The 288,358-nt window shown below is 43.9% G+C and overlaps 3 protein-coding genes across 3 annotated transcripts; 2 read left to right on the top strand and 1 right to left on the bottom strand.

The window, feature by feature from the left end:
• Positions 1 to 66,887: 66,887 nt before the first annotated feature.
• On the top strand, positions 66,888 to 168,885 carry ltk (leukocyte receptor tyrosine kinase; the record flags this gene model as incomplete). Its single annotated transcript, XM_084309368.1, has 26 exons — positions 66,888 to 67,019; positions 71,738 to 71,877; positions 73,482 to 73,616; positions 83,585 to 83,734; positions 87,424 to 87,524; positions 89,845 to 90,005; positions 96,946 to 97,040; positions 100,081 to 100,182; positions 101,304 to 101,478; positions 104,232 to 104,382; positions 106,333 to 106,461; positions 107,716 to 107,872; positions 117,349 to 117,534; positions 121,299 to 121,397; positions 126,461 to 126,613; positions 126,878 to 126,988; positions 135,470 to 135,656; positions 137,272 to 137,362; positions 147,106 to 147,170; positions 155,779 to 155,908; positions 156,124 to 156,221; positions 156,793 to 156,885; positions 157,164 to 157,265; positions 166,541 to 166,675; positions 167,134 to 167,224; positions 167,758 to 168,885. The coding sequence occupies exons 1-26, from the start codon at positions 66,925 to 66,927 to the stop codon at positions 168,883 to 168,885; spliced, it is 4,260 nt and encodes a 1,419-aa protein (XP_084165494.1). The 5' UTR covers positions 66,888 to 66,924.
• A 3,768-nt stretch (positions 168,886 to 172,653) lies between these two features.
• Positions 172,654 to 217,912, bottom strand: itpka (inositol-trisphosphate 3-kinase A). The gene is made up of 7 exons (XM_084309375.1): positions 217,183 to 217,912; positions 193,179 to 193,275; positions 192,480 to 192,693; positions 188,184 to 188,388; positions 187,292 to 187,393; positions 182,785 to 182,856; positions 172,654 to 174,607 (listed from the first exon to the last, which is right to left on the bottom strand). The coding sequence occupies exons 1-7, from the start codon at positions 217,615 to 217,617 to the stop codon at positions 174,335 to 174,337; spliced, it is 1,398 nt and encodes a 465-aa protein (XP_084165501.1). The 5' UTR covers positions 217,618 to 217,912; the 3' UTR covers positions 172,654 to 174,334.
• A 1,752-nt stretch (positions 217,913 to 219,664) lies between these two features.
• ivd (isovaleryl-CoA dehydrogenase) lies at positions 219,665 to 252,106 on the top strand. Its single transcript, XM_084309376.1, has 12 exons — positions 219,665 to 219,897; positions 220,756 to 220,845; positions 221,905 to 221,956; positions 223,321 to 223,490; positions 224,261 to 224,354; positions 227,656 to 227,786; positions 228,159 to 228,255; positions 243,670 to 243,763; positions 244,962 to 245,043; positions 245,239 to 245,343; positions 245,732 to 245,804; positions 246,578 to 252,106. Exons 1-12 carry the CDS (start codon positions 219,778 to 219,780, stop codon positions 246,709 to 246,711), a joined length of 1,242 nt encoding a protein of 413 aa, XP_084165502.1. The 5' UTR covers positions 219,665 to 219,777; the 3' UTR covers positions 246,712 to 252,106.
• The last annotated feature ends 36,252 nt before the right edge of the window (positions 252,107 to 288,358 follow it).

Here is a 288,358-nt window from a genome sequence, read left to right as displayed (position 1 = left end):
GATACGCTCGGCAGAGAGGGTGATCGGCTGCTCCCTACCCTCCCTCGAGTCCCTACATTCCACCAGAGCCTTGAGGAGGGTGAGGAAGATCATGTCAGACCCCACCCACCCGGGTCACAACCTCTTCCCCCTGCTTCCCCACGGCAAGCGGCTACGGCTGCCCAAGACACTAAAAACCCGTCACAGACTCAGCTTCTTCCCCTCAGCAGCTCGCCTAGTAAATGAGTCAGGTGTCCCCCTGCTCCACCCCCCCTCTATGTCGAGCTGCTAGGGGCTGGAATTTTAAACTTTATTTTGCACTGACAACATGTCCTTAGCCATTGCACTTTATTGTCTTGTCGTTGTATCACTGTTTTGTCCTGTTTAGCCATAATCACGTTCCTATGTGTTTTGTAAACATAATGGCGATTAAAGTAATCTGAAATCTGATCTGATGACATCGCAAATGATACAGGTTGGAGTCTCACTTCTCTGGTTTCTGGCTTTGGGAGAGAGTAGCTCATGTTCATAAATATTGGTTGAACTTTCCTTGGCCATTATATAAACAAATTGGAATTATGTATTGGATTTGGGTGGCATTCCCCTTTAAAGGAGAAAACAAGGGTCAGCTCTTACCCTCCATGTGTGTTGTATATTGAATAACAATTTGTTTGCTATGGTTTTTCCCGCAAGAATTTTCAATACACTAGTGAAAATGTCTCAGCAGTCTCTTTTTCCACCTGAACGGTTTGCAAAAAAGAAAATGTTTTGTGCATAGATCACGTTTCATGTTAGCATTTAACATTAGCAGTTAGCATTTCCTGACAGTGTGGCCAGCTGGGCAGTAGCAACCATGATAGTGTAAACTACTAATGAGTCGATTGCAGTCAACCAGCACCTGCTAACGGGTCTGACCCTTTAGCTCAGCTGGTTAGTGCAGCCGCCTGTGGATCCTATGGTCCCAGGTTCAAATCCACTCCCAACGGCTAAGATTTTTAGGAAGTACTGTACAGAGAAGCCCCCCCCCCCCACCCCCCTCAGTGGAAATATGTGAAAAGGATGCTCTGGTCACAAGTTCTGCACAAATAACAATCTGTATTTAAAGTTTTGTCTCCAAGAGGAGTTAACTAAGAAAGCAATTTTTTTAGTGGGGGGGACCTTCAAATACACTCACAGATGGGCTGTGATTCTTATCTCAATGAGCGATTAATCCAAAGTGTTTGACTGACTAATGACTAATTATCCCAACGTTTACTGTTGAATATCTACAGGAGGGAAGCCTGGGAGAAAAGCAAGGTCATTTCAGCCCTATGAGAATATGATGCACTACAGATGTGTGCATCATCTCAATGCATCATAGCTTCACTAGTTGGAATGTAACTGTACACATGATGAGTGATGCTGCTTTCCAGAAAATCTCTTGAGTAAAATAATTCCAAAAGATATAGAAGGGAGCCAAGAGCACAATATATTTAGATCAGGGATGGATTACCGAACAGGCCAGGGGCCCAAGGGCTTAGAGGGCCCCTAAGACTGAATTGGCTATTATTAACTTTATATTTCTTGGCGCGAAGACGAAGGGCTTATCATTTATGTCAATAAGATACCTCCAAAAGTCTGAAGGAATAGCCTAAACATTCACCTAGAAGATGTCACAAGAAATAAGCCATCATGACCCCTTCAAATTGGGTTATTGGCTCTTGGCTCTGGTGTCTAAGCCCCTTTTTTAATATATATATATATATATTTTTTTTTGAGTTTGTGGGTTATTGGGAGGGACTCAAGGTCAACAGCCGCGGCATAGCAAGAAATTCTGGGCCCTGTGCACAAGTTGTCTCTGAGCCCCCCTCCCCTCCCCTGCTGTGATTCATATACACCTTTTAGTAAAAATCTCTAAAGGTATTTTAATCCAGACCCTCTGAGGGCCATTCCCCCAGCTGTGATTCATACACAGCTCTTAGTCAAAACTAGACGTCCCACGACTTCGCTGTACAGACGTCATGGTTCTGTACGCAGCCATACGACGGATACAGGGGGGACTGTGCATGGGACTTGCATAACTTGGGAATGACTGTACAGTACATTTACATTTACATTTAGTCATTTAGCTGACACTTTTATCCAAAGCGACTTACAAGTTTTGTACAACAAGACAGCAGGAAGGGTACAACTCTTATCAGCTGAGTAACAATGTTCATCAAAGTGTTGAGTGCTACAGTGTAGGTTAGTATATTAGGACAAGTGCATGACAGTAAGGTTAGTTAGGGTAGAGTTCTTTTTTTTTCATTTCAGATATGAATAAATTTATTCACACACACGATATATTACATATACATATCTTCATGTGAAAACATCATAGTCGAGATTGTGTGCGTGTGCCAGGTCTCCCAAGAAGCTATTTAAAACTTTTGGAGGGAGCCTGATCACAAATATAAACAAAATATAAACAAACAAAAACATACAACGTGGGTAGGCTTACACACCTACCTACTAACAAACATACAACATAGATACATAAATACAGACAATTAATATACCTAAGTATGGATTCTATTTAGAGATATGATTTAAGCAGTTCCTCTTTCAGTGATTTTTTGAAGGTTTTGATGGATTTTGACAGTTTCAGACTCTCGTCGAGCTCGTTCCAGATCTGCGGGCCCCTGCATGCTATGCTAAGGCTGGCACATTTGAGTTTTCTCCTCTTGCCAAAGATAAGATGCCTATTTCTTGTGTTGTGGATGTGCAGTGGATGGCAGACTGGGACAAGCTCAGACAGTCTGTGATTCATGTTGTTTACAACTTGATACTTAATTGATGCATTTTGGTGTACATTAAACTCAGCAAGCCTCAGGAGACCAAAGCGATGGAACAAAGGGCGTGAGGGCGTATTAAACCCGGACCATGACACTACTCGCAGTCTTTTTTTTGGGTAAACTTTCAAGTTTCTTGAGATGGCTGGGGTAAGTGTTGCACCATATGACATTACAATAATTAATGAGGGGTTCATACAAAGTTTTATATAGAGTGAAGGGAAGAAAATAACGTATTTGACAGAATAAACCAACATATTTGGACAGTTTTGTTAGTAGATATTTAATGTGGCATTTGAAATTTAGTGACTCATTGATGACGACCCCCAGCTCCTTTCCATAAATTGTAATGCACATATGATCAGTGCACATCTAATTTGAGTGAATAACAATAACGTTTGTTTAGCTGAGATTGAGTGATAATTTATTGCACTTAAACCAGGTATCCACTTTTTGTAATTCAGCGTTGAGTAAATCTTGTAGCTTGTGTGGATTTTTATGGGACAAAAACAAATTTGTGTCATCAGCAAATATTACTTTGTGCAGAATTTCAGAAGAGTTGACAAAATTATTATACAGGATGAATAGTAAAGGCCCTAGAATTGACCCCTGGGGGACCCCATTATTTGATGTCAATTTTTATTGATTTGTGATTGTTTATATTGACATACTACCATGTAAATAGCTACTGAACCAATTGAGAGCTAGACCCCTTATGCCATAATGGTGCAGTTTCCCGAGTAGAATATTGAAGTCTATGGTGTCAAAGGCCTTTGATAAGTCCAAGAAAACACCCACCCCACATTCACCCTGATCAATGGCAACATAAATCTTTTTAATGAGGTCTAATATTGCCATATATGTTGTTCTCTTTTTCCTGAAGCCGTATTGAGAACTGGTGAGTATATTGAGCTTGTTAGTGTATTCGCTTAATCTGGTACATACATAACTCTCTCATACACTTTGGATAGAGCCGGTAAAACGGATATTGGTCGGTAATTATTGATACTATTTTTGTCACCTGATTTATATGGGTATTATTCTCCCAATTTTGGTATATTGGCACCACACCATGAAGTAGGGACAAATTAATACAGTGAGCGAGTGGTCTGACTATAATATTAGCTATGGCTATTAGGATTTTGCTGCAGATTCATGTCAGCACAGAGCCAGCCACTCCCATTCCTGCGAGGGACGCGAGGAGAATCTGATGGTTGACTGTGTCGAAGGCTGCAGATAGGTCTGTAAAGGAGGAGACTGGAAAGGTGAGACTCATGTGGTTCTATTGAACCCATTCAGATATATTGAGGTGAGATGTGAAGAGAATTACCATGCCAATTTTCCCTGTAAAAATTTGCTTAATTTTGGAGCAACGTTAACCCCCTTCCCCAAAAGCTAGCATGACATGCCTGGTATGGTACCTACGAATTCCTCATGATGTGTAGTTTCACACTAGCTTAAATTATTCTGTTAGAGCCAGTTGAAGATGGCGATGTCAGGTGGTGGGCTCTGCTATTGCTGACCCCTGTATTCAACACGTAGCGTGGAAGCGATTTGTACTTACTTACTTACTTACTTAGGCCCATCACTCCCAATGGAGCATAGGCCATCTACGACTATTCTCCATCCAACACAGCTTTGGGCTGTCCTTTCTGCCTCCCCCAGCTGGTTCCTTGTCTCTTGAGCTCCGCCTCAGTGTCCCGCCTCCAGGTGTTTTTAGGCCGCCCTCTCTTCTGCTTCCCCTGGGGATTCCAAGTCAGGGCCTGGCGTGTAGTACTGGTTGCCCCCACTTTCGTCTCAGGATCTGCTTCTCTACTGGTTCCTGTCTTCCTCTCAGCCATAGTTCCTCATTCTTAAGTACAATACAACGAAAATAAGTTTGGCATCTAACCAGAGTACAAATGTAACAGTAAAGTGCAATAAATAGTAACATACACAGGTGATTAAACTGGGTATAAAATATATAAATACTACTGAGTAATTATGCATTTTATTTGGGCTAGGGTGGCCGCAAGCACGTCCATTACCATCGCAGTCCTCTCCTGGCTGTTACCGAACCTCTCCAGGCTGTTGGCGACCCTCTCCTGGCTGTCCAGCATTGAATGGGCCGCGTTGCCATGGGCACGCGTGACACCGCTGGTGGACGGGGGGCAGCGGTGTACTTTGCTGTATGGTGACAATACATTTGAATCTAATCTAATTTGCTGCTCCCCGTCCACCAGCACTGCCCACCGTCCACCAGGGGTGTCCGCGTGATGCTGGACAGCCTGGAGAGGGTTACCAACAGCCTGGAGAGGTTCGCTAACAGCCAGGAGAGGACCGTGGTGGTGAGAGAACAAAGACAGGTCCTGAGAGCGGCTGAGAGGAAGTATAGAAAGTCACGCCTCACTGCTGACATCGCCACATATCACAACCTCTTGTTAACATTCTCCAAACCATTACTAATGCCAAAGCTTCTTTCTTTCACCATAGGATCGAGGCCTCTGCCAAGAATCTTCGCAAACTGCATGCTACCATGTCCTCCCATCTCACTCCCCACCCACCCCCTCCTCCCTCATCTTTCTCTGCCGAAGACTTCACGATCTTCTTTGAGGAAAAAGTGGAGAACATCCGCAGCGCCTTCTCCCAACCCCCACCCATTCCAAATACTGAATCGAGAACCTCATCCTTCACTCTGTCATCTTTCTCTCCTATTACAGAAGCAGAGACCCTGACACTGGTAACGTTGAACCGTCCGACTACATGCCAGCTGGACCAGCTACCCTCCCCACTCCTCCAGACCATAGCACCGGATATCCTCCCATTCCTAACTGCAACCATCAACTCCTCACTCAACTCGGGGGTGGTCCCCACCTCCCTAAAACAAGCCAGAGTCACGCCCCTCATAAAAAAAACAACCCTGAACCCCACCGTCATAGGCAACTATCGTCCTGTCTCTCTTCTCTCCTTCCTTTCTAAAACACTTGAACGTGCTGTATCCAACCAACTTACTGCTTATCTCTTACAGAATGACCTCCTAGACCCCAATCAGTCTGGCTTCCGGACTGGCCACTCCACAGAAACGGCCCTCATTGCGGTTACAGAGGCACTTCACTTAGCAAAAGCGAAATGCCTCTCCTCTGTCCTGATTCTCCTAGATCTATCTGCAGTCTTCGACACAGTCAACCACCAGATCCTCCTCATGGCCCTCGCAGGAATGGGAGTGGCTGGCTCTGTGCTGACATGGCTGACATCATACCTCAATGACCGCTCCTACCAAGTGTCATGGAGAGGGACCCTGTCGGCCACCCGCCCCCTGCGGACGGGTGTCCCCCAGGGCTCGGTCCTAGGACCCCTTCTCTTCTCCCTCTACACTAAATCACTGGGTAACATTATCACGTCTCATAGCTTCTCGTATCATTGTTATGCCGATGATAAACTCTTCCTCTCCTTCCCTCCCTCGTCTCTGAGCGGATCTCTGCCTGTCTGTCCGACATCTCCGCCTGGATTACGACCAACCACCTCAAACTAAACCTAAGCAAAACAGAATTGCTCCACCTGCCGGCCAAATCCTCCCCACTGACCGACCTTTCCATCACAGTCGAGAATGCAGCTGTGACCACGTCCCCGACCGCCAAGAACCTTTGTGTTGTCCTCGACGACCAGTTGAACTTCTCTGCTCACATCGCAGCGACAACCAGAACCTGCAGATTCCTCCTGAGCAACGTCAGAAGGATCCGCCCCTTCCTGACAAAAGAAGCCACCCAACTCCTCGTCCAATCAACAGTCATCTCCGCCTCGACTACTGCAACGTAGGGGTGGACGGTATGGTCTAAAATTTATATCACGGTATAATTTGAAGCATAGACGGTAACGGTATATATCACGGTATCATCGTTTTTGATAAAAAAAAAATTTAATTTAATTTTATATAATGTTTTTATTTTTTTATAAAATATATATATTATATAATTAGACTTGTACTTGTATTATCTGCGAGACATCGCCACCACGCAACAAGCTCCACTGTCTGTGTGTACTCTAGTAGCCTCCAGCTACGGCCAGGATTCTCCGGAGCTGCACCTGGACCTATACTCGAGTAGCCTCGAGCAGAGCTACGGCCAGGATTCTCCGGCGCTGCACCTGGACCCTATTGGTATAACGTTACTTAACTGTGCTCAGCAAGCCCTCAGCTCGAATACGCATCGAATCAGTGTTATAAGACATTGATATCAGGAGCTATCTGTAGCTACTGCTAGCCGGATATATAACGTTAATACAACGCCTCAGTGAATTATTTAGTTCAATGGGACATTTCGTTTTGAACGGTGAACTAACTTGCGTTAACGTGAGCTAACAGCTAACAGGTAGCACACACGTCTCTACTAGACTTTGTGGAGCGTTTGTTAATGTCAGGAGCTATCGGTAGCTGGCTGACTAGATACCGTTCGGTTAGACAATGCCTCATCATGTATTAAACTAAAAGTGAATAGTTGACTGGGTCATTTTGTAACGGTAGCTAAGCTAACGTTAGCTCAGGGAGACGCCGCCGTCCTCCCGTGTCCCGTCCCACTAGACTACTAGACCCGTGTTTACATTGTTACTCAGCTGATAGAGTTGTACCCTTCCTGATGACTTGTCGTACAGAACTTGTAAGTCGCTTTGGATAAAAGCGTCAGCTAAATGACTAAATGTAAATGTTATGGAAGCGCTTGTTGCAATGTCAAAAAACCACAGAGAACATGGCAAATATAATAGCCTATGAAAGGAATGGGGTGTGTCCATTCTATTCCACGCACACCAGTCTGTCCGACTTAAGACTGCTCTTCCATGCTCGTAAATCCTGTTCTTAGCTATGAGCGAATCCCCGGGAAGGAACCATTCGTGAATGCCAAAAGTGGAGCTACGATGAAATTTGCTCTTAACTTTTATCTTAAGTCCGTTGGTGAATGAGACCCATTGTCATGATGACTGCTTCACATCTGTTTTTTGTGTGGGAATTTCAATCTGTTATTGAAATAATGTATGTACAGTATTATAACTTTTCATATTGTCCATATTCAAGTTGAATGTATAAAGAATGGCTACCCAGCAAACATTAGGAAGCCATGATGTCCAAATAACAGCTCAAAAAGTGTTTTACTCTTGTCTGTTAATGCTTTATGTCAGTTCACTCCCTTATGGTTAATGTTTCAGCTACAGTAAATTAGCTGGCAGGGAGAGTGACATTTTTGTGATCAACAATACATTAACACTTTGACTGCCACGCATATTGCTTATCCTTACCCTTCGAATGCCAGCCTTCTAGTCGTTTACGAAGCTGTGTATGTGTTCTGTATTATAGCTGTAGAGACACGGTGTGGCTCATTTTGACAAACATTACTTGTAGTCCAGCATGGGAATAATAGTTTGTTTCCACACACTGTAGTTTGTAGTTTATTACACACTAAACATTGCGCATTTCCAAGATAACAGTATTTTTTCATAGATCGCGAGATAAAATGCGTTAACTTATGTGCAATAAGCTCAAACCGTTCTGGCTGATCCCCTGAATACTCCCAAATCAAAGGTATATGATATGTATATATATACCATCACAAAACCATCAAGGGGGGGGGGGGGTCGTTTTAACTCAAAACTATGATCGCGTTTGCCGAGCATGTTTTTCGTCCGGTGAAACACAGAACTGTGATCGTTAGAAAAACACGTTTCAGATTCGGTAAAATAGACATAGAATGTAACTTACCTTAGCCAGAAAGTATTCCAAGAAGAAGAATTCCAAGTGATCGCATCGCCATCGCGATTACCAGTGTATTATGTCTATACACGTTTCGATGGTCAAATACGCTTATGCAACGGAATTTCGAGGCGAGCACTGTGAATTTCTGTCGCAGCAGAAGGAGTGGCTACTAACCGAGGAGAAACTGAAAGTGAAGCTGACAATCAGCCCCAAGCCATTGCAGTTCAGACACAGACGATACTGCCACCTGGTGATAGTCGATCAGAATGCAGTTCTAATGTGTGGGGATTGGTCGAAAATGATGCAGATCGCTCTGGGCAAGTCTGTAGAGCGGGGATCAAAGTAAAAAGATCAAACGATCCAAAAACGACTTTTTAAATTGTTGGCACTCAACCGTCGGTGCCCAATAACGACCTTTTACATTTTTGGCACAGGCTGTGTTAAGAACTTACCGTTGCTCCTATGCCAATGGCCAGCCACCGACATATATAGGTTTTGTTATATAAACACATTAGTGACCCTCTGTACTCCATAATAGTCTAGAGACAGAGAGGGGCCTGGGAGGAAGGTAAAGAGGAGAGAGAGAGAGTGTGTGTGTGTGTGTGTGGGGGGGGGGGAGCCTAACTTCCATCTGCTGATTATTAACATCTGTGTTGTGATTTTTCACAGAGGGATCCATTCGCTTGTTGATTGTAAACTGGCTGTCGTTATATATTTTTTTCTTTTTTTTATGACCTCCCCAGGCATACAAAACAGATTATCTGTTCAACTTTTCAATACTTTGTTTAAAGAGTAGGATTGACATATTTAATTCTCTATGTAATAGACTTTCTAAAGTTATGACTATTGAAATTACGTTAATAGATTTGCAGAAAAGCCCACACGGTTTACATTTAAATGCCATCCCATCACTTCATGACACTTTGTGTGTTTGTATGTGTGTGTGTTTGTACACATGTGTATGTGTGTGTTTGTATGTGTGCGTGCGTGTGTGTGTGTGTGTGTGTGTGTGTGTGTGTGTGTGTGTGTGTGTGTGTGTGTGTGTGTGTGTGTGTGTGTGTGTGTGTGTGTGTGTGTGTGTGTGTGCATGTGTGTGTTTGTATGTATGTATGTGTGTTTGTACGCATGTGTGTGTGTTTGTGTGTGTGTGTTTGTTTGTATGTATGTGTGTGTTTGTATGTGTGTGTGTGTGCGTGCGCGCATGGGCGTGTTTGTTTGTGTGTGTGTGTGTGTGTGTGTGTGTGTGTGTGTGTGTGTGTGTGTGTGTGTGTGTGTGTGTGTGTGTGTGTGTGTGTGTGTGTGTGTGTGTGTGTGTGTGTGTGTGTGTGTGTGTGTGTGTGTGTGTGTGTGTGTGTGTGTTTGTTTGTGTGTGCTGGGGGGGACTGGACAATGCCCTACTTACTAATCACCTTATGTGTCTAGACAGCTGCTAGCGTCCCGATTTTGTATCCTAAGGGATATATTAGCTTTCAAAGTCTGTACATTTTTAATGAAAAACGCCAAGTTTGCCCTTGTTCTCTATAGGCCTATTTATTTACAGATAATGACCTAGCTTTATGTGCTAGATGTATTATTTACTTGGGAATTTGGGAATATCCATACTGGCTGTCATCTTCAAGCTCAGCTACAGGAAATAAAGAGACAACGGCAAAGAGGAGCGGGGCATAATGGTGATTAGGGAGGTGTAGTCTGACGTCACTTTAGTTTCCCGCGCGTCCACCCGTATAGGGATTTGTCATTGGGAAAATGTATTATTGGCTATTGTGATAATTCTGCCTAGGGATGCCCCGATCGATCGGCCATAATCAGTATAAATATGCGATCGGGGAATTCCGATAATTAGTCATATTCGCCGATCGCGGAAACTGATCAAGTGGATATCTCACTCGCTTGTCTCAGACGCACAGGACCTGCAAACTGCTCCTCCTCCCTAGCCCCGCCCGTACCCGTGTAGAGTTTGTAAACACAGAGGAGGCGGACCTCCTCTGCTGAGTCTAGATAGTGCATTCGACCTGAGCTAACGTTAGCTACCTAGCTATCGTTACTGTTTAAACAAAATTACCCAGTCAACTATTCACTTTTAGTAGGCATTGTCTAACGGTATTTAGCCGGCTAGCTACTGATAGCTCCGGATATCAACAAATGCCCCAGGAAGTCCAGTAGCCCATGTTGATATCTCCGTTAGCTTGCGTTAGCTTGCGTTAGCTGACGTTAGTTCACGGTTCAAAACGAAATGTCCGATTGAACTAAATAGTTGTCTTAACGTCATCTAGCCGGCTAGCAGTAGCTACAGATAGCTCCTGATATCAATGTCTTATAATATTGATTGAATGCGTATTCGAGCTGAGGGCTTGCTGAATGTGAAATGACCAAAGCATAACGTTACCAATATAGGGTCCCGCTGCAGCGCCGGAGAATCCTTTTTGGAGCTAGGGCTACTAGAGTACACACAGACAGTGGAGCTGTTTGCAGATAGCGAGCATTTTGACTTGTTGCGTGGTGGCGATGTCTCGCAGATAATACAAGTACAAGTCTAATTATATAATATATATATTTTATTAAAAAAAAAAACGTTTTATATAAAATAATTTTTAATTTCTTTTTAATCAAAAACGATCGGTATCGGATCGGTATCGGCCGATATGGCTCACGACGATCGGTGATCGGTATCGGTGGCAAAAAACGTGATCGGGGCATCCCTAATTCTGCCTCATGAACATTCGGAAGCTTTCAATTTTTGCACAAAATGAGTTCCCTTCTATCACTAACATTATTTTAAGCATTTTTGGTATAATCAATAAAGTTATAAGGCTGTTTAATTTGTCGTTAAAAAAGAACTACACTTACCAGTAGAACATCTGTCGTTCCTCAGTGAACGAAAACATAAACGTTGTTATTTTTCTACCTTTACGATTAATTGCAAATCTTTTCATGTTGAGCTATAGATTGTGGATGAATACACACAGAAAGGTACACCATGCCAATGTTCATGCTTTATTTGTTTTAAACATTTACATTTTACATTTAGTCATTTAGCTGACGCTTTTATCCAAAGCGACTTACAAGTTCTGTACGAGACGTTTTAGAAATGGAAATACATTGCAATTTCAAGAGGGGTTCGACCGCGTGGGAAACAGCAATGACGTAACCACTACACCTCCCTATAGGAACTCCTAATCTGCAAGGATTTAAAGTACATTTAGAGTAAAGAAAAACAACTTTCTCCAGTAAAGGGGTGGTCTTGCATTGCCAGATTGCATTGTGCTTTAGTGCTGTGCCAGCATGCTTGACAATTAGCGAGAAAGGTTTCTTTGTAAAACGTTTCCATCATGAGAGTGTAGCCTGGTAGTACGAAGACTTGTTATTGATCCTAAAGATGGAGATTTTGATTTTTTTTTGGAAAAAACAAAAGGGGAGGAACATTTTAAAGTAAGCCCTAGCCCTATTTTCCGAAAATCCGCCTAAAAATACATACCTAATGTAGCAGGGTGGATTATCCCTGCTTTATGGGAGTGGTTGTACACGGCCACCTGGTAGCGGGACACAGCAGAGCTGAGTATAGCTGGATCCCCGACTGTAGGCCAGGAATGTCGAAGTGGAGGACGAGCAGCAGGAGCGGATGGGGCCTAGGATTCACTGACCTAGGGATGGTACTCTGGTCCTTCTTGCCCTCCAGGGCGATCAGCAGTAGCTCCCCACACACCCCCACTTCCCCCAATACTTCCTGAGCCCTCCCACACCTGATGGCAGTAAGACGGATGATGTATTCGCTCCCCAAATCAGTACCCTTCCTTAATGACCTGTAGAGACCTTTAACAATTAACTATAGGCAGGGGTGGGGAAAGGGTTAAATAATAATGAGCATTACCCGGAGAGAAAAGGGTTAGGCAAAGTGCACATTAAAGACTCACACACAGTGTTCCCATTTACGTCTCCTTTTATATAACCTGGTTCAATTTACATGGGTATTACTCAATTGGAAAAGCTATTTTCTCACTGGCACCTAGTGCTCTCGCTCTACAATACACATGGAGGAAAGTTATTCCCAAAATGAAAGCTATTCCCACAATGGAAGCTATTCCCACACTGGGCACCTTGTGCTCTCTCTATATTACAGACACAGAACCTCTTCCCCTTTAAGGATTATCTACTGCTCCGCTTCGCGGTAGGGGAGAACCAGGTAAGGCATAAAGGAGTTCAATGGGAATTTTATAAAGAACCACACATTATTATTACACTCAAAAGAAATTAACAGTGGGCCCACATTTAGCAAATAAAGTCCTATCTAAAGCCGGCTTGAAATGGTTGGGGCGTCCCTATACACTGCTCTCCAGCGTTCGTTCAAAGCACCGTTTATCTTCACTCTTACAGAGCCTGCGCCACACAGTGGACTGTCTACCAAACACGTTTCAACACTCAGAGAGCCGCTGGTACTTATCCAAGATAGCGGGCCCAACCTCAGCACCACTAGTCCGGGTGCTAAGATGGCCGTCAGAGATCCCGCGATAACAGCCAGCGGGGTGGAGTAGATGCTGGGGCAGGTGCTGCTGGGCAACGGCTTGGAGGGGCTGGAGAAGCGTGCCGTGTAGTGGCGTCCTCTGGGCTGAAGAGGTGGGCCGGCGCGCGTGCTAAACCGTGGTACTCGCCTAAACACAGCTAAACTGTGGGTCGTGTTGAACCCTCCTGCTATGACGCCTATACACAGCTAACGCAAGGTGGCCAATGTCTACCACCTGGTCTTCGGCGATGCTTGCCTGTTGATTCATTCACAGTGTCTCTGGCACATTAACCAAACGCTAAGCTATCGCAGATATTTCTAGGATAACCCGTTGTGTAACTGAGTTTATCTGGCGCATTAATCAAACGCTAAACTACCGCATATTCTTCTAGGATAACCCGTTTGGTAACTGAGTTGTTCCTCGCGTGCTGACTCGGTGGTGCTCCCGTTCCAGACGTCCTTCTTCCTCCGTGTAGAACGCCGAAGAGGAAGCCCCTCCCCGCTGTACCGTGCGATGAACCATTTCTTCTTCTCCTGATGTCCTCCCTGCCCAGTGTGACCACCAGCTCCCCCCGGCGGCACCCCAGTGCATGCTCCACTATTCGCTGTCCAGGTTTAGAATATGGAGGATCAGAGAACAGCAAGTTAATAGTCAGTGTCGGGGTAGGGATGATCAAAGAGAGCCGCACGTTAAGTGTCCACAGCGTCCTCGTGAACACAGGGAATGCAAAAGACCAGCGTCAGACATCCTGAATAATAGTCAGACATATTCAGGTGGCTACACTAAGTTAACTCAATGGACGCCAACCACGTTTATATACGTGTTTGGCGGAGCGGTTTTCCTTTTTTTTCTATTTTTGATATCCTATTCAATGTCAGGGACCCGTATGTTGCCGGTAGAAGGCATACTGCTTGATTGATTGATTGATTGAAAACTTTATTAACAGATTGCAGAATGGGTACAGTACAGTACAGCTCAATACATACAATTGTTAAGGGGATGCAGACCAGAGAAAGACTTTCGTCTTGTTTACATGAGGGTCCCCCATTTTCAATTCATCGTAACATATATGACATACAGATAGACAGTACTGCTACATCTATACATTTATGACATACCAGATTTGCAAATACAGTACTGTTTGTGATACGAAAAGAGTCCAGAAAAGAAGTATATACATTTGACGTAGAAACTGTACATTGGGGAGCTCCAGTAGCTCACCGCGTACCTCGAGCACTATTTCGGCGCCGGGGACAACCGTGCTCGTCACGGATCTGGGGTTTAGCGAGTTCGAATCCCGGACTGCAGCCGTGCCTTTCCCAGAGTGTCTTCCCCCCATCTGTACCCCATTCAGCCTGTTTCTGTCGGTCATTCTTGACCAGAGTAAATGCGATAAACGCAAAAAAGAGCCAGCGGAATGGCCAAAGTTTAAAAAAAAATAAACTGTACATTGGAGGAGGTTGGGTAGGTGGTGGGGGGGGGGGGGGGGTACTGTACATTGGAGGTGGTTGGGTGGGTGGGGGGAGGTTGGGTAGGAGTGGGGGGGGAGGTTGGGTAGGAGGGGTGGGTGGGGGACACTGTGCAACTGTACAAGCAACACTGTACATTGGAATATTGACAAGACCATACTTGGTCATTTTTACTGTACATTGGAGGGGGTTGTGTTAGGACATTTACATGGGCCAGTTTCGAATTGCAGTCTCCCGTAGGTGTTTTTTGAGAGTGTTTTTGAAAGTGGGTAGTGATTCACATTCCTTTACAGCTTTGGGTAGTGCGTTCCACATTGATGTGGCATAATTGCGAAACGTGTTTAGTCCCTTGTTTGAGCCGAATCTGGGTTTAACATGATTTGTGGAGCTCCCTCTGGTGTTGTGATCATGGTATTCACTGACCTTTGGGAAGTATTTTGACATGTACATGGGTACCTTGGTCGTGTAGTGTATCTTGTAGACCAGGCCCATTGCAAGTTGCTGTACTCTGTCGTCTACTCTAAGCCATCCTAGGTTTTCAAAGTGGGCAGGGGTGAGGTGGGTTCTAGGAGTAAGGTCAAGCAGTAGTCTGACCAGTTTGTTTTGAGATGTTTGTAATTTTGTTTTTAGCGCCTTTGAGGTGCTTTGGTACCATGAGGTGCAAGCATAGTCGTAGTACCCCTGAATGAGTGCTCCTGCCAGAGTCTTCAGGGTATTCTTGTTTACCAGTGAGGAGATCCGGTACAAGAATCGAGTTCGTTGGTTGACTTTTTTTATTACATTGGATGCCATTTTGTCACAGGAAAGATTTGCCTCTAGGATTGAACCCAGGTAGGTAATATCTTCTTTCCTTGTGACAATATTGTCACCCACTGTAACTGAGAAGCCGTTGGTCTTGCTGAGTTTGTTATTTGAACCGAAGAGAATGGACTCTGTTTTGCCCATGTGTAATGATAGTTTGTTATCAGCGAGCCATATGCAGATTTTGCCTAGTTCCGAGCTGAGGGTTTTTTCAACCTGTAACATGTTATTGTTCTTGTTCTCGGCGACGCCGAGGGTGCAGTACCGGCCAGATCCTCCCAGGCAGCGGTATCGAGCACCCTTTTAAACATTGTATCTTGGCCTGTGGGTCGATCTAATGGGTCTGGGTCATTTATTTTTTTTTGCTCAAGCTCAGCGTTTAGCATGTTCTTGGTATCTAGGGACATCTATGGATCTCAGGGAATGTCACAGTGTCGGAAATAGTGTGTTTGTTACTAGGCTTGAGTAAAATATGATGAAACAAAGGAGAATATAAATGATTTTTCTTTGTGTAGCAGGGTGGATTATCCCTGCTTTATGAGAGTAGATGTAAGCTGTCACCAGGTAGTGAGAACGCAGCAGATCTGAGTCCGGCTGAATCCCCGACTGTAGTGCAGGAGTATTAGAGTGGAGCTTTAGCAGAGGGAGTGGATGGGGCCTAGGATTTACTAACCTAGGGGTGGTGTGCTGGTCCATCTTGCCCTCCAGGGCGACTCGCAGCAATTCCCCACACACCCACCACTTCTCCTAATACTTCCCGCACCCTCCCACACCCGGTGGCAGTAGTGATAGATGATATACTTCCTCCCCAAAGCAGTACCTTTCCTTACTGATGAGCAGAGACCGGTCCCAATGATGCTTAGGCAAGGGGTGGGGAAAGGGTTAAACAATAAAATGCATTACCCGGGCAGAAAGGGGTTAATACAACAGACACAATAACAGACACCCACACAGTGCTCCCATTCATTGTTCTTTACTGAAGAAATTATATATGGTTCTTTACACAAGGCACAAGAACTAAAGCTCTTCCCGCTTACGCAACCCAATGAATACAGCTCTTCCCACACCGGTCAATACACAGTCATGGAACCTGTCCCTTTAAGGGTTGAAATGCTAGGCACCTAGTGCTCTCACTCTACGGTAGGGAACCAAAGCTCTTCTCACACTAGTCAAGATACAGTAATGACACCCGTCCCTTTAAGGGTTGAAATACCTGTTCTTTCACCCATAGGTGGGGAGAGAGGGGAGAAAGAGGGAGATGGGTATGGGGCTACTGAATGGGATTTTATAAAGGAACACACGTTATCACACCACACATTTAACCAAAAGACAGTGGGCCCACGTTGAAAACAAAAGTCCTATCTATAGCCGACTCCCCAAAATAATAAACGTCGGGCGCCCCTAAGCACTGCTACCAGTGTCAGTTCTAAGTACTGATTCTCTTCGCCCTTAAAGGGCCCACGCCGCACAAAGAGAATGTCTACCGATAAAGTTCCAGCACTCGGAGCGCTCACGTTAACTGGCTTGAGTGTACTTAACCAAGAGCGGGCCTGCTCCCACCACCGAACGTCCATGTGGTGAGATGGCTGTCGAGAGGTCCCGTGATAGCAGGCGGCGGGGCTGGGTAGACGTGGGGCAGGTGACTGCTGGAGGTGCGTGCCGTGCCACGACGTCCGTTGAGTAGTCCACTGCTCGGCTGGAGAGGTGAAGCGACACGCGGACTAAACTGTGCCCTAGGCCTAACTGAAGCTAAGCTGTGGGCTGCGGCGACCCCCTGTCATGACGCCTAGCTATACTTTAGCTAAAACGCAACGTGTGCAATATCTACCTCACTCTTCGGCAGTAGCTCGTCTGCTTCTTCGTTCACAAAGTCTCTTTATCATTAACTGAAAGCTAAGATATCGCGTATTCTATTCATAACCCACCTCGTAACTGGGTTTATATCCCGCGTGCTGGATGTCCGGAGCTCCTGCTCCGCGCGACTTCTTCCTTCTCTTGGAAACCGACGAAGAGGGTGCTCCGCTGTCTGAGCTCCGCCTTCAGCCCATCCTTCTTCACCTGATGTCTGTCCTGCCCCACGTCACACCAGCTCCCCCCGGCGGCACTCCAGTGCATGCTCCACTATTCACTGTCAATGTTAGAATATGGAGGATCAAGAGGGGTCAGTGGGCACAGTAGAGTAAAAGGAATTAGGTTAGACACATTGAATTATCGCTAGACATATTCAGGTGTCTACATTTGCATCTTTGACAGTGAATAGCACCATGCTAAAAATGACCAGACATGAAAAACTGCACCTTCTTGAGATCACGTGTACAAAAAAACAAATGCATAAAGGGAAGATGATTAAACAGAAGGTTTTGTAGATACAGTACTGAATTCTGCCATCCGGACACATGCAATTTGAAATATTATTATAGAATATATAATATCAGGCCTATAAATGACCTTATTTCAAGTCGCATCTATGGATCGGGCCTAATATTCTCTTTCCAAAGGCAGAGTTCAATTTGGATTTAGTTTCACCAGGCGTGCAGCAAGAACCGTGAATGAAATCTACTGTAAATACAGTTACTTTTTTATTATGGAAACTGGCCACCATTTTTAATCAGATTGCAATGCGAATTTTTGCTATACTTTCACAGAAAGGTAGATACAGTAAACTAACTGCATTCTAATTTATGCCAATAACGTTCAGTTTTGTGGTAGATAATCCAGAAAAATAAGATAAATAAAAAAGGTTCATCCACAAGTCATTTGATTGACAGGAGCTGGCGTGAGCTGGGTAGTGTAGTTTTTCGAAATTCCAACACTCATTGAAAGCCCTCTGTCCTTCGTCATAATGACTACAAACAAAATGGCGTCTCGCATTTATTTCCATCGATATTCGCTTGTTTATGAATGCATTTCCTAAACTGATATTTCACATCACTTAACGTATTGGTAAACAAACCTATTGTTGAAAATATACACTATGATAGACTGCTGTTTTGACGGATTAGGGTTTTACTCTTGGCTACATTTGGGAAAAAAACGCAACATTAATCCATAGAGTCTGGAGAGATGGATTTATGGCTTGGGTCCGGTACCGGACCCGTCGGGCTTAAGAGGTTAAATATTCAGCCAAAGGGAGGTCTATACATGTGTCATCAACATGCTGTGAGTCAGATTAGTAGTGAGGAAAAGCATTCTCTCAGCCTGACAGCCTCTCACACGCACGCACACACACACACACACGCACGCACGCACGCACGCACACACACACACCAGTGGCGAATCCTTATGGAAGCCAACGGAAGCCAGGCCTCCCTATTAAAATATGAATTAATATCAAATATGAAATATGAAAAAAAAATATATATATATATATATATATATATATATAATTCTTTTTTAATATAGTTTACATTCTTTTTCATCTGTGCATCTGTGTTATAATTTTTTTTTTTTAAATGTCTCCCTCTTCTCCTTCTCACTCCCTCTAACACACTGTCAGACTCACTGTGCTCACTGCAGCTATAGAGGAGAGGAGGCAGGGGGTAGGTCTCTTTCTCCAGCCTCAACCATGTGATTCATGTATCTAGAGTCCAAAACCGATCCTAGCCAATCAGATTCGAGCTGACTGCCACACCCTAAAAGTTTAAAACGGGGCTGTGAGAAGAATCATGAGTGTGGCCTCCCCTCTGCACACCTCCCCTCTGCACTCTGAACATTGTATTAACCCGTGACTGCTCCCACGGGCCGAATATTGCCCCGATCCTCGCGAGATTAAATCCACGGGTACCTCTCGGCGTGCCGAAGCTTTTCCTAAATCACTTCCATCATCGAAAACGAGGGGAAAAGGTCGGCTCGCGACCCTGAAAATGTCTTTAAAAACGCTGTATTAAGTGAGCCTATTATGGGATCCACGCGAGCTTTCTATCGTGGAAACATCTGGGCGTCCCGCAACTTTTACTCATTCACATGTAGCCCCGAAAATGCTTAGAAAAGGAAAGCCGCAAGCGTGGAATAAACTCGTCGAAACAGAAAAGTGTCCCACGGGCGCGCCGTGATTCCGATCCGCGTGAAAATATTCACGGCCATAGAGGAGACCGTGGGACACCTTTTTGCAACCGAATATGTGTCTCGAATTTGCTCCCACGCGACGCGCAAAATCGTGCAAGGAAAGATCGGACCAAAAATGAACCAATGCTCCAGCAGTATTAATGACCCTGATGTAAACAAGACAAACGTCTTTCTCTGGTCTGCATCCCCTTATACTATTGAGCCGTACTGTATTGTACCCATTCTGCAATCGGTTAAATAAATAAAAAGAAAATTTGACTGGCCGCCGAGCCATACTGTAGTGTACATGGTGACTGCTTGACTTAAATAAAAAAAAATATTAATACAAATATTTAATAATTATTTTTTTAATAATTTTTTTTGGCTTCCCCTGTTATTTTACCCACGCGACGCCACTGACACACACACATACACACACACATACACACACACACACACACACACACACACACACACACACACACACACACACACACACACACACACAATGTAAACAAGTGGATAGCCACCACCACCAGAAATAAGTAATAAATAAGAATGGAGTTATGTTTTAATTTTCTTGTTGATTGACTGGTCTCTTTACGACTAGACAACCGGTAGTTTTTAATTTAATTAATTAACAGTATTTTGTGACTGAAAAGGGTTTGTTCACTGTATGTTGGTAATGTTGGTAACAAATCCTATTAACTATTTATGATTTACAGCGGGTTAAAGAAAGTTCCAAATAGCTCATTTTTCATCTACAGATCAAACAGATGAAAAGTCACAGCGGCTACAGTTTCTGATCCGCAGTACGAACGTCTAAAGAGAACTGATGAACACACTGTAGTGTAGATTATGTGTAGTTGAAGACACCAGTTGTGTCTGGCTCTGCCCATCTGGGTGTCTGTCCCCTGTTGTTTGGAGCTAACAGGAGCTGACAGTTACATCCAATTATATGCATAACAATGTTTTTTGTTATTTAATTTTTTTTAACCCTCCTTCACATGTGGTTCAGGAAACAACAAGAACAAGGGACTAAACATGACACAGTCTTGAATGAAAACCAGGCCCTGTATCTCAAAAAGGACAAAAGCGTAAAAAATAATGGATCCAATTGGGAGGGTTGAACCGACACTCGCTCATTCATCAAGAAGCTATTGTTTGCGGACTCATTTGGAATGCCACGGTCATTGGTGCCGGTCATTTACGATATTAGAAAGCATATTGGATACAGATTCTAGAATGGATTTTGGATCCAAGAGAGGGGAAGAGGAGAGGATTAGAATGCATTAGAAAGAGAGAGAGGATAAGGGAAAGTCAATGCTGTATTTTTACCGTTTGCAGATCTCTTATGTTTCAAAGAGAGAGATCCAGCTGTCCCTTGTGTGTGTCTCAGGCAGCCTCCTCGCCCCTCCCCCCGTGTGTATTCATGTCCACAGTGAGGTAGAGCAGTGCTGTGTGTGAGTCACACAGGAACGGGCTTGACCACCATGTCCGGTTTAATAAAGGCACTGCGTCCATCCTTTGATCAACCATGAGCTCAGCCTGCACAGAACCCACCACAAATTGCAGCAGCGTAGCTGTGTGTGAAAGGCTTCATTTGACAAGGGCTGTCTCTTATTTCCTGAAATAGCTTCCAGATTGTGTAAAAATCAGGAGACAAAACATGTCATTTTGATGTTTTTTTTTTTTTTTTGCTTCAGGGTTTGAAAGACTACAATGGGTAAGCGGAGGGGGGGGGGGTACATCTTGTAAAACGGGTCATGACTGTGACTCGTGGTGGTGCTTCTCTGGCTCAAACCTTTTAGCCCAGCACTCATTCACTTCCCACACTGTAAAAAAGAAGACTGTAAAAAAAAAGGTAAATGTCTGGCAGCAACGGTTGCCAAATACTTACTGTCAAATTACAGTAAAATCAAATAAATTTACAGATTACAACCTTTATTTAATGGTTAATATTTTGATAAAAGGTAATTTACTGTATTTTTATGGCATTTACACTTAAAGTAGAAAAACAAAAGTAATCTGTAAAATAATACAGTGAATTTCCTGTGAAAAAACGTTTATTTTGTTTTTACAGTGCAACTACAGATGAAAACTCTGGCACCGTCCCTATCAAATAAACAAGTACTGTATATAGAAACTATGGTAATGGCCATTGCTGAAGGCCTGCAGCACAGGTCATTCTGAGTAGTGTAGTTTGGGATATTCAGCTCTAACCTGGAGAGTCAGAAAACATCTTACAGGCAGCCTAACTGTCGGCCCTTATGAAACAATCCTTATATGTCTGCCTCAGCAACCATTGGAAGGCCTAAACTAATGTATGTCCATGAATGTATGAGTTGGTTACTCTTCTTCTAAATGAGATATCTATATATGTATATTATGGCCTATATCAAGAAGGCCATAGTATACACACTTTTGATCATTCCATAATTATGTCCGTTGAATCATTTATACATGTTGAAGAGTTTCCACCCCATCCTAATTGAGTTTTGAAATGCAACCTACACAGTATAAATCAGAAGGGCTACCTTTGCTCCTGCCATTAGGAGAAAGTACTGAGCTGTGAGCTGTAGACTGTAAGGTAACTGGCATTACTATAGTATGACATCCAGTAGCAACTGACTGGTGTGCGTTATTTAGGCTACTGTATGCCTCAAACAGCTGAGCAAGACTATGAACCCCTAATTACACCACGTGCACTGTTCTGCAGCAGCTGCTGGTTTAGCCTCAACATGTTGGTTGATGTGTATTCAGGTACATTACACAGAAATAACACAAGTTACTGCAAATAATAACCTGAATAATAATGTTTTACTGGAGTATATTAGTGGCAGTAAGGGGCTTTGATTGTCCCTGAACTTGACATTTGGATATGTTGAGGTTCCACTGCAAGGACTGCACAAGGTTGAAATAAGACATTTCACCGACACAGTAGATCAATGTAATTATATCAACTGTTCATCTTCCCTCCAAGCTTGTAGTCAATATGAACCCCTCAGCGGAGTGTCTGACCACAAATATATGTATTTATGCAAATGTATGACTTGTACTGAGTCACCGTTGGTTAAACACTAATAAGCCTACAGTATACATGTAATTATGCCTTCTATTGTCAAATGGGTTGTCAGATAAACGGGATAGAACAGGATGTCAGAAAGTAAAGTCATGCTGTGGGTCTTTTTTATGGGGGGGGTGTTGAGGAGTGTCTGGTTATGTTATACCACCTAATTCAAGCCAAGCTGCAACCAATTAAATTATAAATTGAGTTATGAGGGGCTTAATTCTTTTGGAAATGCCAAAAGCCTGATTCATTGCATATGAATAGGTCTTCAGAAATGTGCCTCGAGGGAGGCAGACGTTTTATAGTCATGACGGTCGACATATTTCACTTTATAGTCTAGTTCTTGTTAGAAATGGAGCAGGCTTTGTGGTAGAACGGCCAAACCTCTTGCCCCGATCGCACTACCTGTACAGAAGCAAATTCTGGTAGAAAGCAAATTATGCATTTTCCATTCAGGCCATCAGGAGAGCACTTTGCCCACACTACTGGCAGAGTATATCTAGTACAGGAACAGTGTGAAAGTGTTATTTAGCAATTATAATATTAGAGCTACACACAACAATGCCTGTGGTTACTGGATCTGACCTTGTTTCAGCACAAGGCAAGCAAAGAGTTTACCATTATTTCCAATTGTACACACAGTGAAAACCAAGCAGGAAGTTATATATCAACTGAAGGACAGTGTTTTTCCTGTGTCTGATGCCTTTAGTCATTACAGGTGCACAGTCTCTGTCACGTTGATTAGACCCAGCAGGAAACAAGCTATCCCTCCCATAAGGTGATAACAAGTGTTTTTTTCTTTTGCTGGACAACAGGCTATACACCAACTGAAACTACCATAAAATTCATGTGGATCTTATAAGATCGGACACATTCAGAGAGGGCAGAGAAGAGGTACACTTGCTCTCATTACAGTTTTTGATAGAGCTCTATGTGACTTTCAATTTTTTTTGTCTTTCGTTTGATAACCTCCCCTTGATGTGTGGTTTGTACGCGTAGTAAGAAGAGGAGCACCAGAAGGAAAGGAAAAGAGTGGATTACTGGATCTGACCTTGTTTCAGCACAAGGCTGAGTGGAATACAAAAATAAAACCTGAAGCACAATTTCCTGCTGTGTGTGTGTATGTGTGTATGTGTGTGTGTGTGTGTGTGTGTGTGTGTGTGTGTGTGTGTGTGTGTGTGTGTGTGTGTGTGTGTGTGTGTGTGTGTGTGTGTGTGTGTGTGTGTGTGTGTGTGTGTGTGTGTGTGTGTGTGTGTGTGTGTGTGTGTGTGTGTGTGTGTGTGTGTGTGTGTGTGTGTGTGTGTGTGTGTGTGTGTGTGTGTGTGTGTGTGTGTGTGTGAGAGTCCACGCAATATATCACAAACTATAGGGGAGATTATCCTGTGCTTTGGCACAGAAAGTTACAGAAGCACAAGAATGAGTGTGTGAGAATATATTTATTTATTTACATACAGACAACGGGAAGTATTTTTGGGAATTAATTTCCACCGTTTTAATGCAAGAGGTCTGAGCAACTGAGCAGTAAACCGATTTCACCATTGAAATCATTGCTAATTGTACATCATAGCCAGCTAGTGTTGTCACTGAGAAATGATAACATGATTTGCACGTTTCTGGTTGGACAGTCAGAGTTTCGGTTTGGAATTGTGGACTATCTAATGTCACTTTTGTTTGGATGAATCAATCATGTGTTCTTGGCATACATTAAAATGTTCAAATTGTGCTTTCGTAGGGAAATCAATGAATATTAATCTGACAGATAGTTAAAATAGTTAGCTACCTAGTTAGCCACTTCATCATTGTCTCAACAATGTTCACCAGTACATACAGTAGGTGCCTAAGCAATCTCACATGCTGCTGACTTCTTCTGCCTACTTTACACTGCAAATTAGTAGCCTGTTTTGCTATCTGCCTCCATATCATTACGAGCAGGGAGTAAGGAGGATGCTATGACCACATTTACAAACTCTTATTTGAATGTATACTCTCTCATGTATTTCTACCAAAGACTAACCTACTCTGCAGAGAAAGCCAAACAGTGCATGTTGCTATATATATACAGTAGGCTACAGTTACTACGGTATATTAGACAGCATTTTAATTTAGTTAATTCATGTTATTGTCTTTATCTAGTTGTAATCGGGCTGTTGAGAAACATGGTATGTTTGCTCTGTGTGTGTCAGGCCATGCATAACCTAAACGATTGGATTAGTACTCAGTCGCCTGCATTACTTCCACATTTAATTCTAACAAATAGTTTGTATTACAACTAGGGATGTCCGATATTATCGGCCGACCGATATTATCGGCCGATATCGGCAGTAAAATGTGATATCGGAAAATATCGGTATCGGTTTAAAAAAAAAGAAAACAATAACAATATTTGTTATATATATATCCAGTGAAATTATTAGTTACCTGAAATTATTCAGTTTTTTGGGGGGGGAAACCCTGCATATATCGGTATCGGTTGATATCGGTTGATATCGGTATCGGAAATTAAGAGTTGGACAATATCGGAATATCGGTATCGGTAAAAAAAGCCAATATCGAGCATCCCTAATTACAACTAGGGATGCTCGATATTGGCTTTTTTACCGATACCGATATACCGATATTGTCCCGATACCGATATATGCAGGGTTCCCCCCCCCCCCAAAAAACTGAATAATTTCAGGTAATTAACATTACCTCTTGTTGTGGAATTAACACAACATTATGCATACTTTTGTCAATAAATAAAATCAGAATTTGTTCTTACTTGCTTGCCTGGGTAAATAAAGGTTATAGAAATGTTAAAAAAAGAAAAGAAAAAAAGATATATATATATATTTTTTTAAAACCGATACCGATATTTTCCGATATCACATTTTAATGCCAATATCGGCCGATAATATCGGTAGGCCGATAATATCGGACATCCCTAATTACAACAACTACTACTACTACTACTACTACTACTACTACTACTACTACTACTACTACTACTACTACTACTACTACTACTACTACTACTACTACTACTACTACTACTACTACACTATAGTTACTATTTCAAATACTACTATACTAAACCACTTGTACACCCTAAAAACAACAGCAGTTTTTGCTACTGTGCTGGTTGCTTCTTGCTGTTGTGATTGAGTTTCCATCGCCGCTTCTTCACCAGCTGTGTCCTCCACTAACACACCTAGTACTCTTCGGCCACCCCTGCCTCTGCATGATGTTGTGATGTTACTGTCTGTGCATGCATTGTTTTGGCCCCCCTGCATCTATCTGATTGATTGGAAACAACTTGTGTATAGTAAAGGCAATCTCAATGAAAACCACAAACTGCATGAAATCATTTGTGACTCACATATAGAAGAAACTTGTCGTTCAAAATGTATTTCAATAAAAAGAAAAGAAGATGAGATACCGATATGTTCTTGTTTGTGGCCCTTGTTCGGGGTTCTCTTTATTACTCATACAGAGTTCAAATCAGAATAATGTCCTTCTCTGCTGGCCTAAATACTATGTGATTGCGTCATTGCTTCTGACGTCTCATCCTCATGTGCTATTGTTACTCTTCCTGTCTTTAGCTTTCTCCGTAACCCCTCTTGGGTGTTAAAAACATGTTCATTCCAACTTTATTCCCGTGTGTGTGAACGGAGACCCTTGACTTGGTGTTTCCTGTCTTTCTTATTTCATATCTGTGACAATACATGTGCCTATATCTAGATTAAAGTATGTGTGCATGTGTGTGTGTGTATGTTTGTGTATGTTTGTGTATGTGTGTGTATGTGTGTGCATTGGACGGGTGATACAGGATCATTTCGCCACCACACACATCCTGAAGAGGCCACAGCAGACGACATAAAACATATGTACATGTCATACCTCTATTCATTGGGGGGAAATATGTATTACAGACAGACTATAGCACACTGCTATATATAGAGCACACATTCTAGTTATTAGTCTGAAATGCATTGCGTGCCATACAGCAATTGTCAACAACTACAATACCACCAACAACAACAACAACACAAACAACAGTAAAGAACAGAACACCTCAACATTATCACAGACCTATTGACAGAATTCACCAACGTGCTGTACATATTATAAGGTGCAGCATCCTCACACAGTTCAGTTGTGCAGGACTGTTTCACAGTTTGTTCAGCAGTGCAGTACCGATGATCTGAGGGCTGATGCGGAGGGATGGCATCCTACACCATCTGCCTGATGGTAATACAGTAGCTTGTATGCACTAAATAGGGGATGTGATACATCCCTAATAATTGCCTGTCCTTTCCTCACCCTTCGTGGACTCACTCGGGTCATCGTCATGCAATTTTGCTGTTGTCCAGCAATCTTACTGGACATATTGACTATCTTATGCAGTTCGTTTTTACCATTCACTGATAATGAAAGATACCAGGCGATATAACAAAGTTAAAATGCTCTCCACAAAAGAGCGATAGAAGAGGATCAGTATCTCTGCCCACTCTAAACTCTCGCTGTTTACTCAAGTGAGTCAGATGGTGCTGACCTTTCTTATAGATAACATCTGTGTTTGAATTCCTTGACAGTTTAGCATCTATTATTCCTAAATATCTAGTCATCTATCACTTCAATAACCTCCCCGTCGATAGTCATTTGTTGGTGGGTGTTGTTGTTACCACCAGTCCTAAAGTCCAGTTTCTTTGTTTTCTTGGTGTTCAAATGAGTAAAAGGGGACCTGCACCAACCAACAAACTGATCTACCCACACACACACACACATCAGCAAACTTAATAGTAACATGATCATCAGATGTGTTGCTTCTACAGTCATTTGCATATAGAGGGTAAATCAACCTGGGGAAATAGTGCTCCCTTGTGGAGCCCCAGTATTAGTAGTAATATGAGAAGACCCTCTGACAGGTCAGTCAGCTATGATGTCACTATTTACTCCGAACTGCAGTCATCACTCTTATGATACTATCATAATATTTAACCAGCATAACCACACTGGAGTAAAACAGATCTCAATTCTGATTTACAATAGGTTTAAGAAAAAAAGTTATCTGCGAGAATGTATATGAATACCCATATTTCTATGGTTAAAAATAAAAGCAGTGATTGGAGCTTTTAATCCCATCTCAACTGTCTCTCTTCTCCTGTCTACATAATATTCCTTTGGTCTCAGTAGGAAACTAGTGCGCAGAAACAAAGGGGTTCAGTGGAAACATCAGCTGGTGTCAGTCTTGCAGCAATGTCAGGCAATTGTGTATATTTGACCATTATAGTAAAACATTATCTAAACTCTAAATCAACTGGTGGACTTGTGTAATATTCCTAAGGACTCTTTCATCGGTTTTATGCACAGGTTTCCTGCTGACAATCATGTTTGACTGAATTATTGTAACCCAACCCAAACCAAAGGCCAGCGATTTGCTGGGATTAGGCTACCAGCAGTAGTTACGAAGTGTGTCAGCAGCCTCAGTGAATACACTAGTCATTCCCAATAATATGTTGACTATTTTTATTTCCCTGTGTAAAAACCGCAGCACTGTGAAAAATCTGTACTTTATAGGCAATTTTAAATCCCCCCGGAGGGTCTTTAGCCACATTGCGAGTCATGCAAGTGTGTGTGTGTGTGTGTGTGTGTGTGTGTGTGTGCGTGTGTGTGTGTGTGTGTGTGTGTGTGTGTGTGTGTGTGTGTGTGTGTGTGTGTGTGTGTGTGTGTGTGTGTGTGTGTGTGTGTGTGTGTGTGTGTGTGTGTGTGTGTGTGTGTGTGTGTGTGTGTGTATATGGGGGTGTGTGTGCACGCGCGTGCGTGCATGTGTGTGTGTGTGTGATCCTGACTTGATGATTTACTTTTTCTGTGATGATGAGAGTGCATACTGCTTTTGAAAGGACCTGACTCTAGCATGGGAGATGTATGCATAGATGTGTTGCAGTGTGTGCAACATGCCGTTGCTCCCTCCTCCCCCTCAGCACGAGCTGAAACTACTGTTTGGGCGGGGTGGAGCGCAACGCTGTGAAGAAAGGGTAAATGCGCTGCATTTACAACACAAGACAAAATGAGAGCACAACAAGCGGCACAATAATAGTTTTATCTTCATTATCTTGTTTTCATGATTGTGGGAAGACAAAATTGTAATTGAAATTGAAACTTGATAAATCACCCAGCCCTAACATGTACTGTACTATGTGAACGCATGCTCATGTTTTGTGTGTGTTGCACATGAATATGCATGCGTTGCAGTCCAGAAGCCTCTCTCCTCCAGAGCCCATTTTCTCCTCATCTCTCAGCCCGGCTCCCCTCTGTCTCCCCTCCCTAGCACAGCCCAGTGCAGCACTGACAGACCAGAGTTGGTTCGTATTCAAGGTTGAGTTGAATCACACTCAGTGTCAGTCCTCCAGTCAAATGTGATTTGCAGACATTCCATAGATATGGGAACGGGACACATAGCTTTTGCGTAGCTCCTGTCAAATTAAAGGGGCACTTCACCAAAAAACACAACACTGGTTTATTTTGCATCTCACTCACCCTCACGTCCAAAAACGTGCATACATGCTTTTAGTTTGACAGCTGATTGAGAGTAAATTTGTTTGAATATGGCCACCAGTGATGTCATGAGGGACGTTGAATCCTTGTGTTGTGTTAATTATAGCCCAATGAAAATATACGGTAGCAGTCCCTTTAAGAAAATGTATTGGTATTTTTTTCATCCACATCATTTCATGGTGCTGTAATTAATACATCTCCCCGATTACATCAGTGGTGGCCATATTCAAATTCATTCACTCTCACCAACTGTCAAACTAAATGAATGTGTGCATGGATGTGTATGTGATTATGTGCTAAATAAATCTGCATTGTTTTTTGGTGAAGTGCCCCTTTATCTAAACACATACAGATGTGTTAGCTTTAACACATTATTTCAACACATTATTTCCTGAGACTGTACCAGGGGGGATTAGCTGGCATTGTCATCCAGCAAAGCCGTGGATTCATGGCAACCTGACGGCAAAAGTAAAACGGTGTCTCCTGCTACAGTATGGAAATGATACGGCTTGTTGTGTAGAGAGAGACATGTCCCAGAGTGCCGTGCAAATAGAATGTCAACGCAGAAGAAGAGCAAGTAAACCATTTGGACCAGGGGTGGGCAATTATTTTTCCCAGAGGGCCAAATGAGCAACTGAAAATATTTTGGAGGGCCGGGCCAAAATTCCGAACTCAATTATGCATAATATACATTTTATTTCTATATAAAAAGCAGTAAATGGCATTGTTTTGACCGCTGGTATGAGAGAATAAGAGTGTATGTTATTATTTGGCAATTGAAAGGTGAGGTTAGCTTTCAAAAATATCATTTATTCAAATAGAATTTCCAAAATGATAAACAAAATGTGAAACATTTAACTCATTTTCAGTCACATTAATAACAAAGGGCATTTTGAGTTTCATATACTATTGAAACAAGGATTTTCTTAGCTTTCTAAATACATTACATCATCTTTGTAGCCAAAATAAACAAGACATGTGACTGAACTGTGTAAAGAAAAGTGTCCCAGTTTTGTAGCCTTTTTGACTTTACATGCCTATATTAAACATTTAATGTTTTCAGAACTGTGCAAAAAAAAAAATCATGTGTCCCATTTCACTTGTTATATTTCCACATTTTAGTGTTCTTCAGTTCTTTTTTTTTACTGTGCAGAAAAAAAAGAAACGGATCAAGTGTCCCATTTCACTTGTTATATTCCCACATTTTAGTGTTCTTCAGTTCTTTTTTGTTCATTCAGTGTGAGAAATCCAGTCAGGTTGAATGTCTGAGGTGGAGATGCGAAGCACAGCTGACAGATGTTCATCAGTGAGAGAGGATCTGTACTGTACCTGGATTTGGTAAACGTCATGACTGAGAATGTCTGTTCACATATGTAGGTGGATCCAAAGAGAACCAACATCTTCTGAGTATGTCTCCTCATGTTTGGAAAGTTCTCCTCCTTGAGAGCAGAGTAGAACTCTAGCAGTGATGCTGACTTAAAGTGCTCTTTCAGTAGTGAATCAGACTGCAGGTCAATGACTTCAAGCTGAACAACTATCAACACTGCAGGTAAAGGGAGAGGAAACCAGCTGCATTTCATCCTCAACCTTTTTGAAATCTTGAAAACGCCTTGAAAATTCATCATGCAGTGCTCCCAACATGGATGAGTACCTGTGCCGGTGATCAGCTGATGGTTTGACTTCTTTCAGGGTTTTCATGTGTTCGAGATTGTTGCTGCCTAGTTGCCTTGAAATGAATTGCAACTTTGTCATGAAGGCTTTCACATGGCTATGCATTTCATGAGCAAAAATGCCCTTGCCCTGCAGTTGTGTGTTCAGTAGGGATGGGTACCGTTCACATTTGAACCGATACGGTACCGGTACCTGTGAATCGATACCGGTACCCAACGGTACCTTTTTTCGGTACTTTAGTCTCTAAAAATGTAATCTACCTACCTCAGTTCTAAAAAAAAAATATCCAAACTTCAAATAACCACACTTTCGACCGTTTTCGGCTTGCCATTGCCCCGACTGCTTTGTTGTTGAATCAAGTCAAATCCTAGGTAAGCGTATATTGTGCGTGTGAACGTTGACATGAAAATAAAAAAGTAAACAAAAAAAATAAAAAATATAAAAAAAGAAATATTCAATTTTATTTTATTTGTAATATTTTTTTATTATCATGTAATCTTTTGCGGGCCGGTCAGAATCATCCCGCGGGCCGTATTTGGCCCGCAGGCCGTACAATGCCCAGGTCTGATTTGGACCATGTATCTGCAGCTGCCATTAATCCTCTATTAGTTATTTCCTTTTTCAAACACAGGGGACTCTTTTTTAATCTGGTAGTCTTCTTGGGTAACTGATAAAGAGTGTCTCTCAGCTGTTTTATGTCTCTGTGTAGTCATCTGGATCTCCACCAATCGCATGTGTCATGTTTAATAGTCCGAGCGACCATTATCCCTGTAAATACACAGGGATACATCTGGGCAAGTGTGAGAGACAGAGACCTTCATCGAAGTGTGTGTTGTTGGCCCCATCCCATTGGCTGAATCAAGTTCTCCACTTAGATCACTGCTACACTATATATAGTTAAAGGGAGTGAGGCTGTAAAAGTCACAAAGTACGTGGAGATTCTGTCATCTAGTTGTATTCTACTGAAACCTTTTTGGAAGCCTCTTTAATAGTTTATTTACTCAAGCATGACATGTTGAGTGTTGATCTTTATCTTTATGTTTTTAGGGTCCAAGCATCGAAGGAACCCTATTGTATTTGTAAGCATTGTTATTATTGTTTTTCTTTGCTAAAAGCATGTGCAGCGCTCATGAACCGTAAGTCCCAGAGCAAACACATTTGGCAGGTGGGTTCCTAATGGCCCCCCACTACTCAGGCAAGGCCATGCACCCTTGTTGGCCAGATGGTGGCGCTACTGCCACGTGTGTGTGTGTATGTGTGTGTGTGTGTGTGTGTGTGTGTGTGTGTGTGTGTGTGTGTGTGTGTGTGTGTGTGTGTGTGTGTGTGTGTGTGTGTGTGTGTGTGTGTGTGTGTGTGTGTGTGTGTGTGTGTGTGCTTATGTGTACTTGTGAGTAGAGAGTTCAGTGTTCAGTGTTCTGATGGCCTGGGGGAAGAAGCTGAGCTGGAGTCTCTCTGTTCTTGCAGCGTGTGACCGTAGGCGCTTGCCTGACCGCAGCAGCTTGAACAGGCTGTTGTTGGGGTGGTGGGGGTCTTTCATAATTCTGCAGGCTCTGGATTTGCACCTCCTGTTATATAAGTCCTGCAGGGGTGGTAGTGCAATACCCGTAGTACGCTCTGCTAAGCGTACCACTCTCTGGAGTGCCTTCCTGTCCTGTGCCATGCTGTTTCCAAACCAGGCAGTGATGTTTCCAGTCAGAATGCTCTCTACAGCCCCGGAGTAGAAGGAGTGGAGTATCTTCCCCGATACTCTGAACTTCCTTAGCTGTCTCAGGTGATAGAGGCGCTGTTTCGCATTTTTCACCACAGAATCTATGTGTGTAGACCATGTCAGGTCCTCTGTGATGTGGACTCCCAGGTACTTGAAACTGCTCACCCTGTCCACGATAGCCCCGTTTATCCACAGTGTCCCCTGCTGTATTCTCCTAAAATCCACGAGAAGGGGCCTACAGCGCTACCAGTGCTGAGCACCGCTCAGCTAGATGTAACTGATGGGCCAATCAGAGTAGCTAGACGTGACTGATGGGCCAATCAGAGTAACCCATGTGTATAATGTGATATTTCAGAGGAAGCAGATTGGATACCTGAAATGGTTTGATTTGGTTGATATCCAGGGGGATAGAGATCAAGTTTTCAAGTTTTCAAGTTTCTTTAATAGTTGTCATACAGAAGTACAGAATACTTTCATACAAAATGCTTCTTACTGTTACGCTCCAGAGACTGTGCTAGACAAGATAGTATCAAATAACATAGTATAGCATGTAATTTAGAAGTAGAAAATGAGGTCACAGTGTTCAGTATAGACATATGTACAATGTTCGATGCAGAATAGACGTAACTGAGTTACCATATAATATACAATACTATGCAGTGTACTAATGTACAGTACTATATAGTGCAAAGCAGAAATGGGATGAGGTACAATTTAGGTACAATTTACAGTAAGGTGTACGAGTTGTAGTGCAATCCTTCATCAATAAATATAAAGTGTGGGGAGTGGGTGCTACAGTGTGTTTGTTTAAAATGGGTGTGTGCTATAAAGTGTGTGGAGTGGGTGCTACAGTGTGTTTGTTTAAAGTGAGTGTGTGCGTGTGGATGTGTGTGCTATGTGCGTTTGATGGTTGTTGTTGTGTAGTGTTCATTGTTCGTTTAGCAGCCTGATGGCCTGGGGATAGAAGCTTCTTCTGAGTCTTTCTGTGCTCGCCTTCGCTTTAGTCATCAACAACAATTTTACATCAACATACCTTCTGTAAAGAAATGCTCTACAACAGCCTTGCCTCTGGGACCACCTATGTCAGCCTGTTTTATGCAAAAAAATACATTTCCCGTAATGCTTTTTTTCCAATTGTTGTCCTATCAAAAGCAAAGTTGGGCATAAGTGTAATAATAACTAACTAAACCAGAACACAGATGCAGACACAAACAGGCAGAGACGAATCAGAGAAAACCCAAATGATGGGTGTATTTAATTAGAAAAGAAGAATACGGAAACCAGGGCCCTCATTCATCAACGTGGACGTAGAATATGTTCTATTTACACACGTAAGCACAGAATGTAGAATCAGTGCACGCACAGAAAAATCGGGATTCATCAACCGTGCGTACACAGGTCCTATGCTCCTCCGTGTTGATGAATACCACTTTGTTCTACCGTCAATGCTCGTGCATGATTATCCATATATGGTCATGAAAGTGAGGAAACACCCCCCATGGGATGTGAAATAATGGACTGACCCGAGCGGAACTCTGAGAAACTTCACGGAGATTGTTCACTGCTGTCGAACCAAGAAGACACAACGCGTGTTATGGGATAAATAAAAGGCGGACTTGTAAACGGTGATGTCAGATATCAACGGCTCCCTAAGACCATTGCTGCAATTCTGCCTGGACAGCTCAAAATACTAATAAAGACCGTTCGTTGACCACTGTTTGGCGTTGGTTGTGTGTCATTATAACCGTGCTGTAATATGAATGCCTTTATTAGTTGTGTTCGATTGGCTATATGATTTTTAGAGGCATCTATTTTGTTGTCGGTATTACCGACAACAAAATAGATGCCTCTAAAAATCATATACTATTAGGTAGCCTATATGAATTACATATAATAGCAGCCATAGCCTACATTATGCAACAGTAACTTGCGCATACCAGTGTATGCGACGGACCAGTGTATACCTTATATCATATCATATTCATATAATAGTTTACTCTATCGGCATACCAGCATGTAATATGTTCTTTGTTAGAACTCAACTCGTTATTATTTTGCACATAGATTGCAGAAATACGGGAACGTTTTGATTTACATTAAAAGGCTTTGACATTGTAAAACTAAATACATGGAATTCTGTACGCATAATACAAGTCATATCACCCACACGATATGCTCTGTGTCCAGAGCATGTATGCTTTTCATTCATTTAAGACACATTATTGCAAGGGTTTTGTAATACACATACACCCTGGTGTCATTGCAATGCGTTTTTTATTCTTTCTTATACAGTAAAAAGGGGGAAGAACACTATATCGTGGGTGTTCATATGACTTGTATTCTGCTTACAGCTTCGGAATTCCACTTGTTTCGTTTAACGTAAAGCCTTTTAAATATAATCAAAACGTTCCCGTGTTTCTGCGGTCTGTGCGCAAAATAATAACGAGTTGAGCTACGCGGAGCTCAGTCAGTACACCCCGTATATTCCGATAACGCTATGTAAACCATGCTGCATTCATTCTGAGAGAAAGATCTATTATTCCAAATGCTATTTATAGGGTTTTGACCATAATTACACTACTGTTGCTATTTTACAATGAACTATAATGAATTACGGTTCATACAGAACATGCCAGTGTTGAAACTAATGCACAGAAGCTCATTTCCTTGTTGTAATAATATATTCTACCACTGGGCGTCAGCTAAGTGTGCTCCTGTGCGTAAATATAAGCACGGAGTCAAGTTCAAGTTGAAATTGATGAATCCCACTCTTTGCTTAGAAATGGTCGTATGCACAGGTTAAGCACAAATCTGTGCGTAAGACACGTTGATGAATGAGGGCCCAGGTCTCTAGGTAGTCCAGAGAGTGAACGAGTCTCAGGGTAGTCAGACAAGCGGAGGGTCGTACCCGGGAGCGGGTTCTCAAGACTGTCCAGGGAGTAGCGAGTTGTAGGGTTGTCAGACAAGCGGAGGGTCGTACCCGGGAGCGGGTTCTCAAGACTGTCCAGGGAGTAGCGAGTTGTAGGGTAGTCAGACGAGCGGGGGGGTCGTAGCCGGGAGCGGGTTCTCAGAGGGTCAAGGATACACACGGAGAGAGTGGTCAGGCAGGCGGAGGTCATACACAGGGATCCGAGAGGCGGGAACAGGGCCAGCTAACAAACTGCGAGCAAAGGAGGACAAGAAACTTTAGGTAAAGCAATAGAACACAGACTGACATGAGACAAGGCAAGAGAATACGGACTGACTGGTAATAAGGAAACTACGATCTGGCAGCCTTATGACATCTGAGCCAGGTCTAAATAGGAATGGTAATCAGCTGGTAGATGTCAATCAGCTGCTCCTCCGGTGTCACACACCTGCACCCCACCCCATTCTGTACTCAGAGAGAGGAAGAGAGGGAGAGTAGCTAGGCAGGGATAGAGTGGGATAAACTAGAATTAAGGTGGACGAGAACCCTGGAGGCCTGGAGGGGCATGCCAATAAAGAGCTTGAGATACACAAATGGTCTTCAAACTGGCCAGATTGGATAAACGGTATGTATAAACGGCTGTCCACCGACAAATGTCTCAAACGTTGAGCTATTTTGTATCAATATTTTATACAATATAAATCGTAAATGGCTGCATTTATATACCGCTTTTAACCAAAGCGATTTACAATTTGTCTGCACAGTGATTGATTGAATGAAAATGTTATTAACAGATTGCAGAATGGGTACAATACAGTACGGCTCAATACACACAATTGTTAAGGGGATGCAGACCAGAGAAAGCCTTTCGTCTTGTTTACATCAGGGTCCCCCATTTTCAATTTATAATGAATTGTAAGTAAGGGTGCAACTAGCACCGTGCAATCCATTCTTTGTGGATCTAGCCAAGTCTGTTAATTGCACAGACTTATTTTTGTTGTATTGTACTTGTGCTGTATGATTTTTTATCAGTCGCAAATCGCTTCCGCGCTACCGGTTGAATACGGGGGTCAGCACAGCACAGATGCAATGTTGAGCCTCTCGCTTCCGCTTTGCACACGGTCCTTCGCCTTATAAGGAGCTGCCAGGGCATGTCTGTATGCAAATTCAGGTGTACGAGAAGGCACTTCCAGTTTAAGAATGAGTGACGTACTTCATTCAAGGAGTTCTGTCTGTCAATATGTCTTTATACGACAGTGGCAACAGTAGTTCAGGAGATAGAATGGTCGTCTGGTATTCAGATGGTTCCCTTCCAGTTCATGGAATCTTGTATGGTTGACTCCGCCGTGAATATGTGAGTGAATGGGTGAATTTGAGGCACAAGAGAGAGATAAAAGCGCTACGTAATGCAGTCCATTTACCATTTATATGCTGCAGGATTTGCAGGTGGAGAGTTGCAGCAGGAGCTCTGATTGCTGAAGTAAATAATGCCTGTAGTCAATGAAGTCCATGAAGCCTCTGGGCTGCTCTCTCTCATTTCTCCTCTGGACACCAGACCCTATTTAGTTTGTCTGGGTTTTCTTCTTCTTTTGGTATCAAAACACTCTTAATACATATTTATATTTACTCATAGATATAAATACTCACACCAGTGGCGTCTGATGACTCAAAATAATTCCACTGCATCACACAGCTGCTGCTACTACTTCAGTTGCTTCAGACAACTGCTATATATTCATCATTTATACAGCTGCTAATGCTTCTGCTAATTCAATGTCTTAATGCTTTATATAGCTGCTACTGCTATTCAATGTTGCAAATGCAACGTGTCACCAGGGTTCCAGACTACAACAAAAATGTTTTGAGTGTGCAAATTAAAGTTTCATGTGGTCACATTCATGCGAGTGCATGTTCTTCGGTCGAGCACACAGAACTCATTTCGGTGCCTGCCGCACCTTGTACATAATGACCATCACTCGCCTCCTTTTTGTGATCGGGAAAGTTGCAGAACACAGTCTCACTCACGTGCACTTAATAATAATAATAATAATTAATTACATTTATATAGCGCTTTTCTAGACACTCAAAGCGCTCCACACAATGTAGGGTGGAAATTGCCTCCTTCACCACCACTGGCCCAATGGCTGCCATACACTGGCACTAGGCACATACACTGGCACCAGGCACATATCACACTATAATGGCTGAACGGCTCAGGAGACAGGGATTGATATCAGCCAATTAAGGGGAAGGGACATAATCCCTTTTATTATGTAATAAAACTGACATAATAAGCAGAACAGCATCAAGCAAAGCAAAACGATCTCAACTATGGCTTTACTTCACTGAAACACTTCACTGAAACAGAATGACAGCAGAAGGTGATTGGTCACATTTTGCACCTGTTTACTTAGACACAAATTTCCTTTAGGTCGCACTGGTGTGGTTTTCAAATTGAAAAACCACTTCCAATATTTGTTCAAAAGGTATACAACCATCCCAGTATCAAAGGTCCCTCATTGAATCTGTTGCGCAAGCTAAATGGCCAGTGTTCGGTTCAAGTGTCTCTCTCTCCACCTCTGTCTCTCTCCACCTCTGTCTCACAGCGTGCAGTATAGGCTACAGTAGATCAAATGTTTTTGAAACAAATCGCCCCTAGTCGTTCGTAGGCCTATTTCAAGAAAAATATGCCTCTACCACAAGCAGATGAAACAGAAAGACAGAATCAACCAGTACCACAAGCAGATGAAACAGAAAGACAGAACAGGTGAGTAAAGATACAGGGACAGTCAGTGAAACGAAAGCAACAATCTTCTTCTTCTTTTTTTTTCTTCAAAAAGTGAGTTGGCTAAAGTACAACAACTAGACAATGAAATACACTGTACATACTGTAAGATGTTTGGTGCAGCTGTCCCCCTGGTTGCGGTCTCTCAGAGACAGGACAGAAGGAACAGAGCGAGCGACTGAGGGTTACGCATGTAGCTAAGATAAGATAAGATGTTCCTTTATTAATCCCATTGGGGAAATTCAGGGGTCATAGCTCATGGCTACTGGCACAAAGGACTGACCAATTTGTGGTGTGTCATAATTTTTTTTACATAAAGTTATTTTATGTCGACATTGTTAAATAAGAAGACCTATTATGTCAAGTCACTGCTCATGGCAAAGAAATGTAATATTCAGATTAGAATATTTAGCAAATATCAAGTCTCGAATCACTGTCAATCATCAATGTAAAACTAGTGTATACAAATTAAGACAAATTAAGACAATGTGTCAATGCTTTATACAGCTGCTGCTTCTGTTGCTATTTCAGTGTTTCATTGTTTTATTCAGCTGCTGCTGCTACTTCGATGCTTCTGCTTCACTGGGGTAGCTTGGACCCCTGCAATGGCCGTGTGCGTCTATATTTCAATGTTATTTCTTTCATTGCTCAAGACCCATTTATCTTGACAGTTCCCACAGTTCCTAGTTTGAACCAGTTTACAGTAAGCTATTTTGAGTCTGTTCAAACCACTTGATGCTTTTCTATAGAATGTTATAGCCTTTCCATGTATTTTCTTTGTTGAGTGATAGTGATGAATGAGATACAGTAGGCCTAGGCTATACGGAGCTGTGGGCCAAGCCAAGCGCTCAGCAGCCAAATAGAAGAGCGCCATGTCTAATGTTAAACTCAATATATAAATAATTGTTCATGCATAATCAATGTTACTGTATCCCAGGCTGGTTATGTTTTCTCAAGTAGGAAGAAAGCAGGTACATTTTTCCTTTCATGTGTGGTGTATTCTTATATAAACCAAAAGGCCTATGTTTCAAGGCTCATGCTGGCTAACTTAGTTGGATGACTGCAGGGGAAGTGATGACCTTAGATAAACTTGTGTTCACCTTCTCAACCTGTAGGTTCAATTTAAGTCTAAGTATGTTAAAGTAACACATTTGTATGCATCATAAACCAGGAAGTTCTCTAAGAAAAAGACGGAATAGCAATTAACTTTATGGCAGCTGGGGGTCGGATTGTTACAAGGTTTGTTATTAAGTAACGCGGCCTCACAAGTATAAGGGGAATGGTCAAAGTGTTACAGTTAGACAAAACCCCATTGAGAAGTTCCATGTTTGGCTTGAGTCTTGTCCTGGTGTTATATTTAAAAAAAAAATTGAAACGCACCAACGGAGTCCGACAGTTTTTCGCTCTCATATTAATGTTCAAAAATGTTCTACACATGTCCTTGAAGTCAGTCGCTTTCAGTGTATGGTGCTGCATTTTGCTTTAGTATTATATGTTTTCATGTTTTGTTTGTGCTTGCTATTGTAGAAGAACACATTGTCATAATGGCTATATCACGTCCTTTCCTACAAAGCTGATCATGGTCACTGAACCTCTCTTTCAGTCTGGCTCTTTGTCCGTCTGCTCCCCCATCTCTCTCTCTCCATCTCTCCATCTCTCCACCTCTCTCTCTCTCTCTCTCTCTCTCTCTCTCTCTCTCTCTCTCTCTCTCTCTCTCTCTCTCCATCTCTCCATCTCTCCATCTCTCTCTCTCTCTCTCTATCTCTCTCTCTCTCTCTCCCTCCCTCTCTCTCTCTCTCTCTCTCTCTGTCTTCAGCTGCCTCCTCTGAAACCTATCTGTAAATGATTCACTGTGTATTAGAGTGCACCATCCATCCAACCACGCTATGGCTCCCCTTCCCCAACAGTATTGGTAAATGGCAAAGGTGGAAGAGAGCTCTGATTAATGTTGTGATGTAACATTTAGCTTGACCTCTCCGCTGTTATCACAACCATCTCTGCCAGATAAATACTAAAATGCTACCCTCGTCCTTTGTCTGAATAACAAAGATGGCTCAGATAGTAGTATCCTCCAAAGGCTACCTTTGGACGTTTTGTGTAGTTGGTTTGATTATAGTCTGTCTCTGAGGGCTTTTACTGGCAGGCACAACATTGTATTTCAGATGTGCATATGCGTGTGTGTGCCCATGTGCGTGTGGTTTGCTCTGTTTCTCTGCCCCCCCCCCCAGAGGTGGAAATTGAACATATGCGAGCAATTAGAAAGGCTCAAAAACACCCATCAACAAGGATAAACAATTCACACTTTAACTCAGCAAGGCATTTTATTGTGAGTACTGGAGGCGAGCCCTTTGAAGTTTACCTCAATGTGGAGGAAGTTATTTGGTTATTTGTGCCCTTGTGTGTGTGTGTGTGTGTGTGTGTGTGTGTGTGTGTGTGTGTGTGTGTGTGTGTGTGTGTGTGTGTGTGTGTGTGTGTGTGTGTGTGTGTGTGTGTGTGTGTGTGTGTGTGTGTGTGTGTGTGTGTGTGTGTGTGTGTGTGTGTGTGTGTGTGTGTGTGTGTGTGTGTGTGTGTGTGTGTGTGTGTGTGTGTGTGTGTGTGTGTGTGTGTGTGTGTGTGTGTGTGTGTGTGTGTGTGTGTGTGTGTGTGTGTGTGTGTGTGTGTGTGTGTGTGTGTGTGTGTGTGTGTGTGTGTGCGTGCGTGCGTGCGTGTGCACGTGTGTGCCTATGCGTGCGCATGTGTGTCTGTATCTGTCTGTCTATCTCTCTCTATCGTGCTTAGTGTGGTGGCGTGTGTATTTGTGATTTTACTTTGTTACAGTGTGTTTCTGTGTGATTGTATGCTCAGTGTGTTTCTGTGTGTGTGATTGTATGCTCAGTGTGTCTTTGTGTGTATTTGTGATTGTATGCAAGTGTCACTGACTCTCCCTATGTCCTCATCTGTCCTACATTTACATTTAGTAATTTAGCTGATGTTTTTATCAAAAGTGACTTACAAGTTCTGTATGACAAGTCAGCAGGAAGGGTACAATTCTTTCAGCCGAGTAACTGTTCATCAAAGTGTTGAAACTTGAGTGCTGCAGTGTTGAGTGCATAGTGGTAGAGACTACTTAATAGTGAGTCGTCACAAGATGTCTTCAGATCAGAGCCTCTCTGTAGTCTGGTCAGTTGTCATGGCTTGGATGCGGGATCAAGACTCTGTCAGACGGGCAGGATAGATGACGCCCTGTTCCCGGCGGTTGATGACTAGGAGAAGAATGAATGAACAGAGATGCCTTCTGGTCTCGTGTTCATGACTACGTTAGAATAACGTAGTTGATCTGAGACCCCATGTGCCTCTCTAGTGTTGTGTGTTTGTGTTTGTGTCACACAAACACACAACACTAGAGAGGCACATTACAAACAAGGTGGATAACCTTGGAGAATGGAGAAGGTTAACCCTTTCACTACCACACTGCAGACGGTGGATCATCTGTAGTGTAATAGTGAAAGGTTAAGCTTCTATAGTGTGGCAGTGAAAGGGTTAAGAGGAGAGGAGAGATGAGCAAGGAGTGAAGGAAGAAAGAAAGAGGAGGGAGGAGAAGAGAGGAACAGGAGAGGAGAAGATAAAGCCCCATCTTAAGTACTACAAGCATATTGACTTAAAAATCTTATTTTCAGAATACAAGTGAAGATTCTGCCAATGGAGTAAGATCATTTCACTTTTTCCTATCCATCTCAAGTCAGGTTTATTTATATACTGTAGCCCGGTATCATAATTAGTTATACATGGTCCAATGGACTTCACAGGACCACACCACAATGTGACAACACCCAGTTGGGCAACTGAACATGTTTAATATAATGAGATGTCTTGAAATGATTCCTTCTGTTTCAGGATAATTGTGCACGAGAAGATCCACCAAAACAAGCTAATTGTATTGGAACAAGTGAAACCACTGGCACATGTTTTGATTTGTCTTAAGAAAATAAGATCAAGCCTCAATACATGTTTCAGTTTCATGTTGAGGAGGAGACATTTTGCAGAGCGGAGAGGAGCCATGTTTATCATTATGTGGTTGAGTAGGCTCAGCCACCCTGCTGGCTCTCCCTCGTCAGACACACGTTAGCTGTGCACTGCTTTTCCTGATCTGTTCGGCATCTGGAACGGACCACGACTGAGCACCAACACCCGAGGCAGCACAGCATACAGCCAGTACCAGCCCTTCCTAGGATACAGTCCTGGTTCTACAGCCAGAACCAGCACTTCCTAGGATACAGTCCTGGTTCTACAGCCAGAACCAGCACTTCCTAGGATACAGTCCTGGTTCTACAGCCAGAACTAGCCCTTCCTAGGATACAGTCCTGGTCCTACAGCCAGGACCAGCCCTTCCTAGGATACAGTCCTGGTCCTACAGCCGGGACCAGCCCTTCCTAGGATACAGTCCTGGTCTTACAACAAGCATCACCTCATAGCATACAGTCCTGGTCCTACAGCCAGAACCATCCCATAGCATATGGTCCTGGTTCTACAGCCAGAGCCATCCCATAGCATACAGTCCTGGTCCTACAACAAGCACCACCTCTGCTCATATCATACAGTCCTGGTTCTGCAGCCAGAACCATCCCATACCATACAGTCCTGGTTCTGCAGCCAGAACCATCCCATACCATACCGTCCTGGTTCTACAGCGAGAACCAGCCCTTCCTAGGATACAGACCTGGTCTTACAGCCAGAACCAGCCCTTCCTATTATAAAGTCCTGGTCCTACAACCAGAACCATCCCATAGGCAGCATACAGTCCTGGTTCTACAGCCAGAACCAGCCCTTCCTAGGATACAGTCCTGGTTCTACAGCTTGCACCAGGCATCAGCCAAGAATAGAGAACATGTATTGTGTGGGGGACCAGGCAAAGCCTGCACAGGCGTCACCCACACTTTCACAGTCTAGTTATTATTATTACTGATTCAGTCTACACTCATTTTAGGTGATATTAGTTATCTCCATACAGTTCAGCTTTTTTCAAGAATTTCTTCTTTCTTGAGAAAAGTGTGGTGATGACATCTCATTTCAAAATAACCTACTTCAATTTGTCTTATAATAAGTGTCATTATCTCAATAAAATCTTCACTTGTTAAAATTGAATTAAGACCGTTACTTTATTTTTTACTTAGCTTCCGACATACAGTACATGCACATGGTACTCCAAGTCACACACTTGCCTTATTTACAACATGTAAAAAGCCCATTTTACTGGCAACCCAACCACCAATCTCGACCCTCATCTATTGTCTGTTTTTCATTAATCTTTTCTGAAATGCAACTTAAAATGGTCATAATACAGTAGGAGATAGCGTGCAACGCAACAGGAAGATTGTACATTTTGTGGGGTTTCCAAAGAAACTATTTTGGTGTCTTATACTAATAATAGTCTTTACATTTTTCTTTTTTTAACCATTACATTTATCCGGTTTCCTTATTGAGGCATTTATTCATAGCTGCTTTTGTACTATAAGTACCAATGACCAGCTGGGGCCTTGTTCTTCAACATACTGCAGCACCCCGTTTTTGTCACTGCCTGGCTTTTAATAAACCCTCAATAATCACCCTTTAATAATCGACCCTTCCCCGCAGGCGTCTTCCAACAGAGACGTCTTTGTCCAGAAGGCTTTTACAGGGGTCAACTTACGCTGACCCCATATTGTGAGCATACTGTAGTTTGTGTCATTAGGATCGTCTGGTGATCGTGTTAGTTGGTTTTAGTCACGTGTGGGGTCGTGTGTCACCCACCCTCGCGGTGTTGACTGCTGGACATGTGTTGTGTTCATCCATACACAGTTTTCCAAAACAGAGGAAAGTTCTGTTGTGTCAAGTATATTTTTGTTTTGTGTGACTGTGTGATCAACTTCGACAACATTGTATTCTAACCCTACTCTGCTTCTGTGGTTATTAGTCCATTTTCTGATTTAGTATATTATGATTATCTGATTGTCGTCAAGTGTCAAGAAAGACACTTCCCTTGTTCTGTAACATTGATTGTATACCATTGACTGAATGCCCGGTACAGTCACCTGTAATTTGCAGTAAGTGATCAAAGTGCCACAACCTGTCCCCTAAACAACATCTAACCATTATGTCTCTCTCTCTCTCTCTCTCTCTCTCTCTCTCTCTCTCTCTCTCTCTCTCTCTCTCTCTCTCTCTCTCTCTCTCTCTCTCTCTCTCTCTCTCTCTCTCTCTCTCTCTCTCTCTCTCAGTTAGCACCAGTAGCCATGCTCTTGTGGACAGATTTCTGGAGGAAAGCTTCACAGATCATTTATTTCCTCATCATTTGGACTCAGAGGATGACAGCCAAAGTAAGAATGACATGTATGCACACACACACACACACACACACACACACACACACACACACACACACACACACACACACACACACACACACACACGCGCGCACGCGCGCGCGCGCACACACACACACACACACACACACACACACACACACACACACACACACACACACACACACACACACACACACACACACACACACACACACACACACACACACACACACACACACACACACACACACACACACACACACACACACACACACACACACACACACACATTTTGATGACCTGATGAAAAATGGAATTATGAATAGTTAAGTCTCCCAAGTAAAACAGCGAGGCAGGGAACAAAAATAAATGCTCATTCCTTCAAAACAATTATTCCCATTTTATACCATGGATATTTGTGACCAAAATAATCTCACTGTGTAGTTTGGGGAGGACAATCTTAAAGGGGACATATTATAGAATCTTTGTATATGGATTTGACAGTCAATGTTATTTAGCTGCTGGGAAAATGACATCATGTACTCCTTGCCGTTTGGCCAGGGTTTGAAGTCTTCAGATTAACAAGCCCAAAGAAGCTATTCAGAATTATTGCCTTTGATTATGTCACACGGGGGACAAAAGCAATGCATTTTTAAATACATTTCAATCAATCAATGAGCCTTGATTAATCTGTGCCTGCTGCCCGGTTTGTAAAGGTCTTTTACTCTTGGGTAGGGAAGGAAATAATTAATAAATGAATGTGGTGTGTTGCTACAGCCACCAAAATTACTTGAATACAAGTTGTAACTGAGGGGTACAATTCCCTGACTGTATTGTTAGATATGATACTTACTACCACTACCTCTTGTACTTTAGACTCTGGCCACCCAGTACTAGGTATAAATAATTATGATAAACACTCCCACCTGATGAAACGGATCCAACACAAATGTACCAAGTCGAAAGTCTGCGTTTAATAATAATACATAGCAAAAGGTATGTACAACGATCACTTAATTACATTTATGATTTGAAATAGTATGCACTTTTATGGCAAATGAGTATTCGTAGGTAGATCAATATCGAATGTCCAATCTCTGATTGCGCAGGAAGCAAATATACAACCTGGAATATTTAGGGAACAATAGCAATGATACTTGAATGATTATATAGCTGGATACACTAGGGGAAGGTTCCGACTGCTTGTAGGACAGCTGGAGGGGGGGGGGGGTAGAGTCTGGCTGTATCCCGTCTGGCCGAGGGTATCCTGGGAGAGCCCACAGTCGTGCGACCCGGTGCCCAGCGATCCTCGATCCACAGATGAAAGCAGTTGGACTCTCTGTGGCCGGCGTCCTCCGGTCCACGATGGAGAGACGTGAGGCGACCTCGTCGTGTAGAGCGTCTTCTCACCTGTCGTCCTCTCCGGGGGGGGTATTTCCAACACACCGCAGTGTTGGCCTTTATCCATAGAATAATCAAAGTACTCAAAGCATAATCCAAGCCGGGGAAGGCTAGCCGTCGTCGGTAGAATAATCCAATATACAGGTCCACTCGCTCTTTGGCCTGGAGCTCCTCGGGTGCAGCTTCACGTGGGGTCAACCACCCTGGATAAGCGTCCAGCTGATGCCCGAAACGATGGGGGTGCTGATTACTATAGAACTCTTACCGCACGAGGCACTACATATGAATAGACTATTATTAGCTTAATAGAATACGTCCAACTCGACGATATAGTGCCAAATATGACTATTCAAATATTAATATACACGATGTCTCAATGCCGATACTGGGCCGAATTGGCCTTACTGCCCACACGTGGTTCGCGGGGAGGCTTTTGCGTCTGTCACTCTGTTGGAGGGTAAGGAACTGGACTAAAAGAAAGCTCTACTTTAATAGCGCAGTATATATACGCACTATGAACAAATAGTACCATTAGTGGTGCGGTAGACATATTCCTACGCGGAACTAGGACTTGTCCATACATGTTGAGCGGTACGATTGAACCTGGTCTGAGGGGTATGGCGACCTGGCACCAAGGTCTCGTCCAATGGTAGAATGGAGACTATTATGGGATGTTCAGTAGACTAGAAGGGATATTCAATGCATATTGTACAAGGAATATACAAGGGATATCAGGGGATATACAAATACAATTAAATATATATAAATAAATATATATATTCGGTTTAATCTGATCCTTCAGAACAGCCGCCCCCTAATTGGTCCCAACCCAATTAGTTAAGCAGAGACAGATTAACCGCACTGTCTACCACTCAAGGGTTCGCTGTAAGGGTCAGTCAACTCACAAAGTCATAGGGTCATGGTCATCATCGATTGTGTCTGGGAGTCGGGGCAGTTCTATGAGCCTCGCCACAGGACGGGTGTAAATGCGCCCCTGGACGAGTACTTCAGCTGCTCGGACCTTGCCATCGGCACCGGTGATCACCTTGTTTACGCGGCCAGCCGGCCACATAGCTCTGGGTAGTGACTGGTCAATAATCATGACGACTGTTCCTTCCGTCAAATTGTCTCTCTCTTTTACCCACTTCTGGCGGGTCTGTAGAGACGGTAGGTAGTGCAGTAGGAAACTGCTCCAAAACTTGTCGGCTAATACTTGGCTGTACCTCCACATTCGTCGGCCGTTCGCTTCTTCAGGCCGGTACATTGTCTGGGGTAACGCGGGATCTAGCCGCCCCATCAGGAGGGTGTTGGGGGTGACTGGGTCGACATCTGCTACATCACTGGAGACGTAACCGAGGGGCTTTGAGTTCAATACTCCCTCAATCTCCGTGAGGACTGTCATTAGGACTTCTTCCGCCACAGTCTGGGCCACAAGTACTGCGTACAGGGCTGTCTTTATAGAACGTACTTCTCGTTCCCAAGTTCCACCGAAGTGGGGTGCGTTTGGGGGGTTGAATTGGAAGTCAATCTGGGCTGGAGCGAGGTGGGTCTTAAGTTCTGGGCCCATAGCTTGGAAGCTCTCCCTCAGCTCTCTTTCTCCGCCTTTGAAGTTTGTCCCGTGATCGGACAATAATGTAGACGGTTTTCCTTTCCGTGATGTGAATCTTCGGAAGGCCATAAGGAATGAGTCTGCGCTCATGGTCGGAAGGAGCTCGATATGTATCGCTCTGGTGGTCATGCATTTGAATACAATACCCCACCGCTTCTCGGTGCCTCTTCCTTTCTTTATGTGCAGCGGGCCAAAACAGTCCATGCCTGTTGAGTGGAATGGCTTGTCGCCGAGTCGGAGGCGACATGGAGGTAGGTCAGCCATCCGTGGTATGCTGGGCTGCGCGCGCCACTTTCGGCAGTCTAGACAGGTTCGCTGGAAGCGTCACACCGCCTCTCTTCCTTGAAGTATCCAGTAACAACGTCTGATTTCCGCGAAGACTCTCTCTGCTCCTGCGTGGTGTACATCCTCGTCGTATTTCTTTATAATCAGCTCTGTGACCTTGTGTCGGCTGTTCAATACGATCGGGTACTTAATGTCATCCGGTAAATTGGGGGCTCTCCGCAGGCGACCACCCACTCTGATGAGGGTATGTGTGTCACTCTCGGGGGCCAGATGAATCAATCTGCTGTCTGATGGGACGGGCTTTCCTCCCTGTAGACAGTCTAGTTCATCGGGGAACGAGTCTCTCTGGGCTCGTTGCAGTAGAAGCAGTTCTGCTTCCTCGTAGTCAGCTGCTGACATATCAGCGGGGGACTTAATCTCTGGGTGGTGCCGCAGGAATGTCCGTTGCTGCGCACTCTCTATGGTAATGCAATCGTCTATGTTGGGGTCTGCGGAGACAACAGTGCTCAATCCACAGAACATGGGTTTCTTATTCTCAGCCTCCTCGTCACTTGCTTCCCTCGGGGTGGGCGTGGGCCAATCTCCTTCCGGGAGCTTGAGGAATGCTGGTCCGTCACTGTAGATGTTATGACGGGTTAAGTCATCTAGGGACATTCCCCGGGTGATGACGTCAGCTGGGTTGTGTTTTGTATCAACATAGCGCCAGTTTGCTTCTCCGGTTAACTCTCCGGTTAACTCTTGAATCTCAGTGACTCTGACTCCCACGAAGACTTTGTATTTGCATGAATCCGATTTGATCCAGGCGAGTACTGTCGTGGAATCTGACCACAGGATTGTTCTATGCACCGGAATGGTGAGCTCACGTTGGATGAGCGTGGCTAGATGCGCTCCTGCGAGGGCTGCGCAGAGCTCTAGACGTGGGATAGACTGTTGCTTGCGTGGGGCTATTCTCGAGCGGGCGAGGATGAATGCTGTGTAGATCTCTCCCCCCTCTTCTTGGGCCCGCAAGTAGGCTACTGATCCGTAGGCGACCTCGGAGGCGTCACTGAAGACGTGTAGATCCATTTTACATGTCTCTGGCCTCACCGTGGGTGGGAAGTAGCTTCGGCGTATATTAACGCCTGGGAGTGAGTGGAGTTCCATCTCCCACTCTCTCCAGGTGGATGCAAGGTGTGCGGGAATGGGGTCGTCCCAGCCCTGGTCCTTGTCCCACAATGCTCGTACAATCATCTTTGCCCTGGTGGTGTACGGTAGTATACATCCTAACGGGTCATATTGTCGGGCGAGTGTTCTGTACACACTCCGTCTGGTGGTCGGTATTGCCGTCGACCTTCCCTGCTCCGTGGTCAGGGGTTTGTGTCTATAGTGGAGCGAATCTGTTTTGAAGCGCCACACTAGTCCTAGTGTCATCTCTTGGGCTTCTCCTGGGATTGTGGCCATCCAGGTCTCGCTGCTCGCTGCCTTGTCCTCGGAGGAGAGGCTGCGCAGTACGTGCGGATCGCTGCTGGCCCACTGCCTGAGATCAAAGCCGCCTTTGATCAGAGAGGCGCGGAGTTTATGTAGGAGAGCCTCGGCTTCTTCCTGGGTCGAAACGCTTTGTAGACAGTTATCTACGTAGAAGCTGTTCTTCACACTGTGTCGGACCTCTTCGTCCGCTGCTGGGTCCTCTGCGACATGTCTCTGTAGTGCAAATGTAGCACAGCATGGGCTGCATGTAGTTCCGAAAGGGAGGACTTCCCATTGGTAGATGGCTGGGTGCTCATCTCCTGGCCTCTCTCTCCATAGGAACCGCAACAGGGGCTTGTCCTCCTCTACTAATCTCACCTGCAGGAACATCCCTTTGATATCCCCGCTGATAGCCACCTTGTCCTGGCGGAAGCGGAGTAGTACGCCTAGTAGGGAGGGGCCGAGTGTAGGACCGGGCAATAGCTCTTTATTCAGATTTTGGGATCCGATCTGGTAGCTGCAGTTAAACACGATGCGGTCTTTGCCGTTGTGATGAACCTTGTGGTGGGGCACGTACCACGATTCAGTCGTCTGGTCGGCCTCTTTAATGTCAATCTTTGTGACGTGTCCCGCTGTGATGAGCTTCTCAATCTCAGCGCGGTATACACTTTCTTGGGCGGGGTCCTTGGCTAAGCGCCGCTCTGTGTTTAGTAGGTACTGCTCGGTGGCGTCTTTCTTTGCGTGAAAGGTAGGCATCCCTTTCCGCCGCAGGAGTGGCGTGGCGTATCTCAACATGCCGCTGACTGGGACTCTCTTTGTTCCCGTCTCGAGGAGGTTAATGGCGTAGATGTCGTCTTTAGAGCGAATGTCTTTCTTTTCGTTCTTAAAGGGCATTTGTTCTAAGGTCCATAGCCTCTCTACATGCTGCAGGAGTGCGGTGTCTCCCTCTGTGACTCGGGAGTGGAGACAGCTAGTGGCTGTGGTTCGGTTGAGAGATTTGGCGAGTGGGCCATGGAGAGTCCATCCTAGGCGGGTCTCGACTGCTGCAGGACAGCCTCTGGGTCCGGTATGAACCCGGTCTATCGGGACAATGAGGTCTGCATGGTCGGAGCCTATCAACAGTGTCGGGGTAGCACCGTCTATGAGTGGGATCGGTAGCTTGCGTAGATGTACATATTTCTCCATCAGCTTGGCTACGGGGTATGTGTACCGCGACAGTCCTATTTCTTGGCTGGTGAAAGCGTCTGTAATCCTGTACCGTCGCTCGGGCTGGCCGCTTGCTGCGATAGAGAATGAGACATTCTCGCCCTTTATCGTTTTCAAATCTCTTCTTATTGTCCGAATTGTCATTTGGTTTTCGCTCCCCCGCAGCCCTAGCTGGGCCGCAGCGGACGCGAGCAGAAGGGTCTTCTCTGACCCGTCATCAAGGACGGCGTAAGTGTCCATGACTTTATTCTGGTAGCTCAATGTCACACGGACTACCTTTAAGAGCACTCTGGCTCCGCTGCTGCTGGCGGGGTCGATGTACATGACGCTTGCTTTGCTGCTTGATGGTGCGGGTGGAGGCCGCCGTCTGTTACTGTCGTGGAGTATGTCCAGATGGGCTCCATCGCACCGACTGCACTTTTTCTTTAAGCGGCATTCGGCTGCCATGTGTGATCGCGCACAGCGAAAACAGCGTCTGTTGGACTTTATCCATTGACTCGCTTCCTCCGCATTCATCTTGGGGAATGAGTCACATTGTGACAGCCAGTGTTCTTTCTCACAGTAGGGGCACACTATCTTCCACTTCTCCTTTCTTGAGGGGGTACTGTGGCTCCTACTGCTTGGCACTGACTCCGATTGGTGCATGACAGTCACCGATCTTCTTCCATCATTTAGTCTCCTGGTTCCTTCTCTGGAGCCAGGGGTGCTCCGTCCGAATGTATCTAGCCGTAAGCTGCTGACTTCTCTCGCCAGGAAGTCGGCTAGATCGAGGAGGTTCGGTTCGGGGCCATTAGGGTCTCGGTGGTCTCTCTGCCGCCTAAAGCGCTCCTGTCGGGCGGGCGGTAGCTTCTCCAAGATCCTCTCTACATTTGAGTTGGCGTATAGTTCATGCCTACCCTTTTCCCTCTGCGCTCCCAGCATCCCTACCAGGGACTGCACTCTGATGGACAGGTCGTCCAGTGCTCGATTGTCTGTTGCTGGGGGTAGGCGGTCGATGTGCCTGATCTCCTAGATCACGTAATCCCATATACGTCCATATCTCTGGTCCAACGCTACCAGCGCTGCGGTGTATGGGGTCGTGGAAGTAGGGTTGGGCACCGAAAACCGGTTCTAATAGGAACCGGTTTGAATTTCGATTCTAAATTTCGATTTTTTTTTTTTTTTTTTTACTTTTTTTTTTTTACTTTTTTTTTTTTTTTTACTTTAATACCCTAGTTACAGTACAGCAACCAAATTAAACTGTATCAAGTCAACTGAAAATGTGAATAGTATGATTTTCTTTTTGAAATAAAAAAAAGATTAAAAATCTCCTTCGAAATAAGCTGTGACCTGTTTTGACCTGCACCTCAAAGAATCGGAATCGAGAATCGTTTAGAACAGGAATCGATATGGAGAATCGGAATCGGAACCGGAATCGTTCAAATCCAAACGATGCCCAACCCTACGTGGAAGTGGCGTAGGCGAGCGCTATGTTGTGCGCGCGGGGTACCTTTAAATGCTTCAGTAGTATCGCGTATTTATGGCGTTCATCAATGACATCCACCAACATTGTCTCCAGACACATGCGGAGCTCCGTATACTGGGCCCGGTTCTCCTGGGTGAAGTCTGGTACCATAGGTGTGCCAATGTATGACGCGGATTGTTGATACATCGGCGAGCGTTGGGGGAGAGGCCTCCTAGGCGAGTCTCCTCCTGCTCCTTGGCGTGGGCTGGTACCGGCTGTGTACCATGGCCCGCTGGTCCAGGTGCTGTTCCTCGGTGCGGGTCGTGCGTCGTGCTCACCCGTGAATAGCGTCGGGGGTCTGTAGCGCAGCTCCGCGGGGGTATAGCCTGGGCTGTACTGGACCTCCTGGTCCGGTAGAGTACTGTGCTGTCGTCGGGCGTGGTTCTCCTCCTCTTCCTCTTCGTCTTCCGTTAGGTCATCCAGGGCTTGTAGTCTCTGATTTAGCCTCTCCGCAGTGTATGCTGCTCCTTCCCGGTGGCTGGGTCTCGCTTGGACCGGTTGGGGAAGGGGGTCTGCGGGGGGTATAAACCTCGTCTGTTGGTCAAGTTCAGGGTCGCTTACTCGGCTAGGGGATGCCGCCCTGGAGTGATGTCTAGACGAGTTCCTGGAGCCTCTGGTGGAGGGAGGGGGTGTTGTCCTTCTGATCAGCTGTTCTATTAGTTGCGCTTGTGCTCTGTCGCGCTCGGCTTCGCGCTTGGTGAGATCCGATTCTCTCTGGGCACCGGTGGCGGCGCGCTGGGCGTCGGCCCGGTCTCTTGCCATATTCTCTTCCATCTGAATGCGTCTTATTTCCAGGCGTATGTGCTCTTCTTCGCTCCGTTGCTGTATCTGCAATCGATCGCGTTCACCCTGGAGTCTATCGCGTTCAGTAGAGGCTTTCAGGCTGACGAGGAATGCCTGCTGTAGTGTCCTCTCTGCCTCGCTGGGAGAAGACGGTTGTATAGGGGAGCCGTCCCTTGGGGTACTCCGTGCGGAGTCTTGGAGCTCCATCTCCACGGTGCTCTCCTCATCTTCTTCCGTGCCGAGTTCTCTCTCGGTAGTGTTGTCTTCCTCCCGGGACTCGTCGGGGACTACTTCTTCGGTATTGGCGGGGTGTAAAGTCATGTCTGGTTCCCCCTGGTCCCCACCGTGAGCTGGGTCAGTTACGTTAGAACCCATAGGGGCCTCTATGGTCGGGGTAGCCTGGTCGTTAGGGTTAGACATAATTTTACTTTCTAGTTTTACCGCGTTTACTGTTGGTAGAAGACTAGGTTGTTGACTGACAGCGTAAGCCTCTAGGTACTGAGGGAGCTGTCGTTTGCGCCGCGGGCGTTGTTGGTTAGGAGGATCGTTTCGTGGAGTGTTCATCATAGGCCATTTTAATATTAATAACACTATATTAATATTACACTGATTACCCTCCGGCTCGAAGGACCAATTGTAACTGAGGGGTACAATTCCCTGACTGTATTGTTAGATATGATACTTACTACCACTACCTCTTGTACTTTAGACTCTGGCCACCCAGTACTAGGTATAAATAATTATGATAAACACTCCCACCTGATGAAACGGATCCAACACAAATGTACCAAGTCGAAAGTCTGCGTTTAATAATAATACATAGCAAAAGGTATGTACAACGATCACTTAATTACATTTATGATTTGAAATAGTATGCACTTTTATGGCAAATGAGTATTCGTAGGTAGATCAATATCGAATGTCCAATCTCTGATTGCGCAGGAAGCAAATATACAACCTGGAATATTTAGGGAACAATAGCAATGATACTTGAATGATTATATAGCTGGATACACTAGGGGAAGGTTCCGACTGCTTGTAGGACAGCTGGAGGGGGGGGGGGTAGAGTCTGGCTGTATCCCGTCTGGCCGAGGGTATCCTGGGAGAGCCCACAGTCGTGCGACCCGGTGCCCAGCGATCCTCGATCCACAGATGAAAGCAGTTGGACTCTCTGTGGCCGGCGTCCTCCGGTCCACGATGGAGAGACGTGAGGCGACCTCGTCGTGTAGAGCGTCTTCTCACCTGTCGTCCTCTCCGGGGGGGGTATTTCCAACACACCGCAGTGTTGGCCTTTATCCATAGAATAATCAAAGTACTCAAAGCATAATCCAAGCCGGGGAAGGCTAGCCGTCGTCGGTAGAATAATCCAATATACAGGTCCACTCGCTCTTTGGCCTGGAGCTCCTCGGGTGCAGCTTCACGTGGGGTCAACCACCCTGGATAAGCGTCCAGCTGATGCCCGAAACGATGGGGGTGCTGATTACTATAGAACTCTTACCGCACGAGGCACTACATATGAATAGACTATTATTAGCTTAATAGAATACGTCCAACTCGACGATATAGTGCCAAATATGACTATTCAAATATTAATATACACGATGTCTCAATGCCGATACTGGGCCGAATTGGCCTTACTGCCCACACGTGGTTCGCGGGGAGGCTTTTGCGTCTGTCACTCTGTTGGAGGGTAAGGAACTGGACTAAAAGAAAGCTCTACTTTAATAGCGCAGTATATATACGCACTATGAACAAATAGTACCATTAGTGGTGCGGTAGACATATTCCTACGCGGAACTAGGACTTGTCCATACATGTTGAGCGGTACGATTGAACCTGGTCTGAGGGGTATGGCGACCTGGCACCAAGGTCTCGTCCAATGGTAGAATGGAGACTATTATGGGATGTTCAGTAGACTAGAAGGGATATTCAATGCATATTGTACAAGGAATATACAAGGGATATCAGGGGATATACAAATACAATTAAATATATATATATAAATAAATATATATATTCGGTTTAATCTGATCCTTCAGAACACAAGTGAAGAAACAGGTGCTGAAACTAGACTTGTTTCTTTAATAAATAATTAAAATTTCTTTAATATCATCATCATCATCCTCTTCGTTTTATATCCCTATTTTCCCACTACAGTGAGATTTAGACTAGTTTCTTTAATAAATAATAAATAATACAAAGTCAGGCAGACTCAGGAACAGTTATAGTAATCATAATAATCATAACTCCCTACCTCGTACTCTACCCATTTTTCTTTGTATTTCAAACCATTATTTCAACTCGTAAGACACTTATGTTACCCTCATTTACAGCCACGACAAGCTTACAAAACAAGTTTATCAGACATGTCATACATTTAGGCACAATAGATAAGAATAAACTATTAAAAACAAATCTGCTAGTGCTAAGACAGTTACACACAGTGGTTTTAAATGCAGAAAAAGAAGGAAAGACCTTCAGCTTCAGAGTCAGTTTGAGGACATTCCAGGTGTTGGAAGTATCTGTTGGATTTTGACCATAATCAGCCAATATCACCTCTTCATCTGTTGGCTGGTGTAGTTTCTGCGTTGTGTTTATCTCTTGATCTTCTCATACCGGCTGTACATCGTGGTCATTCCCCTTTAATGCAATCCGTAATCATAAGAATTCGACACTGGCACTGTGATACCTTTCTTGGAAAACGTTGTCTATTCCATAAACAAAACCTCGTAATCAGATGGAAACCAGTTCTGTAATTGTCCTTGAAAAGTCTTGGGAAGACCCGCTCGGTGGTCATTGCGGCCTGGCTGTTATCCCAAAAGCCTGTCGTCGTGGCACTCCAGTCCTCCCCTCCCCCCTCCCCGCGAGGGAAGGAGGGGGGGGGGAATCGGTTCAAAGTCTCTGATCAAGCTCTTCTCGTCTGTGTGTCGTAGCTAAATCTAACTTACACCCGGAAGAAACTCACTTTTCTATATTCTCGCCATAGCAACGACAGGCCCGCCCCCTCTTCTCGTCGCTATGTGACGCGCTGTCATGACAACTGCTATTCACCTTTAACACACATTAAACGTCCGTTCTATTGATGTCAACCTCTCTCTCTCTGACCATTCTGCCTGCTCTCAGTCCTTATCAGTGTTATGTGCTGAACGACCTCGGCATGCACACACCCTGCTTACTATCGTGGAGACCGACTGCTGCTAACACACTAACTCTCTCTGCTGTCTTTCTTCTCTGAGATGGCTATTAGCTGTCATCCACCAATATTTTACATTATATACACTTTGAAAAACCTATACATCCTTCATTGAAAAAGCAGTTTTTCCTACTGTAGTTCAGAGCAAACCCGAGGAACCCTAAGAACCAACCATTTGAACGTGTAGAGTGATGTAAGAGGGAAGTTTACCAATAAAGGGTTTTAAAAATACCAATGATAGTAATATAATAATAACTGGACTTTCAAGAAGTCTTTATTCGGCATGCAGTGACACACACATGCGATGGGCGGCACACACACAGGACCACACACACATGCAATTTTTGTTGGGTCGCCGATGCGATTGAGTCTCTGCACTTGATCCATCCCGTCGTCCTTCCCCCCAAGGGCAGCCGGAAGCAGATAGGGGCTGCGGTGTGGGGCTGCGCCCCGGGGACCAATCCAAGTGCTCCTGTCCGTCTTCGTCAGGGACGCAACAGCGTTAGCGATCTGTTGTGCATGTTTTTCAATTGGGTTTTATCTTATTGGTGGTGGAAAACCCTTGCGAGCACGGGGAGAACATGCAAACTCCACACAGAAAGGCCCGGGAGATACCCCACCTGGGTACCTGGCAACGCGGAAACCTGGTCCCGAAGCGGGATTCGAACCCTGGACCTTCTAGCTGTGAGGTGGCAGTGTTAACCACTACACCACCATGCCGTAGTTATGCCTTTCAACCAGAGAAGGCCATCCAACCTTTTCATAAAGGACACAGTGGTGGGTATCATATCTGTGACCAGTAATAAATCTGGGGGCAGAATGATGGACAGAGTTCAGCGGTTTAAGAGTTTAAGCCGCAGCATGCCTATAAATCACATCACCATAGTCCAACATTTATAAGAAAACAGCTTCAACAATCCTCTTTCTATAATCAAGGGAAAGCTGGATCTATTTTTGTACAGGAAGCCACGTTTCTGTTGCAGCTTGGAAGCAAGAATATCCACATGGAACTTAAATTTCTCATCAAGCCACAAGCCAAGATATTTATACTCAGTGACTCTCTCAGTATATGTATGTATAGCATGTAGGCTACAATAGTGCTGTATTATCTATTTATATTTGCCGGCCGCATATATATATATACACACATATCTGTCTGAATAAACCTGCATATAATCATTCTATACACCTACATATAACCCATAATTACACATACATACAACTTTGGAACTGAATGATAGCATTCATTCAATCATTCATTAATTCATTAATTCATTAATTCATTCATTCATCCATTCATTCATTCGTTCATTCATTCATTCATTCATTCATTCAAAGCAGCATGGGGGGATACAGGGGGGGGGGGATACATAGCGTCACAGTCCTATGCAGTCCAGTATCTAAATACACTATAGATATACAATATGAAATATAAATACAATATAAAAGTACAAAATACAAAAATACAAAAAAGTACAATGAGTGCACGTGGCTATGAGTTCTCACGTCTCGAGTTCCGACAGCGATAGTTCTGGTAGCAGGGCCGGTCGTCCGAGCCCTTGGTTGTAGATCCTGATGGCTGCCGGTATAAAGGACCGGCCCATGGGCGATTTGTGGTGTGTCGGGGGGATGAGTCTTTGGCTGAATGTGCTTTTCATTCTGGCTAAAACCGGACCGCAAATTACATCACGTTATAAATCAAGCTCTCCAGACTGTCTGACATAATTATTGTTTTTTCCCCCAAACGTATTCAAGAATAAACATCATAACCATGTCATAACAGCAGTTATAATGTATATGTTCATCAATACGTTTGTTTACCAATAGGTTAAAGTGTTATTAGTTATTATCGTTTAAAAAAATTTGTTGTTATCGCGGAAATCTGCCATTTTGAATTACCGTCCGTCGGTGAATGTAGTCATTTTGAGTCATTTTGAGAAGAGGACATCCAGAGCTTTCAATGAGCGTATTTAATAAATCTAAACTTCCCAAAGGCTTCTAGCTTTCTGCAAGCAAATGACTTCCTGATTATTATTTTTTATTTGTCTTATTACTCGGGATTATATACCACAAAACTGAACGTTATTGGCATATATTGGAGCGCAGTTAGTTTGTCTCCCCTATTTTGAGCATTTAGAAACCATCCGATTTGAAATCAGTTTCAAAATGGCGGAGCTCTTGCAAGAATAAAAAATCGATGTAGGCTTACTGTGAGGTTTCTGTCCTTGCTCACCTACTCGCTCTGTTCCTTTAAACCACCTCGTTCTGTTTTCCATTTGTTTCTGTTAATCATTTCATTCCCCCATTCACACGCTTCTTCCCAGAGACGTCGTTGATTGGTTCTCTCCCGTCCACACGCTTTTCAATCACATCCCCCAGCTGTCACTGCTTGTCAATCAATCAATCCCGTATTATTTATACCCCGTTTCCCCACTCAAGTTTTGTTGGATCGTTTTGATATTTTCTGTTTGCATTCGCCGTTCCTGCTGCTGCTGTTGTTCCCTGTGCTTTACCTCCAGGATATCCAAGAAGCCTTCCTCTTGGACACCTTTTTCCCGTGGCGACGCGCTCGCTCTGCTGCTGTTCCAGCGCTCTTTACGCACAACGCCTGGGTGAGTTTTTAATGACTGTCTTTGATCAAATTCCGTTTTCGTGTGTTTTTATAACACTGAAGATTACCACCTTTTTATCAGACAGTCACTCACCCAGCGGTTGCCTTTTTGATTGTTTCACTGGGATAATATTTTGACCTAACATCTCCCACTGTGTGTTTATCACACCGAAGATATTATCACATTGGATTGTATTTTGGACTTCGCTCTCAGTGTCTATTTTTGCACCGAAGATATTTTTCACTTGGGATTGTGTTTTGGAACATTGCTCACTGTGTGTGTTTACACGAAGATTAGTTCACTTGGATAACCTTTGTTTTTGGGTACAAGTCACCTCTCCTGTTCTCCTGCTCGTTCTACCTGCACCCTGTGTTGACTCGCTCCCTCTCTCTCTCTCTCGGTCCCGCATCACCTCGGAGATTCTGCCGAGAGAAGTCTGCAGAGCGGCTCTGACGTCAGCATCTGCTACCCCCTACTACCACCTCGGGAGAAGCTGCAGAGCAGCAGAACATTTTCATCCTTGCTTGAATTCCAGTCTTGTTTAGACTCTTCCTATTCTATGCTGTTTAACTAGTCTCAATAAACAAGCCCCTGTTTTTGGCAACTCTGAATCCTACTCTCTTGTGTCGTTGCGTTTGGGGTCGGTGTCAAACCATAACACTTACATACAGTAGATTTCATTATCTGTTCTTCATGCACGCCTGGTGATACTAAATCCAAATTGAACTTGGCTATTTGAAAGAGAATCCATAAATGTGCGAATTGGCTATAATAAAGTCATTTATAGGCCTGCTATTCTACTATATTCTATAATAATATTTCAAATTGCATTGGTCCGGATGGGAGAATGCAGTACTGTATCTACAAAACCTTCTGTTTAATCATCTTCCCTTTATTAATTTCCTTAGATTTTCTGTACACGTGATCTCAAGAAGGTACTGAACAAGTTTTTCATGTCTGGTCATTTTTAGCATGGTGTTATTCACTGTCAAAGATGCAAAGAAAAATCATAATTCATATTCTCCTTTGTTTCATCACAAGCAAGCCTAGTAATAGACACAATATTTCTGACACTGGGAATACATTCACTGAGGTCCATAGATAGATACCAAGAACATGCAAATGGACCTTGTAGAAGTGGAGCAATAAGAGGGCTTAAGAGGTTAAAAGGTGAAGAAACTAGATTCATTAATTATATCTCTCTCGGTTGTTGCGGCCTAGCTCACTAGCTGAATCCTGATCTTTTAGCCGGTAGCTATCTGCTCCACTAGCCGAAGCCAGCTCTGTCCTCGTGGTCGTGGCCCTCCCTTCCCCCTCCCAACCCTCGTCCGAGAGCCGGGAGCTGAGCTCCTGTCTCGCTGTCTCGCTTGCTATCCAACACACTTCAGTCTCTGTTACCGGAAGAATACCAAAATACCAGAATACCATAATGTCTATTTCCCTAGCAATGGCTGTTAGCCATAGCAACGCCGCCCTATCTCTCCTACTCTCGTCACTAAGCGACAGCAGCCGCTTGTCACCTCTGACCCAATCAGACACTGCTATGGCTTAAAATGAACACTCTCTCTGTCTCTGTGAGTGACCTTGGCACTCACTCTCGCACAAACCATGCTCCTATCAACCACTTTGGCTGTCTGTCTGTCTGACTCTTACAGCCTGAGTTCAACACACAATACATGTTAAAACTACATATCTCTATCGATATGCGCTTCACATTAGGGAGGTCCGATATTATCGGCCGATATTGGCATTAAAATGTAATATCGTAAATTATCGGTATCGTTAAAATAAAAATAAAAAATTACCTTTATTTACCCAGGCAAGCAAGTAAGAACAAATTCTTATTTTATTTATTGTCAAAAGTATGCATAATGGTGTGTTAATTACTGTTACATTTGCACTCTGGTTGGATGCCAAACCTCTTTTTGTTGTACTGTACTTGTGCGGTATAACAACAATACATTTTCTTTTTAATCCTCTTTTTCTCCGCCTGATTTTTCTATGCTTTTCTCCCCATCCCAATTTAGTCGTTATGCCAATTCCCCCCCTCCCCTACCTGGTTGTTGTGCGCATGTTCCCCCTACTGGTCGGTACAAGGGAACCCTGAAGTCTACCACATGCTTTCTCCGACACATGCGGAGACAGTCAGCGGCTCTCTTTTCACCTGGCAGCGAGGACTCTCATTGGTGAAGTGTAACGCGTGGGAGGTCACGCTGCCTTCACCACTTCCTGCCTTTTGCTGAGCAGGCGCCCAGACCTGACCTGTAGGCGTCGTTGTCCACAACGCCAGATTACCACCCACGACTTCCCTCACGCTAACTCAGCCAAGCGAGTTAGTATGACGATCGGCCCAAGCCGCAGGCAATGCTGACTCCGAAGTCGAGACCGCAGCCTCTTGCATTGGTGACGAGCGCAATCTCTGCTACGCCACCCGACCGCCCCCCACAACAATACATTTTAATCTAATCTAAAGTAGTTTTTTGGTTTACCTTCTCAAAAAGATTTAGTTTTGATTCATGTTCAAATTGGAATAATGTTAATGATCGTTTAATTCTTCCTCCCGAAATTACACAGTGTAGCTGCTAATTCATCACTGTGAAACATTAAAAGCCAAATTGAATGTCAAATGAAATAATGATTTCATAATTTTATTAAGAACAGCATGGCCTATGCTGAGACAGGCCTCTACCCTCTGGCAACGTCATCGATCAGTACGAAACAGGACTAGGGTTCCAACAATTCTGAACCCTTTATGGACCCTTGACCCTTTCTGTCTTATAGCCACATTCCAGCCTGCGGTGTTTCTGTCCTGTATGTCCCAGAGGACATCCTCTGGTATTCAGCCTCATTAGTGGGAGTTTCACCCTTGTTACATGATGTCTGACAAGCCTCATCCTTTTCTACTTCTTCCAATTTCGTCGTCGTCGCCGCCGTCTTCCTCCTCCTCCTCCTCCTCCTCCTCCTCCTCCTCCTCCTCCTCCTCCTCCTCCTCCATTGGGCCTCTTGATTTCCTCACCACTACGCTTTGTCTTCCTCACCACTAAACTATTACATCTGCTAGGAGTCTCGCTGGGATAATGATATATCCATTCGCCTGTTTGTCATTTAGGATTGGTGGCGATTTTATTGTAGCACTAAGTCCAAATCGGCTCGTCTTGTGGTGAGCTTTTGGGGCAACACTTTTATTTGACAATATTTCATACTTTGACTATTCTGGCTGAGAGAGTGTACATCACAAGAACATGCAAATGGTCCTTGTAGAAGTGGAGCAATCTGCTATTTACTTGGGTATGTACTTTTAGGCGATTCTTTTTTTTAATATGGCTAGGGCTTAAGAGGTTAAGAATTATTTATTATTTAAAAGTAGATACCAACTCAATTTGTTGACTATTTCTGGTAACTATTATATCAAATATGTTGTTATTGTTTTAGAATTAGTAAAAAACACAAGTACATGTTTTCCCTGCATTTAGAACAGGTTGCAGTTGACCGAGCTGCCATTTTATTCTATCAAGATACAAAAAGGTTTTTTAGCAGGAGTGGGTGCAAAGCAGTAGATGATCATCAGCATAGAAATAAAATGCCACGTTTGTAATAATTCTGTCCAACACAATTTATAGAGTAAATAATAATGTGCCCAGAACCGAACCTTGTGGGACCCACTTGTGAACTTGCAGTACTTCCGAGGTAGCACCCTCGTCTAACTGAACAGCCTTGGTTCTGTCTGTGAGATAGTTTGCAATCCACCCAACTGCATGTTCAGAAAAACCAATAGCTGTAAGCCATCCAATTAAAGTATCATGGTCAACGGTATCAAAGGCCTTAGAGAAGTCTATGAAAAGAGAAAAGACAGCACCGCTTGCTAAGGCTTCAGTTATATCATGTATCTTCGTAGCAGCAGTAATAGTTCTATGGTTTTTGCGAAACCCTGACTGAAATGTAGACAGAATATAATATTTGCTATTAGGTATTCTTTTACTTATTCACTGACTGGGAATTCAAGGACCTTAGCCAAAGCAGAGAGTCTGGAGATATGTCTATAATTATTTAAAGTAGTTGGGTCCTCTCCTTTCAAGAGGGGAATAATAAAGGCAGATGTACAGTATGCTTGTTGACATGGTAAGATAAAAGAAAATTGAAACCATGTATCAGCTATAAATTTAGATGCCAGTTTTAAAAAGACAGGCTCTTAAGTGATCTGGCCCAGGTGGTTTTCTAGGATTGAGATCTTTTAGAGCTTTAACAACCTCTGTTGTGGTAAAGGGAGTGAAGTTGAAGACCTGGACATTGTCAATAATTGGAGATACTCTAGAGACGAATGTTCAGAGTTGAACAAGAAACCAGGGAAAATAAAATTATTATTAAAATAACCTTAACAGTTTACATCCTTGTTGTACTGGATGGCACCTGCTATTAGTCTGCTGTTGCCCCCCTTTCTCATTGAACACCTCCTCCCTGTTCATGTATGTATTATGTACTACGGTCTGTGGGAGCTCCCCTGAAATTTCGTTGTATACTGTGCAATGACAATTAAAAGTCTATTCTATTCTATTCTATTCTATTCTATTCTTGCTGCACCTACACGTGGAGGACAGGTGCACTGTGGGTCTCTGGACAGTTCCCTGCTTGTTTATGTAGTAGTTGTTGCATTTTATCGTTGTTTTAATTTTGTCTGTGTGTCCGCCTGTGGTGGATTTGCTCAAAACAAACACTGAGCTGCATTCCAGAGTGCTGACAGGGAATGTTATGGCGATGGACGGTCCTGTTTCACTGGGTGGAAACTGTGCTGTTGCAATAGAACTACGTCCATAAATCAATCTACATGATGAAGGGGGTTCATGTTTTAGCTGTGAACCACGCCAGCACTGTGTCTTGTTGTTGTCCATCTGGGATAACAGATTATCCAGCTGCAAACTGATGAAAGCTGCAATTTTTTAGATGAATTGGTTAATTAAAAAGCCACTTTGCTATTTTGGACCTTAGACCCTATTCACGGTCTGTCTACTATGTAGCTGGCACATAGAGACCATCATCTCACTGATCAGTCCAGTATTGTGCTCGTTATCCGTTATGGATTGTGGATAGAAAAGCTTTTTAAAATGTTATCATCAAACTGACTCAAAACACAGAAATAGCTTTGAATTATAAAACACAATTGTAGAACATAAAAAACACACACAAGCTAAAAACAAATTAAAGATCAAATCTGTACCGCTAGGCAAAAGAGCCCTCTTGGTTTTCTGCTTTCTTTCATAGTTTTCTTTGGTTTATTATTGTAGAAGGGTGGATTATCCCTGCTTGTGGGAGTAGTAGTACACAGACACTGGGTAGTAGGATACTATAGTATTGGACCTATATGTACCCCCGTCTTTGGCCCAGAACGTCGTTCTGGAGGGCTTGCAGTTGGAGTGGATGGGGCCCAGGATTTACTAACCTGGGGATTGGTACTCTGGTCTCCCTCGCCTTCCAAGGCGGTCAGCAGTAGCTCCCCACACACCCTCACTCCCTCAGTACCTCCGACAGCCATCCCACACCCAGTGACTGTCAGTTCAATAGTATTATTGGGCTTCCCTTTAAGCAGTACCCTTCCTTGACCACCTGTATAGACCCTTCAAATGCTATTCTGTAAATGGGGTGTAAGGGTTAAATAATTATGCAGTCACAATATTTACCCAGAGGTTAGAATAGCAAATGGAACTCAAAGAAAGAGACACACACAATGATCCCAATTAGGTCTACTTTAGTGAAGCCTGGGCAGGTTATACATTACAACGTTAATTCTTAATATATGGCACCGGGTGCTCTTGTTATCAATGTAGGGGAAGCTCTTCCCACCATAGGCACCTAGTGCTCAATACATTAAAACACCCCGCTTGTACTGGGGGAACCCAGGCATAAAATGTAGACACATTGGGAATTCAAGAATCAAACAATCAAATAAACAAATAACCAAATAAACCAAGTAAATGTGGGCCCACGTTACCAAAGAAAACCTAACCTAAGCCGGCTTAAATTGTTCGGGGTACCCCTTAGACACTGGTTGTTAGCGTTCACTTTTGATACACGTGGTACTGTTAGTACTTAGCCAAGATGGCGGACCCACTCTTGTCACCGCTAGTCCGGATGACAAGATAGCGTCGGCGATCCGCGAGCACAGCCAGCAGGCTGGGCGAACAGCAGGCAGTGGTTAGCTGGCGGAGCTTGCTGTATGGCGTCCTCTGCTGGTGGGAAGAGGCGTCCTCTGTACCGTCTGGGAAATGTCCACCGCTGCTGTTGCTGGCTTGCTTCTGTCGCGCGAGCTAATACTTTGGCTACCCTAAACACAGCTAAGCTTTGGGTCTCGACGCACCCTCCTGCTATTCGTTACACTGCTAACACAACATGGCTGGCTATACCACCGGTCTCTTCAGCGCCTCGCGCCCGGTAGTCTACTCAAGTCAGACGGAGCCGTTAGCAGCATACTACTATACCGCACACAGTAACTACTATAACCCGATAACGTTAGACGTTAGTCTCGTTAGCTCTAGACATTAGTCCTTGGGTTCGGTTTCTCTTACTCACACACTATCGCGGATACTTCTAGGATAACCCGTCACAAGTATGTCTCATCACCCGCCGCTCGCTCCAACGGGGCTCTCCTTTGTTGACTTCTTCAACGGGGCTATTCCAAAGCACACGCCCGCTGTGGCTGTGACTGTTCACGGCCAAGTCCAACGCCGAAGAGAACTTCCTGTTCCCCTCGCCTCCAGGTAATTCCCTCTTCCTCGTTGCTTGCTTCTCTCCACTGCTCCACCTGCCACCACTGCCACTCCGCCCCCTGCTGGCAACCTCCACTGGTCCCACGCAAGGACCGCTCCAGAAAGGGAAAAAGGGCTCAATGTTATTGCTAGTAATCCATACTGCATCTGGAGAAGAGCAGCACCTCACCTCGTCGTTAGACTGGGCGAGCTATCCAAAGGAACACTGTTAGTCTATCCAAAGGAACACTGTTAATCACACGTTATACACACACAGGGAAAGTAACAGTTAGTTAGCACTACTGAATACTTTGTAGAATATTCAGGCTGCTACATTATGTCTGTGTTGGATTTGAGTTGGCATAGTGGAGGGTTTGCTATTACCTTTTGTCTCCCACCTTCAACCCCCCTCCAGCCCCCAAACCATGCCACCCCCCCCCCCCCCCCCCCCCCCATGTCTCTCCCCCCTCCCCCCTCCTCCTCCTCCCCCCAACTCACCCCCCTCTGGGCCATTTTCCCCAGAATCCCCCTCTCTCTCCCCTATAAAGAGCCACGTCTGAGTGGACTCTGGAGCTCACTCGGGGACACTGGGCCGGTGTCCCGGTTGGGTCATCCAGGCCATAACTCTAAATAAACCCGTGTTTATCAAGTCTATCTTTGACTATCTGACTCATTGATCAGGGTTCAATTCCCTCACACTGGCCACACCTCAGGCTCTATTTTAGCGCTATTTTAGCTCTTCTTTTTAGCTCTTTCTTAGCCCAATGTATTTTTCCATCTTTGTTTTTAACACATACTAAATAATTGTATGTTATGTAGTAACTGTTTTTAAATGACTGTTGATGCTGTGGTGGACATCTGAATCTCCCCTCTGGGATAAATAAAGGTTTTCAATCAATTCAATCAAACCTCAGGCTCTGCCAAGAGAGGTCTGGAAACATTCACATTACAGTTACTATACAGCTATAATATATATTTATAATATACAGTGTAATACATACAGATATATAGCAATAAATATAGTTATTATACTGTGAACATCTCCAGAGCTCTCTTGGCAGAGCCTGAGGTGTGGCCAGCATTAGCAACCCCTCCACTCAAAGCCAACCAAAACAAACATGTGTGTTGTCTAGAGGTCGCTGTGGTATTTCCTCGTCCCATATTTACCGTTCCTTGCATTTAAAGCTCTGTCAGTCACGTTGAGAATGAAACACTGTTTACATTTGTCCCCTTCCAGTTGCCCCCTGTGATTTTGAATCTGCGTGCCCCTGGACTCTGTCGAACCACAGTGGCCGGAGTGACTGGTGGGTCACGTCACCAGAGCAGCCCAGAGCGAGCGCACAGGCTGCCATGTCGATGCCTTTCAGCGACGATTCAGCGGGAAGCTCAGACGGTAAGAGGGGAGGGACACCCAGAGAACACTGTACATTACGACTGGAGAATACTTACGCTTTGTGTAGTAGTAATGATAATAATAACAATAATAATAATACATTTATTATAAATAATAAAAATAAATAATAAACTCCTTTACTAGAACTCAAAAGTTGCTTAGTAATGAAAGACATTCAGCGATGAAAAGACTTTAGAATGGACAGATTTTTACCATGCTTTACATTACATTAACATGATATTATTGTCAATGTCATGATTTATGATTCAGAATTAATTTCTACCCTCCTCTCTTATCATAGGTCACTTCCTGCTTCTGAAGCCCTCCCTCGCTGCAGAGGCCTCTGGGAGTTGTGAGTACCATCTGACCAGCCCGGTGTTGCCGGGCAGTGGTGAACTGTGCCACTTGCAGCTGGGTCTCTATGAGGCCGATCCAGTGATGGGGAACCTCACTCTCCTGGTCAAACCGGTTTTCTCTGGTTCAACCATCAGCACCACAGTTATCATCAACCACCGAAGACAAGATGGCAGAAGGTCAGCCGTTACACAAGCTTTTTTGTTTATTTTTCATTCTCACATACAGTAGTGTCCATACAACTCTACAATACAATACAATACAATACAATACAATACAATACAATACAATACAATACAATACAATACAATACAATACAATACAATACAATACAATACAATACAATACAATACAATACAATAAAATACAACAGTGGTTCCCAAAGTGGGTGCTGCGGTGCCCTAGTGTGCTATGATAAATGTGTGCCGGACACAATCTGCTAATTTTACATTCTAATTAAATATAATACAGTTTACCACGCAGCTTATAAAAAAATATTTAATTACATGTCAAAACGAGTTATAACGAGTTATGACATATCAAATTCTATACGCTATACTCGCTACTGAATGCGTGTCCTTTACATTGCAAATATGGTTTCTCAACATGTGTCAAGTGCTAATGGGCAATAGTGTTATTAACTTATTTGTTCTAAAATATTTCCCCAGAATTATTGTTTCACATTGCCAGACCTTTCTCCATGCTTAATGCTCCGGACAGTTGGAGACGAATATCCCTCTCTTGTGCAAATCTTGTTTCACAATCTCTCTCAATCATCTTTCTCTGGTCTCAGAAGTAGGTGCAAGGTTTTTTTTTTTTTTTTTTTTTTTTTTTTTTAATAGCCTATGTCTGTGTCTTTTTAACTCTGCTAAATGATCATTCACTAATATTTTTTTCTGGAAATAATTTTCATTGAAATTGTGTTTTTATGGGCTCATTCATCAGGATTGGAATTTGTATCTGAAAATAGTGTGACTCATACCGTAGCCATCCAGATTAAATATGCTACAAACAAAGTGATGGTGTTGTTAATAGCTTACGTTTTGACATGTTGCCAAAGCTTTTTATTTTCTTCCTTGAAGAGTTGTGGTGCCATGGGGGAAGAACATATCTTCAGGGTGAATTGGTCAAAAAACATTTGGGAACCACTGCAATACTCTTACTATGGTACAGAGTAGTTACCTGTATTCATTTGGGATTTATTTTGTATTCATGACAGACAGGTTGTCAATTTCACTGACACAATGTCAACAGATAACCTATGTCTCTTCTTTACAGATTGATTGAAGTGGATATCTGACTGATCTTTGCCATGCAGAGCCGTAGATCTGTGACTCTATGTTGTTGAGGATATGTCCTTTATATTGATCTGAAGCCAAGGCACAGTCCTCTCAAGACCAGCTAAAAGCATGCTTATATATCTGGATGCAGACCGGACAGAGGTGGATGGCCTGTATGTAATGAAGTTGTACATTTTGTTAGTGACTGTGCAGTAATGCACTGGCCAATCCCATTAAGGCAAGCTTCTGGTTCATTGGTCATATCCACCTGGAGATGTAACTGTAGCAGACAGTACTCTACTTTGAAAACGTGGTTCTTGCCAAGTCCATGAACATTATATGCGTGTGTGTGTGTGTGCGTGTGCACGTGCGTGTGCGTGTGTGTGTGTGTGTGTGTGTGTGTGTGTGTGTGTGTGTGTGTGTGTGTGTGTGTGTGTGTGTGTGTGTGGGTGTGTGTGTGGGTGTGGGTGTGTTAAGAGGACTATCCCACCGGACAGCACTCTGTCCTCTGGACTTGGCAGTAACAACAGCCACCGTTACGATGACAGAGGCACTGTACTGTTGTGAGTGCCGTCCTTGGGACGAGACATTAAACCGAGGTCCAGACTCACCGCGTTCATAAAGAGCAGGGGGGTTCCCCAACGTTCCCGGCCAAATGCCCAATCAGGTCTGACATCAAGGCCATCTAATTATCACTCTCCCTAATTGGCTGATATCATCCTTGTCTCCCAAGCCTTTCAGCACATTGTGTAAGTGTGCTAGTGCCGCTGTATGGCAGCCACTGGGCCCAGGTAGCCCAAGGTTGGGTGCTACACATTGAAAAGCAGTGTTAGTAAGAGGAGAACTGTATAAATGATGCAACAATTCATTCATTCAAATTGTTTGATGCTGTTGCTTAAATGGATGGATGAATGGCAGATGGATAGATAGATAGATAGATAGATAGATAGATAGATAGATAGATAGATAGATAGATAGATAGATAGATAGATAGATAGATAGATAGATAGATAGATAGATAGATAGATAGATAGATAGATAGATAGATAGATAGATAGATAGATAGATAGATAGATAGATAGATAGATAGATAGATAGATAGATAGATAGATAGATAGATAGATAGATAGATAGATAGATAGATAGATAGATAGATAGATAGATAGATAGATAGATAGATAGATAGATAGATAGATAGATAGATAGATAGATAGATAGATAGATAGATAGATAGATAGATAGATAGATAGACAGACAGACAGACAGACAGACAGACAGACAGACAGACAGACAGACAGACAGACAGACAGACAGACAGACAGACAGACAGACAGACAGACAGACAGACAGACAGACAGACAGACAGACAGACAGACAGACAGACAGACAGACAGACAGACAGACAGACAGACAGACAGACAGACAGACAGACAGACAGACAGACAGACAGACAGACAGACAGACAGACAGACAGACAGACAGACAGACAGACAGACAGACAGACAGACAGACAGACAGACAGACAGACAGACAGATAGATAGTTAGTTAGTTAGTTAGTTAGTTAGTTAGTTAGTTAGTTAGTTAGTTAGTTAGTTAGTTAGTTAGTTAGTTAGTTAGTTAGTTAGTTAGTTAGTTAGTTAGTTAGTTAGTTAGTTAGTTAGTATGGGAGCCGGAACTAATCACAGAAATATTGGTAATCATATTTGGAATATTGTGCATCAAAAGGGAAAAGGCTGTATTTTTCTCGAGTTTTCTCTGATATGCTGAGTTTTCTCAGCTGCAAGATCTTCCCTACATTTTCAAAAGCCTAGAGAAAACTTGTCTTAAGCTTGTCTTATATCATATGCATGTCAAATTCATTATTGATTATTATGACTGCGTGCCTTTGGAGACCTATTTCAGAACCTGAAATACTGCGCTAAGAGCAGCCTTCACTGACACCAATTCCAGGAATATGATTTATAGATATACATTTGTCTGTTCATGAGTTGGCATGGGTTGTCAAATACAAATGCAGTTACTAGTAACAGAGATACTGAATAAAATAACGTGCATTGCGATGCTTTTGTTCTCGGCACACACCGTTGCAAATATTATTGTACATTTCCACTACTCCAAATCAAGAAAAATACAAATGACTATAAAATTACTTTTGGCGGTGGACATGATGGTCATGTCAGACACGGAAAACTATGTTATTAGAACCGGCTCCTCATTCCTCCTTATGTAAAACAGCCCATGAATTTTATATTTAGGCTATTTATCATTCTTATGTATGAATAATTCATTAGATGATAGACTTTAGAAACTAAATCTTGAACATGGGTCAATTTGAATTTGAAGGATAGACGTGAGCATTTAAAAAAATATATTTATTTTCCGACGCTCATAATAAGTATCATGTGTAAACCTTTTCTGCTCTATAAAGCTAATTTTGTTTTCAGAACAAATATTCGATTCGATTAGATTAGATTAGATCAGATTCGATCAGATTAGATTAGATTCAACTTTATTTAGTCTACAGGTTGTGTAAAAAATCCACACCTGATTTAGCAGGAGAGGGAAGTTGGGGTGTGCTTGCAAGGACTGCTGTTCTACACTCTTAACAAAAAGGGTGCTAAATAGCACTAAAAGTGGTGTTATGTGTTACTGTTAAAGTTTCTGATTGTTCAAAGTTAAAGGGGGGAGGCATTCAACTTCAACACGCTAATGAAGCCAGAGCAACGTCAGCATTTGTTATGGGGGGTGTTTCTATAACCCAAGAGCAGAACACAGGCACAGGAGAATGGAGCGGTTTACAATGTTTAATGTATTAATGTAAGCAGGAGGGGGTGAAGGGTCCAAGGGTAGGGAGAGGGGCTGGAGACGGGGAACAGGGAGTGGAGGTGAGACAGGCCGATGGCGTGGGTACAGTAGGTGAAATCCAGGGGTATTCAGGCTGGTGGAATCCGTGGTCGTGGTGTAGACCGGAAAGAGTCTTCATTCTGACTATTATTCCACCATATCCAGTGTTTTGTTTGTTTGTCTCCCTGACAGACTTCGATAAAGGGATTGGGGGAAAGGTTAGTAGAGGACTCCCAGGTGGGTTTGAAAGTGAAAGTGTCTTGATACTATTGTACACTAGGGGTAGTCACTATCACTGGGCTTATAGGAGAAGTGCAGCAGGTAATTGGTTGTGTGTGTGTGTGTGTGTGTGTGTGTGTGTGTGTGTGTGTGTGTGTGTGTGTGTGTGTGTGTGTGTGTGTGTGTGTGTGTGTGTGTGTGTGTGTGTGTGTGTGTGTGTGTGTGTGTGTGTGTGTGTGTGTGTGTGTGTGTGTGTGTGTGTGAGTGTAAGTGTGTGTGTTTGTGTGTGTGAGTGAGTGTAAGTGTGTGTGTGTGCACGTATAAACGTGTCTGTGTGTGTGTATTAGTGCCTACAGTACACGTCTGTGCCTTTTCATTTGAGCAGATGCTGAATTTTTCCCTGTTCAGCTTCAACCTCAGCTACAGCCTCACATAAACAACAAAGATGTTAAAGCTGCTCACACAATCACACAAAAGGAGCAACTAATAAACAGAAATGTTAGTTGCATAAGGCACATGTCTCAAATGATGTATCTGTAATTGTTTGGTGCAGGGCTGAGTGGGAGGTTGTGGAGGCTCATATCGGCCAGGTGGACCAGCCATTCCAGGTGACCCTGCTCTACACTTCCTGTCTGGGGAAGGAAGGAGCCACCTTGGCCCTGGACTCTCTGGAGCTTAGAGACTGTGACCTGGGTGAGTTGGGAGATATAGTACCACAGGGCATCCAAAAGTATTTCTGTCCGAGGACAGCATTTCAAGATGTCAGTGTGTACATTGAAGTAGAGTCTGCAAACTGTGCTGCTCCCATCATGTATCCTGTCTCAACACAAAATGTGATGTTTTGAGCTACATGCCCTTCATCATAACTTTTTAACATAACTTTAATTAATTAAAGATAAAGATTCAAATGTAAAGCTGTCTGCTATCTGAATCCCAGATGGCCCATTCATATTAAATACAATCAAAATGTTGTCAATAAATGCAATGTGTAAAAGCCTGAAACAACACGTGTGTTGAGTGTGTAAAACCGCCTTAAAAGTGAAACTAGGCAGGTGGCTTATCCTACTTTTTTAAAGGTTGGTTTAGTAGTGGTGCAGACATAGTAGTAATACAGCACGTTACTCAATGTACAACTGTAAAATCTGGTGTAGAGGTAAAAGCACTCAGCTGCAGCTACCACCACAGAGACCCGGGTTCAATTCTTGGAAGCGGTACTTCCGGCTTGGTCAGACATTCCAACGAACACAATTAGCAGTGTTCACAGGTGGGAAGCCGGAAAGGATGTTGTTCCTGGTCGCGTGAATATTTTCCCTAACGGGGTTGCACTTCCGCATTCGGTTTGCACAATCTGATTGGCCACTGACGTTTCTGGTCATGTGACATGTGCGCCAATCGTGTGACGCCTGTTTCTATCACCGGTTAAGCTTAGGCACTCTTTCGAAGTTGGTTAAGGTTAGAGTTTGTCTTAGAGCATGGCGATAGAACACCAGCCCTGATTCCAAACTCTAACCTTAACCAACTTCGAAAGAGTCGCCTAAGCTTAACCAGTGATAAACTAGGCGTTAGGTAGTTTGCAGGCTGTTCGAGGCGGAAATAGTGATAGAAACAGGTGTCACGCGATTGGCGCACATGTCACATGACCAGAAACGTCAGTGGCCAATCAGATTGCGCAAACCGAACGCGGAAGTGCAACCCCGTTAGGGAAAATATTCACGCTTCCTGGTCATTGCATTAGCGAGTCCTACTGGTCTGTTACGCTCTCCCAGTGAAACTCCTTGCTGTTTAGTTTTAGCTTAGTTTATTTTGTTTATGAAACACTTTATGTACATTAATCATTTGTAACGAACAACAATATGGGTGCACCAGATTTTGCTAGAAGAAGCAAATTTCCATCGACGAATAATGTACAATACAGACATACAGTCATATACAGTAAAAGTACAAAAAAATACAAGAATACAGTCATAAAAAGCCAGCCCTCCCTCCATCCCTCCACCTTATATGTATATGAAATGAATGTATATATATGAAACATTTAATTCTTTCTTTCTTTCTTTCTTTCTTTCTTTCTTTCTTTCTTTCTTTCTTTCTTTCTTTCTTTCTTTCTTTCTTTCTTTCTTTCTTTCTTTCTTTCTTTCTTTCTTTCTTTCTTTCTTTCTTTCTTAAATACCAAAGGACCACAATGGAAATAAACCTCTGGCTCACTTGTGTCTAAATAAATAAATTCAATAGTTATGTTATTACCTGTGTGTTATTATGTATTTTATAAAAATGTATGTCTGTTTTGTGGGATGCAGGTCATCATGGCCTAGAGCTGGACACGGACTGTGAGGACTCTTTCCAGTGTGATGCTGGTGGCTGCATTGACCAGAGCCGCGTGTGTGACTTCCACAGCGACTGCCCTCTCGGAGAAGACGAGGGCTTCATCTGTGGTATGTTACGAACCAGAGCCATCTAGGTCGTCTTCAGTTTGGCAATCCAAGCTCTAGCCCTAACATGAAGTGTAGTATTGAGGAAAAGACAGAAGGAAACAGAATCAATGGTCTGGTTTTCAAAGAAGACGGGGAAAAGCAGTAGGGGTTAGCTTCCCAAATCTGTCACTTGATCAGTCAATCAAGATCACAGGCCTGCTCTCTGTTGGCAGTCGATTCGATAGTTGATTCAAGTTTTTTTTTATTGGTTGGTCCGGCAACAAAACAAATACTGGTTTTCTAAACAAACTAATTCCATGGGTTGCGTTACAACCAGCTGAACTTTATTGTTGATTAGTTCCGGCTCCCAGAGTATGCATGCGCACTCATTCCCATATATTTATCAGCTTAACCCATAATACTTCTCTATGAACTCATTGAAAGCCAGCCCATACAAAATGTGAATCAAAGGAAGGAAAAACGAGAAAAGTGTTCTATTCCTCTCATTCCTAACAAGTATGGCATGCCCGATTGTCTCTTTTGTGTTTTGACTCACACACAGTTTGAAGGGAATCATGTGCAGTCATAACAATCGGATCACTTCACTCTGCGACTCATAAAGGCTAATCAGTCAAATTGTTGACGGCCGACAGTGAGGGTGCAATTTGACGTAATGGTACTGGTATGTTGATTTCCATTTTGAACAGACAGAGACAGTGAATGAATTTGACATAAACTATCAAACTTAATGACCGCCCTCCTTTGTCCACCAGCCTCATACGCCATCTTGAAGTATCACCTAAAGGTTTGTGAATTTGTGAAATCGTCCACATGAGCCAGGAGAAGACTCCAATAAGCTACACCCCCTATAATGTTCTCAACGTGTGTCATTTGTGGCAGAAAATACTTGAAAACCCTACGTAACGTCATGCTGTGCAACAAAAGATCTTCGGAATTGCAGTAACATTGAATGATGAAGTGTGTGTGTGTGTGTGTGTGTGTGTGTGTGTGTGTGTGTGTGTGTGTGTGTGTGTGTGTGTGTGTGTGTGTGTGTGTGTGTGTGTGTGTGTGTGTGTGTGTGTGTGTGTGTGTGTGTGTGTGTGTGTGTGTGTGTGTGTGTGTGTGTGTCGGGGTTCTTTCTAGACTCCTCAAAAAACTCCCACAAACAATGGCGTAGTCGGAAAAATGGTCTTGGTGTTGTTTTATTTCCCAGCCTCCAAGGTGCAGAGGTGACATTTCATAACAAGTGACATAAACAAAATAAATAACTAAACTATACTACCTCTGCAGTCTATCTTTATCTTTATCTTTATCTTTATCAGATGCGTTCCACAATAACGGCATCTGATAGACAAAACACTTACTGGGTGGCGCTTCCCTAGTTACCCATTTTGCAACCGTTATCTGGTGAAGCACCACCACAGAGACAAACAGACTAACAATACACATACGGCACTTCCCTCAGTCACCTACAGTGTAACTGGTGCAGGGCAAGAACCCAGAACCTTGGGCACGCAGCCCTCATGACACCTGCACTCCTCCCCCTCCACAGGTGCCACACATAATTAATTAACAAGACTAAACAGGTGCTACACATCAATTGAATTACCGTTTCCTATACACACATTATCTAAAAACAACCTCCAACACCAAATACCCTCACAACCCAATAAATAAATACATATACACAACACAATAAATAAATATATGTATGAATGGATATATGAATGTATGTATAAATGCATGTATGCTTAGATTAATGGATATGTATGCATGTTTGATTATGTATGAATGTATATGATGAGTGAAATGTTGTGTGTATGTGTGCGTGCGTGCTGCCCCGGCATCAGTGACAGACCCACTCTGTCACAGTGTGTGTGTGTGTGCGTGTGCGTGTGTGTATGTGTATGTGTATGTGTGTGTGTGTGTGTGTGTGTGTGTGTGTGTGTGTGTGTGTGTGTGTGTGTGTGTGTGTGTGTGTGTGCACATGTTTCTGATAGATAGTTCCAGTTCAGTACTATTTCAGTACAGCTTGTTGTGAACCCAGAATCCACAGCACAGCAAATAACTAAAGCACTTACAGTATAGATGTATGGGCACGTATATAACATACTCCTGCAGCATAAGGATCCTATTAGAAGAATGCTACCTCCATTGTGAGCCCCTCCTTTCCCCAAGGTCCTCTCCATTCTGGACCTCTCAGCCATTTGATTGTTTTATTGTATGGACCGAAGCAGGGCCATTTGCTTCAGTCAGAGAGAGTGTTTTTCTTTGCATGGAATGATGGTTGTTTTGATTGAGTGCTGAGAAGGAGCGAGGGAGGGCGGGAGGGAGGGGGGGAAGGAGAGAGAGAGAGGGAGAGAGAGAGAGGGAGGGAAGAATGTGCTTGTGTGCGGGTGGTCAGAATTGCAATTTTTTTTTTTTTTTTTTTTTTTCTCCATTTTCCTCCGATTTTCTCCCATCCCAATGTTAGTCGTATGCCAATTCCCAGTCCCTTCCTGGTCGCTGCGCACTTACCCCCCACAGTCAGATCATCTGGGAGAGTGGAGGCTACCACGTGCTTCCTCCGACACACGTCCAGCTAATCACCGCTTTTTTTCACCTGGCAGCGCGGATTCTCATCGAGAGGGCGTAGCGTGTGGGAGGATCACACTATCCCCCTCAAGTCCTATCCGCGCTTAGCAGGCGCCCCGACCGAACTGTAGGAGTCGCTGTTTACAACGACCCGGACCCACCCCGCCAGCTTCTCCCACCCTCTAATACAGCCAATTGTATTAGTGCAGACGGCCAGCCAAGCTGGTGACAACCCCGGAGCTGTGAGCTGGATTCGAACAGGTGAATCCAGCTCACAGCTCCGGGGTTGGTGACGAACGCAATCTCCGCTCGGTCACCTAACCGCCTCAGAATTGCAAATTGTAATGTGGCGAATAGGAAAAACTGGAAGGTATCAACTGATTATCTGAAAACTATTTTTCATAGCCTGCATCAATAACACCATGATGAATGCATTATGCCATGGCTTAACCCTTTCACTACCACACTATAGAAGGTTAACCTGGTAGTGAAAGGGTTAACCTTCTGTAGTGTGGTAGTGAAAGGTTAACCTTCTGTAGTGTGGTAGTGAAAGGTTAACCATCTGTAGTGTGGTAGTGAAAGGTTAACCATCTGTAGTGTGGTATTGAAAACGTTAACCCTTTGTAGTGTGGTAGTGAAAGGGTTAACCTTCTGTAGTGTGGTAGTGAAAGGTTAACAATAGGTTATGACTATAACCATGTTCTGTTAATAGTGGTGACGCTCGGCGTCACTCATGCACTATCCTCGCATATGTGCATGCGCACTGAATAAAATTCCACAATGTACCTTTATCCCAGTATTCGTCTGACCACACCCCTCGTTAGCTTACCTTCATAAGCAGGTGTGTGGTCACCTGCTCTCCTCCTTCCCAAGCTTTCACCACAAGGTGAGATCAAGGGCTGCCGCGGCGTCGGACGCCAAGCGTCACCACTATTAACAGAACATGGTTATAGTCATAACCTATTGTTCTGTATACATAGTGGCTCCGCTCGGCGTCACTCATGCACAAGGGAGGCCGAGCGGGAGCCACCGGCCGACAAATACACCCCGCTGAAGGCCCCCCACAACCATCAGAACAGGGAGGGCCGAGCCCCCCCGACCCCCCCTAATGGAGGGCACCCCCCCTATTGGAGGTATCCCGGGAGGGCGACGGACCCGACCGTGCGAAGAGGCACTCAAGCAACTCAACGCACAGGGTGAGCAGACCGTGGCCTGACCCCACGACTACACACACGCACAACCCGCATGCCACCCGGGAACGAACGGAGGGAACAACCTCGTTACTGCCCCCAGAATCACGGGGTCAAGGGCAAACCCAACCCCGTGGCAAGGCCGTAGCAGCGGAGCGCGAAAGGAAGGCCCAGACCCACCAAAGGGACTGGACCCCCTGGAACGGGGGCCCGGAGAGGTCCATGATGCCAGCATCAAGACCCCACCAGGAGGGCACTCAGTGACCCCGCCCCCCACATCGCCAGCGTATTCGGACAAAGGCCCCTCAGCCGAGCGGGCCCTGTCCCCCCAATAGTACACTGCCTGGCACACTGACCCTGCAGTACAGACAGTCAGCACGGCCGCAATAACAAGACTTACCACGGAAGCAGGCAGCGCACCGGGGAAAAAACCAGGCAACAGGCTGTTAACCCGAGCCTGGAGACTGCGGACGAGACAGGCGCCAGAGGGGACAGCTGAACACAGCCGCCCCGGCGGAAGGGGCGTATGCTGGCGTTGTCGTCACCATGACAACCCTCCCTCAAAGCGAAAGCTGACACAATTGGCAGACGTCACGAACGTGCAGGGGCACACTCAACCGGGCAACCCGGGAGTTGACACCGCAACGACACACCAGAGAACCAACCACCCAGGCATTACCCTATGCGGTGGTCGGTCCCATAACCCCTCAGGAAAAAAACTCCAAAACGCACCTGCGGCACCACCGCAGTACCCACGTTTCAGTTTCCAACAGGGTTATCCCGGGCCTACGGGTCAACGAAAACATTACTTCGGACCGGGCCCGGCGATACGGGGAGCACAGGGTCCCCCGAGGAGGTCAAAGACCACCCCAACAGGCCCCTCTTCGCCACGCATAAGAGAAGAGCAAAAGAAATGGAGAACCAGCCCCAAACACCCCGTACTTGGTATTCCCAGGAGGTCACCCAACCAAGTACTAACCAAGACCAACCTGCGTGGCGGCCGAGATCTGACGAGATCGGGCGTGTACAGGTTGGCACGGCCGTAAGCCATTACGACAGTGTAGAATACAATGTACCCAACAAGGGCTCCATAGCGCTTAACCCTGTGACACCCGGACCGACCTGGCATTTTTCCCCCTGAAAAAAACCCAAGTCCCTCAGGGTACCAGAACAGCAGATCTGCATCCCCGGCGGACAACGGGTGCAACTGATCCGGACCAGCGTGTCCAGAACCAGTCCCGTGCCCTAACCACGCCGATCTGCCAACTCCAGGAGAAGGGGCAGACATGCGTGTTGATCTTAGACATGAAAAGAAGGCGCCACCCAGACGTTCGGTGCGAACCGCGCCCGGCGGCCCACCCCCAGGGCGTGAAACCCTTCTACGTATGTTCAGATCCATTCTGTCATCATCCCCCGATATGAACGAGAATCCGTCGACAACCACACAGGTCGTCGGAAGAGGAAAAACCCCCATCCCAGTTGCTTTATAAAAACGCTGTTTTAACCCCAAGCAACCAAGGCGCACCAGTCAGTTACTTAATGTCCAACAGAACATCCCGAACTACCACTATGTGTGCGTCGGGTATATCCACATCAATAAATAGGCTATTTAGACCATTCATTGAATCCCCAAGGCGCCCAGGGGAACGACAATAGGGGTGAGATGCAACCAACTCCAACTCTTTATAATAATAAAGAAGAAGCATCAGCAGTATAAACCCAACTGCACAGCTGGGAGTAAAAACTGTTTACATTTTTACATCCAGTCACTCCTTTTGTCAAAGAGTATAGACCGAACTTCCCCAGAAGCCTTCCCACACGAGTCGCAGTTATGAAAAAGACATGTCAACTGTGAGTCACGTGACCAACTGACTCAAGTTTACACATAAAATCGAGCGTAGCAGACCCGTAAGCCCTACGCTCTAACCCGACACTTTAACACCACAAACCTTACGTAAAGATCTTAACTCATGGAAGCCGTCGCCATAGCAACGTATATGCTATGACGGGGGGAAACCCTGTACACGACTCCTGTTTTGTAATAGGAGTCGTGTCAAGATAACCCCCCCCCCCCCCTGCCAAGACGTTGAACGGCTCGGCCCCGACTGGCTCAGCAGAAATGAGAAAAAATCCCCTAAACCAATCAAGTGGGAATGAGGGGTTTATTCGGCACCCCCTCACACAACCCCTTCTTCCCTACACACCAAAAACAACTGTAGCATTTTGAGACCTTCGGTAGAATGCCAAAGTATAGCATAAGCTAATACAATGCCCGCTACCCACAGAATGTGAACAGGATTTATAACAAAACAAGTCGTGTGTGTGTGAATCCTACACCCGCTTTCTATGTTGTACATAGCAAAACACTGACAGAGAGTAACGGCCAAGCCGTGGAACGTGTGTGCACGAGTATTACTGCAACTAACACAACAGTGTTGTGGCTCAACATTACTTTGCTTAAGCAACAGAACATACCACCAGCTTCTACCTGCATGTGGAGCGTCAGGCTAATAGAACCTTTCTATGACTGAGTGTATGCTTGCAGACCTTGCTTAATATCGTAACACAACACGACTCATCTCTCAATGTAATAATGCAGATTCACATTTCGCAACCCCATCATATGTATTAGTGAAGAAACACACAGTTTGTTTGGCCAATAATATAGTCCCCTTTTTTAGGGAACTATCTATTTATTTTTTACGGCACAAAATCATGAGGGGGCCGGGGAGGGTGTAGAGGGGACCACAGGGGGAAAAGTCACTTTAGCGGCGTCTGCCGCCTCGAGCCGCTCGGGTTTTGCCACCCCGAGAAGCCCCGGAGGGACGGTAGTGGATCGGCTGCTGGTCACGCCGTTCCCTACCGTCTCCTCCGGTCGTGGATGGGCCGGTGGCAGCAGAATCGCTGTCTCTCCTCCTGGCCTTCTTGGAGGGGCCAGCAGTGGCGGCGGAGGCAGTGGTAGGCACGGCGGAGGGAGCTCGACGTCGTGGAAGCCTTCTGACTCCACCGGCAAGGACGGGAGGCGGAAAATGGGGCTGGAGCACGGACCGCTCCTCTGCCATCTCTCTGCACGTTGAGGTCATCAGCTGCAGGGCCTTCCCGAATAATCCAGCATCGGAGAGGTCGGCCGTCAGAAGAGGGGCTCTCTTCTTCTCCGGCACTCGAGCCTGCTCCAGCCAAAGGTGGCGCTGGGTCAGGGTGGCCAGGGCGCACATCTTCCCCGAGGCTATAGCCTGCACCTGGGTAAGATGCAGGACAGCTCCTGCCGCCTGGGTGATCTGATCGCATTTTACCTCGGTCAGACCCGTGCCGCCTGTCATTATCCCCGATACAAATCTAGCCAGGTGCGTGATGTTAGAAGCCGCAGCCAGCGATTGTGTACCAGCGATAAATGACTGGTCACCCCAATATGCCAATCGCCTAGCCGATCTTCCATGGAGAACCGGCTTGCATAATGGTTCCCACACCACATCCGGACAGAGGAGAGCGGCCATCGGCCTATCAAGCCGTGGCACGCCCTCTCTCATACCTTTGACCAACCCCAACACCCGCGTAACTGGTGCGTAGGCGGGGGTAAGTCCCATGATGTGAGACACCACCTGGCCCTGACGAACATAGGCCCCCATTGATGGGAAAAATGGGTAGACAACGTCCACCCCTCTCACCGGGTGACACTGCCAGAGATGACCTATGAGATCATCGGGGGCAGGAGCAGGCAATGGCTGCGGCAGCGGCACGCCGTTTGCAGCGGCAGCTACCGCCATGAGCTCGGGAAACAAAGCCTGCAGTTCCCCCTGCTGACTTTCCTCCACCGAACCCGCATCCCTCACATCCCTCACTTCGACCAATTGAGGAGCCACAGTCTGATGTGGCTGATAGAAGGGCATCCTGCCGAAGAGGCCGAGGTGGTTCCCCGACATCCTCGAACAAGGCGCCCCAAGGAGACATTTCTCCCCCCTCCGGTGTTTCCTGGACGGGAGGGATACTCGCCTCCACAGGGCCTTCAAACAAGAATCCGTCCGACTCTTCCATGAAATCCTCAGTTTCCATCGGACATGCAGAGACTGACGCATCCTCGCTGGCCTCCAGCAATTCCCCAAACCCAGGCCGTTCACGTCTGCAGGCCACCATCTTGCGACGTGAACGGGCAGACGCGAAAAGCTTGCGTCGCAAATCCTCCGGAACCAAGAGAACCGTCCGCTCAACAACGGACGATTCCCTGGAACCAGAGTCGAGATCATGCCACCGCCGGGGCGACGGCACCGATGCATCGGCTCCTATCCAAACTATCCATCGGCTGTCTCCTGGGCTGGGTCGGCAACCACGAAAGTGGCAGCAGCCCCGCACCAGTACGCACGACAGAGGCGGGAATGGAGAACCGCTGGTGAAGAGTGGGTCTACTCTCCGAAGTAGACATTATGACTTAGCTTTTTCCTTTTGAATAGGTATGAGAGAAGAAAAAACTAAGCACAATGTAAACACGTCTCAACTCTTTTCAACTAACAACACGTCAAGTGGGGATCTACCGAGGCACTTCCTTGTGGTGAAAGCGAGAAGGAGGAGAGCAGGTGACCACACACCTGCTTATGAAGGTAAGCTAACGAGGGGTGTGGTCAGACGAATACTGGGATAAAGGTACATTGTGGAATTTTATTCAGTGCGCGTGCACATATGCGAGGATAGTGCATGAGTGACGCCGAGCGGAGCCACTATGTATACAGAACCTTCTGTAGTGTGGTAGTGAAAGGGTTAACATCATGTTTTTGATCAATTTCAAGGAATGATTTCAAAGGGCGAGCTGTAAGGACAAAAACTAAACATTTCTAAAAGTATGATCTGACCCTCATTGGGGGAACATCTCAGGTGCATTTGCCTCCAGCCCCGTAACGTAAATGTTCCTCCCAAAGCTCGTAGCTTCTCTGAATGGAAAGTCGGGATGCACTTGGCTGGTAACTGGCTGTTGGCTAATCTAGACCCTCCAGTCAAAGGATTAACAATTCATCATGACCTGAAACTGTAATACTGCTAATGCAAGCAGCATGTTGCCTGCCAGCACACAGCACTCTGTCCTGTTGGCCTGCTACTGTACGTTCCCTCCTCCGACACCTACACACACACACACACACACACACACACACACACACACACACACACACACACACACACACACACACACACACACACACACACACACACACACACACACACACACACACACACACACACACACACACACACACACACACACACACACACACTTCTAATTGCTTTTCATCGTACTCTCTCACACTCTCAGAAGCTGGCTGAGTCTGATAAACCAATCCTGTTTAAGTGAATTTATATTGTTCCAGAATATTTTAGCTCATAGTGTTTGAATGGTTCATCTAACCAAGGAAACTATAAAAGAAGGATAACAATGCAACAAATTAATTTTGTGATTCTGACATCCGAGGTAATAATCTGTTTAAATGACAAGGAGACGGCTGATCCCCTTCAACTCATTGTCGGCCAAACTAAAAGTTCCCACACCAATGTGCGTTCACACGCTACACAGTGGCGTGATGACCCTTCCTTCTTTTATAGTTTCCTTCCATATAACGAAGGAAAACCCTTTGCCTGTGTCTAGCCTGCGTTATCTTTTAGAAATGCCTGTTTCTGTACAGGGCTCTTCAGTAAATCCATGGCTTTTTTTTACGTGATAAACCATAGAATTATATTGAAGAAACCTACACAAAATTTAAGAATGGTCGTGCTAACAAATTGTTAGCTCCTTAGAATATACGTTCCTCTACTTCTTTATTTCTCTCTCTCTCTCTCTCTCTCTCTCTCTCTCTATCTCTCTCTCTCTCTCTCTCTCTCTCTCTCTCTCTCTGTCCATCCAATCCAATGCCTGCATCGATTTCTTGGACAAGAGGCGACACATTTGTAACCTAAGTTTATCATCATACCAGTATCATTTATACCAGTACCTTTACTGACCATGTGTAAACCTTCAGCTGAAGGAGAACAAGAAGCTGATAGTCCTGTGTTCTCATGCAGCACTTGAATAACGAATGTGTTCATTTGTTGCATCGTCTCCGGATTAGAGGGTGAAAGTCGGGGGAACTGAGACATTATCTGTGTGTATTCTAGAAGCAGGCAAAGGAATATGGGCAACCAAGGACTTGTGGGCATTTCAGCTGACTGTCAAGGTACAGATATGATACAGGTCTGCCTCCTCCACAGACGCTCTGCCGCCTGGCGCTCACTGTTCGTTTGAGGGGGACGCGTGTGGTTGGTCTGTGTCCAATCAGCATTCGGCATGGAGGAGGGTAGCGGGCGACGAGCTGATGGAGCGAGACGACACGCAGGGGGACGCTCTGCAGAGTACACCAGGTATACTGTGTGTGTGTGCGTGTGTGTGCGTGTGTGCGTGTGTGCGCGTGTGTGTGTGTGTGTGTGTGGTCATTCTTCTCAAAGATATATTATACTAAATACTGTTTTGAGAGGAAATGTTATTCACAGAAGATGACCCCCACTTGATTCTTTCCACATTTCTCATGTTATTCAGAATGGCAGGGGCCATTATTTTCTTTTATAACTCACAGAGATTTTTCATTAACCCTAGAGACCCACCATAGACCCTGGGAACCTGACGATTAATTTGAGATGCAGCTCAGCGCTGTGTGTCACATTTTTCTCTAATAATGTCAGTAATGTAATTAACATTGCGTTTTGGTTAGGCACCTATCCAAATGTTGAATGTTTAGAATGTATAAGGGCTTAGAACATTATGATGGAAGTGTATGATGGCCATTCCCATTCACAATTATGTATCTTTAATTGTTGCAGAAATGTTTGGGTTGATACCATTTGTAGTCTTTAAATATGATTTTTAAGAAACATGCTTCTTGCCCAATTGACTTCCACTAGCATTACTAACAAATGCTAATGATTTCTGCTGTTGGTATATAAGATTTTGGTCAACATGGTAAAAAATCCACATTAACTCATTCTCTGCCACGCTGTTTCCGGGATATGGCTATGCGCTGCCACGCATGAATGAATGAATGAAAACTTTATTTAACAGATTGCAGAATGGGTACAATACAGTACGGCTCAATACATACAATTGTTAAGGGGATGCAGACCTGAGAAAGACGTTTGTCTTGTTTCCATCAGGGTCCCCCATTTTCAATTCATATAGACATATATGACATACATGACATACAGATAGTCAGTACTGCTACATCTATACATTTATGACATACCAGATTTGCAAATACAGTACTGTTTGTGATACAGAAGGAGTCAAGAAAAGGGAGTATATACATTTGACGTAGAAACTGTACATTGGAGGTTGGGTGGGGGGGGTTGGGTACATTGGGATATTGACAACCATACTGGGTAATTTACATTGGAGGTGGTTGGGGGGGGGGGGGGGGCGGGGGGCATACTGTATAAACAAGTAACACTGTACATTGAGGGGGGGGGGGAGGAGACACTGTACAAACAAACACAATTGTACATTGAACTATTGACAAAACCATACTAGGTAAATGACTGTACATTGGAGGGGGTTGGAATGATTGGGTTAGGATATTTACAGGGGCCAGTGTTGAATTGCAGTCTCCCGTAGGTGTCCCTTGAGAGAGGTTTTGAAAGTGGGTAGTGATCCACATTCCTTTACAGCTTTGGGTAGGGCGTTCCACATTGATGTGGCATAATTGCGAAACGTGTTTAGTCCCTTATTTGAGCCGAATCTGGGTTTGACATGATTTGTGGAGCTCCCTCTGGTGTTGTGATCGTGGTATTCACTGACCTTTGGGAAGTATTTTGACATGTACATGGGTACCTTGGTCGTGTAGTGTATCTTGTAGACCAGGCCCATTGCAAGTTGTTGTACTCTGTCGTCTACTCTAAGCCATCCTAGGTTGTCGAAGTGGGCAGGGGTGAGGTGGGTTCTAGGAGTAAGGTCAAGCAGTAGTCATTAAACCAATGGAGTCAGTCACCTTGTTTGCAGGGCTATAACTATATTCTATATTATAGCTATGGATGCAATACTATGGCCCATTTGACATCGAGAATCTATCATTCAAGATGTGAAAAAGAAATAATTTTTCCATCCATACATTCCCGTTTTATACCGTGGTGAATATAAGTATGGTTTTAGAGCGGTTTAGGGTAATTCCTGGGAGGCTAGTAATAGCCTGCGACGTGTATTATATTAAATCCATTGGCATTTCGTCCCTATACACGCTACAATAAAAAATGTAAATGCATATGGTCGCTATTATGTTCCATCATGAATGCATGAAAGGGGGGGGTCGTTTCTTATTAATTCATTGTCAATAGCGGCATTCGTTAGTACAACAACATACGCTGATGGCTATGAAAACAAGGCACAATCAAGCTGAAATTGACGTTAAATTGCTCTTACCTGTGGCCAAAAAGAATATTCCAATTATTTGATTGCCATCTGGTAGATCGTATGTCCATTTGGCCCACGACATAACCCACCACAGCATAATGAATCGGGGGTCCCGAAAACGATTCAATGCGATCGGGTGAAGCCCTAGCTTCAGGTTATTAGAAAAGTCCGCCCGGACCAATATAATCGACGCACAGCTCGTTACAATAGAGTTTCAAAGGAAGTGCAATACCGGCCGCATCCTACCAGGCGGCGGTATTGGACTTTTGCAATCTCAGACTCATTCCCTATGATAACACCAGGCTCCCTGGATGGATAATGAATGGAAATAGCGAATAAAAGAAATAACAATCAAATAACGAGTATACTTGTTGTTGGCGTTCAACGATTGGCGGCCAATAATGAGTTTAATCGTTGTTGGCAGAGAAAGAGTTAAGACAACAAGACATTGAGGAACAACATAGAAAAATTTCATTCTGTGATTTGGTATGAAAAACTTTTGACATTTGCAGATTTCCGTTAGAATTGAATTTTTTCGCCAATTAGATGGTGAGAACTTCTGTTCTGGAAATTGCCCAGAATTATTGTGAATATGCCTAGGAAAGCCATACATCCCTTGAACGTGCTAGTTTTTGTTTGTAAAGTTTCATGATGCTGTGATTATCCTAGAGGTCACAATAGGTAATTTTATAAAGTAAAGTTTCAAGAAATTGTAAGAATTTAAATTGTACAATGAAATGGCTACTATGGGGACTACCATCGCCACACATGAATGCAACTGGGCTCATTGCATCCACAAAAGTCATTTTCCAGTCATACCCAATGCATGCAAGACTGTTCCATGACCCCAGTATGCAAAATTCATCAAATACACACTTTTTTTAATAGGAGAAAATAACATTTACACTGCATGCAGGAAAACGGCATGGTTCTTGCCCAAAACTCTGTGGGTTTCAAAAATTACCATGCCAGTTTTTCACTCACCAAATGCCTAACTTTGGAGCATTATTTAACCCCCTCCCTGACAAGCTGGCATGGTACCAAATGGATTCCCATTTAGTTTCATATGATACCAGTATCTTCACTCTAGCTTTAAAACTGAGCCCACGACACCCCGCCCCCCACCAGCCCAGAGGCAAGGAAGCCCCTGCGGGACTCTTGAGGATTAATATTTCCCTTTTCTAAACAGCAATTGCCTAAAGGCTTAGTGCAATAATATCATGTGAGATTACTACTGTATAGAAATACATTAGAGATTGTGTCTGGTCACAGAATGTGTCAGAGTGCTATAGACCTTTTCAAACTTGACAACATAACCAGGGCCATGGGCATTTCCCGTTGTGGTGTTTGCTAATATAATAGCTGACAGGAAATACACTTGTGGAGCAGTGAACATTATTGCCCCAGCCCTAGTGGCTTCATGTTAAACCCATGGAAAGTGATTTCCATACAGTACAGCCGGTTCAGGGTTCGCCTGCTGGTTGTGCTCCAGCTTGGCTCTGGCGCTGAGTCAAGGCAGCCCAGTGTTATTTATTGTTTCTGTGACGGGGACTGAAAGGCTGTAACTTCCCCCCCTGATCTCCATGGTTTTGTTGACAGCAGCTGTGTGTCTCTGTCGGCTTTCACGTGTCTCACTCATTGCGCTCCCCTGCAGGGCACTTCCTGTTTCTACGGGTAAGAGAGAGTGGTTCCAATCAGGAGGCGTCGGTCCAGAGCTCACCCTTCCCCTCTCCAATCTCAACCAGTGCCTGCCAGGTCAGTGGATTTAATACAGAATTAAACAGTATAACATCTATTGGGTTGCGTTGCTGTGCAAACGTGATTATCAGTCAATCAATCAACCAACCAACCAATCAATCAATCAATCAATCAATCAATCCATCAACCAACCAAGCAATCAATCAATCAACCAAGCAATCAAACCACCAATCAATCAATCAATCAATCAACCAATCAACTAATCAATCAATCAATCAAGCAATCAGTCAGTCAGTCAGTCAGTCAGTCAGTCAGTCAGTCAGTCAGTCAGTCAGTCAGTCAGTCAGTCAGTCAGTCACACCATTGTATCACCAAACCTTTGTTCAATGAGTAACTAAACCCATGGTAATTTTGCTGCCCTAGTCTAGTGGTTGATATTATCTCCCAAAATCTGTGAGGTCAGAGTAGGCCTACCTCAGAGTACAGATGGGTCTCATTCCGGAAAAATTTTCAAAGAGTTATTCTGGAAGACTTATCTTGGAACCACTGAGACAGAATCAATGACAAGTTCACTCTGAGTCCCCAACGTGCTGGTAATATGTCTTAAGTGGCTGAAACGGTCGCACAAATGATATGATCTGATATCTGCTTGGAGAATGGCATTCTGTCTTAAACTCGAAACGCGCATTCCCGTTCAGGTCATTTGCATACAAAACAACGCCTCCAGAGCTCCTTATAAGGCAACTAGTGACGCAGCTGTGTGAAAATGGAATGGCGGAAGTGCTTTGCGAGTCTTGCGAGCCATCAAAACTAGATTAGATTAATGTATTGGGATCATATACAGCTCGTGGTACACCTGCCGCAGCGCGCGCACACACACACACACGCGCGTGCAGTACTGTATATGAATGAATGAATGAATGAAATATAATATATATAGCCTACGGCGGGCGTAATGAATGAACGCAGTATGGCTTATTATTCCATAATTAAGCCTATACTGTTCATTCGTAGGCGCACACAAGACTTGTTATGGAATATTAATGCAGTCTATTTCCACCGATTAGTTCTTATTAGTTCTTAGTTCTTATTTATTTATCTTTCAGTTATTTCAGTGTTGGTGTATAGGCTATATAGTGTATTTCAATATAAGTTCAAGTGATTAATGATATATTCGAAGGAATGCAGGTTTATAGCTATATCAACCCCCTCCAATGTACAGTAAATTACCAAGTATGGTTTTGTCAATATTCCAATGTACAGTTTTGCTTGTACAGTGTAAGTCTATCCCACCCACCCCTCCTACCCAACCTCCTCCAACAGTTTCTACGTCAAATGTACTCTCTTTTCTGGACTCTTTTTGTATCACAAACAGTACTGTATTTGCAAATCTGGTATGTCATAAATGTATAGATGTAGCAGTACTGTCTATCTGTGTCGTGTGTGTCATATATGTTATGATTAGTTGAAAATGGGGGACCCTGATGTAAACAAGACGAAAGTCTTTCTCTGGTCTGCATCCCCTTATGTAATTGAGCTGTACTGTACTGTACCCATTCTGAAATATGTTAATAAAGTTTTCAATCAATCAATCAATCAAACAAAGGTCTGTCCCATTGTATACCAATCAATGGGATACATTGCATGTTGACCTGCATTCTTTCAAATGTATATAATTAATCATTAAAACAGATAATAAACAAATAAGAAATACAAATTCCACAGAAGGCATTAAATAATTATTATTTTCAATCATTTCACAATAATTGCATAATTGTGTTTGAATATCTGAGTAATTAAAGTAATTATACATTTGTCCAACATAGCTGGTTCAGATATGGTTAAGCAGCTGCCCTGTGATCAGATGAATCCATATTATTTATTTTTTCCGACATCAAATGCGTAATTTCTTATCGTACAAATATTGTCATATTTATTTTAATTATGATTAAGTAATTAATTCCAAGGAGGCCTGTAGCGTTGACATGAAGGAATCACTATCAGAACACAGTCTGTCAAGTTAATAAAATGTTCAATTACTCAATCAATCATAAGACTGCTCCTCAGCACTCTTAAATCTGCTCTCAGCCACGATCAAATCTGATCTCAGGAAAATTTGGGGACTCGCGCTCCCAGCCCTAATATGTCTTAAATGGGCCGAAATCTGGCTAAGGCGACATTTTTGGTCGTAAATTCGTTCGGGAATGAGACCCATTGATAATACCTCTATATGAGCTACTCTCATATCACCAATGGGTGGGGCAGAGTGTGCAGCATGGTGAAAATATCAACCACTAAGGCAGCAAAATTACCACGTGTTTAGTTACTCTTTAAAATTGAACTTGATTGTATCCCGGTACTGTGTCTGTTTGTGCAGCTGCGCTTTTCCCTGTACCTGTTTGGAGAGTATAACGGCACGGTGCTCGTTGCTGTGGAAGAGTACGAGACGGACGCCTCCCCTGTGGTCTGGGAGAGAAACGGCCAGTGGACAGACGACTGGCAGGACGTCACACTGCAGCTGACTGGCCTCCATCATGGGTATGTGGTGGTGGAGGTGATGATGACGATGGTGATGATGAGAAGGAAGAATGATGATGATGATGATGATGATGATGATGAGGAGGAGGATGATGATGATGATAATGATGATGATGATGATGATGATGATGATGATAATGATGATGATCATGAGGAGGACGATGATGATGATGATGATGATGATGAGGAGGAGGAGGAGGAGGATGATGATGATGATGATGATGATGATGATGATCATGAGGAGGACGATGATGATGATGATGATGATGAGGAGGAGTGAATGAATGAATTAATGAATGAATGAATGAATGACCTTTATTTATAGAGCACCCTTCACAGCACGAATGCACAGGGTGCTTTACACTACAGCTTAATATAAAAACACAATAAAAACAAAATCAGAAATAAATGACAACAGACAAACAGCAGTTAAAAACAGTGAAACCAGATAGAAAAAGTAGAATAAAAGAATTTGGATAAAATCATGAGTCACTAATTAAAACAACACTATAGAACAGTAAAAGGCGCCTATGTGTGATTAAAAGCCTGCCTGAACAAATGTGTTTTTAGTTGTTTTTTAAAAGAGTTCTCAGAGGGGGCAGTTCGCAGGTCCAGGGGGAGAGCGTTCCAGAGCCTTGGTGCTGTCACCTCGAAGGCTCGATCACCCCTTGTTTTTAGCCTGGTCCTGGGGATCACTAGGAGGTGCTGATCGGCAGATCTGAGTGAGCGGGTGTTTGTGTAGGGATGGATGAGTTCCGTGATGTAGATAGGGGCCTGACCGTGAAGTGCTCTGAAAGTGAAAGTGAGGACTTTGAAGTGAATTCTATAGTGTACCGGGAGCCAGTGCAGGGATACCAAAATGGGAGTGATGTGACATGATTTTTTTGACCTTGTGAGTAGCCTGGCTGCAGCATTTTGGACCATTTGTAATTTATCTGTGGATGATTTGGTGAGACAGGTGAAAAGTGAGTTGCAGTAGTCAAGCCTAGAGGAAATAAAAGCATGCACGGATAGTTCTAGTTCAGAGTGAGATATGATGGTGCGCAGTTTTGCAATGTTTCTGAGGTGAAAGAAGCAGGTGCGTGTGAGTGTTTTGACACGTTTGTCTAGGTTCATGGCCTGGTGAAAGACAACACCCAGGTTTCTCAGGTGGGGACGTATGTTGTCTTTAAGGGACCCCAAGTGAGTGGCCACTCTAGCTGCAGTCTTTTCAGCTGCTACGATCAGCACCTCCGTTTTATTTGCATTTAACTGGAGGAAGTTACTCCCCATCCAGCTCTCAATGCCGAGCAGGCACTCCTGGAGAAGGCTGAGTTTCTCCAAGTTGTCGGGTTTAAAAGAGCAGAGTAGTTGTATGTCGTCTGCGTAGCAGTGATATTTAATGCCGGTGAATTTGTTGATGAGGAGGCCTAGGGGAAGCATATAAATGGCAAAGAGGAGTGGTCCTAGCACCGATCCCTGTGGTACCCCACATGAGAGGAGGAGGAGGAGGAGGAGGAGGAGGAGGAGGAGGAGGAGGAGGAGGAGGAGGAGGAGGATGATGATGATGATGATGAGGAGGAGGAGGAGGAGGAGGAGGAGGAGGAGGAGGAGGAGGAGGAGGAGGAGGAGATAGAAGGGCAGGAGGAGTGTCGGTGTGGAGAATAAGAGGGTTGATGAGGAGGATGAGGTGAAGAGAGGATGATGATGACATTAGGGGAGAAGGGAGGAGGCTGGGGGACACACAGGAAATGTTATGGATTCAACGTCAGGAGAGCAGTAATAGAGGCAAAACGGCGTTACAGGGATAAAGTTGAACTTCAGCTTGAACAGGCTGACTCTAGAGGCATGTGGCAGGGCCTCAGAACAATGACAGACTACAAAGGAACCCCCCTCAAACTGAACAGTGACATCTCCTTTGCAAATGATCTCAATTCCTTCTATGCGAGGTTTGAGGCTGTGAATAACAACACCAGCCTACAAACCACGGCAATGGGGGGGGGGGGTCTGCTGATGGAGACTCAGTGTTCAGGGTAACAGAGCATGAGGTGAGACGGATCTTTAAAAAAGTGAATATCAGGAAGGCAGCAGGACCGGACGGCATCCCCGGCCGCGTCCTAAAAGTCTGTGCCGACCAACTGGCCCCGGTATTCACTGACATCTTCAACCTGTCCTTGGAACAGGCTGTCATCCCCACCTGTCTGAAGAAGTCCACCATCATCCCTGTACCCAAAAAATCTACGCCCGCTTGCCTCAACGACTACCACCCTGTAGCCCTCACCTCCATAGCCATGAAGTGCTTTGAGAAGCTAGTGAAGGGCTACATCTGTTCCTCCCTCCCCATCAACCTGGACCCTCTGCAATTTGCATATCGCCCCAACAGGTCCACGGAGGACGCCATAGCCCATGTGCTGCACACAGCAGCATCACATCTGGACAAGAGGCAGGGGAACTATGTGAGAATGCTGTTCATCGACTACAGCTCAGCATTCAATACCATAGTCCCCTCCAAACTCATAGCCAAGCTCAGGGACCTGGGCTTGAACTATGACCTGTGCCAGTGGGTCTTGGACTTCCTGACGGGCAGACCCCAGGTGGTAAGAGCCGGCAACTGCACCTCCTCATCCATCACGCTCAACATAGGGGCCCCCCAGGGCTGTGTTCTGAGCCCCCTCCTCTACTCCCTGTACACACATGACTGCGTAGCACAGCGGAACAACAACACCATCATCAAATTTGCTGATGACACAGTAGTGGTGGGCCTGATCTCTGCCAACGACGAAAGGGCCTACCTGGAAGAGGTAGAGAACCTGTCACAGTGGTGTCAGGAGAACTGCCTCTCCCTGAACGTCAGCAAAACAAAAGAGATGATTGTGGACTTCAGGAGGTCGGGGGTCAAGGACTACAGCCCCCTCAGCATTGACGGGGCACCGGTTGAGAGAGTGAACAGTTTCAAGTACCTCGGAGCCCACATATCCAAGGACTTGACATGGACCACACACATTGACAGTGTTGTGAAGAAGGCACGACAACGCCTCTACTTCCTCAGGCGCCTAAGGAAGTTCCAAGTCAGTCAGAAGATCCTTACGAACTTCTACTCATGTACAATAGAGAGCATCCTGACCGGCAACATCACCTCCTGGTTTGGGAATAGCACTGCACAAGACCGTAGCAGACTACAAAGAGTGACACGTTCAGCCGAACGCACAATTGGAGGGGGGCTTCCCACCCTCCAGAACATTTACAACAAGCGGTGCAAGGGGAAGGCTAAGAGAATTATTAAGGACTCGAGCCACCCGAACAACTGCCTCTTTGAACTGCTGCGGTCAGGCAAGCGATACCGGAGTCTTAAGGCGAGCACAGAAAGACTCAGAAGAAGCTTCTATCCCCAGGCCATCAGGCTGCTAAACGAACAATAATCGCTAAACGAACAATAATCACTATGCAACAACCATCAAATGCACACAGCACACACACCCACACGCACACACTCACTCAAACAAACAACACACTGCAGCACCCACTCTCCACACTTTAGATCACACAAACACACTTACACTTTATATTTATTGATAAAGGATTTGCACTACAACTCGTACACCTACTGTGAATTGTACCTAAATTGCACCTCGTCCCATTTCTCCATTTCTGCCTTGCACTATATAGTATTGTATATTAGTACACTGCACAGTATTGTATATTGTATGGTAACTACGTCTATTCTGCATCGAACATTGTACATATGTCTAAACTGAACACTGTGACCTCTTTTTTTTACTTCTAATTTTACTATGTTTTTATTTCATACTTATCTTGTCTTGCACAGTCTCTGGAGCGCAACAGTAAGAAGCATTTTGTACAAAAGTATTCTGTACTTCTGTATGACAACTATTAAAGAAACTTGAAACTTGAAACTTGGATTCAACCCGACCGCCGCCCCCGCCGTTGCCGCATGCGCCGCAGCAGATCCCACGTGTGAAACACGATAACTCTTTTGTTTTAATCTTTTTTTTTTGTGGTGCACATTCCTGACGCCTAGAGGGAGAACTCAGTTGATTTTGGTGACCCCATGATCTTTTCTCTAGCGATCTAAAATGTCACATTAATGTGTTACAAATAGCTTTTATTCAAATATTTAGAATTGTGCGGTGCACATTCATGGCCGTAGAGGAAGAAGCAAATAGATTTTTGTGACCCTATGTCCTTGCCTCTAGTGCCACCGTCAGGCCAAAATACTTTCACATTTGAGTGAGTGAGTGAGTGAGTGAGTGAGTGAGTGAGTGAGTGAGTATCCGTTAGTCATACAGTCATGCAACTGATATCCATAGATGAGTCTACTCAAAAACAAATTTGCCATAATTTCCACCAATAAAAGAAAAAAAACATTTCCCTACTCCCCCTATCCTGTTCACGCACCAAACGTGACAAATGTGTTTGTAATATAGCCTTACAATAGCAAGGAGGGGTGTGAAGTGCAGAGTCTCACTCTGGTGTCATAGTGGTGCTGTTCCCATGGAACTAAAAACATGAACTACTCCTCAGTAAATAATAGCGCTGCCCGAGGCTGGGCATGATACAGTCAACATATAGCAAGAGAGAGAGCGAGAGAGAGCTCCCGTTCTACAGTCAATATACAATGTACAGAGAGAGAGAGAGAGAGAGAGAGAGAGAGAGAGAGAGAGAGAGAGAGAGAGAGAGAGAGAGAGAGAGAGAGAGAGAGAGAGACACATTGGAAAGAAATTGAAATGCTATTTGGCCCTAAACAGAGAGTACACAGTGGCAGAATACCTGAGCACTGTGACTGAAGATCCTTGACTAGGTACAGACTCAGCGAGCACAGCCTAGCCATCGAGAAAGGCCGCCATAGGCAGACTGTGTGTGTTAGAAAGAGAGAGAGAGAGAGAGAGAGAGAGAGAGAGAGAGAGAGAGAGAGAGCATGTGTGTTTGTGTGTTAGAGAGAGAGAGCATGTCTGTGTGTCGTGTGTGTGTGTGTTAGAGAGAGAGCATGTATGAGAGAGATAAGCAAAGATGAGCCCCTAAAGGATATTCAACTTTTAATGGAAGAACAAAACAGAAGGAAAAGATAACTTCACAAAGGCAACATGAATATACATAGATCCAAAAGGACAAAGATCAACACTTAAATCCAAAGAGAAGAGGGTCTATACCAGAGAAAACAAAGTAGCAAGGAGCCAATGGCCGACATCAGCTAATATAGGCTAACTGCAAATAGAGTAGCCAGGTACTGACACCAGGCCACACACAGCTTTGGCCAACGCTACCCAAGCTACACAAACGACCAAGACAATTCACACACAGCACATGTCGTATCTCCAAATGTTGTGAAGTAACATATGTTTTGCCTGGAAAAAAACATCGTTATTAACAAAACATTCGGGAGGGGAAGGAAGGAAGAGTGGGGCACCAAGGAACGCAGGGCGAAAGGCCGCAACACAGGTCTCCACGTTGACGAAAGGCCTCTCGCTGGCGGGACAAAAAGAAGCTATGGCCGGAGCCTTGTCATGGTGCAGGCCCGACTACATCTTCTGTCAAAGATGATGTCGTAGTCAGAGTGCCAGGGCCTGCTATTCTCACGGCTAATGTCAATGGTCGTAGCACAAGCTAACAGCTAACTCTAGGCTAACTGATAGCATCAAGCTAACGTTCCCAGCCGAGCGAAAACGAGCAGCTAACGTCGTAGCTAAACAGCTAACTGGCTAACAGTTAGCTCAACCCGGCTATCGCTAACCATTAGCTAACGCAGAAGCAAGCTATGCGGCTACCACTGAAAAACTGTACAACGTGAGAAAAGCAATACAGGCCAACACTTCAGACAGCCGCTGTGTTTTCCTCTTCTCATACGAAGAGAGAAGGGAAAAAGAAGGCAATACACGTCCCACTACAGAGTGGTGTTTACCATAGCGGTGCCGGCAACAAGTCCCTCGCGGACTATAGCCGACTTGAGCATGGAGATATTCTCATAATGAAACACCAAGCTCACCTCCCTCGCACCAGGTGCTGACACCAGGCCACACACCATTAGCTACTAGTACTACAACAGCTAGTCGGCCCGTTTGGCTCCCGAGAGAGAGAGAGAGAGAGAGAGAGAGAGAGAGAGAGAGAGAGAGAGAGAGAGAGAGAGAGAGAGAGAGAGAGAGAGAGAGAGATCCACGGCGGGAATAGAATAGAGTGCATTAAAAACTCACCAAACGTCCAAGAGGATGGAGACAACCGCGTGGAGTTGACGAAGTTCATCTGCCGAACGACCGTCCTCTTCATCTTGGCATAACAATGCTGCACGTGCTGTCTCTAGGTTAGCTAACGCTAGTTAGCCTTTAGCTAAGCTAGCTACTAGCCGACATCATCATGGCTATATCCCGACTGAACCACACGTTAGCACTCAATATTATAACGTAGCTAAAGCTAACTAGCTGTCCCTGTCTTTAGCCGGGATGGCTAGCCTGACTGAACTGTCTAACATGCAACAACTTTCATTTTCAGTCCATCTGCCGAACGATGTCCTCTTCATCTTGGCTGGCATAACCTCCAATGCTGCACGCGCGAAATAGTCAGACGCTAGTGATGGGTCGGTCATGAGCGACTCGTTCATAAGAGCCGATTCATTGCCGTGAGCGTGAGTCGAATCACTCACGTCTGGCAATGAGTCGGTTCACTGTGATGAAAAAGGGCCTCGCGGGAAGGGGGGCCTCGCAAAAAAAATAAAAAATTGTGCGAGGCCCCCCTTCCCGCGAGGCCCTGTGCGACCGCACTGCTCGCACACCCCCTGAGGCGGCCCTGCCTCAGCGGCTCCGATTAGGCGCATTGGTCAAAAGGTGGATTGAGAATTTGAATTGTTCGGGGATATGCCTGCTGTCGGACCCTGGCAGCCAATGTTAATTATTTTACTATACTTTGTACATTGTTTGCTCATCTAAAATGACAATTATGTGTTTTGTTCCAGGTTCCATGTAAAGGTGACCGCTCTTTGGGAACATGGCTCCAATGCTGACATTGCTCTGGATGACATCGCTGTTGGGGCGGCCTGCTTCGATACAGGTCAGGCCACCATAGGAGTAATAATAATAATAATAATAATAATAATAATAATAATAATAATAATAATAATAATAATAATAATAATAATAATAATAATAATAATAATAATAATAATAATAATAATAATAATAATAATAATAATAATAATAATAATAATAATAATAATAATAATAATAATAATAATAATAATAATAATAATAATAATAATAATAATAATAATAATAATAATAATAATAATAATAATAATAATAATAATAATAATAATAATAATAATAATAATAATAATAATAATAATAATAATAATAATAATAATAATAATAATAATAATAATAATAATAATAATAATAATAATAATAATAATAATAATAATAATAATAATAATAATAATAATAATAATAATAATAATAGCTTGAAACCCAAGGATGCTTTACAAAGCAACAAAAACACAAATAAAAAGAAACAGCCGGGAGAGACTTCCAGAGGGTGGGAGACGCCCCGCTAAAAGCTCTGTCCCCAAAAGTTCGTAGAGGAGTGTGGGGGATGGAGAGCAGGGGGGGGGTGTAGGGGTGGAGGACGATGAGGACGTAAGGACGTAATGACGAGGATCTTGTATAAGATAAGGGACTTGACTGGGAGCCAGTGGAGGTGGCTGAGGGTTGGGGTGATGTGCTGCCAGTACCCGGATAAATTACCTGCATGTCTGATTTGAAGAGTTCAACCTGCAGTACATTTCATGTGGAAGAACAAAGAATGATCCAGATCAAAGAACTCAATCATACATATCCTTTGTTCCCCCACGAAGAGTGAGTAGAGGACAACACTGTCATTCAGAATTGGAGATATTATACACACCGACAACCTGCATTGCACGTGTCATACCCAGCATTCTGCTGTGATGGTAGCCTCGTGTATCCCTCAACCTTGTGTTGGAATTATCAAAGAGATTGGAGTTCTTTGAAGAGTCCCAAATGGATGGTGTGTAATTACATTGTTTCCATTGTGTCCCGTCACAAAATGCACATGTGTTGCAGGCTGGTGGTGTTCAGGATGTCAAAAAGCCACTGCTCTACTTAGATCTCTCTAGAATGGCGAGCTAACAACATATTTAGATCATTGACGTCTGTAATATGAATTATAGATATGATGTACAGAGAGATATAGATAAATAAGATTGGGAATGATGTAGAGAGAGCTGGTACATTTCCCCATCACTATCTCTGGGGATTACTACATGATGACAGGAGATACGTTGAGGTTCACGATGGAGAGATGTTTTGATGGGTTAAATCCCCCCGGGAACCCATGTGTACTAGGGCTATGTAATGGTTTCACTAAGCCAGAACACAGGTGCAGACACAAACAAGCAGAGACGATGTGGATCAGAGTATAACCCAAATGTCGGGTGTATTTAATGAGAAAAGAAGAGTAACAGGATCCAGTCGCTAGACAGTCCAGGGAGTGAGCGAGACCTTTACTGGATCCATCCTCAACTGTCCCTGGGCGATGATGAATCCAAGGAAGGACACGGATGGGACGTGGAACTCGCACTTCTCCCCCTTCATGAAGAGACGGTTCAACAAGCCTGTTGTTTCAACAAATGCATTGCAGATAAAGTTCATCCTTATCGGGCGGCTACGTGGCGCAGTGGGCAAGGCACTCGCAACGAATGCTGGAGACTAAACTCGAACAGGATGCCTCCTGTTCGAGCCCCGCTCTCCACATTGCTTTCAGTTTAGCTGGTCGTCCACAGTAATACACATTGGCCGTATTACGGGGAGGGAAACTGAAGGGTGGGGATCGGGCGTTGTGGACAGCGACTCCTACAGGTCGGTTGGTGCGCCTGCGCAGTAGAATCAAGAAGCGACGGGGGCGGGGCCCCTCCAAAAGCCCAGACCCCCGACGCTGGAAGATCGAGCCGCGCAGGTGAAAAGATGCGACGGCTGTTACCTTGAGTATCGGAGGGGACTCGTGCTATGTATGACTTAGTCCACATTGCAGCCGGCTTGTGGGAGGCAAGAAACAACGTTCGAAGACAGGGGAGGGTTGAATTGGACAATATGAAAAATTGGGATGGGAGAAAAATAGAAAATGGGAGAAAAAGTGGATACAAAAAAAAAAGTTCATCCTTATCCATTCACAGAATGGATTGCCATCCAAATGTTATTGAAGACTCCAGTCACCAGTAAATAGGCTTGTTTGAGATGAGCTAGGCCTGCAGAGTTTTGACCACCGCCTTGCCAAGCACGTTGCATGACGGTTAGAATGTTGTAGAACATTTCTTTATATGTTTTATACGTATAAACATGATATTATTTTAGATGGTGCACAGATGCTTTGGGTGGGTGGTCCACCCTGTCTTTTAAGGGGAGGAAAAGCACTGCAAGAGGGAATAGTACTAGATATAGAAATCCTATAATATATGACCCTGGTTTGCAGGTTGGAGGGGATTACGATCACTCCTGTGGTGAGAAGTGCAGATGGCCAGCTCTGGGGCGGCAGTTGGAGAGTGATTAAAACATGAATTTCTAGCATTCCAGAGCTGGTTTCATATTTGATTTGGAATAAGCCACAACCTAGCTTAAGCTGAGCTCCCACGTTAACCCATGATGTCCTCCATTATCACACATCAGTCTCTCTAAATACTTAAATGTAATCTAGAATGAATAAATTAGAATGGTCTTCATCGGGTTTCTTAATCCCAAGAAGCCCTTGGAGGAAACTAGAAATGGAGACGTCAAATCAAAAGAAGAGAATCTTTCATTTGATGGTCTGTATGTGACCAAAGGATATAATTACAACTGACTGTTTACTCTCGCTTCTCTTTGTCTCTATCTCGTACTCTTTCTCTCTCTCTCTCTCGTACTCTCTCTCTCTCTCTCGTACTCTCTCTCATACTCTCTCTCTCTCTCTCTCATACTCTCTCTCTCGTACTCTCTCTCTCATATTCTCTCTCTCTCTCGTACTCTCTCTCTCCATCTGTCGTTCTCTCTCTCCCTCTATTGCTCTCCCCCTAACACGGCTCTCTTCCTCTCTTCCTCAGATCTCAATTCCCTGCTGCTGAGCCACAGATTCTTCCATGACATGGACTCCATGGGTGACTTTGAGGATTTCTTCAGCCCTCTCCCAGAACCCTCTGCCTCAGGTGGCCTGCATCTCCAGACCCCCCCCCCCCCACACACACACACACACACACACACATAGTGATTCACAAATCTGCTTTTCACTGCATCGCTTTAAAAGCCCAGTGCAAACAAAGAGCTCTTAGACTTGATTGCAGAGCTTTAGTAGAATAAATGGGAACTTGTAGTATATGCTGAAACACATGTGAAGTAGCAGGGGAAAGAAATCCCAAATCTTCAAATCAGCATTTAAACAACACAATGACAGTTGCAAACTTGGAATGCAATATTTGCTTGTATTTATTTTTGCAGCAAAACATCATATTTTAGTATTTCTTTATGCACTTTATAGAATGGTTACATGTGAACTAGAGTAAAAACAGAACTATATCTCGAGTTACTTAGATGGGTTAAGAAAATGAAGATCATGCAAAGCATAATGTGCATCTTCTTCAAATGTTGATAAAAAAAAAAGAAGATCAAAAGGTATTAAAAAAAATTATAGGTTCTGGAATTAATATTTTACAGGGGATTTGTATCTGTTCTCCAGCCAGCATTCAGAACCAGGTGGTGAATCATGCATTAATGTAATTTCCTTTGATTGGCACAGCAGATGTCCTGCCATATGTCTGCTATGACTTGCTAATGTGTAACGTTGGATGTTAGCTGGTTGATGTGTGATTTTCGTGCTCTTCGTGAAAGAACCAGACTTTTTTATCTTTTTATCATTCTCCTTCCTGACATGTGTAATTTTGCCTTCCTTCCTTCCTTCCTTCCTTCCTTCCTTCCTTCCTTCCTTCCTTCCTTCCTTCCTTCCTTCCTTCCTTCCTTCCTTCCTTCCTTCCTTCCTTCCTTCCTTCCTTCCTTCCTTCCTTCCTTCCTTCCTTGCGTCTGTCTGTCTGTCTGTCTGTCTGTCTGTCTGTCTGTCTGTCTGTCTGTCTGTCTGTCTGTCTGTCTGTCTGTCTGTCTGTCTGTCTGTCTGTCCTTCCTTCCTTCCTTCCTTCCTTCCTTCCTTCCTTCCTTCCTTCCTTCCTTCCTTCCTTCCTTCCTTCCTTCCTTCCTTCCTTCCTTCCTTCCTAACTTCCTTCCTTCCGAACGTCCCCTCGTCCCTCCACATCTTTCCTCCTCCCTTTCTTCTCTCCAGAGGTGTCTCTCATGACATGGTGGTTCACGTCGTGCGGCGCCAGCGGCCCGCGGGGCCCGACCCAGGCCCAGTGCGACAGCGCTTACCGGAACACCAACGTCAGCGTCACCGTGGGGAAGGACGGCCCCTTTAAAGGAGTCCAGATATGGAGGGTGCCTGCTACCAACAGATACATGTAGGTGACAGAGTGGGATGTCACGCTCCGCTTTGGCTGTCGTACTCATCTCAACCCGAGTGCTGAAAGTTGTAGCAATTTTTCCAAAAGGTTTTTGTAAGATTGCAGACATACCTCAGAAGGGCAATTGTTTTGGAGGTAAATTAATATAACACATAGCATAAGAAATTCCAGGACAAACTCCACAGCTGAGAGAGAAATGTGTAGGGGAGTTGGCTGCCTTGAATTATTTATTGATCAATGTTATACATAGTCCATAAATAGTAGCCACTCAGTAACTACAGAGAGTGTACTCATCCATACAGTAAGTGTGCTTGAGTGAATCAAAGACCGTGGCAGGGTAATAATTCTGTACTGGTTGTTGCTACCACATCAACCCTTTGAACTATTTCATTGTACTTGTGGACCCGTCGTAAAAGCTCATTATAAAGCTCATTATAAAGCAGACCCATGTAGGGCTGCACAATTTGGTGAAAGAGTGTGATTGTGATTATTGTGGACAATATTGCATTTGTGATTAGAATTGCGATATAATGGGGCGGCTAGGTGGTGTAGTGGGCAAGGCGCTCGCCATCAACGCTGGAGACGCTGGGTTCGAATCCAGCTCTCGGCGTTGCTATCAGCTTGGCTGGTCGTTCATACTAACACAATTGGCAGTGTTAGGGGTGGGAAAGCTGATGGGTGGGTCCTGGGCGTTGTGGACAGCGACCCCTACAGTTCGGTCGGGGCGCCTGCACAGCGAGGGTAGGATCTGGAGGGAGGTAGTGTGACCTTCCACACGTTACACTCTCCCGGTGAGAATCTGCGCTGCCAGGCTGGCTGCCGGCTGGCTGCACATGCGTCGGAGGATAGCATGTGACAGTCTCCGGCCTCCCGGACCAACAGTAGGGGGGAGTGCGCAACAACCAGGAAGGGGGTTGGGAATTGGCATAACGACTAAACAGTGGGATGGGAGAAAAATCGGAAAAAGGAGGGGGGGGAAAAGATAATAATAAAAAAATAAATAAAAAAAATTGCGATATAATAAATAAATAGTTAAAAATAGAGATTTTTAAATGTTTATTTCTCAACATACAAACTTAACTACATGCGATTTCTAGATAAAAAAAAATAGGGCAGTCAATATTAACACGTATTATCACAACAATTAATCACAAACCCATAGTTACTTTGACTATACCGGTTGCTCCCGGGTGGCTGGTGATGCGCCACAGGGACAATAGTACCGTGATCAGACCAAACTAAGTTTCCGAATGGACTTTTGAATGAAACCAAGTTGTATGCAGTGATGGTCTTTCCCAGCGGAACACAAGTTACAGTACCTTACGTTACTGTACACAGGTCACGCTACGCATGATTTACTTGCTCACGTTAGATAGCAGTGTTGATAAGAAGGAGGAGATGTTGTTTGAACAAATGCATTCACAGAATGGATTACCATCCAAATGTTATTGAAGATAACCCACTGAGTCACCAGGCTGGACGAGCCTCAGTCCGACTCAAGACTGTCGCCTGTGTTGTTGAGGAGAGACCCTGCAAAGACCCTCCCAGTCTTTGTTTTGTAAATTATTTTAAGAAAGAGAGAGAAAATTATACTTTTCAGTTGCCTCTCCACTGAGCCTTGTTGCAAGAGGTGTTTTGCTTAATCAAATAAATATATCTAAAAACTAGATATTTGCTTGCCACAAAACAATTCTGTGAACTGACAAGGAATGAAATTAATAAGCTATGTTAGTGAAATAAGTGAAAACGAATGGCTTTCTATTAGGATTTTTCCTGGGCACCTCCAGCAGCAGTTGGTCAGCAAACCCTAGGGCTCTGGATGGGGTTTGCTCTATTTAGAGCTTTAAAAACAGTCAGCAGTAATTACAGGATGTATGCATTGGAGAGAATAGATTTTAGATCTTATATAGCCTACTGTCTGTATGTGTATGGTATGGAATTGCTTATGATTCATTCACATAAACCAGTTCACCCCACTGTCATTAACATATTAGGTTTTTTTTCTGTACAAGCAAATGTAAAGCAACAGAAATACAATAAGGGTACATTGTGACAGTCAGTAACCTTGAGTGGAACTGTTTGATCAATCACACTGTGGTCTAACCCAGCGGTTCTCAAAGTGAGGTCCAGGGAGTCTTTGAGGGGATTCTAGGGGGTCCTCAGCAAAGTGGGAAGTTTGATTTCACTGATATTTTATGTACTACAAGTTATCACAACGATATAATTTACCATGAGAATGACCATTCAGATCATACAGTAGTCTCCAGTTCCTAACGCACTTTTTTAATTGCAAATGCTAGACAGAACTCCAGTCCTTAACCAGCTATACGTACTGTATGCCAATTAGGACAGGACGGCTGTTTCAATTGCAAATCACTGGTGCCATCTTTCATGTTTCTACACTAAAAGATGCGTTAGGAACTGGAGACTATTGTACATTTGACATGACATTCTCCGCTGTTATCTCCCCACCTACAGTAGACTATAGACAGTTATGGAAGTCTTTACTAAATCATATCAACAACTATGTTCTCAGATAGGAGTTCCTGAGACTAAATCTCATCAAATGGGGGTCCGTGGCCTATTATGTATCAATTTGAGGGTCATTGACATGAAAAGGTTTGAGAACCACTGGTCTAACCAGTATAGTGCTTATGTGCTAAGCCAGAAATCCACTTCTGTCAAGTTACAAGTTCAATTTCGAGTTTTGTTTTGCCCGGCAGAACCACTGACCTGTAGATTTCCCTCAGGATCTCTGCCTACGGCGCAGCAGGAGGGAAAGGTGCTAAGAACCACAACAAGCGCTCACACGGCGTCTTCATATCCGCCATCTTCCCTCTGGAGAAAGGAGACATCCTTTACATCCTCGTTGGCCACCAGGGAGAGGACGCGTGCCCGGGGGTGAGTAGGCCCAGCTGTGGGAGAGAGGGAGGGAGAGATGGCAGCAGATGAGAGAGGAGGTTTGAGGTGGGAGGAAAGGTGGCAAAAAATCCAAGGCACACAATTACTACATTTCTTGCCTACTGTCAAGTCACATACAGTATGACTGTATAAGTTGAGGTAAAATAGGAGTGCTGGCCCAAGGCCCAAAAAACACTAAACACAATAAAAATGTGGAATCCTAAGCCAATATGGTTAATTATAATGAAGTTAGCTAATGGTTCGATTTTCAATGTCTTTACATGGTAAAGGTAGGAAACTGACCCCCCCCCCCCCCTCCCACTGCTCTCAGGCTGGCAGGTTCATAAATTCACAACAGTTGTGATTGGAGGGTAACTTGATAAACTCAGGGCAGACATGAGGTCACACAGTGTGCAGACATGAGGTCACACAGTGTGCCATGGTGTACGTGTTGTGAACCTTGTGTGTATGCCTTGTATGCCGTGACAAATAAAACTCTTGACTTGACTTGACTTGACTGTCCTATTGTAACATCAGGATGTCTAGCCAGCAGGACAAAGGGAAGCAAGTGAGCTGTGGTGTTCCACAAGGAAGCATACTAGGACCGCTACTGTTCCTAATTTATGCAAATGACATGTCATCAGCTTGTGACTGCAACTTGCTCTTGTTCGCGGACGACTCAGCCCTGCTGGTCTCTGACAAGAACAAGTTACAGGTTGAAAAAACCCTCAGCTCAGAACTCGACAGAATCTGCACCTGGCTCGCTGATAACAAACTATCATTACACCTTGGTAAAACAGAGTCCATTCTCTTCGGATCAAATAACAAACTCCGACGGCTTCTCAGTTACAGTGGGTGACAATATTGTCACAAGGAAAAATGAAATTACATACCTAGGTTCCATCCTAGAGGCAAATCTTTCCTGTGACAAAATGGCATCCAATGTAATCAAAAAAGTCAACCAACGAACTAGATTCTTGTACCGGATCTCCTCTCTGGTAAACAAGAATACCCTGAAGACTCTGGCAGGAGCACTCATTCAAGGGTACTACGACTATGCTTGCACCTCATGGTACCAAAGTACCTCAAAGGCGCTAAAAACAAGACTACAAACATCACAAAACAAACTGGTCAGACTACTGCTTGACCTTACTCCTAGAACCCACCTCACCCCTGCCCACTTTGACTACCTAGGATGGCTTAGAGTAGAAGACAGAGTACAGCAACTTGCAATGGGCCTGGTCTACAAGATACACTACACGACTAAGATACCCATGTACATGTCAGAATACTTCCCAAAGGTCAGTGAATACCACGACCACAACACCAGAGGGAGCTCCACAAATCATGTTAAACCCAGATTCGGCTCAAACAAGGGACTAAACACGTTTCACAATTATGCCACATCAATGTGGAACGCCCTACCCAAAGCTGTAAAGGAATGTGAATCACTACCCACTTTCAAAACCACTCTCAAAGAACACCTACGGGAGACTGCAATTCGAAACTGGCCCCTGTAAATGTCCAAACCCAACCCCCTCCAATGTACAGTAAATTACCTAACCCAAGACACGAGACCCTCTTCTTAGAACCAAGTATGGTTTTGTCGATATTCCAATGTACAGTTTTGCTTGTACAGTTGTACAGTTTCCCCCACCCCTTCTGTCTGTCTGAATGTCTGTTTCTGTCTGTCTAAATGTGTTTCTCTGTCTGAATGTCTGTTTCTGTGTCTGAATGTCTGTTTCTGTCTGAATATCTGTTTCTGGATGTCTGTCCATCCATCCATCCATCCATCCATCCATCCTCTCTCTCTCTCTCTCTCTCTCTCTCTCTCTCTCTCTCTCTCTCTCTCTCTCTCTCTCTCTCTCTCTCTCTCTCTCTCTCTCTCTCTCTCTCTCTCTCTCTCTCTCTCTCTCTCTCCTCCTTCTACTTGAATCCCTCTTCCCACAGAGGAACCCTCTCACGCAGAAGATCTGCCTCGGGGAGTCGTCTGTGATTGAAGACGGCGTCAGAGGGGAAGGCTCTGCGGAGTGGGCCGGGGGAGGAGGCGGAGGGGGTGGAGCCACCTACATCTACAAGGTGACTGTTAAGATACACCGTGTTGATGTACGTACGGTACTATATACCTCCGGGGATCCACATAGGCCTATTTCAGAGAAAACATACTGTGCATACTGAGCATCTCTGCGCTACAGTCATGACAGCAGATATAGCTACGCCCCGAATGGATTAGGTGTAGATCCCGATAAGCACCAAAGAATGTCCACAGGCATTGTGGAACAATTCCCTACAGTCTGATAAATCTAATCTAATCCACAGGTAAATAGAGATAGAATACACATGAGAGGTCAGGAGGCAATGGAAACACTCGTATCACGTAATTGGCATGAACATAATGTTAACTTGCAGCTAGAGTTGAATTGTGTTTTATGATCATTCTCTCTTTCTACTATTGCCCTGCCCATACCTGTACCTCCCCTCCCCCCTCCACCATGCTGCTATAATGCCCGAATTTCCCCTAGGGGATCAATAAAGGAATATCTTATCTTGCTGTATATGTTGGGATTTATTGGCAGAGTTGTATTATATTTACAACTAAATGTATCTCTGCTACTAGAGAACACTGACAACATCTAATTATTTTCTGATTAGGTTCTAATATGCATGCCCTATTTTGAACCCTTTCAGCTGCACAGCCTCTCTGAGATATCTGGGAATTTGAGAACTGATTGTTCTACCGAATATTATGGAGCTCTAGATAGGGTCGACAGTGGCTCAGGAGGTAGAGCGATCGTCTGGTAATCGGAAGGTTCCCGGTTCAATTCACGCTCCTCCCCGGCAGCGTGTCAAAGTGTCCTTGAGCAAGACACTTAACCCCTTATTGCTCCCGATGAGCAGCTTGGCCCCTTGCATGGTTGCCTCTGCTGTCGGTGTGTGAATGTGTGAGTGAATGTAAGGAACAGAAAATTGTAAAGCGCTTTATAAATGCACCATTTACCATATAGATAGATCTCAAGTCTAAGATAGAATTGGAAGAGAACAAAAAAAAAGCTGAGCATGTTGGTTGGATATGCTGAGCGGTGTGATGTCTGCTTCCCTTGGTATGTTTAAACGTATGATTTCAGACCATTGTGTGACTACCTGTAACTGTTTTAGCTGATCTTTTAAAATAATTTTTAAAGTTTTTACTCTGTGTATTTATTTTCTGTGAATATTGTTTGTATTATGTACTGTTTACATTTTGTACAATCGTCGTTTCTGTAAATGAGGGAAACCTCAAAAGCTTACGATTTTAAATAAAGGTTTAAATTTAATTAAATGTTGTGCGTGCAGGCGGAGGGGAGTGAGCTGGTTCCTCTGCTGATCGCGGCCGGAGGAGGAGGGAAGGCCTACCTGGAGGACCCGGAGTCCAGCCTGGACCAGATCCCACTGGAGCAGTACGAGAACGACACTGTAGCCCTCAGTACCAGAGGACGGACCGGGGCCGCAGGTACGATTTAACACTGTGTTCAGATAAGATACAATAAGATACGTTTAATGATGTGCTATAGAATAAAATGGAATAGTATACTGAAAATACTGAGGTGAAGGTGAATTGAAGTGTTTAGGATATCCTTATTTCCCCTATATATATATTAGGGCTGTCAGTTTATCGCGTTAATTAGATTAATTAATTACACAGCAAATTATCGCATTATGAAAATTAACTCAAAATTAATTACAATTTTTTTTTTTTTTTTTTATATAATATTTTTTTTGTATCTCATTCATTCCATACGAATGTAGAATACACATTTACAGAAGTTTTTTTTTTTTTTTAATATGGTCCATTTGCATGTTCTTGGTATCTGATTCTAGGGACATCTATGAATCTCAGGGAATGTATTCCCAGTGTCAGAAATACTGTGGGCTAGATCCACAAAGAATGGATTGCACGGTGCAAGTTGCACCCTTACTTACAATTCATTATGAATAAAAAATGGGGGACCCTGATGTAAACAAGACGAAAGTCTTTCTCTGGTCTGCATTCCCTTAACAATTGTGTGCCGTACTGTATTGTACCCATTCTGCAATCTGTTAATAACATTTTCATTCAATCAATCAATCTGCGCGGTGATTGATCGAATGAAAATTTTATTTTGAGTAAATTGTAATGAACCAAATGAGAATATTAATATATATTTTTTTATCTTTGACTGTGAATAACACCATGTTCAAATTGACCAGACCTGAAAAATCTAAGCAAATTAATAGATGGAAGATGATTAAACAGAAGGTTTTGTAGATACAGTACTGAATTCTGCCATCCGGACAGATGCAATTTGAAATATGATTATAGAATATAGAATATCAGGCATAAAATGGTTATGCGATTAAAATGCGATTAATTAAATTAATTAATTAAAAATCCTGTAATTAATTAGATTAATTTTTTTAATCGCCTGACAGCACTAATATATATATATATATTAGTGCTGTCAATCGATTAAAATATTTAATCTGATTAATCGCATGATTGTCCATAGTTAACTCGCGATTAATCGCAAATTAATCGCATTTTTCATATTTTTTGTATCTACCTTAAACGGATATTTTTCAAGTTCCACGTTTTAACATGAGAGTCAACAAATGCGTGCTTTATGCAGCCATTTAACACAAAAGGATGACCCTCATGCATTACAAATTTGCATCAAATTCCAAACAGAGTGATGCACAAAATAACTTATTAATAATTATAAAGAAAATAATAATTTAAAACAACGAATAAAGTGTGCATGAAATAATAGGGGAAAGAAAACGTTAGGAACTTGTTACATTCAACCACACAAGGGCTGAGTATACTCACACCCCCCTCTCTCTCTCTCACACACACACACACACACACACACACACACACACACACACACACACACACACACACACACACACACACACACTTTGAGTCAGAAACAAACATAGTATCAATGAGGCCATGAGGGTATCAATAATACACCTGAGTGAAGTCTAGTAAAAAAAATTATAATAAAGTAAAAAAAATTATAATAATAATAAAAATCAAAAAAGTTAATTGTGAGTTAAAAAAAATAGTGGCGTTAATAGAATCGTGCATTAACGCGTTAATATCGCGCTAACTTTGACAGCCTTATACGATTTCATAGTCAACTTCAGAAGCTTAGGCTGTAAGCCACTGTTGACAGATCGTGTGCTGAGTGTTAAGCCCTTGACAGATAATTATGGGCTGCTACCCACCCCACCCCCCCACCCCCTACCAGCTGATGGTGCACTTGAATTTCACTGGAGACCTCTCAGAGGAGAGTGTTAGGAAGAACAGGAGAGTGTTAGTTTGTACTGAGGACATGTCCTGTGTACACATCGTGCACACACACACGCGCACGCACGCACACACACACAATGTGTATGGTCTGTGAATAGCAGGGATCTGTCTGGAATGTAGTTTGAGCTTCTTTGCGATGAAGGCATATGTGGCAGCAATGTCTGTCTCTGCCCCTGGAAATGGCTTCTGGAACATTCTCAGTAAATCCTCCTTGACCAACAAAGGCTCAACATAGGCCATGGATCTACTTATCTATCCGAAACCATCGCAGAAATGTTTAGATAAAGATCACCATGAGCCTGGGAATATGTGCCTTTTAGTAGAACACGTATGTGTGTGTGTGTGTGTGTGTGTGTGTGTGTGTGTGTGTGTGTGTGTGTGTGTGTGTGTGTGTGTGTGTGTGTGTGTGTGTGTGTGTGTGTGTGTGTGTGTGTGTGTGTGTGTGTGTGTGTGTGTGTGTGTGTGTGTGTGTGCGTGTGTGTGTGTGTGTACGTGTGTACGTGTGTATCTACGTACGTACTTACGTGTATGCATGTGTGCATTTTACATGTTTGTGTGCACATTAACCCTTTCACTGCCACACTACAGAAGGTTAACCCTTTACTATCACACTACCGACGGTTACCGTCGGTAGTGTGATAGTAAAGGGTTCTATTTCATTATGGCTTTCGCTCAGCATCAGTTGCATAATATCTCGCTTCAGTGGATATGCACTGAATAAATTTCAAAATGTACCTTTACATACCAACATCCGTCTGATCACACCCCCTTCTGCTGCCTACATAAGCAGGGGTGGGGCCACACACTCATCTCCTTCTCAAATTTCATCCACAAGGAAGTGCCTGTTATATACCCACTTGACGTGGAGAAAAGATTTATTCTGAGGAAAGGAAAACAGAAGAACAAGGAGATACGTTGACATTATTTCTTTATTTTCTCTCTCACTATTTTCGAGAAAATACGGCGATATTGTCTTCGTCACTGGAGTGTCTGGAAGATGATGATCATTCTAAACCTCCACCGGTTTTTTCGTATTAGGGGCTCGCGTCGCTGATATACTCCCCAAACTGCAGTCCTCCTTTGCTGCGGCTGGATGGGTTTGGCCCTCCGGCCATGCAGCTGGACTGTGGAAGTCTGTTGTGAGGGACTGGTTGGTTTTCGAGCCTGGGTGAGTAATGTTTTGCTTGCGAGCGCCAGTTGTCAGTTAGTGCTATGGGGGCTAGCTGACAATTTTTACGGAAGCCGGCCCCAGATTAGGGTCCTCTGTTCGGCCTCTTAGGCGACGGCGGAGGATCTTGGTCTGAAGCCCATGATGGTCAACTAGTGGGCCGCATCCAGGACCTGGTGAACCCAGGATTCTCTGGACAAGCGGATGCTTCTCTGTCCCGTGCAGGCCCCATCTTTCACATAAAAGTGAAAGTACACCCTAACGAGGAAATGTGGGCATGGATGTTCGTTATCGGAAGATCCATGTTCAAGTCGGCTGCAGCCCAGATGGGACTTGTGCCGGCTCCGCCGTATGTCTGGTAAAATCACTGTTGTAAACTGTATTGACATTTCTTTTTCTCTTCTCTCTTAAAGGATGAGGAGGGTTTCAGACGGCGGCCTGTCTGAAGTGTGGCTTGTTATGTCGTTGTGTACAGTTCAGGTGATAGCTGCTTAGCTTGCGTGCTAGTTGTGGCCTACCTGTTAGCCAGTCAGCTGTTAGCTGCGGCGCTAGCCCGTTGTGTCACTAGGCTAGGAAACGTTAGCTTGTTGCTATCAGTCGAGAGCGGCTGTTAGCTTGATGCTACACTGTTGAACGTTGCTATGACTATAACATGCCTTAAACACTCTGACTATACGACGTCATCTTTGACAGAGGATGTTAGTCGAACCTACACCGGGAGCCCTGCCAGCAAGGACTGCGTCAACATGGAGAAACGTAGCGGCTGGGTGGCGCAGCAATGTTACCCTCGTCGCCAACACAGGAGATGCTGTGTTCAACTTCGGTGTCCCGTTAACCAGATTGCAGTTCTCTTGGCCTGCGCTCAGGGTAGGAGTCCCGACCGGACTTTAAACACTTCTTCTTTCCTTCCCTTCTAAATGTTTTGTAATAACGATGTTTTCCAAAACGTGTGTTGCTGCAATACATTGAGGATACGACGCGTGTTGTGTGTGAATTGTCTTGTCACTGGTATAGCTTCTCTCTCCATAGAAATCGGGTTGTTGTTTACATGTGTAAAAATGATCTGGTTAGTTGTGATGAGAACATGTGTGTTCATGTAACGTGAACTCACAACTAAGGGGGTTAATTAACCTATGAAGCTATGCTTAGTGACATGTGATTGAGGAATGAATTCTTTTCTCAGCCTGTAATGACAATGAACAGTGTGTTCACATATTAACAGGGTTACCTGTTCAACTTGGTCGTATCAAGGGTAAGGAAGGAGGGGTGATCCCCCCGGTTTCCCTGGGGCTTCCCCCCCTCCTCTCAGACATGTTGTTTACAATATATTGTGTCACTGTGTTTGTGGAGATACGATGTAACCCTCAGCTTAATTGCTGGGGTTGTGCTTTCCGCTTGAGAAACAATTTTTTCCTAAAGAAAAGATTGTTTGGTCACTTATCATGTGTGCTTAGCAAGGCCTGTGGCCAATACGTAATCGAGGATTCTGTATTCTCTCGTTATGAAAAACGGCGTTCCTCTGTAGCAAGAGTGTACTTTGCCATTTTTTGTTGTGATGAAGGGTTGTGTGTGTCTTGTGATCTACAACTGGGTTAGGTTTGGCCCACAGAAGCACATATGTAAGTCTGGTACCGGGGCTCTTAAAGGGGGCCCTCTCTGTTCTGTGTTTTTTCCTTAGTAAAAATCAGATAGCAGGTTAGCACATGAGCTATGTGAGGCTGTTCGATGCTTCATGTAGCAGGCTATGACTGTGTCATGCTCTACTTGTCATTACATCGTAACATGGGTGTGGGGTCGTAAAGGAGTGAACTGGTAATCCTTTCCTCCCCTTTTCTGATTGGTCAGGGGTTAAAACCTCCTGTCCTTCAAGGTTCCTGTCACGTTGCTGTTCGGCACGTTACAGGGTAAGAGGGGGGGGGGGGGAGTTTCCTGGTCCCACGCCCTGGAAGATTGGGCGTGTGCACCGCGGAAATTCCCCCGCCATAGAGTACGTCACTGAGCGCGTCTCTGTTGGTAAGACTTCCGTGGGTTGTTCAGGTCCATGTTTCTGGGAGTTGTCAGAGCTCCTCCTCACGAAGCTCCTCCTCTGGGAGAAGTGCTTTCTGTGAGTTCGGACTCTCCTTCCCTGTGAGGGAGCCTCCTCAGAGTTTCAGAGCCTCCTCCTCAGATTGTCAAGGTGAGTAGAACTTCAAAAAGGAGTTCTGCTCTATTGTGTGTGTATTCGATTCAATTCGATTGTTGAGTGTGTATTGGTTCAGTGCCTCCTCCTCGGAGAGCCCTAAACCAAGTGTTACATAGCTCAATGTTGCAATATATTCTTTTCAATCTATACAGCTCGCGTGGGAAGTCTCTCTGGGGATTTCCGTCTCCTCCCTGTGGCGAGGGTGGTGGGATGTAAAAATGTTAAAAAAATTACCCTCAGCTGCGTCACGTGGGATTCATGTCAGTCTGTGTTTCTTTCTTTTTTGAATAAAAAGAGGAAGGACATGAAGCACGACGGCTCCTTGTCGTTCTCCCAGGCGACTTGGAGGAACAATGTTTGGTGTCTTGCTAGACTATCCATTGATGTGTTTGGGTCTCGACGCGTATGTAAGTGCTGGCTCTGGGTGTTTCTGATGGGAATCACGCATGAGGCTGGTGCGCCTTGGTTGCTTGTTATTAAAACAGCGTTTTTATAGGGCAACTGGGATGGAGTTTTGTCTCTTCCGAGCGCCAGTTTACTAGGTTGTCTCGATGAATTCTCGTTCATATCTGGGGGATGTTAACGGAATAGATCAGAACATAGGTAGAGGGGTCTCACGCCCTTGGGGTGGGCCACTGAGCGCGGTCCAAATGGGACCGTCTGGGTGGCGCCCTCTTTTCATGTTTTAGATCGACACGCATACCTACCCCCTCTTCTGGAGTGGGCATGTCGGCGTGGTTAGGGCACGGGACTGGTCTGGTCGCGCTGGTCCAGGTCAGTTAACCCGTTGTCCGCCGGGGATGCAGATCTGCTGTTCTGGTACCCTGAGGGACTTGTGCTTTTTTCGGGGGGGAAAATGCCGGGTCGGCCCGGGTGTCACAGGGTTAGGCGTTATGGAGACCCTTTGTTGGGTACATGTTGTACTCTGCACTATCGTAATGGCTTACGGCCATACCAACCTGTACACGCCCGATCTCGTCCGATCTCGGAAGCTAAGCAGGTTCGGTCCTGGTTAGTACTTGGTTGGGAGACCGCCTGGGAATACCAAGTGCGGTGAGCTTAGGGCTGGTTCTCCATTCTTTTCGCTCCTCTCTCATGCGTGGCGAAGAGGGGGCTGTTGGGGTGGTCTTTTGGACCTCCTCTGGTAACCCTGTGTGCTTCCCGAGCCGCCGGGCCCGGTCCGAAGTAATGTTTCGTCGACCCGTAGGCCTGGAATAACCCTTTTTTGAAAACTGAAACACTTGTACTGCGGTATAGCCAGTGTATACCTGCAGGTGTGTTTTGGAGTTTTTTCTTGAGAGGTTATAGGAACAACCACCGCATGTGGTACCAAGAGGGTGGTTGATTCCCTGGTGTGTTGGAGCAGAGTCAACTCCCGGGTTACCCGGTTGAGTGTGCCCCTGCACGTTCATGACGTCTGCCAATCATGTCAGCCTTCTCTGCCTCGACCCCTCTGGGTGTTTTTTTTTTAATGGAGGCTTTGTCATGGTGATCAACAACGCCAGCATACGCCCCTTCCGCCGGGGGGGCTGTTTTCAGCTGACTCATTTGGCACCTGTCTCGTCCGCAGTGCTCCAGGCTCAGGTTACAGCCTGCTGCCTGGTTTCCCCGGTGCGCTGCCTGCTTCCGTTGGTTTTTTTAGTGCTTACGGCCATGCTGACTGCCTGTTCTGCAGGGTCAGTGTGCCAGGCGGTGTGCTATTGGGGGGAAAGGGCCCGCTCTTGGAGGGGCCTTATCCGAATACGCTGGCGATGTGGGGGGCGGTGTCACTAAGTGACCACCTGGTGGGGTCTTGATGCCTGGCGTCATTGACCTCTCCGGGCCCCCTTTTTCCAGGGGATCCAGTCCCTTCAGTGGGTCTGGGTCTTCCTTCGCGCTCCGCTGCTACAGCCTTGCCACGGGGTTGGGTTTGCTCTTGACCCCGTGATTTTGGGGGCAGTAACGAGGTTTGTTCCTTCCGTTCGTTCCCTGGTGGCATGCGGGTTGTGCGTGTGTGTAGTCGTGGGGTCTGCTCACCCTGTGCGTTGAGTTGCTTGAGTTCCTCTTCGCACGGTCGGATCCGTCTCCCTCCCGTAAGCCTCCAATAGGGGGGGTATCCTCCATTAGGGAGGGTCGGGGGGCTCGGTCCTCCCCGGTCTGATGGTTGTGGGGGGCCTCAGCGGGGTACATTTGTCGAGCTATGGCTCCCGCTCAGCTCCTGTTATGCAACTGTTGCTGAGCGAAAGCCATAATGAAATAGAACGTAAGGTTATGTATATAACCAAGTTCTATGAATTATTGCGACGCTCAGCATCAGGACGCCGCTGCGGCCCTTGATCTTTCATTGTGGTGAAATTTGTTGGGAAGGAGATGAGTGAGTGGCCCCAGCCCTGCTTATGTAGTCAGCAGATGGGGGTGTGGTCAGACGGATGTTGGTATGTAAAGGTACATTTTCCACTGAAGCGAGATATTATGCAACTGATGCTGAGCGTCGCCATAATTCATAGAACTTGGTTATATACATAACCTTACGTTTTCTGTAGTTTGGCAGTGAAAGGGTTAACCTTAACCTGCTGTTGTGTGGCAGTGAAAGGGTTAACCGTATGTGTATTGACGCAGTGAAAGGGTTAACCGTTTGGTAGTGCGGCAGTGAAATGGTTAATGCATGTGTTTGTGTCTTGTTATGTGTATTGTGTGCAAGTGTGTGCATGCATGTATCTGTTTCTATATAGCAGTGTTTAAAGGGACAGTTCACCCAAACTCGTGAACTACTACTGTTAATTTTTTATTAAACGGCACCATGACAATTGTATTACAAGATAAAGAGATAAAAGGATGTTATATCACATTGGAAATACTGGAACACTAAATACCATCAAATACCAACAGCAACACTGTATTCTCTATCGCCCAGCCTTAGCCTCAACTAACGCACCTCAGCGCCATTAGGTGAGCCAGAATAATGTCTGTCCAAATTTCAAAACAATATCTCCATGGCCAATTTTTGGGGCTAATCCATTCCATCCATCTATTCCTCAATGTTGACATTTGCATGAAGTGCATCCAGCGGCAGTCGCTGTTCCCTGGCTCAACAAAAGTCCTGTGCGGCTATAAACTACCGTGTCAGGCGCATGGCAAGGATTGCAAACAAGCTGTTTTTTTTTTTTCTTCTTCTGCTTTTACGGCAGTTGGCAAACAGTTTATTTTTGTGCATTACCACTGGATTTGTGCCAATTGCTGGGTTTTTGATTATTCAGTGAAGTAAAGTGACTGACCAAATGAAAACCCTACAGAATCTACACAGTATTACATTCAAAATGTTAAAATGACCTTCCCTATTCCTCATATACTCACATATTTCCTTCCTCCCCAGACCCCTGCGCCTGAGACCCCCTGAATCTGAGTTGAAGAAAATCCCTTAGTCGTAATCATGTCCTCTCTCAGTCCAGTAGATGGAGGGCCTAAACATAAACACAACTATTTAATTTAAAGGTCATTAGAAAAATATAATAATAATAAATAGAGAGAGAGAGGGACCGCGGGGCAGGATTGTGTGTAAATGTGTGTGCGCAGGGATGGGTCTTCTCCCCGCAGTCGGGAGCACTCCATATCACTGTCAAAATATCTTTGCGCACGCTCCCACGCGCACGCCCGTATTCCGATCCGTGCAATAATATTCACAGAGGTATATATTGTCATTTGAAACAAGTTACCAATGCATTGTCCCGTGGTTATATGCCCCCCGCAGCTAAATTAATTAGTATACCCATCAATCTCTCTATCTCTCTCTCTGTCTACCAGTCACACACTGTGTGGGTGACTGTCACTCAAAGCACTTATGGGCGGAGCCCAATACAAACAGCATGAAATCCTGAGGTCGAACATTTTTGCTTTTGAGTACTTGATAAAAAAAATATAAAACAATGAATTTTTTTGAAAGAAACTTTACACATGTGTTCCATAGAATGGTGTAAAGTTGCCCAAATAGTGCAAGGAATAGCAATGCATGGGACCTTTAATGAATTTATCATTAAAAAATTTTTTTTTACATTTTGCCACATGGAATGCACCTGATTGGATAAATGACATGCTGGTGCTCTAGTGCGACATCTAGTGGCTAAATGTTATCTATTTATAGCATCTTTAATGATAAAAATGGCTCTGGGTATGAATGTATAGTGTGCCGTGGGACTAGTTTTTACCTAAACCTAAATCTTTCTGAAATATAAACCTGGTTCTCCAACCCCTGCTCTGTAGACTATTTTTGTGAGCGTGTCTCTTTTCTGTCTGTCTCTGGGGCAGGTGGAGGTGGAGGCTGGAAGGACAGCCCTAGTTCGTACCTGCGGGCCGGCAAGTCTCTGGTGGAGGGGGCTGAGGGGGGGTCCTCCTGCCCGCTGGCCCAGTCCAAGCTGAGCTGGTCCACATTCGGGGGCTTCGGAGGTGGAGGCGGGGCCTGCACAGCTGGAGGCGGGGGAGGAGGCTACAGAGGTAAGGAGGACTGATCATATGACCCTGAATATTAATTTGGGAAAGTACAGATAATAAGGAGATACAGATATTAATATTATTATTCAGGGAAAAATAAATAATGTTATGAGCTCCATTGACGCAGCGAGTTCCATCTAGGCACCACCATCGTATTTGCTGCCAAAAACGACCTGTAGGACCGCCGTCAAAAACTACCCTTAGGACTACTGAACTGTCTCTTCGTTTGGACACATGGAAATATTAGTAATAATTTTTGGAAAGTTGTGCATCAAAAGAGAGGAAGAAAACAGTCAATTTGGACTTTTCTCTCCTATCTCAAGTGCTCCATGACGAGCACCTAGACATCTCCTTCCACTGCTACGCCGATGATACCCAGATATACACAACAGCTGACTCCACCGGCCTAGACCGCCTGAAGACCTGCCTAGGCAACATAAAGGAGTGGATGTCACACAACCACCTGCAGTTAAATGAGAGCAAGGGGGAGATCATTCTGTTTGGCACCCCCACCTCAGTCACTCAGAGCTCCAGAAACATGGGAAGCCTCTCCTCCTTGGTGAAACCCAATGTGAGAAACCTTGGGGTCTTATTTGACTCAGATATCAATTTCAACCAGCAAGTAAGATCAGTGGCACAGTCCTGTTTCTTCCAACTGTGCATCATTTAAAAAATCAAGTCCTTCCTCTCCCCCAGCGACCTTCATAAAGTCATCATCATGCTCATTTTCTCACAACTGGACTACTGCAATTCCCTCTACTCTGGTCTTCCAGACAAAACCATCCTCCCCCTCCAGCGCGTTCAAAAAGCTGCTGCCAGGCTGGTCTCAGGCACCAGAATGAGGGACCACATCTCCCCAGTCCTTGTCTCTCTCCATTGGCTCCCAGTGAGGAAGATAATCAACTTTAAAATGATGCTATTCACTTACAAATCCCCCAATGGTCTCGCTCCGGCCTACATTGAGGAACTCTTAGTCCAACCCGTCAGCTCCAGGTCCCTCAGATCAAATGACCAACTGTGTCTGAGGGTCCCGCGGGCCAAACTGGTGACAAAGGGTTTCCGGGCCTTTGCAGTGATGGCGCAGACACTGTGGAATAAGCTCCCTCTCAACATCAAGTCTGCCAACCGTACAGACATTCAAGGCCTTGCTTAAAACCCACCTTTTCGCTCTGGATGATCACTGAATTACTTTGCTGTTGTGTTGTGTGTCTGAGGTGTTCTTATGTTCTCTGTCTGTCCGTCTGCCTGGTTCCCTATCTCCATTGTCCTGTCCATTTATTTGTCTTATTTCTTTCCCGGGGTTGCGCCCCGGACCGATGTAAAAATTGGCTGGGGGGCGCATTATAAATGAAATATCCTATCATATCAAGGGCTCCTCTCCATTTTGAAAAGCCTAGAGAAAGGTTGTCGTAAGCTTGTCTTAAATCATCATCATGCGTTATGCATGTCAAATTGATTATATCTATCACCTTGTGCGTGCGCTTTTGGAGACATATTTCAGAACCACAACCCAAGATGCACAGCATGCTCCTTGCCTCTCCTACATTACTGCACTAAGAGCAGCCTTCACTGACGCCAATTCCAGGAATATGATTTATAGATAATATCATTTATCTGTTCAAATGTTGTCATGAGTTGTCCTGGTATGACAAATACAAATGCAGTTACTGGTAACTTGCAGGTGTTTGCGGAGATACTGAGAATTGAGATACTGAGAATTAAGATACTGAGAATTGAGATACTGAGAATTGAGATACTGAGAATTGAGATACTGAGAATTAAGATACTGAGAATTGAGATACTGAGAATTGAGATACTGAGAATTGAGATACTGAGAATTGAGATACTGAGAATTAAGATACTGAGAATTGAGATACTGAGAATTGAGATACTGAGAATTGAGATACTGAGAATTAAGATACTGAGAATTGAGATACTGAGAATTAAGATACTGAGAATTGAGATACTGAGAATTGAGATACTGAGAATTAAGATACTGAGAATTGAGATACTGAGAATTAAGATACTGAGAATTGAGATACTGAGAATTGAGATACTGAGAATTGAGATACTGAGAATTGAGATACTGAGAATTTAGTAGCAATAGTTACTTTATGTATTTTCTACACACACTGTTCCAAAGTTATTCATTAAATATTTCCACTACTCTGAAAAATGTATGATTATAGGTATCTTCTGACGGTGGACATGATGGTCGTGTCAGTGGAATGGAAATAACTTTACAGTCTTATTGTTGTCTCACATTTAATGTACTGTAAATGTCAAATCACGTTCCATTTGTACAAACAATATGGTGAATAAAGTAATCTGAATCTAAATCTGAATCAGAAAAATACGTTATTGGAATCTCCATTTATGCAAAACATCCCACAAATTTCATATTTAGGCCATTTATCATTATTATGTATGAATTCATTAGATGATAGACTTTAGAAACAAAATCTAAATGGACCAATTATAATTTGTAGGAGAGACGTGAGGATCTTTTAAAGATTAGTTTCAGACGTTCATAAGTATCGTGCTTAAACGTGTCCTGCTCTAAAAGCTGATTTTGTTTTCAGAACATTGCACAAATATTATATTATATTATATTATATTATATTATATTATATTATATTATATTATATTAGACTAAACTTTATTGTCAGAGAACAACAAAAATCATATGGGCACCCTACATATCCACTTCAGACTTAATTTAATTAAAAATACAAATAAAGAGAGATAGAGAGCACAAGTACAAATTACATGTACAGTACGAGGAGGTATATATATATATTCATATTACTTTGTCGTTCTGTATGCTTCTTTCTCTCTCTCACTCTCTCTCTTTCTCTCTCTTTCACCCTCCCTCATCCTTGTCTGATCCCATACTCTCCAAGAAGAATAATTATGTAACACGTATCGTCTTTCCCATCGGATTCGTCCGCCTCTGTGTCTTGCGGCGGTCTCAGCCTCAACCTTCATACTCTCTCTAGCTCTAATCTATCATCATTTCCATGGTGACTTCAACAGAGGATTTACAAGCCACTGAGTTTACATTAACCTCAGAGAACGGCTCGGGTTGATAACGTTCACGGTTACCTTCATAATGTGGCGTGACTGTAATGGTGGATCAGTGTAGTGTTTGAATATTATTTCTGTGAAATTGACACACATTCCTGATGTGACGTGACGCAGACGGTGCGGGGAAAACACTTTTGGAAAAACATTGCGTTTTTTCCTTCTGAGGGTTTAACTCATATGCTCTTCTTGAAGATTCCCATGTTTTTGTTCATATCTAATAAATAAATATAACTGGCTCCACTCGAGTGTGAACTGAGTTAGATTAGTAGGCCTACATCCTCATTCCAAGCAAGGAAACTATATATAAAAAAAAAAAGGAAGGGTCATCACGTCTGAACACCAGCTTCTATGCTCTGCTTGGTGCCAGACTTTGGTGCCAGTTCTATTGAAGCCTATATTAAAATTCTAAATATACACGCTAACTGAGGAAATATACATCAACCAATACATCAAACGTTAGCTAGTTAACAATGCAACAAATTGCAGATGATTCTGATATCTGAGGTAATTAACCTGTATATATGACGATCCCATTCAACTCAAAGAAAAAAGTGTCCACACTTGGCACCAATGTGCGTTCACATGCTACACAGTGAGTGACATAATGACTCTTCATTCTTTTATAGTTTCCTTGATTCCAAGTAATGACAGAGCTATTATGTATTTAATGTAAATCACAGGGGGCGATGCAGCTCTGTCAGATGAAATCACAGCAGACGGCCAGGACGGAATCTCATTTGTCCACCCGATGGGGGAGATATTCCTGCAGCCGCTGGCAGGTGAGACCCAAATCTATAATCTAAGATTACATCTCTGTTGGGACAATTGCTTCACCTACGGCTGGGAAATACACCAGAAACGCACAGATACCGACATTATGACTGAGTTTCTTACCAACCTTATTTTGCCCGTATCGGTATTTTGTATTCACACAGTGGTTCTGGACCTTTTCCGTGTCAATGACCCCCAAATTTGTACACGGACCCCAATTTGATGAGATTTTGTCTTATCTTAGAAGATTTTTGTTGTTAGAGATTCGAGTCCAGACTGTACTGTAGTTGAGGAGATAAAGTGCTATTATCAGAACCTCTCTTATCCTCTCACTGGGCTGCTGTAACTTCTGGTGAATGAAATTGTTAAACTATTCCCCATTTTTCTGGGGCCCTCCTGAAAATTCCTCAAGGATCACTGGGGGTCCCCTGACCACACATTGAGAACCACTGCTCTGGTTTCATCTTGTGCCCCGCACTGATGTTTAATCCAACCGTGTTGACAGACAAACTTGGCAAACAGTGGGCCAACATGATGGAGAAAGCGGTATTTGGAGGGGCGACAGTGGCGGTCGTCTGGTAGTCGGAAGGTTACCGGTTCGATTCCTGGTTTGATTCTCGCTCCTCCTGGGTAGCAAAGACACTCCTTGAGCAAGACACTTAACCCCTAACTGCTCCTGATGAGCGGGTTGGCACCTTGCATGGTTGCCTCCGCCGTCGGCGTGTGAATGTGTGAGTGAATGGGTGAATGTGAGGAACAAAATTGTGAAACGATTTGGATAAAAGCGCTATATAAATGCACCATTTACCATTTGTGTGTTTAAATTATATATTTTTTTAAATGTATATATATATCGTTTCCTTTCCTTTATCGATCATACTATACCCAGCTCTAGCTCACAGAGATGCGAATGAGCACCAATGATGTATCGTGTTGGGGGGGGGGGGACTGAGAGAGAGAGAGAGAGAGAGAGAGAGAGAGAGAGAGAGAGAGAGAGAGAGAGAGAGAGAGACCGCGGCGCAGGAGTGTGTGTAAATGTGTGTGCGCCGCGGGATGGGTCTTCTCCCCGCAGTCGGGAGCACTCCATATCACTGTCAAAATATCTTTGCGCGCACGCCCGTATTCCGATCCGTGCAATAATATTCACAGAGGTATATATTGTCATTTGAAACAAGTTACCAATGCATTGTCCCATGGGATTATGCCCCCCCGGTGGCGAAATTAATTAGTATCCCCATCAATCTCTCTATCTCTCTCTCCGTCTGCCAGTCACAGACTGTGTGGGTGACTGTCACTCAAAGCGCTTATGGGCGGAGCCCAGCACAAACAGCATGAAATCCTGAGGTCAAATTTTTTTGCTTTTGAGTACTTGATAAAAAAATATAAAACAATGCATTTTTTTTGAAAGAAACTTTACAGATGTGTTCCATAGACTCACAGGAATTGTGTAAAGTTTCCCAAATAGTGCAGGGAATAGCAATGCATGGGACCTTTAACTCATTCAGCTATGGGTCTAATAACACACTAATAACATGCAAAAAACAGATTGTTTCTTAATTCGTACATTTCCGCTTTATACCGTTTTGAATATGAGTATAGTTTTGGTGATTCTTAGTAATCCCAGGAAAAGACGCGATAATAGCCCTTTAGTGAAATCCACTTATCACATTGTCATTTTTTGCCTGATTATCGAATCTTCCTGAAATCAACGCTAGATTATCGTTATTATCCTTCCTCATGCAAGCATGAAATGGGGCTTATAGCGGGGCGCTCGACCTCCCCCCCCCCCCCCCCCCCCCCACCGCAGCAAACGGTAAAAAGCACAACACAGTCCACACACACAGCTTCGATCGCGGGAGAAAGAAATATCAGATCAACGCAAGATTTGATATAGTGTTCTTACCTTGTCTCTGATATAATGCAAAAAAAAGAATCCAATTATCTGATCGCCATCCCAAATACTGCTTGCGGAGGTCCGTCCCACGTTGTCCGGCATTGCATATGAAGGGGGGGGGGGGGGGGGGGGGTGGCAACCTCGCAGATGTATCGTTGTAAACGCTCGCAATACCGGCTGGAAGGCGTAGGCGGCGGTATTTGCCCGTTGCAAGCTCAGACCCATTCCCAATGATAACATCAGTCTGGATAGATGAAAAATTAATGGATATAGCTAATAAAAGAAATGGTTTGCGAGGTAACTTGACTTTTCTCGTGATTGGCGCAGAATGAGTTAAGGTGTATGATCCAAACCAGGCCTTGCTTTGATGCACAACCTCCACCTTGGGGCACATGCTGTAGCAACAAGGCCACAACCAAGTTGACAAGCTTTAAAGGTGACATGCATTATAAATGTCATTTTTCAGTCTCTAGCATTGTATTATAGTAATAGGAGTTAGTATCAATCTGTTTTAGTGTCTAAATACCATATTGGCGGATTGCTCTGATTCAGCTCAGATAATTTCCTGCTCCAGTAAATTAGGCCATCCTGATTTGAAGGCCTGAATGACGTTACTCAGGCTCTGGGTAGAAGACAGTGATGTGATTGGCTCTGTGGTTGTAGCTAATGCCCGCCCACAATCTACCTAGACTGACTACACAGCAGTGGAAACCACTTCCTCATACTGCGTCAGAGAAACCCACCTCTCTGCATGCACTCTGGAGGGAGTGTTAGGGAGAATTAGATCATGCCTAGGGGGGTCTAACGACCTTCCGCTGCGTGTCGGGCCTAACAACCACCCCTAGGCATGATCTAATTGTTATAACACACTCCTGCGAGTGATGTAATGCTTAAATATGCCATCACGTTGTTATTGAGAAGAGGTAAGGAAGAGTCAGGAAATATGCTTTTTTAATGCTGACCCATATGGAATTCTGAATATTTTTAATGCTGACCCATAGAATTTTGAATATTTTCTATGCTGACCCATATGGATTTTTTTCAATATAATTTTGCCAGCATAGCCTATTCTCCAGAATTGAGTAGCAGTATGAGTCACTGATCTACATGAGCTACTGTTCTGCAGTTTCCAAAGCAAACATACTCATTAACATTTGTTAACATTATGTATAAACTGAACCCTCAGGTCCTCAGGGTTATAGGCCCTGTCTGTGTGTTCTCTTGCCAACTGAATCACTACGTGAGTAAGTTTGTGTGTGTGTGTGTGTGTGTGTGTGTGTGTGTGTGTGTGTGTGTGTGTGTGTGTGTGTGTGTGTGTGTGTGTGTGTGTGTGTGTGTGTGTGTGTGTGTGTGTGTGTGTGTGTGTGTGTGTGTGTGTGTGTGTGTGTGTGTGTGTGTGTGTGTGTGTGTGTGTGTGTGTGTGTGTGTGCGTGTGTGAAGAATCCCAGTGCCACCTGATTCTCATTATTCAGACAGAGAGTAAGAGGGCATACCGGCAGCCACCAGTTCACTAATTCTCAGCCTCACGGAACCTGTTGCCTTTGGCGCCACGGCGTCCTCACATACGCTGACGGAGGAGGACAGATGGGTCTCCGTTCTCGTTAACAACGGGACATTTGATTTCTGGGATTGAACCATGCGTTGCCAATGGTCTCCCCGTCAAATGCAATAGCTGCCTCTGTGCGGTGACAGACGTGGGAAGACGTAGAGGGAGATCTTATCTGGCATGAGAAAGAGAACGACCTCACTGCAGATTGATGGGATTTAAGCAGGCTGTAATAATTCCTCGCTTATCTGGTGTTATCTTGTCATCCCGCTTGTCATCTCCACATCTTTACGTGAAACATGAGATCCAATATGCTGGCACGAAGATTTTATATGTGTACAGATGATGTGAAAATAAGCCTGTTCAGAGCCTATTGTACTCTGCTTTATACTGCAGGTAGCATATAATGATGCATTTCAGATCCTCCTTAAGCTCCCAAGATGGACTAGTGCAAGCTATGTTTGTGACTGAAAATGTCCCCACCTTCCATGCTCTGCTGAGGAACTTGATGTTTAAATGTATGTGTTGACTATTAGAGTCAAAAAACAGGATAATAGGTGCCATTACTGATGTCAAACAAAGCGATACAAGGTACTCCTCTGGTTTGTGGAAACATTGGAATCGATTTATGTATTTAAAAAAAATTATATTTTAGCATTTTTACAGCTTTTTCATGGTCACGCAGGACCGACAGAGGAGAGGGCGAACGGGAGGAGAGGTGGGGAGGACATGCGACAAATAACGTTGGGTGCTGGGATCGAACCCGGGTCGGCCACGTAGGTGCGCGTGGCACTATGGTACGCGCCACAAGGGCGCCCCGATTTATGTATTTTAATCTACGTTGTTGTCCTTGTTTTTGTATTGTTTTTATATGTGTAATATGGACCTTGAGTCTGGAATAAAGTCTTCATCATCATTCAGTTGATTATCAGTGCGATGAGAGGGAGCGTTCTCTCTCTTCCCTTTATTCAATAAAAATTCTGTATCAAGTCACAATAATAGAGGACGTTTTGAGGAGGGGTGGGGAGGAGGGGGAGGGAGAGGAGGAGGGGGGGGTACATGTCAGTGTCAGCGTGTTTTACTCAGAAGTGATGATTTTCTAGGGTTTTTGATGTGGTTGATGTGCATCAGATATGCTGCCAACTATTGATTCAATATGAAACAGTCACCAATAACGAATAATAATAATAATAATAATAATAATAATAATAATAATAATAATAATAATAATAATAATAATAATAATAATAATAATAATAATAATAATAATAATAATAATAATAATAATAATAATAATAATAATAATAATAATAATAATAATAATAATAATAATAATAATAATAATAATAATAATAATAATAATAATAATAATAATAATAATAATAATAATAATAATAATAATAATGTGTGTGTGTGTGTGTGTGTGTGTGTGTGTGTGTGTGTGTGTGTGTGTGTGTGTGTGTGTGTGTGTGTGTGTGTGTGTGTGTGTGTGTGTGTGTGTGTGTGTGTGTGTGTGTGTGTGTGTGTGTGTGTGTGTGTGTGTGTGTGTGTGTGTGTGTGTGTGTGTGTGTGTGTGTGTGTGTGTGTGTGTGTGTGTGTGTGTGTGTGTGCACGTGTGTTGTCCCTCCCAGCCATGGAGAGCCATGGTGAATGTGAGATCAAGGTGCAGCTGAACTGTAGTCATTGTCAGACTCAGAGCTGCACACGAGATGAAGAAACTCACCTCATCCACTGTCTCTGTCACAACGAGGAAGTACTGGCCAGCAACAACATCACATGTACAGGTAACCATGGGGATACTCCATGCCTGTAAATACATTTTCCTGCAAATGTTGAGAAATATAGTACTGCATACAAATTATTGTGATCCTTTTTTTTTCTTCCAAACTTTGTTTTGCATGAACTTTTATTTCCCCATCCAATAAAGCCCATTATACTGGTATTATTCCTAAAAAACACAAACGGATCCAGCATCATAACTCAAATAAACACTCTATCCCTGACCAACCTCTCCCCCCTTCTGCTCCTCCTCTCTCTCTCCTCAGTAGCTCCTCAGGGCCCGGCCCTGGAGGGCCAGCTGTCTCTGTCGCTGATCCTGGCCGTGGTGGCCTCCACCATCGTGACGGGAATCGTGCTAACCTGTGCCAGCCTCACCCTCAGTAAGAGACTGTTCCAGTTGTGTGTGCAGTCTGTGCCCTCTACCTTCCACAGACTGTGACCTCAGTCCCACAACATAGACCATACCAGAGGACACTGACGACGACACCAGGAACTCTTTTCACTAGTGTTGGTTTCTGGTGCCTTCTACTTTTCCACCGGCTGTGTGGACTAGACGATTAAGTGACAGACAGCTACGTGTTGCCCTGAGCTACAGACATATATATACAGACAACATAATGAGGACGATACGAGCAGATTCACTATAAGCACTGGGATCTTTTTCCTTCCACTGGCTGCATTTCAAATTTGGTAGGATGCCATCGGATGCACCTAACCACTGCCAAAGATTGTGAAATGTGATCAAACGTATAGGACATGTGGTTGCTGGTATGAAATCATAGCAAGAGCAGGTCATTAGAGCTTACCGGTGTGCTGTCATCTGTTTATTCCCGGTATGAAAAAATACTAAAAAAAGCAAGCTGTTGGTAATTGCTAGATAGCTGGTCCAGCTGTATTGCAAGACACCAAATAAGAATATTGGCAAATAAAGGACTCTGCGATACTTCCAGACCAGATATATAACTCCAAAACATATTGTAAGACAGCGGAAAGCATAGAAACTTGAAGTATAATTATAGCTCCAAGCTAGCTATAAAGTTTTACAAAAGTTGTGCCATTTGGGATCGCAATGCCTCATTTAAAGGCTAAGACAGACTTCCATGTTTCACTGTTGCGGGGGTACGGGCATGCATAGCTCTGTACGTGTGCACAAAGCAAGTCTGAGCAGTCAGAACATTGGGAGAACTTGAGGAGCGATGAACTTGTAATTACCTTGTAATCATAATTGTAATCCTTTTGGAAACAAAAAGAGGGGAGGTATTTTCTTTTCTCTTTTCTCTTCAAATGTATTTCATTTGAAGAGTCTTACATTTTTACTCGGATTCTGAGGCGTCCAACCCAACGTTCTGGGCCCTTTCTCTCACAAAGAATTTTGTGGCATCTTGCGATCTTTACAAAAACACATACACACAGACCTACTTTTGCTAATCGCTCTACGCAAGAGCGGTGGACACTGTCTTCACACATCAAATGATGGACGCGTTGCGCCCCAAGGCGAGCGGTCGGATCACAGAACTTGCGGCGCCCCCTTGCCCTGCACGGAGCTTGGAGAGCTGGTAGGCTCCTCCACATACGCTGGGACTGCAGACACCTCCGCCTTGTTTTTTTGACGTTTGAGTCTGAATTAAGCTTAAGCGTGGCAATGAATTAGCCCATCATCAATAACAGCACCAGATTAAACCGGTTATACAGCTTAACCTACAAATGATTGGCCACCATTGACGTGTACCTCAACATTTAACTCTCGTACCCCAGTCAGCAGGTGGGCAACAGAATAGCTGTGGACGATCGTCTCTGGAGTCCTTCACCCAGGAGTTATGTTTGCTATTGTCATGACGCCTAAGCTGTCTTGTCCCACTGTATATATATATATATGACAGCTGTGTGGAAGTATAATATGGCACTGAATATAGTGTATCTGATTGTATTTAAAATCCCATCCATACTCAACGGGGACAGACATAGAGGCTTGACATTTACAGTAACTGGCAGGTTTCTGTCAGATGAAGATGTGACAAGGTGGGGATGAATGACAGAGACTAGTGTTCAGCTGTAAGAAGACTGAAGGTGTATGATTATCTGGAGACGTGTTTCATCTCTAAAGATACAGGACCAAAGAGAGAAGAAAAGATTGGTCTTGGGAAATGGACAGTTGACAGGTGTATCGGGCCACACCAGGGGCATTGACTCATACGCTATCGATCCCGCGAGGTACCAGACGGACATCATCTCTCCCGTGCTGTTTAAGTGTGAGATGAGACACCTTTCACTTTAGGTTCACACACTTTAGATCACACACAAACGCACTGTGATATATATATATATATATAATTTTTTCTCCCATCCCAATTTCGTATTATCCAATTCTTCCCTGCTAGACTATGCCTCCCACTGGTCGGTTGTAGTGAGGACAGAAGCCTTGCATCACGTGTCCCCTCCGGTACACGAGGAGGCAGCCTGTCGCATCTTTTCACCGCAGCAGCTCGAACTCTCAGTGGCGAGGAGTAACGCGTGGGAGGCACGCTGCCCCTGCTACTTCCTGCTTCCGCCGCACCGGCGTCACCAAACCAACCTGTAGGAGTCGCTGTCCACAACGTCCAATCCCCACCCACCGGCTTTCCCACCCTTTAACACTTGCCAATTGTGTTAGTATGAACGACCAGCCAGCCGGTAGCAACGCCGAGAGCTGGGCTCGAACCCAGTGTCTCCTGCGTTAGTGGCGAGCGCCTTGCCCACTGCGCCAATCAGCCGCCCACACTGTGATATTTTTGTGGTGCTCGGCATGGACTTTTTACTCTCACATTTTGACATCAGACACAAAGTAGAGTAGGGTGGATCTGCCAAGGATTATAGACCATGTGTTCACGTCATTATGACAAGCCCCAGTGCCTGTTTTCCCCTGCCAATGGTGGACATGAACAGTCTTTTCCTTTCCCATTTGCCAGTAATTTTGTCCTTGATACTGCATGTGGAATTAATGGGAAAATTGTGTTTCACCAAAGAATTGTATGTGTTGTTAACGTTCCAATTTTTTAAAGCCACAACTGTTAATTTTAAACGACAGGATGTTGCAGAGAATGCGCCGATGCTGATGAAATCGAGTGACCATATGAGATGCTAAGCTAGTTTTGGCTAGCGAGTTTTCCTTTATTCTCTTTTTGAACTGCCGCTTAAAATTCTAAATCCCCTCCCTTATCAGAGAGAGAGAAATGTATATTAGAAGGCTTTGTTCACAGGACCACAGCTGCCTGAACCACAGACGAAACTAGGAGTGAACTAGGAACTAAACTAGGAACTACTATAGAGAGGTCTATTAGGACTATAGGCTATATGTAAGAACTCAATACATCGGATTCTAGATAGGTGGTTGTCATGTCCGGTGTTTTATGTTCTTATCAGGGTAGAGAGGTTGTAGGAAAACTGCTCCGTTGCTTGTCTTGGAACATGGCGATGATAAAGCTGCAAGTGCAAACACATTTTAAGTTATTTACGGTGTGAAAGCTCATAATTCTGACTCATAGTGGCGGCTCTCCCTCTCTCTTTCTCTCTCTTTCTCTCTCTTTCTCTCTGCCCCCTGTGTAACTGACCATGAAACATGGTAATGAAAACGCTTTTGCTGCTGATTGTCGCACAAATAAAACGGCTTCAAAAATGGAAAAATTAGGGAATTCACTTTTTATACTTTTAGATTTTATGTTTACTTCACCACTTGACTTCATCTGAGCTTTTGGAAAAGGAAGAAAACCGAGGCGTGAACGAGAGCCAAGGATGATACTCATGTCATTAGTATTCTATTAAAGCTGCTACTGTATGTAATATACTGTATTTTCCACCAACTTCTATACTAAAGACATAGCCGACTTTTACTTTATTAACCACAGACACTTTATAAATATGCATGTAGGATTAATATCTGCGGATGTTTGCAATATAGGTCAGTGAGGGATTTTTCAGCTAACATTTCACCTTTTGTACCGCTGTCTGCCTGTCTCTGTCAGCTGCAGAGAAGAGGGGAAGGGAAGGAGTCCTTAAGATCTCAGTTCCTTCACTTCATCCTTCACCTAATGCTGATTACGGAGAGTTTAGTCATGTGCTCTCTCTCTCACTCTCTCTCTCTCTCTCTCTCTCTCTCTCTCTCTCTCTCTCTCTCTCTCTCTCTCTCTCTCTCTCTCTCTCTCTCTATCTTCCCCTCTTCTCAACCTCTTCTCTTCTGACGGTACTTGAATATTAATGATTTAACTGGGACGGACGCCAGGGGCGGATTTAGGATTGTAGGAGATCCGGGGCTTAGCCCAGATGGGCCCCCCTTCTTTTTATTTTTATTTTAAATTTTTTTTTTTTTTTTTTTTTTTTTGGCAGGCAATGGGTGGTTTGGAGGGGCTCAGGCACGACCCCCTCCACGACAGATTTTTTTTTAATTTAATGAACCTGTACGTGCAATTTCCTGCAATATAGAGCCTTCAATCTTGACCAATAAAGCTGCTCTTTTCACTATAAAACTCAGTTAACCATAACGTAGTTATGGTTAGATTTATATATTGGGGGGGGATATATCATATTTTCCATATAATCAAAAAGTGGTGGAGCAAGATTATACCTTTGCTCCCCCAAGTTCAATAGTGGGAGAGCAGAGATGCTCCGAATGCTCTTATGGCCAGGCGTCTATGATTCACTGATACAAAGTAAAATAGTGCAGTGCAATAAAATAGTTAGTAAAATAGAATAAAATAATGCAATAGTGCATTGCAATAAAATAGTTATCATCGTATTTAATCGGGAGGCCGGTAAGGAGTGCATTACAGTAGTCGAGTTGGCTTGAGATAAAGGCATGGATCTGGTTTTCAGCGTCCTTTTGATTTATAAATGGCCGTACTTTAGCTATGTTTCTAAGGTGGAAGAATTACGTTTTTGTCAACTTGTTGATTGTGATTTAAAGCTTAGGTCTGAGTCTACCATAACACCAAGACTTAACTCACTCAAATACAGTTAGCAGCTGGATAGACCACAGATGGAAATTAGCTTCTGCTAAATCTGGTGCAAACATATTTTCACGTAACAATGATGAATTGTAAAAAAAAAAAAAAAAAAAAAAAACATTTTTTTTTAAATAGATTCGGGGCTTTTCAGAATACATCCGGGGCTTGAGCCCAGGTAGCCACCCCCTAGCTCCGCCCCTGACGGACGCCCCTTCCCTGCTGCTCTGATTAATCTGTACTTGGTTTATGGGGCTCTGGGGAACCTATAGGCAGCACTGCCCCTCTCTCTAAGAAGGGGACAGGGCACAACAGAGGCATTGTTTAGGGTAAATCCGATTAGATGGGCAATTAATTAACTAATAAGCGATGCAATTGTCTGGGAAACATTCAGCATAGAGATTTTGTTGGTCAAACTGGCAGTACCGACTTTATTCTTTAACTATATTCTTTGAAAACTGAGAACAGATGGGGAGTGCCACTCTGCTGGCTCCTAGCCTAGGACTGATGATGTTATTTTGGCATCTAGGACTGATGATGTTATTTTGGCTCCTAGCCTAGGACTGATGATGTTATTTTGGCTCCTAGCCTATAGGACTGATGATGTTATTTTGGCTCCTAGCCTAGGACTGATGATGTCATTTAGGCTCCTAGCCTAGGACTGATGATGTCATTTTGGCTACTAGCCTAGGACTGATGATGTCATTTTGGCTACTAGCCTAGGACTGATGATTTTATTTTGGCTCCTAGCCTAGGACTGATGATGTCATTTTGGCTCCTAGCCTAGGACTGATGATGTCATTTTGGCTACTAGCCTAGGACTGATGATGTCATTTTGACGCTGTGACTCCTGAAATCCAGACTTCAGAAAGCTGAAATATCTTTAGCAGCGCTGCTATCTCCAATAGATAATACTGATATGTACACATTAGCCCAAAGCGCTACAAAATTATATGCTATTTTGCTGTGTTGACTTCCTTTAAAGTGGACAACAGATCACAACGGTGAGGACAAACATGTTAGCAAGTGTTGGTGATCAGATGGATGGCTCTTAAAGGAAAAGACAGTGTGTGCAGGAAACAAAACCCCCAAAAAGCTGAAATAATATTACTCTAATACTCTTCTGTATTAAAGCAGCTACATGTAGAATTTTAACATGAATATGTAATTGTTTGGTTAATTTGATTGTTTAGTATAATACTGTAATCTACTAACGAGTCGGTCGCAGTCAACCAGCACCTGCTAACGGGTCTGACCCTTTAGCTCAGCTGGTTAGTGCGGCTGCCTATGGTCCCAGGTTAAAATCCATTCGGTTACATTGGTGACAGCAGTGGAATCTCACTGCCCTGTGAATCTGTATCCAGGTTCACGTAGCAATGGGGGTGGGATCTCAGTCCCTTATCCCTGGGAAAGTGCACGCATGGACGAAAGAACGTGCAAGGACGCACTTCTCAGGCGGAGTACGGCTGTAAACTACTAACGAGTCTGTCACAGTCAACCAGCACATGCTAGTGGTCTGACCCTTTAGCTCAGCTGGTTAGTGCGGCCGCCTGTGGATCCTATGGTCCCACGTTCAAATCCACTCGGTTACAATACCTTAAAAATATCAAGATTTCACTTGTAATTAGCAGAACCACTCTCTTTACAAAACGTTCCAAGCTTAATGGAAACGTCATCTTAATTTTCTACCAAGTACAATATTGAATCACTCCCCAGAGGCAATCATTATCCTTGAGACTGGTCTCATTTTTTAAGGTAATTATACTATAGCTATCAAAGTTAATTTGGCATAGAGACAACAGCATGCAAAGTGTCCCGCGGGTGCATGATAATTGATATTCCAGAAGGTGCTCTTCAGTGAGACATTACAGATGCCAAAACTAAGACTGTTCTTCTTGTTGAAAACATTTACTGTATAAGCTTTTATTGCTTAGCAGTCGGTGTTGGTCAAAACATGTTGGTTTTTAATGTTGTCCTTGCTAAGTAATTGCCAAGTAATAAAGGCTATTCAATGTTTGCTGCCATCTTAGTTTCAGCATGCATTTGACTTCCAGGATGTTTATGTAAACAAATCTACATGTAAAAGCTTTAAATAGAAGATGGATTCACTTTGTTGAGTCAGCATTCAAAGAGATATTAGTTAGGATAAAGCACATCACTATAACAACAATAACGGCTGTCATATCCGATAGAAACAATATGGCCACCATGAGCCGATTGATTCGACAAAGTGCCTGGGTAAGCAGGCGCAACTCAGTGACTGATGGTCCAACCAACCGTATCTGTTTGAAACTGCAGTCTTTCTCACGAACTGATAATCATCAATATTGTATTGGCAAATTGTAACTGATATTGATACAGAAAATCCATATCTGTTTCTACCTGTAGTTGATGAAAAACTGTTCACTAGGGTTTGACTTCTGCACTAATTGTAACTACCTTTGTGCCATGAATCAACAGTAACTGTGTGTATGTTTTCCAATGTGGAATAAATTTACTGGTAACACAAACATTGATTGTTGAGTATTTCAGTGACGTACATGCAGCTTTCTCTTCAAATGAATAATGTTAAAGATACTACATTCATCCAGCTACAGCTTAGGTTTCTCAGGAGCAAAGATGCAAGCCAGTGAAAAATCACACACACACACACACACACACACACACACACACACACACACACACACACACACACACACACACACACACACACACGCACACACACAGGGAGAATTAACATAGCTCTACGGGGGGGGGGTCTATATTTAAAAGGCTATACAGTATCAGTAGCCTGTTGAGAATCACTGCACTGTGTCTCTTTACATCCCTACATGTATCAAAGGTGACCTTATTCTCTGCACGCTAAATGGCAAATGCTCAAGGGAGCACGCCCCCAGTTGCTGAAATAATTCTAACAGTATATGTGCAATGCACAGACCTGCAAGGTCATACACACCCATTTACAGTATGCACACAGGCAATTACAGCTTGCACTTGTGTCACGTGTGCACACTAGGACTAGGCTGGCTTGAGAATTTTGGCTACAATACTGATTTTGGGAGCTTACATTTCAAATAATCGATATTTCTGCCAATATACATTTTCAAAATCAGAGTTTTATTGGTGGCACTTTTGCAAATAACGATATACAGGTAAAAAGCTAATATTGGCATTGGTGGACCAATATACTGCATCTGTCTTGTTCTAGTGTGCACACACACACACACATACACGCACACGCACACGCGCGCACACACACACACACACACACACACACACACACACACACACACACACACACACACACACACACACACACACACACACACACACATCCCCAGCCTATAGGTTAACGGTGTTTCTTCACCTGAGCTCTCCCCCATGCAGGGAGGTAGTCTGTGCCCTGGGTGCCCCATCTCCTCCTCCTCTTCCTCCTCTTCCTCCTCCTCCTCCCCTGTCTCACCTCCGTCTCCTCCGCCTCCTCTCCCTCCTCCACTGTCTCACCCCCCCCCCCCCCCCCCCTATCTCCTACTCCTCCTCCTTTCCCTCCTACCCTCTCGCACCCCACCCACCCCCGAGTCCCGAGCGTCTGCACCTGGCGGCGGCTCGACGGCAGAGGGCACCTCTTACCTGCACGCAGCGCCCCCTCCCTCCCTGGCAGACTACCAACCTGCATTGGGCCGCGCCTCCACGGAGGGTGAGTCCAAACTCCCTGGCACAGATAACTCAGGAAGTTGCTTCTAGAACACACAGTACAATACAACAAGCAGGCCCAGGGGTCAAGTGCTACAGTCAGGGTTATGATTTTTAAGAAGTGTTTTTCTGAGACGTAATCGAGTGTGAACCGAGGACTCTCTTGTCTCCCCCATGTCTCTCCCCGGTCTCTAGTTTACTACCGCAAGAAGAACCAGCTCAACGCCGTGAGGGTGCGTCTGCAGAGTCCGGAGTACAAGCTGAGCAAGATCCGCTCCTCCACCATCATGACCGACTACAACCCCAACTACTGCTTCGCCGGCAAGGCGGCGTCGCTCAGCGAGCTGAAGGAGGTGCCGCGCAAGAACATCACGCTCCTGAGGTAAAGAAATAACAGAACCCTCTGAGCTACTGTTCTCCTGAGGTAAAGAAATAACAGAACCCTCTGAGCTACTGTTCTCCTGAGGTAAAGAAATAACAGAACCCTCTGAGCTACTGTTCTCCTGAGGTAAAGAAATAACAGAACCCTCTGAGCTACTGTTCTCCTGAGGTAAAGAAATAACAGAACCCTCTGAGCTACTGTTCTCCTGAGGTAAAGAAATAACAGAACCCTCTGAGCTACTGTTCTCCTGAGGTAAAGAAATAACAGAACCCTCTGAGCTACTGTTCTCCTGAGGTAAAGAAATAACAGAACCCTCTGAGCTACTGTTCTCCTGAGGTAAAGAAATAACAGAACCCTCTGAGCTACTGTTCTCCTGAGGTAAAGAAATAACAGAACCCTCTGAGCTACTGTTCTCCTGAGGTAAAGAAATAACAGAACCCTCTGAGCTACTGTTCTCCTGAGGTAAAGAAATAACAGAACCCTCTGAGCTACTGTTCTCCTGAGGTAAAGAAATAACAGAACCCTCTGAGCTACTGTTCTCCTGAGGTAAAGAAATAACAGAACCCTCTCAGCTACTGTTCTCCTGAGGTAAAGAAATAACAGAACCCTCTGAGCTACTGTTCTCCTGAGGTAAAGAAATAACAGAACCCTCTCAGCTACTGTTCTCCTGAGGTAAAGAAATAACAGAACCCTCTCAGCTACTGTTCTCCTGAGGTAAAGAAATAACAGAACCCTCTCAGCTACTGTTCTCCTGAGGTAAAGAAATAACAGAACCCTCTGAGCTACTGTTCTCCTGAGGTAAAGAAATAACAGAACCCTCTGAGCTACTGTTCTCCTGAGGTAAAGAAATAACAGAACCCTCTCAGCTACTGTTCTCCTGAGGTAAAGAAATAACAGAACCCTCTGAGCTACTGTTCTCCTGAGGTAAAGAAATAACAGAACCCTCTGAGCTACTGTTCTCCTATGAGGTAAAGAAATAACAGAACCCTCTGAGCTACTGTTCTCCTGAGGTAAAGAAATAACAGAACCCTCTGAGCTACTGTTCTCCTGAGGTAAAGAAATAACAGAACCCTCTGAGCTACTGTTCTCCTGAGGTAAAGAAATAACAGAACCCTCTGAGGGGCACTACTGTTCTCCCGTTCTGTTCGCTACTGTTCTCCCGCGGCCCATGTCTCGCTCGGAATTGTCTCGAGGCGATCGAGGCGCTTTCACACAATGATTTGTTTTCAGTTAGATTCGTCATGCGGTGTGTCAGTTCATTAAACATTGTAGACACAACTCTGGCATGACATAGATTTGCAACACGTTGTATCGCATCTTTAATGAACTCTCAGGGAGACGCCCCTGGCTGACGTCATAGTCTTTCAGAGGCTGTACCAGGGTCAGTTCTAAAGCTAGAGGGATTTAAATATTTAAATGGTTTTAGTTGTATTTTATGGCTGTAAATGGGTTGTTTACTTATTGTATATTGTATTTTGATTCACAATGAGTTGAGAAGGTTCAATAAAGCTAGTTTCCCAATTACGGGGTAAACTGTGTGAACTCATCCATACAAGTAAGTTGAGGTTCTAGTTGTGGTTCTAGTGGTTTTGTTTGTGTGTCTGTGTTGTTTCAGGGCTCTGGGCCACGGTGCGTTTGGAGAAGTCTACGAGGGCCAGGTCCTGGGGATGAGTGGTGACAACACCGCCATGCAGGTGGCCATAAAGGTCAGCTTTCACTTTCACACACACACACACATGTGTGAGCGCAAACGCACGCAAACACACACACACGTGTACACACATACATCTAGGCACGAACGCACACACACAGACACACACGATGGCAGCTTACACCTAAATGCTAGTTGAAAGCATCTTGCCATGATTGCCATAATTACTTGATCCAATAGAGAGGACGTAACACAGGGGAGCTCTCGTTCCTTTGTTTTAAAGGTCACTCTCTGCTTGGCTTTCAAATGACATGTCTTTCTAAAGGTTTTTCCTCCAAAAATAGAAATGTCTTATTTCCAGAATGAATCAATGAATGAATGATTTTATTTCGGTACAGTAGTAGAACATGTATAAAATAAAGAAAATGACCGAAAAGGTGTAGGCTGAAGCCGAGGCTTATAATTGCCTACCCTTTTTACATTACATTATTTACAAAAAATGTACATAATTCAGTACATAATTTTGCTAAAACAGCACAGCGGGGGACCACGTGTGACACATCACCCCGTGGCACACACCCACACACCCCTGCTAACCCACCGAAGGGCGGGACGCAGGGGAGGTCCCAGACCTCAGAACCGCCTGGGAGACAGAACCCCCAGTCATGTCCATGAGGTCAGGGGGGGCCAGTCCAGCCAACGTGTAGCAAAGGGCAATGCCCTCACACAACCAATGTGACAGGCGCTGTTTGGACAGTGCCTTACCAGCGCGAGAGCCACCGTAACAAACAAAGAGCTGATCGGTAGCCCTGAAGTCCTGAGTCCGACTGAGGTAAACCCCCAAAGCCCGGACGGGACACGACAGGTGAAGGCTCGCCTCTAACTCACCAGCATGAGGAGGCGGATGAAACGCCTGAACCACAATATCCCTGGAGCGAAAAGAGCTCCGGATATTTTTTCGCACGAAGACTGGATTAGGCCTCGCACCGCTATTGACACGAATAGACAAGCACTCAGGCCGCACCGAGAAAGCACACAGCTCATCCACGCACTTAGCGGAGGTGATGGCCGGCAGGAATGCAGTCTTGAAGACAGCTGTTCCAAAGACGCCTGCTCAAGAGGCTCAAACGGGGCCTCAGACAACCGGCCGAGGACCAGTTGGAGGTCCCAACTCGGAGACAGAGAACATTCCACTGGCTTAAGACGCAGAGCGCCAAGCAGGAAACGCTTCACAAGAGGGTGGCTGAACAACGTAACGCCCTCAAACCCCACATGACAAGAGGATATAGCCGCGGCATATACCCTCACCGTCGAAGCCGACAGTCTACCCAAAATAGACTGAAGGAAGGAAAGGACAGCGTCCAGGGGGCAGGACACCGGGTCCAAGCCCCCCACTCTACACCACTCTTGGAAATACGCCACCTACCCGCCTAAGCCGTGGTAGAGGACGGAGCATGCGCGTGCCGGATAGCATTAACCACAGAATAGCCAAGACGCATCCCCATCAGATTCACACTGACAGCAGCCAAGCCTAGAGGCTGCCCCAGAACAGGAAGGCAGAACAGAGTTCCGCGTGCCTGAGAGAGGGCCCGCGGTGACCACGGAACAGGCCACGGCGGGGCCACACAGAGCTGAATCAGGGCCGGGGACCAAACAGCTGAGCCCCGGCCCAGCACGACCAGGACCAAGTCCCGCGCTCCCGACGTACCCGCCCCAACAGCTGAGCTATCAGGTGTAAGGGGGGGGAAAGCGTACAGAATCCCGGACTGCCACGGAATCGGTCCCAGACCTGCCCGACTATGTCTGGACGTAATCCTCACTCGTCAGGGTGAGGACCGCCCTGCGACATCACACCTGCACCCACATTCACCCTGCCGGGGATGTGGAGAGCCCTCAGGCTGCGCATAGCCAGCCGACCGCCGCCCGGTGCAAACGGGGGGAGCGTACTCCTCCCTGTCTGTCGATATACGACGCTGATGTCGTGTTGTCCGTCCTGATCAAAACACCGTTTGAGGACCAGAAGGACTGCCTTCAATTCTAACACATTGAATGTAGCGCAGACCGGGCAGCATGGTCTTGCCAGCTGCCCCCTACTGCGTTGGCCCGACACGTCCCCCCCCCCCAGTGAGGGAGGCATCGGTGAAGACCGTGACGTGTGACAGCCTGCTGCCCATGGGGACCCCGCTGGTGAGGGCCCCAGGCCCTCCCCAGAGGGCGAGGTCCCCCAGTACTGACATGGGAACCTTAGCCGCTTCCACTTGCCTCTCACCGGGTCTATTTCCATACTGGAAAAGCACCTCTGTATCCTCCTCACAGGGGGAAGAGGAGGCCAAGAGGGACCACGGAATGAGCAGATGCCATCATACCGAGCAGGCGCATCACGGACTGCGCCGTAACCGTCCTAGGACGGAACATCCCGAGCGTGCCGAGAACACCCACTTGCCGCCGCTCCGAGAGGGATGCCCATATAGACCTTGAGCTTAGAATAAGCCCAAGTACTCCACTCGTTGACTGGAAGAGGAGTACTCTACTTCCAGTCTACAGCAAAACCGAGGCTGGTGAGGAATTCCACCACCTGCCTGGTATGAGACCTGACGATCTACCCTGACCGCCAAGGACCAGAACGTTGTCCAGGGCAGAATACACTTCGTAACCCCCGACGATGCAGAGGCCCCAGTGCGGTCTTTCATGGGACAGGTCCAGCATGGGTCTGACACCCCCCCTCCCGATTTCTCGGGCACCAGAGAATACCGGGAGGAAACGTCACGCATCGCGTCCTCCTTTGGGACCACGACGATGGCTTGCTTCGCCCAGAGATTGGATCTCGTTGGCCAGAGCTGTCAATGCTGGTGACCCTGACAATAGGGTCTGTACCAAACCTGAAAACGGGTGGGGTTGTGTAAACACAAGTCCCCGCCTCGGCGTTCTCTCCATCCACCTCGACATATGGCTATGTGATGATAATCCCAAGCGCACCCGCCGCCACTTGGCGCTGGTTCGCCAGAAACCGTAGATAGGCGGCCCGGTCCCGCCCGTTGTGCGTAGCCAACCCTGGACCCGCTAACCGCGCGAGCAGAGCGTTCCGTGGAGTCGGGACATCGGACCCTGACACTACCCACGAGGCAATCGCACCCAAGGGGGGACCCCGACAGAAAGGGCCGGTTTGATACGGGAGAAGCTGACATCATACTAGGTGACAAAAGCTCCCCCACTGAACACCCCTCCAGCATGGACTGCTGAGGAATTGTTCTACAGCTGGACATGCAAGGTGTGAGGCCCCCACACTGCCCGATAGGGTGGGTTCCTACACACCGTAGCCCTGCAGTGATATTACTACCACCCAAATCACGCGTGCCTGCCAGACCACTGCCGGTCTTCCGGGAGTGGGAGGCACTAACGTGATACCCGGCCTGGCGAAGGCGAGGTCAGGGGAACCCGCACTGTTTGCCTCAAGAGGTCTCGAGCCCCCCTGCTGACAACCTTTGTAGTTGACAGACGTAACACCAGGCTCAACCAAACACAGACGCAGAACGTGTGGCGTGGGAGCTGCTTGACAGCACAACATTCTCACGGACAGACCCAGTTTCAGCCATCAACTGGGTGTCAGCCCCTGTCCCCATGAGAAGTGAAACGTGGGGCCGCTTGCACTTCATTGAAGACACGCGACCCGCAACCAAAGGAAACAAATCAGAGCCCTTATCCCGCTGGTGTTGGGGGGGGGAGTGACAGGAGAGCAAGCTGCACACAGCTAGACGGCGACGTTCTTTTAGGGCGTGCTCATCTAATGTAGCCGATCCCTCGGCCGCCAAGGCTGTCGGCCTTGCGGTCACCTGTTGACATTGTGCCCAGGGTACCTCAGGCGGGGGAAACATGGCCGCTGGTTGAGGGCCGTGATCTCACCTCTGGCTGCGCGGTGTGAGGCGGTGTGGAGCCTAGGTCAAATACCACCCGCGCTCCTACGGAAAGACCAAAGTCCCTCTGCGGAGAGGGGAGCCCTGAGGAGGGAAAAAACTTCTCACCCCCTCAAAGGGAGACTGATCCAACCAAGATGTCTGTAAACAAGCGTTGACAGCATCCTAGCCCTCCCTGCGGTTATAGCTTGCGGCTAGGTCAAAGCTAATAACGTCAAAACCTTGCGGATGTTTCGACGTTGGCTGACCTTCATGGCCCGCCACCCGACACAATTTTTGACAGAAAAAACAGCAACTCGAACAAAGTTACTAGTCGCTGCTAATTCCATACCGTGGCGGTATAGGCTTAACAGCCCACCAGCCACCTGCCAGGCCGACTCACCTCATGGCGTCGGCCAGGCGGGGCACCGTTCCAACATGCCAGAGGCAAAGGACTGATGGCACCTGCTTCACAAGCACGGAGCACCAGTGGTGGTTGCAACAAAAACTACTACTAGTGAAGCACTGCCTCACTAGTAGGAATGCAGCAACCTCCACTGTGGTGTGCACCCATGAAGGGGTAAATGAATAAATTAACTAAAACTCCACCAACACACTGCAGAATGGGCTAGCCCATACACACAATGTTAAGGGGATGCAGACCAGAGAAACACCAGTCCCGCACACAATTCATAGATTCACAAAAAGCACACCAGCCCTAGGCCTCAGCCCATCCACCCATGAAAAGGTAAACAAGCCCCGTCAAAACTCCCAACAGTAGACACCGATTGACCGTCAGCATGAATGGTTAAGAGGAGGGAAGACCTTTTTAAAAAGACAGCCCTCGGCGAGGGATCAAAGGAACAGTAACCCAGCATCGTAGCATAGCATTAGCCGCGCGCTCCAGGATAGCCGGGAAAACGACAACGTTTACCCAGATATCCTACCCCTTGCGCCAATACACAACTCGGTTGTCTCACGGGACAACGAGCAGTATCACAAATGCCAGCATTGACGCCTGGTGGCGCAGGCCCTACCTGAGCGCGACCTAGCCACGACAGCTAGCCGCCGCGCGACGTCCCTCGATCCGCTGTCAGAAGACGAAGAAACCCCAGGACAGGCCCGATGCTCTGTTAGAATGTGCCGAGAAGATTCCAGGGGCTGGCAAATCTCCGGCGAAAACCCAACATTGTTCAATTTCCTTCTGCATTTCATAACAACTAGTTCATGGAGTGCACTGCATCGTCCATGATGGAAACAAAAAAGAGGAAGGGCGAGTATGACCATGTCCGGTGTCTTACCGTACACCACTTCCCAGTATATTGCTAGCCAATGTACAATCAATAGACAATAAACTGGATGACATCCGAGCAAGGATTCAATATCAAAGAGACGTTAGGGACTGCAATGTCCTTTGCTTCACCGAAACATGGCTAACACCGGAGGTTCCAGATCACGCGATTCAACCAGCGGATCACTTCTTTATCCATAGGAAGGATCGGACACAATCAGAGTCCGGTAAACAACGTGGTGGAGGTATTGCCTTCATGTTTAACAAAAATTGGAGTGATCCAACGAATGTGAAGGAATTATCCAACCACTGCTCCCCAGAACTGGAATATATAACCATCAAGTGTCGTCCTTTCTTCCTCCCGAGGGAGTTAACGGCGATCGTCCTGGTCGGAGTGTATATTCCACCGCAAGCCAACAACAACGCCGCGCTCTCCAGACTCCACGACGAGGTAAATAGTATACAAGCGACGAACGTTAACGCCGCCATTTTAGTACTGGGAGATTTCAATAGCGCCAATCTGAGAAAGGTATTGCCTGATTTCTACCAGCATGTGACTTGCAACACCAGAGGCGGTAACATCCTAGATCACTGTTACACGCAATTTAAAGGTGGCTACAAGGCTCATTCTGATAGTGGCTTTGGCAAGTCAGATCACGCATCCATTTTCCTTACACCAAAGTACAGACAAAGAATTAAAAGTACTCCCGTAGTCTCGCGAGAGGTGCAGAAATGGGATGTGACGTCAGAGGATACGATCCGGTCAGTGTTTCACAACACAGACTGGATTGTATTCCGCGACACAGATAACATTAATGCCTACACGGAGACAGTGCTGGACTATGTCTGTACTAGGGTGAAAGAAACAATCCCCACTACCAAAATGAAAGTTTACCCAAATCAAAAACCCTGGGTAGACAAATCCGTCCGTGAAGCTCTGAGAGAGCGCACCAAAGCATACAATGACGGCCTAGTGGCAGGCAACATGAATGACCACAAGGTGGCGCAACACAACGTAAGGAGGACAGTGTCAGAGGCCAAACGGCGCTACAGGGATAAAATTGAACTCCAGTTTGAACAAGCTGACTCTAGAGCTATGTGGCAGGGGCTCAAAACGATGACAGACTACAAAGGCGCCTCCCTCAAACTGAACAGTGACATCTCCTTAGCAAACGACCTCAATACCTTCTATGCGAGGTTTGATGCTGGTAATAACAACACCAGCTCACAAGCCTCGGCAATGGGGGGGGGGGGGGTCGGCTGCTGATGGAGGCGCAGTGTTCAGGGTAACAGAGCATGAGGTGAGGCGGACCTTTAAAAAAGTGAATATCAGGAAGGCAGCAGGTCCGGACGGCATCCCCGGCCGCGTCCTAAAAGTCTGTGCCGACCAACTGGCCCCAGTATTCACTGACATATTTAACCTGTCCTTAGAACAGGCTGTCATCCCCACCTGCCTGAAGAAGTCCACTATTATCCCTGTACCCAAAAAATCCAAGCCTGCTTGCCTCAACGACTACCGCCCTGTAGCTCTCACCTCCATAGCCATGAAGTGCTTTGAGAAGCTAGTAAAGGGCTACATCTGCTCCTCCCTCCCCATCAACATGGACCCCCTGCAATTTGCATACCGCCCCAACAGGTCCACGGAGGACGCCATATCCCATGTGCTGCACACAGCAGCATCACACCTGGACAAGAGGCAGGGGAACTATGTGAGAATGCTATTCATCGACTACAGCTCGGCATTCAATACCATAGTCCCCTCCATACTCATAGCCAAGCTCAGGGACCTGGGCTTGGGCTATGACCTCTGCCAGTGGGTCTTGGACTTCCTGACTGGCAGACCCCAGGTGGTGAGAGCAGGCAACTGCACCTCCTCATCCATCACCCTCAACATAGGGGCCCCCCAGGGCTGTGTTCTGAGTCCCCTCCTCTACTCCCTGTACACACACGACTGTGTGGCTCAGCGGAGTAGCAATACAATCGTCAAATTTGCTGACGACACAGTGGTGGTGGGCCTGATCTCTGCCAACGACGAGAGGGCCTACCTGGAAGAGGTCAAGGTCCTGGCGGGATGGTGCCAGGAAAACAGCCTCTCCCTGAACGTCAGCAAAACAAAGGAGATGATTGTGGACTTCAGGAGGTCGGGGGTCAAGGACTACAGCCCCCTCAGCATCGACGGGGCACCGGTTGAGAGAGTCAACAGCTTCAAGTACCTCGGAGCCCACATATCCGAGGACTTGACATGGACCATACACATTAACAGTGTGGTGAAGAAGGCACGACAACGCCTCTACTTCCTCAGGCGCCTAAGGAAGTTCCAAGTCAGCCAGAAGATCCTTAAGAACTTCTACTCATGTACAATAGAGAGCATCTTGACCGGCAACATCACCTCCTGGTTTGGGAATAGCACTGCAAAAGACCAAAGCAGACTACAAAGAGTGACACGTTCAGCCGAACGCACAATTGGAGGGGGGCTCCCCACCCTCCAGAACATTTACTACAAGCGTTGCAAGGGGAAGGCTAAGAGAATTATTAAGGACTCGAGCCACCCGAACAACTGCCTCTTTGAACTGCTGCCGTCAGGCAAGCGATACAGGAGTCTCAAGGCGAGCACAGAAAGACTCAGAAGTAGCTTCTATCCCCAGGCCATCAGGCTGCTAAACGAACAATGAATGAACACTACACAACAACAACCACCAAACACACATAGCACACACATCCACACGCACACACTCACTTTAAACAAACACACTGTAGCACCCACTACACACACTTTATAGCACACACCCACTTTAAACAAACACACTGTAGCACCCACTCCCCACACTTTATATTTATGGATGAAGGATTGCACTACAACTCGTACACCTTACTGTAAATTGTACCTAAAATTGTACCTCATCCCATTTCTGCTTTGCACTAGATAGTACTGTACATTAGTACACTGCATAGTATTGTGTATTGTATATTATATGGTAACTCAGAACATTGTACATATGTCTATACCGAACAACTGTGACCTCATTTTCTTCTTCTAAATTCATGCTATATTATGTTATTATGTTATTTGATACTATCTTGTCTAGCACAGTCTCTGGAGCGTAACAGTAAGAAGCATTTTGTATGAAAGTATTCTGTACTTCTGTATGACAACTATTAAAGAACTTGAACTTGAACTTATAGGGGGACACTGGGGCGGGGCCTGGTCAAGTGCATGGGTGCATTGTTTTTGTTAATGAAGTACAGTAGGTACTGGAGATAAAGATATATCTCGGTATGGCGAAGAGCGAGACACGAGGCCAGTAGGATATATAACGTGTGTTGTCGGGCCTTACAAATAAATTGGTTTTGATTTGATTTGATGTTATAATAAAATATAATTAGGATAATAATAAGGTTTTATATTTATGTATCACCTTATATTTGAATAATTTCTTAAATGTATGTATCGAACTACACATTTTTACTTCTTTGTCACAGTTATTCCATAATGTTAGCCCTTTAACAGACATCGACTTTTTATATTTGTCCTTGCCTTTGCAATATTGAATACACAAGTTCCCCTAAGTTTATACCGGCTCTCTCTAGTTTGGAACAACTCCTGAATGCAACTTGGAAGTGAGGTTATATGCTTTGTACATTATTATTGCAGTGCTAAGATCAATAAGATCTTCCAATTTTAAGGTATTTGATTTAATAAAGAGTCCGATTATCCTAGCGGAAAATGTGATGTGGCAGTAAGTTTGTTGTCTGATGAATCTGCATAATTCCAAGGACGGAATATTAGCATATTGCTAAATCATCATGGTCGTAGAGAACAGTGATGGCGGGAAAACACGTCTCCTCCAATCATTCCTTGGCTCGTCATCAGCCTTGAGAATGTTCCATGTGCTGTAAGCTCCATCCAGATAGAAATATAACCTGTTGTGAAGTATAGACTTTATCACCGCACGTGTTCACACACACACACACACACACACACACACACACACACACACACACACACACACACACACACACACACACACACACACACACACACACACACACACACACACACACACACACACACACACACACACACACACACACACACACACACGCACACACACACACACACAAAATAAACTTGTTTTAGGATCATCTTATTTCATTATAAGATCAGCTAGTTACATTATTCTGAAACAAGTACTGTTCTTGAAACAAGCTAAATAATATGCCAGTAATTTTAACAAGATTGCTACGTAATACATATTTTCATTTAATTTGTATTTGTTCCATTCATGGTAATGCACAGTAATGCACAGTTCCATAAAAGAAAAAAAGTATTTCATAATCAAAGCACTTCTCAATTTGTACATTCCATGAGCGAAAAGGAGCAGGGAGAAATAACGTATGATCTTGAAATAAGCACAAGATCACTACATAATACATATGATCTTGAAATAAGCACAACGAAGATAAAATCACTTACTAAGCTTGTCATTTCTTGAAGTGCAAACATAGACACACACACCTCTTACTGCCTTGCACACAAAGCTCTTACCATCTCACATACACACACACTCACACTCACACAAAGCTCTTACTGGGTGTCTCTGTCTTTCTGCTCCACAGACTCTTCCAGAGATCTGCTCTGAACAGGACGAGATGGATTTCCTGATGGAGGCGCTGATTATGAGGTGCTCTGTGGTGAAACACTCTGGGCCTCAAACAACATATACACACCACACCATTCATATATATATATATATATATATATATATATATATATATATATATATATATATATATATATATATATATATATATATATATATATATATATATATATATATATATATATATATATATATATATATATATATATATATATATATAATGCACATGCACACACGCGCACACACAGACACACACACACACACACACGTACACACGCGCGCGCACGCACACACAGACACACACATTACATCTGTCACATGTGCAAGGCAGCAGGCAAGCACAACCAGAAACAAACACAAACACAAACCCTCTCATAGCGTAGTGTCAATCAGCTGGCTCAGCTGCTTCACAGCCAAACATGCTCTCCTGCTTGTATTGGAGACCACCCCCCAGCTGCTGTTTATTATACTGGCTTAGCGAATTACACTATTTGTGTGTGTGTGTGTGTGTGTGTGTGTGTGTGTGTGTGTGTGTGTGTGTGTGTGTGTGTGTGTGTGTGTGTGTGTGTGTGTGTGTGTGTGTGTGTGTGTGTGTGTGTGTGTGTGTGTGTGTGTGTGTGTGTGTGTGTGTGTGTGTGTGTGTGTGTGTGTGTGTGTGTGTGTGTGTGTGTGTGTGTGTGTGTGTGTGTGTGTGTGTGTGTGTGTGTGTGTGTCTGTGCGCCCGCAGAGCTGTGCTAAAATATATGGAGCATAGAAGCAGAAATCAATTGCAGCTAATTATACAAGCAGGGGAGCATTCAGGACTGGGTGGGACGTTCATGAGTATGACATTATGAGGTGCAAGTCAGGTTTTGCAGTGTTATTTAGGGATAATTTGGATTTGGACATTAAATTGTATGGAATACTAGCCAGGAGTGTAATGGATGCTGTGGCGAACAAGAAAGCAAACTGGGTCACAAAACCAAAAAGTTTGAATCCACACCACAACATGTAGACAAATGGGTTATCCAGTTCCAACACAAACCAGCACCTTCCTGCATTTGCAATGCTGCTATTACTGTACTTGGCACTATTTTGTTTCCTGAAAAAAAAGCCAGTATATGACTACGCACTGGAGCCGGCATGTTGTGGTGCGGATTAAAGCTGTTTCCTGACCCCCGTGTCCCTGTTTGCTGTCGGTCTAAAAGCTTCCCTGTTCACTCAGAACCACCGCCAGAACTCCCACCGTCGATAGGTTACATTTAGTTTTTGTTCCCGTTCTGCTCTACTGGACTATCTCATCAATACTTATTGTATCACTGAAAGCTTTTGCCACATGCACCTTCATTTGCCCGGCCACGGCCATTTCCGGCTATGTACATAAGCGAGGAGCGTGGCCGTACTCTTCCTTCACTCGTCTTTCATTCGGAAATGTTTGGCTACAGTTTTTTCTTGTTGCTGTTTCTACCGAGATGGCATCACCACCAAGACCCGAGAAGCCTTTCTTGGGGCTCCACCAGCGCTTCCTCCTTACAACCTCCGCCGTTCACCTCAAGGCTCCCTACTCCCGCGATCAAAGCGGGAGGGTGAGCCCCGGTGGCGTGCGGCGCCGAGTGCATGCCGCCCGGAGGCCGTTGAGCGCCCCTCACTCGTGAGGAGGATCTCCGGCCCCGACGTCCCCATCAACAGACCCCCGACCACGGGCGCGGTCTCTCTGGTGGTGGACGATTTGCGGCGCAAGCTCTCCGCCTCTGCTTGCTCCCGCCGTTCGGTGGTGAGTAAGTATGACGGGTGGTCAGAGGAGGAGGAAGAGTACGTAGGCCGAGTTGTCTGATCCTGGATCACAAAAAATGGGATTTAAAAATCTGATAGAATCAGATAGGGATTAAAAGTTTTGAACTCCTGGGCCCTGGGGATAGAAGCTCCTTCTGAGTCTCTCTGTACTGGCCATGAGAATCTAGTAGCGCTTGCCTGACCGCAGCAGTGCAAAGAGGCAGTTGTTTGGGTGACTAGAGTATTTCGCTATTCTCTTAGCCTTGGCCCTGCAACGCTTGGTGTAAATATCCTGGAGAGTGGGAAGCCCACCTCCAATTGTGTGTTCGGCTGATCGGGCTACTCTCTGCAGTCTGCTGCGGTCGTGTGCGGTGCTATTCCCAAACCAGGAGGTGATGTTACCAGTCAGGATGCTCTCTCTTGTGCATGAGTAGAAGTTCTTAAGGATCTTCTGACTGACTTTGAACTTCCTTAGGCACCTAAGGAAGTAGAGGCACTGCCGTGCCTTCTTTACTACACTGTCAATGTGTGTGGTCCATGTCAAGAGATCAGGCCCACCACAGCTGTGTCGTCAGCAAACTTGATGATTGTGTTGCTGTTGTGCTTTGACACACAGTCATGTGTGTAAAGCAAGTAGAGGAAGGGGCTCAGAACACAGCCCTGGGGGGCACCTGTGTTGAGAGTGATGGATGAGGAGGTGCAGTTACCTGCTCTCACCACTTATGGTCTTCCTGTCAGGAAGTCCAAAACCCACTGGCAGAGGTTGAAGTTCAAGCCCAGGTCTCTGAGCTTGACTACGAGCTTGGAGGGGACTATGGTATTGAATGCTGAGTAGTATGCTAAGTACATCAGATCTCAGTACATCTGATCACACACACAGATCACGCAGCAGCCATTTAGTGCTGTGAGTTATGCTTTGGCATTGTTCACTCTCGCCATTAAACTGAATTAAACTAAATGCTTAGTAGGGGGGGGGGCATGGAATGGCTGCAGAGGGGGGTGGTGACATCATGTGAAAGTAGCTAAAGGATTAGTGCTGTCCTTTTAATGTTTTAACTTTACAGTGAAGAGGTGAAAGAGCACAGTGTTCGATTGGAGAGGCACAGGCTGCACCGCATAAGAACTTCAAAATGGAAGGGTCGCTTGATTGAATCGATTATAATACCAACGTTTCAGCAAACACTGTCTTGCAATTTTACTGTGTTGAATAAAGCCTTTTTGATTGATTGAATACTTTATTGAACACAACAGTAAAACAACATTTGAAACAACAATGTCAAACGCTGGTCAAATGGATAGGACACAATAAAGCCATAGGCTTGTTTCCATTGTGGTCCATTTACATAGAACATAAAAAGGCATGAAAACACGAAAGAACATGTACACAGACAGGACACCCTAAATCCAAGTACAAAAACACCTAACCTGAAAACTCATAAAGTCAACTAATGTTAAAATAAATTTAAAACCGCACTTAACCACACACTTAAAAGCAACTAATCATAAAAGAGATAAAAACCAAATTAAGACCAATTTGAGTTGCTGCTGAGCCATGATTTTAGGGCGGATTTAAATCCGAGAGGGGAGTTCAAGAGTTTAAGGCAGGGGTCGGCAACCCTAGGCCCGCGTACTTTGCTTTGAAATATTATAGTGAAATATTTTGCACTGTTGTCGCATTTATCTTGTTAAAATCCTCCCACCGGTTCTTTTTTGTAAGTCGACTGTTTTGCACACCCCTATGACAGCTATACAGCTGTTCCCATGGTGCTCAGCTGTAGCTGTCAGCTGGCCTCCCGCGCCCGCGCGCAGTTCCCAGGTAATCACACAGTGCTGCGGTTGCATTCTGTATGTGCCATCTTTCATGATGGCAACCCCCGCTAAGAAAGTTAAAGCAAAGGAAATTCGGGCATTCCAGCCCACGTGAACAGACGACTACGGGTTTGTGTGTCAGAAGGACCGTGCTGTGTGTACGTTATGTTTAGAAAATGTAGTGTGAAACGCCATTTTGAGACGAAGCATCAAAAAAGTTTCAAAGATCAGGCGGATAAGGCAGAATCGATTAAACGTGCCGTGGCCAGGTATGGAAAGCAAGCCAGCACCCTCAAAGTGTTCACGACTGCTAAAAACCACGCAACTGAAGCAAGCTATCGCATTGCTCATTGCATTGCGAAATGTGGAAAGCCATTCACTGATGGCGAGTATATCAAGGAGGCTTTTCTCTGTAGCTCAGATGTTTTGTTTGAAGGTGAAGTAACAATTCATTCATATGGCCAATCAAGTTAAGATTAAGTTAAAACTAGCTAGATAAATAATATTAATCCACCCAGACACAATCCACACAGACTGACCTAATCACACACTAGTTTCATGACACACACACACACACACACACACACACACACACACACACACACACACACACACACACACACACACACACACACACACACACACACACACACACACACACACACACAGTGACCATTGTCTAAACTAACAAGACAGACTGGTTAAGTGGACCACACACACTGATGAATGACACACACACCCAGTATTGCAGGTGACCGAAAGTAGAGCTCACACCCCCTCACCCATTAGAACCTCACGCAGACAGAGACCAAACCAGTTTACCCAGGTAGTGATAAGCAAATCACATCACAGCATTTAGATTCGGTTGAAACACATATAAGACACACATCTTGACATTAGAACACACACACGACAGGACAAGCTGTGTGTCAGAGAGATTCTTTGTATCCTGTGATATTGCTGTATTTCTACCGCTGGTGCCCTGCTGAATAAATCGACTGAGAACCTGAAGCCATTGACTTTCAACTTGTATCCAGCGTCTACTTTCTTGCTCTGAAATTGGTCATTCCATAATTGTTGTTTACAAAGTCACAGCGGATTTGTAACTTCAAAGGCTTGCCAAACAACGAGACAATCAAATCAAGGATAAAAGCTATCCCCATGTCAGCTCGAAGTGTCGAGCGACGCATCAACGAAATGTCAGAAAATATCAGAGAACAGCAAACAGCAGGATTAAAAGATGCTCCGGTGTGCAGCTTAAACTGAAATACATTGATACATCATTCAGTAACATTTTCAGAGCCTTATAACAAAAACATTATTACGGTCACCTTTGTGACCAGTGGGATTAATCAACAAATTGTATTCTTTATTTTTCTATTTCATTTTAACATTGCACATGTTAAAAGGGAGACTGTTTAACGTACAGTACAGCACACGTACAGTACACACACCGATGGTGGAGGCAGCCCACGTGGCATTTTGGATGTGTCCAAAAATGAATGGGCAAATGTGAGTGAAATGGTCGCACTGTATGCAGCTGTTTGTCTGCATTCCCCCCCCCCCCCCCCCCCCAAGTCAGATTTAGGGTTGATACAACCATCATAATATTATTGTTAATAATAACAATAACAATAATGATGTAATAACGTAAAAATTATCATTAAAAATACCTGATTATGAGAAGAAAAAAATTACGATGCATGGAATATTGTTGATATGGCACACTAGTTACAACTATATTTCAAACTGGCACTTCATGTCAAAAAGGTTGCTGACCCCTGGTTTAAGGGATGTTGGCAGGGTATTCCACATAGTAAAATAATGCGTTTTTTCCCATGCATGTCCTGACTTGCGGAGTTACCAGGTCTGTGGGGCTCCCTCTTGTGGCGTATTTGTGGACATCACTTACTTTATTAAAATAATTGACTACTATACTTGGGGACCGTTTCTTCTAGTACCTTAAAAACCAGAAGCAATTTAAGCTGGTGTACCCTTTCCTCAACCCTGAGCCATCCCAGACTGCTAAAGTGAGCTGGCGTTAGATGAGTCCAAGAGTGAATGTTGTGCAGGAGTCTCACAAGTTTATTTTGGGAGGTCTGGAGCTTTGTCTTCAATGGTTTGGAGATGTTACTGTACCATGAAGTGCAAGCGTAGTCAAAGTGACACTGAATGAAGGCTCCAGCTTGGGTCCTCAGAGAGTTCCTATTAATAAAAAAGGAAATCCTAAATAAAAATTTGTTTTTTTTATTTACCTTAGTAATCAATTTTAGTGCCATATTCTTCGTTAGAAAGTTTGTTGTTTAAAATAAAGCCCAGATAGGTGACCTCCTCTTTATCCGCAATAATGCTATCACTCGCTCTGATTGTAAAAACCATGGATTTATTTAGGTTGTCATTTGACCCAAAGAGTATGGCCTCTGTTTTTATGAGATGCAGAGACAATTAATTGTCACTGAGTCAAGAGCAGATATTTTTCAGTTCAATGCTCAGGACATTTTCAACTTTTGACTTATCCCTGTCAGAGACCAGGAGTGCTGAGTCATCAGCAAACAGGAACAGGTTGCAATCGCATGCAGATTTCATATCCATATCATTAATATATATAAAAAAATAACTGAGGCCCCAAAATGCTTCCCTGGGGGACCCCACATGTCACTGGAAGGGATGAGGACAAGGTGCCGTTGATGTCTACCACCTGTTCTCTTCCCTCCAGGTAGGACTTGACCCATTTGGCTGACGTGCTATCAAAGCCTATCGCTCTCAATTTGTCAAGCCTTGTTGCAGCAAGGCTATGGCCGTGCAGGGACTTTGTCTTTTAACCTGTTTGACCGGATTCTTCTACCATCTGGAATCATAGTGTTTGATTTTAACACATTTCTCATCATTTGGACCGTGCATGAGTGTTTTTTTGGACACATTTGTTGGCTACAGTTCCCCCGTCTGTTAGTCAGTCCAACTGGGCGAACACAGAGCTGGCAACCACGGAGCTGACAGAAAATGTTACCAGAAACACGGAATAATGTCCCTTCAGAGTCTGAATATTTGGCAGCTTTCTTTTTTATTTCTTTACTGTTGTGCAGTTGCACTGTGGGAATGCAGCTACAGGAGGTCTGCAGCCAAACACCAGTCATGGTTTATGAGATTGGATTTGGAATACAGGGGTATGACACCGGATGTTGGGAAACTCTAGAATCTAGGAATACCTGGAACCATGAGAACTGTAGGGAGGCCAGAGGCTGAATAAAATACGAGCTGCATATTTAACCCCCAGAAACCATGTTTATAAAATTGTTTGGGGGTCAGAGGGGTTTCTAGAAATGTGTTTGTGACACTCATTCCCTATTGGTCTTAACCCTTTCACTACCACACTACAGAAGGTTAACCTTTCACTACCACACTACAGAAGGTTAACCTTTCACTACCACACTACAAAGGGTTAACACTTTCACTACCACACTACAAAGGGTTAACACTTTCACTACCACACTACAAAGGGTTAACCCTTTCACTACCACACTACAGAAGGTTAAGCTTTCACTACCACACTACAGAAGGTTAACCTTTCACTACCACACTACAGAAGGTTAACCTTTCACTACCACACTACAAAGGGTTAACACTTTCACTACCACACTGTAAAGGGTTAACACTTTCACTACCACACTGTAAAGGGTTAACACATTCACTACCACACTACAAAGGGTTAACCCTTTCACTACCACACTACAGAAGGTTAACCTTTCACTACCACACTACAGAAGGTTAACCTTTCACTACCACACTACAAAGGGGTTACTACCACATTACAGAAGGTTAACCTATCACTACCACACTACAAAAGGTTAACCTTTCACTGGTAGTATTTTTTTTAGATGCAAATCAGCTCATAAACCCACAAAGTCACTCACTCACTTGCTCACTCACTGTTAGCCAGTCTGCTCTCTATAGTGGCTGCTTCACATCCTTGTTCTAATGCAGAATGAGTTGTTTCTTGTTAAATGACAAATGCATAATGCTTTGGTCTAATTAGCATTGATTAGAAGAGGTGGTTCTTCTAATGAATGCATTAATTTGCAGAAGGACAATGATGCAATAAACACAGGTTTACATTATTTATTTTACAGGTCGATTGAATGGACTGGTGGATTAGTCAACAAAGGTCCTGTGACTATTAGAATTTCTTTGGTTCAGGCCTTACCATAGATACTCCGACTTCATTATTCAGTCTGAAAAGGCTTCCAGTATGGCCTGGTGTTATTGTTATTCCGGTCAACAGACCTGACAATAGACTCTGAAAATGATGCTGATTGGCCTGGTTGAAGGTCCAACCCGCGAAAGCGCCAATCAGGGCATCGCAACATGCAAGTGATTCAAAAGGAGGCGAGACTAGCAGCCAGTGGTTCAGGGGCTGAATCCAGCCATTTACCATAGATGCATTACCTCGGCTTAGTGGTATTGTTGATTATGCTGATCTGCTATCAGACTTCAGACTCGGCAGTGTGCATGTTCTCCTACACCCCCCCCCCCCCCCCCCCCACCCACCCCCCCCACACACACACACACACACACACACACACACACACACACACACACACACACACACACACACACACACACACACACACACACACACACACACACACACACACACTGTATACTGTACTGTAGTGTAGTGTACAGTTTTGTATGTATACTGTAGTGTAGTATACACTTGTGTATGTGTTATACTGTAGTGTAGTATATGGATGTGTGTGTATACTGTAGTGTAGTATACAGTTGTGTGTATGTATACTGTAGTGTAGTATACAGTTGTGTTTGTATACTGTAGTGTAGTATACAGTTGTGTGTATGTATACTGTAGTGTAGTATACAGTCAGAAGGCCTACTAACCCAGTGTGTGTGTGTGTGTGTGTGTGTGTGTGTGTGTGTGTGTGTGTGTGTGTGTGTGTGTGTGTGTGTGTGTGTGTGTGTGTGTGTGTGTGTGTGTGTGTGTGTGTGTGTGTGTGTGTGTGTGTGTGTGTGTGTGTGTGTGTGTGTGTGTGTGTGTGTGTGTGTGTGTCTGCAGTAAGTTCAGCCATCAGAACATTGTCCGCTGCATCGGAGTCAGTTTGCAGATCCTGCCTCGCTTCATCCTGCTGGAGCTGATGACTGGAGGAGACATGAAGAGCTTCCTCAGACAGAACAGGCCCAGAGCTGTACGTGTGCCTCACAACCTGTGTGTGTGTGTGTGTGTGTGTGTGTGTGTGTGTGTGTGTGTGTGTGTGTGTGTGTGTGTGTGTGTGTGTGTGTGTGTGTGTGTGTGTGTGTGTGTGTGATTGTGCATACATTATGTGCGTGCATGTGTGCAACACTGTGCAGAGCTACGTGTTTTGGTGTCCACTGATGCCATGCCGTGCTCCTGTGTGTTCAGGGTCAGCCCGTCTCTCTCACCATGCTGGAGCTGCTGCACATGGCCAGAGACATCGCCTTTGGCTGCCGCTACCTGGAAGAGAACCACTTCATACACAGGTTCAGACCCACAACTCACTGCTCCTGTCAGGCCGCTCTCTTTGCATAATGAGGACAAGCGCTTGAAACACATGGTCAAATCTTTGTATCATGTTTGAATAGTGAAAACACAGGCTACACAGGCTCCATCGCTGCTGCATGACAAAACCTTCAATTTAATTCAACCGATTTGAATTGGCAAACGTAATAACTCAACATTGTTGAAAAGGAGGGTTACCTCAACTCAACTGATCTTTCGAGTTCAAATGAAACACTGGGCTGATAGAAGCACTCTTGAACTGTTCTATTTGGACGAGCTCAAATCAAATGTCCTTGCTACAACAACAATATAAATAAATAATTAAATGTATTTGTATAGCACCTTTCATACAAGAATTGTGGCCCAAGGTGCTTCACAGCAGCGATGTAGACACACCATAGCAATAGCAATAGCAAAAACACATGTTGCACCATACAGTAAATAGCCTATAAAGGTATTTATATAGAAATACATATAAACTCATCAAGGATTCTATGCTGATTTTGAAGCCATAAAAGAGCTATATAACAGGTAGCATGTTATGTTATCAAGGGACATCGCTGCCAGGAACTGCCTGCTGACCTGCTCCGGACCGGACAGAGTGGCCAAGATAGGAGACTTCGGCATGGCCCGGGACATATACAGGTATACTGAGCCTTAGCCTGCTACCTCATGCCTGGTACTTCCAATGCTGAAGACATCAAGAATGATTGACATACTAAGAGCCCCATGGGGACAGGGTTGTGGGCAGCACTGGATTGATTATGGTAAACAGGGAACCAATAGAAAAGCTATCTAAATTTGTCCTGCGCTCCTGGCTTCTAAAATGTACTCACGGGGTTCATGGCCTCGTGATATTTCCATTCTTCTTCTTCACTGATGGACATCGATCTCTAATAATGAAGACTGGTTGTTCTCCGCAGGGCCAGCTACTACAGGAAGGGAGGCCGTGCCATGCTGCCCGTCAAGTGGATGCCACCTGAAGCCTTCATGGAGGGCATTTTCACCTGCAAGACTGATACGTGGTACAGTATACACACAGGCTAGACACTGCTGTAATTGACAGGGAAGCAACAGCTGTGATTGGAGGATCAATAAAAGAGGGCGGGGTTTAACTAGGTCAATTCAACCAAGTTGTGGTTGAATAAGTCATTTTCAGCTACCAGCATATACTACAAACTGTGCTTTTGTCCAAGAATAGACTGTGTTTATGTAGCGTGATGAATTCTGCGTTGTGTCTGGTGTGAGGTGGACGTAGACACTCAGACAATGGTACCCATTTGGTGGTTGTTTATTTGGCAATCCTGTTAATCAAAACAGCACGTACACAAGACATGGCGGCGTTATCGACCGTCCTCAAAGTGCACTCCACCTCTTGCTCTCGTCCTCAACAAACACAAAGAGAGCGCACGCGCGCACATTTAAAACAGCGCGCCGTCTACAGTCACGACCATTAGATACATTTAGCTCAGTGCAAGTTAGCTTCAGCAAAAACATACAAAACAATATGAAATAAAAGACAGTGTGTAAGCATTAATTAAACCAAAATACAAAACCAACGGTTCATACCTGTTAATCAAAACAGCACGTACACAACACATGGCGGCGTTAGCGACCGTCATCAAAGTGCACTCCACCTGATATTACCAAACAGAATACTGAGTTAGTACACGAACGTACTATGGCTGTTTTACACAGGGCGAATTAATGTCATTACACAACAGGGTATTTCAGTACCAAAACCAAAACCTAAATCAGTTTTACAATTTATACAAAGCAGTTAAATCCAATATTAGATAAACGGAAGCGCATACCTCTTGCTCTCGTCCTCAACAAACACAAAGAGAGCGAGCACTTCCGTCAGCGTGTGTCTCGTCAACAAACCGGCGAAACCATTTTATACATTAGTTGAACGTATTTACAATACAACAGATATTCAATGGAAAGATATCCTATCTTCTCTAAATCCATTATAAAAGACCCAAAAGGGATTTCGTTTGGAGAATTGGTAACTCAATGTGAGGAAATTAATATGAAGTAATAATCAAGACACCCCTCCATAACACTAAAGTGGGCTCGGTCCACTTTGTTCCACTTTGTTCCTTCAAAGTAAGAGTGTTTCCGTTTTGACCTACTTATTTAAGATAAAGTATAACAGTTTCTGTCCATGATTCTAGCATAACAACTTCACTCTGCTACATACTCCCCCACTGACTTATGCCAGACCATGGACAGTGTTCCCTTCAATCAACTCAACAGCGTAAGTATAAACCAAAGAAACAGAAAATAATTAAAAAAATCACAATGAATCAACGCGTCACATGTAACTCAGTGTATTCCCTTAATTCTAAACCTAGAAAATAGGTTGACCAGCTCAAAAGCTATCCGATAAAGGATCAGGAAAAATAAAGGGTAGCGAGCCCCTCACCTAACCACAGGCAAAAAAACATGCCATGTACATATTCATATGGTATATATATATATATATATATATATATATATACACCAAAATTACCAAATCATGTCTAATGCAATAGACAACCGTAACCGTATGACCCAAAGAAAATCAAACAGCAAAATCAATGAAAGGAAAAAAAATAAAATTCAGTAATAAAAATAATTACTCAAGAAAACAAAAAAATTGTGTCCTCTTTTAGGATGACAGCAGAGCCCTGACTTGTACCGCCATCGTCTGAATGAGCCTGTTAACTGGCCTGATTAGTCTCCCCCGCCTAGTGTAAACCCCTTGAGGTACCTCAACTACACTTGGTGTGACATCGACAATGGCCGATTCAGGTTCACTCACTGGTACAAATAAGGATGCACTACAAGGGGCCTCTTCCGAAGCAATCATGTCTCCAGTAAATGATTCCACAGTTGTCGTGTCTGACGACTGATCACTATCCTGATAAACAATTACAAGAGTATGACTCCTCTGATTCAACATCTGCATCTGGTCCCTCCATCCAAAAGTGGCGTGGTTTCTTCAGTTTACACTCCTGCTCCTCACCATTATGTGTCTCAAGTGTAATTATATGATGTTGATCACTACTCATGCTCCCTACCTGCTCCCCTGCTGGCTCTGATACACCCATTGGTGTCGTGGTATCTACTACCCCCTCCACACTGGACTCAGGAAGATGAGCAACCCACCGGGCAGTTCTCAGCTCATCCTGATCAGAATCATCTGTCATTTCCTCACTCGGAGCAGTGCCAGGAATAGACACCTCAATCTCTGGCTCGTCCCATGACGGCAGAGGCAAGAAATTGACGGGCATAATCAAGTTCCTATGAACAGTCTTAATCCTCCCTGTGACAGGATGACGGATACTGTATACATTCAGCCCACTGTTTTTACACACTACAGTATAGACGGCACTCTCCCAGCGGTCAGCTAGCTTTTTCTTGCCTCGCTCCCCCTTATTTGCCAGTAAGACCCGATCCCCCTTCTCTACCGCATGTCCCTTTAACTGTCTGTTATACACCTCAGCTTGCCTGGTCTGTTGCTTCTCAGCATGCTTTTGAGCAAGTGCCATCGCTTCCCTTAGATCCTTTCCCAGTGACTGGACATACTTATCCACATCCACCGTATCTCCATCTAAAAGGACACTCTGGAACATGACATCGACAGGTAATCTTGGAGTGCGGCCAAACATCAAAAAGAAGGGTGGGACCCCCGTGGTCTCATGCACTGTGCAATTATAAGCAAACGTCAAAGTGTTCAACATCTGAGGCCATTTCACCTTGGAACGAGGTGGCAAAGCACGGATCATACTACCTAAAGTGCGGTTTAGACGTTCTACCTGTCCATTTCCCATAGGATGGTATGGCGTAGTATGTGATTTCTCAACCCCTGCCATCTGAAGCATTTCTGCTATGAGTGCACTCTCAAAATTAGCTCCTCTGTCGCTATGAATGCAGGCTGCAAAACCATAAACAGAAAAAAAGTTATTCCAGAGCACTCTGGCCACCGTCTTTGCAGTTTGATTGGGACACGGATAAGCACACGCTAGCTTGGTAAAATGGTCAGTTATAACAAGCACATCAATGGACTTATTATTGGCATCCTCAGCCGACCAAAAGTCAATACACACCAACTCCAGTGGTGCAGTGGTGACTATAGATACCAGCGGAGCCTTAGCCTCCGGCTCAGGTGCTTTGCTCAGTACACACCTCTTACAATGACTCACATATTCTTTGACATCCTTTTCCATGGAGTCCCAATAGAAACGTTGTCTAGTGAGCCACAATGTGCGCTGCTGGCCCTGGTGCCCAGCCTCGTCATGTACCCCTTTTAGCACCTGTCCTCTCAGAGCGCTCGGTACAACATATTGAAAGACCTTCTTCCCACTCACAACGTGTTTTGAAACACGGTACAACACTCCCAATTTTGTTGTGAGTTTTCCCCACTGTCTCAATGTGCGGTTTGTTTCTTTCGACTCATGAACTCTCTCTCTTCGAGATGGGCGGCGGCCTCTATCTACAAAGAATTTGACTCTACCAGTAACAGGGTCCTGGCACTGTTTGTCGTACAATTCCTCATGAGTGAGGACAGGCAATGGGCTCTGTCCCATGGACACCAACCTTTCTAGCTGCTGCACGTGAGAGACTGCTCTCATAGCTGCGCCATCCTCCCAACAGCGATGTGTGTGGAGTACAGCAGATACCTCTTCACAAGATATGCTCCCACTGTCACTACCCACCTCACCACTGGCCTTAAGGGAACTCTGAATGGACAATCCTAGGCCCTTCCTCCTCACCTCTGGTTCCTCACAGGTAAGACGGAACATGTTCTGCACGTCATCCACCTCTAAACCTCTAGCCTCCCTCAACAAGACATCATACGAGGTCCTTGTCAGCCTGTGCATCACCCTAGGTTTAGCAAACGGCTCCCTGCTCAGTGCATCAGCTACTGTATTTTTAGGCCCAGGAATGTACTGAATGTCAAAATCAAAAGGTGCCAGCTTCGCCACCCATCTCTGCTCGCATGCATCGAGTTTTGGCTTTGTGAGGATGTACTTAAGGGGATTATTGTCTGTCCACACTGTAAATTTATGTCCTCGCAGCCAATGGCTAAACTTGTCGTGTATAGCCCATTTCATGGCGAGAAACTCAAGCCTATGAGCGGGATATTTAGACTGAGCATGATTCAGAGATTTACTAGCAAAAGCTATGGGCCTGGCTGTGCTACACCCTTCCTGCACTTGTGAAAGCACAGCTCCCAGTCCACTAGTGGATGCATCTACAGACAATAAAAATGGCTGAGAAAAGTCAACAGAGTTTGTCCCACCAATGCGGCTTTTAACGCCTCAAAGGCCTCCCTACACTCCACAGTCCAGTCTGCTGCACTAAGCCTACGAAGGGGGGCAGCTCTCTTGCTTTTTACTTTGCCTCTCCGTGGCTTCTTCACACCCGTGGTCAACTGAAACAGTGGTCTTGCAACTACAGAGCAGTTCTCAATGTAATGCTGATAATACACCATCATTCCTAAAAATGACCGGATCTTATTGGCAGACGGGGTGACCCCATCCGACTCCATAATATCGCTCTCCGTCACACCCACTATCGCCTGCACCTTATCGGGGTCTGTGGCTATCCCCTCCCGAGAAACAATGTGTCCCAAAAACTTCAGTGACTTTCTCAGAAACTGACACTTAGATGGAGACAACTTCAGGTTGTGTTCTCGTAAACACTGAAATACCATCTCCAGCCTCTGCAAGCTCTCTTCTTCCGACTTGCCAAAGACCAGCAGGTCATCTAAGTAACAAAGAAGACTCAGTGAGTTCTGATCACCAAAGATTGTGAGCATCATTCTCATGAACGTAGCTGGACTGTTACACAGCCCCTGGGGCATACGGTTATATTCATGTAAACCGAGAGGAGAGGAAAACGCAGTGTATTTCTTATCATCCTCATGCAGTGGGACATTGTAATACCCGGATGTCAAATCCATGGAACTGAAAAAGGCATTGCCTCCCAACACTGCAAGTACATCTGCTTGATGAGGTAATGGATGTGCATCTTTCACGGTACGAGCGTTTAACCACCTGAAATCTGTGCACAATCTCAATTCCCCATTCTTTTTCCAACAAAGAACAAGGGGGGAGGCATACTCACTACTCGACTTCCTAATTATCTCCCTGTCCTCCATCTCGTCCAGAGTCTCTCTCAACTTTTGGTAATGGGCGGGGGAGAGCCTCCGGTAAGGTAACCGGAAGGGCCGATCGTCAGTCAGTCGGATACGGTGACAAAAGCCACCAGCCTCACCACAATCCAACCGGTGTCTAGAAAACACATCCTCATAGTTCTCAATTAAATCAGTCAGTCTCTCTTTCCAGACTGGTGAGACCTGACAGTCATCAACTGACAGATTCTGGAGCCCTAGACTAGCCAGTCTATCGTTCCCCCTAGCTACATTGTTGCTATCACAACTCCTAGCTGTCAGACTGCCGTGAGAGCTGCCACTACTCACTCTACCGGCATTCTGGTGGACTGAAGTGTCCGTATCATTGTCAAAATCTTCTAATGCAATGCATGGATATACGTCAGCCACTTTTGCATTTCTTCTCAAGGTGATAGCCTTGTTAGTCGGATTTATAATCTTGACAGGAAGCCACCCATCCCCCCAGAGAGGTGTAACTACCCTGCCAACTAGTATGTTACGGTGCACACAACGAGAGGCGCTGGGCTCAACGATAACAGTACTTCCCATAGACAGTTTTGTCTTGGGTGGGAGACGACCCCACACTACATGCTCACTCATTGGTTCAAGTGTTACGGCCTGTTTCAACTTGACTGTTCCCACTTTGTCAGGAATTTCCTCCCCCCTCCATCTCTCAAGATTGGCCATGAACCTGATAAACTGACTGTTTTCGTCCTGACATGGTGACTCAGCTTTTCCCAGTATGCGCCAGTAGGCCTCCGTGGATTTGAACTGCCTAATTAAGGGCTTCATCACATTGGTGCCTATAATGAGCTCATCTGCCTGACCCTCCACTATTAAGACTGGTACTATGTATTCAAAACCGTAAAGCTTAAGTTTCAGCTCACACGTTCCCACCGGGCTAGTTTGTTTCCCACCACACCCCACAAGAACAACATTGGTGGTCGATATTAGATCACCCGTCACTACTCCTGCCTCCCTCAGCCGAGGAACCACATCAGCGCGCAGAGAAGTAGCCATGGATCCACTATCTAACATCCCCTGTAACTCAACCTTGTCTCCTGTCAATACGGTGGTGAAAAACAAACTGTCACTTTGGGGTGTTCTGGTCACATTCTGCATAATTACTGTCTTGTCTTTGGGTGCTGCTTCACAAACAGACGTATATACAGACTGGATATCATCATTGCAATTGGAGGAAAAACCATAGGGGCCCACATTGTCCTCCTTTGAACGAGGGCCGGCTAGTTTCCCTGGGGAGGACCAGCCTGTCTCTGACCAGGGGGCTGTCTAGGAGTGGTCTGCCCACAATAGATACCAATATGCCCTGGACTCAGACACTTGAAACACAGCCTGTGCGTCCTGCAATGTGTCCTAGTATCGTGCTCCGAACTGCCACAAACCTGACATTCTTGAGAAGGTCTGGGGAGCTGTCTATGGGGGCCATTTTGTACATAAGGACCATTTTGTACAGACTGAGTGTTGTTGCCTAACGCCATTTCTAACACTCTCAGAACCCTATCCATTGTGTTATTCTCAGCTACAGGCGTCAGCTGCTCTAGCTCTGGACTACTGACAGCCACAGGGGACGCGCTTTGTTCGTGATTACCAACCACCCTCTACTGTGATGACTCAACGGCGACCACTTGTTGTGTCAACCGACCTCGACTCGCTCTATGTTCTCTCAAATATTCATCCAAATGTCCCTGCACCTCACCTGCTGTCCACTCACGAGATGGCTTACTCTTGAACACTAAGGACAACTCCTTATCGGGGCAGTTACGGATGAACATGAGAACTAGATGCTTGCTCAGGCTAGTCTGAGATTCCCCCTTACTAAGAAGACACTGCTCTGTGGCTTCTGCTGCTTTGTTAAGCCTAATCCAATAATCAAGAGGATTCTCGCTTGCATATGCTTTGACTGCATAAAAGTCAGCTAATGTAAGATCTGAGTGAATAATATCACCAAAATGTTGTCTCAAAATGCTAAAAATAACACCCACTTCACTGACAGTGGAGTTGCTACGCAGCCATACTTTGGTAACGTCCCGGGCCCTCCCCATTAGCTTGTTCATAACCTCCTCAACTTGTTCAGTTCCAGTACAGTTATTTTTCTTTCTGAGATACGTCCTCATGAGTTCCTCCCACTCAAAAACAGAACACTTGTCTGTGCTGTCCCCTCTAAAGTAGGGTGGGGCATTTGCATCTGAACGTAACATGAGATTCATTTTGGATGCATCAATCACAGTATTCCCACATTGGTCAGGTTGGAACGTCTGTTGGGGATTTTGAGAAGCTAATACAGGTGAAATCCCCGTGATTGTGTTCTGCGTTAACGTCATCCTAATAGCTTCCCCTATTTCTGACCCAATGGATCTTATCAAATTGGCCATTTGACTGGGGGATGTTTCAACACTAGTGTTGTTGATTTCACCAGGTGAGGGAACAACCGGAGTGAAAAGTAACGATTGGGCATTTCCCTCTAAGTGACCCTCTACACTCCTCCTTTCAGGACTAGAGGAACCTGAGCCACCTTGACTCCCCGGAGTAGACTGCATAACTGGTGTGTAATCGAGAACCCCTCTCCCTCTCCCCACATTCAAGTCCCTTGTAGGAGTGTTTCCTTCATTCAAAGTCATTTTCAATATCAAATGGTACTTTTACCGTTTTACTCTTCAGTGTGTTTTGGGTAACACACTCGAAATCAATAAACTTGATTAGAGACTATCTTTTTCAAAGGATTCAGTGCTCTCCAGCCTCCTCAGGAACAGACCTCAGGACCAGGCGGCGAATGCAGCGTCCCCGTGACTAGGTCGCGCCAGCAGCATCCACACGTCTAGGCCGCCCCTGAAGCCTCCACGTCTCTCCAGCTACACCGGTGGTCGGCCTCTGCTGACCAGTTGATCCGGTTGTCTCGGCACCAGTTGTAGCGTGATGAATTCTGCGTTGTGTCTGGTGTGAGGTGGACGTAGACACTCAGACAATGGTACCCATTTGGTGGTTGTTTATTTGGCAATCCTGTTAATCAAAACAGCACGTACACAAGACATGGCGGCGTTATCGACCGTCCTCAAAGTGCACTTCACCTCTTGCTCTCGTCCTCAACAAACACAAAGAGAGCGCACGCGCGCACATTTAAAACAGCGCGCCGTCTACAGTCACGACCATTAGATACATTTAGCTCAGTGCAAGTTAGCTTCAGCAAAAACATACAAAACAATATGAAATAAAAGACAGTGTGTAAGCATTAATTAAACCAAAATACAAAACCAACGGTTCATACCTGTTAATCAAAACAGCACGTACACAACACATGGCGGCGTTAGCGACCGTCATCAAAGTGCACTCCACCTGATATTACCAAACAGAATACTGAGTTAGTACACGAACGTACTATGGCTGTTTTACACAGGGCGAATTAATGTCATTACACAACAGGGTATTTCAGTACCAAAACCAAAACCTAAATCAGTTTTACAATTTATACAAAGCAGTTAAATCCAATATTAGATAAACGGAAGCGCATACCTCTTGCTCTCGTCCTCAACAAACACAAAGAGAGCGAGCACTTCCGTCAGCGTGTGTCTCGTCAACAAACCGGCGAAACCATTTTATACATTAGTTGAACGTATTTACAATACAACAGATATTCAATGGAAAGATATCCTATCTTCTCTAAACCCATTATAAAAGACCCAAAAGGGATTTCGTTTGGAGAATTGGTAACTCAATGTGAGGAAATTAATATGAAGTAATAATCAAGACACCCCTCCATAACACTAAAGTGGGCTCGGTCCACTTTGTTCCACTTTGTTCCTTCAAAGTAAGAGTGTTTCCGTTTTGACCTACTTATTTAAGATAAAGTATAACAGTTTCTGTCCATGATTCTAGCATAACAACTTCACTCTGCTACATTTATATATTGCTGTAGATGTTTGCATTGAGATGTAAAGGGAATTAATCATTCTCCATCAGTTTGTACTCAGACCGAGGCCAGATACTGTAGAGTGTTTTTGTGACTTATTGTTATTTCCCAGAAGATGTCTCCCAAGGTAACAGCATAAGTACAGCCAGGACAGGTACTGTACACACACCCACAGTTGTCTGAAAGATCTGATCTTTTGCCTCCCCCTGCAGGTCATTTGGAGTACTGCTGTGGGAGATCCTCTCCTTGGGCTATATGCCGTATCCGTGTAAGACCAACCAAGAGGTACTGGAGTTTGTCACCAGTGGGGGAAGAATGGACCCCCCCAAGAGCTGCCCAGGGCCTGTGTGAGTATTTATGTATTTTATTCAAGAAAGCATCCAGACAATATGTATTTATTTATTATTATATGGGGTACATTCTTGAATAGCTTGATTTGTAGATGAAAACATGCTTTTTGGAACTTTTGTTAATCAGAATATAGGGTCTTACTCTTGTGTTTACATTACCAACCTAAATAAAGGCAAAAAACCTCATATTTACCTGTTGTAATGTCTAGTGCCATGTAAAATGGGCTTAGCTGAGTTGGTATTGGTGATCTCACTTGGTAGGAATAGGAACACGCAAAAAAGTTATAAACATGTCTTGGCCTAATCTGACCTTTCAGCTGTGAAAGCAAAATCCATTCATGATTATACCATGATAATGCAATGTGTCTCCAGGCATTGCCTTCACAGAGTCATCTAAACAGCATTATGAGGAACTGTGTTTATGTACTTGTGTTTTTTTTCCTAACACTGTATAGCTACCGGATTATGACCCAGTGCTGGCAGCATTGTCCAGAACACAGGCCCAACTTCTCCACTATCTTGGAGAGAATCAACTACTGCACTCAGGTACACTGCATCTTACACTTGTGTATACACGTCTAGACTACAGTTTGTTGTGGATGTGCAACCTATAAAAAGCAACACCATTTACATCTGTGGTAAAATGTTATTTCACATGTAATGTTGTTTTCAAATTCATTATACATTTCGATATGGAGCTCACACTTCGATTCGATTTGTGATTTGATTATTGGCATGTTAAAGAGACTAAGAGCCTTTTCAGGCTATTTCACTTGACTAATGAATGGAGGAGGAGCTTTACACGAATAATTTCACAAGAAAAAAAGCATCTATTCCAAAGATTCTAAACATGATAATGTCTTTTTATAACCTCCCCCCCTCCCAGGGAAGAGATCAAGTATCGACGATACAGTTTGAACTTTCAATACACTTTTCGATTCTGTATTCTGAGATTATTACACCCCTATTTAACAAGCGCCCTCTCTCTCTCTCTCTCTCTCTCTCTCTCTCTCTCTCTCTCTCTCTCTCTCTCTCTCTCTCTCTCTCTCTCTCTCTCTATCTCTCTCTCTCTCTCTCAGGACCCAGATGTCATCAACAGTCCTCTACCAGTAGAGTATGGTCCCACCATGGAAGAGGATGGCAGTACAGTGATGCCTCCCTCTGACCACACCTCCAGCAGCCTCGCCCCTCTCCTGGTGTCTTACCCCGGCTCCCAAGACCCATCACCCCAGCTAGGACCCTCCTCCCTGGGCCTGGGTCCCACCCCGCTCCCCCCGCAGCCCGCTAAACCCCGTCTACTCCTCCAGAGGACCCAACACATCCAGCAGGAAGTGACGTCGTACCGCGAGGCGCTGGAGCCGTCTTGGGCCGAGCCCGTCCCTGCTCCTGGTTTGCAGATGGCGGCGGCGGCGGCAGGCGGGTGTCCGTCAGGGTCCTGGCTCCACCCGGAGCCTCTCCACCACCGGCCCTGCTCCAGAAACAGCTCTTCTTCAGGGAGCCAGAGGCTGAAGAACAAGACCAAGAATCTGTGGAACCCCACCTACGGCTCCTGGGTCCTGGAGAGCTTCGGCAGGGGGAAGAAGACCCTGGCTCACACCCAGTCCATGCCTCTCTCCAGCTCCACTTCATCCACATCCACTGCCTCCAACACCCAGGCCCCTCAGCCTTGCAGCCCCGCCGCAGAGTGTACCGAGCCTGTGTGCGATAGCGCCAGCAATGCCCTCCCTGGTCCCTCCACCCTCTGCTCCTCCTCCTCCTCTTCATCTCCCTCCTGCCAGGCTCTCTGTGCCCCTCAAGTTGCCTCTAACCTGTCCTCCCGGAAGACCCCTACAGGGGGTGCCACCGCAGCAGGCCCGACCGCTGTCATGGACCTGGCTAAGCTTCAGAGCTTCCCCTGTGGCAACGTCAACTACGCCTATGATGAACAGAGCTATGAGGCGGAGAGCCTGCCCTTGGTGGTGTCCAAAGCCCCAGAAGCCAGCACTAGCACCGGTTCCGCCCCCAGCTTCTCCACAGGCGCGGGCCTGGGTCTGGGCATGGGTTTGGGCCTCCATAACCCTTCCTCCTGTATGCCCAAACTGCTGCTGAAGCGCCACGCCAGCTACGGACACGAGGACGTTAGAAGACACACCAAAGCTGAGAAGCCCACCCGGGACAGAGACTCCGGATTCTCTCTGTCTGAAGACCTCAGCGTCACTCCTGTCTGAGAACTCACCTTCACCTCTAACCTTCAAACTAGAACTCTGGAATGTGTTGTTCTGGGTGTTCTGGACTATATAGAGTAAGGTACCTGGAGTGCTGGAGCGATGGAACACATAGAAGATGTGGCAGAACCCAAACTCAGCAGGGGTTCTACTATGGTGGATCGGACACAACACAAATACTTAGGAGTTCCTAGTATGCTGGAACGAACACACACACACAGACACACAGACACACACACACACACACACACACTAGAGCTGTCCCCGAAGCCTTTTTTTGGGATTCGAACTTCGCCAGTTTTTCAAACGGACGTTCGAACCATCGTTTTTAATCATGCAAAAAATGTGCTCCTAAATAGTTTTTCTGGTTCAGTACTGCAGTCTTTACTTTAGGCACATAGCGCACATTTATGCATATAACGTAGTGCATATGCGCATATTTCTGCGGTTATTAACTCTTTCACGGCCATACCCGAGTATAGTTGGGTTATCTCGCCATGCGTTGAGCGCCAAAACCCAAGTATACTATTTTCCTTTGATCCCCGTTCTATACAGTCAGCCGGAGCCATCTAGGTGTCAATGATTCATCTACCTACGTTGGAATTGCAATGACGATCGAATCTCACCAGGTGGCAGTATCGCCTACCTTTTAACTGGAATGGCTTGGTGTGGATACACTTTTTCCTTTTCTTTTTTTTTTTTGCAAGGGCTCCTCCTCCTGCCTGGACAGTGAGACACAGCGATCGCCTCGAGATTTTGTTGCCTGAAGCCTATTTCCCATATAAATGAGTATAGACATATACAGTGGTGCAGTCGTAATATGGGAACTGGTTACACGCTCCCGCGCACGCGCATACATGTTCCCTCAGTTGCGCACAGAACAGATGATTATTATGCATAACAATGGAGATCAAGAAGCCCCCCACCTTCTCGTAGGTTCCTATTATTATGCAAAGTCTAGGTGAGAAGTGCCGGCCGCCGGCCGGGTAGCTTTCTACAACGGTCGGGTACTTATCATTGCGCGCACTTCTCCCCTGAGTGACTACTAATAACACGCCGTGTAACCGGGTGTGTGCACGACTGCACCCCTGGACATATACACGGGTAATCGTGATGGCGATGCGATCACTTGGAATTATTCTTTTTGGAATACCTTCTGGCTAAGGTAAGGTATATTCTATGTCAATTTTACCGAACCTGAAACATGTTTTTGTAACGATCACAGTTTTGTGTTTTACCAGACGTAAAACATGCTCGACAAACACGATCGCAGTTTCTAGTTGAAACGACCCCCCCCCCTTGATGATTTTGTGAAGACACATATGTACATGGTATATACCTTTTGATTTGGGACTATTTGGGGCTTCAGGCGAACAACCACGATGATTTGGGCTTATTGCATATAATGTGTCATATCTCGCGATCTATGGAAACATTTTACGAAAATGTAAAAATCTAAATAAATTAAAAAGCGGAGGTTCGAACCCATTATTAAGATTTGAATGCCAACGTAATGAACGAAGGTCCCAACGTTCGAACGTTTGGGCTCAGCCCTAACACACACACAGAAACACACAGAAACACACACACACACACACAAACACACAGACACACACACACAGAGAAACACACACACACATGCATACACATATACTCCTCAATACTGTGATTGTGTCAAAAGCGAACACTGGAACAAAAGCCCATCGCCGGGGTTCTAGAACACAGGCAGCAGAACACTGAAGACAGCGGAACACTGAAACACACGCCCCTTCCTACCTGTCCTGTGCTCCAGGCCTCCACACCAGCTGTTTCAGTTCAACGCTCTCCTTTTTTTCTCTTTTTAAAATGTTTGTTGTATATTTTCATGAAGGTCTGTCAGAAATGATATTGCAGTTAATTGTGAATAAGCAGTTGGAGAACTGTGTAGTATCCGAGGTACAGTAAGAAGAACGTAGCAATGCACAACTATTGAGCCACAGGAGAGATCGTCTCCATCTGTGTGCTCTTCTTTGCTTTGAAATATAGTTTAGCGTAGAGAGAAACATTTAGCATATAGTGTATATTATAAGATTTTGGAGTATCCCATGGCTTACCCTAGAGTGACTAGATCTGTCTACAATGACTCTGACATGAGGACGCTCCAATAAAGAATGCAGTATTTCTTTCGACGACAGTTGTAAACATATTTTTGTAGCTTATTAGTTGATTAGTTACTCTAGTAGTAGCCACATGGGTTTACACTGCAGTGACTGGACTGGTTTGACCCCCAAAATATGTGAAATCACATTCACATTCAAGCTGTGGCTTTTAATGCGCATTCTGAAACTGTATTTTATTGCATATTATTCATTGGTCTTTTTGTCTTTTTGTTTCCTTACCTCTCTCCCTATATTGTCATGTAGCTGGTATTTGCGATTACTAACACTAGTCTAGTCACTATTCCTCATCTTTACTTCTGACTGCAGGTCTTGAAAGAGGAGACTAAAGTATTATGACCCTGCAACCATGAACTAGTTTCCATTTCCATAATAAACCTCCTTACACTAACACGTTGCATATGTAGCTATTTTCCTATCTCATTTACTGTGTATTTATGTATTTTTTGTATGGGTCTAGTCGATCACTGTCATTGGGTGCTATTGCTCTGCATCTCCATGATGTAATGCTGGTGGTAGTACCTGTTTTACTCAACAGGGGGAGACATTCTTGGTTGACATACAAGAATGCTCCAGTAAGTATTTATGTATTTCTGTTTTGTGTTGTTTTGTGTGTGCGTGCGTGCGCGCGTGCGTGCGTGTGTGTGTGTGTGTGTGTATGTGTGTGTGTAATTAGTTTGGAAGTAGTACTGTTACTGATTTTTATTTGTCTTTATGTCAATAGTTTGTTTTCTGAATGTTGAGAGATATGGTTAAGAATGAATATGGATTCTATTAGGCCTAAGTTATTATCCATGTCAAAGCCTGCTGATATTTTTAAGTGTTTTCCTTACTTTACAGCAGTTAAACCACAGCCCCCTTGAAACTTTGAATAGACTGCTCACATACATAGTTTACGGTATAGTAGGATTTTTTTTTCACAGGCTGTACAAATCTCAGTGTGGACACTGTTGCTCCACGTACCCCAGGAAAACAATACTTTGTAAATACTTTCCTGTAAAGGGTAATTTGTTTTGTTTCACATTTATTTGAGCTGTCAAACTTTGTGGCTGCATCGTTTGTGTGGTCGAAGGTGTTGTGCCTCAACCCAACAGAGCAAATACTATGAACACTATGCAATATGTAGATTTCACATGTTCATTTACTCTACCCCCAAATAAATGAAGATATATTACTCTGTCCTGAGTGTTTTGGTCAATTATTGGCCGCAGTAAATGTATATAATTTTCACAACCATTTAGATTTCTGGATTTCTAATGATTGGGATCCATGAGGGAGGCATCACTGTACTGCCCACTTCCTCTCTGGCAATTTTCATTTTCAGAAAAAGGACAAATTAATATAAATTTTTTCACACTACTAAATACCACTACATCAATTGAATTTCAGATGATCATTTTGTACACAGACCACCTTTAACATGTTAGTAATAGAGTAATCTATTAATAATAATCTTCAAGACGTCTTAATGGACAATCCAAACAGCGTTGCTGGTAGAATTATGGTATGTGTATGATGGACCAATGGTCCTCAAGGTATAAAATAACATAAATGAATCAATCATAAATGAATCAATCAGTGATTTGTGTTTTTTTTTTATTGTTTTATAGCCCAGCCAACAACCATTGCTAACTCAATGGGACTTATAGTGTTTTACTATTTAAAAACTAAAATAAATGATACTCTGAAACTTGATTTCATAAACTATAATTTCATTGTTATGATCCTTCTGCCATATTATTCAGAATATAGTACAACCTAAAGAAAGAAAAAAGTATGTTCTATACTATCATTTATACAGTGCAGCATGTATATCTAAGTTTTGAAACAGAAATATAAGTTTGATTAAGAGAATAATATTTCAATCATTGAAATATACCTTTATACTGAAATACATCAACGACACCAATGACTAGCCATAGTATACAGTACTGTATCAATACTATATTGTACGACATGGTTGGTGTGTGACACAGTCATAGAACAGAATATATCTCAAAAGTTAGCCTTGATAAGTAACATCAGAAAGAAGTCTTTACATCATTCATCTTTTTGATATTCCCTCATAGTATATCACGTTCCTGGTGATGTGTTTTAATACTACAGTATCATTTCAGTTGTACTGTATTTGTTCTTATATTTCTGTTTATGTAATAATAGGAAGAGGCACTAGTGTCCATTCATTCACTTGTTATAACTGTTCATTCACTGGTTATAACTGTCCATTCATTGGTTATAACTGTTCAGTCACTGGTTATAACTGTTCAGTCACTGGATATAACTGTTCAGGGCTCATACATTTCCTTCAACAGATACATTTTCCCCACACACACAGCTGTCACTCAATGTTTGTGTCACTGTTTAGAACGTCAAACCATGGATTTATCTGGGCACTGGTTATAACCCCATGGAGCTCTGCAGTCGACTCTACCTCATTCCCTGCTGGTCCCGGAAAACAACCGGAAGGTACAAATCTTCCCATTGTGCTTTTTTCAGTCGCCCTCTATGAGGAGATTTTGAGATATATGAGGAGGCATTTTATGGACTAACAGTTAACATATCCGTGACACAAAAGCAATAATACACACACCACTGTGTTTAAAGGTGATAGATAACATTCAGCCGCTAGATGGCACACTAGAGCACCAGCATGTCATTTATCCAATCAACATTCATTTTGGAGGCGCCACATTTTTTTTATGATAAATTCATTCATCAATAAAATCATGATTTAAAGGTGCTTTCTGAGAGCACCTTTAAATCAAATTAAAAACGTATAATTTGAGCAAGAGAATTACGATACCCAGCACCCCCTGGTGCATTGGCTGCAATTCACACACTGCACAGTTCCCCGGGTCATGAGTTCATTTAACTTTTTTTTTTAACAGGCTCTTTCGGTTATTTGTTGGGCATCATTTCAAAAGTCTAATTTTATAAATTATTTTAAAATGTGATAAACCCCACATTGGAGCTTTTGAATGTTAACTCTGAGTCTGAGTAAAAAAAAACGTTTGACCCTTATATTCCTTCCTGAAAAGTGGGACCAGCGGTAGGTAGTACGTCACCAAACTGGGCGGGACTGTGGAGCTATACTGTTTACCACAGCTTTATGAATCTACAGTGATCATTTGGGTTCATGGACTACGCAGAAACGTGACTGCTTCTTCCTCCGAGCATTCTGTCACTCGTTCCATTACTGCTCTTGCAATAATTCTTACACCCGGCCGCATTCACAAACACTTGCAGTGTCCAATCAAAATAGTTTGAGTTCCATAAGCACCTCTCTGAGACAAAGTTCAGTTACTGTTGGTTTTCATAGTTGCTTTAGTTTGGCTGGTTTCAGCAGTGCCGGTTCCTTCCCCGTTCCCTTCACTACTGGCCGTCTCCAGCGTGTGAACCAGGTGCTCCAGCCCCCACAGATAGCCGTCCTCTCGGTTGCCCTCCTGCCAGGTAATGTTGTGGCTTAAGGTCTGGCCTTCTGGCAACGCCGTGGTCTTGCCAAAGTCAATGAGCCACACCCGAGCGTGACCAGTGTGGTCATGGATGAAGAGGAGAGAGCTGCCAATGACCTAGAACAGAGGGAGGAATAATTATATTAATCCATCTATCTATCTATATCTATCTATCTATATATCTATATATCCATCTCTATATCTATCTCTATATCTATCTATTAGATTCGATTAGATTCAAATGTATTGTCATACAGCACAAATACAGTACAACAAAAAGCTGTTTGGCATCCAACCAGAGTGCAAATGTAACAGTAAAGTGCAATAGTAATATACAATGTACAGTGATACAGGTATAAAGACACTATGGTAAGTCCTACTGGCCAGCAGCGTAACTAGTAAGAGTAGGTAAGAGATATGTACAGGTATAGGTATAGTATTTACAAATATGGAAAAAGGATTATATACAGGTATGTACAGACAGATGTGGATAGATATATATACGGTAAGAGTAAATATATACTGTATATACGGTATATACAGCATTATTGTACATGCTATCATTTTCATACACGGAGTGCAGCTCAAAGTGCTTAACACGTCAAGAAGAAGAAAAAAAACATAGTAACACAGTAAGTCAAGAAAAAACAAATATAGTATGAGGTAGGTAGTTATGATTATTATGATTACAGTGTAGGGCAGTTGTAGACAGTGAAAGTAGTAGGTACAGTAGGTATTCATTTACTATAGTGTCACCAAGATCTGACTTTCTTGCATTGGAAAACACTTACAGAGTGAACTGTCATAATGAAAACATGACAAATCCATTTCACTATCTTGTTCATAAACAAAAATGGTGTCAGGACTTTTAATTTTGATGCCACTGACATTGACATGAATACTTGCTTTTGAGGAATGGACTATCCATTTTGAGCAAGTGAGACGCTTTTGCAGGTTATCAACTAGGTTTTGCAGTTTGTACTACCGGTAATTGTTTTGAGAAATGCACTAACTGTTGTGCAAATGTTAATACTGATGTACAAATGCAAATGCACCAAAGCGACTGAGAAAAACTGTAGTATAGGCAACAGAGTTTTACATTTTACATTTAAACGTACAGCTTTACTGCAGCACAGCTTTACTGTATTATAGTGTAAAGTAGTGTTACAGTAAAGATTTGCCATATTTACAGTATGGTACTGTACTGCAGCATTTTACAAGTGGGAAGCACTGTTATTGTACACTACAGGGTTAAAACAGTATATCTCATGTTTACTGTACATTACTGTAATTTTACTCTGCAGGATTGCAAGACAACCTTGCAGAGGTGGAAGAAGGCAACTTTTTACTCCGCAACAAGAGTAATCCATTTGTGCAATGGTTAAAATGGCTGTGAAAATTGTATATAGTGCTGTCTTGAGTATTTTCAAGTAGTGTCACCAATATCTGACTTTTTTTGCATTGGAAAACACTTACAGAGTGAACTGTCATAATGAAAACATGACAAAGCCATTTGACTATCTTGTTCATAAACAATGGTGTCAGGACTTTTCATTTTGATGACACTGACACTTTCATTGACATGAATACTTGCTTTTGAGGAAGGAACTATCCATTTTGAGCAAGTGGGACACTTTTGCAGGCTATCAACTAGGTTTTGCAGTTTGTACTAGGGATGTTCGATATTGGCTTTTTTACCGATACCGATATACCGATATTGTCCAACTCTTAATTTCCGATACCGATATCAACCGATATATGCAAATGGAATAATTTCAGGTAATTAACATTACATATCTCTTGTTGTAATGCATTATGCATACTTTTGACAATAAATCAAATCAGAATTTGTTCTTACTTGCTTGCCTGGGTAAATAAAGGTTATATAAATGTAAAAAATAAAAATAAAAAAAAATATTTGAAAACCGATACCGATATTTTCCGATATCACATTTTTATCGGCCGATAATATCGGTAGGCCGATAATATCGGACATCCCTAGTTTGTACTAATTGTTTTGAGAAATGCACTAACTGTTGTGCAAATGTTAATACTGATGTGATAAATGCACCAAAGCGACGGAGAAAAACGGTAGTATAGGCAACAGAGTTGAAGGGGCGACGAGCTCGGCCAGCCGGCTGCGCTGTGATGATATTCCCTGGTGTCCAAGCGATCTCGAGAGCTGAAGATCACCAATAACATGGTCAGATTGTTGTAATTAAACGTCCAAGAGATATTGGCTTTCTTTATTGCAAACTTTTTTTTGCCTCCCGGACAGCCCCCACCCCCCTCCGGACCTCCCCCTAGTTGCGATTTTTTTTTTTTCTTTTTTTAACCTTTATTTACCCAGGGTAGGTTCGCTGAGCACAGATGCTCTTTTTCAGGAACGCCCTGCTTCACATTCACACAGTTCCATTCACACCTGGGAGCTGCCCAGTACAACCACAGTTGACACCATTGGCCACTGAGCAACTCCACTGGAGCAGTTGGGGGTTAAGTGCCTTGCTCAAGGGCACTTCAGCGGTTGGTGTTCCTGCCGGTCCCGGGGATCGAACCGGCAACCTTCCGGTCACAAACCCGCTTCTCTAACCTTTAGGCCACCGCTGCCCCACGACTCAGCACCATTTTGTGTGTGGCTGCATACATACACACATACATACATGTATCAACATACACACATACATACATGTATCAACATACACACATACATACATACATACATACATACATACATACATACATACATACATACATACATACATACATACATACATACATACATACATACATACATACATACATGTATCAACATACACACATACATACATGTATCAACATACACACATACATACAAGTCAAGTCAAGAGTTTTATTTGTCACGGCATACAAGTATACAATGAAATGCGGGTGGTCTTGCCCGCAACGATGTGCAATACAGTGGTACAACATATAATAGAATCCAATAAAAACAACATACATACATGTATCAACATACACACATACATACAACATACACACATACATACTGTGGCAACCCCAAGCCACCCCTGGGCTTGGTGATTGATGGGCGCTATGTGGCGACCCAATGGCTGGGCGCTGCCCATGTTTGGGCGTCCGCTTCCGGACGCACCTGTCACTAAATACCCATCAGAGTGATTACCTGATTAGCGAATCACGGCGCGGTGCGCCTGTTGGAGAGGGGGGACTTAATGGAGCCGAGGAGCCTCCTCTCAGTCCCCCGTAGCAGCGCAAGGCAAAAGGCCACAGAGCGGAGACGCCGCCCGGCCGACAGCAAAACCGTTATTATTTGACTAAGAAAATAAAGAGTATGATTTTGGGAACTGCAACCTGTCTGTGTGTTGTTTATTCTGCCACCCCTACACCTGGAATTGCCACAGTGGTGGAGAATGCGGGCATAGTCTACTGGCAATCAGGGGTGCAGAATAAACAACAATAGACTTTATCAGAATAGAATAAAAGAAATAAAAAAAATATATATATATATATATATATATATAAATTTAATAACGGAAAAAGCATGGACGCGCTGGTGCAGCAGCTTGTACAGGCGAGCATGGAACAACAGACCCGGCACGAAGAGGCCCTGCACGAACAGAGGAAACAGACGGGGATGATCCACGCGGAGCTCCAGCGGATGGCCGCTCACCGGCAGGAGGAAGGGGCCGCCGGGACGCGGCCTAACCCCGGGCGCTTCATCCCCAAGCTGACGGAGCAGGAGGATATAGAAGCCTATCTCCTGGCGTTTGAGCGCACCGCCGGCCGGGAGGGCTGGCCCGAAGACGACTGGGGGGGACTGCTGGCCCCCTTCCTGTCGGGTAATGCACAAAAGGCCTACCAGGACCTGCCACCGGAGCAAGCCGGGAACTACACTCGGCTAAAGCAGGAAATTCTGTCCCGGTACGGCCATAGTCTGCAGTCCCGCGCGCAGCGCTTCCATGACTGGGTGTATGACGCACAGGCCTCCCCGCGCTCCCAGATGCACGACCTGGTCCGCACAAGCCGAGCCTGGCTAATGACTGACCCCGGAGGGCCCACGGTTTTGGAACGGATTGTTATGGACCGCTTTGTCAGAGCCCTCCCCTATGACTCGAAGAAGCAGGCGAGTCAAGCGGACCCCCGCTCCGTGGAGCAGCTGGTGAATATTGTGGAGGCCCACCAGGTAACGCGGGAGTTACTCAAAGGGGGGCGAGGGGAAAAGCCAGAGCGGCCGAGAACAAGGAGGGGCCCCGACGAGCCCAGCCCAAGGGGCCGGGTAGGGAACGCAGGTGAGCCCGAACTACCCCGAAGAAGACCGCTGTTCGACCAGGACCAAAGACGCTGCTACGACTGCGGCGAGCCCGGGCATCTCTCGTGGAACTGCCCAGGCCGGGATGTGTCCATGCCATCGGCGGCAGCTTCAGACCCCCGCGGAAAGACGTGCAACTATGGCGCAGCCTGTTGGGCCCATAAGGAAACATCGGCGACACTTTTACCCGTGCGCGTCAACGACAAAGATGCCGTAGCGCTCCTGGACTCGGGTAGTGCCATAACGCTGGTTCAGCCCCATTTGGCACACTGCGACGCAGAGGCTCCGCAAGTGTCAGTGTCCTGTGTGCACGGGGACACAAAGTTGTATCCTACAGCGCCGATCACCCTGACAACCACCAAGGGGGTCTGCTCGATGACAGCCGGCGTCATACCTAACCTGCCGGTAGCGCTGCTGATTGGTCGAGACTGCCCCCTGTATCGCCAGCTGTGCTCAGCCGTCATCTCCCCGCGCACCCCACCCTCTACGGGTAAACCGAGGAAGAAGAAAGGGTTACGTCAGCCGAAGGTGTGTGCTCTGAACGTAACGGGGAGTGAGACTGAGACGGCCTCAGATGTAGGTGACGACGCGCCGGAACCCCTGGATATACCGGCAAGTGAGACAGAGACGGCATCAGGTGTGGGTGACGACGCGCCAGCGCCCCAAGCGGGCCCCGAGACGGATAACAGTGACGAGGACCCCTTTGCGGAGTTCCCCCAGGCGGACGAGGTGGGGAGGGACCTGGCGGGTCAGTTCGGAACGGCCCAGCTGGAAGACCCAAACCTAACGCAGGCCCGGGCGAATATCAAGACCATAGATGGAAATCCCGTGGAGGGGGTGAGTAACCTGCCATATCCTCACTTTGCAATAAAAAGACAATTGCTGTACCAAGTTGTAAAAAAGAATGATGAGGTTAGGGATCTATTGCTGGTACCGAAGTTCTTTATTCCCACTGTACTCCAGCTGGCGCATTCACATATCCTCGGAGCGCACCTGGGCGTGGACAAAACCATGGAGCGCATAAGGGCGCGTTTCCATTGGCCGGGCATGAAGAGAGCGGTAGAGGACTATTGCCGGAGCTGCCCAGAGTGTCAACGCGCAGCACCAAAGGTACAATATAAAAGTCCTCTGATCCCGCTGCCCATCATTGAGACCCCATTCTCAAGAATTGCCCTCGACGTAGTGGGCCCTCTAGTTAAATCGTCCCGAGGCCACCAGTATATACTGGTAATCATAGATTATGCTACCCGTTACCCCGAAGCCATCCCGTTACGCACGGTGACGGCCAAAATTGTGGCACGGGAGCTCTTTCATTTGTTTAGTCGGGTGGGAATTGCCGACTCTATTCTCACGGATCAGGGCTCGTGCTTTATGTCGCGGGTCATGAAAGAAATGTGCAAACTAATGAAAGTGGAACAGCTACGAACCTCCATATACCATCCACAGACGGATGGACTGTGCGAGCGCTTTAACAAGACCCTGAAAAGCATGCTAAGGAAGGTGATGGAGAAGGATGGGAAGAATTGGGATCAGTTGTTGCCCTTTCTGATGTTCTCTGTGCGTGAGGTCCCACAGGCCTCCACTGGCTTCTCGCCATTTGAGCTGCTCTACGCCCGCAAGCCGCGGGGTCTCCTGGACATCGCAAAGGAGATTTGGGAGGAACAGCCGTCGCCCCACCGGTCTCTCATAGAGCATGTGCAGGTAATGAGAGACAGGATGAAGGCGCTCTGGCCAGTGGTGAGAGAACACATGCAACAGGCCCAAGACGCACAGAAGCGCATTTATGACCGGGGCGCACAGCCACGGGAGTTTAATGTGGGGGACCGAGTCCTAGTACTGGTACCGACAGCAGAGTGCAAATTCCTAGCCAAATGGCAGGGACCCTACGACATAATCGAGAAAGTGGGTCCCGTCAACTACAAGGTCCACCAGCCCGACCGTAGGAAGTATCGACAGTTATACCATGTTAACCTGTTGAAGAAATGGCATGCCCGGGATGTGTTGCTCTCGCCCCCCCCTCTTCCCCCTTTTGCGCAGCAGGTGGCAGAGGCGGCCGATGTTCCCATCGGGGAACAGTTGTCCCCGACCCAACGGCAGGAGCTTCGGGAGCTGGTCCAACAGAACCGGGACGTGTTCTCGGCCACGCCGGGCCGCACCACATTGGCCCAGCACCACATCATTACCAGCCCGGGAGACAAGGTAAAGCTGAAGCCCTATCGTATCCCAGAGGCAAAAAGAGAGGCAGTCAGAAGAGAAGTGCGGGTCATGCTGGAGATGGGAGTAATTGAGGAGTCTCATAGCGGGTGGTCCAGTCCTATTGTTTTAGTGCCAAAACCCGACTCAACAACCAGGTTCTGTAATGATTTCAGGAAGCTTAATGAAATTTCAAAGTTTGACGCCTATCCCATGCCTAGAGTGGATGAGCTCATTGACAGACTGGGCCTGGCCAGATTTATCACGACACTAGACCTAACGAAGGGTTATTGGCAAGTCCCTCTGGCCCCCGCCTCAAGGGAGAAGACGGCTTTCTCCACCCCAGATGGGCTGTTCCATTATAAAGTTCTCCCGTTTGGCCTGCATGGGGCGCCATCTACCTTTCAGAGGCTGATGGACAGAGTACTACGGCCCCATCGGGAGTATGCAGCCGCATATCTCGATGACATTATCATCCACTCGTCAGATTGGGACACCCACCTCCAAAAGGTGAGAGCGGTGTTGGGGGCCCTCCGGGAGGCGGGTCTCACCGCCAACCCGAAGAAATGCAGGCTGGGATTAGAAGAGGCAGAGTACCTGGGGTTCACAATAGGCCGGGGCAGTTCACAATAGGCCGGGGCAATGTGAAACCGCAGAAGAGGAAGATTGATGCAATAAGGGAGTGGCCTCGCCCTTTAACCAAGAAGCAGGTCAGGACATTTAATGGGCTAGCGAGCTATTATAGGAGGTTTATCCCTAACTTTGCTGCTCGCGCTGCTCCCCTCACAGATCTGACCCAGGCGCGGCGGCCGTTCACGGTGAAGTGGACACCGGAGGCGGAGGCGGCGTTCGAGGACCTCAAGACTGCCCTCTGTTCGGGACCGGTGCTGATCTCCCCGAACTTCGACAAGGAGATGACGGTACAAACAGACGCATCAGAGGTGGGACTGGGAGCGGTCCTCTCCCAGCAACTGGAGGGTGAGGAACATCCGATTTTATATGTGAGCAGGAAGCTGCTGCCACACGAGCGCAACTATTCTGCGGTGGAGCGCGAAGGTCTGGCAATTAAGTGGGCACTGGAGACGCTCCGCTATTATCTGCTGGGGAGGCGTTTCACGCTGGTGACGGATCACGCCCCCCTAGTCTGGATGGCCAAGACAAAGGGGACCAATGCCAGGGTGACTCGATGGTTTCTGGAGTTACAGTCATTTAACTTTTCTGTCATTCACAGGTCAGGGGTGGCGCATGGCAACGCAGACGCCCTCTCCAGGAAGGATGCCTGTTGGGCGTCGGACGCTCTTCCCCGACGGTCGGAGCTGGAGGGGGGGTACTGTGGCAACCCCAAGCCACCCCTGGGCTTGGTGATTGATGGGCGCTATGTGGCGACCCAATGGCTGGGCGCTGCCCATGTTTGGGCGTCCGCTTCCGGACGCACCTGTCACTAAATACCCATCAGAGTGATTACCTGATTAGCGAATCACGGCGCGGTGCGCCTGTTGGAGAGGGGGGACTTAATGGAGCCGAGGAGCCTCCTCTCAGTCCCCCGTAGCAGCGCAAGGCAAAAGGCCACAGAGCGGAGACGCCGCCCGGCCGACAGCAAAACCGTTATTATTTGACTAAGAAAATAAAGAGTATGATTTTGGGAACTGCAACCTGTCTGTGTGTTGTTTATTCTGCCACCCCTACACCTGGAATTGCCACAATACATACATGTATCAACATACACACATACATACATGTATCAACATACACACATACACATTGTATATCAGTCATTCTAAGCTCCCTTCCTTACCTCGTGTCTCTTAAAGAACTCTGATATCTTCAGGGCCTGTTGGATCTCAGTCAGTTTGCTCAAATAGGAGTTCTGTGGGACAAGGAACAGAGAGTAATGTAGGCCGGATATTAAAATGACAAGGACACACAGTGCCTGAAAACACCATTCCTATTGATGGCTATTGTATTTGGCCTGTAATAAATAAAATAAAACGTTGGCAGAACGCGTACATTAACCGTTTGTTTTCTTAGTGGATCAAGCTCAATCAAGCAACAATGCCTGCCATTGAGTGTTTGCCCTATTGTGAGAAGTTACGTTTTGATCCGTTTCCAGGTAAGCTCCTCCAGGCTTCGCTATGGTATTTCCCCATTCACCTGCAGGATATTTCCCCATTCCCATACCTGGACATTTATTATGACGCCTATAGATCTCGGGGTGACCTAAAGCTAAGAGGTAATTTAGGGATGCTCGATATTGGCTTTTTTACCGATACCGATATACCGATATTGTCCAACTCTTAATTTCCGATACCGATATCAACCGATACCGATATATGCAGGGTTCCCCCCCCCCCAAAAATGGAATAATTTCAGATAATTAACATTACATATCTCTTGTTGTGGAATTAACACAACATTATGCATACTTTTGACAATAAATAAAATCAGAATTTGTTCTTACGTGCTTGCCTGGGTAAATAAAGGTTATAGAAATGTTAAAAAAAAAATTATAATAAAAAAAAATTGGAAAACCGATACCGATATTTTCCGATATCATATTTTAATGCCGATATCGGCCGATAATATCGGACATCCCTAGTAATGACTATTTCTAGGACATGATGGCCTTCGGCATGATTTATATTGGGTTTGATTTGTCCTAAAGTCCCCTGTTACAGTAATCCCTTGTCTTCCACTTTGAGCCCTCTGTGCTCACTGCTCAGACATGCGGCTACAATTATTTATAATATAATAACCTTCACGGTGCATGTTTGGAAAAAACACCCGTCATGAATCAGCAGGAGTCTGAGTGTTGCTCTGGGGCCCTTTGTTGCTTCAAGCATCTTGAAATCGAATTCAATATAAGTACACAGCATAAACGTTTGTCCAGGAGCCACATATGTAAGTATCCGGATGTGGGAGCTGAGTGAACAGGTGCATCTGTGTTGACGGAGTGTAATCTGTTACATAATGTGTACACGTGTGGCTGTGTGTGCATTTCTGTCCAGTGAAGTCAACTCTATTTATATACACCACCCATGAGGAGACAAAACCAGTTTCTCAGACAAAAACAACGTATACCGAACCGAACCGAAAACCGTAAACCTAAAACCGTGATATGAACCGAACCGTCGATTTTGTGAACCGTTCCAAGATAGATAGATAGATAGATAGATAGATAGATAGATAGATAGATAGATAGATAGATAGATAGATAGATAGATAGATAGATAGATAGATAGATAGATAGATAGATAGATAGATAGATAGATAGATAGATAGATAGATAGATAGATAGATAGATAGATAGATAGATAGATAGATAGATAGATAGATAGATAGATAGATAGATAGATAGATAGATAGATAGATAGATAGATAGATAGATAGATAGATAGATAGATAGATAGATAGATAGATAGATAGATAGATAGATAGATAGATAGATAGATAGATAGATAGATAGATAGATAGATAGATAGATAGATAGATAGATAGATAGATAGATAGATAGATAGATAGATAGATAGATAGATAGATAGATAGATAGATAGATAGATAGATAGATAGATAGATAGATAGATAGATAGATAGATAGATAGATAGATAGATAGATAGATAGATAGATAGATAGATAGATAGATAGATAGATAGATAGATAGATAGATAGATAGATAGATAGATAGATAGATAGATAGATAGATAGATAGATAGATAGATAGATAGATAGATAGATAGATAGATAGATAGATAGATAGATAGATAGATAGATAGATAGATAGATAGATAGATAGATAGATAGATAGATAGATAGATAGATAGATAGATAGATAGATAGATAGATAGATAGATAGATAGATAGATAGATAGATAGATAGATAGATAGATAGATAGATAGATAGATAGATAGATAGATAGATAGATAGATAGATAGATAGATAGATAGATAGATAGATAGATAGATAGATAGATAGATAGATAGATAGATAGATAGATAGATAGATAGATAGATAGATAGATAGATAGATAGATAGATAGATAGATAGATAGATAGATAGATAGATAGATAGATAGATAGATAGATAGATAGATAGATAGATAGATAGATAGATAGATAGATAGATAGATAGATAGATAGATAGATAGATAGATAGATAGATAGATAGATAGATAGATAGATAGATAGATAGATAGATAGATAGATAGATAGATAGATAGATAGATAGATAGATAGATAGATAGATAGATAGATAGATAGATAGATAGATAGATAGATAGATAGATAGATAGATAGATAGATAGATAGATAGATAGATAGATAGATAGATAGATAGATAGATAGATAGATAGATAGATAGATAGATAGATAGATAGATAGATAGATAGATAGATAGATAGATAGATAGATAGATAGATAGATAGATAGATAGATAGATAGATAGATAGATAGATAGATAGATAGATAGATAGATAGATAGATAGATAGATAGATAGATAGATAGATAGATAGATAGATAGATAGATAGATAGATAGATAGATAGATAGATAGATAGATAGATAGATAGATAGATAGATAGATAGATAGATAGATAGATAGATAGATAGATAGATAGATAGATAGATAGATAGATAGATAGATAGATAGATAGATAGATAGATAGATAGATAGATAGATAGATAGATAGATAGATAGATAGATAGATAGATAGATAGATAGATAGATAGATAGATAGATAGATAGATAGATAGATAGATAGATAGATAGATAGATAGATAGATAGATAGATAGATAGATAGATAGATAGATAGATAGATAGATAGATAGATAGATAGATAGATAGATAGATAGATAGATAGATAGATAGATAGATAGATAGATAGATAGATAGATAGATAGATAGATAGATAGATAGATAGATAGATAGATAGATAGATAGATAGATAGATAGATAGATAGATAGATAGATAGATAGATAGATAGATAGATAGATAGATAGATAGATAGATAGATAGATAGATAGATAGATAGATAGATAGATAGATAGATAGATAGATAGATAGATAGATAGATAGATAGATAGATAGATAGATAGATAGATAGATAGATAGATAGATAGATAGATAGATAGATAGATAGATAGATAGATAGATAGATAGATAGATACTTTATTCACCCCCTTGGGGAAATTTAGGTATCCAGTAGCTCAGTGCAGTTGACAGACAATACAAAGCGATAAAAAGGACACCCAATACAACAAACAAATATGTTGCCAATTTCTACAAAATAGCCTTGAAGAAGGCTATTCCATTGTCTCACGTCTTAGCTCTTTTTCTCTCAACCTTTATTTACCCAGGGTAGGTTCTCTGACCACAGATGCTCTTTGTCAGCAACGCCCTGCTTCACATTCACACCTGGGAGCTGCCCAGTAACAACGCACACCATTGGCCACTGAGCAACACCAATGGAGCAGTTAAGGGCACTTCAGCAGTTGGGAGAAAGTTATTCATTCACTTACCCAGCCAGGTTTTTCCTGCCGGTCGGAGGGACCGAACCGGCAACCTTCGGGTCACAAACCAACTTCTCTAACCTATTACTTACAGTATTTGACCCATTAAGACTGGATGCAACATTTTAGTGTATATTGCGCGTGTGTGTGTGTGTGTGTGTGCGTGCGTGCGTGCGTGCGTGCGTGCGTGCGTGCGTGTGTGTGTGTGTGTCGCAAAGATAATAAAGGAAGTGAAACCAAGCGATACCGGAGTCTCATGGCAAGCACAGAGAGACTCAGAAGAAGCTTCTATCCCCAGGCCATCAGGATGCTCAACGAACAATAACACTATGTAACAACCATCAAATGCACTCACAGCACACACATCCACATGCACACACTCACTTTAAACATACAACTCACTGCAGCACCCACTTTAACCACTTTATTACACCTAAGCACACTTTATATTTATCGGTAAAGAATTTGCACTACAACCCATACCTCATTACACCTTACTGTAAATTATATTGTACCTAAATTGTACCTCATCCCACTTCTGCTTTGCACTGTATAGTATATTGTATGGTAACTCAGTTACTTCTACTCTACATAGAGCATTGTATGTATATATGTATATACTGAACATTTTGTCTACGTACTTGACTTCTATTTTATACTTGCTATACTTATTTTATTATCTATCTTTGCCTAGCACAGTCTCTGGAGCGAAACAGAAAGAAGCATTTTGTATAAAAGTATTCTGTACTTCTGTATGACAACTAATAAAGAAACTTGAACTTGAACTTGAAACCTACTATAATTTTGGTGTTTCCTCCAACAAAGTCCCTGAACACCTGAGTGACATCATCCTTTGACCTGGTCTTCTTGAAGTCTGTTCGACACGTACCATTACACTTCTGGAGAGAGGGGGGAGGGAGAAGGAGAGAGAGGGAGAGAGAGAGAGAGAGAGAGAGAGAGAGAGAGAGAGAGAGAGAGAGAGAGAGAGAGAGAGAGAGAGGGGCGCTTGTTAAATAGGGGTGTAATAATCTCAGAATACAGAATCGAAAAGTGTATTGAAAGTTCAAACTGTATCGTCGATACTTGATCTCTTCCCTGGGAGGGGGGGGGGGATTATAAAAAGACATTATCATGTTTAGAATCTTTGGAATAGATGCTTTTTTTCTTGTGAAATGATTCATACTTGTAGTGTAAAGCTCCTCCTCCATTCATTAGTCAAGTGAAATAGCCTGAAAAGGCTCTTAGTCTCTTTAACATGCCAAGAATCAAATCACAAATCGAATCGAAGTGTGAGCTCCATATCGAAATGTATAATGAATTTGAAAACAACATTACATGTGAAATAACATTTTACCACAGATGTAAATGGTGTTGCTTTTTATAGGCGTGCTTAGACCTCTACACTACCCAGCATCCCCAATGGTATCACTTTTATCATGTGTGTTTATATGTCTGCCATTGTGTGTGTGTGTGTGTGTGTGTGTGTGTGTGTGTGTGTGTGTGTGTGTGTGTGTGTGTGTGTGTGTGTGTGTGTGTGTGTGTGTGTGTGTGTGTGTGTGTGTGTGTGTGTGTGTGTGTGTGTGTGTGTGTGTGTGTGGAAAGTGGATTCAGCATTTCACCAGCTGATACGCCTCTGGGTATGTGTACGATAGATGTGTTGGTGTGTGCGTGACATCCCTCCTCCCCTACCTTGATGCCCTCTATCCTGAAGCCCAGGGTGTGCGTGGAGCTCAGGGTCTCTCTCCACTGCATGTAGCGGGGCTTAGTGACGGCCCTCTGGATGTGCTCCTGGGGGGTTGGCCCCTCTATCGCCACCGCCACCATCTTCTCATACAGGTCCTTCCTCAGTTTGGGACACTCCCGCGCACGTACCAGCTCCTCCTCCAGATACGTCCTGAAACACAGCAGGACGAGGAATCGGCAGAGGTGATATTAGGCAGGGGTGTAACAACCTCAATACAGAATCGACAATTCCCCCAAAAGGATGTCGTTCAATACAATACAATGTATTGAGGTTTAAAACTGGACCAACGATTGTCCTTTTACCCAGGTCTCTCACCCCCCCCCCCCCCCCCCCTCCCATTTGTTGTCTAAACTGGGTATCCAATCAGTGTTGAGTGTGGGGGGGGAAGGGGTCACGCTCCTGTCTGTACAAGCTGACTGAGGCTTGTTGAAATCTACTTTGTGTTGCTGTGGAGGACGTTTCAGTCAGCTTGTACAGACAGGATCTGGAACCCGCTGACTTTGTATTGTTTCGTGCCTAGAGAGAGTTAGTGTGAGGAACCGCATGGATTGTGCTGAGAAAGGACTCTACCGATCATCAGCCACATTATTGGTAAGTAAGATAGGGCTAGAGTCTATGCACAACTCTCAATCCAAACGACGAAATGCACCCATGCACTGAAGAACCATATAAGTCCGTTGTTTGGACAGCCCATGTGTTTGTAGTTGTAACATCATACCAAATCGGAGTGTGAATGTGATATATCACCAGAAAGTACTGAACCTCTACTGTCTTAAACTATGAATGAACACAATATTCTAGATTACCATCTTTAGATAATACTAGGGATGCTCGATATTGGCTTTTTTACCGATACCGATATTCCGATATTGTCCAACTCTTAATTTCCGATACCGATATCAACCGATATCAACCGATACCGATATATGCAGGGTTTCCCCGTCCAAAAAACTGAATAATTTCAGGTAACTAATCATTTCACTGGATATATATATAACAAATATTGTTATTTTTTTTATTTTTTTTAAACCGATACCGATATTTTCCGATATCACATTTTACTGCCGATATCGGCCGATAATATCGGTCGGCCGATAATATCGGACATCCCTAGATAATACAGTTTGAAAACAGTGTTCCTCTGAAAAAGTTAAATGGACTTATATGGTTCTTCGTCTGAAGTACACAAATATCTTACTGAGCTGACCTTCATTTCAAATTATATTCCCTTAAATATTCAGTACAATGAAAGTGATGTTTTTCAATCTCATGGCATTTTTCTACAGAAGGTATGTTGATGTAAAATTGCCTGAAATGTTAGAACTGTGAAATGATGACTAAAGCTCTTTTATCTCTATACCACGGGATATCAACCATTTCAGAGAATCTGCTTCCCTGAAGAGATTGCATAATCTACTCAGGTTGCCCTGATTAGTCAGTCTGTCAGTTTCAGTAGTTGTAAAGGATATCAGCTAGCTTAGTCTACAAAAAAGTAATGAAACTAGTTTGCTACAATTTAGTTAATTTTAGTGGTTCAAAAACCTCGACAGCAATTGTGACACAGCAATTGTGACAATTTATTATTCCATCTTCATGTATTATTATACAGTACTAACTTGACATCTTCTTTCAATGAACAGAGGGCCATATTTTATTTAGACTTTTCAGAGCTTAATTTATGGGCAAGTCAGCATTAAGCGATGCGCATTGCAATGAGTCACATAAAGACGGAAATACAAAACGACTCACTTAAAGGCACAGTTTCTGAACATGGGCTGGGTGAAACATCTGACTGGGTTATCTTATTCCACAAAATGAGTGTTAGCAGGCCCATCAGAGACCCAAATGTACGTATGTGCACAAGCACTGAAAAAGTGAGCTTTTCCATAATATGGGACCTTTAAAGAGACACTTTACAATACTGCATTAATGATGCAGATGCAATGGCCAATAGAGGAATAATTGATAGGAACAATACAACAGTGCAGGTGCACACAGTTCGACTTGGCTTGTCTGTGAGAAAGTGTGAATTTCAGTTTCATTCTGTCAGCTCTAGAGGTTAAACTGAGAGGAAACTCCGCTGCACACAGTGGCTGTTGTTTTCACTGAAACTAAACCTGCTTGTGTCAAAAGGGAGTCTCCAGGGACACCCTGTGTCAACGAGCGTGTGAATGTGTGTGTGTGTGTGTGTGTGTGTGTGTGTGTGTGTGTGTGTGTGTGTGTGTGTGTGTGTGTGTGTGTGTGTGTGTGTGTGTGTGTGTGTGTGTGTGTGTGTGTGTGTGTGTGTGTGTGTGTGTGTGTGTGTGTGTGTGCACGTGCGTGCGTGCATGTGTGTGTGTGTATGGGGGGGTGTTTGCATATACAAATTATGCCTGTAGGTGTGTCTGTGTGTTTTGCCTGTGTATGTCAGCATATACTGTATATGAGACAATATAAACAGACATACTGTAGATAATGCATTTATTTGTGTTCATGTGTATCTAAACAGAAAATATACTGTATATCTCAGTGTCTCAGTGTATGTGTGTGCGTGTGCGTGTGCGTGTGCGTGTGTGTGTGTGTGTGTGTGTGTGTGTGTGTGTGTGTGTGTGTGTGTGTGTGTGTGTGTGTGTGTGTGAGCTAAACAATAGTGAGGCATACCCGCTGTGGCAGGAAGCCAAGATCATAGCGCCTGCAGTTACATTACAGCAAGTGTACTTTAAGAGAGTACATAGTGTAGTACATAGTGTATACCCAACATACTGTACAGTATGTAGGTATATCTAAAGGCTGTGTCTAGTGTGAGATGGGGATCAATGAGCACAGTAGCACCAATAATCACCAATATACCAATACTAGATAGATAGATAGATAGATAGATAGATAGATGGATGGATGGATGGATGGATGGATGGATAGATAGATAGATAGATAGATAGATGGATGGATGGATGGATGGATGGATGGATGGATGGATGGATGGATGGATGGATGGATGGATGGATGGATGGATGGATGGATGGATGGATGGATGGATGGATGGATGGATGGATGGATGGATGGATGGATGGATGGATGGATGGATGGATGGATGGATGGATGGATGGATGGATGGATGGATGGATGGATGGATGGATGGATGGATGGATGGATGGATGGATGGATGGATGGATGGATAGATAGATAGATAGATAGATAGATAGATAGATAGATAGATAGATAGATAGATAGATAGATAGATAGATAGATAGATAGATAGATAGATAGATAGATAGATAGATAGATAGATAGATAGATAGATAGATAGATAGATAGATAGATAGATAGATAGATAGATAGATAGATAGATAGATAGATAGATAGATAGATAGATAGATAGATAGATAGATAGATAGATAGATAGATAGATAGAAATCTGAATCGGTATGTGTTTCTTGTTTATACAGTGTAATGTGCAAATATCAATCAAAGAGAATATGGTGGGATTATCTGTCAGTATTAGCACTTGAGATGCAAAATGACAATAAAGCAGGCAAATGTTTCTGAGCTGAGAGTGATTGTACTCACTGGCAACACTATACTACAAGTGGAGTATGGGGTCACATCGGAACATTAATGTTATGATATGATATTTGCACATTGCTCATTGCATAATCACACAACATACTTTTTTCCAAGTTGGAACTGTACATAGCCTTTTGTTATTTACATTTGTATAATATATCCTGTTATCGGCACTGCACACCTTTTAGAACTGTACATAGTCATTGATTTAGTCTTTCCTTTATCTTATTCTATGCTAATTTTATTTTATTTATATTATTGAATGCTGCTATGGTTGAAGAACCACAACAAAGTGAAGTGTTTGCTGTAATGTACTGATTGACTGATGACAATAAAGGAATCTGAATCTGAATCTGAATCTGAATCCTATCAGCAGTTCTTACCCCTATGATACACTTTATCAGTGGCTTATGGCCCTTTCATGACAATGAATAATGCTCTTGACCGACTGGACAGGGGCCAAAATAACAACAGCTAACATAACTCAGTCACTAAGTCAACATAGTTCCAAATATATAAATCCATGATAAAACTAACGTGTGACCTGGGGATTGTGTAGAGGCGGTGAAGTTGCCTGTGGAATAATACATTCAGTGTTCAGACATGCCACACACAATACTGTCTCCTGTCTGGGAGTAAAGTCTCCCATAATTATACGTTAACAAGTCGTGCCTAATTTGAGTTTATTAGTTCTTTACCTCACTCCCATCTTACAGTCCATGACATTGGGAAGGTCAAAGTTCACCAGCAGGTCAGTCATATGGAGGAAAGACTCCCCGTCCCTCTCTATGACGCCGTGGTAACCAGGCACAAACGGAAACAGCACGTCGCCCCGCAGCCGCTCGAAACACAGCTTCTCATTCTCAGAGAACTTCTTCAGAATGGTGCCCTCATCAGCTGCTTTGAAGTGTCCTGCAGTGAAGAGCAACACACAGAAAGTTACAGCCCGGTATCTAAGATACTGTACAATAAAGAGGGAAAAATGTGTTCAGTTCACTAACCTCCAGTGGATTTGTAACCAGTCTAACATACTGTACAATTCCTTTTGAAAAGGGGCACTTCACCAAATGGTGATAAACGGCTATTTATTTTGCAAAGAAATCTTACGCATATATCGATGAAATGATGTAGATGAAAAATAGAGATGAGGATTGCAATAGGCGTTGCTATTTTTTCATCAACATAATTTGTTGTCATCATTGAGCTGTAGTTAACACAACACAAGGATTCAGTGTCCTCTGATGACATCACAGGAGGAGATATTTAAACTCAATAACTAAATGAATGTGTGCAAAACAGTTTAGAGCCTTGGGATATGTGTGAGATTATGTGCATGATGTGAAGTGCCCCTTTAAGATCAACCCAGGCTAGTGCAGCTGAGTTCAGCTTGGTCATACCTTTATGTCCAGCTAGCTGAACCCAGTTAAGTCTTCTCCTCTGTGATGCAATGAAGGGCCAGTGGACAATGGTCTTCAACTTCCACCAGGGCTTGCTCTGTTCAACACATACAGTACAGATAGAGACAGATACGAAGGTCAGAGTAAAACTCAACATAGTACAATAATATGAATATGTTTCTCTAATGTTGGCAAATTAATATGAAATGAGTTATCGTTTTTATTATTGATGAAATTACATAATTCTAGCCTTTGTGTCTCACTCTAGGGCCTGGATGATTTATGCTTATGCAACTTGCACTGAAATCCAGTGCTGCATGAGGCAGAATAGTTGGGAAATCTACTTTTAGCTTATGTTCCCTCGATGTCTTGCGATGTACATTAAAACTCAATATTTGCATATTCTTTGGACTGTTAAAATCTTTAATGACCAACCATTTCACCCCAGTCTGCAGTTAAGTTTTATTGATTGACTTTCTGTGTTCTTTTTGCATTTATTGTGTACTGTATTTATTGAATATATTATCTGAAATGAGAGTAGAACTCTCCAGTGATTTTTGAGAATAAATAAAGGTTGAATTAATTAATGATTATATATATATATATATTATATATATATATATTTTTTTTTTTTTTTTTTTGTGATCTATTGTTTGTTTGGTTTGATTAACACATTAAGGACCAGCCACGAGTTTATACGGGTTTCGGTGCCATGCGTTGTGGACCAGAGGCACGTATATAGCCGTGGCAAGTTGTTATTGTTTTATTCCATATTAATAACCGGATCAAGATCCCCGATCGGCTCTGCAGATCTACCCTCCTCTGTGGAATCGGCAACATGCAATACCGGCCAGATCCTCTTAGGGGCGACATCGCTCCACTGCAGTATCATTGTGGGCGAATGGAATATTTTTTTTTACCTTCCAATGGAGGATCATATTACCCTGATCCGAAACAAACATCATGCACCGTGTTTTGTGTTTTTGTTTATTGTTGTGTCTTTGTATTGTATTTCATGTTGCAGGACGCCCTTACACAGTCAGTCAGACAACAGCACAAATAAAGAGGGACACATACTGTACAGGTATGTCATATCTCTGAGTAAAAGAGCTGCTCACTGTTCAGGACTCTCTGATGTCGGTATTACTACTGTAACTCTGCTTTGAAATGTAAAACTGGTCAGATAAGGACTCTTGAACCTGCGAATGTGAGCACATGGCATGGCCTAACTTTCCATTCTGTCAAAAGCTGTGATCTAGGTCACTTAAATGCCATGTCTGTGGAAATTCATATCTACACTCAATATCTGTACTCAGCATCTCCAGGTAGGTGTGTTGTGGGTCACAACAAGCCTGACTTTGCTATAGGAGATACCAGGCTGAGGCACGTTTTACGAAAACCCAGCACTAATCGATATTAAAGGGTAAGTTCATCATGGGGGAGCTCCAGTAGCTCACCGCGTACCTCGGACGCTATTTCGGCGTTGGGGACAACCGTGCGCGTCACGGATCTGGGGTACACGAGTTCGACTCCCGGACTCGCCGTATTTTCTCAGAGTGTCTTTCCCCCGATCTATACCCCATTCAACCTGTTTCTGTCGGTCATGCTTGACCAGAAAAAGCGATAAACGCTAAAAGAACCAGCTGACTGGTCAAAGTTTAAAAAAAAAAAAAGGGTAAGTTCATCAATGATGCTGTCAGAGGGTAGAGTAGTCACGAAAGTAATGTAAAACACACTTCTTTGCTTTGGGTGCACTGTGTGAAGTAGGTTTCAGAGTTTATTTCAGGGCTTGAACAGACTGAAGCCTGGCCCCTTACTTTACATTAGATACATTTGGATTTAGAACTTGCTCTTTAAGACCATGTAATCAGAGTAATTTTACACCTAAAAGATCCTTCCTATTCAAATGTGATTTTCTGAGATGCACAGTTGAGTTTTCTGGTAATCCCTCACTATACACATAGTCACCGCTAATGCTAAATAAATGGGAGAGCCCAACCACAGCATGATTAAAATCACCTTACATGAGATTAGAATTTTACCGATGGGTAGGCTACTGGCCATTGACCATATTCAGGCTTTTCAGATTGCAGAATGGGTACAATACAGTACAGCTCAATACACACAATTGTTAAGGGGATGCAGACCAGAGAAAGACTTTCGTCTTGTTTACATCAGGCGGTGGCCATTTTGCTCTTATGTCATGCTCAGGTTGTGATCCTTTCCACCCTGTGAATATGGTCAATTTGAAAGCTTTAGGCGTTTAGTATTTAAGATAGTATCGTGATAGAATTCTGAGAAAACATTCAAAAACACAATGATAGGGGCGCCCTCGTGGCGCACCGCATAGTGCCTCGCACACCTATGCGGCCGTCCTGGGTTCGCCTCCCGCTCCCGGTGACATTTGTCGCATGTCTTCCCCACTCTTCTCCCGTTCATCCTCTCCTCCTCTGTCGGTCATGTCTGACCATGAAAAGCAATAAATGCAAAAAATTTATAAAAAAATCTTTAAAAAACAGTGGTAACAGCTTGAATTCCCATTCATATAGTTTCATTTTAATCCATGTTTAAAGTTTGGTATGGCTATCACCAGATAACCTGAGCAAATATAACCAAAACATCCCAGTTCAGGCCAACGAACTGTGTTCCCATGTGTTTGTTGGAACTGTTGAGGCACTATCTAGGCACTTTTCTTTATTCCAATTTAGTGTATATTCTACAACAATCCTGCACAATTGTACAGTCCTGTCCTCTATTATATTCTATTGTATTTTTATTATAATTTAGTTAATATATTCCATTTTATTTTATTCTAATTTAATTTACTTTTTTTTAACTCCTACTTGCTTTTTAAGTGTTGATATTGTCTGTTAATGTTGATGCACCAAATTACCAAGACAAATTCCTTGTATGTGCACGCTTACTTGGCAATAAAGACTTTTCTGATACTGATTCTCTCATTCTGATTCTCTCTTTCACACACACACACACACACACACACACACACACACACACACACACACACACACACACACACACACACACACACACACACACACACACACACACACACACACACACACACACACACACACACACACACACACACACACACACACACACACACACACACACACACACACACACACACACACACACACACACACACACACACACACACACACACACACACACACACACACACACACACACACTCTGTGAAACCATCCATGACATGTTTCACAGAGATAGAGCTTCACACTTATTTTTATTCCTCACAAGAAGTTGTGACACAACTCAAATGTAGTTTATTTCACTCTAGAGTGTGTATATACTGTATATATCACAGTTATTTGTGCATCACAGCTTTCCCTAGTGCATGCCCGGTATGGGACGCTGTTGTGGCCATTTGCTGATATCCAAGTGTCCCAGAGAATGAATATACAAGCACTGCTCTTGCCTCGGCAGCTGTGATTGGTCGAGGGGAACTTGTCAGTGGTGACACTACCCCTCCCTAATACAGACTAACAGGCCTTGGAGAGGGAATGACTAATGTTGAACGTGGGGTCATTTTCTTCTGTGTGCTATGATTTGAAACAGGAAGTGAAATGCAGGGCTCTGGTCTTAGTGAAAGACCACTCGAGTCAGCACAGGCAGGCGTGTATATATACAGTTTTACTGTTCACAGTCAAGATTCAAGATTCAAGATTCAAGAGTTCTATTCATCACATACATACCAGGGCATACAGTGAAATGTGGTTGGCCATGTCCGCTTCGATTGTGTAATAAAAACAATAGTAATAGTAATAATAATAATAAAAAAAAAAAAAGATTACTAGAATAGACATGGTAAACAGTCCAAACGACAGCAGAACTGTGCAGCAGCTAGCCAGCCGAGCCCTGCTGAAATGTCAGGCGATATGCTCCAGTTACTGCTATCATGGCCTGTTTTGGCCGACGACGTTCACCCACAATTGCTAGCCGCGTGGGTGTTAAGACTTCCACTCAGGTCATGTACTATAAGCATACACCCCGCTTATCAGTTGATAAGGATACCTTTAATTACCCTTCACCATGTTTTCATCAAGTTCAACTATTTTACATTTTAATCATTATTAATCTAGTGAAATATTGTGGAAGTTATTTTGTTTGTTTGTTTCACAGGATAGACCCCTTGGAGATGTAGCATCTCATTTTCAAGGGCGTCCTGAACCATGAAACACAATACAAAGACACAACAATAAACAACAACACAAAACACTTAACACATTCGGGGCCATTGGGATTAGATGAGGCCAGCTTTTCATTACAACTGTTCACTGTGCGTGAGGTTGTTTGTAGAGCTAAATCTATATTTTATATTATTGCTATGTGTCCATTGTCATTGTCAATTGACAGTATAAACCTTCCCTTCAATATGCCATAAAGAAAAAAATATTTCATCAATACGTTCCCGTTTTATAGCGTCGTGAATATGAACGTTATATCGGAATGGTCTGGGGTAATTCCTGCAAAGCTAGTTATAGGGCGCTAAGCTAATAACGTTAAATCGATTGGCGTTTCGGACCTATAAGCTAGAGTCAAAAATCAAAATGCATATGATTGGTATCATGTTCCACCATGAATGCATGAAAGGGGGGGGGAGTCGTTTCTGATTATTGATTACCAATAACGGCATTCGTTATTCCAACAACATACGCTGACCGGGTGGATGGCTATCAAGGACAGATCAGGCTGAAATTTACGTCAAATCGCTCTTACCTGTGGCCGGTTGGATTCCAAAAAGAATTTCCCAGTTATTTGATCGCCATCTGGTAGATCGATATGTCCATTGGCTGATGCTATATTCCTTTACTGCATACTGAATTCGGCGTCGCATCCAGGATATTAAAATGGAATTAAAGCAAAAACAAGCTTAACACGTATATATACGTGGTTGGCCACCAAGTGTCGGCTCCCAAACACGTAACATATGACTGTTAATCAAACAACACAAAACAAAAACAATAGATCACAAAATATACTACCGTAATTTTCGCACTATAAGCCGCAGCAGCTAAATTGAATGATGTGTACATATATAAACCGCACTGGACTATAAGCCGCAGGTGTTTTAATGTTTTAATGTAATGTAATTAGCATTGGGACACAATACTGTCGGACAAATAACAAGAATTAACTCATTTACAAGTTGTATTAAGTTTAGCAAATAAGGGAACAGATAAATAACATTTCAATGCAGTCAAAAAAGCAATATTTCGATTTTTACATTTTAGGGTTTGGTCACGTCGAGTCACATATAAGCCGCACCGTTATATAAGCCGCAGGGTCGAAAAATGGGGGGGAAAGGCGCGGCTTATAGTCCGGAAATTACGGTATATATATATAAGTTAATCAATAGGGCTGACCCCGATTAGTCGAATAGTCGACTAATCGATCGAAAGGAGCCGTAGTCGACTGCCAACCTCTTAGTCGAATGAAAAAATAAAATAAAATAAAAAATATTATAATTTTTTATTTTTTGTATCATTCTTTCCAAAAGAAAAGAGGCCTAGAAGCGTGGCTAACGCTAATGGCACGCATACCAGAGGCTAACTGCCTAAGAAAACAGGCACAGAGGCACTGAAAGAGGATTTCACCCATCTAATGAACACACTAGACTAGTCAAATATCAAGATGTATCCATCAGTGGACCAATTGCATGCTTTCGCAGAGAACAAGAAGCCTTCCGTCGACTCCTTCAGACATTAAGCACCCCCACAGCCCAAATGGAATGACAAAAGAATTATATATATATATATATATATATATATATATATATATATATATATATATATATATATATATATATATATATATATACTTATATATATACTTTTTCTTTTCATTTTTTGTTTCATAGTCAACTAATAGTCGACTATCGGGTAATTTTGGCGACTACAAGTCGACTATACAAATCCTTAGTCGGGGACAGCCCTAAAAACAACTGCAGACTGGGGTGAAATGGTTGGTTATTAAATATTTTAACTGTCCAAGGAATACTAAAATATTGAGTTTTAATGTACATTGCAAGACATCGGGGGCACATAAGCTAAAAGTAGATTTCCCAAGTTCAGTGTAAAGCGAGTATGATAAGGTCCAGAGGACCAGTCCAATAATAAAGTAATATGAGGGGGATTATCTCAATATATAAATAGATGCCAGTGCAAATTACGTCTCTCCTCTCTGTCAGAGAGGACCACCCAACATTATTGTACAGAATACAGAACTGGGGTGACAGTGGCTCGGGAGGTAGAGCAGTCGTCTGGCAATACGGAGGTTCCTGGTTCGGTTCCCATTCCTCCCGGGCAGCGTGTCGAAGTGTCTTAACGGTGAGCAGGTTGGCTCCTTGCATGGTTGCCTCCACCGTTTGTGTGTGAATGTGTGAGTGAATGGGTCAAATGTGAGGAACAAATTGTAAATCGCTTTGGAAAATAGCGCTATATAAATGCATTTACAATGGTGAGCATGTCTATAAATCTCCATAATCCAAGACAGGTAAAAAAAACTGCTTCAACAACCTTACAAAAATCATCAGGAAGCTGGTTCGGTTCCTGTACAAGAAGACAATTTGTTGGCTTTTCTTTACTGGTAAGATTGTCTATATGGTATTTAAATGTTAAATGCCAGATGCCAAGATATTGTATTGTGTAACTCTCTCGATGTCAGACGCATTCACAGTCGATATATGTAATTTATTGTAAAAAATATATAACAGAGAACATCATGAGTTGTGTCTTATTTGCATTAAGTGCTAGCTTTAGTTCAATAAGCACATCTTGCAGAGCATTAAATGAGACAATAGTGTCATCCGCATAAAGATGAACTTGACAGCCACTCAAAAGACAAGACAATATTATGAATATAAATGGTAAATAAGACAGGACCCAGGATTGGTACCGTTTGTAATGGGTGTGAATTCTGACTGGGCATTCCCAGTTATATTTTTACTGGCTACACTTTCCGCTTCGCCTATGGGATGTCCTCTGCGCATGCGCACACCTACTTGAAACTTCTCACATGTACCTTCTCATCTGTCTGATCACGCCCACCTCCGGCCAGCATATAGCCCAGGTGTGGTGATCAGTTCCCCCTTCCTCATAATTTCAAAACGAAACGTTGTGCTCAGAGGCCTTCGGCAGTTCAGAAATATAGAGTTTAGTTAGTTTGGTAAGAGATGTAAGGATATTCCACCCAAGTCCTTTTTTTCAGGACTCCCCCAGCACGTTCGGAAAGGGAAGCGATTGGGGTACCGCTGCTCATTATGGAATTTTCCTGGCAGACCGGCAATTCCTCGTCAGGGGACTGCTGGTATGCTATGGCGCGGTCGGTGGAAGGCTTTCGAGCCAGGGGAAAGACTTGTTTATCTTTCCTGGCGTGCTCCCCTCCGGTTAGATTGGGGACCCCGAATGCTTTTTTACCCCCGCTCGGCGTGCTAGGGTTAATTGCAGGCTGGACGTGGCGGAGCGCGTCTTCAAGAGAGATGCGTCAGAGGGAATCCCGGACAGTGGGGTTCCCTGAGCCCCGCCCTCGCCAGGTACGGAGAGAGCATGCGACATAGAGACAGAAACGGAGGTGGCTGGGACCTTGTTTGTTGTGTAAGACCGCTCTATGAAAAGACCGGCAGTTTTGTGTCAAAACAAACGGGCAGTCATTCGCCCCCGTGTGTCGTGTGCGCTCTGACCGGACATCTCTATGTGTAAACATCGACGCCGGCAAGACAAGCCAGACAGCTTGTGACTGCAACTTGTTCCTGTTTGCGGATGACTCAGCCCTGCTGGTCTCTGACAAGAACAAGTTACAGGTTGAAAAAACCCTCAGCTCAGAACTAGGCAAAATCTGTATAATGGCTCGCTGATAACAAACTATCATTACACATGGGCAAAACAGAGTCCATTCTCTTCGGTTCAAATAACAAACTCAGCAAGACCGACGGCTTCTCAGTTACAGTGGGTGACAATATTGTCACAAGGAAAGAAGATATTACCTACCTGGGCTCCATCCTAGAGGCAAATCTTTCCTGTGACAAAATGGCATCCAATGTAATAAGAAAAGTCAACAAACGAACACGATTCTTGTACCGGATCTCCTCACTGGTAAACAAGAATACCCTGAAGACTCTGGCAGGAGCACTCATTCAAGGGTACTACGACTATGCTTGCACCTCATGGTACCAAAGCACCTCAAAGGCGCTAAAAACAAAATTACAAACATCTCAAAACAAACTGGTCAGACTACTGCTTGACCTTACTCCTAGAACCCACCTCACCCCTGCACACTTTGACAACCTAGGATGGCTTAGAGTAGACAACAGAGTACAGCAACTTGCAATGGGCCTGGTCTACAAGATACACTACATGACCAAGGTACCCATGTACATGTCAAAATACTTCCCAAAGGTCAGTGAATACCACGATCACAACACCAGAGGGAGCTCCACAAATCATGTTAAACCCAGATTCGGCTCAAACAAGGGACTAAACACGTTTCGCAATTATGCCACATCAATGTGGAACGCCCTACCCAAAGCTGTAAAGGAATGTGAATCACTACCCACTTTCAAAAACACTCTCAAAAAACACCTACGGGAGACTGCAATTCGAAACTGGCCCCTGTAAATGTCCTAACACAACCCCCCCCCCAATGTACAGTAAATTACCAAGTATGGTCTTGTCAATATTCCAATGTACAGTTTTGCTTGTACAGTTGTACAGTGTCCCCCACCCACCCCTCCTACCCAACCTCCCCACCCACCCAACCACCTCCAATGTACAGTCCCCCCCCACCCCCCCACCTACCCAACATCCTCCAATGTACAGTTTCTACGTCAAATGTATATACTCTCTTTTCTGGACTCTTTTCGTATCACAAACAGTACTGTATTTGCAAATCTGGTATGTCATAAATGTATAGATGTAGCAGTACTGTCTATCTGTATGTCATGTATGTCATATATGTTATGATGAATTGAAAATGGGGGACCCTGATGTAAACAAGACGAAAGTCTTTCTCTGGTCTGCATCCCCTTAACAATTGTATGTATTGAGCTGTACTGTACTGTACCCATTCTGCAATCTGTTAATAAAGTTTTCAATCAATCAATCAAACACCGCCACTGGGCGTGTGTCATTTGGACGTGTTTTGTGGAGAGACGTCCAGAAGAGCTTGGCCGCCTGCCTTCATCCAAGGAAAGGAGCGTGACCAGCGGCAAGTGTGCAAACTTGGATGTGTGTGTCCTTTCTCTCTCTCTGGAATGGCCCGCCCCGTCATTTCCTGCTGTGTCTTCTTAGCCTTTGCATAGAGAGAGAAAGAGTACATAATGTTGCTAAGTGCTCTGTTTTGGATGTGCGTGTCCTTCTATCTCCCGGGAGAGTGGACCGCCCCATAATTTCTACTGTCTTGGTGCTCTGTTGTTTTTCCTTGTGACCGCTGACCGCACTTCTTAACACTATGGTCGCCGAAAACGCCTTTGGACGTCTTTCCTAGCCATGCTCATTCTGCCGAAGACGCCGTAACTCGCCTTTGATATCAATATTTCAAAAATCTGTGCTCGAAATCATATTTCTCCTCCGGGGACCTGAGATGTACAGCTGAGCTCCACTCAACTCTCTAGCGGTTCAAGAGCGCCATCTGGTGGCCGATCGGCAGATCGCCAACAGGAAGTGACTCGTCAAACAGGAAGTGCTCATCCAGCCCAGCACTGCTGTGGCTAATGGGGATCCAAATAAACTTAAACTTAAACATATTTCGTCCGGGCACTCGCGATCATTAGCAGGACTCTATCTCAACACAATAAAATGGATAATCAATCGCTCGCCCTAACTCAATAAATAACGTTATTTGGACGTATATAGTATTATACAACCTGGAAATGGTTCATCAGGATCAACATCCCATAATCGAAAACTGTCTACTCCAAGCTGATCGTCCAACGGCGCGAGGAAGATACGGTGAGTTTCAACGTTATTTTCTAACGTCTTCTATACTAACTGATCTGATGATCATATGACCCACACTAGATGAATGGTATAACGTTGCCCACGGAATTATAAACACCCCCTCGCCCATCCGGTCAATATCAGATGATACGTAGTAACTTCTAGAAGTACCTCCAGTTGAAATTTTTCATCTGGCACCGATCGCTACCAAACTGTATTTGATCATCAATATAATGCATTTGGGGCTATAAATCAAGTTCTGGAGAAAGCTGCAGAAAACGATAAAAACATACTTATACTTTAGACCATATTTTAGTATGAATATGTGAATGAAAAAGTATATCGTTGCTACACCCTGAACAATGGATATAGGACATTGAATGGGCCATAATAATGTCAATTTAGCTATAGAATTAAAAAAGTTATAGCCCTGCAAAGAAGGGGAACTTCTCCATAGACAAATAGAGCTGGCTAGGGATGGTAAATTATAGGGATGCCCCGATCGATCGGCCACCGATCGTTATCGGCCGATAATCAGTATAAATATGCGATCGGGGAATTCCGATAATGAGTCATATTCGCCGATCGCGGAAACTGATCAAGTGGATATCTCACTCGCTTGTCTCAGACGCACAGGACCTGCAAACTGCTCCTCCTCCCTAGCCCCGCCCGCCCCCGTGTAGAGTTTGTAAACAAAGAGGTGCGGCTCCTCTGCTCGAGTCTGTAGTGCATTCGACCTGTGCTAACGTTAGCTACCTAGCTATCGTTACTGTTTAAACAAAATTACCCAGTCAACTATTCACGTTTAGTAGGCATTGTCTAACGGTATTTAGCTGGCTAGCTACCGATAGCTCCTGATATCAACAAATGATCCAGAAAATCTAGTAGTCCATGTTCATACCTCCGGTAGCTTGCGTTAGCTTGCGTTAGCTGACGTTAGTTTACTGTTCAAAACGAAATGTCCCATTGAACTAAAGTTCTGTCTTAACGTCATCTAGCCGGCTAGCAGTAGCTACAGATAGCTCTTGATATCAATGTCTTATAACATTGATTTAATGCGTATTCGAGCTGAGGGCTTGCTGAATGTGAAATGACCAAAGCATAACGTTACCAATAGGGTCCCGCTGCAGCTACTAGAGTACACACAGACAGTGGAGCTGTTTGCAGATAGCGAGCATTTTGACTTGTTGCGTGGTGGCGATGTCTCGCAGATCATACAAGTACAAGTCTAATTATATAATATATATATTTTATTAAAAAAAAAAAAAAAAAAAAAAAACGTTTTATATAAAATAATTTTTAATTTCTTTTTAATCAAAAACGATCGGTATCGGATCGGTATCGGCCGATATGGCTCACGACGATCGGTGATCGGTATCGGTGGCAAAAAACGTGATCGGGGCATCCCTAGTAAATTATGAATTTAACCATGGCGATCAAAGTGTTAAAGAGTAGCGACTAGGGGTGGGACGGTTCACGGTTTTGGGGTCACGGTTTTCGGTTCGGTTCGATATACGTTAATTTTTATTAAAATAATATTTAACACTAAAAAATCTAAACATGCTTAATTTATTAAAAAAATTAAATTAAAAAAGGTTTACAGTGTTACTTACAGTGTTTACAGCCTTAAATAATGTTTGGCACACAAAGACCGAACTGACTGAAAAATATAGGCTACATTTGTCAAAGTATTAACTTAGTGCAAACAAACAATATGCTCAGCCAGCACTAGACTTTCCTTTCTTTCTTATATATATGACTATGACTTGGTTTGCTATGTTTGATCCATGCTGCTAATGGAGCTAATGTTATGATAATATAATACTATGACTTGGTTTGCTGTGTTTGGTCCATGCTGCTGACTGAGCTAATGCTGGTGCTATGCTAATGCTATTGCTGGTGCTAATATTCTATGGCATATTTCAGTTGTGTGTGTGTTCTGGATGCCATTGTACCTCTGCTAATCATTGTATGTTCTGCTATTGTGTTGCAGAAAACCACTCTTGAGATACCATTCTGACTCAATCACTCACTCTTGAGATACCATTCTCACTGAATCACTCAATCATTTTGAACAACATTAAAATACAAAGGACTGGTGTCTCTGTGTCTGCTCTCTGACCGGAGGTGCCGTTCTGGATCAAGTGGCTCCAGCACAAGTGGCTCCAAACATTACAAACATTATATCTTCAATAACATCTCTACCTCATTATTATTGCATTTGTTGCATTTTGTACTTTAGTTTTGTATATTGTAGTCTATAATTTATAGTGTTTGGTCTTTATTCTTTTTACTCTTTTTTACTGTATGAAGCGCAATATGAGGGGGTTCATACAGAACCAAGCATTTCACTGTAATGTACATATACCTTATATGTGACAAATAAAACAAAACTTGAAACTTGAAACGTTTCATACACCAAAAACTCACGAACAAATAGCTCTGAAACCAACTACAAGCATTGCATCAAAACCAATGCCATGTAATCTATGTAAAAGAAAATAATGGTCAACTATATAAAATGCTTTTGACAGATCTACAAATAGGGCAGCATAATGTTTTTTTTTGTCTAGAAGAAACAACAAGAGGACGCCTGAGAAATGTAGTCCCCTGTAAGCGCAACAGGAAGACAGGTGAATTGTCATTTAGATAATGGTGGAGTGGAACAAACTACCACTCAATATCAAGGAAACCGAGAGTGCTGCAGTGTTCAAATCCAGGATAAGGGAGCAGCTGTTTAGTAACCTGCCACTGTAATATTGGTGCGACTGTATTATGTGCTGAACCTCTGTTGAACCATGAGTATTGTCTATATGCACTTTATTGTTGAAAATAATTATTGCTTTTAATGCACCAATGAACCATGAATGATGCTCTTAATGCATTTTTTTATTGAAACATGAATACTACTACTAATGCACTTTAGACTATTCACTAAGAATGCTCAATGCACTTCAAACAGACGCCAACGTGCCACTTGAACTTGAAACAAACTATGGAAATAAGTCCTCGACTTTTCTTTCTATCCCTGACAAGGCAAATACACATGTTGATCTGTCAATTTTGTTATATGTTTGTCAAATAAAAAAATAATTTTAAATATTCTCAACTATCATTCACAACGTAAGTAATGGCTGAGATTGTGCTAGGTTTTGCTCTAAAACCAGATTGGTGAGGGCTAAATACAGAGTGATTTGAGATAAATCTAGTAATAATGATGATAATAAAAAAGTAATAATGATAAATAAATTGATTAATTCAAAGCATGAGCAGCTAGGTTTAAGATGGGTGAAAGAAAGTAGTTTTAATTAAATCATTTGATAAATTATTCCTATTGGAAGGAGCCCTAAAAATAAATACCATTACCAATTTATGAGAGTGTGTTGTTTGATATTGATATGGAACAACTGCGTTAGATAACAGGGGTAATTGAAATAAATACACTAAGATGAATTGAAGGCATTGGAAGAGTACATCAGAGGCAAAAGTTGTATTTGTGTTGTGATTTGATAGACGACATCAGCATCGTCCAAAAGAGGCATTAACACATTGGTTGCCAACGACGAGAAATATTGTTGTTGGCCGCCATGCGTTGTGTGCCAATGACGAGAAATCTCGTTATTTAATTGTTATTTCTTTTATTAGCGATATCCATTCATTTTTCATCCATCCAGCCTCACGTTATCATTGGGAATGGCTCTGACCGCGTTCACAACGTGTCTCCTGTGTGTGTACAGTGTGTGCGTAACGTTAGCGCCAGGCACGGCATAGATAATCGATTTTTCAGCCCGCTTCTCTAGCGTGCATAAGTACACATATACTATCGATAATCTAGCGTTTGTTTGAAAACGATTCATAAATCAGCCGGAAAATGACAACGTGTTGTGTGTATTCCAGTAAATGGCTATAACTGCAGAATCTTTTTTTCTTTCTAGAAATTTCCAAAACTATACTCGTATTCAAAACGGTATAAAACGGAAATGTACTGATGAAAAAACTATCCGTTTCGTACATGTTGACTGCAAGCAAGTCATTGATAAGCGACGGGTGTATTAGACCCATAGCCATAATTTAAGATATAGTTTAAGCGTTCGCAATTGTGCTCGTCCTCTCATTGATTAGAGTGGTGGCAACCAAGCGATAATTCGTCATTCATCGTTGGCAACCAATGTGTTAATAACCGTGTTACTCTTTTTTTTTCTTAACATTAAAAATAAAACAGTTTTAGAACGATAGATAGCACCAAGTCTAAAATGCATTTTCTTGCTGACAATATTATATGCAGTTTAAAATAATCTATCACAGGCCCATCTGACTTTGAAAAGGCACATTGTTGTCCACGCCCTCAAGCCATGTCCCGTCTAATGCCTCTCCAACCTGAAATAACAGACTGTAACCCTGTAATGTTAATTAAGACTAGTATTACAGTATCTTCCTAAACTGGCTACTGCCACCATGTATTGTATAAAGCACTTCTATGGTAGCATTAGATGTTTAATACATTTCTTTCTCAAAACAGTGTTTGATTTCAATCTCTATTCACATCATGGTTTATAATCTCTCGGACACGCGCCTCACCTGGTAACACCGGAGAATCGGAGATCTATTGTTTTTGATAGACTGACATGCAGAACAAAACGATAGGTTATGTAGATAACCTAGTTATATTAGTATAGGCTAAGCTCCCGCTCTGAGCCTTACGAGATACTCTATATCGCCTGTGATACCTAATGTATCTCCCACGAACAAAAACACATGCACCCCACCTGTATGGGGCCCCGCCCCTTATGGTGGCACCACCCATATAATCATGACTCTGGTCATGACACACCCTTCCTCGCCAAAAACCCGTCCCAGGAAAAGATCCCTCAAGAGGGAACTCAGGGCGCGCAGAGCGGGAGCTTAGCCTATACTAATATAACTAGGTTATCTACATAACCTATCGTTATATTTCGTATGGCATCGCTCCCGCTCTGAGCCTTACGAGATAATGGGGAAGAGCGGGTGCGAGACCCGACAGATGTACCCCCTGAGGACCCGTAAGCCCACATCAAGGGGTGCGGGGAGCCCTGTCACCCCATCCTTCCTAACGAAGGGGGGGCGCAGTCAACTCCACCTGAATGCGAACAAGAGGGAGCCAGAACCCCTTGAACACACCGTACAGGCGGAACCACGTGTGACTCAACACACTGCGGCCCATACCCATACACTCCCGCTACCCGACCAAAGGACGGGAAGCAGGAAAGGCCACAGACCCCAGAACCGCCTGGGAGACAGAACCCCCGGTCATGTCCATGAGGTAAAACCTTACAAAGGAGCCCGGGGAGGACCATGAAGCTGCAGCACAGATGTCCTCCACCGAGGCCCCACCCAGGAGAGCGGCAGAGGCAGCCACCCCACGAGTGGAGTGCGCCCTGACGCCCCCAGGGGGATCCTGCCCAGCCAGCGTGTAGCAGAGGGTAACACCCTCGCACAACCAATGGGACAGGCGCTGCTCCGACAGTGCCTTACCAGCACGAGCCCCACCGTAACAGACAAAAAGCTGGTCGGTAACCCTGAAATCCTGAGTACGGCTGAGGTAAATCCCCAAGCACGGACTGGACATGACAGGTGAAGGCCCGCATCTAACTCACCAGTGTGAGGAGGAGGACGAAACGCCTGAACCACAATATCCCGGGAGCGGAAGGAACTCCGGATATTCTCAGGCACGAAAGCAGGATTAGGTCGCAGAGTGACACCGCAATCGGTCCGAAAAGACAGGCACTCTGGACGTACCGAGAGAGCACAGAGCTCACCTACGCGTTTAGCGGAAGTGACAGCCAGAAGGAACGCGGTCCTGAAGGACAGCTGTCCCAACGGCGCCCGCTCGAGCGGCTCAAACGGGGCCAAGGACAACCGACCGAGGACCAATTGAAGATCCCAAGTCGGAGCCAAGGAGCGTTGCACCGGCTTAACGCCGTAAGCGCGACAGTGGAGGGAGCATGCGCATTCCAGATGGTAACACCATCAGGATCAAGAACCTGCACCCCTCAACGTACCCGTCCCAACAACTGACCTAACAGATGTATGGGGAAGAATCCCTGGCGGCACGGCATCGGTCCCAGACCCGCCTGGCCATGTCCAGACGCAATCCTCACCCGTCAGGATGAGGGCCGCCCCGCGACAGTACACCTGCACCCACATTCTCCCTGCCGGGGATGTGGGGAGCCCTTAGGCCGCGCAGATGGAGGACGCCCATAGCCAGCCGCCCGCCGCCTGGTGCAGACAGGGGGAGCGTACTCCTCCCTGTCTGTCGATACACGACACTGACGTCGTATCGTCCGTCCTGATCAACACCATTTGTGGACCAGAAGGACCGCTTTCAACACCAACACATTGAACGTAGCGCAGATCGGGCAGCATGGTTTGCCAGCTGCCCCCTACTGCGTTGGCCCGACGCATCACCAGCGAGGGAGGCGTCGGTGAAAACGCGACGTGAGACAGCGCCGTAACCGTCCTAGGACGGAACCTCCCGAGCGTGTTGACAACACGCTCCGAGATGGATGCCCATAGCCCTCCAACCGTTGACTGGGAAGAGGAATACTCTACATCCAGTCTACAGCAACCCCAGGCTGGTAGAGACCTGCCTGGTACGAGACCTGACGATCCACCTTGACCGCGAAGGACCAGAACGTCATCAGGGCAGAACACTCCGTAACCCCGGATGACGCAGAGGCCCCAGTGCGGCCTCCACGCACTTGGTGAAGATGCGGGGAGCCAGAGAAAACCGAACGGCAGCCTCTGGTACTCATACGCTAACCCTGCAAAGGAAGCGTAGGTAAGCCCTAGGATGGAAGATCGGGGATGCGCATACGCATCCTACAGGTCTATGGAGGAGAACCAGACCCCCACCTGACAGTGTTCAACAGGTAGGAGACGATCCAAAAAATGCTGAACCTTCCCATGGGACAGGTCCAGCCTGGGTCTTACACCCCTCCCTCCCGACTTCTCGGGCAGAGAACACCGGGAGGAGAACGCCACGACGATGGCTTGCTTCGTCCACAGAGATTGGATCTCGTCGACCAGAGCTGTCCCTGCTGGAGACCCCGACAACAGGGTCTGTACCAAACCTGAAAACGGGTGGGGTTGTGTAAACACAAGTCCCCGCCTCACCATTCTCTCCATCTACCTCGACATATGGTACTGCCGTAGTCATATGTGACGACACTCCCAACGCACCCGCCGTCACGTGGCGCAGGTCCGCCAGGAACTGTAGATAGTTGGCCCGGTCCCCCCCGCTGTGCGAAGACAACCCTGGAATCGTGCGAGGAGCGCGTTCCGTGTCGGAACACCTGACCCTGACACCACCCACGAGGCAATCGCACCCAAGGGGGAACCCCGACAGAAAAAGGGCCTGTCTGATACGGGGGGCTTCCGATCAAAAAAGCCCCCCCACTGAACACCCCTCCAGAACATGCTGAAGGAGTTGTTCCGCAGCCGGACATGCAAGGTGTAAGGCCCCCATGGGTTCCTACACACCGTAGCCCTGCAGTGATATCACTACCACCCCAAACCATGTGAGCTGCGACCACTTGCCAATATTCCAGGAGTGGGAGCACCAACATGATACCTGGCCTGGCGAAGGCGAGGCCGGGGAAGCCCGCACTGTGTGCCTCAAAAGGTTTCGAGCCCCCCTGCTGACAACACTTAAGTTGACAGACGTAACACCAGGCTCAACCAACACAGTTCAAGGTGTGGGAGCCGCTTGACAGCACAACATTCTCACGGACAGACCCAGGCTCAGCCATCAACTGGGTGTCAGCCCCTGTCTCCATGAGAAGCGAAGAATGGGGCCGCATACGCTTCAATGAAGGTTCGCGGCCCGCAGCCAAAGGAGAATGCTCAGAGCCCCGCCTCTGGGGATACCAGAGAGAGGATTGAACGGGGAGCGGGCTGCTCGCGGCAAAATGACGACGGAGTGGTTTACCAACACCGAAATCACCCAAAATGGCCGATCCCTCGGCCGCCAAGACTGTCGGCCTCGCGATACCCTGTCGATTCTCCAACCAGGGCACCACTGGCGGGGGAAACATGGCCGCCTGTCGAGGGCCCCGTCATCGCCGCTGACGAGGCCGTGCTCTCCCTTCTTCTGGCTGCGCGGTGTGAGGCGGTGTAGGGCCTAGGACAATACCGCCCGCGCTCCAGCAGAAGACCAAAATCCCCTGCGGAGAGGGGAACCCTGAGCGGTTATAGCTTGCGGCTGGGTCAAAGCTAATAACGTCAACATCCTCGACGGAGTGGTTTACCAACACCGTGCGCGATGTGTCGACGTCGGCCGGCCCTCAAGGCCCCTCCACCAGACACCATCTCGCCAGGCCGACCCATGGTGTCGGCCGGGCGGGGCATTGTTTCAATATATCAAAAACAAAGGACTGACGTTAACATGGAGCACCAGTGGTGATTGCAAACAGCACCCTCCACTGTGGTGTGGACCATGAAAAGGTTAAATGAATAAAAAGAGCTAAACCACAAAAACTGTAGAATGAGCAAACCCATACACACAAAGTTTAAGGGGAGACGGACCAGACCCGTCTTCATTCAAAATATTCACAACAGAACACCAGCCCTAGTTTAGCCCATTTACCAAAAAAAGGTAAACAAAGCCCCCCCCGCACTACTCCCCCAGTATACCGATTGACCGTCAGTATGAATGGTTTGAGAGGAGAGAAAGCTGTAGCAAGACAGACCTTCTCATAGCAGAGTGACAAAACGAAACAATAGCCCCCTACACAGGGCCGCCCCAGGAGATGGGGGGCCTCGCGTCCAAAAACGCACAGGGCCTCACATTTCTCCCAAGCGGCCCTGCCCTTATACTACTGCAGCCTAACGCCAGGCAATGTGGAACCCAAGACAACAATTGCCTGTGCACAGACACGCAACATGTTTACCATGTCGGCTGGACCCATAGCCCCACTACCCGACGCCAACCCAGATGGGAACACCGTTCAACAAACCCCGCCGGAACACAAGGTAATACCTGGCTAGAACCTAGCCACGACCTACCCCGTTGTCAACCCATTTACCCGAAAAAGGTAAATAGAACTCAAAACCCCACAACAGCTACCGACTGACCTTCATTGATGAACCGGGCAAGAGGCGGGAGAGTGACAACATCTCACGGCGGAGACATTAAAACAGCATAGCAATTAGCAGTAGTGATAGCATGCGGCAGTAGCGATAGCATGTTAGCATAGCTTTAGATGTTTTAGCAGCACGCCCAAGACAGCTTGGAAACCGTTCCCTGCAGAGAACGTTCACCAAACCATCTTGCCCCTGGCGCCAACACACAACAAGGTTGTGTTAACAACACAAACCAGCATTACTAACACTAATACCCATGCCTGAAGACACAGGGCCTACCTGAGTACAAGCTGGCCCGACAGCCAGCCTTGTACAGCTGAACCTCGATGTGCAGTCATCAACCGAGGAACATCACAGGCCCGTCGTGTCGCCGAAAACATGCGTCGAAGATGCCAGGGGCCAGCAACCTCCGGTAAGCTTCCAACATTATTAATCTTCCTTAATCTTTTACATTCCGCTAGCTCGCATGGTGCAAGCATCCAGTGCGCTGGGACGAAAATAGAGGAAGGGTGTGTCATGACCAGAGTCATGATTATATGGGTGGTGCCACCATAAGGGGCGGGGCCCCATACAGGTGGGGTGCATGTGTTTTTGTTCGTGGGAGATACATTAGGTATCACAGGCGATATAGAGTATCTCGTAAGGCTCAGAGCGGGAGCGATGCCATACGAAATATAACCCATGCAGAAGCCAGTAACCAGGGTTGCCAGTAGCCACGCTGCAAACAGAAGCCGCAGCACTTGAACATTCACAAATTTACAATTACATAACAATTCCACCGACTGAGGAGAACAAGAGTGTTGATATGAGTCAGCCGGACAACTAATGGATTCCAGCAGGTTGATTAGCATAGGATCTGTCAAGTGCTAATGTAATGCTAACAGCTGCAAATAAGTCCTATTAATCCCTTATTAATGAATTAATAAAAGTACTGTGCTTTAACAGTAACAGTACATCTTCAGTCCCTATTAATGAATGAATACAAGTACTGTGCTTTAACAGTAACAGTGTAGCTTCAGTCCCTATGAATGAATTAATAAAAGTACTGTGCTTTAACAGTGTAGCGTCAGTCCCTATTAATGAATTAATAAAAGTACTGTGCTTCAACAGTAACAGTGTAGGTTCCGTCCCTATTACGGACTTTAGCATGTCTATTTTATCATGCCCATTTTATGTCTATTTTATTACCTGTTTATTATGTCTATTTTATTATTTGTATTATTGCACAATCAAAGCGGGCATGGCCACCCGCATTTCACTGTATGCCCTGGTATGTATGTGACAAATAAAACTCTTGAATCTATTAATGAATTAATAAAAGTACTGTGCTTTAACAGTAACAGTGTAGCTTCAGTCGCTATTAATTCATTAAAGTACTGTGCTTTAACAGTAACAGTGTAGCTTCAGTCCCTATTAATTAATTAATAAAAGTACTGTGCTTTAACAGTAACAGTGTAGCTTCCGTCCCTATTAATTAATTAATAAAAGTACTGTGCTTTAACAGTAACAGTGTAGCAGTGCAAAACAACCATTTCTTCAGCTAAATGTTGTGTTGCAATATGTTCTTGGGTGCATCACCCAGTGTGTTCTAACATTCAAACAGTACAAAACATTCAACTTCCTGAATGGGTATTAGTTAAATGCCAAATTGACCACAGTGAGAGTCGTGATCACAGTCAGTTATGTGTGTGTGTGTGTGTGTGTGTGTGTGTGTGTGTGTGTGTGTGTGTGTGTGTGTGTGTGTGTGTGTGTGTGTGTGTGTGTGTGTGTGTGTGTGTGTGTGTGTGTGTGTGTACATGTGTGTGCTGTAGGCCGAGTGGACATAAAATACAGCTATTTTAACATCTATTTTCAGAGCTCATGAATCCACTGTATGTCCATTACAACTATACTAAAAGAAGCTTTGGTCTAAAAGAAGCTTCACATTGACCCTGAGACTGGGCTGGTATAATAACCACAATGGTAAAATAAATGAACACAGAAGTGAACAGGATTATACAGTGCACGTGCACACACACACACATTATTGTGAGTGGACTCACAATGGCGTCATAACTGAACACTGAACAGTATTTCACGGTGTGCACACACACACACTGGATGCAAGATATCGCTCTCACACAGACACATACACAAATGATTGTGCGTGAAAACACACACACGTGACACGTGCGCACAGGCACCCATACACACAGACCTCCAGGCTATGTGTTCAGTGTGTTTAAAAGAAAGTGACAGCTACAGGCCTTCTATGGAGAAGGCAGAGAGAAACTGAAGGAGCACAAAGACTTACACCCCCACTGAACGAATATGGCTGCATTAATGATAAAAAACAGATTGTGTGGCTAAGAAGAGGGCAGAACCCCCGCAGGAGACTCACACTGTGCAGCCAACGTGAAAACGTTTACGTTACATCTGTTCTGTTCTATACCCATTACCCTGTGCTAATGTGCTATGTTCTGTTCTTTGTACTCTTTACTCTGTGCTGTTCTGTTCTACGCCTTCCTGATCTGTTCTGCTCAGTTCTGTTCTGTCCCGTTCTCCTCTGTGGGCTACTGTTCTATTCTGCTTGTTCCGTTACAAAATCATAGCACACAAAAAACATTGAAATGCAGATACAGTTCATTAAGACCGAGACTATTCTGTCACAATGACAGCTTTATAGGACAGGAATGTTCAGGTCAAATACTTCCCACCCTCTACAGAACCAAAGGCCAAGCCTTATTCAGAGCCTTTTATTTGTGAGCTGGAGGAGGGCCAAACCCTTTTAAATTCACATCTTAGATTACATTTACATTTACATTACATCACAGATTTCTCAAAAATGGAATGCAAAAAAGTCTGCTCTGAAATTCTATTCTATTCTATTCATCTCTGGCGGACGTATAACACGTCACGTGCCTGTAAACGTTCCAGTAGCTTTGTGACAGATATTGTGGCTAACTTATAATAAGAAACAGGATGCCCACAACAACACACAACAGTGAGAGCTGTTACAGAAGCCTTTCTTTGCCCCACTCTGTCTACATATTGTATGAGCCACTTCTCGTCTGCCGAGCATCGAGGTAACATCGGGGCTGATGTGAGAGGCTTTTGATGCCCCATCAAACATTAGGAGAGTTAATGTTGTTTAAATGGGGGGGGGGGGCGATTTAATTTCCTCCAAATATATCTGTTCTCTCCGGCAGGCCGCTCTTTCAACCTTGTCTAGTGAGCAAGAGGAAATTACCTTTAAGAAGTACTGTATCTCACATGATCTCAATAACAAGACAATAGCAACGCATACGTCTAGAGAGAGCTGCAATTTCCAAAATGTGCAAGTCAAGTTACACACCAGATCATGTGTGTGAAATGTGTGAAATTTGTGTGAACAAGACACTGTTACTACTACTACTCTAGTAACACTGTTATAGAAGACCACCGTCTTTTCAGTTTCAACGTCCAAGCACTGTGACACGTACAATGCATTATTCCATGTTAATGGGTTTCAATTGGGCTAGATGTGAGCACTTAATACTAATAGACCAGTGGTCACCAACCCGTCGATCTTGATCGACTGGTCGATCTTTGAGACTGTCCCTGTAGATCTTTCCATGAAAATTAAAAATTAATTAATAAAAAAAAAAAAAAAAAAAAAAATTTTTTTTTTTTTAATCTTACCCTGAGTCCACATTACAGTTCTACTTTTGTTTTGATGTGAAAAGTGATGCTGCACTTAGCACTGACTGAGAAAGTCCACATTACAGTTCTACTTTTGTTTTGATGTGAAAAGTGATGCTGCACTTAGCACTGACTGAGAAAGTCCACATTACAGTTCTACTTTTGTTTTGATGTGAAAAGTGATGCTGCACTTAGCACTGACTGCACTTAGCACTGACTGAGAAAGTACACATTACAGTTCTACTTTATAAAATGCTAATTGTAAATATGTTTGTCAATGTTAATAATATGAGAAAGTCCACATTACAGTTCTACTTTTGTTTTGATGTGAAAAGTGATGCTGCATAAGATGACTGCACTTAGCACTGACTGAGAAAGTACACATTACAGTTCTACTTTTGTTTTGATGTGAAAAGTGATGCTGCACTTAGCACTGACTGCACTTAGCACTGACTGAGAAAGTACATAATAGTTCTACTTTGACGTTTTAATGTTGGACCAAAGCATTGCATGTAATTAGAATACAGGCAAATAAAAGTCATTTAGTTTAAAGTACAATCTTGGCTGTCTTTTTCTCTCAACGCTTCAATAGGTAGATCTTGCCTTCACCAAAAAAAAAAAGGTGATCTTGGGCTTAAAAAGGTTGGTGACCACTGTAATATAGACTGTATAGGCTAATACTCGTACATGGGATTTGTGCAATAAAAGTGCACCTAAATGTATATATTTTTTGTATCTGTGAGGGAGTTGTCTGAGTGGAAAGAGAGTGCTCTCCAAGTACTCTGAAATACATCTAAGTGATTTGAATGTCAGTGGTCAAATAGCCATCTGTGGCGCAAGTAATGGATATAGGCTATGGCCATCTCTACACGGTTACCAAATGTGTCTGGAGAGTGGGGTGGGATGATCGCTCTGTTCATGCATAATCCTTTACTGGTTATCGTTTTCATGAAAACCTGGGGATTAAAAACCACTATCTTGCATTAGTACATTGATTAGACTACAGTTCATACCCTAATCATGTCAAATCAAGGCCAAGATGTGCCATTAAACGGCTAATGAAGGTCCACATAATAGCCAACTGTATTGTACCCATTCTGCAATCTGTTAATAAAGTTTTCAATCAATCAATCAATCAATCAATCGAACAATATTTAGGCCTATATTTCGGTATAGACCTATATATTTATCTCACGTTTTTATTACTATGTATTGATTGGTATACATGGTCGTGAAGACCCACTCACCTGAGCAGTTTCCACTAGATGTTCCAAAGTAATAATGCCTTTGCTCTTGGTCTCATTGTCACTGAGGAGATCGTCCTCCGACTCTATTAAAGAAGAGCCTGTAGACGAGATGGAGGAGTTGGACAGTTTCCTCCGCAGGGGACCGTTCACCACATCATCATCCCAGTCCTCCTGCCTCATCTCCCGGGAGCAGCCGCCTCCCTCCGGGGTGATGGTCACTTGCGGTACCCGGAGCGTCTCCATCACGGCTTCTTGCGCATCAGTCGAGTTGGACGAGGGGGCAACTGGTTCTGCCTTCTTCTGTGTGAGTTCATTGCAAATGTCTGACGACGACTTGCGGCTTGCTTTGCGCTCTAAACGAGAACCTTCGTTGATCCCCGCGCAAGAAAGTCCAGCCTCCTTGGAGAGCTTTCGCCTGCTGTTCTCCTTTGGCATTCTGCTGAAGTGACGGAGAAGAGAACGCACGCAATCCAACGTCAATTGGTCCGCGCTTTATCAAATATGGCCATTTCGCTTCGAAGTTCAAACATTGCCTGGTTTGAAGTTTAATATTTACTTACGAACTATGTGCCCATTGTTTCGTGAGTTTTTCCACACATAATACAAATAATCCGGCAGACCGGCACTCCGGCAGGCAGTAGTTCTTTATGGGGAACCCCTCTCCAACACACAGCAGCGCGCCTTGCGTCGCGTCAACGCGCGGTACACCACTGGTGCGCGCTGGGTTACAATTCGTCTTTCTCGCTTCCTGACTGAGTGAAATCAACTGGCAGTCTGTGTGTTTCCATGGGAGGGAGGCGGGTGGGACTTCCTCTTTCTGCCGCCTCTCACTTCTCTCTCTTTTGCGCAGTACACTGTGCGCAACGGCAGCCACTTGTTAAGCTTATCATCACAGCATAAACATGCTCACTGCTCACAGCTCAAACCAGTCCTCTGTTGCATTTTCTGAAGTGCTTGTTACAGTTGACAGTAAAACCTCTATGCTTGATGAATTGAAAATGGGGGACCCTGATGTAAACAAGACGAAAGTCTTTCTCTGGTCTGCATCCCCAATTGTATGTATTTAATTGAGCCGTACTATTGTAGGCCTACCCATTCTGCAATCTGTTAATAAAGTTTTCAATAAATCAATCAATCAATCAACCGAAGAACCACACTGTCTACTACAGAGGATGCTGAAATATAGGCTATAAACAACTCACATCTGCGACTCAACAGTGGCGTGGCTGATTGAATTGATTGAATTGATTGATTGATTGATTGATTGATTGATTGATTGATTGATTGAAAAGTTTATTAACAGATTGCAGAATGGGTACAGTACAGTACAGCTCAATACATACAATTGTTAAGGGGATGCAGACCAGAGAAAGACTTTCGTCTTGTTTACATCAGGGTCCCCCATTTTCAATTCATCATAACATATATGACATACATGACATACAGATAGACAGTACTGCTACATCTATACATTTATGACATATCAGATTTGCAAATACAGTACTGTTTGTGATACAAAAGTGTCCAGAAAAAGAGTGTATATACATTTGGCGTAGAAACTGTACATTGGAGGAGGTTGGGTGGGTGGGGTGGGGTTGGGTGGGTTGGGTGAGGGCTGTACATTGGAGGTGGGGGGGGGGGTTGGGTAGGGGACACACACACATTTTACACTGTACATTGGAATACTGACAAAGCCTTACTTGGTCATTTACTGTACAACTATAGGTTAGGACATTTGTAGGGGCCAGTTTCGAATTGCAGTCTCACATAGGTGTTTTTTGAGAGTGTTTTTGAAAGTGGGTAGTGATTCACATTCCTTTACAGCTTTAGGCAGGGCGTTCCACATTGATGTGGCATAGGTTGAAGGTTTGGCTTGAAGGTTTCTTGTTTGTTTGTTTGTGTGAGTGTGTGTGTGTGTGTGTGTGCGTGTGTGTGTGCGTGCGTGTGTGTGTGTGTGTGTGTGAGAGAGAGATAGGGAGGGGGAAGATATATAAAAGGGAGAGATACCAAATAACCCTAATATATACATTCAATGCCTTAAGTTTTTATTATATTTCCATTGTGCGAAATAGGCGACTATTTCGGTACAAAAAAATCGGTCATATCTGTTCCAAGATCGGAGGTCCCACAGACTAGACCAGAACTGGTTTTGAAACATCCACCACAGGGACTTTTTTCAACTGATTTTGAACTTGGACGTTTCATCCGAAGAACCGTTTGCCTTTCCGACGCTTCTTCTTTTTGCACTTTGTCCTATTCAGGTTTTTCCGTGGGAGTTTTCCCATAATATTTTTATATTACATTTGAAATATTTGCATTTCCCACAGACCTGCCAAAAATAGGCACCGCACAATCTTTACTTTTGTTCAGCCGCTTGAGTTTGACAGTTCTTCGCCGATACAGACGGTGGCGCTCATCTGAACGTTACACGTGCAATAGTTTATTAATCTGGCAGAAGAAGTGCTTGTTAAGAAGAAGAAGAAGAAGAAGAGATTGTTGTAGCTATCTAGCAGCAGCATACTTATAGCCGTCTTTTCTTCTGTCAGTTTAAAACACGCCGGTCTACCTGCAACAACAAGCCAGCAGTGCACAATAATGTTTGCCGTTCGGAGCGCAGTGCGTCTGGTGTCCAGAGTGTCGAGGAGAGGATGCGCTTCTTCTTCTGCCATCCCTGTGGACGACGTGGTGAACGGACTCACCGAAGACCAGATCCAGGTAACCAAAGCCTGCTGCTACCTGAACTAGCTAACGTTAATAACGTGATCTTTCTGTGCACCTGGGTCAGTGTGCTGTCGGTAAACAAACCAGGCTCGCGTGTCCCTCTATAGCTACGTGCCTGTCTTGTGTCTCATGAATGAACGAAACGACCGAAGGTTGTGAAAGGACGCCAGGGGCACATTCATCGTGTGATTGTGTGACATAATAACTTGTTGCTAGCTGACGTCGTTTCATGCGACGCTCGCAGTTACTTGACTTTGACAACGAGCTACAACGCTATAGTGTTATCATTATGCATATGACTGGGTGGACGCTAGAATCAAACTATTGGGTTAAAAAAAAACTTTATCGTTACAAATGGGAAGCACAACATAAACTAGCTAGCTTGAAGTGCTAAGTTAGTTGTAATGTTGTAGGTAACGGCATTTGGCTAGCAACTGATAATTTGATAATATTGAGAGTGGAATCGTGATGATTTGTGAAAGGCGAGGTGACATGAGGTCAGTGTTTGTACTGTAGTACTGAGGGTTAGAGATGGGGAGGGGGTGGGTGTGGGGAGGGGTTCCAACCAAGTATTTGATTGGGTGAAACTATATGTGACGTTGTTCATCTCACATGATGAGAAATGACCAGCTGGGAGAATACCTAACTGTAATAAACCTTTTTAATTTTATTAATTAATTGATTGCTTGTTTTTAAAGAATTGTGGGTTAATTACGTGTTGTATAGGGATTTGGCACTTTCATCCATTTATAATCGTTTACTTGTCGTTTACAGCAGGGTTTGGCCTCCTATTTATTGATTTAATTCAGAAAGGTAAACTGAAAATGTAATTGTCATGTTTCTTTTGTGCAGCTTAGAGAAACTGTACGGAAGTTCTGTGCAGAAAAGCTTGCTCCTTTTGCTGATGAGATTGACAAGACTAATGAATTTCTAGGATTGCGGGTAAGTTGAAGCAATTCTGTGATTGTGTATCTTATAGGTTGCTAAGACCGATACTTGTGCATGTCTCACCAAATGGTCACTCACACTGAAATAGTAATGAACAGGAACATACTTGGGAATCAAGGGGAATGGACAAGTTTGATATTTACTGTAGATTTTCCCCACAGCATGCATGCCAAATTGTGGTCACTCACTCACTCACTCACTCAGTCACGGATGATCTGGCAGGGACCTGTAGTCAATTGCATGCGCAGTAGTGACTGTCTCCTCTCCTGCTCTAGCACAACACTATAGTGTAGTGTGTCTCCCTAAATCATCCTTGGTTGGAACACAATTGCAAGATATTAACACAAAAGCTGCCCACAGCTGCTAAAAAGCACTCTGGTGTGCACGTCGGGTTTGTGCATGGATCCGTGCGTCGCCAGAGGCAGCTTCACTCTTCAACCTTTCCTTTGTTTGTAGAGCAAGTGTATTTCCTGTCAACATGCATACCTTTGTGTATTTCCAAGTCTGTATTTGTAAAACTAATTGTTGAGCCGAGGTGCGCTGGCTTACTGCAAGTGAGCATTAACAACTCTGAATACCACGGTACCTGTACTAAGGGGTTTTCTAATAGTTAAGCGGTGGGTCTGGATAATTTTGTGTTTGTTAATGTACTGAGGAGCTATGCTGTTACACTTACAAGATTATCCTTAAAGGGCAAGTTCAGAGTTTTGGATGCCTAGCCCTCTTTTGTACTTACCAATGTTGATCAGTAGAGTTCTTTCTTGGCACAATTCATGCTGTTCCTCATACGGGATACCCAGATAGCTAGTTGGACACAAAGCTAATGCAAAGTAAATGGAGCTATGCTCCAAGTCTGTACAAGCCCTGAAATAATCGCTGAAACCTACTTTGGGTGCACTGTGGAGTTGGTTTGACATTATGAAGAACAGCATGGTTGTGCATAGAAAGCACTCAACATTATTGGTAAGTAGGAAATAAGTCTAATATTCAGAACTTGACCTTTTAAGCTCCTTTTTTATATTGTTCTTAACCAGTTGATTTGTTTTATTCCAGGAGTACTGGAAAGACATGGGGGAGATGGGGCTCCTCGGGGTCACTGCTCCAGGTATGATTATTAGATAATGGTTGGCATGCTTTGACAAGAGCAGGTGTACAATTGTCTTAAAGCTTAAAGCATCAGAACACTTGCCAATCAGAGGCTGGGAAATATATATTTCTTTAATTGTGATCTGTGAGTCTGTGGAAAACCTTTTGTTGCGCATGCATGGGCTTGAAAAGTGATTCAGAGCTTGCTCTATTTCTGCTGGGCAGGTAAACTCATTCTTGCTGATCTCTCAGAAGATGCCTACTGCAGCTTTAATATTATTGATAACTTTCCCAGGAAACATTGCAAATTCCATTAGCTAGCTGTTGGGCCATGGTGTATCCAAACAACAGTTTTTCTGCCGTCGGGTCTTTAGACCAAAGTTGTTTTAGCATTGCTTAAACCTTAAACTGCAGTTTTGAGATATGGTATTTCAAATCCGTAAACACAATCCAACAGCATCTTCAAAGTCTCTGGGAGAGTCTTCCCATGTTGGGAGTCTATATTTGGGTTGGATGAAAGGCTTCATGTTGAGTTGGGATGTGACATCCGCTGGCCTGGACTCCAGTCAGCCAGATGCTTGCTGGGTTCCCTTTCCATGTGTTGTACTTATCTGCTGTTCATAATGTGGTGCATTTATTTTCTGCCTTTTTATTGAAAGTATTTTTGAAGGCCCCATGAAGTGAAGAGAGAAATTACTTTCTTGAGGGACTCGTAAGTCTATTTAGAATTTCCATGACATTTGGAATACATGTGATGCCTGAATCAAAAGGACACAACCCATATATTAAACGTTATAACTATATAATGTATCATATCATTTAGCTAGCTATTGTGCAAGGGGTTTGTTTCCAATGCAACCTGTATACAGTTACTTGTCTTGTACTGTGTATGTTCTAGAAGACTAGTAGCCTTGCCATGCCAGATGAATCCTTCATGATTTCACAATGCAAGATGGGTCTGGTCTGCTGATTTGAGTTTACTGATGCAGGGTATAGGCGACCGTTGCTAGAATTGGAGACCAGACCTATCTTGCATTGTGAAGTCATGCAAGATTCGTCTGGCTTGCGAGGCTAACAGATTATATGCAGCAATTTAAATCAACATCCAGTGCACCCTGTAATTTACAACAATATAAGCGGCAATAAAAGTCTGTTTGACTGCAATCATAATTCATGATGTTTTTGATTTTTTTTATTGCCACTCTGACACAGTGTAATCGGTTATAGCACAGGCAGTAAGATGATGCATACCCCCATCCTTCCAACTCATAAAACTCCCACCAATATACTTTTTTTTATCAGAGCCATGGCTCATGAATATAACTATGATTTCTCCTTCAGGGGGGGGATCTTGGTTCGTTTAACCTCTTGTTTCTCCTCCAGTGGAATACGGAGGCACAGGACTGGGCTACCTCGATCACGTGATCGTAATGGAAGAAATGTCCCGGGTGTCGGCAGCCATCGCCCTTAGCTACGGGGCTCACTCCAACCTCTGTATCAATCAGATGGTGCGCCATGGCAACGAGAAGCAGAAGGAAAAGTACATGACGAAGGTTAGGACGGAGCGCGTCGTGTACGACACAGGCACGCGTGGATAATGCAGAGATGGTAGTTAGCGCACACACCCACCCTACAAGGTTCAAGTGATTGAAGAACAAGTGCAGCAGAAGGCTAGCGCCGAAGTAATCCTGTTCTCGACTCGGATGCACTCACCCTTGTCCTGTTGTGCGTGGTCCAGCACATAATTCTATTACTATGGCACAGTGGTTTTCAAACTAGGTGGGGCCGCGGGATGAGGGCTAAACGGTCCATTTATCTCAAATAATATAACATTACTTGTACAGTATATTCTGTTCACAATCGCTTTATTATTATTTTTACTTGATGAGGATGTTCGGCTACTTGGCTCAGGGACTCTTCATTTCAAGCCATTTTGCGGTTGTTTATCAACCTTAACCTTACTGGAGACCTCACGCCCTACACTGATCTCTCTGAAAACAATGTTTTGTGTGAGAATAGCCTGTCCCACTTAGCTTATGTGACTGTCACATTTATTTTTTGCCCTCATCCCTCATCCTACCCAGCGTGCCGTTGGGGACCCATAGTTTGAAAACCTCTGGTCTAGCATACTTGCCAAGGAACACCACACATACCAATTCTTTCTCAGTGGGCTCAAATTGTAGCTCATGCAATACTATCACATTCCCTTCTCTTCGCGGATTCTCGTCTGTCTTCACACGCAAACACTGTACTGTACTATTTTTAAAAAGAAAGAAAACGAGAGGAGGATGAGATGAATCACCCTCGTCTTTCCTGTTCCCAGCTGATCACGGGGGAGCATGTGGGAGCCTTGGCCATGAGCGAACCCAACGCTGGCTCCGACGTCGTGTCTATGAAACTCCGTGCTAGGAAGGAAGGTGAGACACCATTAATTCTTTCTTTCTTTCATCCTTCTCTGTGTTGCATATCACAGTGATGACACATCAACCGCTGAGCTAATAATGTCCTACACCCCAGACACACACAACATGTTAGTATCTGTGTCTTCCAGTATACTATGCAATGCATGCATTGTACTGAAACACTGGTTCATGACGTTAGTGACAGGGGTCCCTAAATCCGTTTTTTCCCAAGGGCCTGAAAAAGTTATGGATGATTGTATAGAGTATAGTAGAAATGTTTATTCAAATGTAACTCTACAAAGAAGGAACTAACAAATATGGACACAAATATTTTAAAAAGGGTTTTGATACTATACACATAAAAATGTACACAAAATGTGTTTTATAATAAAACCTTTTTTGTTTTTTACACTATCATCAGTACCACAAAAAAGAAGCATAGACGCAACAAACATTGTTTTATCATTTGTTTTCAACCAGTCAAATCCTGTAGGACTCTGGTAGTGATGTCAGGCAGCCTGGTGAAGGGGGGTTGGAACAGTGGGCTGAAAGATGGCCTAAAGCCAGGGTTCCCAAACTGTCTCATCAAGGAACCCCAAATAGATCTGCACTTGGCCCTGAAACCGCCGTCTATAGTGTAGGTGGGGGGAGATGATAGGAGAGTGATCAGAGTAGTTATTCTTATACACTCACTGAGCTCATTTCTGGTAAATGATGATAGTGGAATTAAACTATTCCTCATTTTGAGGGGGACCCCCTGGAGCAGAGTTTGCCATACATGTCATATTGTGTTGAGGTCTGGGGGAATGTATATAAAACAAATACAGAAAAGAGCTATTAGAATAATAAACAAAGTAGTTACCTTGAATCGACAATCCATTATTCATAAAGTCCTGCACATAAAAATGTGTAGATATGGTGTACATAAAAACCTTTAAAAACATTTTCCGTGCTAAGAGTACAAGCCTACCAGTTTGTATTAAATGTCTCTTTAAACCAAGAGAAGGAAAGTATAATTTAAGAGGGTTATGTATTCTTAAAACATGTAAAAAAGTAAGAACTAATGTAAAAACTAGATGTGTTTAAATTTTGGTAGTTAAACTATGGAATAGCCTTCGTGACGGGTTGAAGTTGTGTACTTCCCAGGGGAGAAAAAAAAATTATATCTTGCAGCATATTTGAAATTGTCTTTGTTATATTAAAATGTATTTCGTTTTTAAGAATTGTGAAGGATAGGCAAAAATAAGCATGTGCTTCAGCCTATTCCTTTTTTCGGTCATTGAGTTTGGATTTTGTGTGTGAGCTTACTTTGAATATGTACATTTGTGATTTTTCTTTTCTTTTTGTAAGTCCACAAGTGTTTTTTTTTTATTTGTCTGTAAACAAAGACTAAAAAATAAACTTCATTAAGTTTGAGAGGGCAGTAAAGGCCACTAATGATGTCTTACGAGAGAATGGCAGGAAATAAAATTTCTCCAGTTTACCCATCTCAACTCTCTTCTTTATCCAATCACAATCGAGGGAAGCGACCGTTGCGATTGGAGGGTCAAGAAAAGAGGGCAGGGTTTGAACTGTGAGAGAAAACGGTGCTTTTTCAATGTATGTGATGTATAGATTGGGGAGAGATGACCACAGCTAAAATGGTAGATCGAAATGTGCATGGAAGCAGGAGACGGTGATAGAACGGTGACCAGCGGATTGAATACACTGCCAGCGAGGGTGTTTTGTTTTGCATTCCTTGGAAGAACACAGATAAGAGTGTACTGTAGGCCCAGGAGGGAGAGGTTCATCTTAATGAAACGTGAGTTTATTAGTGTTAAAGGTTATGCAGTTGTCATGACAACACGTCGCATGACAACCAGAAGGCGGGGCCGTCGTTGCGACGACGAACATCTATAAATCGAACGGTGTTTCCGGGTGTAAGGCAGACCAGAATATGACCAAGAGCGAGTAGGACTGAGATCACACGAAGACACTTCCTCCTCCACCACGGAGGGGGGGGGAAGGGAGAATGCCACATCATCATTACAGTAGCTTCGGCTAACACGAGGAGGGTTAGGCTGACGACCAGGCCTGAACACTATTGGACTGAATAACAAAAGGACGATATATGAACACACCGAAAGATCATTAGAAATATACTCTTCAAGGACAATACAATCTGTTAACATCTGAGCTGAGGTTTCTGTTTAGAGAAATAAAACCACGCTTTTCCTTGTAAGGTATTTCACGTTGTCGAAGTGTCGAATTCTTACGGAGGTGGGGAATTATTATGGTTTATGGATTGCACTAACTGGGGGAGATAAGGATCTTATCTACCAGTATCGGAGACGTCAGGACCATTAAAAGTACACAACGCAGAGGAATTGGATGGAGGGCCAAACAGACGAAGACGTGATACTGGCCAGTTTGATCAGAATCTTACAACTGGGAGAAGGAGGCGGCTCAAACAGTAGGGACTTCAAACGGAAGGTGTCACTGTTCTAAAGATAGCATTTGATGAATCATGTGATGACATTAAAGAAGAAAAACCTAAGGAAAGGGGAAACGATAAATGGAAAAAGAAGGAATGAACAGGACGGGTTTTACAAGAACTTCTTTGTCCGATCACTCACTGAGAACAATGGCAACATGAGATCATCAAAGCAGGACCTTGAAAGCTACATAGAGTCTAGAGACGATGCAGCACTGCTATTTGATGTTTTCACAAACTCAATGTTGGCCTGCTGAAATATGAGTTGGAGAGCTCAATGAGACATGCAAGTATGGCCATCAGCCACACACAGACCACATAAAACGTGCACCTGGCATATGAAAATGTAGCCGTTAGTGCGGTTGTAATTGATTGGGGAGCTTATGATAGTGTTGGTGTAATGTGTTGAAAGTTTGATCTGTGCCAAGAGCTGATTATAGCCCCATATAAAGACATTTGCAATTTGGCAGCAAAAAACGAACATTCTAGAACGGGACTACATTTGTTTTCCTGTCTGGTATTGATATTAGCAAACACTGCAACAGGACATAAGGAAATGAAGGCCTCATTCAATGCAACCTCTGTGGTTGGAAGAGTCCACTTGATGACCCCAATGACCTCACCTCTTTTCCTTTTTAGATATGAATGTGGTTCATTCTTTAATGCTGTTCTGTTTCTTGCTCTCTTAAACATTTATGCAAGATTATGGTATACGGGATAATTTACATCGGATCCATTGTATTTGAAATTGTAAGCTTATTGTTAAATGCTGTTCATTCTGGATTCATTCATCAATAATTTACTTTTCACTTTATTTTATTTTATTCTAAACTACTTTTATAGGTGACTACTACATTCTAAATGGCAACAAATTCTGGATCACCAATGGGCCAGATGCTGATGTTCTGATAGTTTACGCCAAGACGGATCCAGACGCCTATCAAAAGGGCATCACTGCTTTCATTGTTGAAAAGGTAAGGAAGTGCCCCGCTCTCTACTGCAAAGGGAATCGTTCATATCAGTTTAGGGTCTGATGAGTGAATACCCAGCTATTTAATTCTGGCCCATGTCTCCTCAGTCCTCATGATCTTTACTCAAATGCAAACAAAAATTAAATAAGCATTCTGTGTGCATTCTGAAGGGTATTTATAATAAATCACAAATAAATGAATAAATTCCCTTCAGAATGCACAAATAAATAGATACCCTTCAGAATGCACAAATAATATTATTTGTAAATAATATTTGTGCATTCTGAAGGGTATTTATTTATTTGTGCCTTCTGAAGGGTATTTCTTTTTGTGCATTCTGAAGGGTATTTATTCATGTATTTGTGCATTCTGAAGGGTATGCCAGGCTTCTCGACGGCACAGAAGCTGGACAAATTGGGCATGAGAGGATCCAACACCTGTGAACTGATCTTTGAAGACTGCAAGATCCCAGGTGTGTGTGCACATGCGAGATTGCGTGGCTGTGTGTGTGCGCATTAAGCTTGCCAGAGTAGTCGTGTTAGGGGTGTATCGGATTGTAGTTGATTGGTGACCCGTATGGGCCCCCCCCATGGTTCAGCACGCATGTGAACCGCGGGTTAATTGCTAAATGTAACCATCATGTTGAGCTATATCACATGATATTCTCGAGCATCATTTTCAGTCTGCTGTTTGGCCATATTACAGATTTAGTTCTGGTTTGAATTGCGCAATGCAAGGCGTTTCACCTCCCGAGGGAGTTCACAGCAGTCGTCATGACTGCCGTGTATATTCCCCCACACGCGAATACGGGCAAAGCGCTGGGCGAATTACACGATCATCTCAACAGACACCAGATCAAACACCCAGACGCAGCGATGGTAGTGGCCGGCGATTTCAACCAGGCCAACCTGAAGAAAGTGATGCCGTCCTTTTTTCAGCACATCACTTGCTCCACCAGAGGGAAGAACACACTCGACCACTGCTATTCCCCGTTCAAAGCGGGTTACAAGGCAGTAGCCGCTCCGCCATTAACGGGGTCCACAAGCTCGAGCGATCATGACTCCATCTTGCTATTTCCGGCATATCAACAGAGATCACGTGACGCCGTCGTGTCACGTGAGACAAAGAAGTGGACCGACGAATCAGAGGCCACGCTCAAGGACGTGCTTGCAGACACGGATTGGGATATGTTCATAGGAAGCGCCAGTGACGTCAGTGAACTAGCAGACATAGTGGTGTGCTACATAACAACAATAGCTGATGGTATTTTCCTCAGGAAAACGGTGCGGATTTTCCCAAACCAGAAACCGTGGGTGGATAGCACTATTAGAGCAGCTCTGAACTCTCGTACCACCGCCTACAACCTGGGTAGAGAGTCAGGAAACATGGAGGAGTATAAGGCTTCAGTCTATACTCTACGCAAAGCTGTCAAACTTGCTAAGAGGACATATGCTGACAAACTGGAGACACAAATGGCACAAAACGACACAAGGATTATGGCAGGGACTGAAGACAATAACTGACTATAAAGTCAGCGCCCCCTCAATGGGGAGCGACGACGCCTCCCTCGCGGACAAGCTCAACACCTTCTACGCTCGGTTTGGTGTAGACAGTGGCGCTGCTGGCTCTCCGGCTAGTGACGTCACTGGCGCGCCGGCTGTTGTGGAGGGGGGGGGGCAACCGCGAGGGGGGGGGGACGCTCTCTCGTTGTCGGAACACAGTGTGAGAAGAGCATTTATGCAGGTGAACACCAGGAAGGCTGCTGGCCCAGATGGCATAACAGGACGTATACTCAAGACCTGTGCCAACCAGCTGGCCCCTGTGTTCACCGCCATATTTAATCAATCACTGGCGGAGTCAGTGGTCCCTGCCTGCTTCAAGAGGTCTACCATCATCCCTGTGCCGAAGAAACCCTCCCCAGCATGTCCAAATGACTACAGACCGGTGGCACTCACCTCTGTGGTCATGAAATGTTTCGAGAGGCTGGTCAAGGACCACATTTGTGCCTCCCTCCCCAGTGATATGGACCCTATGCAATTTGCATACAGGACAAACAGGTCCACCGACGACGCGGTCTCCCAGGTACTGCACAGCACCCTCTCGCACCTTGACCGTCAGAAGGGGGGCTATGTGAGACTGTTGTTCATTGACTACAGCTCAGCGTTCAACACCATAGTCCCCACCAGACTGGTGGACAAGCTGATCGAGCTAGGTCTGAGCTCCGCCCTGAGCGCCTGGGTACTGGACTTTCTGAGCGAAAGACCCCAGGCGGTCAGGGTGGGGGGTCAGACCTCCAACACCATCACCCTGAGCATCGGGTCCCCCCAGGGCTGTGTTCTGAGCCCCCTGCTGTACTCACTCTACACACACGACTGTGTGGCCAAGTTCAGCTCCAACTCCATAGTGAAGTTCGCAGATGACACAGTGGTGGTGGGGCTGATCTCGGACAACGACGAGAAGGCCTACCGGGAGGAGGTTGAGGTACTGGAACGCTGGTGCCAGGACAACAGCCTGCTCCTGAACATTGGCAAAACCAAGGAACTGATCGTGGATTATAGGAGAGGACAGCAGGAGACACACACACCACTGATGATAAACGGGGCTACCGTGGACAGGGTGAGCAGCTTCAAGTACCTGGGGGTCCACATCTCAGAGGACCTGACATGGTCAACACACATAGGCACAGTAGTAAAGAAGGCGAAACAGCGTCTCTACCACCTGAGACAGTTAAGGAAGTTCAGAGTATCGGGGAAGATACTCCAGTCCTTCTACTCAGGAGCTGTAGAGAGCATCCTGACCGGAAACATCACTGCCTGGTATGGAAACAGCACGGCACAGGACAAGAAGGCCCTACAGAAAGTGGTGCGCTCAGCCGAGCGTACCACGGGTATTGCACTACCCCCCCTGCAGGTTCTATACAACAAGAGGTGCAAATCCAGAGCCTGCAGGATAATGAAAGACCCTCACCACCCCAATAACAGCCTGTTTCAGCTGCTGAGGTCAGGCAGACGCCTGCAAATCCCAGCTACTAGGACAGAGCGGCTTAGGCTCAGCTTCTTCCCCCAGGCCATCAGAGCCATGAACAATGTACATTGAGTGCTCAGAACATTGAACTGTCCACACACAAGCACACATGAACACACACACGACACGCACACTGTGCACGCTCACACACGAGCAGCCACTTAACACTTTAACATGAGCGGGCACACACTCATGTCGCACACACGCACACTTATGGCCAAAGGAAAGGACACTTTAAATTAGAATAACAGGAACAGTGTATTGCACTACCAAAGCTAACTAGCATGTCACACATGCGCTGTAAATAACTATGTACAGATACCGAGATGTCACTCCATGTTACCTGCTACCTGTTACTGCACAATGTTGTTTCTTCTTTTGATTCTATTATATGTACCACTGTATTGCACATCGTTGCGGGCAAGACCACCCGCATTTCATTGTATACCTGTATGCCGTGACAATTAAAACTCTTGACTTGACTTGACTTGACTTGAGCACCAATTCATTTAACGTCATGTCTGGATAACAGTCCGTTACCAGCAGGAGAGATCCGGGAAGGCAAAAGTAAAATCAAATCAAATGTATAGCCCGAGATCACATGAAATTGCCCCCATGGGCTTTACAAGTTAAGAAGAAACATCACAATCGATCCAGAACAAAAACACCATAAAATCCATATATGCAACACTCCCAGACGTTCCCCAATGAAGATGAGGAACGACTCACTAAAACCTAGCAATAGGAGAGAAAAAAGCACCACAGGCGGCGTGGAGGAGAGAAACCTCTGATGGGCAGTTCAAAGGGGATCCCCCAACAGGATGTCTGTGATAATATAGTGTTGCTATGGACGATGGATGGATGGAGAATAGAACAGGCGAATAATTGGTATGTATATATATGTAACTGATGGTATCGTGAAGCGCAGTCAAGAAGGGCTGGGGTGAGTAGCGGTGCTATGGGTTAAACTCACTCTCACATCCTCAAAAGAGGATTCACCTCTTGGTATAGTGGTCTGTGTTGTTGCCCGCGGCGTGGGAGACCGGAGTTCGACTCCCACTCGGGCATCGAAGTTGGAGGTGACGTTGTCACAACCGTTACATATACATGTAATGAAACACAGATACATACATGGTAGCAATAGTATCTAAAGTACATAAGAACATTTAAAAATTAAAATAGATAACGCTAAGAACAAAAAAAGCACAGGAATACAAGCCCTGGTATGAAAATAAGATAAAGGCTAAACGTCTCAGACATATTCCCCACCGCTCGGATCCCGTTGAAGTAGAGCGGGCATGGTTAGATGGATCCCGTTGAAGTGGAGCGGGCATGGTTAGATGGATCCAGTTGAAGTGGAGCGGGCATGGTTAGATGGCTCCAGTTGAAGTGGAGCGGGCATGGTTAGATGGATCCAGTTGAAGTGGAGCGGGCATGGTTAGATGGATCCAGTTGAAGTGAAGCGGGCATTAGGGGTGTAACGGTACACAAAAAAACACGGTTCGGTACGTACCTCTGTTTTGAAGTCACGGTTCGGTACGGGTTTTCAGTACAGTGGGGGAAAGTTTGGCTTTCCATGTTCCACTCAGGGGTGATGTAGTGTGCAGTAACTAATTGTACTTGTAGGGCTGTCAACGAATATTCTATATTGAAATTAATAATCGACTCGTTAAATAAAAAAATAATTATATATATATATAATAGTGCAGTGCAAAAAGTTGTAGAATAGAATAGACATGAAATGCAATAAAATAGTTCTGGATTACTGTTTAACAGTTTAAAGTCATCTTTACCTTATCTGTTTGGTATCTACAGTTTAAAACCCGACAGGTTTCCCTCCTGTTTGATACCCACTTTGACCCTTTTGTTGGATTTCAGCCAGTAATCACCTCGTCACCTGTGGCTCTGTGAAGTTTCTGCGTTGTGTTTATCTCTATCATCGTACTAGCTGATACCCGATATCTTCCCCCGTTGATGCATTCATCCCAAAAGAATTAAAGACACACTGGAAACAGGATACCTTTCCTTGGAACGTCATGTTTATTCCCACAAACTCTGTACAAGATGGAAACCGTTCTGAAGAGTCTTTGACTGCTATTGAATTCCTTATTCTAATGATCTCTCTCTCTATCAGCCCGGTGGTTGTTGCGGCCTAGTGTTATCCAAAAGCCTTCCCTGTTAGCCAAAGCTAGCTCATGGCAACCGGAGGGTGGGGGCTACGCGTCAGCTTCCCTTCCCCCACCCTCTAGCTTCTGAGGTCTCTCTGTCTACGCTTAGTTTCTTAGTCCTGGCTCAAACCAGAAGCACTCACAGCTATTAACGTCTTTCCCCTAGCAACCGGTGGTCATCCCTGTAGCCACGCCCCTTCTCTCGTTACTAAATGACACGATGCCATGGCAATGGCGCTCTTGTCACCTCTGACACACTTTAAATGCTGCTATGATTCAAAAGGCTTTCTCTCTGCAATGACCTTGGCCTTATCTCTCTCACACCCTGCCTGCTGCTCTCCTACCGTCTACTGTGGAAACGCACACTGGCTGCCGGCTAGATCTAATAGATCCGTCTGAGTAGATGCTGTCATCTACAGATATTTACATTATGTACACATTGAAAAACAGGGCTATTCTTTCACTTTGAACCTCCCTCTCAGGGCGCAGTTCCCTCTCTCAGGGCGCAGTTCTAGGCCTGGGTCCTACACAGTTTTAAAGCCTGACAGTCTTTCTTGTTTGATACCCACACAGTTTAATACCTGACAATTTTGAATCTGTAATAAAACCAATAGACGGAGTAAAATAGTATAATTAAAATTATGCAACAGTGCAGTGCAATAAAAAGTTAAGTAAAATAGAAGTGCAATCAAATAGAATGGACTGAGAAATAGTGCTACAGTACAATAAACAGCGGAGTGTATTCAAATGCTATGGTGAAGAGGTACGTTTTTAGTAGGGATGCCCCGATCACGTTTTTTGCCACCCGATACCGATCACCGATCGTCTATGAGCCATATCGGCCGATACCGATCGTTTTTGGTTTTATAAAAAAAATATATATATATTTATTTTTTATAAAATATATAATTATACTTGTAGTTGTATTATCTGCGAGATATCGCCACCACGCAACAAGTCAAAATGCTCGCTATCTGCAAACAGCTCCACTGTCTGTGTGTATACTCTGCTTTGGTCAAATCACATTCAGCATGCCCTCAGCTAGCTCCTTTCGTGACTGCGATGCAAGCCAGGGGCTTGAATACACATCGAATCAATGTTATAAGACATTGATATCAGGAGCTATCTGTAGCTACTGCTAGCCGGCTAGATAACGTTAAGACAACGCCTCAGTGAACTATTTAGTTTACTGGGTCATTTCGTGTAAACAATGAGCTAACGTGAGCTACCTAGCTAACGGAGGTATCATGCACTACTAGACTATTGCTGGAGCATTTGTTGCAGGGGAGGAAATTAGGCCACTTTACTCGCCAAATGCGAGTATTTTTTACGTTTGGCGAGTGATTCATGAAGACCACTCGCCAGTCTGGCGAGTTGACAGTGCCACGAGAGCACTGCACAAGACCCGCGGACATATATGTTTAATAAAAGTTCCCGCAGTACTGGCCAACCCGCGGACATATATAATGTTTAATAAAAGTTCCCGCAGTACTGGCCAACCCGCGGACATATATAATGTTTAATAAAAGTTCCCGCAGTACTGGCCAACCCGCGGACATATATAATGTTTAATAAAAGTTCCCGCAGTACTGGCCAACCCGCGGACATATATAATGTTTAATAAAAGTTCCTGCAGTACTGGCCAACCCGCGGAAATATAGAATGTTGAATAAAAGTCCCGTGGTACTGGCCATCAGTCAAGGAAGCACTCGCAAACAGATAACGTTAAACACAGAAGATGGAAAACAGACAGATTGAGCAACGGGGAACTGCATCCAACCCTAGTACAACTCTCGAGTCCAAGGCAAGGACACATTTAAATTACAGAGGTATGTATTGCGCACCGGACTACGACGTAAGGTTAGACATTTTATTTCATGCTCAAAAGCCCCTGGCTTGCACATCGCAGTCACGAAAGGGGCGAGCTCAACCAGTGCACAACAGCAGACCAACCCAACTGACGTTACCACAACACTTGACGGTATTTCACAGCACTGTCGTAAGGCCACCGTGCCGTCTTAAAGGCACAGTGAACACTCGGATGCATACACCATAGATATATAGATATCTATGGCATACACAACATTGACGTGGCTTGACAACCGAGGTTCAAAGTTAACTTGATTGACTGATTGAAAACTTTATTAACAGATTGCAGAATGGTACAATACAGTACGGCTCAATACACACAATTGTTAAGGGGATGCAGACCAGAGAAAGACTTTCGTCTTGTTTACATCAGGGTCCCCCATTTTCAATTCATCATAACATATGACATACACGACATACAGATAGACAGTACTGCTACATCTATACATTTCACATCTATCTATCTATACACTTCACAACATACTTCGGTTTTTTTCTTTCACTGCCCAACCCAGTCCAACCCAGCATCTTTCACTGCCCAGTTCAGCCCAACCCAGTCCAGAATAGATCCCTCTTCCATGTTAATATGTGTTATGCTAATATTGTGAAGAGTAGAGACTGTTATTAATGTTTTATGCTAATAAATATTTTAAAGAGTAGAGAGACGGTGTGATTATTACTATGATTGAAAATCAATTTAGACGAAGACATACAAAGAAGTAATTATCACAATTAGCGATTTTATTTGGCTGGTAAAAAATCAGTTTGTCTGGTAAAAAAAATCAGATACTCACCAGTTGGCTGGTAAGCCAAAAAGTTAGTTTCCTCCCCTGATTTGTTGATATCAAGTTTCTTGTTTCAAGTTTCTTTAATAGTTGTCATACAGAGGTACAGAATACTTTTATACAAAATGCTTCTTACTGTTACGCTCCAGAGACTGTGCTAGACAAGATGAGTATGAAATAAAATAGCATGTAAAAATAGAGGTCACAGGAGCTATCAGTAGCTAGCCAGCTAGATACCGTTAGACAATGCCTCATGTATTAAACTAAAAGTGAATAGTTGACTGGGTCATTTTGTTTAAACAGTAACGTTAGCTAGGTAGCTAACGTTAGCTCACAGAGGTCCCATGCACTAGACTAGAGCAGACTATTGCCAGAGGCAATAGGAGCCTCTGTTGACACGGGTCTGGGAGGGTCAAGGGGACGAGGGGGAGGGGCAGTGCGCTGCAGCTCTGTGTGCTTGAGAGAGAAGTCAGCGAGTGAGAACTCCGCTAAGAATTGGATCATGTTTTTCGATCGGTTTTCACGATCGGCGAAAATAAAGCATTATCGGAATTCACGATCTAATATTTATACTGAATATCGGCCGATACCGATCGCTGGTCGGGGCATCCCTAGCTTTTAGCTTATTTTTGAAAATATTAAGAGATCTCCATAGGTAGTGTGTTCCATAACTTTGGTGCATAGTTTGCAAAGGCTGCATCCCCGATTCTCTTTAGGCTGTGGTTTGGAACCTTCATTAGACCAGTAGTAGATGATCGCAATGTTCTAGAAGGCACATAGTTGACTAGAGAATTTGCGTGTAGCTTAGTTTTGTGATGTTTTGTGATGTAGCTTGGTTGATTGATTAAAATCTTTATTAACTGATTGCAGAATGGGTACAATGCAGTACGGCTCAATACACACAATTGTTAACACATTCCCGGCCATTGGCGGCCGTCTAATCTCACGCTATACGGCCAGCATTTCAAAACAAACTTTCATTGTGCGTGAGGCTGTTTGTAGAGCTAAATCTATACTTTATAGTATTGCTATCTGTCCATTCTCATTGTCAATTGACACCATAAACCGTCCCTTCAAAATGGCTTAAAGAAATAATTTTTTCATCAATACGTTCCCATTTTATAGCGTCTTGAATATAAGCGTTATATGGGATTGGTGCTAGAGCTAAAAATCTAAATGCATTTGATCGATATCATGTTCCACCATGGCGGGCGGTCAGGTCGCGTAGCGGAGATTGCGTTCGTCACCAATGCCGGAGACGCTGGATTCGCCTGTTCGAATCCAGCTCCCGGCGTGTGACCAGCTTGGCTGGCCGTTCACACTAATACAATTGGCAGTATTAGAGGGTGGGAAAGCTGGCGGGGTGTGTCCGGGTCGTTGTAAACAGCGACTCCTACAGTTCGGTCGGGGTGCCTGCTCAGAGCGGATAGGATCTAAGGGGGGTAGTGTGATCCTTCCACACGTTACACCCTCTCAGTGAGAGTCCGCGCTGCCAGGTGAAAAGAAGCGGTTGATTGGCTAGATGTGTGTCGGAGGAAGCATGTGATAGCCTCCACTCTCCCAGACCGACTGTGGGGGGTAAGTGCGCAGCGACCAGGAAGGGGATTGGGAATTGGCATAACGACTAACATTGGGATGGAAGAAAATCGGAGGAAAAAGGAGGGGGGAAAAAATCAATCGTTTCTGATTATTGATTACCAATAACGGTGTTAGCCTCAGTAGCCACATTCGCTGATCGCCTGGTTGAGTATGATAACGAGGCCTGATCCGCGTGTAATTTACGCTAAAAGGATTTTACCGTGGGCCGGTTGGATCCCCAAAAGGATTTCCCAGTTATTGATCGCCATCTGGTAGATTGATATGTCCATTGGCTGATGATATATTCCTTTACTGCATAGTGATTTCGGCGTCGCAAAAGGTATTCCATGCTACATGCTACATGTATAGATTCCAGCTAACAGGAAACTCAAAGTCAAGAAAAATAAGACCGTTCTGCCACAGGGAACACTGCATTATTGAGACAGCGCCCCTACGAAGATCTGGTTGGTAATGCACTTTCCAGAATTCCAAGAGTAGGGTAAATCTGCAGTGCCGCTCTGTGACATTGAGTAGGTTATTAAAATGGAATAAAAGCCAAAACAACCTTGCCACGGACATGTCCGTGGTTGGCCCTCTACCGTTGGTTCCGAAACACGGACATGTCCGTGGCCGGTCCCAAATGTGTTAAGGGGATGCAGACCAGAGAGAGACTTTCGTCTTGTTTACATCAGGGTCCCCCTTTTTCAATTCATAATGACATTTATGACATACAGATATATATCATGACATTTATGACATACACGACATACAGATATACATACAAGATATACAGTACTGTTTAACGGATCCTAAAAGAAAATATATACAATCGAGGGGGACAAAACTGTACATTAGGAGGGGTTTTGGGGGGTTTGGACATTTACAGGGGCCAGTTTCGAACTGCAGCCTCCCGTAGGTACTCTTTGAGGGCGGTTTTGAAGGTGGGTAGGGATTCACATTATTTTACGGCTGTGGGTAGGGCGTTCCACATTGTTGTGGCATAATTGCGAACGTGTTTAGTCCCTTGTTTGAGCTGAATCTGGGTTGAACATGATTTGTGGAACTCCCTCTGGTGTAGTGGTCGTGGAATTCACTGACCTTTGGGAAGTATTTCGACATGTTTGTACATGGGTATCTTAGTGCTGTAGTGTATCTTGTAGACCAGGCCCATTGCAAGCTGCTGTACTCTAAGCCATCCTAGGATGTCAAAATGGGCAGGAGTGAGGTGGGTTTTAGGAGTACGGTCAAGCAGTAGTCTGACTAATTTGTTTTGTGATGTTTGTAGTCTTGTTTTTAGTGCCTTTGAGGTGCCTTTTTTTTCCGCAAGGTACTTTTCGACCTGTTCGTAGACATTTTTTTCCCATGACTTTCGAGATGGAGGTAAGAATAGAAACAGGGTGGTAGTTGCCTGGGTCTAATTTGCTGCCTTTTTTGTGCAGGGGAGTCACTCTCGCAATTTTGAAGTCTTTGGGGATGTATCCCTGTTTTATAGAGGTTTATTATGTGGGTGATGACGGCTTGTTAGGTTGAAGGGCGCTCAGTTTTTTTAGCACCTCCATCTGGTGTTACCATTTTGAGTTTGAAGTACCGGTAGTCTTTGCGGACCCCTAGGTTTTTGTAGAAGGCTAGGATGTGTTCTACCCCAAAATGCCCTGATTGGGAGGGTAGTTTATTAACCAGTGTTGTGGCTATTGTAAAGAAAAGGTTTAAGTAATTGGCCACCTCCTTTATGTTGGTGTTTGAAAATCGGGGTTTTAGTTGTTTACTGCAGCCTAGTTGGTTGTTGAGTAACTAATTTCCAAAGTTCATAGGGTTTGTTTTTCTTTCCTCAGTTGTCATTGATGAAATATTTTTTTGTTGATTTGATCACATCGTTTCTTAGTCCGTTTCTTTGTTGTTTGAGTTCAACCACGTGGGCTTGGAGGTCACTGTTTGAGATTTTGGCAAGCTTTGACTGACTTTTATGAAGGTCCTGTTCCATTTAGTGCTTTGTATAGGAGGAGGACCTTGAAATAGATTATAAATGTTACCGGAAGCCAGTATAGGTTAGCCAATACTGGACTGATGTGGTCTCTCCTCTTGGTTCTAGTTAGTATCCTAGCTGCAGAGTTTTGAATGAGTTGGAGTCGTTCTGTCTTTTGGGAGGCTGGTGAGGAGTGCATTACAGTAGTCAAGTCGGCTTGAGATAAAGCCATGGATCAGTTTTTCAGCGTCTTTTTTTTTTATTTATAAACGGCCGTACCATAGCTATGTTTCTAATGTGGAAAATTATGTTTTTGTCACCTTGTTGATGTCTTAGGTTGTGTTAGGTCTGAGTCTATTATTATAACACCAATAAGGGGACGTGCTAGCGTGCGGTCGTGGCCAATCAGAGAAACGCTGAACGCAAGTTAGTTACCTTAAGTGTTCACGCGGCCGAGAGGCCGGCGAGCAGTGCGTTGCAGTAGTCGAGGCGGGAGATGACTGTTGATTGGACGAGGAGTTGGGTGGCTTCTTTTGTCAGGAAGGGGTGGATCCTTCTGACGTTGCTCAGGAGGAATCTGCAGGTTCTGGTTATCGCTGCGATGTGAGCGGAGAAGTTCAACTGGTCGTCGAGGACAACACCAAGGTTCTTGGTGGTCGGGGACGCGGTCACAACTGCATTCTCGACTGATGGAAGGGTCGGTCAGGGGGGAGGATTTGGCCGGCAGGTGGAGCAATTCTGTTTAGCTTAGGTTCAGTTTGAGGTGGTTGGTCGTCATCCAGGCGGAGATCTGCTCGGAGACGTGGAGATCCGAGGGAGGGAAAGATGGGAAGAGTTGAGTATCATCGGCATAGCAATGATACGAGAAGGCATGATGAGACGTGATAATGTTACCCAGAGATTTAGTATAGAGGGAGAAGAGAAGGGGTCCTAGGACCGAGCCCTGGGGGACACCCGTCCGCAGGGGGCAAGTAGCCGACAGAGTCCCTCTCCATGACACTTGGTAGGAGTGGTCATTGAGGTATGATGTCAGCGCAGAGCCAGCCACTCTCATTCCTGCGAGGGACGCAAGGAGGATCTGATGATTGACTGTGTCGAAGGCTGCAGATGGGTCTAGGAGAATCGGGACAGAGGAGAGGCCTTTTGCTAAGTGAAGTGCCTCTGTGACCGCTATGAGGGCCGTTTCTGTGGAGTGGCCAGTCCTGAAGCCTGACTGATTAGGGTCTAGGAGGTCATTCTGTAAGAGATAAGCAGTACGTTTGTTGGATACAGCACGTTCAAGTGTTTTAGAAAGGAAGGAGGGAAGAGAGACAGGACGATAGTTGCCTATGACTGTGGGGTTCATGGTTTGTTTTTTTATGAGCGGTGTGACTGGCTTATTTTAGGGAGGTGGGGACCACCTCAGAGTTGAGGGAGGAGTTGATGGTTGCAGTTAGGAATGGGAGGATGTCTGGTGCTATGGTCTGGAGGAGTGGGGAGGGTAACTGATCCAGCTGGCATGTAGTGTCGGACGGTTCGACGTTACCAGGGTCTCAGCTTCTGTAATGGGAGAGAAAGATGACTGGGTGAAGGATGAGGTTCTCGATTCAGTATTTGGAATGGGTTGGGAGAAGGAGCTGCGGATGTTCTCCACTTTTTCTTCAAAGAAGATCGCAAAGCCTTCGGCAGAGAGAGATGAGGGGGGAGGGGGTGGGGGGGGGAGTGAGGACATGGTAGCATGTAGTTTGCGAAGGTTCTTGGCAGAGGCCTCGATTCTATGGTGAAAGAAGCTTTGGCAGCAGTAATGGTTTGAGAATGTTAACAAGAGGTTGTGATATGTGGCGATGTCAGCAGTGAGGCGTGACTTTCTATACTTCCTCTCAGCCGCTCTCAGGACCTGTCTTTGTTCTCTCACTGCATCCGTCAGCCATGGACTGGGTGGGGAACGGGCAGGTTTCTCAACGAGAGGACGGCTTGTCGAAGGCGATGGAGAGGGCTGAGATGAGGGTGGAGGTTGCCGTATCTGGGGGGAGAGCAGAGAAGGTGTCACGTAGAGCGGCGTCTGACTGAGACAGTTTAAGTTGGAGTGAAGGGCTTTCGGTTAAGCATGAGAGTTAGTGAGAAGGATAAGGAATGGTCAGAATCATGTAGGGGAGTTACCGTGGTGTTAATGATGCTGGAGTTACGGGAAAATATTGAGCGCCATCTTGTAAAATGTCCGGTAACACCGGTGTTGTCATTTGATTTGATCTTTATTTATCTCGAACATTTCAACCATAAATCAAACAAAAAAATTTGTAATAACAATTTTTTTTAACAACAACAAAAAATAATAATAAAATATATCTTCCTAGACATGGAAGCAATAATCAGCATAGCTCAAGACAATGGTTTTGTTCGAGAAGGGACAGAATGAAGCAAAGCTTATCTGGTCATGCCCCTTCCTTACAATATTAACACTTTGAGTGCCGACCACGAGATTAGTCGGGTTAACTCGCCATGCGTTGAGTGCCAAGGCCTGAGAAAACCAGAGAAAACTCTGGTTTTAATTGTTATTTCTTTTATTAGCAATATCCATTCATTTGTCATCCATCCAGCCTGACTTTATCATTGGGAATGGGTCTGAGCTCAAAGGGCAAATACTGCCGCCTATCGTCTCCCGGATGGTATGGCACATCATTGGATTGGATTGGGTGGGGCTGTGTATCAGAAAAAAAGTCCGGTCCGGGGTTTTCCCTTCTCTGGAAAGCAGCATCTGTTACCACATTCACTGGGAAGGCTCGGAGCAGCTTTCGATTATGTGTTTTGGACTATAACGTTGGATCAATAAACGCGATCAATATTTGGAATGGCGATCAGGAATTGGATTAATCTTTTTGCAGAACATCTGATGTGAGGTAAGGACTCTATGTTACCAGTTTTGGGTTAATCGGATGTTTTTTTCACAGCGATCACAACGTGTGTGTGTGTAACGTTAGCGCTAAGCACGGCATGGATAATCGATTTTTCAGCCCGCTTCTCTAGCATGCATAAGTACATGCATACTATCGATAATCTAGCGTTTATTTGAAAACTATTCATAAATCAGCCGAAAAATGACGTGTTTTGTGTATTCCACTAAAGAGCTATTATCGCTGAATTTCTCTGGAATTACTAGAAATCTCAAACTATACTCTTATTCAAAATGGCATAAACGGAAATGTACCAATGAAAAAACAATCCGTTTCGTTAGGGGTGGACGGTATAAACGGTATTAATTTGCTCTATGGTATGAATTGACTATACCGTGTAACCGGTAGTGCAGCTCTAAAATAGCAATGACGTCATGTAACCACAGCGCGACTATTTCAATCGCATTTGCCCCTAAAAATAGATAGAATTAGTCATAGATAATAGATATGTGCAAACTGGAAAAAGTTATTTAGGAGGCTTCGCGCAGTGGGCGTGTCAACACGCAATTGTCATTTCATAATAAACACATATCACCGCGGCGCACAGCAAGTTTCAATTTCAGTTCCTGGCATTTTTAACCAGTGGAGAAAGGTAAGAGATGTCCCTATCGTTTTTCTTATATGAATTATTCTACGTTAATAAAACATACCTGGTGATCAACTACAGTTTGCTGTAAACATTATGATATGCGTGTAGTGTTATGATGACGAGAGGACGGGACGGGAGGACGGCTGCAGCAATGGATTTGCGAATAGCATGCAGCTGCAGAGCCGCAGAGCCAGCGGCGCTTTCAGGTCTCACAGGCCCGCTCAACAGCGCCCCCCCACCCAACGGCTGAAAGCTGTGACCAGACCTGAAAGCGCCGCTGGCTCTGCGGCTCTGCAGCTACATATGCTTCTAGCTAAATCCAGCATCCAGCCCGCTGTTTGCAATGGGAGCAGCACGGACTCGGGACTTATTTTATTTGGAATATAATGACTTTATACGCAAAAGTAACCTAGTTTTAAGTTAAAATATTATAAATCTACATGCCTTGAGGATGTCATTCTTTATATAGCCTGCCTATCAGGCAAAAAAATTTATTCTAACGGAAACACTGATACCGTGATATATACCGTTACCGTCTATGCTTCAAATTATACCGTGATATAAATTTTAGACCATACCGTCCACCCCTACGTTTCGTACATGTTGACTGCAAGTCATTGATAAGCGAGGGGTGTTTTAGACCCATAGCCATAATTTAAGATATAGTTTAAGCCTTCGCAAATTTCCCCGACCTCCCATTGACTTCCTTATTGGCACGGTAGCCCTAATATGGTCAAAGGGGCGTGGCACTGAATGTGTTAATATGTAATAAGTCATTAATTTATTAATCGGTGGGGAAATCTCCTCACCACAGCATCCTTATCACTGTGCGTGTGCACACTCACTTGTGTGCATGTGAATAAAAGAGGAGGCTACATGTAGCAGCGCTACAGTGTCACTTTAGATATTTATGTTAGTTATTTGCTGGTATTTAGCATGAGTACTCTTTGATGGTAGATATATTCCCTGTTTGTTTTTAGCGGAGAACATCCTCGGTCCTCTGAATAAAGGTGTATATGTGATGATGAGCGGTCTCGACCTGGAGAGACTCGTTCTGTCAGCGGGACCTATTGGGTAAGGCCGTCTGTACCTTAACCTACACCATCCCCATGTTTATGTGCAAGATTTTTCATAGTTTTGGAATGAGGACCTGTTGGACTCAACTATGGACAATTATGTGAAATGAGCACGTAATGATTGAGTCTAAATAGTCCTCAATCCAACAGGCTGTCATCACTGAGGGCCATTTAGACTTGATCATTAAGTTAACATGCTTATTCCACGTAATTGTCTGTGGTCTGGTCTACATGGTCCTTATTCTAAAACAATCAGAAATATTGCAGATGGCACCCTTTTAATTTTTTATATTCATCATAATCCATTCAGTTACTATTTTCCTCAAAGAGTTGCATACTCCTGTGACAGACCTTTTCTTTACTGTGATGGACCTTTTCTTTACTGTGATGGACCTTTTCTTTACTGTGATGCTGGGCGATATGGCCAAAAATTATATCATGATATCGATAACGATATATCACTCGATATCTATAATTATCGATATTGTTATAAGTATTAAAAAAAAAAAAAATGTATACGTTTATTTTGCAGCAATTCTTTGTCGTTGCCGCCATTTTTAGTGTTACAGCCCCTCACACTCCAGTTCTCAGGCTGCAGCTGGTTTGAAACCGGCTTCTCTGCTGGTTGTGGCTCCAGGGGAGTTGAGTAGTTCTGGCTGTGCTAGTTTCTTATCTTTTGACGCTTTTTTGGTGGACAAACCACCGCACATGTGCACCGTGACTCGCGACTGGAGACTAGCTCTAGCTCTGCTCTACAGACGGTTTCAAACTGTATTTTAAATTAGATGGCAAACAAAATAAATGGACAAGAGAAAGGTAAATCTCAATTTGATCAGTATTGTCATTTGGACAAGCAAAGCCATTACTTTAAGTTGCAGGCAAGAAATACAAGTCTGTGCACTGTCTCTGGTATTAAAACTGCTCTGTTGCAGGTCACACAAAAAAAATTTATTGATTTTTTTTTTTATTATCAATCGATATTGATTATTAAAATATATCGCGATAGTTATCGTTTTATCGCCCAGCCCTACTGTGACGGACCTTTTCTTTACTGTGATGGACCTTTTCTTTACTGTGACGGACCTTTTCTTTACTGTGATGGACCTTTTCTTTACTTTATTCATGATCTTACATGCTGCCACTTGGAAGTGTTTTGTTAGTACTGTTAGTCACTGACGTCAGTATCTCTGGTCCAGTATCATGCAGGCAGTGTTGGACTTCGCTGTCCCCTACCTGCACATCAGAGAAGCCTTCGGACAGAAAATTGGACACTTTCAGGTTGGAACTTCGGTCATCACTATGTAGTACAACTAAAGTGGTTTTCCCTTGTGAAATGGACACACTTATACATTGTTCATCATCCTTCAGGTTTACAATATTCGATAGCCACAGTATATTAAGATATAATTTTGACTATTAAAGTGGCCCTTTCTTAAATGTACGTATCCATGTCCTTTCTTTCTACCCTGGCAGCTGATGCAAGGCAAGATGGCCGACATGTACACCAGACTCAGCTCGTGTCGGCAGTATGCGTACAACGTGGCCAGAGCGTGTGACAAAGGACACATTAGCTCCATGGTGAGTGGACACTTCATTTTTCACTACTATATTTTCCTAATTTAATGTAATCTGAGAAAGTTGTGTATGTGTCCTCATAGTGCAACTCAGAAGAGATGGAGTAATCCCATTTCATCAGACGTCATTCACCTCATGTCCTTTTCACATTTTTTATTCTTGATTCTTTGATTCATAAACTCGATACGTTCATCTCTTTAAGTACTGATGCTACACGTGCGGAGAAGCCCGTTATTCTCTTCGACCATCTCTCCACTTCACATGAATCTGACTTTCCTCTAATCGGTATCCTGTTTTCCTCGCTTTCCTTTTTTTGCTGAGCAAGTCCCTAGGTGGTAGATTTTCTTTTGCCTCTGCAAACAGTACGCATATTGATTTGTGTCTTTCGCAGGACTGTGCCGGAGTGATCCTGTATTGTGCTGAGAACGCCACTCAGGTTGCCCTGGATGGCATTCAGTGTTTGGGTGAGTGCCAAGCGACTCTGTATGCTAAGGTAAACGCACCAGGGATGACTTGAAGGGAAGGTGATGATGTGAGGACCGTAACGGGTTGTATCAACGCAGGAGATCTCTGTTCTTCTTTGGGCCGTGTAACGGCTAACATAAAATTTAACTGGTCACTGTACCGCAGTCAGGCTATACAATGTTTTAGCAGGTATGCTATTTTCACACAGAGTAGGTTAAACTGCAGTTAAATTGTAAAGTAATGATCCATGTCAGCAGCACAGTAGATACACCGATACTAAGAGAGAGAAATAGATCCCTGAATTTTTCTCTAATCATTTCATTAATTTGTAAGGCTGAGACCACTTATCGATAACTGCGTGAAATCGATACATTGCATGTGTAAAAAATATATATATATTATACTAGGTATTGTGGCATGTTTTAGTTAAAACATCCCCATTTCATGTAAATTCAGTTTAATTGCAACTCTGCACTGTGCATTCAATATGCAGTGCACTCCTCCATCACATCCAGAGACCACCGACTATAAAATGAGAAGGATCACTGTGGTAGTTTTGAATGGGGAAATCTGCAACACTAAAGATGGCGGCAACGACAAAGAATTGCTGCAAAATATAAATTTGTTTAAATAATAAAAATGTAAATATAATATTTATCAATAATTCTGTCCCGATTTATCGATTCTTCCAAATGGCATATCGTCTCAGCCTTAATAATTTGGTATTATTGGTATCGTGACAGCAGTGTTCACAACCTAATTTCCTCTGCAGGCGGGAACGGCTACATCAACGACTATCCAATGGGCCGTTTCCTACGAGACGCCAAGCTGTACGAGATCGGTGCCGGCACCAGTGAGGTGCGCAGACTCATTATCGGCCGAGCCTTCAACGCCATGTACAAGTAGGCAGAGCTGGGACAAGAAGAACACGCTCGACACATGGATCACACACACACCAAGGGCCTTACATGAGTTGCTATAGTCAGAATGAACATGGTTGAGTTCTCTAAATAAAATATGTTAGCACTATAGTTACCTAGGATCGATTTTATTGGTCATGCTATATGTATTTTGACTACTGAGTGCTACTATGTTCCGTTCAGGAAACCAGCCATTATTCATTTATAGATCTGTATTCTGTCGATAGACGAGATCTGTTATAGAGCTGAACAATATGATTGAAATATCGTACAATTGTTCTGACTGATTTTGCAGCCGTGATATGTCCAGTGTTCAAAAGTCTCCATTAATTAAGGTTTTTGAAACGCTTTGAATTGCTGGAAGATGGTATATTGTTAGAATATCTCTCACTGGAATTTCCTCTGTTACACAGTATATCTGGGATTGTGGAAGGGGTGTCTTATCACATTACTGATTCAGGAATTGTGTCATCCCATTCATGAAATATGTGTTACAGAAAAAAACACAGCCTTTGCAATACAGATTGATGATATGATATACTGATATTTTCTTTCAGTATAAATCGATATATTATTCAGCCCTCATCTGTTATGAATTTGGATATCTGATGCTTACTTTATAGATTAATTGATTAAATTCAAATTCAATAGACTGCAGAGGTGACATTCAATTTGGCCCCCTGGTTCAAGCACTCCTAGATAAAGGTATTTCAAACTGAAGATGAGCTAACCTAGCAAGTGGGTTAGTTGTTCATATTTAAATGTGACTGGTGACTCCTTGGAACTTCTGCAGTAGTTGCATTTATTTTACAACATATTCAAAATCCTTACTATAGGAAGATCAGTATTATTTGAGACACATTTGCACAATGTTAAATTGAAGGTATTTTGAACCAGGGAGCAGGACTAATAGTCCAGTCATTATAGGCCAGAATTAGGCTAAACCTAGGACAAATTGCAACATTAGCAAACTCAACTGATTTTGTATCCTCAATATGTCTTTAGTGAGAGAAAAAAAGTCCCAAGGAATCCCATCATGGGAAATGTGTTTTTTTTCAATGTACTTGATTGCTGGCAGGATCACTGACGACACTGTCTTTCAGAGATTGTGACGCGTTCAGATTTTGAGCTAGCTCAAAAGTAAAGATACCATTTGATTCTAGACAACCTCGGGTTTCCAATGAGACCAACCATGTCATGTTACCTCATTGGAAAGGGGGCTACATACCTAATTATTCAAAGTTAAGACGATTTTTTTGGGGAGGGAAATATGGCCATCACCATTTTTCAAATGGTCCCTTGGCCTTCTACCTCAATATATGTTAATGGAAATTGGTTACATGGGTACCTACAAGCCTCCCCTATACAGACATACCAAATTTATGTTAAGCCCATGTAGTTTTGTGCAAGAATCATGTAGTGTTTTGCATGCTGTACAAATATGTAGTTTCCGCCTATTATAAAAAAACCCATCTCCATGGACCTATCCCCACGGACATAAACCCTTGAGCCCCATCCTCGTGGACTGAGCTCCACAGAGCCTATCTACTAATATTCCAAGAAGAAAAAAAATTCTTTATCAAATGTTTTGATTAGTTCTGGCGTGTATGCTAATTGGTGCATATCAAATAAGATAATGTGTGATTTGCATGAGTAAACAGAATAATTCAATGAAGTTGTGATTGACTTTTTTTCTTGTCTTTGTGTGTGTAATCAGCTTGTGAGTTTTTATATTGATATCTAAAAGTAAAGTTTTCACCACTATGTTATAACAGGCATTTTTCGATATGAATATATATAGGTTGTTTTCAAAACTTTCCCATGATGGGATTCCTGGGGACTTTTTTTCCCTCACTAAGGACATAATGAGGATACAAAATCAATTGAGTTTGCTACTGTTGCAATTTGTCCTAGGTTTTTTCATATAATGACTGGACTATAAGTGGATTATGACTTCTGCAGTCTATTCAGTTCATGACAACAATAACAATACACCTTTGTATTTATTAAACCAGAAGTGAATAGGAAAATATGATTATTCGTATATAGTATCTGTAATGATACAGCAAAAAAAGGTCATCACTTGATTTCAAAGTGGTAGCTGTCTGTCTGGTGGTCTCCATTCCATCACCACCAACTAGTGCTGTCACTTGTTCAAATTAATACAAGGTCAAACGTAACTTGCTCGCACTAAATCAAACATTTATGTAATGTTCCTCTTTTTTTTTTTTTTTTTTTTTTTTTTTTTTAAACCTTTTTTAACAAAAGGCACACAGCTTTTAGTGAGATTGTGAAATAGATGGAAGGGCCAACTGCCCTCCATCATTACAGTATGACTATTTATTTAACATTTCACCATCTTCCAATGATAGTTTGAACTCTGAACAAAAAGTGACCGCCCTACCAGCAACACTGGCTCTGGGCTTCATTTCCCAGAGCCTCCCTAGCACTATGTGCATCGTAAGGTCTACCTTTAGGTCATCCTTTAGCTGTCGAGCTGTTTCCCAGAGCCTCCCTAGCACTATGTGCATCGTATGGTCTACCTTTAGGTCATCCTTTAGCTGTCCAGCTGTTTCCCAGAGCCTCCCTAGCACTATGTGCATCGTATGGTCTACCTTTAGGTCATCCTTTAGCTGTCGAGCTGTTTCCCAGAGCCTCCCTAGCACTATGTGCATCGTATGGTCTACCTTTAGGTCATCCTTTAGCTGTCCAGCTGTTTCCCAGAGCCTCCTTACTAAGGTATACCTTTTTAAAAGGGTGTTCTGAGTTACTAGTAGCTGTCCCTTAGCAACGCGCTTTAGCCTTATTAGGCCAACGTTATGCTTTTCAAATCGACATTTGCACTACAGTGCGCATCTACTAGCCTACTACATGCACAAATTACATCATTAGTTTAATATTAACTTCATGAAAATGAATGATTAAGACTGTTTCTGTGCAGAGCACATCATGATGAGGCCTATATAATATTATTGCATTTAGGCTATCTTAAGTAACGTGCATTAGCCTATGCAAATTATAAAAAGCCATCCATAAATGACTAGAACTGAAATAATGAGGTATTATTCCCTCTGCTGGTGCCCGTCACTGTTCACCAGCAGACAAACTAGGGTGTGTTCTCTTCGCTTCTTCCATAGCCCTGTCCCCTTAATTTCCTGACTTCCTATAAGTGAGCCCTCTATAGTATTATGATAAGGCCTTCTGTTCCTCTGGACAAGGGGCGAGTGAAGGAAAACAGCAGTCATACACCTCAGTCATGTCATTAGTGTTGCTGGAGTGGGGAATGTTTGCCACCACATTATGTTTGCTGGGCAGCTGTTAAATGCTCTGTATTCTTCTATCCAGTTGTCTCTTCACATTATTGACCCAGGTTAAAATGGCATTGCATACCCGGTATAGAATTAATCATGATCAATTTCCACAGACTAATTCATCTCTGATCATTTTTGCAGCGGGAATCAGTAGTTCTGCTTTGCCTATATCTTCCAGGCCAAAGACAGATTAACATTAGACCTTAGTTTCAATAAGAAGAGATTATTTCACCAAATGCCTATTGATGTTTCCTTTTTCCTGAACTTAAAAGAAGTCCCAGACTATGGCTTGTATGTGCAGATTGATGCTCTTTATTAAATTATTTATAGCCTAATATTTATTGAAACTATCACAAGGTCTCGTCTTGACTCTTAAATAGATGGTTGTTAGTTGGCATTTTTTCCTTTTCTGCAATATTAGATTGATGTTAGATGATTTGAACACTTTTCAGCAGTGAAGGACAGCGCTACCTACCTAGATGTACCTTTGAGGGAGTCCCTTAGGGAACTGTTGAGGTATAGTCTGGGAAACACTTGCAGAGAAACAAGCTGCTTTTGAAAGGTATACCTTAGAAACCTTCATGAAACGTTAAGGTACATCGAAACGGAGAAACGCCACCCTCCTTATTCACAAGCCACTAGTTTACTCTACATGCCAGCTGCTTGCTGGTTAATGAATAGACTCTGGCTATTCTCACGACTGCCCACATTTAGAAGGATCTCCCACGAATTTGCCTGTTCCCAGCAGATCTATGTTTAGTCATATTTTATCTTGTGGTAAAGGAATAAAATTGCAGCCTGGAAGCATTTGATCTTCTTTTGTACACGATGGTACACATCAGACCTGTACAGCTTCTTGTGTAATTAGACCAACGGTATTTGGATTAAAATTTAGTAATTGGTTGCCGTCTTAAACACTCGTAAGTTTGACACCAAAGCTATACTCTAGCTACAACAGCCTACTCCCTCCACATTTCACTTGTTTAAGAATGACTACATGACTATGACTACTTTTCATTACCAATGCCATGCTGCTATTGTTTTATACTTGTGACATCAAAGTATGTGATGGAAGTTACCACTAGCATGTAAAATGTAAAATGCTACATTTTGTTCACAAGCATATAACAATGGATATGTTTGAGTTGTGCGTGTGTGTCATGGTGCTGGTGCTTTTTCATGCCTCTGACTGTTCCTTTTGAAACATCACACTGATGCCATGTTGGCATTTCATCTTGAACTGAAGAACATTATTCTGCAGAGAATCTTTCATCGCTCAAGATTGTAAGTCTATAATGTTCTTACCTTACAATACTTTCTGAACATTTTATTTTAGTAATCTAATAAATAACTATCCTATTGACAGTCATAGCCTTCCAAAGCATTACACACATTTATATTATTGATATATTTGCTTCTTGTTACTAAGCGTTGGCCTTTTTTGGCGGTGGATCCTGGATATGTGAAGTATTCGCATTATCTATGCACTCTGATACTGGCTGATTAATGCATAACAGCACACTGTACCATGTATTTGTACTTTGTCATCGCCCATTGTAAATGTGTTTTTTCTTTTGTATATAACTTGGATTGATTTACCTGTGGTGTTGATCTGTGTAGAAATGAACTTCCATGAATGGAAACCTTTTCATTAGAAAGGCAATAATTCGTAGTATTCTCATGTGTCATGTATTTCCTTCCAATATGGCGCAATATCATAAACAGTTTATTGGCCACGGTTGTCAAGAATTATATTTACCTGTTAATTGATTGCAATCACCTGCTGTTTGCCTACCATGCCGTCTGCAGTGATGAAGTAATGGAATACTATGAATAGTGCTGTTTTTGATGTCTAATATAATATATATCCCCCTAGAGATTTTTTATTAGAAACTTGTTTGTTCATCTTTGGGAGCAAACGTTCAGCGGTTGAATACCAACTAAAACTGACATTGAGTGGGGTTTTGAGATTTACTTGTCTCTTTATCTTCTAAAGGACTTTGACTTTTTGCTGTATGTACCAATGATGGTTGTTTGTTTTGTTGCATAGAATAAAGAATTTAAATTTTGCATTACTGGACTGGAATGTGTTTTGATTTACAGCATTTGTATGCCTTGCCCTAATCATCACCATTGCAGTTGCCTGTATCTTTAAACTTCACTGTTTTCCAACAAGCACAATTGCATCCTAAAAAGAACTCTGTTCTAGGTTTTCAGAATAACAAAAGGTTTTTTAACGTAATTACTGCCGTCAGGTTATCACATGAATGCTTGCACCTAAATGGGCCTATTTACGTAATCCGCCAAGCTTACCTGCCCATTCTGCTGCTCATTGAGCTGTGCTACGTTATCTGCTGCTGTCTGTGCTTGTCACTGCTGCTGCTCTAATGCCACTCATGAATGTTTTTGCACTCCCAGCATCCACCTGTGGGCTCAGCCTCTCATATAATCCACATGGGGGGTTGTCGGCTGGTGGTAACTACCAGTTATTTTCCTGGCTGGCTTAAACTTAAATAAATATATATGCTAATAGGTGACGAGAGAGCCGTGAGTTTTCCTCTGGTCTGGTTCCTATACTGTAGGCATCGTCATTACAACTGGAGTTGGTCCCTGTGCAGCCGTTTGTGGCCCGTCTTCTATGTGGTTAAGAATCAATGTGTGGTCAAATGAAGAGGAATAATTGATTGATAAAGTATAAATAAAAAGAGACCGCCTTGATCCCAAAATAATTGTATTTACATGAATTGCTCAATTAAATATTGTATTTCTTTCAATTTGTGAATTGTCTGACTGGACTTTGATAAACACCTTCAAATGTTACATTCAAGTACCAGTTTTTCTTAATTTTATATAAAGAAATGTGTGACCCAGTACTATGGATCATCGTTTCTTTCAGGGTGACTCAAGGGTCATTCAGGGGGGCCAAGCCCCCCCACCCCCTCTCCCCTGGCCCCCATAATTTGCATTATGCTTCTGACTGACTATGCAAATAGAAATGTAATATAGGCTATACTTGACGGCATCAGGTAAATTCAATCATTATTATGTGGCACACAGAAAATAATAATAATGGAGATAACAATGTTAGCCTGTAAAACCTGATTACCAAGAAGCACTTCTGTCTTATGAAAATGAGATTGAGCATACATAAAAAAAAAAAATTAAAAGCAGTTATTATTAAGATAGCAGATTTCAGGCGTAGGCAATCATCAAACACACGTCTACTGATGCACAAGTACAATGGTAAATCAACAGAGGTATCATGGAACATTAATGGCAAACACAGACGTGAACAGCACAAACATGATATTTTACATAGAAGGTATAGAATAGAATAGAAATCCTTTATTTATCCTGAGGGAAATTCGGCACTACAGATCACTCGCAGTAAACAATAAACATTTAGGTAGTCAATAAGACTAAAATAAATACGAATATAATAATGAAAAAAATAAGAAGAAAATACAGATGTTATTAAAGCCCTTGAAATAGGTAGCATGTGCTTTGAAAGCACTGTCCAATTATAATATTTTTGGTGTCTTTGCAGAGTGCATGGAGATCACTTTTGCCTTTTCTAATGTGATTGACAGCTACCACTGTTTTGGCACATGAAGTAAATCACAGAACCCAGTGACCAAGTTAAAACAATGATAATGCATTGTAAGACGTCAGAAAAGATACATGGGCTTTGAGGAGAAGTTTTCTTTTTTGATAACATTTTATGATACAAGGTTTCTGCAGGACATTGTAATATGTCCAATATAATTTATCTAATATTATTGTCTTAATATATAATTTGTCTTTATATGGTTGTATGTCTAATATATACAGTGCTTTTATACTGTAGTATTATTTAGTATGTTTTATCTTTGACAACTTATTTCTGAGTCAAATGAAAATGTGTTTCATTATCAGAAGCATTTTCATATGAATTGACACTTTTATTGGCAGCAAGCAAGACTCAATAAATGCCAGAGAGATGAGGAAATCAAATACCATTTTGTGCAAGGCATCGTTTATTCTCTTGCCATCAATAATACGTTTTTTTATATAGCACCTTTTAAAATAAGGTAAAAAAACATCAATGGAGCAGCAAAGCTTAATAAATAATGAATTCAATCACATATGAAAATAGGTTTTTAGAAGTGATTTAAAAGATTATACTGATTCTACAAGCCTCTGGTCCTCGGGTAGATCATTGCAAACTCTGGTTGCCCTAATGGCAAAAGCCTTGTCACCTTTATTGAGTCTCGACTTTGGAAGAGCCAAAAAGGCCCCAGCCAAGGATCTGAGACTGCGCACAAGGGTTAAGAGATCAGACATGTAACTACTCTAGGCGCTAGCCCTAACTGTGCTTTAAAAGTAATCAGTAAAACATCTTAAAACCTATTCTAAAACTAACAAACAACCAATGAAGAGATGTTGTGACTATCATGATCCTCCAGGCGCCCCCAAAATTGGCCATTTTCGTTTTCGTTTTTGAGGACTGCATACTTTCTTTGCAAACCAAAATACTATACTTTATACTTATACCACATGCATGAGCCTGGTCTCTTTTGAAAGGTGACATTCTGAAGTTTCTGGTACAATAAGGTAAACCCACCTTTAGTGCTAATGAAATAGAGTAACATTGGTCTGAACTTGAGTTGTAGAAAAACTTGTTACTCACGTTTTTCTGTAGTAGTTAGTAGTCCAGAAGTAGTATTTCCCCAGAATGGCTGGAGGCTTTAAAACCCAGAGATCCATAGCCTGAAGTATTATGTAGTACATGTTCAAATTTCATAAAGATCCGTTCATAAATGAGTGATTAGGAGTGATTTTGGTAAACTGTGTACAAAAGAAAAGCTCTGTTTTCTCATAGACTTCAATTAATTAGGCGGTGTTTCTCTTCCTGTTTTCGCTTGTGACTTTTCACCTAGATCCCTGATTCGTACATCCCACATTTATGGTTTTCCTCAAGGTCTTGGTGTCTTAATGTGTTATTTTGAAGGGATTTTTTACCATGTTTATCAATTCTCAAGTCTCAAGTGGTCAAAATGGTTACATTTTGCACCAAATCTGTGTAACAAATAGTATCAACCCCCCAAAAAATGGGCTTTGATCATAATGTTATACGCCCTTATACATGTTGTGGAATATTTTAAATGAGCCAAGACAGTAAACTGTAGAAATTCAGATGAGTCAAATTGTATAAAAAAGAACATACCGGTAGTTTATTTCTGTGGCCACAGAGTCTCAGTTCGATACAGAGAGCGGAAGCCAATCTGCGAAGTGAGCCCAGAGGCTTTATACTGTAAGACACAAGGTTACAAAGAAGAAAGACGTTTGGTCATGTCAGGCATTTCTAAGAGAACAATGTGGAAATGCACAGTCATGAGATGGTGTCTGGCTATTTCTCTAGCTATGTCAGAGATTCCAAGGTACTTGAAAATTACTCTGGCTATGTGAAGTGAAACCCAGAGTAACCCTGAGCTAATTTTATACAGTAAGAATGAAGAAATTTTCTTGTGAGAGACAGACAAAACATTCTGTCTGTACGCTAGAGAATGTATGCCCAGTAAGCTGTACAAAGGATGTAATAGGATGACACATATAATATTTTCGACCACATTCCATCCTATTGATCAATAAACTTGATACAAAATAACTATAAAATGTTATCATTACAGAAATAAAAATCATGCGGCTGGGTGGCGCAGCGGACATTGCACTCGTCACCAACGCATGAGACACCGGTATCGAATCCGGCTGTCGGCGTTGCCTCCGGCTTGGGCCGGCCGTCATACTAACTCAATTGGCAGAGTTAGTGGGTGGGAAGTCGATGGGTGGTAATCTGGACGTTGTAAACAGCGACTCCTACAGGTCGGTTGGGGCGCCTGCACAGCAGAGACAGGAAAATGGCAGGGGCAGTGTGAGCCTCCCACACGTTACTCCTCGCCAAATGAGAGTCCGCGCTGGCAGGTGAAAAGATGCGACTGGCTGCCTACACATGTATCGGAGGGGACATGCGATGGGCTTCTATCCTCCCTACAACCGGCCAGTGGGGGGCATATGCAAGCAACGATCAAGACAGGGGAGGGGAGAATTGGCACGGCTAAATTGGGATGGGAGAAAAATAGAAAAAATAGGAGAAAAAGTGGATACATTTTTTTTTTAATCATGTAATCAATCAATCAAACAATGTAAAACAACCAAAACCTTACAAATGGCTAAATACTGTACCAAAACAAGAACTTAACCTGTAATTTGAATGTAGAATACTATTAAAAAAAACACTGTTTAGAATATAACCTAAAATTATAAAACAAGAACTTAACCTGTAATTGAAATGTAGAATACTGTTAAAAATGATCAAATACTAACAACTGCTGCCCACAAAACACAATACTTTATTACATCAAACAGTCAAAAGGCACAGCACTGTTACGCACTAGTTCCTAACTAGGGGCACTAGAGGGAGAACTAAAACCCTGGGGGCTCTTCTGAACCTGACAAACAACAAACAAAATGATTCGCACGAATCAACAGAACAATTAATGATGACAGCATGTGCCCCAGGAATGACAGGAAACAGGTGACTCTGGCAACCCATCAGTGGGATTCATCCATATCACCTCGAAAGATGGGTAGGGGTGATTGGCATGCCACTGCTGGAGAGAAGCGCTATTTCACCCTCATCTCATTTACAGGCAGTGTTTAGCTTACTCACGGCGGAATCCACAAAGGGTTTGCGGAGCTTTTTCCGACGCAAAGCCGGTGCAAATAGCGCTGAAACACATGAGTTTGCTATCCACAGAGGAGGAGCAACGGGTGAAATGAGGTGGTAACTGCGTTCCGTCAGCATTTCGTCCGGTGTAATTAGCGTGTTAAATGAGGTAATATGGGTGGAACATGTTCCCCTTTCTATGCAAATGAGCCTCGTCCAAAAACGCTCCCAATCCACAAAGCCTGGTGCAGATTGCACCGAGCAGTTAACGCGACGCACCTACCATCTTCACAGAGACATGGTGGTAACTAAGCGCAAAGCCCTAAGCGCTATAAAGGGGCATCATGCCAGCGTCACAGGTGATCATGGCAGCAGTAATTGTTGCCAGACGCAGGCATCGTAATGCCAGGCGTGCCTGTGAAAGAATATTTCAAAGGAGAATATCACCTTTTTTATTTAAGTGAGACTAAAATCATGCAGAGACACAGGTTGCCAGCTCAAGCAATCCTTGATCTACTGGATGAAATCAAGGATGATATTGAGCCAGCCACATTTATTATTTAACATTGTCGGCTTTCCCAATGTTGTCGCCGTTATTGATTTTGAAACGAGATTTTGATTTTGCATCATGCTGCAACTTTTATTTGTGTTATGCATTCTCTTGCTGCTTGTTTTATTATGTATTCATTATATAAAGCACTTTGAACTGCAATCCTTGTATGAAAGGTGCTATATAAATAAAGATTATTATTATTATAATGATTGATTGCACTCACGTTCCAATTGTACCACCAAGCGAAAACTATTGTACCACTGCACACGCATATGCTCCAGAATAAACTTTTAATTTATAATGTTTCGTCGGGTCCATGAGGAGCTGGAAACACGGCCAATGAAAAGTGTATTCTGGAGTATATTATAATGCAGGTTCTATTATCCTAACTAAACATTAAATACAACTTGCTCACTCAAAAGATTTGTTAATTATAAAATATCTTCACCATGGCACAATGCCTAAATTCGGTATAAGGATTCTGCACTATGGACAGGTCTGCTAAATTTTTTTTATTTGGGGATGACAAACGAATGCAATGATGAAATAAACAAAATAAACACATTTGGCATCTGGATCGCGACTTGGAGGACCTGACGGATGAGGTCCAAACACATCTTGCCCAACTGAACAAGAACACGACACCTGCAGCCAAGCAACACATTTGGCATCTCCTATCCCAGTCTGTGAGCACAGTTGGGACATCCAACTGTGGCAGTTTGGATTGGCAATGGAGGTGGAATGGCCTCAAGAGGACCACGGCGAAGGTCCAAATGCCTCCCGCTAAACAGCTACGAGCAGACCGTGGAGCAGACGCTTGCTTCATTCTGGGTCTATTTTTCCCCTTCCTGATATCTGACAACAGTGCTGTCAGGTGCAGACTGCTCCGCGAGCAAACTGCACTGGAGCAGAGCAGGAGCAAACTGCACACATATGGGCGTGTCTGCGCTAGGATCTCATCCGCAATCCATTCTTTCTGGATTCCGCCCTCAGTGTCCTGAGAGCTCTCTGGGTGGTCAAGGTGGAAACTCCTTGAAACAGGGCAGTATCTTGCGAAAAATATAATTTCCAGTGTGTTTGCAAGGTTGCAAGTGAAGGTTCAGCTACTGGTGAACCAGTTTGCAATGGCTAGCATTAATCCATCTATAACATATGTACAAACAAAACTGCAGACCCTAGTAGGGACTGAGAAATCAGATAATCAGGGTCTAAGATCAATATTCAAAACAAACACATTTGACAAACCTAAAAAACATTGCTGTTGTCCTGCAGTACCAGAGAAAAACAGCATGCACTTTGTTTTGTCTGCAGAGTGAACAGCGGCAGGGGGGGGGGGGGGGGGGGGTTGAAATGTAAAAACATGTAGCTGCTGTAAATTCCACCTTCCGAGCCAGTGTTTGGAATGGGATCAAAATCAAAACAGACTTCCCAAATTAACTTTAAAAAAGAAGAAGGTCGCTATTAGACTGTAGATCAGGATTTACATCTCAATAGTACATGGATGTTCCTGGTTGAACTAAAATTCAGTTTGAATGACATTAATACATTTTCTCTTATGGGACAGCTGCACAGCCAAGGCTGCCATCCCCTCAGAGCAGAGAGATAAGGCAGAAAACAAAACAAAACCACAATAATTTTGAGAGCCAAAGCTCTTAGAGAATAATCAAAGACTTTTTACAAGAATGAAGCACAATCTCAGGAGGGTCATACATAACCAAGCTTTTCATGTGCCTTACATGTGACAAAATAAAACAAAAACTTGAAACTTGGCTGTATGCTATAGGCCTCTCTGGTACTACATTACAATCCATCATAGTGACAAGTGATAAGCCCCATATTGCCTCCGACATCACTGGAATGATGGACTTGACTTGATAAGTATTACATATGTATAGTATTACTACTACATATTATATAGTATCAACATAGTATTACATATTTATTATATGAAAAGGACACTTTTGCCTTCCCACGGATATAGATTATAATAGCAATGAAATATCACGTATTGAGCCAAGACAGTCTGACACAATGGTGTCTGAGTACTTATTAAATTATATTTTGGTGTCTGATATTGCATAGGTTTTATCTAAACGTTGACACATATGGTGCTTTTTTGTAACGTGAATTTAAAAACAAAAACACTTCTTGATCACCTCAATACTCAATTTGTAAAACATAGTTACCAAATATTTTTTTGATGATATTGTAGTGCCTGTAGTGTGTGTTTTAACTTGCCCCATTTGTTGATCTCAGGTGGTGCCCCTCCCTCTCTCTGCCATCCAAAATACCCGGCCAGGTCCAGTCTGATGGTTCCTCTCGGTCATCCCACATGGTTTTCTTCTTTCACATTGTTCTGTACTCATTGTTCTTGTTTTTGGTTTGTTTCACCCTCCTCACAACTGAAACATGTTAGGGCAGGGTTTGGCGGAGCCCAATAGCAGAACACAAGAGGAGAGAGAATGGAGCGTTTTAGGTTGGCTTTAATGTTTACCCCCAAGCAGACAGGTTTACAACATCAGAATGTGCAACAGGTACAAGAATGTGCAATGGACGAGAGCAGGTGCACTCCTTGTGCAGCACGGGCGTCCAGGTGGGAGGTGTACCAGAGCGGTGGTCCTGGGCACAGAGAGAACAAGATTAGGACATGGTATTTCAACAAGGATAGAGTAGCAAGGCTAGGGTTCGTTGTCGTACCTAGGAAGTTAGGTTAACACTGCGACGGGGGTAGAGCAGGATCTGTGGGCTGAAGTAGTAGTTCGCTGACGAGGGAATCCCTCACAGCCGTGTCAATTAGTGTCCCACTGGCAGCGTGGGAATCCTGGGGTTGGATGCTGCCCATATAAGGGTGTGAGAGGATGAGGGGTGAGGAAGGCTTCCGCCTTAATGGTGTGGAAGGAGGAGGGGTGAGGAAGGCTCTAGCCGTGACTATGACAAAACAGGCTAGGTCATTCAGCACCTTCTTGAGATCAAGTGTACAAAAAATGTAAGCAAATTAATAAAGGGAAGATGATTAAACAGAAGGATTTGTAGATACAGTAATACATTATAAATAATCCATTTGAATTATACATAAAACATTTGACCTTGACCTTATTATGGCCAAATCATACATCTATGGATAGGGAAAAAGCTCCTATTTCCAATGGCAGTGTTAAATCAGGATTTAGTCATTTCCTCACGGTTTTATGATGAAAGAGAGATATAATTAGCATTTCTTCGATAAATTCTTATTTTCTGTAAATCTTAAAAACATCGGTAAACAAACGTAGTGCTGAAAATATACATGCTGATAAACTGGAGACACAAATGGCACAAAACGACACAAGAGGCTTATGGCGGGGACTGAGGACAATAACTGACTACAAAGTCAGCGCCCCCTCAATGGGGAGCGATGACGCCTCTCTTGCGGACAAACTCAACTCTTTCTACGCTCGGTTTGGTGTAGACAGTGGTGCCGCTAGCTCAACGGCTAGTGACGTCACTGGCGCGCCGGCTGTTGTGGAGGGGGCGGGGGCAACCGCGGGTGGGCGGGGACGCTCTCTCATTGACGGAACACAGTGTGAGAAGAGCATTTATGCAGGTGAACACCAAAAAAGCTGCTGGCCCAGATGGTATAACAGGACGCATACTTAAGTCCTGTGCCAACCAGCTAGCCCCTGTGTTCACCGCCATATTTAATCAATCCCTGGCGGAGTCAGTGGTCCCTGCCTGCTTCAAGATGTCTACCATCATCCCTGTACCGAAGAAACCCTCCCCAACATGTCTCAATGACTACAGACCGGTGGCACTCACCTCTGTGGCCATGAAATGTTTCGAGAGGCTGGTCAAGGATCACATTTGTGCCTCCCTCCCCAGTGATATGGACCCTATGCAATTTGCATACAGGCCAAACAGGTCCACTGACGATGCGGTCTCCCAAGTACTGCACAGCACCCTCTCTCACCTTGACCGCCGGAAGGGGGGCTATGTGAGACTGTTGTTCATTGACTACAGCTCAGCGTTCAACACCATAGTCCCCACCAGACTGGTGGACAAGCTGACCGAGCTGGGTCTGAGCTCCGCTCTGAGCGCCTGGATACTGGACTTTCTGAGTGAAAGACCCCAGGCGGTCAGGGTGGGGGGTCAGACCTCCAACACCATCACCCTGAGCATCAGGTCCCCCAGGGCTGTGTTCTGAGCCCCCTGCTGTACTCACTTTACACACACGACTGTGTGGCCAAGTTCAGCTCCAACTCCATAGTGAAGTTTGCGGACGACACGTGGTGGTGGGGCTGATCTCGGACAACAACGAGAAGGCCTACCGGGAGGAGGTTGAGGTACTGGAACACTGATGCCAGGACAACAGCCTGCTCCTGAACATTGGTAAAACCAAGGAGCTGATCGTGGATTTTAGGAGGAGACAGCAGGAGACACACACACCACTGAGGATAAACGGGGCTACCGTGGACAGGGTGAGCAGCTTCAAGTACCTGGGGGTCCACATCTCAGAGGACCTGACATGGACAACACACATAGACTCAGTCGTAAAAAAGGCGAAGCAGCGCCTCTACCACCTGAGACAGTTAAGGAAGTTCAGAGTATCTGGGAAGATACTCCAGTCCTTCTACTCCGGAGCTGTAGAGAGCATCTTAACTGGAAACATCACTGCCTGGTATGGCAACAGCACGGCACAGGACAAGAAGGCCCTACAGAGAGTGGTGCGCTCAGCCGAGCGTACCACGGGTATTGCACTACCAACCCTGCAGGTCCTATACAACAAGAGGTGCAAATCCAGAGCCTGCAGGATAATGAAAGACCCTCACTACCCCAACAACAGCCTGTTCATGCTGCTGCGGTCAGGCAAACGCCTGCGAGCACCAGTAACGAGGACAGAGAGACTTAGGCTCAGCTTCTTCCCACAGGCCATCAGAGCCTTGAACACTGAACTCTCCACGCACAAGCACACATGAACACACACACAACACACACACTGTACACGCTCACACACTAGCAGACACTTTAACATGAGCACACACACACTCATGCTGCACACGCTCACACTATGGACACTTTACAGAAGGAAAGATCACTTTAAGAATAGTATAGCTTGAGATCGTATAATATAGCATTGTATAGCAGTGTACATAAAGAAGACCCAATGCCTCATCCGAAGCTAACAGTGTACTGCACTGCCACAGGACCTGTGGCATGCTCTGTAAATAGCTCATGTACAGATACCGATATGCCTACTTTGTTTACTTGTTTATTGCACTATGTCGCTCTATTGGTTGGACTCTTATATTATATTATTACTGTATTATGCACATCGTTGCGGGCGAGACCCCCCGCATTTCACTGTATACCTGTATGCCGTGACAAATAAAACTCTTGTATCTTGTATCTTGTATACACGTTGACTGCTGTTTTGATAGGGTTAAGGTCTTTACTCTTGGCTACATTTGAAAAAGAAACACAACATTAATTAATACGGTCTGTATTGATCGATTTATGATAAAAACAGCAGGGTCCCCGGGGACCCTACAGCTTAACAGGTTTTGCTTGTTGATTTATACGGTTGTATTTCTGTATGTCCGATATTATCGGCCGATATTGGCATTAAAATGTGATATCGGAAAATATCGGTATCGGTTTAATTTTTTTTTTTACATTTCTATAACCTTTATTTACCCAGGCAAGCAAGTAAGAACACATTCTGATGTTAATTACCTGAAATATTCCGTTTTTTGGGGGGGGGAAACCCTGCATATATTGGTATCGATTGATATCGGTATCGGAAATTAAGAGTTGGACAATATCGGTATATCGGTATCGGTAAAAAAGCCAATATCGAGCATCCCTAGTTTTAACTGATTGTTTGCTGATCTTGTGTTTTTCCTCTGTGTAATCTTGGCATCGTTGTAAATGAGGGAGGCCACCCTCAATCGATTCTCCGAGAATTTTAAATAAAGGTTGATGATGAGGAAGAAGTGATGAAAAGGAAATGGGTTCAAAATGACAGAACTTGAGCAGGGGGGATTGATCTAAAAGATCTAACATTTAACACTCTTGTGGCGCCTCAACACCGGAGCCCAGGGACAAGGTTAATGGCCGAGTCAATCACCTCCCAACAGGCGCCTTGCACACATCCTAGACATTAGGCCAGAGAAAGATGCCATTCATGCATTCTTAAAGGGGCACTTCACAAAAAAACAATGCTGATTTATGTTGCACATAATTTGCACACATTAATTTAGTTTGACAGTTATCGAGGGACTCATACCTTATCATTTCATTGGGCTGTAATTAACACAACACAAGGATTCATGTCCCCAATGACATCACTGAAGGCCATATTCAAACTCACTTACTCTCAATAACGTCAACAAATGTATGCAAAACTGTTTTAGAGTTTTTGGACCTGTGTGAGATTATGTGCAAAAATTGTTTTTGGTCAAGTGCCCCTTTAACATCCAGTATATAATTACATCTTTAATAATAATTATTCTCTATTTTTCTCTCTCCAGCTCCTACCGTACCAGCTCTCAATTATCACACTCCTTTCTATTACATAAAGCACCTCTCTCTCATCCCTCTTTCAGTGATCTGTGAGAGGAAAAGTGCTCTGTCCATCGCTATGGAACTGCTAACGGCCGCTTGTTAAAATGATGGATCGTCAGCTCACTACCTCAGATCCAGCGACCCGGTTTCATCGTCTCCATTGCTCTTGACTCACACTTGATGGATGTGTGGATGATTGTTTGGTTGGACTTTGATACAACTCAATATTTCCCCCCTCAGTGTGTCACATTAAGCTCTGTGTGACATAACACTTCCCCACGCGGGGCTGAATCCCATTTGTCAAAGTTGCCACCTTTTTTCGGAACCCTTTTTATAGTGATGTAACAAAGTGACACATCGTGTTTGAATACACTTCTCACTGTAGACGCACTACAGCACAGTCGAATCGCTAGTAAATAAGAGGATTACATCGACCAAGGACATGTCCTCGAGAGACACTTCTCTTTGCTCCATTGACAATGAATCGGTGACTGACAACCGTATTCAGGGTGATTGTCCTGAAATATGAGCCCATTTGCTGGTTCAAAGTGTCAGCCCTGCTGAGATAATGGATCATGTTTAACTATAATGGATCAACATTAACTACTGTAAATGTTTGTTTATGTATACAATTTTAAGAAGAACTGAATACAGTACTATTCTAAGACCATAAAGTCAGTCTCCCATTTCGTTGTCAGTAGAACAGATACGTCACAGGTTAGAGTCTTGACTTTAGAGTTGTTTGCGCTCACTCATTTATTTGAAGTGTACAAGAATATCATAATAACATATGATAATTATGTTAAAGGTTGGGTTTTCCCCTTTAACCCTTTCACTACCAAAGGGTTAACCTTCTGCGACAATACAGAAGGACATATCTTGCTATTCCTTTCAGTATTTGGGCAACTTTACACAATTCCGGTGAGTCTATGGAACACATCTGTAAAGTTTATTTAATTTTTTTAAATCATTGTTTTGTATCAAGTACTCTAAAGCAGCATTTTTCCACTTCAAGATTTCAAGCTGTTTTGGGCTGGGCTCCGCCCATAAGCGCTTTGAGTGACAGTCACCCACAGTCAGACAGAGGCAGACAGGCAGACAGAGAGCGATATAGAGAGATTGAGGGGGATACTAATTAATTTCACCGCGGGGGGCATAATCCCACGGGACAATGCATTGGTAACTTGTTTCAAATGACAATATATATCCCTGTGAATATTATTGCACGGATCGGAATACGGGCGCGTGCGTGGGAGTCAAAGATATTTTGACAGTGATATGCGAGTGGAGAAGCTCCAGCCCTGCGCGGTCGGCGTGAACACTTAAGGTAACTAACTTGCGTTCAGCGTTTCGTTCAACGTTTCTCTGATTGGCCACACGCCCACGTGACCGCGCTAGCACGCCCCTTATACGCGCCCTGCCGCTCTGTGTGTTGCAGCGCGCGGCAGAGGCGCTCGCCTTCGTCAATAGGTGTTGCAGCGTTGGGGATGTTTCAAAAATATAATTTAATATATAATATAATATAATATAATAATTTGTGCTTCACCTAAAAATTTGGTCAGCAGCCTCCACTGATGTACAGTGATTCAAACCCCCTCAATGTGCAGTTTCTGACAGCTGTGCTGTGTTGTCACGCGAAATGACGTTATGAATAAAAACGCGAAATAACATTATATAACGTTGCGTTATATAACATTACAATGTACAGTTTCTGACAGCTGGGCTGTGTTGTCACGCAAAATAACGTTATGAGTGAATCTGGTAGTTGTTTTGATAAATATGTTGTGTATTCTAGCGATTCGGAATATGTTGTGTATTCTAGCGATTCAAACATAACATTACATTTCCGCATTTCCGCGAGGGACCCAGTAGCGGCCGCTGGGTACTTCGCCACTAGGGGCGCTATACCAAACATGTACAGTACAGTACCACGCAACACTCATGGCAAGACGTGAGCGATTCGACTCACGCTCACTGCAATGAATCGGCTCTTATGAACGAGTCGCTCAGCTGTTACTACAACAACACACAACCAGTCAAATAAAGTATAGTCTAGACTCTAACAACTTGAAACACAATATTTAAATAGAAAAGTTAGAAACAAAACTCGCCCGTCTACAAACACAGGCAGATCTCTCCCTCTCTCCTTCTCTCTCTCACACACAGCGCGACGTGGAATCGATTCGTTACACAATCAGACCTATTATATACCAAGAATAACTTCAGTATGAGTACAGGGCTGTACACATATTTTGCATATTGTTAAACGAGCCAAGGCTAGCTATTAAACTATCGATATGAATCGAAAATTTGGGACCCTGATGTAAACAAGACAAACGTCTTTCTCTGGTCTGCATCCCCTTAACAATTGTGTGTATTGAGCCGTACTGTATTGTACCCATTCTGCAATCTGTTAATAAAGTTCTCATTCATTCATTCATTCAAACATAGACGATCTCTCTGTCTCTCGGATCAATCAAATCAAATAATTAACACATGTATGTTGTCATTTTAAACAACTCACCATTCATTCATTATGCATCAGCAGCAACACAAACACGCACAGCTCTCTCTCTCTCTCTCTCGCTCTCTCTCTCTCTCTCGCTCTCTCTCTCTCTCTCAGATGATGTCAGATCCATTCAATAATAAACACATTTGTAAAGCTCGTTATTTTAAACAAGTTACCATTCATTGTCTGAGTGGTTATGTCCCACATGCGGCGAAATGAGAGCGAGAGCGAGAGAGAGAGAGAGAGAGAGAGCGAGAGAGCATTTTAGTAGTTACATTTTCAACAAGATTGCTGCTATTTAAACACTTCATGGAAACGGGGTAACGTTAACCTTATGTCGACTGTAGTATTGTATGACCTCGACATAACGTTTAAACGTTAACGTTACTCCGTTTCCATGCACTAAGTGGCCAGCTAAGCTAACGGAGCTAACAGCTAGCAGCTTACAACGTTATGCGGCATCAGTAGACAACGTATCATGTATTAAACTAGAGTTAAGATCGCTAATCTACCTTGTTGTTGGCTTGTTGATAAAGTATATCCACTCCATGGCATTGTCCATCCAGCCTGTGTTGATGTCCATCCATTGTCCATACATGTCCCTCCACACTGCCTCCATAATATAGCTTGTTGTTAGTTAGCCAAGAGCTGTGTCTTTGTCCATTTCCGCCTCGAACAGCCTGCAAACTACCTGGCGTTCTATCGCCATGCTCTAAGACAAACTCTAACCTTAACCAACTTTGAAAGAGTGCCTAAGCTCAGTGTAGTTGCTGACTGTTGTTGTTGACGAGTCGACTGAGTTGCATTCTCTCTCGTCTAAGCCTTAGCCAACCCGAGAAATGCGGCAATGGAAAAAAACTGGCATCGCGTCGGCCAATCAGAGAGCGTCTCCGCAAAATGCGGCTATGGAAATTCTTCACGGAAGTTCACACGCTGCTGGCTAGACCGCTTCAAATCGCGCTCGGATTCCAACATAATAGTCATATTTCAACGCACAACGCCGTATGCACTGATTGGCTGTGACGGAGACAGCGATCAAACTGTGACGCGCACGCAGAGCGCTATCGCTTCTTGCCCGGGCGAGAAATACGAAAAAATAAAAAAAAACATCACTTCCTGCCCATGAAAACGATGTTTTTTTAATTTAGATAATAACGTTATATTGTGGCCAGCAGGTGGGTCGGCGCCCTAGCGCCCCTAGTGGTAGAGCCGCCACTGGAGGGACCTCTGCCGCTCTGCCGCGCTGCAACACACAGAGCGGCAGGCGGCGATAAGGGCGTGTGCTAGCGCGCGGTCACGTGGGCGTCGTGGCCAATCAGAGAAACGCTGAATGCAAGTTAGTTACCTTAAGTGTTCACGCGCGCGGTCGGGAGGTTGTGTGTAAATGCGTGTGTTTTCCCTGATAGAGAGAAGCTCCTGCTCCGTGTCCCCCTCTCTATCTCTCTCTCTCCCTCTCTATCTCTCTCTCTCTCCCCCTCTCTATCTCTCTCTCCCTCTCTCTCGCTCGCTCGTTCTCTGCTGTCTCTGTCGGCACCCGCTTGAGGAAGTGTCTGTATTTCCACTCGCTCTGTTGTTGAGCGAATGGTTGAGCTACAACCATAGAGGGGGCGTTACTGCGGATCAGCTCCTTGCTACGTAGGATAGCGAGTAAAATCAGAATAGCTTAGTTCACTGGGGGAGGATATTGTCTCAACTGAATTAGAGTGATACAAACCCCCATTGCTAGGAAACAATGCTAAACACTGGAAAAGGCCATTTATAAGACACGGAACCTTTCACTGCGACACGACAAAGGCTTAACCCTTTCACAACCACACTACAGAAGGTTAACCCTTTCACTACCACACTACAGACGGTTAAATGCTGACGTGAGGACACGTGAGGTTTTGAGAAGCTAAGTGAAAACTATAATATAATAGAACTCTTTGAGTGTAACAGACTGTGGTTCCCCTTGTGGATCCGCATTGCTATACCACTAGGCGTGTAACTTAAAGGTACAATCTGTAACCAAACGGGTCCCCAGACCATGGGATTGGGATTCTCAAATTGACTTCTTGATACTGAGTTCTTGATACAAGGATAATTCCAACTAAACCTGAGCATTTAATGCATTTTGACGCTGTGGGAATTCTGTATTTGTAATGTTTATCAACATTCATCAGAGTACAGTATGATGATTATGAGAGATAAAAGTAGAAAAGGTAGATTTTCCATCTACAAGTCAAACCCTTCCAAGAATAGACAGCCAGATACATTTTATATGGTCAAATAAATTACCGATTGGGCCTTTAAAGTAACATGCCAACATTATGGGAAATGTGCTTACCATCTTCTCCAGAGTCAGATAAGAAGATAGATACCAATTTCCTCTCTGTGCTCCGTGCAAGATAGCCTAGCTTAGCACAAATTAATGGAAGCAGATACAGTCCAGCTAGTCAAGCTGTAATCTGCCAGATAGCATTCTACTGAACGCACAGACAGGAAATTAGTATATTGTGACTCAGGAGTCAGGAGAAGACGGTAGGCACATTTCCCATTATGATGGCATGTTCATTTGAAGGGATTATCCTCCCTTAAACATTAACATAAAATGTTCATCTGTCTTTGACATCTTAATCTATGCATGTGAACAACTTTCTCCCAAACTTTGAGACCAAAAGAACCAAGCTCCTCTGTGAATCCAGGATGTCATCAAGAGACACTTTCCGGAGCAGCACATGAACAATGAAATTAGGTGTCGACTCTGAATGAGCTTTTGCACCCAAATGAGGTTCACTCCATATAATGCCAGTAGTTCTTAATGAGTAAATGTGCTGTGTATTCTAAGAAAATCACCCTGAGTTAGCTATACACTACAAGGTTGTCAATGCGGACAGCTTCAGGAAGTGACAGCGTCCCAGATCTTGAGTCTTGGATGTCTTGTTTCTCGTTTCAAGATAGGCTTGTTGATGTTCACCGTTTATAGACTGAACGTCCAAAAATCATATAGGAATAACTCTAACTAATTCTGTTTTCAGAATGTATTTTGTTTTGAAGGAATTTGGACACTGGTTTGGTCAGGGGTGTTTGACACTTTAATTCCATATAATTTCTGCTGATGCCTATGTCTGATAGGGCAACATTTGTCATAGTGGAATGAAGTAGTACATTCACATATAAAGGCCCCCCCCCCCTGTTTTCAGCCTACTGCTTGTGAGACTACCCCAGGCTAAGTACACATTTATCCAATCATGCTTTGAAATACTTACAGTTTCGCGACAATCCACCCAAACCCCTTCTACCAGTTCCTACCTGTATTGAGAGGCCTATCAGCAGGTGGGCCCACCGTGCTATCTGTAAAAGACAACAGCCACTGCTGCACGCACCTCTAGGCTATTAACATTATACACAGTCAGCTACTGTTTATTTTAACATAATACAAATGTGCTGATTCGGCAGTTGTCATGATTATGGTTTATGTGTTGGCTGTAATGGAATCATTTCAAGGAAAGGGGGATATTAAAAACATCACTAACTCTGTCAGAACCATCGGAACCTTTACATTAAAGTAGCCATACATGCCAAGCACCGATAACCAGTTAATTGGGACACTTGGGCCATATGCTTGTTAATTGACGACACGCTACATTGCCGGTCAGGGGTAACTCAATAGTTCTGTAATAATAACAAAGCATACGAGACATAAACCACTTTGAACAACCATCTGTCACCTGGGGCTGGGGGCTACTGGGACATTGTGACATGTGGATTGTGCGTCCATGGCCCTTTAAGAAACTCCATGTTTTCGCAACATGATGCGTCAACATAAAAAGCGGATGATGCTGTTATGTAAAAAATGCTGAAGTGAGTGGTAGTTTGCCGAAGCGCTCGGGTGAATGCTGTTATTCTTCAATTAATTTCAACCTCTGTTTTAGATTCAACAGAACCGACTGGCTGTTTTACGGCACATTGCAGCCGCGCAGTTTCCAGAAACGGCTTCGGCGGATCGGAGCAGATCAACGCAACTCAACTCGAGTCGCCCACTCTGTTTTCCTTCACTCGCGGGGACGATACACCTGACCCATCACTCTGTACAAGTGATCTGTCATTTACACCTTGTTGGATTATTCCTCTATTTACCAGGTGGAAGAGAAATAGCCACCGTCTCTATCGTTTTACAGTCCAATCCAACGGGCAAGACAACTGAAAGTGTCCAGACCCAGCCAGTCCCGAAGCCCATCGCATTTGGAATAAAGAATCCATCATAAAGTATCACCAGCCTAGATGGTCTTTTCTGACACATTCACACGCAGCTTTTAACTTCTGTCGTCTCGGCCCGAAACTTGTGAAGGTGGCATACTCGTCTAATTTCACCTCGATGGTGAGTAGCCTGCTTGACTATGACTCCAGTTTATTATCACTTAACTGCCATGAAAGCCACTTTGATGAAGCTTCAAGCTAAAGCAACTAGTTTGAAGCAAATACCAATAACGCTTGTGGAGTTTGTTAGTTACATTTGTATTATTAGGGCTATGGTATTATTATTATTATTATTATTATTATTATTATTATTATTATTATTATTATTATTATTATTATTATTATTATTATTATTATTAGTAGTAATAGTAGTAGTAGTAGTAGTATACTAGTAGTAGTAGTAGTAGTAGTAGTAGTAGTAGTAGTAGCAGTATTATTATGATTATTATTATTATCATCATTATTCATATTAGATGAAAGATTGAATGCACATTGTTACAAGAAATATGCTGTTAGGCTGCATTGTATCAAGATCAGTCTCTTATGTAAAGGCTTATGTATTTTGAGATGAAATTTGGGATAGGGTAGGATATGTAGGTAGGCTACTACATCTTGGCATAATTTTGTATGGTTTTGTATGGAACATAGGGCTGGGCAATTAATCGATTTTCAATTTAAATTACAATTTTGTCTTACCACGATTTAAAACAAAATAAGCCAGATAAAACTATTATTGTGCCACATGCCGTGTTGCTCACATTTTGTGTTGTGTTGTAAATGCAGCACACCCTTCCTTCACATTGGTGCGCTCAGCCCCTCCCCCCTCCCCAAGCCCAAATAGTAGTTTCTGCTTGTGTTGAGAGGGAGGAGGGAGCCATGGCGCGTTTCTCCAGTTATTTTGAAACTGTAAAGCAAATTCAGTCATTGTCGTATGATGTTCTCAAATCAACGAGTAATTGCGTTTAATATTCGTGATTTCAATATCAATCAAATTATTATGTATTGAGCAGCTCTAATGGAACAGCCACAACAAAAAGGCTTTGGAGCCGAGGCAAGTAATGTCTAGATTAGGCCTAATACATTCACCAGCGTCCTGTACTGAGCATAGCATGACAGGCCTGTCGCCCAGATGTCAGGACACAGCATCGTCTTGAATGGAAGTCCATCACCAGACATAAAGCTGGACATGAATCTTAGACTTAATCCCATTTATTTGTAGAAAAAGTACCCCGCTGTGGCCTGAGAATGGGGTTGTAGTGGTTAAGTCCCCCACCAAGGATCAAACCCTGGGAGGAAGCTCTCTCCTGTGTCCCTCTCCCCTATACTGTCCCCACTCCTCCTCCCTACTGCCTAAATAACGAACAAATACTTCCTGTTTCCCTTTTTATTTAATTTTTTTAAAGGGGGAAAAAGTATCCTCATGCTCATCTAAATACAGCATGTGGCTGAATGATGAGCAGCAGAGAGCAGACACTTTTCCAGTGGAATACTGGATCATTAGAATCAAAGGGGCTCGGATATACAGTACAATATAAAATATGTTCAAAGGAATACAACAAAATATACATTTGAATAAAAGTGTACCAGTGAACAATATTTGAGTTATTGGACATTCGTACAAAATAAATTACACATGAAATACAGGATATTACATGATATATAGGATTATGGCTCAGGAGGTAGAGCGACCGTCTGGTAATCGGTTTGCACTCTTCTGTTCCCAGTTTGATTACAGCTCCTCCCAGTGGCGTGTCGAAGTGTCCTTGAGCAAGACACTTAACCCCTAACTGCTCTCGATGAGCAGGTTGGCACCTTGCATGGTTGCCTCCGGTGTGTGAATGTGTGAGTGAATGGGAGAATGTGAGGCATAAGTTCTAAAGCGCTTTGGATAAAAGCTCTATATGAATGCAGTCCATTTACCATTTACTGTACCATGATATAAAGCACAGAGAGCACAATAGATGAATGCCTGCAATCAGGAACAGAGACCAGACGAGACAAGAACAGAAACAGCATTAAGACAGACAAGTTTACATCAGCAGTTAAAACTATTTAGCAAGAAATTAGTAAAACATACTGAATTTGATGAACAGTCTTTGTATAATGATTTTAAATTGTTTTAACTATTAAAAACGTTAAATACTTTCATATTTATCGCAAGTACTGTTTTCTCTTTTGAGAGCACGAATGGAGAGAGCATTCTTAAGATCGGTTTTAAATTGGGATATATGTCCTGAGTCAACATCGTGATGTATTTCTTTTAATTCACAGTTACATCATTATGACCAGTATTTTATAGTACCTTTTATAATCAGATGATCTGCTTAATGAGGTAACATTGGCTCTTAGGCTCCAGGGAGGAAAAGAAAGGAAAGGCCAGTGAGGATGGGCTGTGTGAATAAAATAGTAATTAATATCTAACATTCATACATATAATAAGTATAATTATATATAGTCAAATTATAGTACCTTTTATAGGAAGGAGTACCCCATAAGATGAGCCCCCCCCCCCTCCCCCTGATGATATCATTGTCCATTGTGATGTTTCAGATTCAGATTATTTTATTGTCACAGCTTTTCTAAATGTACATACATTCAGAAAAACGTGAGATGCTTGTCCCGGCACCTCCTTCACTGTGGACATTGTCATATGTCAATTCGGTAGTCATCACTCAACCCTAGTTTTAAAGCAATTTCAGTCTCTTTGATCCTTGAGATTCTCTGTGAGAGCATTCCAGTCTCTGATGGCACTGTGGAAGGTCGAAACTCTGACCCCCTTCACGGGAGGGACAATAAAACTCAAAGAACTGCCTCTGGTGTCGTATCGGTGAGCACTCGAAATACGAGAGAAGTTACTTGATAGGGAGGGAGCATTGCTGTTATTGACAATAATTTTCTGGACATAATTTAGTCCTAAGGAATTCAACTCGATCTTCTGTCTTCAGTAAACCAAGGCAGGAGAGCTGCCCCTGACCAACATGAAACCTAGGTCCCACTTCATTGAATCTGACTGTTTTGTTTTGTATCACCTGGAGCTTTTGCTCAAGGTTTTGGTAAAGCCCCAGTGTACCAGGCAGGAGAGGCATATCAGACATTGAGACATTGAATTAGGGCAGAACAGAGCAGCTTTTGGCTTTTGAGATTCAAGCACTCACGTTGTCTGTACAAAAAGTCTGTAAAGTGATACTTTGGTACACCGATTTCACACTCACCTCTGGCTCTCACTGCAATGTGTATCTAAACGCCATCAGCATGTAGGCGTTTCCTCTCTAACTCGATTGATAATATCGCAGTGCAAACAGGGAAAATTAGGCCTACTGTTGCCCAGTTGCCCTGCTTTATGTTTTACATGTTTCAGTACAGTCGATTTTCCTGCAAAGCAAATAATATCAGTGGGAGGCTGACTATTCATAAACCCATACAGGGATATACTTGCCAAAAACTAAAGACAGAATACCACAGTATCAGTTAAAATCAGTCACAGCACCCAAATCCCACCTCTCTCACATTTGAATGAACATTTTTAGAGCGAAAACCCATAGCATCCATAGCCTACTACAATCAGGCTAGATGATAGAGCAGCAGGGGGTGATTGTAGAAGCCAATACAAAAATTAAATAAAATTGACAATTGTTGATATTCTCTTTAACGTGGCCAGATGTCCTGTACAGCTATGTACCCAATGCAAGTGTGCAAACCGTTTTTTTGTTGTTGCAAGAATAGCATTTTCAATTCTTCCTTATTCTTGGAAAGTATTGCAAAAATGTTGTCAGTGACCCATCCTGCATTCCATCCCACTTGGGCGTTCAGCTTTTCTCAATGATGTAGTGAAAGCTAACATCAACGTGACATGTTGATGTTGCTGTTGTCTTTGGTTAACGCTAAAGCACAATACCGCTGTTGTGGGAGCCGAGACCATTGGCACAGACTTAAAGAGTGAGTTCATCATTTCTGACCCCTTTCTCTGCACAATCCATGCTGTTCTTCGTACTGGATACCCACAGCTGCGGCTGGTTAGTCGCAAAGCTAAGCTAGAGCTCGAGTCTCTACAAGCCCTGAAATTAAAGGCTGAAACCTACTTTTGGTGCACTGGGGTAGTATTTTACGGCTTATACAGACTGGAGCGTGGCCCCATTGACTTAGCAGCAGTTTTGTATCTAGCTCTCTATCTAGTCAGAGCTGTGCGTGTCCCAGTATGAAGAACAGCATGGATTGTGCAGAGAAAACACTTTGCTGATGGACAACATCATTGGTAAGCAGGAAATAAATAGGGCTATGGTAAAAAAAATACATGTTTAACTTACTGTAGGATTTAGGCTTTTTAGGACTTTCTTTAGATCCCCATTAGCTGCAGAACATCGGCTACTCTTCCTGGGGTCCACACAAAACATAAATGACTTAACATGACTATAAATAAGACACTTGCAGACAAAACAGCCACATGAAATTAAATCCTAAAATAAAATAAATAAATGGTGCATTTGTATAGCGCTTTTATCCAAAGCGCTTTACAATTTGTTACTCACATTTTACCCATTCACTCCCACATTCACACACCGACGGCGGAGGCAACCATGCAAGGGGCCAACCTGCTCATCGGGAGCAGTTAGGGGTTAAGTGTCTTGCTCAAGGACACTTCAACACGCTGCCCGGAAGGAGCGGGACTCGAACCGGGAACCGTATAACAACAATATCCTTTCTCACAAACATTCCTATACATATTCCTATTCATATACAAAATGAGATCTTACATAACACATTCATATACATGTTCATATTCCTTGATATAAATAAATACAAATAAAAAAAGTTTTACACAATGTGGCTACTGGTGTAGGACTTACCCTATAAACCGTTACTTACCCTTTAAACCCTTACTTATCCTTTAAACCCTTATATACCCTATAAACCCTTACTTACCCTTTAAACCCTTACTTATCCTTTAAACCCTTATATACCCTATAAACCCTTATATACCCTATAAACCCTTACTTACCCTTTAAACCCTTACTTACCATATAAACCCTTACTTACCTTTTAAACCCTTACTTATCCTTTAAACCCTTACTTACCCTTTAAACCCTTACTTATCCTTTAAACCCTTATATACCCTATAAACCCTTACTTACCCTTTAAACCCTTACTTATCCTTTAAACCCTTATATACCCTATAAACCCTTACTTACCCTTTAAACCCTTACTTACCCTTTAAACCCTTACTTACCATATAAACCCTTACATACCCATTCAAGTTTAAACCTTACATACCATATAAACCCTTACTTACCTTTTAAACCCTTACTTACCCTTTAAACCCTTACATACCCATTAAAGTTTAAACCCTTACATACCCTTTAAACCCTTATATACCCTTTAAACCCTTACATACCCATTAAAGTTTAAACCCTTACATACCATTTAAACCCTTACATACCATTTAAACCCTTACATACCCTTTAAACCCTTACTTACCCTTTAAACCCTTACATACCCTTTAAACCCTTACATACCCATTCAAGTTTAAACCCTTACATACCCTTTAAACCCTTATATACCCTTTAAACCCTTACATACCCATTAAAGTTTAAACCCTTACACACCCTTTAAACCCTTACATACCCTTTAAACCCTTACCCTTTACACCCTTACTTACCCTTTAAATCTGTGCCAAGGGCCTAGGCTACCGCTTTCCTATACATTATTCCTGTTGGCGTCTGCACACAGTCAGCATAGCTGGGGGATATCATGGTTTGTTTTCCTACCTTCAAGAGTAGTCATTCCCTGCCAGTCATTCTTACAGTATGAAAAGCATCTTCCACAGACTGCCAGAGCAAAGAGAATCTATCACAGTGAACCCCAAAGCCTTAATTTGGTTTTGTCAAAGTTCTTCGGTTTTATCGTGATTTCATTATTCTCGAGTGTTCCCAACCTGGGCCTTTTTATATTAGTGTGTGTGTTCAAAGACCTCTCTCAGTGGACAAGAGGGTGTGTTTTTGCTCAGAAGACCAGGCATGGACAAAATCGTTCACATATCGCTGACATCCTTTCTGATTACGTTACGCTCTGCTAACTGTCAATTACCTGACACCCACAGGAAGACATGAATGTCTCCAGGAAATAATCCCTCAAAAACACGTTATCTTAGAAACTTCATTGTCAAATGATCCATGTCTTCTCATTCGGGACATTGGGACAGCGGTTGATTTCAAGCTAGGGTTGACACCCTAGAATGTAGCATGTTAAAAAAATTAGTAAAAATGATTGGGGGAAATGTAAACTAGATGTAGACAGTATGAATTGTAACTAATACTATGTTCACATGTACACGGATATTAAATAAAAAAAAAAAAAAAAAAAAACGCATGATGGCTGCAGGGATCTCCATGGTCCTGATGGCAGGCTACAGGGATCTCTCCATGGTCCTGATGGCACGCTGCAAGTATCTCTCCATGGTCCTGAGTGCAGAGAAAATACGCTGTTAGCTAAAATATCCATACACGTGTGGACAGGGGCCATTGGTCATGACGTTTTCCACAAGCTCAGTTTTAGCTCAGTTTCACCCATCCACATGTATACAGGAGTTTTTCTACCCTGGAAGGTGTTTTCGAAAAAGCTCTGTTTTCGTCAAATCACAGAGGAGAACACGTTTCATAGGGAATTTTTTTACTTTCAACTATAGTCCATTGAAGATAATCTACTTCATACTGTATGGCCATTTTGACCATTTACCTCGTTAGAGCCTCGTTTATCAGAACCTCAGACATCTGAACTGACCTGTCTACTAAAAGGCTAAATTAATTTATAAAAAAATATATATATATATATATATATATATATATATATATATATAAAATGAGATATCCTATTAATGTACAGTACCTAATCATTTGAATTTCCTGTGTACTGTATGTGTCATATAATTAAATAAGCTTTGTCCTGGCATCTCAATCTATTTCAATCATCTGAATATTTCACTGACCTCCATTCCCAAAGGGCTTGGGCTTAGTGAGGTTCTATTCCAGTCCAGTTCTCTAAAAACGAAATCAGACAAACCCGCTCTTCCTCTCTCTCTCTTTTTGCTCTGTCTCTATCTCCCCGTTTCTCTTTCTCTTTATATTCCATCTCTATCTCTCCCCGCCCCCCTTCCCCTTCTCTCTCTCTCTCTCTCTCTCTCTCTCTCTCTCTCTCTCTCTCTCTCTCTCTCTCTCTCTCTCTCTCTCTCTCTCTCTCTCTCTCTCTCTCTCTCTCTCTCTCTCTCTCTCACACCATGGCACATTGCCAGAGACACAGCTGTGGAAATTACAGGTTTGTTTCGAGGAAGTATAGCAGAGGAGAAGGAAGAAAGGAAGGAAGGAAGGAAGGAAGGAAGGAAGGAAGGAAGGAAGGAAGGAAGGGTAGAGAGAAGCGTTGAGGCGTCAGCTGTCGGTGGACCCACAGCTGCAGTAGATGTGAAGGTTAGAGAGCTGGAGAGAGACTCGCTCCTCACACTGTTATCACACACCCGTTTGTTTACATGTGGGTGGGGAGGGGGGGGTGCGGACAGTAAATCCTGTTTATGAGTAGGACATAACAGAACAGAAGCTCTAGGGCAGCCAAGCGGCAGGCGTCGGAGGCGTCCCTTGCCTCTTTGTGGGCCCTTTGCGGGAATTGATTTGGGTGCCCCCCCCCTCTCCAACCAGCCTCCTTGTCACCCAGTGGCTTTTCAACCCAACCTTTAGTTTGGGTTACACAGTCTAAATAGAGACAATTAAAGATGTCATGATTAGCCATCGTACCGTTTACTACGATTACATGTTTTTGTGTTTTCTCCCCCACCCCCCCTTTTGCCATTGGTGGAGGGAGGTGGGAGACTCTTCTCCTCTTCTCACCACCCAACACCCCTTATGACCCAACCCTTAGTTTCAACAATGTATCCACTATCCACAGAGACAATTAAATATGTCTTCATTAACCATTTATTTGTTAACTTATTATATATACTTTTTCTTGTCCTTTATGACCACCCCCGCCCCACCCCCACTGGCAGGGGCCCCAAGAGGAAGGCGAGGGCCTCCAGGCAGCGTGTTTGAGCGGCTTGTAGGGCAGGTTGGCTCTCGTTAGGCTCTTCTGCTGAAAGGCACACAGCACATGGCACCGAGTGTCCTTCAATGTGGCAGATGCTGAAAGCATGACTGAGGCCCCTGGCAGGCGGGTAGGGTAGGCAGGCGGGTGGCACCCCCTCCTCCTCCTCTCTTGTGTTGGAAACACTGCAAAAGGCCTCCCCCATCAGAAGGTCATTGTTCATCATGATGATAATCTCTGTCTCCCTATAGCTTGCTTGCTTTCTTTCTTTCTTTTTCTTCATTCTTTCTCCTATACATACTCTCTTTGTCACTAAATCTTCCCCTCATCTCTTTCTCTGTCTCTCTAAGCTCTGTCTCTAACTTGTTCTTTCTCTCCTCTCTCTCTCTCTCTCTCTCTCTCTCTCTCTCTCTCGATCTTTCTCTTCCCCTCCTATCTACAGTCTCGCTTTCCCTGGCTTAGTCTTTGTGAAGGGCCGTGTCAAACTCGTGTAGCAAAGAGCCTGTCAACCAAAGAAGTCTGAGGGTTAAAAGTGGAAAAATTGCCCTTGTGTTTTTCTTATTTGACACCTTCTGCTCAGTGAGATGTGAGGTGCTGTGTTCCTTCCCTCTGCACCTTGGCTCCCCTCTGTATTTTGAACTTTCTCACTATGTCTTTCAGTTTGAGTTCTCTCTCTCTCTCTCTCTCTCTCTCTCTCTCTCTCTCTCTCTCTCTCTCTCTCTCTCTCTCTCTCTCTCTCTCTCTCTCTCTCTCTCTCTCTCTCTCTGTGTCAGTCAGACTCTCTCTCTCTCTCTCTCTCTCTAAAGGCAAGCAGTAGCAGCAGCTAATTACACTTCCTGTCCCTTCTCCTATCTGATCTGAGGTGTTGAAGTGTCATCTCCACATCTGTAGGCTACAGTGGCGGCTGGCCACTGGGGGCGCTCGGGCGCCAACCCCCCTGTTAAAAGAGAGAAGAACAAGATTTTTTTTAGTTTTTTTGTTTTATAGCCCTATAAATAATATAAACATGTTTAAAATGAATAATATTTACTCATTTTAAGTATATTTGTGTTTCCAATGCACAATATAACGTTAATATATCAAATAAAAATAATCGTTTTCCTGAACAGGAAGTGACTCATCTGATAGCCGCATTTCTCCTAGCCGTATTTCTCTCGGCCCGGGCTAGACGCAATAGCGCTCTGAGTGCGCGTCACTGTTTCATCGCTGTATCCGTCGCAGCCAATCAGTGCATAACGCGCTGTGCGTTGAAATATGATGTATTATGTTGGAAGCCGGGCGCGATTTGAAGCGGTCTAGGCAAGCAGCCTTAGCAGCGTCTAGAATTTCCGTAGCCGCATTTCGCGGAGTTTGCAGGATGTTCGATGCTGTGTGTTGTGATGCAGTCTGGAGTCTGGACAGTGGGCAGTGGATATACATCGACAACAGTCTGGGGGACAGTCAGTGGACATACACTTTATCAAGCCCTCCGGCTGGACCACGTTTCAATTAAACAAAGTGAGTTAATTCTCTCTCTCTCTCTCTCTCTTAGCCACTCAGCTAACGTTAGCTGCTGTTAGCCACTCAGCTAATGCTAAACTAACTAACGTGATTCCGTGATTCTCTCTCTCTCTCTCTCTCTCTCTCTCCCTCTCTCTCTTAGCCACTCAGCTAACGTTAGCTGCTGTTAGCCACTCAGCTAATGCTAAACTAACTAACGTGATTCCGTGATTCTCTCTCTCTCTCTCTCTCTCTCTCTCTCTCTCTCTCTCTCTCTCTCTCTCTCTCTCTCTCTCTCTCTCTCTCTCTCTCTGAATGAAAACTTTATTTAACAGATTGCAGAATGGGTACAATACAGTACGGCTCAATATGGTGATAGTTGTACTGTAACTGTACGCTGTACCTACTTAAATATTCGTACGCTTGTGGTTTCTCTGACGCACACAGTAGGCTACTCAGTGTGTAGTGTGGTGAGTGAGTGGCCGCGATCTCTCTCTCTCTGTGCGTATGCGTGTGTTTGGAGACGGAGCGAGTTTGTTTCTAACTTTTCTATTTATACTGATTCTTGAGTCGGGACAAAACACTTTTTAAATATTATATTTTGAGAATACACACTATATTGATTAGAGTTATATATTCATGTAGAGAAAGCTCTGGGCTATTTAACCATGTAAAGGTGCGAGCTCTACATTGAAAAACATTTTCAACAAATTCACATGTTTCCCTTTGAAACTTGATTTGTGTTAACTCCGTCAGACACACAAAAAAGTATATAATTCTAATTATTCCAGTCCAACAAGAATCTAAAGTTCTGAAGTATGTTGTAATAGTGTTTAGTTACTCTGGTATGCAATAAAATATAATATATAAACCTCAGGTGTAATTTCACACTATTCTGAAAACCCAGAGTTAGAAATATTAGCATTTTCAAACTTTGTTTTTAATTTTGATATGATAAAAAAAATATCATTAAGTAAATAAGACACAATAGGATGAAGATCTAATGCTCCTTTATTACTTAAACAACATAAACTGAAGAAGGAATTTGTATTTTCCCCAAGATTAACAAAAATAAACATCTGACGGTGTTGACAATGATCTGACGGTGTTGACGAGAAACTGACGGAGTTGACAAAATTGGATTTGCATCTCTGCTAAATTTTTTAAACGGATGGAAGTGACAATAATAAGAACTAATAACTCCTTGTCTTATACTGAACATTTTGTTAACTCAATTGTAATAAACAACAAACTTTACATACACTGTTTCCAACTATTACAAAATGCACCGTTTCCAACAACAAAAACAGTAATGGAGAACAGGACCCCTTCTTCTCGTCCCTGTTTTCATCTACCTCCTCTACACCACTTCCTGATCTCCACTTTCTCACCCACTTCTCCTCTTCCTTTCCTTCTGCATTTCTGATTAGTTTCACTATGATGTCTTGAACTGGGCAGAAACGGACATCCTTCTTGCCACATTTGGGCTGAACATTTTCTGTTGGACCATGGGGATGCAGAAATTCCACTTTCACATCTTGTTGCTCATTATCCACATCGATGGTCTTGGCTAGCCACCAGTGGTCATCATATACTACTGCTAACCAGTCTCCATTACTAAGGCTGCTAACAGTCGTTACTGTCACCGTACCCTCAGGACCTTTCAACGGTTCTTTGTCCAACTCCTCCATTACATCTTCCATCTCCATACCCTCTTCCATCTCATTTTCCATCTCCTCCCACAACATGGCCAGAGGTCTCTTCTTCCTTGCCCTCCGTGTATCACTCTGCTGTTCTCCTGGGTTGCCATGGTAATAGGAGGTAGCTGGGCAGAAGCACTGGCAATCCAACATCTCGCTGCAAAAGCAGGATAGTTGTCTGTTGTGGATCCTGTCCTTATGTGCGATGATCTGGTGTATTTGTCTTGTTGAGGGAACCGGTTTGAGAGGATTCATGAGAAGTGTGTCGTATCTTTGCATGTCTTCTTCCACAATGTGATACAGCTGAACACCATTCAGACTGTTTGAGACCTTTTTGAAGAATATGTGTCCATCCGTCACATAATTTCCTCTTAGGACCAGGTTGTCAGCTGTTCTTTTTACTGTTCCGCCAATGCTGTCTGGTGAGCCCTTACCATGAGAAGTGGGGAAGAAGTTCCACGTTGTCCTTTCAAACCCCAGTGTAGGTGGGATACAAGACCGAAGAAAAAAGTTCTTCTTGTTCTTGTTTGCTTGGACCACCAGACCAAAAGTGCACGGTGCTAACCTGTGGATATTTTGTCTTGATATCTTTTAGGACTGGATCTCTTTGACTCTGACAGTGTGCAAAACCCTGCCTCTCCACCCTTAGTGTAATACATTCCGGTATGGATTGTTATCTGTGCCAGATTTTGTCCGAAATGGCAGGCCTGAACTTCAGCTTTATATTTGAATTTCCAGGATTCTGAAAAGTCAACATGGACGATTGCTGTACTCTCATCACAGGACTCAATTGTGTTGCTGTATTCTTTTGACTGGTTTCGCACTGAACACACATGTGTTGTGGTTTCCTTTCTGAGTTTTTGCTCATAGAGTGTGATGAGCTCTGAAAGGCTACCTCGGTGTTCGACAAGCTTAGTGTTGATGTCGATTCCATTGTGTGTGTCTTCTTGAACTCTCTCCCACTGCCTCCATTGAACATCGATTTTGTCTTGCTCTTGGGTTGTAACTGTACCTTTTGTTTAGACATCGTGAGCAGGCGCGAAGAAGGCAGGCCTCACTTGCTGGAGAGCAACAAACTAATTGAAAACTGTCATCCAGTTTGTTTGACTTCACAACACCAGACATTTTAAGGACCTCGAGCATTAAGCATGCATTTTCATGTATTTGACACAGACATGTCTTCCGATCAGATGCTTTTGGTGCTGTGACATAGAAGGGCCTCAGAGCATAGAATGAAGAATAGCTCAGCTTTACAGTGGGGTTCTTAATCTGGAATTCAGTGTGGAGGTTGAGCATGGAGTCTAGCAGGATCATTATCTGCCGCTTGATCTTGTTCCTGGTGATTGTGTCAGTCTTATCCGTCGTCACACGTGCAGAGTTCAGGAAGAAATCCTGAACAGTCTGTGTTATACCCTGTATTAATGTTGGCTTTTTCTGAGGCTGCTCCTTTTCTCTCATTAACTTGTAGGTTAACCCAAACTCTTTCATTTGTTGAAGACGATACTTTTTATGAATCGTGCCTGATGACACACTCAGTGCTGGTTTTTGGCGCCGTGGGCCAGGAGTTTGTTTGTTTGTCTTCAGCTCTCTTCTGGGGATGTTGTGGAATAGAAGGGCCTTTTGGATTTTCGGATTCCTTACTTTGCTTCCTGATAGCATCTTCTTTGTTTCCGTGCCTGGAGAGTCCAGTGGTGATGTATTTGTAGCCTTTTTTCTGCGCATTATTGTTTTTATCAGGTTGTTTTTCGTTGCTTTGTTACATTTGTAATATTCTCTTTCATAGTTTTTATTTCTCTTGAATGCCTTTTTCGCATTTTACTTCGTTGCTTTTCCTGTCTGAGAGACTCCCTGCACTGTCTGGCATTGTTATCTAGAATATCCTGATCTTATTTTGATCTGATCCTGATTTTTCTTGTACTCTAAACTTGTGACAACTGATAAGATTGAGACAACTGACTAGCAAAATATTATCTTGTTGATCACTCCATACCATAATGTATTACACTATGGATGGAAAGAGTCAGATAAAGGATGATGTAGCAATCTACAGTAGACACACATGGACCAGTCCTATATTAAGAATTATTATAAAGATATTAAGATGAAATATCCACAGTTTACCACCGTTCACCTTTGCTATGATGATCTAAGTAAACGGTATAAGAACAAGAATAACTGTTTTCTTCTGTCTTGTATCCCTACTGGGATATGAAAGGGCAACATGGAACTCCTTCCCTGCTCTATAAGAGGCAAGAGTGTAGATGTTTGGTAGTGTAAACTACACACTGCACCATTATGATTTTACATCAATCAATCAACCACGTAGACAAGTGATATATTTATATTTATGTATTAACACATGTGCTGGGACAGTAAGACAATTATTCAATAAGCAGACCACAGCCTGCCCATGCTCTAAAAGTCAGAAGTGTATTGTAATGCATGCTATTATATGCACACTTCTGTGCAGATACAACTCTGAAATAACATTTAAATCCTTTACCATGTTCAAAAATAGTATAATAATAGCATATTATGTAGGGATGCACCGAATGGGAAATTCTTGGCCGAAACCGATACCGAAAATAGAAAACAGTTGGCCGAAAACCGAAAGCCGAAAGGCCGAAAATGATTCATAGAATAGAATTTTTTTTTACCAATGTTGTGGAACATTATGATTATGGAAAAATATATGATTATGGCTAAACTTAACTTAATCACTATTATGGGTCCATAAAACATTTATTCAGCACTTCTGAATGCATACAGTACATTAATTCCATCTTTTCTCTGGCTGCGCAGCGGACATCTGTACATGTCAAAATACTTCCCAAAGGTCAGTGAATACCACGATCACAACACCAGAGGGAGCTCCACAAATCATGTCAAACCCAGATTCGGCTCAAATAAGGGACTAAACACGTTTCGCAATTATGCCACATCAATGTGGAACGCCCTACCCAAAGCTGTAAAGGAATGTGGATCACTACCCACTTTCAAAACCTCTCTCAAGGGACACCTACGGGAGACTGCAATTCAACACTGGCCCCTGTAAATATCCTAACCCAATCATTCCAACCCCCTCCAATGTACAGTCATTTACCTAGTATGGTTTTGTCAATAGTTCAATGTACAATTGTGTTTGCTTGTACAGTGTCTCCTCCCCCCCCCCCTCAATGTACAGTGTTACTTGTTTATACAGTATGCCCCCCGCCCCCCCCCCCCCCCCCCCAACCACCTCCAATGTAAATTACCCAGTATGGTTGTCAATATCCCAATGTACCCAACCCCCCCCACCCAACCTCCAATGTACAGTTTCTACGTCAAATGTATATACTCCCTTTTCTTGACTCCTTCTGTATCACAAACAGTACTGTATTTGCAAATCTGGTATGTCATAAATGTATAGATGTAGCAGTACTGACTATCTGTATGTCATGTATGTCATATATGTCTATATGAATTGAAAATGGGGGACCCTGATGGAAACAAGACAAACGTCTTTCTCAGGTCTGCATCCCCTTAACAATTGTATGTATTGAGCCGTACCGTATTGTACCCATTCTGCAATCTGTTAAATAAAGTTTTCATTCATTCATTCACTCTACTGAGCGCACCTTTCTAGTCCCCAGCTGAATGTGCTCGCTTGACTCGGCACAGTAGACGCGCGACAGACCGACAGCTGGGCTGTGTTAACATTACAATGTACAGTCGCGCGAAATAACGTTATGAATGCCCGAAATAACATAGCATTACAAAGTACAGTTGACAGCTGGGCTGTGTTAACGTTACAATGTACAGTCGCACGAAATAACGTTATGAATGCCCGAAATAACATAGCATTACAAAGTACAGTTGACAGCTGGGCTGTGTTAACGTTACAATGTACAGTCGCGCGAAATAATGTTATGAATGCCCGAAATAACATAACGTCACAAAGTACAGGTCCAGCTCAGTATGATGTCATAATCAAACATTCTAGAACATTTGTGTATCTATTCAACAATTCTCTCACAGCTGAGTGTGGACGACAGCGGGGACGAGGGAGAGTAACTACATAACATAGGCAGAAACACAATCCCCCCCCTCGCTCTGAATAATATGCATATTAGATCACTCAGTGATTAACCGCGGCATATAGTAAATAAGGATATAAAGCATGTTAAAGACGCATTTATTGGATGCGTTGCGCGCAGTTTACATAGAAACAGCGCGACTCCCGACAGCGCGACATCATCACAACAACACGCGAATAATATGCATATTAGATCACTCAGTGATTAACCGCGGCATATAGCAAATAAGGATATAAAGCATGTTAAAGACGCATTTATTGGACGCATTGCGCGCAGTTTACATAGAAACAGCGCGACATCACAACAACACGCGAGGTTGTTAGGGCTTTATGGGGTAGAACACATAGTAGCTTACTACAAAAACCTAGGGGTCCGCAAGGACGACTTCAAGCTGGAAATGGTAACAACAGATGAGGTACTCAATAAACTGAGCGCCCTCCAACCTAACAAGGCCACTGGCCATGACAACATCCCCTCCAAATTCCTCAGAGACTCAGCAGCCGCCATCACCCCAATCATCACACACATAATAAACCTCTCCATAAAACAGGGACACGTCCCCAAGGACTTCAAAATTGCGAGGGTGACCCCTCTGCACAAAAAGGGCAGCAAATTAGACCCAGGCAACTACCGCCCTGTTTCTATTCTCACCTCCATCTCGAAAGTCATGGAAAAAATAGTCTACGAACAGGTCGAAAAGTACCTAGCGGAAAAAAATCTAATCTACGAATTCCAATCTGGCTTCAGAACATCCCACTCCACTGACACATGCCTTCTCTATTTGAATGACCACATCAAACAAGAGGTGGACGCAGGCAAATACTGCGGCATGGTCATGCTGGACCTACAAAAGGCCTTTGACACGGTCAATCACTCCATTCTGATTGACAAGCTAAAAGCAATTGGTTTTGATAGTCTATCAGTGAGCTGGATGCAATCCTACCTTGAGGGGAGGGAACAGATGGTGGAGGTAAACGGTACCCTATCCCCCCCTCTCACAGTGAGCTGTGGTGTTCCACAAGGAAGCATACTAGGACCGCTACTGTTCCTAATTTATGCAAATGACATGTCGTCAGCTTGTGACTGCAACTTGTTCCTGTTTGCGGACGACTCAGCCCTGCTGGTCTCTGACAAGAACAAGTTACAGGTTGAAAAAACCCTCAGCTCGGAACTAGGCAGAATCTGCATATGGCTCGCTGATAACAAACTTATCATTACACATGGGCAAAACAGAGTCCATTCTCTTCGGTTCAAATAACAAACTCAGCAAGACCGACGGCTTCTCAGTTACAGTGGGTGACAATATTGTCACAAGGAAAGATGAAATTACCTACCTGGGTTCCATCCTAGAGGCTAATCTCTCCTGTGACAAAATGGCATCCAATGTAATAAAAAAAGTCAACCAACAAACTCGATTCTTGTACCGGATCTCCTCTCTGGTAAACAAGAATACCCTGAAGACTCTGGCAGGAGCACTCATTCAGGGGTACTACGACTATGCTTGCACCTCATGGTACCAAAGCACCTCAAAGGCGCTAAAAACAAAATTACAAACATCTCAAAACAAACTGGTCAGACTACTGCTTGACCTTACTCCTAGAACCCACCTCACCCCTGCCCACTTTGACAACCTAGGATGGCTTAGAGTAGATGACAGAGTACAGCAACTTGCAATGGGCCTGGTCTACAAGATACACTACACGACCAAGGTACCCATGTACATGGCAAAATACTTCCCAAAGGTCAGTGAATACCACGATCACAACACCAGAGGGAGCTCCACAAATCATGTTAAACCCAGATTCGCCTCAAATAAGGGACTAAACACGTTTCGCAATTATGCCACATCAATGTGGAACGCCCTACCCAAAGCTGTAAAGGAATGTGGATCACTACCCACTTTCAAAACCTCTCTCAAGAGACACCTACGGGAGACTGCAATTCAACACTGGCCCCTGTAAATATCCTAACCCAACCCCCTCCAATGTACAGTAATTTACCTAGTATGGTTTTGTCAATAGTCCAATGTACAATTTTGTTTGTTTGTACAGAGTCTCCCCCCCCTCAATGTACAGTTTTGCTTGTTTATACAGTGTGCCCCCCCCCCCCCCCAACCACCTCCAATGTAAATTACCCAGTATGGTTGTCAATATCCCAGTGTACCCAACCCCCCCCACCCAACCTCCTCCAATGTACAGTTTCTACGTCAAATGTATATACTCCCTTTTCTTGACTCCTTCTGTATCACAAACAGTACTGTATTTGCAAATCTGGTATGTCATAAATGTATAGATGTAGCAGTACTGACTATCTGTATGTCATGTATGTCATATATGTCCTGATGAATTGAAAATGGGGGACCCTGGTGGAAACAAGACGAAAGTCTTTCTCTGGTCTGCATCCCCTTAACAATTGTGTGTATTGAGCTGTACTGTATTGTACCCATTCTGCAATCTGTT

Source organism: Notolepis coatsorum (assembly GCF_963971535.1).
Source record: "Notolepis coatsorum genome assembly, chromosome: 3".
Lineage (NCBI taxonomy): Eukaryota > Metazoa > Chordata > Actinopteri > Aulopiformes > Paralepididae > Notolepis > Notolepis coatsorum.
This window is presented reverse-complemented; position numbering and strand designations above follow the sequence as displayed.

What these genes read in the sequence shown, in the direction of transcription:
- itpka (XM_084309375.1), bottom strand. Translation starts at nt 217,617, where the DNA reads ATGCCAAAGGAGAACAGCAGGCGAAAGCTCTCCAAGGAGGCTGGACTT. An exon ending in ATCTAGTGGAAACTGCTCAG is followed by an intron (nt 193,276 to 217,182) that starts GTGAGTGGGTCT and finishes TGTGTTGAACAG; the next exon opens with AGCAAGCCCTGGTGGAAGTT. An exon ending in GAGGAAACACCAAAATTATA is followed by an intron (nt 182,857 to 187,291) that starts GTAGGTTTCAAG and finishes CTTGTCCCACAG; the next exon opens with AACTCCTATTTGAGCAAACT.
- ivd (XM_084309376.1), top strand. Translation starts at nt 219,778, where the DNA reads ATGTTTGCCGTTCGGAGCGCAGTGCGTCTGGTGTCCAGAGTGTCGAGG. An exon ending in AGGAAAAGTACATGACGAAG is followed by an intron (nt 223,491 to 224,260) that starts GTTAGGACGGAG and finishes TCCTGTTCCCAG; the next exon opens with CTGATCACGGGGGAGCATGT. An exon ending in CTGCTTTCATTGTTGAAAAG is followed by an intron (nt 227,787 to 228,158) that starts GTAAGGAAGTGC and finishes TGCATTCTGAAG; the next exon opens with GGTATGCCAGGCTTCTCGAC.